General features: G+C 40.5%; 9 protein-coding genes, 3 long non-coding RNA genes and 2 other non-coding genes across 37 annotated transcripts; 6 read left to right on the top strand and 8 right to left on the bottom strand.

The window, feature by feature from the left end:
• Window positions 1-1,937: 1,937 nt before the first annotated feature.
• Window positions 1,938-19,724, bottom strand: LOC116065313 (sphingosine kinase 1). Of its 2 annotated transcripts, XR_004896207.1 has the most exons (6): window positions 19,130-19,724; window positions 11,776-11,925; window positions 8,309-8,403; window positions 7,421-7,536; window positions 5,141-6,814; window positions 1,938-5,093 (listed from the first exon to the last, which is right to left on the bottom strand). XR_004896207.1 is itself a non-coding variant. In XM_031320768.2 (5 exons), exons 1-5 carry the CDS (start codon window positions 19,554-19,556, stop codon window positions 5,905-5,907), a joined length of 1,698 nt encoding a protein of 565 aa, XP_031176628.1. In that variant the 5' UTR covers window positions 19,557-19,724; the 3' UTR covers window positions 1,938-5,904. The 2 variants fall into 2 exon arrangements, 1 of the variants encoding a protein (XP_031176628.1); XM_031320768.2 differs by having other exon boundaries at window positions 1,938-6,814.
• Window positions 19,725-21,046: 1,322 nt separating this feature from the next.
• On the top strand, window positions 21,047-22,129 carry LOC116065314. Its single transcript, XR_004108697.2, has 4 exons — window positions 21,047-21,348; window positions 21,525-21,580; window positions 21,769-21,827; window positions 22,014-22,129. It is a non-coding gene; the product is annotated as an uncharacterized LOC116065314 (long non-coding RNA).
• On the top strand, window positions 21,622-21,695 carry LOC116065548. Its single transcript, XR_004108751.1, has one exon. It is a non-coding gene; the product is annotated as a small nucleolar RNA SNORD49 (small nucleolar RNA).
• Window positions 21,850-21,919, top strand: LOC116065547. Its single transcript, XR_004108750.1, has one exon. It is a non-coding gene; the product is annotated as a small nucleolar RNA R38 (small nucleolar RNA).
• Window positions 22,106-37,939, bottom strand: LOC116065310 (fas-binding factor 1 homolog). Of its 16 annotated transcripts, none has more exons than XM_035996704.1 (33): window positions 37,593-37,939; window positions 37,318-37,447; window positions 37,085-37,115; window positions 36,779-36,826; window positions 36,625-36,670; window positions 36,481-36,550; window positions 36,340-36,390; window positions 36,085-36,226; window positions 35,880-35,960; window positions 35,708-35,761; window positions 34,936-35,079; window positions 34,698-34,830; window positions 34,258-34,412; window positions 34,069-34,162; window positions 32,868-33,320; window positions 32,713-32,778; window positions 32,556-32,626; window positions 31,572-31,922; window positions 31,417-31,457; window positions 31,271-31,318; window positions 31,062-31,187; window positions 30,835-30,935; window positions 30,421-30,627; window positions 28,461-28,568; window positions 28,001-28,140; window positions 27,736-27,854; window positions 25,322-25,444; window positions 25,064-25,240; window positions 24,727-24,903; window positions 24,510-24,647; window positions 24,305-24,404; window positions 24,071-24,201; window positions 22,106-22,259 (listed from the first exon to the last, which is right to left on the bottom strand). In XM_035996704.1, the coding sequence occupies exons 2-33, from the start codon at window positions 37,318-37,320 to the stop codon at window positions 22,176-22,178; spliced, it is 3,813 nt and encodes a 1,270-aa protein (XP_035852597.1). In that variant the 5' UTR covers window positions 37,321-37,447; window positions 37,593-37,939; the 3' UTR covers window positions 22,106-22,175. The 16 variants fall into 16 exon arrangements, with proteins under 16 accessions (XP_035852597.1, XP_035852598.1, XP_035852599.1 ...); XM_035996705.1 differs by having other exon boundaries at window positions 37,597-37,939; XM_035996706.1 differs by having other exon boundaries at window positions 37,318-37,451; window positions 37,632-37,939.
• A 1,708-nt stretch (window positions 37,940-39,647) lies between these two features.
• On the bottom strand, window positions 39,648-43,806 carry LOC116065532. 2 transcript variants are annotated; one of them, XR_004108748.2, is made up of 5 exons: window positions 43,574-43,806; window positions 42,767-42,855; window positions 41,723-41,841; window positions 40,809-40,836; window positions 39,648-40,525 (listed from the first exon to the last, which is right to left on the bottom strand). It is a non-coding gene; the product is annotated as an uncharacterized LOC116065532 (long non-coding RNA). The 2 variants fall into 2 exon arrangements; XR_004108747.2 differs by lacking the exon at window positions 41,723-41,841.
• Window positions 43,807-44,606: 800 nt separating this feature from the next.
• Window positions 44,607-50,663, bottom strand: LOC116065506 (cytoglobin-1-like). 2 transcript variants are annotated; one of them, XM_031321068.2, is made up of 5 exons: window positions 50,593-50,654; window positions 50,523-50,531; window positions 50,288-50,430; window positions 46,523-46,754; window positions 44,607-45,400 (listed from the first exon to the last, which is right to left on the bottom strand). In XM_031321068.2, exons 3-5 carry the CDS (start codon window positions 50,428-50,430, stop codon window positions 45,236-45,238), a joined length of 540 nt encoding a protein of 179 aa, XP_031176928.1. In that variant the 5' UTR covers window positions 50,523-50,531; window positions 50,593-50,654; the 3' UTR covers window positions 44,607-45,235. The 2 variants fall into 2 exon arrangements, with proteins under 2 accessions (XP_031176928.1, XP_031176927.1); XM_031321067.2 differs by having other exon boundaries at window positions 50,523-50,663.
• Window positions 50,664-52,445: 1,782 nt separating this feature from the next.
• Window positions 52,446-62,092, top strand: LOC116065325 (phosphoribosyl pyrophosphate synthase-associated protein 1-like). 3 transcript variants are annotated; one of them, XR_004108702.2, is made up of 13 exons: window positions 52,446-52,882; window positions 53,085-53,137; window positions 53,849-53,915; window positions 54,037-54,209; window positions 54,400-54,515; window positions 54,641-54,696; window positions 54,925-55,070; window positions 55,955-55,996; window positions 58,178-58,248; window positions 58,820-58,966; window positions 60,029-60,203; window positions 60,519-61,231; window positions 61,296-62,092. XR_004108702.2 is itself a non-coding variant. In XM_031320780.2 (11 exons), exons 1-11 carry the CDS (start codon window positions 52,800-52,802, stop codon window positions 60,185-60,187), a joined length of 1,113 nt encoding a protein of 370 aa, XP_031176640.1. In that variant the 5' UTR covers window positions 52,447-52,799; the 3' UTR covers window positions 60,188-62,092. The 3 variants fall into 3 exon arrangements, 1 of the variants encoding a protein (XP_031176640.1); XM_031320780.2 differs by having other exon boundaries at window positions 52,447-52,882; window positions 60,029-62,092; XR_004108703.2 differs by lacking the exon at window positions 55,955-55,996 and having other exon boundaries at window positions 52,449-52,882; window positions 60,029-61,231.
• LOC118494143 lies at window positions 54,530-58,825 on the bottom strand. Its single transcript, XR_004896218.1, has 2 exons — window positions 58,746-58,825; window positions 54,530-55,151 (listed from the first exon to the last, which is right to left on the bottom strand). It is a non-coding gene; the product is annotated as an uncharacterized LOC118494143 (long non-coding RNA).
• A 2,938-nt stretch (window positions 62,093-65,030) lies between the features above and the next one.
• On the bottom strand, window positions 65,031-66,295 carry rasd4 (rasd family member 4). The gene has a single exon (XM_031321092.2). It carries the CDS (start codon window positions 66,278-66,280, stop codon window positions 65,384-65,386), a length of 897 nt encoding a protein of 298 aa, XP_031176952.1. The 5' UTR covers window positions 66,281-66,295; the 3' UTR covers window positions 65,031-65,383.
• Window positions 66,296-92,377: 26,082 nt separating this feature from the next.
• On the bottom strand, window positions 92,378-95,562 carry LOC116065510. Of its 2 annotated transcripts, XM_031321072.2 has the most exons (5): window positions 95,396-95,562; window positions 95,189-95,282; window positions 94,039-94,359; window positions 93,436-93,960; window positions 92,378-93,124 (listed from the first exon to the last, which is right to left on the bottom strand). In XM_031321072.2, the coding sequence occupies exons 2-4, from the start codon at window positions 95,271-95,273 to the stop codon at window positions 93,599-93,601; spliced, it is 768 nt and encodes a 255-aa protein (XP_031176932.1). In that variant the 5' UTR covers window positions 95,274-95,282; window positions 95,396-95,562; the 3' UTR covers window positions 92,378-93,124; window positions 93,436-93,598. The 2 variants fall into 2 exon arrangements, with proteins under 2 accessions (XP_031176932.1, XP_031176933.1); XM_031321073.2 differs by lacking the exon at window positions 95,189-95,282 and having other exon boundaries at window positions 95,396-95,533.
• Window positions 95,563-104,921: 9,359 nt separating this feature from the next.
• LOC116065432 (alpha-1,6-mannosylglycoprotein 6-beta-N-acetylglucosaminyltransferase B-like) lies at window positions 104,922-156,616 on the top strand. 2 transcript variants are annotated; one of them, XM_031320944.2, is made up of 18 exons: window positions 104,922-105,164; window positions 106,584-106,696; window positions 116,928-117,072; window positions 121,469-121,578; window positions 123,141-123,214; window positions 124,364-124,531; window positions 126,141-126,305; window positions 130,652-130,821; window positions 140,482-140,613; window positions 142,236-142,369; window positions 143,251-143,381; window positions 145,152-145,157; window positions 147,597-147,752; window positions 147,957-148,103; window positions 148,228-148,344; window positions 151,238-151,312; window positions 154,372-154,637; window positions 156,109-156,616. In XM_031320944.2, exons 1-18 carry the CDS (start codon window positions 105,097-105,099, stop codon window positions 156,305-156,307), a joined length of 2,376 nt encoding a protein of 791 aa, XP_031176804.1. In that variant the 5' UTR covers window positions 104,922-105,096; the 3' UTR covers window positions 156,308-156,616. The 2 variants fall into 2 exon arrangements, with proteins under 2 accessions (XP_031176804.1, XP_031176805.1); XM_031320945.2 differs by lacking the exon at window positions 145,152-145,157.
• A 19,109-nt stretch (window positions 156,617-175,725) lies between these two features.
• LOC116065404 (SEC14-like protein 1) lies at window positions 175,726-190,372 on the top strand. Of its 2 annotated transcripts, none has more exons than XM_035996884.1 (16): window positions 175,726-175,929; window positions 176,308-176,378; window positions 180,715-180,864; window positions 181,668-181,799; window positions 182,894-183,022; window positions 183,199-183,418; window positions 184,417-184,526; window positions 184,786-184,975; window positions 185,923-186,011; window positions 186,528-186,598; window positions 186,715-186,886; window positions 187,526-187,660; window positions 188,513-188,647; window positions 188,879-189,130; window positions 189,315-189,493; window positions 189,586-190,372. In XM_035996884.1, the coding sequence occupies exons 2-16, from the start codon at window positions 176,316-176,318 to the stop codon at window positions 189,689-189,691; spliced, it is 2,133 nt and encodes a 710-aa protein (XP_035852777.1). In that variant the 5' UTR covers window positions 175,726-175,929; window positions 176,308-176,315; the 3' UTR covers window positions 189,692-190,372. The 2 variants fall into 2 exon arrangements, with proteins under 2 accessions (XP_035852777.1, XP_031176753.1); XM_031320893.2 differs by having other exon boundaries at window positions 175,736-175,929; window positions 176,290-176,378.
• A 44,893-nt stretch (window positions 190,373-235,265) lies between these two features.
• Window positions 235,266-239,226, bottom strand: nptx1l (neuronal pentraxin 1 like). Its single transcript, XM_031321046.2, has 5 exons — window positions 238,675-239,226; window positions 238,129-238,336; window positions 237,254-237,498; window positions 236,972-237,151; window positions 235,266-236,489 (listed from the first exon to the last, which is right to left on the bottom strand). Exons 1-5 carry the CDS (start codon window positions 239,116-239,118, stop codon window positions 236,268-236,270), a joined length of 1,299 nt encoding a protein of 432 aa, XP_031176906.1. The 5' UTR covers window positions 239,119-239,226; the 3' UTR covers window positions 235,266-236,267.
• Between the last annotated feature and the right edge of the window lie 6,025 nt (window positions 239,227-245,251).

The following is a 245,251-nucleotide window of genomic DNA, read 5'->3' as shown; positions in this document are numbered from 1 at the left end:
TAGTTATTAATTTAATCTAATTTAGTTAGAAAGTTCAGTTTTTGTTGAAACTGTTTTAGAGAGGTGTCTACTTGACTTAATAGTCAATTTGATGGCTGTAGTTTCAACAGCACCACGAGACTACAGCCTCCAAAATTGTGAACTATAAAGTGCACTGCAACATTTTACATACAGACACTGAAATATAAAATATGTCAGGAAGTAAATAGACTGCATAATAAATAGACTGCACAGTAAATTAGGAGTTCAGACACAGTCTCTGTCCCCCTCTGGTGGAGGACGGCGTGCACTATGGTGAACCTTTGAATTACTCAATCAATTATTTAACGGATCAGGATTTAAAATATTTGAATATTAAGGTGTTTTGATGCAGTCTTTTCCAGATAGATGATTATTGGTTTGTATGGATACAGAGTCTCAGTATTAGGAGTGTTAAAGCCTTGTGTCTCTCAGTAGGTCTGTGTTTTTTTATGTAGCAGTTCTCAACCGTAGTTATTAAGTACTGTACTTAAGTGTGTTACGATCCTCATGGGCGATTTTAGACCCTTTTTAGGGGGGCTCAAGCCCCCCCTAAATTTCATCTCAGCCCCCCAAAAATTATAATAATAAAAAAGTTGGTAAAAAAAAAAAAAGTTGGTAATTTCATGGTGCAGATTAGAACCCAAATTGCTACTGAAATTGCTGAAAAAGAACATTGTGTCAAATTGGTCATTATTACTGTGATTTATAAAGTGTCAGGTTTAGTTCCATCATAGTGTTAATAGTGTCAACAAACGTTAGCTGATGTTGTTGTTCAGTAGCTAGCTCAGAGATTATTGGCTAATGAAATTACTGATTTAGCGAGGCACTGTATCCCTGTCACATTCTCATTAAGGGCTGAGCCCCCCTAAAGGTCTGATCCTAGAATCGCCCCTGATATGTAGAATCCACAATAAGTTAGTCTATATCCTCGACGTTCCACTTCCGGAATTGCTCCGGTGCCGCAGGAAATTCCGCCGGATGCGTGTCTTTTCGTCCGTTTCCTTCCGCTTTCTTTGTGTTGGAATTTTAAACTCCGGTGGATTTATGAGGACTATGGTTAACTGCTCCTCAGAGCTCGGCAGTGTTAATTGAGACAGCTATCTAGACTACCTGTCCAATAGGACTTTTCTCTCGCACAAATATTTTCCAGCGGGTCCGTGCAGAGCTAAGCGCCGCCCATGACGATTATGATTGGTTGAAAGAAATGTCAGTAAACCAGAGCACGTTTTTCTCCTATCCCAGAATGCTGTGTGGACTAACCAGATCCTCCTCCGCTCCGCAGCGTGTGGAAGGTCTGGCAAAGCGAGACTAACAATAAGTATACGAAGCCACCTAAATAGTCATTGAGCGCTTTCCCCTTAAATACTTTCAATATAATAATACCATCATCATTTTTGTTTTTATAAGCTATACAGATGTTGTTCACACCACTGCTTTATTTTCCAGATGTTAAAGTCTAATGCCAGAGCTCAGATATAACTCCAGATATATTTGGGTCATATCATAATAATCAGCACAAAAAATATATTTTTTTTCTATATCAATATGTTTATTGGTTTAAAAAAAGAAGTCTATAAACAAAGAATTACAAGAAAATAAAAGCAGATGATGAATACCTGGTTGTCAACAGCCAGTTCAATGAATGTAATAACAACCTCATATGGATGTTAAAACTTAGGACCCAGTCAACCCCTCTTCCAGATAGCTTCATCATACAGTGTATTGTCTCAAGTGTTTACACACTGCATTTGTATTGTAACACCGATGCATAACAAGTAGAATCAAGAATTTGGTTCTCAAAGAAGATTGTTTTCCTCTGTTTTCTCATTTTTTCTCTGTACACCACGTATCTGCTGTCTTGGGTAATGGCTAAGGCACTGTCTGGAGAAAGTTTTTTCCCTATTTGCACTTACTTGGAAGTGAAAAAGCTGCAAATACGTGGCACACAATTTACATTTTTTTTTTTTTTAAACTAACATAGACAGAATAACACATTCAACCACACCACATGGATCCCCTGACCTACTGCACTAAAAGCCAGTTTATATCACCACATTAAACAACAAAGCAATGAATAAAATATTCAACTTCTATCTGTAAATAATGACATTTCAGGCTTTCTATAAGTGAGGATACAACTCAAGAGATTTTGAGTTCAACATAGTGTCCACGGTACAGAAAACATGTTCATAAAAACATCATTGGTTCTCATTTCAGTTCTCACTCTATGACATGACAGTATTGACAAAGACGAGTATTAACATTTGTGTTAACTGCTGTTAACATTAAAGCAACGAGTGGAATATACACTTGAACAGTATAGTACCATAAGTTAACAGTAGTGTAATGACGCCCTACACCAAGATGTTGACATTGATTATGATTTGCAGCTGTGTTTCTATGCAAGCATCAAGTACATTTCTTTCACGATACATTACAATAAGATGGATGTTGGCTTCCATTATTGATGATTTGTATGAAGAATGAAACGTCTCCTGCAGCTGGGCTTAATGTTGTGACCCACTCATGACTGTAAATATAAGAAGCAGGAAAGGGGTGGCAGTCTGCAGAGATTGCATTGTACGCCATGAGGATATATTTCAGGATCGCTCATTGAGTGCATGTGAGTGGTCCAGCAGAGGGCCCCCTCACTTCAGATGTCTGCAGCCATGACAAGGCATTTGCATAGCTTATCTCTACCCTTATGAGATGTACTTTATACATTTAGTAATGAACAGTGCATGCAGGCAGCTGCGATTTCACGAGAGCAGCCTGCAGAACACGATAATGCATTCAAAGCACCTGGATAACTTTGCTGAGGTTACAGTAATGGCAGAAGGTACAGTATGTTGGACACCAGTTGTAGCTATGACTATCACACAGCAAATGTAAATGTCTCAGGATGTAAAATCAAGTTTTAGGCAAACTGTCGGCACTGCAGTGAAGCTGGAGGATGGAAGAGGTCAGCTTCAAGTATGGTTCATTTAGGGAGTATACAGAAATTATTAAGGGGTGGGGGTCAAATATTTACATCAAAAAGATGGCTCTGGTGTACACCATGGGTCAGAGGGGAAATTTCTTTTCTTTGTATCTGGGCTTTATTTTGCTCAACACAATCGACTAGCTAAGACTAGCTGTCAGTTTTGAGAAGCAGAATGAAAGAGATCTCTAGTGACTGACTAAAAATTGTCTCAGCAGGGAGACATTTTTTACTGGCCCGCAGTAGCTCCCACCTTCCAAATATCAGCAATGTTTTGCTGGGCAATGTACTGTATATATTGAATGAATTTGATTAATGTGACATTTAGTTTGTGAACGATGTGTAAAATGTAGAAATTCGCAAAAAAATATTTTGAGAGTTTTTTGAAATGTGCACTAAAAGTAAATTTTTAAAGGAGTCTAGTGATCAGTGTGCGGATTCTACTTTATTTAGTCTGTCTTTACCTGCTGGGCAGCTAATGCTAGCAAATATATATATATATACAAATATATTTTCTGCTCTATTTATACAGGAATTGATAATTAAAGTGGATGTCTGCTTAGTCCATAGCTGTATGGAATGTTTTTTTATGTGCATAACGCAGGTGGTGCGGGTTTTTATTATTAATACATTTGAATGAAGTCCAAAAAACTATATTTCAATCATGTTTTAGTCTTGTTGCATTTTGTAAATTAAAATTGTGAATCGGCCCCAAGCTTAAAAAAAAAAAAAATCAAGATTAAAATTTTGGGCCATATCGCCCAGCCTTAATGTGTTGTATCATTTTTGTCTATTAAGGAAGTTCAGCCATTTTTCTCTCAGTCAAAGGGAGTGTCCTAAGGAGCTATTGTGCTGGGCACAGAGTGAAACATAAGCCTCAGCCTCCCTCCACACCCTGATAATTGTCGTACAGTCCCTAAAGTAACCTTCCTTTTTTTGCAATATGTGAAGAAATTTACATTTAACAGGGAACAGGTGTACATTTACACCTGTTCCAGAGGAAGCCAAACACTTTCCTTCGTTCACAAGCTCCAGTCAAAAGCAGCAGGAAAATGATGTTCGCTACCAGCTCATTGCATTGACTCTAATGCACACAGGAGGACAATGATGTATTCACCAAAACCTGGGAAATCTCACAATCAGCATTTCTTTGAACCCCATTAGCCTTTCAACATTCTACTTTTCACTTTTAGCTTGAGAGGTGATTGCGTTGTTATCCATTCAGTAATGTCTCTTTTACCCTGTTGACATTCTGTTTTTATTTATTTCTTTACAATTAAAGAACATGATTTGTCGGTCAGAAGGTCAGAAAAGACAGCTCACTCTCTAAGTGATGATATTCAGCTGCTGCATACCTGTGGGTGTAACAGTTCTGGTGCGGTCATCATGACCTAAAATAAACTGGTGTGAGAGAGTGTGTGTGTGTGTGAGTGTGGAGGGAGGGAGGGCACTTTGCACTCCCCTTTGCTCCGGTGCATTAATGCTCATCCCCGCAGCACCGACAACCAGCGAAAAAGACCACACAGTGGACCACACAGCGGTCCAGCCCACATTGATCGCACGCCCCTCACCTATGCTGCTCTCTGCACTGAAGTGAGCTTCAATCAGTCTAATAAGTGTTTAGCGCTGAAACTCACTCCTCACTTCCATATGATTAAACAACTCTATTTTGCACGCTTTTGCAGATGTAAAGCTTCTTACTAAGGACACATTAGGTGCTGATGGCTCATTAACCAAAGGAGGGAGGAACAGTACAATCTTAAGATGGCAAGTGGAGAGGGGATCATATGCACAGTAGCAGACCATGCCCCTCCCCCTCGCTAAGTGCTGCAGAGATGCAAGGGATTGTGTGTGTGTGTGTGTGTGTGTGTGTGTGTGTCTGTATGTGTGTATATGTGAGGAGCTGTGCATAGGAGGAGGGGGGATGGGGAAAAGAAAGTGTGTGTTTATGTGCGAGTGGAGGCGGTTCCTACAGTTTGATGATGGTTGCAGATGAAGCAGGGTAAGAGAACAGACAGGGCATGAAGTGGATCGGCCGGTGGTGGAGGTGGCAGGTTTCTCTCTGCTCCACTAGCACTTCATGTATGATCAGCTGGAAGAAGTTTTCTTACACATAAAGGAGGGGGGGGTGAAATTCACTGCTTAGTGTGACTGGATCTGGTATTGTTCGAGTTTACATAAGCTATAATCAAAGATTTTTCAACATCCAATTCCTGGGGGATTTATATCTCCTCAGCAAAAAAATGCTCCTCTTTACCAGGCTGAGGGGGAGGCAGTGCTGTCAGAGCGGTTGCCCAAGAGGGAGATTGTTGGCCTGGGGTGGGACAAAGGGGACAAGGGGCGTGGTTTCTCCAAGAGCCTCCCAGGACGGGAAAATGTGCTTCTCTTCACGTGTGTCATGCTTATGAGGTCCGACAGCAGAGTGCACAATGCACTCCTCAGCCACTGGTATGTGCCGAAGCTCCACATACGCACGCACACACACACACACACACACACACACACACACACACACACACACACACACACACACACACACACACAAACATACATAAAGATCTCTCTAGCTTATGCGCACACACACACACACACACACACACACACACACACACACACACACACACACAATCTCTATCCGTTTCTCTAAGCTGGGACCAGCCAGCAGCAAGAACAACCATCCATTGCTTTGACCCTGAACCAAACATTGAGGGAAAGAGGGGACGGGGTGGAAGTCCATAAAAATAAGACACATTGTTTCTGTAGAAAAATACAGGACTTTCCACAGGCTGATAATATGTCTTTGGCACTTCTGAAAACACAGCATACAGAAAGAAATTGACGCTGAATATGAAAGGCCAAACTAGAAAGCTCCACAGCCAGAAAAAGATTAAGATAATCCCAGTTCATCCACAAATGAGTCTGGCCAGTCTTGGGTGGATTTGAGCCTGAACAGGCCCATACTCCACCATCTCCCCATCCACAGTGATCATGCCTTGTGGAGAGATGGGCTCTAGCCGCAGGGCCTTCACCTTCTCGTACACCAGATGGGGGCAGCCGCATTCCAAGTGGCTGCCCTTCTCCATGGCGAGGAAAAGGCGCAGGAGGGCTGGACGGGAGATTCCTGCTGTCACATAGAACAGATGAATCACCCCGTCGTCTGCCATCGCACTAGGGACTGTCCACAGGTCCTCAGCCAGGTGGGACTGGTAAATAGCCAACACCAAGACAAAGCCCTCCTCCTTGACCACTGTCCAGCTCTCTGGGACCGGCTGGTCCAGGCCAGGAAGCCGAGAGTCCTCCGGTGCTCTGGTCTTGCCATCACTCTGGGTCTCAGGTCTATTGGTGGTGATCGCGTTGTTGGAGGAGTTGGTGATGGTGTTGTGGTTGGAATTTGTGCTGTTGTGATTGTGGCGAGAGTTCTGGTTTGGAGAGGTGTTGGGGATGAGCCGACAGGGAAGGGAGGAGCAGAGCGAGGGGTGCTGAGGTGTGGAGGGTGGGTGGTTAGCTTTGATGCTCCCTTTGGGACGTTTTGGCGCCTCCGTAACAGGCAGATACGCTAACCTGCCCTGGTAGACTCGGAGGGAAGCCAGACGCACCAGGGTGCCCATCAGGAAGCGGATTGCTCCGACATGGCGGTACTTCTCGCTCTCGGTGTCGACGTCAGCCACGAAGCCCCAGGCCAGGGAGAGGAAGGAGAAGAGGCGCTGCCGAGAGGCCAGGTGTATCGACACCAGGTCCATGGAGCCAACCAGACCTTTGCACAGCATAAAGCCACAGCTCAATAAAAGCTCCTCGTTCCATGCTGGAGGGGACCTGAGAGATAGGTACACACATCAAGAGTTAGAAACAAACATCGCAGGACACAACATCAAGTGAGAGTGTTATTAATTAGTATTGCTGTGAGAATTACGTTGCAAAGGAAAACAACAACTGAGGATGACAGGGGGACACTTGGAAATATGACCACAGTAATCTAATGTCCTGGCTACGGTCCGTCTACACCTGCAGCTTGTAGGGGAGCACAAGTAAACACCCTAGGGTGACAAATATATTCCTGTTTGTTTTTTTTCTTTGATGCCCACAGCCAACCAGCAGCTGGAGATGACACCCTGGACATGTGCTGGGTTGACTGGTTGCACAGCTGCACTCTGGACTATACAGTATACTCATAAAAGTTTCTGAAGCCATTACATCATTCCTTTGAGAGTTATCAGCAACCTGATGTGACCTCTGCTGCACAGCGAAGCAGTTCCACTCTGCTCCACTGTCTCTCCTCCCTCCCTTGAGGAATGATGTGCCCAGTCAGCCTTTAGCATAATTACACCGAAAGGAGATAAATCGTTTTAGGCTGAGGAAAGTTCTTCTTTTTCTGTACTCTTGGTCCATGCATTTAAATGACTCATTAATGGGCCGACTCACTGTGAGTAGTGGTGGACAGAGGCAGCCAGGGCATTGCCTGAGCCCCCTGGTAGAATACCCAGAGGGGTCTGGATGGCCTCTTGCCAGTCCTCTCGCTCCATCAGACCATTTATCACCTGAATGAACAAGAATAAATAGAGAAACAGAGTCAGATCATGGTCCTAAATGGAAAGTAGTGTATATGTGTGACTAAAAGTTTTGATAAAATGGAACTCTGATGAAGATGTAACTCTACATCGAAACGTTAGTCACTGTTTTGCACCTTAAGTAATATAATCAAGTAAGAAGACATCTGTGTTGCACCGGCTATTTTTTGTCACTTTATTTCGATAAAATGTGTTTTGATAGCTACAGCTGTGTGTGTGTGTGTGTGTGTGTGTGTCAAGTATTGTACTACCAGGGAACCCGAAGCATTTTAAATAACTAAAACAGGGAAGCATCTACAGAACAAAAACCAAGACTATTAATCAATGACTGCAGAGATTGTAAGTGTTAGAATCACATGCACTTTTTTTTTCAATACGAGTACAAATTAAATTTTTTTCAGGCATATTCTGAAAAGTGTTAAAAATAGAAACAGGGGTGAGAGAGTTTATATTTCCATCTGTGAAATGCTTGAACACAAACTAGTCAAACAAAGACAAAAAGTGAAATACGATACGTATTGACATATTTCCTTTTAATGTATGTATTGACTGTATCCAAAAAACATCACATACATTATTCAAATCATAAAAAACACAAGTTAAATGACAATTATTAAGGGAAAACAGATAACAATGTGTATTGTATTTCACTTTATATTTTTGTTTGATTTGTTTTTATCCAGGCACTTTGAATCGTATGTGATGATTATCATATCAATAGGCTGGGCTAAAGTCAAAGCACCTCAAACAGCAGCCCATCTCCCGACATGATAACCAGGGCGTCCCACTGCGACAGGTCCGCCTTCCTCACGAGCTCCCGTGCATGGTTCTGGTGCTCTGAAGGAAAGACAAGAGGAAGAAAGAAAAAGAAAAGAGACAAAACAGGACATGTGTGGGACAAAGTGACAAAATAAAAACAAGGGCAAGGGCATAGAAAGAGACATGCTGCCTTCATCGTCAGCCTCTGGGGTAGGATCAGGGAGATTAGGCAGAAAAGAGATTCAATTTCCCTTTATCAGGCCAAACATATCACATTAGCCCATCCAGCGGCCACTCAACAGCTCCAAGGCAGCTTAACCGCCCTGCGAACATCTGTGACTGGCAAATATCTGCATGTGTGTGTGTGCATTCACTGGATGCATGTGTTCAGTTTGTGTAGTGTGTGCATGTGAGTGTTGGTTAATGTGCTGGCGGAGGACTGAGCTATTTGTTCAGCCTAGTTTTATTGGCAGCATCCTTGAGTGGGTCCCTCTGCAGGGGCTCTCTGTGGGCTCATCCTGCCAGCATTAAAGTCTAACAGTCCTACCAGCCGAGACTCCCCAGAGTAATTTGTGTGTGTGTGTGTGTGTGCGTGCGTGCATGTGTGTATGTGTGTGGATGGGGGAGAGAGACAGCTTTAGAGAGAGAGAGAGAGAGAGAGAGAGAGAGAGAGAGAGAGAGAGGAATGCAGACAACAAAGAAGTTAGCAAGTATTGATGCACTGCCATGATGAAGGAAATATTTTTTCTGCTCGAGCTCAAGTATTGATTGAGGACTGAAACCGAACTGAAATATAAACTACTGCCCTCTCTTTTCCTTTCACTTTGCTCAACCTCTAACTGTCCGTCCCCCCCCCCGTCCCCCCCTACACTCTCCTGGGCCTCTCTCTCCCCCCGCGATGCTCCCCGTGTTGCTGCTGTTTGTTTGCCGTGTGCTGGGGATGCTGGAGGCGGTGATGCAGTACTGTGTTGACAGACAGAGGCAGTTAGGGAGTAACTGCACCGCACAGCTGACTCAGCATTTTAAACCTGCCGGGGCTCGGCTTGATGCTTCACTTCCCAAACACTTGGGACCTTATTCAAGGGGCCACCAGCCAAATGCATACATCGACCTAAATTTGATGACGGAGCTTGTGGTTTTCATGTAACCCAACTGTCATGTCCACTGTTGATTCTTCATTGAGCTGCACAGATTATGGCTGATAATTACACTCTGTTTGTGCAATATATAAATACTAGTGCTGTCAGTTAAACGTGTTATTAACGGCGTTAACGTAAACCCATTTTAACGGCATCAATTTTTTTATCGCGAGATTAACGTTCTTTTTGGCCTAGCAAACTTTGTCGTTTTTTTCACATGCTGTTGCAACAGCTAGTAACGTTAGAAAAACTACAACACCACACAAAACAAAACAACAGGCACGCTGCACACCATGCACACACACTTGTTTGGGCTTGCGAGCTGCAAGCCAGCCAAAGAGTAGTAGGCTAACGTTACGTTTTGAGTGGATGGCGAGCGTGAGACGCTGAAATGGATGCCAATAAGATTCTGAACGGAAAGTTTACTTTTAAAAAGTTGTCGAGGGGGACAGTAGTTTCACACATACACAGCATGACACGGGGAAAGCAGCCCAACCCTAACTGCTGCAAAGTGTAAACGCTGTCTCATTAACCGGTGATCAAGGGACGTCAGTGAGTAATCCAAATTATTTAGAGGTAACTGCACACTATATTGACTATGTATATCAGCATACGGTTTTAGGACAGTGTTGTTTGTATCGTTTTTTTGACTGTCATTTGGGACATTGTCCACCCCCTTTTCTGTCCAGGAGAATTGTTACATTCCTTATTAGAAAAACGTAAAGGTTACAAATGTCCTGCTGTGGCATCTGGTTTTTGGACCATTTTGTTTATACTGTATAAGCAAAGTGTTAGTGTTACATCTCAGTTTGGTTAGGTACTTGTAGGAATTGTGCAATAATGACAGATTCACACTTTTCTTTTGTTTACAGTAAATAAATAATAAACAATTACAAATCTTAAAGTCAAGTTCATAAAATACTTTCTTTGCATTCATTTGATTCCCAATTAAGATACACTGGTAAGAATGGCTTTCCATTGTTAATATGTACTTAAAAACAGTTCTGAAGTTCAAAATAATAGAATTTTATTCATGTGATAAAACATGCGATTAATCGTGATTAACTATAGAAATTTGGCGATTAATCGCGATTAAAAAAATTTATCGTTTGACAGCCCTAATAAATACACACTTGAAATCTCGGGTAAATTCCAGTTGTTTCACTTTAAATGCAGCATTCTCGTGTCACACTCTACCGCCTTCTTCTGAGGTAAACTAGGGTAAAGATGAAGCTTGGTACACTGAACGCTTCATACAGTATGTAAAAGGTACATGCTGACACAAGAGGCACCTCCTTTGGTACGTGTCCTACCTCAGGCAAAGGCTGTGTGATACATTTATCAAGGAGCTGCATGCTGGGTAAATGGGTTGTGCCAGTTAATCCACTCATGGTCATGGCTTCTTACCTGTCAAACCCTGCCAGACAGAGTTGGGGTTGGAGTGGAGGCTTAAAATGATGCACTGTCCAAGATTTTTTTTTCTTTTGGCATTAAAGCCTTTCCCCGTTTCCCAGAAGCTCCATGGTATTCAAAGATAGGTCACTTGAAGTGCAGAGCCTCTGATGACAATAACCAACATATGGCACTCTTTAAGGTCACAGAAAGACACCAGCAACTCATGCAGAATGTGGAGCAGCTGGGGCGACTGAAACGGGAATTGAATGTGTATCAGTTCTTGGGTGCCTGCAGATGTTGCCTGTGAATTTGTGACTGCACAAATAATGCATCATAACTGCAGAGGGTGGAATTGCTGCTAAAAATAAAAGTTTGTTAGGTGTGAGTGAGCTCTTAGCGTTATTGTCACATGCTGGGGTTGAAGGTTTAATCCAGTTCATCCCTATTTAATATCTGGGTGACCTTGGAGAAGCCAGCTAAATGCATGAACAACAAAGGTCTGCATGTGTACAGTATAAACAATACTAGCGCTGCGGGTAAGGTCTGGCTAGTCCACACAGCATTCTGGGATGGGAGAAATGTTTATTGGCTTTTTCTTTATCTAAGCACCGGAAACCACGGTGCCTCTGAAAAATAGCCTCAGGAAGGAACTTGTTTTGGTGGAACATGTGTACGTTCGAAAGTTGTTTAAGTCGTGCAACAGAAAACTCAGATTGGACAGATAGTCTAGCTAGCTGTCTGGATTTACCCTGCAGAGATCTGAGGAGCTGTTAACCATAGTCCTCATAAATCCACCGGAGTTTAGAATGCCAACACAAAGAAAGCAGAAGGAAACGGACATCCGGCCGAAAAGAGTGACATCCGGCAGAATTTTCGGCGGTGGAACGTCGTGGATATAGACTAGAGCGCTACTGACCTGTGATGACGAGTGTGTAGGGAACAGCGGCCTCAGTGAGCATGCCCTGTATGTGGCCAGTAAAGAGCTGGAGAGCCTGGCCACGGCCGCTGTGAGGGTTCACCAGAATCATGACTCGGCAGGGCCGACGCACCTCCGCGTAAACCATACCTGAGACAGACAGAGAGAGGTGGATGTGAGCAAAAGCGAGGATAGAGATGAAGCAAGAAGACAAGAGGTCTTCTTACATATGATCAAATATATAAAAGAATGTATAAGGACAGGCTCGTCCCTGAGGGTAAAAAAAAGAGCATGAAAAGGTAAAGTCAGAGGCTGCGACAGCATCTAAATAGACGCTGCTTAATGTTAATATGATGTGCTACTTTTTTTTTAGGAGAGAGGGCTTACAGGTGCTTCTCAGTTATAATTGCACTGATTATTTATAGCAATTCTGTGACATTTTATTAATCCCTGTAAGGAAATCCTCCTGCTGCTTATGTCAAAAGATGCAAATATATATATATATGTGCCTGTTCAAGGAATAGTCCAACATTTCAGGAAATAGTTGAGAGTTGGTTTAGAACAGCGATACCACTTTCATGTCTGTATGCTAAATATGTAGCCTGCAGCCGATTAGCTTAGCTTAAATAACTAAAAACTACAAGCACCTTTAAAGTTCACTTATTAGCACGTTATATCTCATTTGTTTAATTCATGAGCAGTTGACATTCAAACAGTGGAGAATCCAGAAAGTGACTGGTCCTGGCCAAAAAATAGTCTGACACATAACCTTCTCCTTAAGGTCTCCTTAATGTCATATTACTGTAAAAAGTTGTTGATCTGGGGAACGTAGGACCCTTGAAACATAGATAGGCTCCCCAGATGATGTGATGTAAAGGTGGCTGTAGCTCGAGTGGTTGAGTAGTAGTTGGATACAACCTTCAAAATGGTTGTAATGAAATGTATTGAAGATCAAATTATTTCATTGCATTACATAAATAGCTATTACATGACTTTTGCCTTAATGAGTTATAATGAGGTATTGTTCCACCTCACATCAGGTTTAAATTGTTGTACTGGCTGCTACTAAAAGGTTTCCAACTTTTTAAAGTGAATTCGGAGAGAAGCTTAGTCTGGAGTCAGATTTTTCAGCCACTGCCCTTGGCCTGTAAAGCAGACACAGACACCGGAGACCATATCAGATGAATCAGAGAGGACAAATTCCATTTTGGGGAAAGGAGGACAGAAACTTCAGTATCAACTTCCACCATACTTACATACACTTTGGTATCACCTGTCAGGCAGACAAAATTACCAGAAGCACAAAAAAGAGCTCAACAGTGACCGCCCACTTTTTTACGGCTCTGACTCCGGAAGTGTTTTTCCCCATTCAATTGTTTCATTGACGTTTCGAAAATTGCTTATATATAGAGTTTTAAGTCTGGAACCAAGCCAACCAGCTACGAGATAAATAGTGAGCATAAGACATTTGATTCGGCGCAAAAAAACATTTTGAAAACGTCAAAAAAGGCAAAGGTACAAGACCGTGTATAGAAACTATCATAGACTTCAACGGTAGAAGCTCGCTCTAGCCGTTCGCGGTTTCGAGGGTACAGTAAATGTTTCTATGGCAACAGCGAGTTGGACCAATCAGAGACGTTGCTGTTACGCTTAAGATTGTGGGTAGTGTAGTTTTTCTCCATAAGATCGCGGATAAAACAAGGTTGATTTCATACGGACTTCTAGCTTCTACAAGAGCAGAAACCTTCGTTTCACAACCCACGTAGCTCGGGGTCAGTCTACCTCGGATAGTTTAGACATTATGACTGATATTCTAAATCCTTATGGAGAAAATCAATGGGATTTTTACTTCCGGAGTCGGCTGTGGGCGGGACGGTTGAGGTCTATGGGGTGGGGGGGTTAAACTCTACCATCTATTGTGTATCAGGTAAATGAATCAAGACAGATACAGTAAAGGCTGTTTGATGCTTCTGCGTCAACTCCATGCCGTAGCTACGCCGTTGCTCCTACGGCGTCGTGACCCTTTCGGAGTTCTGAAACTTTATAAACTGTAGACTGCTAGACTATCAACACACAAGAAGAGTTGACCAATCACAGTCCTTGCGGTCTGTATCACCTCGACGTGAAGTTACAAATTTTTGGAGGTGCACCTCGAGCTACGGCGGAGGGCTCGGAGGGGGGTTCGCAGCGACACAGAGGGGTCTGCGGCGGTAAGCCGTCGATTCAAAGCAGAAGCATAAATCAGCCTTAAAGCGTAACTCTCGCCAACATGCAACCTAGGGTCTTTTTGTGAATGTACCCAAGTCAAACTTTCGTTTAAAAGCATATTTAGGACGGAATCGCCACTTTTAAGATTCACCGTATTCTCGTTTTTCGGTCAAATGGCCTTTTGAATGGGAGTCCTAGGGGCACTTTTATGCTAGCTTCAAAATAGCTATTTTTAAAACACTAAGAAGGCTCGACACAACATGAAACTTTGCTCCAAGTATCGCCAGGGGCTCTACACCTTAACGAAAGCATTGACAACATTGTTTGTGTACACAGAGTTTACTAAAAAGAAAGGTTTTAAGCAACTCACGTTAGCAGTTGTTGTTTACACTATCCGCCATTTTCCCAGTCAAAAATAGATGATCTCTGAATGCGAATGAACGGACTCCATAGGAGGAAATGTCATTCATATATGAGGCTCCTTTTTCAACTACAAGGTCAATATTGTGTTTCACTAATGACAAAACAACGAATTATCCGTGCATTTATATGGAACTAAGCTTTTGGAGCTTTCCATCTTTACTCTCCTCCCTCGACTATTTTTGACTGGCTCGATAGACGGCGACCGGAAGTACAATTGCTAACGTGAGTTGCTCAAAACCTTTCTTTTTAGTAAACTCTGGGTACACAAACAATGTTGTCAATGCTTTCGTTAAGGTGTAGAGACCCTGGTCATACTTCGAGCAAAGTTTCATGTTGTGTCGAGCCTTCTTAGTGTTTTAAAAATAGCTATTTTGAGGCTAGCATAAAAGTGCCCCTAGGACTCCCATTCAAAAGGCCATTTGACCGAAAAACGAAAATACAGTAAATCTTAAAAGTGGCGATTCCGTCCTAAATATGCTTTTAAACGAAAGTTTGACTCGGGTACATTCACAAAAAGACCCTAGGTTGCATTTTGGCGAGAGTTACGCTTTAAGATGCCAGATGCCTTGTTGTGACACACTGTGACAACATCTGTCTACCTTGTCAGAGCTGTCTGAGCCTTATTATAAAAGTAGTGTAACCTGTGCTGCACTGATGCAGTAGTTGCACCCTCTACCTCATTTGGCCCGTGATGGTAGGAGTCTGCGGAGGTACAGAAATATCTCAAAGAAAGAGGTGTTATCCCACCAGGAAGAGTGAGGACAGAGTGCGAAAACACACAGGCACATGCCAAACTCTGCCTCCATTCACCCACACAGGGTTACCATTGTTGTTTTTTTTACTTTTATCAGAGTACAATGAGGCTTTCAGACGCAAAAGGTCCTCTCTAAACTTCCAGAATATAGCAGAAACTGATGGTAAAAGAGCTTGCGTATCAGGTTATGCACTCAAGTGTGCTTAATACAGTAAACACACACACACACACCCTTGAAAAGGTCAAACCTAAACAAATACAGATCAGCAACTTTACCTGGAAACGTGGACACTGGAATTCAGGATGCCTAGAGCACAGATGGAGGTGGAGAAGGTTTTTTTATGTCTTGTCCAGCACCTTCAGTAGCCTGCATGGCTCCAGGTCTCTGACTCACTGCATATATTGTGTGTGTGTGTGTGTGTGTGTGTGTGTGTGTGTGTGTGTGTGTCTCAGGGTTTGAGGGTAAATGTGAAATCTGTCTGTGATACGAAGTGACACACATCCTGCCCGTCACACCGGCAAGCAAACTTTCAACTGCAGTGTGTGTATTTCACAGGTACAAGTGGGTAAACACACACACAGGCAGCCAGGTGACAGGCAGACTGAATGTGACAGTGTTGACAAGTGCTGAACTGAGAGAGAAGAGTTATCATCTCGCAGCCACAAGTGCATCACCAGTGCTGATTGTCAAAAAAGTACTAAATAAAGATGCTATGTACCTTCAGTATCTATATACTGCAGCACAGGTGGGATATGTTACTAAACGATGACGCACTTCAAGAAACCTCTCGGAGCAGAAACAAATATGTGGGCTTTGCAGTGAAAGACGTCCTGTTCAGGAGCAGCACTATATCCAGACTGGACTTGTGTGTCTGCAAACAAGGTGCATTAGTTGCAAGGTTGGGTGAGTGTTTGCTGGAGACGAGGGGAGGAGGTTTAAAGGGTATAAATACAGCTGCCCACTGAGGCATCACCAGGATGGGGGGCGGGTTGGGGAGGGTGGTTGTTGACAGACCATCACAGCCGCGTGTCACGGAGCAGGAGACGAAGGCTCCGGAGGGGCCGAGATGTTGGTTGGGGTGAGAGGTCGCCTGGTGACGCATTTTTAGCTCTTGTCTCCTTCACTGAGGAGGCCACGGCGGCTTCAGCAGAGCCCCCAGGGAGGAGAGATCACACACTGACAGACACACACCTGACCCTGCAACTGTTGGAAAACAGTGGCTTTTGTGGGAGCTGAACAGACTGCAGCTCTTTCCAATTCCCTTTGGCACAGAAATAGCTCGTAGGAATTTGCCATGTTAAGGGATGCACTGGGGTCAGACACAGAAGTTTGGGGAAAAATCTAGATAATCCACACTGTCGTCATAACACCGCCGCACAAATGGAATCAAAAGAATGTAAAATTCAACAATGTTGAACTGGTCTCCTGCCAGCTGTTTGAAAAGCAGAAAAGGACACAGCCAGTAGCAATGAAGGCAGCCACTAGTAAACAAAGTCAAAGCTAGTAACCATCATCTCTCTCCTTTGCATGCATTCTCACTGATATGTCAACTGTCAGGGGAAATAATGTAGCAGACCATTAGCATGTGCAGGACTGTATCTGTCACACCGGCAATGGGCTCTCCCTCAGCCACGCCCACTACCCAGTCTCCTCTCAATCAGTATCATCGTTCACTATCCACAGCCTATTAGCACTCCTCATCTGTTGCCTGTTTGAACTACTCATCTACAAGAACCCTCTCCATTCCTCAGTTGTTGTCTGGTCTCATCACTAGGCTACATGACTCTACATGTCATACGGACGCTCCCAGTTTTGCTGCTGTGCCAGATTTTCCTGTGTTTGTCTCCAGTGAAGTTAAGTTTATCTCCTGGGCTTTTGTGCTTCAAAGTTTATTGGAACAGTTTAACTTGAAGTCTCCTGAGTTTTTCTGTATTTTGACTTTTGGTGCCCTGACAAAAACCTCCATTAAAGACATTTGGATGTTATTCTGTGTCCTGCGTCTGAGTCCGTGACAGAATCATAGTGTATGCACTTCCTTATTTACGACTCATTCATTCCAATTAACCTCCAGAGAGATTAAAAACCCTGTGAGAGTATTGGTGCCATCACCCAATCTAAATTAAAGTAAATAAGTAGTCATTGTAAACTATACCTTCACATGTTAAATGTCATGTTTATCCACTTAATACTTCAGTGAGTCACAGTGATACCTCTCTGACTAAATACCAATCTTGCGCTGCAATTGCACTTATAATCCAACCTTTCCATCTGCAATACCAGATGAGATGGCACGCAATTAATTTAGCGGGTAAATACACTATAAGGGGATTAGTGAATCACACTGACTTTCATCCACCCTCTCCGACAAGGCAGTAAAGCAGCAATTCTGCTGCATCTATTACCACCACATTACTCATTTAAATTGCATATCATATTCTGTTAAATACTGTATTATTTGCTGGATCTGGAATGCTAAAACTATCTTATAAATTAATGATATGATCTTCACTGACATGCATGCGTTCAAAAGAGGCAAAAAAAAAAAAGAAAATATGGGATGAGAGACGATGTTGGAAAACTGTTAGATGTCGGAGCTGGCTCATTAGTATGTGTGATTTAAAAACCTCCCATGCTGAAGCTCTTTGATGAGTCCAGTGTGAGGACAGTGACGGGGTGGGGGGTGGGGCGCCCAGTTACCTCTCAGGTTGCCATCTGCCTGCCTGCCTGCCTGGCATACAGGGCTGAAACCCAAACTCCTTCTGTCTGCAGACCAGAGCGAGGTGATGTTCCTCATCACACAGAAGCCCACTGTCTCTCTCTCTCTTGTATTACCTGTTTGCACAGTACACCTGGAGGCTTATTCCTTATCCCACTGCTAACACTTTCCTCCATCTACGGCAACCAACATTCCAAATGAGTCACTGTCAAGTCAAATATCCGCTTCCTCTTTTATCTGCTCTGGCTGCCCAGGAGTGCATGCCTGCTTTATATTTCTATGAGTAAAAGGATATTACCTGACCTGACATAGCTGATTCTGAGTTTGTTCCCAAATGATGAATTATTTTGGGACCCGAACAGCTTTGTCTCATCATAAGCAAGTATCACCACTTCCTCCCAAATGAGTGATGGGGTAATTAGCTGCATAAACACTTCTCAAATATTCATGTTAACGAATATCTAATTGTATACCAGGATATGGAGCGCAGAGAAGCTAATGAGATTGGAAGACAAAGGAACCTGAGGACAGTCTGCATTTTAAAAAGAGTGAGACATGATGAGACCTAATTAGACGTAGCTGCTGCAAAAGCAGGGTGAAAAGCAGGCTTTGTTTTGATGTGATTTTTCCAGCCGTTAACAATAAACTCTCAGTGGGAATTTGAATAATGAAGCCTGAGCGGCTCTCTGCTGACAGAGGATCAGTAGAAAATCAATCTAAAACTATTTAAGTGATCAGTTATGTGAGTGTGTGTGTGTGTGTGTGCATGCACGTGTGTTTACAGCAGGGTCCACATCCAGAATCATCCCTCTCATGGGCTGTTTGAATGAATGCAGCTGTAATTGCTGCTGGCAGGTGGATCACCTTTCACTGCAGGTAGAAAGCAGATGGAATGTGCATCCTCTCTGCCAAACCTGTTTGTTGGCAATAGAAAGGTGTACTGGTTTCATGTGGGGCTTTGTGAGAGTCAGTTCAGTCTACTTACCGGTTAGCCTACTTTTAACTGCTCCCTCAAAGGCTCACTTAAGACTTTTGTTATATAAAAAGAGAAGTCACTTGATCACTGTAACGACCATCAGAATATTTATAGGCTACCTGTGACTGAGCTTATTGTACACTTGATGGTGTTTTATCATCTTCACATAAAACTAGTTTATAGTCTTCTCCTTAGATATGCTAACTGTAAAATAAAGTTGAATAGAAATCCTTCAAGCTTTAAACTGGTGTGGCCCATGTTTCCCACAGTGCTCACCGTCTCTCCGGGGCGCACGCAGCACCGAGGCATCTCTGATGGCACGAGCCCACCTCTCAGCCTCCTGGAGGTTGGCGAGCGGGTCCTGGACCAGCGCGACCCGAAAGCACTGCTCCACTCTCTGCCGGGCCACTCCGGCGCTCATCCAGCGCCTCTTGAATGGGTAGAAATAGGCTGTAAAGTAGGCTCCGACGTCCGCGCTGTCCGGCCCTCTGTAAGCCCGGCAGCCGATACAGTCGGTCAAGTTAAAAACCACCTTAGTCCGGCCGGGTGATGAGGAGATCTTCTGGACGGTCAGAGCGCTCTCCGTCAAGCTCACCGAGTACCGGACCCTGTCGTTGAGCATGTCGGTGAACTCTCCGTACAGCACGCCCACGACCCCGTTCCGCTGGCGGGATGGGTCCGGTTCAGAGGCGTCTTTCTCCATCCCGGGCGGAGAGAGCGACGCGTCCCGCAGGCCGGTGTGCGGATGGCGGTGCGGTGCAGACTCTGCTCCTATCAGCCTGCTGTGGGACTCTTTGAGTGTGATAACAGCAGCTTTCCAGTTCAGAGTCTCTCCCTAGTGACTGAAAGGGGAATGGTAGTGATGGAGCTGGAGGAGCGCGCAGCTGACTGCCCTGTCTCCAAGAGCTCCTGAGGAAACCAGATCATCTAGCTGAACAATTTCAAACATCTGCTTAAGCCTGTAGGCTATTATGTAGCTACAATTCACCAAATAAGCCTATACAATTCAAAATTGAATTAGGTATTGTCTTAAATTCCAAATGTCTTTGACTCACACAAATCCTTTCTTTCTTCTAGGATACGTGACAGAGAACATTTTAATATAACCACGACGAGAATCCAATTTCTGATTAGGCTACATACAGATTATGGGTGTGAAAGATCATCAATGATCAAAAAAAATCTTAACTCAAAGTCCACTTAAGCTACTAGTTTTTCTGGAGCTTTCCGCATTTGCCGATGAATATAGTAGATGTGGTTGAAAGCTCCGGAGAACACTTGTGAGTGGACTTTGAGTTGAAAGTTTAATTGTAAAACATTACCTTTTAGAGTTGATTCCCTATCTATGCAATATTTCAAATAGTGAACCTGAAGAGGTAGAGTCTATGTCCACGATTGATTTTGACTTGGCATCTCATGTGACATAGGGCTAAATGAAATCCCCCTCTATTATTAGCCTACACGTTTTACAAGCATATATTTATTATTTATAGATTAGTATAGAGTCAATTTTGGAATAGTTATTGTTAATAGTTAATATTTTTTGCAAGCAAATTCAATACAAGTTGAAGTTTTACCACGCCCCAACCAGTAATCACGTGGGATGTGACGTTTACAACATATAAAAGCGTTTCCACGCGAGACTTTCGCTCTTGCTCTCTTTCGTTGGCGGCGTGGGTAAATGCGAGCTGGAAAGCTCCAACTCTCCAGCATGGCGTTTTCACATGTGATGCATTTATATCAAATTATGGAGTTAAATGCAGATGAGCCGCCGTGAACAGGTAATATTGTATGAGTAGTTAATGAGACTTAAGTAGGCCTGTGTGGAAGTCTGAGGGCGGTTTCGTATGAATTGTGCTAGCGTGCTAGGCTATTTGTTAGCTATCCTTAGTTTAGGCTAACACGTGCAAGAAGACTGTTGGGCAAAAGTTACAAAGGGGAATGCAAGAAGGTGATTTTTAGATATTCAGCGTAACGTGACATGCATGTAATCGCCTCAGACGCGTGAAGTAACATGACAAATGAAAGGGTTGCATCGTTTAACTTCAGACAGACACGTGGTGGCCTTCCTTTGGCTCATGTCCTGATCTCTTTGATTAGAGATCTAACGGTAATGTTTTGATTTATATTTAACAGGCAGCTTTGGCTGATGTGGAATTCGGCTCATTCTTTTTGCCAAAAGAGGCTAAGTGCTTCATCGTATCCTCATCAGGGAGAGCTACCCAGCCCCAAAAAGGCTCCCGTCTGGAGCAAGGCCCAGAGGGGAATGCTCGTCGGCGAACTCCCGGTGGCCGGGTTTGACAACGGAGCCCGCCGGGCACAGCACAACAAGCGACGTGCCTCCATCCTATGAGCTCACCACTCGTGGGATGAACCACTGGGCTCGGGTGAGCTGCCACACGGGTGGCCGTGAAGGCCAGGGGCCTCGAAGGACCGGACAAGGGGCGGCAGAACCTGGGCCTGGGGACGTGCAACTTCTTTCACCGTAATGAAAGGTAAAACTGACTTAAGTGGTGATAATCATTCCTGATTTTCTGCAGTGTATATGATGAGTTTGTTATCCCTGTCTGAAAAAAGTGTGGAAACCAATGGTATCTGACTAGCTGCAGACTGATGTGTGGAAGTCTCATACTGCTGATGGAACTATCACTAATGAAAGGTCTTGTTACAGGAACGTGGTTGCTCTGTCTCACTTGACGTTGATGGAAAATGAGGCCTGGTGAAAAGGTGGGTAAGTCGCTGCTTCTTGTGATCCACGTTGCCACTGTTTCAGTGATGAAAACTGCTGCATAGGAAGTGCCGTCTTATGCGATAACTGACGATTGCAATAGCTGTTCTGAGAAATATTGTCAAACATTTTGCCTTTGGCGTGCATAATCTGAACACTTGATCAGATGTAAACTTTCTTCCTACAGGTTTTAACAATCTGCAAAGCAAGACCATGAAGACATATGGGTGCTGAGAAGTTTTACAGGTAAGACTGCTGATTGTTAAAGTCAAGCCAGTGATGATAAAAGTTATCCCTGTCTGAACTTAAGTGTGGACTCATGGTAACCTGAGGCTTGACTGCAGATACAGGACCAGTATAGCTGTAGCTGACTATAGTAGTTTGTATTACATTAGTGTAAATGTTCTAATTTCTTTTTGTTTTGACTTGCAGATGAAATCGATGAGTAAGCGGACACACCAGTTTGGGATTGATTCAGAAGTCTGTCGCAGTATATTGTTTGCATTAAAAAAACACATTTGTTATGAAACATGTTTAATAAGAGGTATAAAAAATTATAACCTGATGGCACACAAAGTAACAAATATTACTAGTTCAATCTGTGTTGAAGGGCGATCTGTAAGATTTCTTCTTCAAATTCTCTAAAAAGATCTGCTCATCTCGGAGGTATTCACGGTCCTGTGTAGAGAAAGTAATATTAACAGAAGGTAACCAGAATAATTATCCCTTATTGTAGTAGGCTAAATGCATCATTGTGGGTGATTCACGTGTCGTAGTTGGCCTGTTTTTAAAATGTGGAGGCCTGAGAAGACCCAGGACTAGGTGGAGAGATCTCCACACGGGGCTGGGAACACTGCTCAGGGAAGTTAAGGTGTTGATGAGTTAATTTCATGTTGACAAATAAAAACTACAGTAACAATTGTGTTCATTGGAATTATTTAAGGCATCGCATCTGAAGTCAAGATATACATCTCATGAGCAGTTAACTGTTTGCAGTGGTTTCGAGTCAAATCAGATGTCACGTAGTATTGGATCATTGCAAAACACAGCTCCTGGATGACTAATGCAATGACACTCATACCAAGATAGTTACACTAGTAGCTTTTTTTTTTTAAAGGTTCGTCACAGCAATCTAGATCGACTAAAATTCAGAACTGCTGCAAGACTTCACCAAAACTTTCAGCTGGCTACACATCTTTTAGAATTCAGGTTCTTTTAACTAGGCTTTTAACAGTGTTGCCACAGTTACTTTGAAAAAGTAACTTAGTTACTTTATAGATTACTTGATTTAAAAGTAACTAAGTTAGAGTACAAGTTACTTTATTAGTTACATTCAGCAGCTGCTGATAACACCCCCACAGCCTCAACATAAAAATGACAACCGGTTTACTGTGAGGCAGCTCAGCATTGACAGTAGGGATCTTGTTTATTATGGCGAGTCAACTGTGTTTAAGGGCAGCATTTCCTCTACAACATACTGCCCGGCCAACTTCAACTCTCCCCCACTTACTGGTTTTGCACCGAAGTCCAGCTTTTGTTGTTTGGGTGGTGGGGGAAGCTTCTTCTTTCTGCTTTGCACCACCTGGTGGGACTTGCTCTGTAAGTTTGACTGCAGTGCTGCGACTCCAAATGTTTCTTCCAATTTGACGTGTTTTTGTCGCCACCAGCAGAGTGTACAACGAACCTTAATATTGCCATCTTTAGCTGACACAAACTCAAAATAGTGACTGTATTTCCAGCTAGAAAACGCAAATCTCTCTCCTCCCTCTGTTGTTTACGTTTGTGGCGCTGCGTGGTACACGTGACCTGTCGACGCATACGTGACTTCACTCCCCGAGATGCAAGAAGAAAGCAAAAACAATATTTGACAAAAATAGTAACGCACAGTGACTTGGATAAGTAACTTTAATCTGATTACTGGTTTGGAAATAGTAACGCGTTAGATTACTCGTTACTGAAAAAAGTGGTCAAATTAGAGTAACGCGTTACCCGGCATCACTGGCTCTTAATGATAGAGCACCTTCATACATTAGACCTTTAATCCCTAAGCCAACAAGAGCCCTCAGATCTGATGCTGGTATTTTAATTATTCCCAAAGTAGCCCACAAAGCAAGTGGAGAATCTACGTTCAGCTTCTACGCTCTGAGACGAACACCCTGCCCAGTTATATAAAGAATGCAAGCTCTGACTTTTAAAAAAACTCAGCTGAAGATATACCTATTCAGGCTGGCATTTAGTTAATATGGTTCTTTCTTAGCTTTTTTCCTACTTTTAGCATAATGCCATTGCTTTTCTCTTATGTAGGTTGTCATTTCTATGTAGTTTTTTAATTTGTGCTTTGTTTTAAGACCACACTGTAAAGCACTTTGAGCTGCATTTAATTGTATGAAAAGGTGCTATTAATTAAGTTATTTAAACACAAAATGGAGATGTGACATTGTTAGTACTTATGTGACTTTAGGTTTAGGCAAAGTGTTTCTATTGGTTACCTTTTCTGCAGTGTACTTCCACAGAGCCAGACTAGCCTGTAGAGCCATGGACTGCGAGTTGGCAAATGAAGTAGGAGGGGGAATGTTCAGGGTGGATGACAGCTCAGGATTTGGCAACACTGAACCTGCATCTACAGATAAAAAAAATATACTTTGTAAATTAAATGGGTTTATTTTTAATTTGTATGAGTAACTACGTGTTGAATGAAAGTCAATTACCAGAATTGACCTCACCTGGTAAAGTGGGTGGAATTATTTGTGCTAAAGAGGTAATCGGAGTGTCTAGTTGCAGCCTCTCTGTGTCCTTCTGCAGGTGACTTAACCGCATTCGCTCCTGTAATAAAAAGTGTTCAGGTACTAGCACGCAGTTTATTTTTGTAAAATAGAAGCCCAATCTGAAGAATATCAGAGTGGTCTTACAGTAAACTGACACACGCACCTGAAGGATTCGTTGTTCCTGCTGCCTTAGGCGCTCTGTCTGGGAGTGGATATTTCTGAGCCTTGCCTCGTGCTCAGCCTCCACACGTTTTGCCTCCTGCAACGCTCCTTCTCCTTCCTCAAACTTCTCTGCCGCAAGCTGCAAAGAGCATAGTGAGTCAAAACTAAGATAGGACATAGTTTACTACACGTAGGGGGTCTGTGCGGTGTCAACCTACCTTGCTAAAGGCCTCCACCTCGTGGGCTCGTGTCTTGAGTCTCAAGGCCGTGCTGCTTATTCTCTCTTTCTCTCTGTCCAGTTCTTCTCTCAGTCTTTCCAGAGTCTCTCTCTCCTGTGCCACAGCCAGCTCCTTTTGTTTCAGCTCTGCAGTGTGAAGCTTTAAGTCAGCTTGTTCCTACAACAGAAACGAGGAAAATTACTACTATTATTTATTTTGTCCTTTGGGGTCCCAAGAAGCTAAACAAAATGTACTTTATGAATATATCCCATTATATTTAGTGATGTTAACATAGTCACAACATCATTTTTTTTTTTTTTACTGAAAAGAGGATCACCTGTGCCAGACTGATGATGGAGCCCTCTCTCTTCTCCAAGAGACTATTGATATCCCGTTCAGCCCTCTCATGCCTTTGCTTCTCCATGGTGTGAAAGTGGGCCCACTCAGCTGCCAGCTTCCTCCTCTCCTCTGCACAATGCTGCATCACTGACTTCTGCTCCTCCAGTAGTGCACTCTGATGGGAACAGAGACAGACGGGAGAGGTAAGTGGGAGACGCATAGAATCAAGATAGATGTGGATGTTCAACAGGCTCACCTTAGCTCTCTCCAGCTCCTCTCTTTCCATGTTGATCTGTATACTAAGGGCATGTCGCTCTCCCTCGAGGCCTCTTTGGGTTGACTCTGCCTTGGCCTGCTCTGCTGTTATCTTCCAGCGGTCCTGAAGCATACAAAAAAAAAAGGTATCGTCAGTCTTTAAGGGGAAAAGCATCAGTCTTCATTGCATCTGTTTGTTTGTATGCACCTGTGGCTAGGTCAAAACTAATGCTACTGTAAAGTTGCCTACACATGGTGTAGCGTATCATCCGCTCTGCTGGGAAGGTGATTGGCTGCAATCTGCCGTCTCTCTAGGACCTGCACGCCTCCAGGATGCTGAGGCGGGCAGGAGAGATTGTAGCTGATCACCAGACACAAACTGTTTGAACCCCTCCCAAAACCTCAAGCCATAAAAACTGTTTTTCGCCTCTGCAGTCAGCCTCACCAACAAGGCCCCGGACCCCCACTGACACTGACTCTTAACCCCCCCCCATCCCTAGTCACTACACTTGCACTAACCTTCATCCTACACTTCACATCTGCCCATTGCATATACTTTGTATTCTTTGCAATTTTGCACTCAACCCATTTAGCCTTTTTTCTAAGGCCGGTGGCGTGAGCGTGTCAGCTGCGTGGCGTGTCCGTTTTTATTTTATTATTTATTTCGGCTCCCATGTTAACAGGTTAGAGCTTGCACACTGCCTGCGTGACACGCACGTCTCCGGCGCCGAAAACGCGTGCATTATTATTACATTACATGTCATTTAGCTGACGCTTTTATCCAAAGCGACTTACAATTAAGTGCTTTCAACTGTGAAGGTTCAAACTCCAGACAACAAGTAGTAAGTGCAAATAAATTAGCTTTAAATAAGCAAAGCTACAAAAAGACAGTGCAGGTTCAAGAATTTTATTTTTATTTTTATCCGAGGTGCAGTCGGAAGAGATGTGTTTTTAGCCTTCGGCGGAAGATGTGTAGGCTTTCGGCTGCCTGATGTCGATGGGGAGCTCGTTCCACCATTTGGGAGCCAGGACAGTGAACAGTCGGGATTTCGTTGAGTGATTAGTTCTCCCTTGCTGTGAGGGGGCAGCAAGCAGGTTGGCTGATGCAGAACAAAGTGGGCGGGTTGGGGTATAGGGTTTGACCATGTCCTGGATGTATGCTGGGGCTGATCCGTTCGTGGCCCTGTATGCAAGAACTAGTGTCTTGAAGCGGATGTGGGCCGCAACTGGTAACCAGTGCATGCTAGAAGTAGAACCAACGCCTATTTTTCATGCGACACGCAAGCGTGTTGGAAGCGTTTCCAGGCAAAAGTTTCCAGTCATTTTGACACAAATACATTTTAATAAATGACATGTTGATGTTTGAAAGTCTCTATGTTTTGACATAAATGCAGATATAAATGTAATAAAAAAAAAAAAATTATAGATTTTCAAATATTGCACAGAACAAAATATTCTGTAGCCTATTTTGTCGTCAATACTGCCGATGTTGTTTTTGCTGGAATCAAATCAGTATATATTTATGTTTAACATGAAGTATACTACTGCTTGAGTGCAGTAAATCAATGGCAAACATACATGTGTACAGACAAGGCTAGCAGCAGCAGCGCCGCATCAGACACGTTTCTGGTGTGTAGACAGAAAAATGCACGCAACAGAAACGCCACGCTCACGTGACGCAGCCAGTGTGTGGCCGGCCTTATGCGACAGTTACTTCAGTTCAAATTATTTCAACTTTGACCTAGTTGCCGCTGACCTTTCAAGCCGCAATCATGGGTGCAACCAATTCCAGAACGTTCCTGCACTGCGCTTTGCCTCTTTGCCCTATCTCGCAGTTTTGCCGCGGATCATGTGTAGGCGGCTTTCCCACCTCATCATTTGAGTTTATTGTCTTTTGCATGTGACATTAAGGGGCGTGTGCGTGCATGGCTTGATAAGCCAGATGTGCACGTGTGTGGGAGATTCATGGTGAGATGAAGACGGAGATCCATGGAGAAGTTTGAGGAAGCAGAGGCGGAGGGGCCTCAAGCGGAACCAATACTACAACACAGTCACGCTGAAGAAAAACACGGGGACAAAGACTATACGCCTTTTTAAAACAACCTGAATGAACGCAAAATGAAAATGCTGGGGCTGGCTGTGTCCAGAGAGAGACGACGCTGGAGCAGCTCAAGAGGAAGCTGTTCGCTGTCGACTGCCGGGGATACCGAAGCCCCACAACCCCTTTGGAATTAGGGAAAACCTACACTCACTCAGGCAAGTTAGTCTCATCCTCATGTTAAACGTGACACGTAGGGGCAAGGAGACAGGGGTCTTACCGGCTGAGTTAACCTTTAGCAGTGGTGTTTTGTTGTTTAAGGAGCCAGGTTAGCTTAGCCGACTGTAACACTACAAGTAGTCCGATTTTGCCCTGACCTTCTCGAGCTGTCTCTGCTGCTCATTGAGCTGTGTGTCCATCCTGGAAATGATTTCCTTGAGGTACGATCTCTCCTCTGCCATGGCTTTCTGCTGCTGGGCCAGACGGTCCTGCATCACTGTAACGGGCATTTAGAGAACGACGTTAACCTACTTGCAATGTGATACCAACTACAGTATGCTATTTGACAACATGTCTTGACCTATTTGTACATAGTGTGCACATGTATATATATGTGTGTGTGTGTGTGTGTGTCTGAGGTACTTCGAAGCTGCTCGTCTCTGTGCCGTGTCCCCTGCTCCAGGCCATGAGCCGTGTGTTCATGTGTGCTCTCCACCCGAGAAGAAATGTCCCCCAGCCGAGAGGAGAACTGCTCCATCTGCTCAATCACCACTGTAAGAGACCTGGAAAAACAAAAAAAAACAAAAAGAAATGCAGACATACTAGTACAAATTACAAAAATCTCTGAAATTCAGGCCAAGATTGGTTGGTCAGTGTTGAAAATCAGTTTGGATACAGAAGACTTAGAAAAAAAGAAAAATTCCAAAATAGAATAAAACCATTCTACAGTTGTTTGCTCTTGCTACATATTGCGTGTCATAGAAATATCCACGCTGAAACTGGTATTTGCCACACAAAAACACAAACCGCACATACTTCTAGTATTTACAGGAGTAGTATAATTGAAAATGGGAATGGGTGTCCTCCTTTGATAACATCTTACCTGGTCTGAGATGTTGCGCTTGTAACTGCATCAATCTCCTCGTCCTTTAGTTTCTTCAACCTCTGGACCTGGTCCTCGTGGTCTTTCTTCATCTCCAAGACAGATTTCCTTGACGGCAAAGAAGGACAAATACACAAAATATATGGTAAACATATGGAACTTGCAGAGTTATTTTACTGAGTTATACTGTACGAACAATTTAGTTGAGTACAACCCAGAGCAGGTATTTCGCTCCACGTTCCAGACTACACTGTGTACAGAATTATTAGGCAAGTTGTATTTTTGAGGATTCATTTTATTATTCAACAACTACAGCGCTCACAGTCAATCCAAAATGTTAATAAACCTCAATCCTGAATATTTAAGGAAGTAAAAGTGAGATTTTGGCTTTCTAATGAGAAAATCTATGTGTGCAGAATTATTAGGCAGCTAAATGAAAAATGAAAATGTTACCATCTCACTTGTTTATTTGCCTCTGTTAAAGTGAGAATAATCAAACAACTCAATTTAAACATTTCTGAAAAGAAAAAAAAACAAACAAAAAAAAAAAAAATCAGTGACCAATATAGCCACCCTTCTTTTCAATAACAGTTATAAGCCTTCCATTCATGGAGTCTGTCAGTTTCTTGATCTGTTGATCAACTTTTTGTGCAGCAGCCACCACAGCCTCCCATACACTGTTCAGAGAGCTGTACTGTTTTCCTTCAATGTAAATCTTCCGTTTAAGAAGAGCCCACAAGTTCTCAATAGGGTTTAGATCAGGTGAGGAAGGGGGCCATGTCATTCTGTCATCTTTGAGGCCTTTACTGGCTAGCCACGCAGTGGAGTACTTCGATGCATGTGATGGAGCATGGTCCTTCATAAAAAACATGGTCTTCTTGAAAGATGCAGACTTTTTCCTGTACAACTGCTTGAAGAATGTACCTTCTAAGAACTGGCAGTAGGTTTGGGAGATCAGTTTTGACTCAATTTTCAACCCGAAAAGGTCCAACTAGCTCATCTTTAATAATGCCAGCCCATACCATCACCCCACCTCCACCTTGCTGTTGTCTGAGTCGCAGTGGAGCTCTGTGCCCATTACTGATCCAGCCACGGGCCCATCCATCCAAGAGTCACTCTCATCTCATCAGTCCATAAAACCTTTGAAAAATCTGTCTTCAGATATTTCCTCGCCCAGTCTTGACGTTTCAACTTATGTTTCTTCAGTGGTGGTCGGATTTCAGCCTTCCTTACCTTGGCCATTTCTCTGAGCACTGAACACCTTTTACTTCTGGGCACTCCAGGTAGGTTGCAGTTCTGGAATATGACAGCACTGGAGGATAATGGGTTCCTGGTAGCTTCACGTTTGATTCTCCTCAAATCTTTGGCAGTTGCGGGTTTTTTTCTCAACACGTTTCTTGCGACTCTTTTGAGTATTTGCTACAAAATGTTTGATAGTTCTGTGATCACGCCCGAATATCTTAGCAATTTCAAGAGTGCTGCATCCCTCTGAAAGACTCTTTACAATTTTTGACTTTTCGGAGTCAGTTAAATCTCTTTTTCTGCTCATTTTTCCTGAGGAGAAGAAGCTGCCTAATAATTATGCACACCTTGATATAGGGTGTTGATGACCTTAGGCCACACCCTCCCTCATTACACAAACACACATCACCTGAAATGCTTAAATCCAATAAGCATTCAAGTTTATATAGCTTGGAGTTGGAAAAAATGCATAAAAATTATGATATGGTCCAAATACTCATTTGTCTAATAATTCTGCACACAGTGTAGCTTTAGTCATGGCTATGTTTCTGTCTTTTGGTGCCTATGGAACCTTTTTTTATCATCCTGTCTTGACTCATTTGTCATGTTTTGATGACTTCAGTCAGCACATGTTGACTGAAGTTTGTTTATGTTTATACAGTACTTGCTATTGTTATAGAACCATGCTGTTACTATAGAAAAGGCTTCCCTAGTGTACCTCTGCAGGTCTCTGATTCGCTCCACCTCGCGGTCTCTGTCTTGCTGGGCCAGGGCCAGTTTGCGCTGGTACTGGGTCTGCAGCTCGGAGCGTTCCTGCTCAGCTGATCGTGTTACAGTGGCCAGACGTTCCATTAGGTCTTCACACTCCTGCCGCGCCTGTGTCTCCCTCTGGGCTGCCGATTCCTCGAGCAGCTTCACACGAGCCCTGGATGTGCACAGAAATATACGTACAGCATCTGCTCTAAGCGTACAGACACACATAAGCTGCTTGAAGTGCAGAGAATTATGCATAATGTATGGTAAACATGTAAACAGGCGATGCACATTTGCGCTACGTGCGTGTGTGTGTGTGTGTGTGTGCGCACACACGCTAAAATACAGAGTGGGTGTATGTGGTTGAGGAATAAACTACTTGTGTGTGTTCTCCATGAGTTCCATATCCTGTTTATGCCGCTGCTGGACACTCTCTAGCAACATTTGGCTTTGCTCTCGCTCCAGCTGCAATGTCTTCACCTGGACAATAACACACAGGAGTTTCAGGCTGTGCATGTAAATGGAGGTAACATAGGAAGGGAATTTGGGGCGGCAAGGAAGGTTATTATTCGTTTCCCTCCCATCACTACAAGAGCATTAATGTACCTGTCCCTCCAGCTGGATGATGCGAGCCTGTAAAACTGGATAATCTCCAGGTTGCTGCTCTTTGAGTCTCTGCAGGACCCCTGCATCCACAACACCTCCGAGACACAGCAGCTGAGACTGCATCATCTTTAGGAGAAGAGTAATCAAGTCAAACACGAACCAGTGTGTTCCTACACTTTGAATGAAGTGGTGACTTTGATGTTCCTAACCTGCTGTTGTAGAAGCAGCTGCTGCAGACTGTCTGCTGAAAGTGTCACCTTTTCAGAAGATATGGAAAGGATTTAAAAAAACAAAAAAACAATGATATGATCACCCAAATTATGACAACCTTATTACAAAAAAAAAGCATGCATACCTGTTGTTGGACAGCAGTTGATGTATTTTGCTGTGGAACGGCTGGAAAAGAAAACGACCATGAGTAATGATCATATTGACCTGCTCACATTAGATATAAAGGAAATAGTGAATACTGTATCTAAAACGACTTCATATTTCCCCAAAATTACCTACACCACATTGAGCCAGGCGGTATAGTAGAGATAGGGTTGAGCAACTGCAGCTGACTGGGCCCGCTTTGCACCCCGGATCCATTATTGGATGGTAGGTGATGAGGTTGGGACTGAGGCTGGGGCTTGGCGTGGCTAATGCTAGCAGCATGGACTGGCAAAAGACCAGTATGTTGAGGAGGGCAATCTGAGGGATGAGACAAATTTAGAGTTTGTCCGAGGTCTACTTTAGCATGGAGAGCGGTTGCTGAGGAGGATGTTAAGGTGGGGGGGAGGTGAGGCTGGGTGGTGGCTGTATAGTCTGTGACTAAAGAAGGGGACTGTGTTGGAGTTAAGGGGCAAGGGGGAATGGAATCTGTACGAGAGGAGGAGCAGAATGTGTAAACGATTATGAGCGTGACGTGATACCAGGTAGAATGATGTCTTGTAAGTAATACAAGTAGATTATATTACAGATGTGGGTCTTGGAAGTGCATAAAATGCTGTATGATGTGTTTACCTTGTAAGAATGTGTGAGAACAATTAATTAAGGGGTTCAAAGAGAGCAAGGCTTCTACTGTAAATGTACAGATTTGTGTGTACATGTATGTTTACATATATGTATATATATGTATTGTGGCAAACCAGGGGAAACAGCCCAGCCAAAAGCCTAAATTCAGATTGGGGGAGGTGATAGATATCATCCTGTTCAAGCGCTGCAGCCACTAGGCAGTAGGCACATGGCACTGGTCACACCTGCAGCCCATCAGCTAATCAGGGAAGGCATTAACTGAGCCAGGTCAAGTCAGCACAGAGGGGGGGGGGGGAACTTGGGAACAAAGGACAACTGCGTCGGCCTTAAACTAGCAAAGACACTTGCGTCGGGCTTTGCGCTGCGCCGGGTGCAAGATAGGGCCCTGAGTCTACTTCTATTGTAAATCTTGCCTCAAGTCCCCTGGATTGCCACAGTATATACATGTAAGTGAAGAGTAGTTATTTGGATAAATACCTTGCTTGGTCCTCGTCTCTCTGACAGGAGTGGAGTGAGCAGTGGGGCTGGGCTGACCAAGAAAAGTGCTGCTGCACAAAACAAAAGGAGAAGGATAAAAATAGTACCAAAAAAAACAGTTCATGTGTTTAATGTTTTTACACAACAAATATCTTACCTAGTTTCCTTGACAGATGTAAGGGTGTCCTCTCTGCCCCTGGGAGCTTGTGAAGTGACTTGTTTACTGAAAACAAGAGCAAGTTATCATTAAGTACTGAGAAACAAGCTTCTTCTGTCATTGTACGTGTCACTGTATTTCTTTTTTTGTTGTACCTAACAGTCGACGCCAGATTCATTTCTTCCCCCAGGGCTAAAAAGTTTTCCTGCTTGGTTGTTTTTGCCTCAGAGTTTGACACTGACATAGCCTTCTTCCTGCTCAAGGCTCCTGCTAACCAATCATCATCCTCCTCCTCCTCTTTCTGCTGGCTTTTAGAGATCTCTGGCTTGGTTTGTTTGGTGATATTTTCAGTTAAGGCAGGGGTGTCTGCTGGCATTTTTGCAGCAGACGTGGCATGGCTACCAGTCAGGGAGGGTCTTCTCTCTAATAAAGGAGAGGAAGGAGCCTTTGGAGAATCTGTTGAAGTCTCTTTGGCATCACTCTCTGAAAAGGCGTGGTCGTCTTTCGTCTTGAGGCCTAGCCAGTCAGCTGAGTTACGGTGTCTTGTCGGGGTGGTGGGTTTTGGTTTCTTCTCTGGGGTAGAGGGATTGACCTCATCTGTGGAAAATCTGATGATGAGGAAAAAAAACCAATGTAGTGTTCAGTTTACCATAGTCTCACTTTGCCAGACCATCCTCTACATGCTACACAGCATTCCCGGGATGGGAGAAAAACGTGCAAAATAGCCTCGGGAAGGAACTTGTTTTGATGGAACGTGTACGTTCAAAAGTTGTTTTTAGTTGTGCGAGAGAAAACTCAGATTGGACAGATAGTCTAGCTAGCGGTCTGGATTTACCCTGCAGAGATCTGAGGAGCAGTTAACCATAGTCCTCATAAATCCACCAGAGTTTAAAATTCCAACCCAAAGAAAGCGGAAGGTAGCGGACATAGACGAAATTGCATGCATCCGGCGGAATTTCCTGCGGCACTGGAGCAATCCCGGAAATGGAACATCTTGACTAACTAAGTTTACCAAGACAGGCAAGAAAGCCAACCGTAAAACACACCATGATTAGACTTCACACACACACACACACACACACACACACACACACACACACACACACACACACACACACACACACACACACACACACACACACACACACACACACACACGTTTGTTTACTATCTTTGTGGGGACCTGTCATTGACATAATGCATTCCCTAGCCCCTTACCCTAACCTTAACCATCACAACTAAATGCCTAACCTTAACCCTTACCCTCACCCTAACATAACCTATTTCTAACCCTAATCCTAAAACCAAGTCTTAACCCTCAAACAGCCCTTTAACCTTGTTCACACACACACACACCTGACAGACGGTCTGCGGGACTGGCGCCCCTCAGGCGTGGATCCCAGCGTGGGCTGATAGGAGCCAAATGTGAGATCATCTTCTAGAAGTGGTTCTGATAAATAGGAACAAAATTAGTCTTCAAACATGTTCCTTTAAAACAGTACTTGCTCATACTTATGAGAGCAGACGTTCAGGGTGCTCTATTACCTTTCACACTGAAGGTCTTCTCGTGTTGCTGCTTCTCTTGAGACTGAGGCTGGTCCTTCCTCTCGCCCGTCGGCGGTCGCTCCAGAAGACGAGGTGAAGTCAAACTCTCCAGAATCTCATCGAGTTTAGTACGAGGTCTCTGAGGGGTCTCACTCCTGAGATAACATGCAACAGAGGGAATGGCGAAAGAGACCATGTTAAGATACAATAGAAGACAAGATGTCATTTTTGCAACAACAACGTAGAAGTGAAGGCAAACAAATTAGAAAAGAATTTATACGCCTGAAGCTGAAAGATGATGCTTTGTAAAACATCGTCAAAGCCTGGCTTTGTTTTTAGCGGCATCCCAAAGCACTAAAGCCGAAATTATTTATCGTTAAGCGCTATAAATAAGGACAACAATACGATCGAGGCAGTAAGAGCGAGAACAAAGCGGTTACCTTCCCTTGTTGGACCAAAGCCCAGTCTCTTTTTTCTTGGGATTGTTTTTATCACTGTCAAATCCGAGTGCATCCATGAGGTCATCTTTATCGTCATCGAACGTAACATCACTTCGTTTTTTTGCTGCCTTAGCTGATGAACAAAGAATATACACACACAAACACAAACAGTACTTAATGGACTGTTTGTTTGATTAAAGTTTGAAAACTAAGAATTTTGGATAATTTTAAGGCTCACATGTTTCAGTCTTTAGGATAGGAGATGCTAAAGGAGATGGCACAGATTTTTCAGGTTTGGCCTGCTGTATGCTAGATTTAGGTTCGGGCTTGGTTTCATCTGGAAGCAAGTCATCAAGTAGATCAGCCAAGGGATCGTCTAGATCTGCAGCGGAAATAAGATTCTTTACACATTTTATGGACACCAGACTGTAAAGCAGTAAATGATAAAGAGACATCAAATATGTATAGACTTATACATTTTTTTAAATATCACATATGACAATGTACACATATGTTTCAAATATATTTAAAGTATGAGCATATAGTCTATGATTATACACTGAGTTAACAGTTTATTAAGTATACCTGTATGCACCTGTATGTATACGATACTATATTTGGTGCTGTATTGGATTGCATTCACTGAGGGGCATTTTTTATATACTGTCCCCCTTATGTATGTAAACAGGGGTGGACAAAATATTAGAAACACCTTTTTTAACACAAGGCAGTTAGCTCAACAAATATAGGATTTATTGGAGGGATGTTGTATTCGATTGCATGAGATTGAACAGGTGTACCAAAGAAACTGTAACTCACTAAATGGTAAAAACATTGACTGGATAGCTATCTCACTTTCAGATTTGTAGATTTGTGTAACATTTCCAATGTCATTTGTCACTTACTATTGTGTGTACCTCTCCTGTTTAAACTACCTACAGACACTCACTGAAACTACCCACTGATATTATTCAACTACAAGAGCCAAACACATACGTGCACTATTGTACCTTTATCGTAAGGTGTCTGACCAAGACCTTCATCATCATCATCATCACCACTGTCTAAATGAATGCAGTAGTTTTGAGAAAAAACAAGGCAACACTATCAGTAAGCGACTGCTGGGTTACTGTATATAAGGGCTCAGTGTTAGAGATGGATGGGACAGAGAGGCTCACACACCAGAGAAGCTGTACTTCTTGTACTTATGTGCTGCAGACGAAGGTGCAGAGTTAGGCTTCCTCCCTCCTATGCTGGGTTCATCTGAGTGAAGAGGGGAAGACAAGGCTCTCTCTAATTGCTGCTATTAATGCCAACTTCAAAGCCGGCAACAAAGTGTAGCTAATAATAAGAAAATAATTTATGCAAGAACACTGCACTGGATAACCTGCTCCCTCTGGTTTTACTTTACTTTCTAACGTGGACGAGTCTTTCTTTGGCCCTTCATTGCCAAACAGCTTTGTTTGTGCAGGAGCTGAACTGGGCTTTTTCTTTGATGCAAAAAGGTCAGCATCCATATCATCCATATCCTGGACAAGGATACAGAAAAAACAATAGACACTGTCAGTGGACTTGAGACCATGTACAGACAACTACAAAGATGAATTTTGTCTCTGCATTTCCCCACTTTATAATGACCTACCTTCATGTTTTTCAGTATGTCACTGGGATCAGCTGCTGAGACATCAGAGTCCTTGAACAGAAAAGAAAATAGCAACAAAGTGCTAAATAGTATATAAGACTGTGAACGTACATGTATCTTTTAACATCTCTGTCTACATACCTCAGTGTCCCCACCATCCCTCTTTACCTCCTCTGCTAGCATACTGAAGATGTTATCCGTGGCAGAAGTGCTGGAGAAGAAAAAAAATTGTAACTCACTTTCATTTTTATAATTGATTCTAACTCTTGGATTCCTCCAACCTACCGATTCGCTAGTCCACGGCGAGTTGCTTTCCCCCTTACTGGGAGTTCTGGTGAGTACAATGTTGAGAGAAAACATTATAATGCACATAACTCTCACAATAATACAATAATAATAAATAATGATAATACTGTTGGGTTTAGAACTGCTCACTTACTTTTATCATCAAATAAGCTGTCGAGCAAATCTTCATCTCCGAATGAACCTTGGGAAAACCGTAAGGGTTTTTACACAAGCTTGAGACTCTTCAGCTTATTACACTTTAAGTTGGCATGACATTTATGCTCCATTCTGATTATACTGCCACCAGCTCTGATTATGTTTTGGCTGTATACTGTTTATATGTTATTCTATATGTTAAAGTTCTTGGTTGTGAATTGATTTCTGTATATCTGCTACAATAACAATATATAGTAAGTGAAACTACGGGGTACAGCATTCAAATAACACGTGAGGAACTTACTTTTGGATGGTTTGCTCTTCAACTTTGTTGCCTGTAAATGACAGTGAAATATATAATGGGTTATTTTACAGCTGGGTTAGATTAACCTAGTGTAACTAGCTAGCTAACTCCTGGGTCTACTGCAAAGAGCAAATCAATTGTAAACATACAAAGTGATTTAACTTGTTTAAGAATCCAGTTAAACATAACCCATATATCGTGATCACGTTGATACTGGAACCAGTTTGACTCACCATGTTGAATCTCTCCTGGTAGCGTTCAATTGAGTGTAGCTAGCTAGCTAGCTAGCTAGCTAGCTAACCTAAACAAGCAAAATCTGATTAGGCGTCTCCTGTCTCCATTGGTAACCTCTCCGTTAGCTAGCTACATCGATGAGCGTTCAATAAAAAACACACACACATACGCTTGTAGTTAACGTTAGTTAATATGGTTACACGTCGTATTGTTTCATGCTTTTAATGCAGTCGTGTTTGTTAGTCGTTTAGCATTTTAAAGTTGTCCATTTTACTTACAGTAACGTTAACGTTAAGTTAACAGTGAAACGAACCTGGAGGAACACCGCTGCCTCACAACGTTAACGTTACTTGGACAAGGCTGTTCGTTAGCCATATTGCAAACCTACGCTAATTCAGTCTTCTAACACAAACCGCATGCTTATCATTACAAAGTTATAGATTTGTGCTGTACACACAGCAAAAGGAATTAGGGATTACTACACTGCAGCAGTAACGTAGCTACCACAGAGCCATACCACTAACCATGGAACCGGCGCGAGACACACGCTTCCTGTTTACAGTCCGCAGTGTATTGTGGGTGGAGTAGTTTTAGCGTACCCTTTAAGGCAGGGGTCAGCAACCTTTACTATGAAAATAGGCAGCCATGGCACCCCTCACACACAGTCTAGTCTATTCAAGTCTAAATTATCCTATCAACATTAGGCCTACATAGGTCTAAATGAGCGTTCATTAATATGGTGCTGTTTGGCTTTTGACTGTTTGATAGCTAACGTAACATTTCTTAACATAGGGCCTACATTTGCTCTGCTTTCTCAAATTTCTCTTTCTCTCATCCCCAGCTGGATCATTTTCAGTAAATGCAGTGTGCTTTCTCTGGACATGTCTTTCAATATTACTAGGATTTGTAAAATAGCTAGTCTATGGAAACTTAAGATCACTGAGGTTCGGCAACATTTAGAGGATAGCCTATAAGGCGCCGGACTTACATTTTATAGTTGACTAAAATGTTATAAAGCCTAAATGGAGAATGTAATATTCACTTTAGGCCTTCAATAATGATAGCCTAAATGAAAACAAAATAGTCTGCATTTCCATATAGAATTTTTTTGTCAGAGCCACAGGACACGGGCTAAAGAGCCACATGCACAGACAAGGAGCCACAGGTTGCAGACCCCTGCTTTAAGGAAACATGTTTCAGAAAATGTGTTTGTTTTAGGATGCGTTGAAATTATGAAGTTGCTTGTTTTGGACTTGCTTTGACATCTTTAACTTGCTTACTTGGTGAAATCTACCAAACTGTTTTACCACCAGGTGGCGCCAGAGCTTAAAATAATTAGTCAGAGCAAATCACTTGCAACAAAACTGAAGAGCTGAATAATTTATCTTATGAAGCCTATGTTTAATTCAGTGAGGTCTAGGCCTGATGTTGCACTCTTAATCAGCAGATAACTAGTAAGCACATTGCTCAAAGTTAGGTTTACACAATTACTCATGAGACTTCAGCCTTTTTCAGGCATGTCAGAGTTGGGATTAGACATGCATGCCAGCATCATTGATCATTCTGTCAAAACAGAGATTTGTTCCATTAACACAGTGAACAAGTAGACAACCTCTATTTAAAATGCCTTGCCATGCATGCAATATTTAGATTTTTTTTGTAGATAACTGATGATGGAGGGTTTGTTGTTTCATGCTCTATATCAATATTAAAGCTGTTTTTTCAGAGTGCATTGAATACCTTAAAGCATGAAATTTACCCTTTTACTTGATCAAAGCAGAAATAACAGAAAAATAATATTTGTGTTTAAAGTGCTCATATTGTGCTTTTTGGCTTTTCCCCTTTCCTTTATTGTTATATATCTTTTTTGTGCATGTTATAGGTTTACAAAGTGAAAAAGCCCAAATTCCACCCCAAAGGCACTTACCATCTCCAACAGAAAACACTGTTCACAAACTGCTCCAAACAGTTCTATTGTAGTCAAGCCTTTACTTCCGTGACGTTGTGCGTCACTTTGTAACACACGTTATAATGCTCGCCTAGCTGCTATGGCACACCCTCATACTCTGCTTCTGACTGGCTAGTAGTCCTTACCTAGCTACTGTGCATGTGCGACTCCCAACAAAGATGGAACAGAAGTGAGATGCCTCACTCTGTAGCTAAAACAGAGAGCTCAACACACAGGGTGAAAAGAGGAGCTGCAGCACATAAACCTATTCTGATATAACCTCTAAATACAATTATGAACCTGAAAATTAGCATAATATGAGCACTTTAAGAGATGACAATTGATTGTGAAGCTAAGTGTGCAGGCAACATTAATGTATACTTTTGAAGGAGAACACCATTTACTGTAATGTCAGCCTACATATCATATGTAGTGTCAAATAATTGTTTTTCTCTTTGGAGGCAAAAGACATGCTTGCTTACAGCACAGGATGATAATAAAGCTGTATGCAACCAAATATGAATTGTCAAGAAATGAAACTGTCCATTTCAAACTCAGAAGAATGAAGTGAACAAGAAAAAGAAATGCTTCACCGATGTTATTATTAGAAGATGTATGCCTTTTACATAAATCATCAGCAAATTAAGCACAGTTATTCTTTGTGCATGCGAGAGACAATCTTCATTGGCATCCAGAAGTACACAACGGCACATAAATGTCATTCCATCGCTTTATTTAAGCCTTTGGATTCTCCTGTGAGAACATAAACCTTTATGGGATTAACAGAATGGCAGTACCTGCCATTTACAATACAACACATGACTTTAGCCCCTTTTTCAGAAGGAATTAGGTCACTTATGAGATCTTAAGAGAAGCTGCTCTTTAAGATACATACAGTCAACATACATTTAAAACAATTCATTACATTTTCATTTTTTTAAAAGCAAGCAAACATGAAATCAAACAAAATGATTACTGCTTGTTTTTATGCAGAGGCACATAACATGTTTTGTCACTTTGTACCCTGATCATATAACTAACTTTGAAGTGACAGTGTTGTAAATTCAGTTTTTCATGACGAATAAGCAGCAGGCATCATTTTCCAAACTGGAATTCACTCAGTTGCTGTTTCCTGTTCCAGTGATGAGAGCATATGCAGGACAGATAGGGGAAGCCATGACTTCATTGACTGGCTTCATTGTTGTTATTTTTCAAAATCCTGGTGGGAGTCTTGGCGTGAGCTGTGTGTGCAGATAAATCTGACCAATGAGAGAAAACAACAAAATAGATAAGGCTATAGGAAACCTGTCCTGTAGTATCCAGGGAAATAAGTCCTGAATAGAGGCCACTGATAACAAACAGCACAACAAATCAGGGTTGATAGCTTTCAAAGTTGTAACGTAAATACACATTGGATTTCTAATTCATTCTAGGGGTTAAATCAACCTGGTCTCACAAAATTCCGTGAAATGAACACGGCCCCTTAACTCAAAATCTGTGGCAGTTTCACGGAATCGCTGAAAATTCAAATGACAAGCTCACCAGTCTTGAGATGATGGCCTGATCATGCCTGCAGGGGAGGGGGAGCACAATAAAAGACACAAGTGATGTAAGCATTCATCATAGAATAAATCACCTTGAATACACTTCCTCCATAAAAATTATTCAGATAGCCAGTAAAAGATGACACATTAAAATCCTGTGATCTACATGAAACATCCAGTAAATAGGCTGCAATGTTCAAATAGTTTATTACTTCATATTAAGATCTTTTAGCTGCATTAAGTGTTTTGTTGTAGGGAGGTAATGTATTTATAATAGCCCTCCAAAGAGATAATGGATTGTTGCTCTGCCTCTGAATCATTTAGCATTAGCAGTGTAGCCGTGAATACTTAAACGCTCAATGTGGGGCAGGCATCTTAGCTCTTTATGCATCTGTGCCTTTGTAACATGCACCGCTGCTCCACTTTCTCCCCTTGTCTGGAGCACTTTCTGTAAACCTCCCCTAACGCATGCACACGCACGCACGCACGCACACACACACACACACACACACACACACACACACACACACACACACACACACACACACACACACACACACACACACACACACTGTCTCTCTGTCACACACACACACACACTGAGATTCTCAGTTTATATGCAGGTTTTATTTTGAATTTACAACTTAATCAAATAACATTTTATTACAAAATGGGTTTGATCAAATTTAGCATTAGCCCAATTTCTTTGCTAAAATACTGACAAAAATACCAACACTGCTAGACTCAAATGAGTTGTGTTCAAGGTGAAGTGCAATGTTTATATTACTATTATATTTTATATATATTATATTTACACATTACTTTCAGTTTATACACGTCATCAGGAGAACCACTCAGCCTATGAAAACAGTTGTATAATCTGAGTCTGAGAAAATGATATGGTTGTCTCACCTCAGCCCAATATTCCAAAGAATTACAGTAAATCAACAGGGCGCCCCGGGAGCGTACCATTAAGGCTGAGTCCTTACCGCAGCATCTCTCTCCCTTGCTTTTCCTGTCTGTCTCTATCACTATATAATAAAACAAAAGCAGAAATTCCAACAAAAAAATAATCCCTAAAAAAACAAACAGAATTACATCAGCATTGCCTCACAATCTACGTCCAATCCCAGTGTTCAGTGTTATTAATGCAGAATGTGTGCCCCTAAAACAGATTGTAATTGAACGTCTGAGGTTTTGTCTGGTGATGGGCTTATCTCAGCATTGGGCTCCAGGATTTTTTAGGAATTGGTGGATCTTTAAAATAAAGCCTTACTGCTTGGCTTTATTTTAAAGATCCACCAATTCCTAAAAAATCCTGAGTAATTCTTCTGGAAATAACTATAACAAATAGGATGTAAATAGTCCCAAAGCTCTGATACTGTTGTTTGAGTTGAATACATTGTCTAAAGCAGGTGTTAATTGCCAATGGTATTTCCTTCAAATGCTCCATTCAACGCTTAATGCCCCATTCAAAACCAAGTCTGTATCAATTGATTATTAATTTTAACTTTATTCTTCATATAACTTAAATTGTACATGTTCAGCTGACCATCTTTGCATTGATTAAAATATTCTATAGGTAACTAGCAATTCACTGCAGTTAATTAACTTAAAGTTCCTTTTTTTCCTTTTTAGGAAATTATAGGAACTCTGGGACCTGATAAAAAAAGTGTCACTAAAATGACTGTTTTACAAACTGGAGTTTTGAGGACATGGGTGCTTACCAGACAGATGACACTAATGAAACAGGCTATCAAGTTGCATCAATAGATGAACAGAATTATAAGTGCCAGAATGTTTGGACCAACATAAGGCACTAAATGTCAGCATATGGCCTTTGCTGCTTGGAAGTGCAATACTAAAATCATGGGAGTATCCCTTTAAGGCCCCTGTAGCCGTATAGTACAGTTCCTCAGTCTGTTTTCATTGACTTGATTGTTTGTGTGTCCTTACCTTGTGATGCTCACTGTTGTCATTTGTGCGTTTCTGCTGCTCCATTGCTCTTCATGTATGGCACGTCTTTCTCAATGGGCTCTTTCTGCCTGTGATACAGAACATAATACTCAATATTATATCCTCTATATTAATCATCAAAGTGTCTTCTTGAACACACTTATCTAGAAACAGTTTTGTTAAAGGAACCCAATTATATGTCTTGCTGTTCCTTAGCTCATAATTGTGCAAGCTAGCTGTTGCCGTGCTCCATGGTGCTGCTGTAGCATCCTGGTATTGTTTGCCATTGCTGTGTGAGTGGTTGAGCAGGACCGGGGGGGCTGAGGAGATTGCACTTTGAGTCAATTAGTAGCCATGAACTCGAGAGCTCTGATGCTTTCCCGTGCATTCATCTCTCCATTAAAAAAAAAAACCTGGAATACACTGTTGTCATGTATGGAGCCACTTAATTCGCACACTGTTGCTCAAGGCAAACCCTAAAATAATCACTGGAGGGATTTCAAATCAATAATGTAGATAAGTCTCTCCCCCACTCGCCCACACATAATCACACATGCACTTTCAGTGTTTGTGTGTGTTCATATTTGTTGTATGGATGAAAGTATTTGACGTGTTTTTATTTTATGAAGTATTTAATGCTTTTCTCACAAGCCTCAAACTGTTGAATTTGTCCTTTCTTTGTCAGGCACAGGAAAACAAGAAGGAGTCTCTTATTTCTGTTTCACAATTGAAAACAAACAGATTTTCTAATGACCACTATTCTTTAGTGCCTGCTAAAAACCACAAGAGTTCATGATCAGTACTTACGGTTTGATTTTGCTGGAGAATCTCTGCCTCAGGATGAGAGCGATGGTGGTCAGGACCACCATCGTGGTACACATGGTCCTACCTCCAAGGATCTCCTGCCTTGGAACAGATGGTGATTTAGAGAACTGAGACTTCTCCTCCCATTCAAATGTGTCGATAGTAAAAGGCAGTTTGTGGTGTGACAATCTGACAATTCCTTTCCTCTTGGCTCTCCCTCATGATTGGGGAGATTAGCCCAGAGGATTAGCTAGGATCAAGGCAGGAATAGGAGGTAAACAGAGCATGCTGTGTGTTTCTATTCCGAAAACAACCCACCTCGTCACCATGTCGTCAACACAGCAGGCCACATTAACCACATTGATATTGTCTTTTTTGTTTGTTAAGAAAGGGCAGAATTTTGTAAGAGGGCCTGTTTAAATTGACTGGCACTTTACAACATGGGTTTACTGAAAGGATTAACAGATATCAATCACATTACCGTATCTGGATAAAACTAATTCACCGTTGGCCGAGTGCAGTGTTCCTAAAATAGCTAATGAAAAGAGAGATAGTGGGATGAATGGGGATATAAATAGGGACTTTCAGCAGCTTATACTTAGCACTGCTGACTCAGCAGAGAATAAAGGAGCAGTAGGCCTAGCAGCCTGGTATCACCAAATGGCATATAAAATAATACATTTCTGAAGTCTTTTCGCGTACCATAATGGATTTTTTTGCTTATCGTGCATTTTACGTCATTTAGTTGAGTGTCATTTAGTGTCTCTTCTGACTCTTATTGTGACGAAGTATAGAGCGACGAAAGTGAATGAATTAAATGACAAAGAAAAAAGCTTAAAATGCACTGATATGACACGCAAAATGTCCTTAAAAGTAACATGCTTTTTATATGCCTATCCATGAGAACACGTTAGGCCAAGCAACAGAAAAAAAAGGTCTAATTATGTCAACATGTGTGAGTAGACATGCAGGGGAATCGGATTAGAGCAGATTTAAAAGGATTAAACATTGTGGGAGTCACAGATTGTTGTTTTTTTGTATTTTTATTTCAAAATTGTGGTAAATACAAAGGTGAGTCATGATGAAAAAAATGTACTATCATCACAATTAACTGTTAAAAATGTAAAAATGTCTTCTTAATATCTCTATCTATATGTAGTGAACAGTGCCAAGTGGGCACAGACTGATAAAAGGAAATGCCACATGATATTTAGAAAGAACAGTATTTACATGGCAGTTTTTTTTAGATATACACATTCGGTAGAAGGCACATCCAAGTCAAATGTGACCTCTTGTCCACTGTTGGGTTTAAGTTGGCATTTTCTTCATCTTTGCTCTCTCCTTTTAAAAATGTGGTCTTTTACAAGAGTAAAAAACAAAGAGAGAGGTTTAACTTTTTACTCACACACACACACACACACACACACACACACACACACACACACACACACACACACACACACACACACACACACACACATTATTAGCCATAAAAAGAGCCCAATACCTGTTCTTATTTGAAGTGTATTATGTTTAAACTGTATTCCCCCAGATACATTGTTCCCTTCAAAGGTCAGTACAGTCAAATTCCCCCTCACTTATGAGGCCGTGGCCCACACAGAAGTATCTGGGAGTTCACGGTCCAATAAACCCATACTAAAAGCTTCACCCGGTTGAGGTTGAGAGCTTAGTCCAGCCCACTTCCTCATAGATGGCTGTGATGCCAAAGTAGACCGTAGCCAAGAGTTTGGTCCATGCGGCGGCCACCTCTGGTGTCACAACTTCGGAAAACTCTTCTCCTAGGACCTCCAGTATCACGCCACTCAGGATCTGGGCAAGACACAACCAAACACAGTACCTAAGACACCTTGAGGTTCCATTAAAGGAAATGTTTGACACTTTGGGAAATATGCTGCAGAAAGTTAGATGAGAAGATTGATACCACTCTCTTGTCTGTACAATAAATATGAAGCTACAGCCAGCAGCCAGTTAGCTTAGCTTAGCATAAAGACTGGAAACAGAGGGAAACAGATTGCATGGCTCTGTACAAACAATAAAATCTGCCTACCAGCACCTCAATAGCTCACTAATCAACGTGTTATATCTCACTGGTTGGCGGTTTTGAGAATCATTATTCCGTTAAAGGTGCTGTAGGTAGGATTGGGAAGATCCAGGACTTAGCCAAAAAATTTGAACATCAACAACTTCTCAGTCCCTCCCCCCCTTTCTGCTAAAGCCCAAAACGGTCTCCTAAGCCACTCCCACAAGGGAGAATGAATGAGTGTGCAAGAGCAGTGATTGACACACAGTTAGACACCCCCCCTTGGCCCTGATTGGTGCATCTGAACAGGGAGTGGTGGATTTTTGCAAATCACACTACAGGCTGTAGGTGGTGCCAGAGGAGCCAGATTTTTTTTAAAATTACCTGCTTCATGTAGTTCTACTCGAACATAGGGTCAGTTTCAGTAAATATGATAGAAAGTTAGTTTTATAGTCTTACCTACTGCACCTTTAATGTTATGGATCAAAACGTAACAGGTTATGTGACATGATTTCTTGTCTGACCTGTGTTTCCCTCTTTCTCTTCCACCTCTATTGCACCCAGGCTTCCTCCCTGTTTTACTGGATTGTCTGGGTCCAGTCACTGACAAAGATGGCGGCAAGTTGTAAACCCAAATCCTTGGATCTAGAAGTCATTTCTGATTTCCTCTGGGTCACATCAAAGAACGTACTTCTGCAGTTTATGTTTAAGAGTCTACTTTCTGCCCTCTACTGGTCAAAAATACCTTTATGCAGCATTAACGGTTTTCTTCTTCTTTTTTTGTACTAACCTAATTTAATGTCTAAGTGAGTGAGTGTGTTTGTGTGTGTGTGTGTGTGCGTGTGTGCGTGTGTGTGTGCGTGCGTGCGTGTGTGTGTGTCACTTATTTTTATTATTTACAGATGCTTTACCTTAAAGTACACAGGCTCCACCTTGTGTCGGAGTGCGTGGGCCTTGCCCACCACCTTCAGCACTGAGGCCACCTTGTCTGAGTTGTCCAGGCTCTCCACCAGTGTATTCAGGGCATTCATGACTCTGTGAGCATGCTTCCTAAGCTGGGCACTCCTCTCCAGCTCCTCCGGGTCCTCGATGTTCTTGAACTGGCTGAAGTACTGCTTGGATGAGGGAAAGTTCACAAACAGTCTGCGAAAGGAAGGAGAGACAAAGTAAATGAGAGATATGTGTATGAGCAGCTGCTGGGAAGCTCCGCTAATCTCATCGCCCTTTAGCCTGCATCAGCTCGATCCTGCAAACCCACGTTCATTTTTCTTTTGAGCTGGCAAAATACCGGATTAAATTAAACTGACATGAGAGCGTTGCATATTTTCCCTACATGTTTGTATGTTCAAACTGTACTGCGTGGTATTTATTCCATATATATGAAAATAATTTACTTTGAAGTGTAAACCAGTAGTAAGAGCAAGCACGTTAAGCACTCTGCTGATATGTTCTCTTTTTTTACCTTCATTATTACTTTTTTCTACAGGGGATTATATAATAATAATAATAATAATAATAATAATAATAATAATAATAATAATAGTATGTGCATAGGGCAAAAATAAGGTCACATACTTCCTGTAGTTACTCATTTAAATGATTTAACGTTTCACAATATAAAAATAAATCTTGCAGCTAAAATGAATAAATAATTAATAAAATGTGCGTAACAGATGTTTCTCCTGAAGGTTGATCTAGCTCTGATAGTGTCTGGGAGGAAGGTCCAAACCTTGGATTCCTGACGACTCTGCACTCTAATTTAATACTGGATTATATAATTGGTTCTTCTCTGTAAAACCAGTGTGATAGTTAACTCATTAAAATATGGTTTTAAAGAAGCATATCATTTTTAGTTAATTACATGCCAATATTTATTTGTTGTTATGTTATTCATTACTACCTGAGTTGAGAAACTCATGGTGTAAAGCATACCTTGAATGAGAAATCTGGCCTGTGGATCTACCTTGTTACTGTGTGGTTCCCCTTGTGAACCTGTTGGCTCAGGTGTCCTGCCATGCCTAAAAAAAGAAATCCTGCACGATTTCAATTTCTAACAAAAGGTTAAATGTGCTAATTAGAGAGGGTGAGATGAAGAAAATTACCACTCAGCCCACCTGATGCTGCCTTCCTTTTACTGTATGGTTGAGCATTATTATTACTGCAAAGACAGCTAACATTTCATTTGGCATAAACATTATATTATTTCTGTTCAAGTTCAGAACAAATAGTCAGTTCAAAGACTTTTCTTTTTATTTCATCCTTGTTTGACCCTCAGAGGTCTCATAGAGAATTAGAAACGAGAAACCTAAAAACACCCCCCTCCCACAGTCTGGGAAGAGGGCCAATGCATCTGGTTGCTGGCTATCTAAACCTGATGTCCCATCTCCCACTGCCTCTGCCACAACTGAGGAAGCAAATATGTCTCTGTTAGCTCTGAAGCATATGGCTGGATAGAGTTTCACTTGAGAGTTTAATGTCTGAGAAGGGAGGAGATGGAAGGTGGTGTTCTAATCTCTCACTCTGGGTGGAGTGCCTTGGCAAAGTGCTGGAGCCAAGAATTCTTAGTTTCAATGCAAACTAATGAGGAGCCGTGGTGTTTAATCTTTCTCTCCTGTAATTGCATGACCTGTGGTTGCATATAAATAGCCTCATTAGTATTTTACACGGTCTCTTAATCCTTCCTTATCTATTCTTCAGGACTAACTGAAGAGCTGAATCCAGATAAAGTTTTGAATTTCAGAGACAGCGTCATAATTTGCTATACTTTAGGTGTCTTACCCGAAAGACAGTCGGGTTTAGTTTTAAGGATTCTAGTTGACGCTAAAGTTCAGTGGAGTGACACTGATCTGCGCTTACTGCTAATAGGAAAATGTACCATGGCCATGTTTATTGATCCATCCTCATTCCACAAATTCCTGAAGGTTGCAGGGTCTTTGTGAAGGAATGCAGCGGAAGAAAATAAATTAAGTTAAGTTCATTTAGTTTCAACATGTTTATCTTAGAAAGGAGAGGGATACTGATTTGTATTGTAAAAGTGCTGCAGCTAAATCCTAACAGTCAGTAATCTGTAAAAAACTAAACCCCCCAAAAAACTAAAACAACCATTATCTTAATGATGGTTACAAGCAGGCTATATCACGCCCTGCATTGCTACTAACCTCCCTATCAACTTTCACCTCCTGCAATCATAAAGGATTATAAAGAAATGCTGTGGCATGCAGTGAATCACGACACACATGAAAGACTGTCACAGGAGAGTTTCCTTCAGGGCAATTTCTGTGTAAACATTAAAGAGCGATAACAACAATGACTATTAAAACCGAGCAGTGGTGGAAGAAGTATTTAGATCCTATATAAGTACCAACACCACTCTATAAAAATACTCTTTTACAAGTAAAAGTCCTGCAGTGAAAATGTTACTTAGTAAAATTATATATCATCAGGATAATATACTTAAAGTATTACATGTTACTCAATGCAGACAAATCCTCACATTTTAGAAACTGGAAATGATCAAAACTGTCCTGTCAATCAACTAAGTGTTTCATCGGCTAATCATTTTAGCTGTACTTGTAGGCCTGTATATTGTTGGGTTAGTTTAATTTAAAATAAAACCTTGTATTTCATAAACTACATGTGTTTTGTGTTCAAAAATCTTAACTTGTAGAGTAACAAGTAACTAAAGCTGTCAGATTAATGTAGTGGAGTAAAAAGTACAATATTTCTCTCTGAGATGTAGTGGAATAGAAGTAAAGTGGCATGAAAAGAAAAGACAAGTAAAGTACAAGTACCTCAAATTTGTACTTATGTGCAGTACTTGAGTAAATGTACTAAGTTACATTCCACCACTGCAACCGTGCCTCAAACAGGATTGTATGCCCGCCATAACATGTTGAATTGACTGATGAAAAATATTAAGAAACACATGTAGTGACAGACATTAAGATAAAACTCTCTTGATTGCAGAGAAAAGAGGGATGTTTTAAAGATCTGACTGCCAGTGAAGGAGTCATGCTGCTGCGGGTTAGGGTAAGGGCCCCTCTACACAGGCATTCAAAACATGACCTGCTCTAGGGGAGGGAGCCCTTTGAGTGCCAAAGGTGTCTGACTGATGGATTATAATGTTTATCCTTTGCCTCTACTATTTGATAAATAGGATTAAGAAAAAGAGGGAGAGGTGAGAATACCACATGCAAAAATATGACTGACTGAGTTCCTTTGGACAGACTTGAAACTTGTGCAACTGCATTCTGAGGGAGGACAATCCCACAGTCTGAGTTTAAGATGACTGAGATATTTTTTAGCTTTCTGTGGCAGAAAAGCATCCGTAGCCCTTGTGGTTCCAGCAGGTGCAGTTATATCACTGGGGGGGGGGCACAAAATGCTAATTTGAACTTATCAGTGGTGAACTATAATTCAAGTTGCAGAAATGAGGAGAAAATGTATGAAAAGTCCTTAGGAATTGGATGGTATGCATAAAGTTCCGTGTGACATGCAACTGCTGATCACTCTTCTCCCTTCTTATTACACACTCCGAGCTTTTATAACCGTTGTCACCTCTCCGTCAGTATCTTTGTCTGTCGGAATAATAGAAATATCTTCCTAACTCTGCACTCAACCTGCGTTAAAAGATTCCAAACATAAAACAGGAGAGTACAACTACAAAAAAGAAATACCTGACTAGTATGGCCACCCCAACGTCTTCACAGTTCTGGTAGACTTTTGCCCAGGAGTCCTGGATCATCACCCTCTCCTTGTCAGTCAGTGGGCTTGGTCGCTCCAGGTGGTCCCCCTCTCCCTCTGCCTGCATCCTCTCCATCTGAGAACACAGTTGTGCAGAGCTGAGCACATGCAGAAGGCAGGGCTGATGAGAGTAACCCCCCTCCCTCAAAATAAACACTATATTTCTACCTTTTTTTTCTTGTTTGTGTCCCTTTCTTGGTGAGAGAGGAAGAAAATCTGTTTCCCTTCCCCCCCTTTTTTCCTGGGTGACAATCTTTGCTCTCCACCTTTGAATCTCTGCTAAGCGAGAGTGTGAGTGAAGAACAGGCTGAAAAAACACAAGAAACACACGCAGCGAACGAGGAGGAGCCTCTGTACTCTCTCTTTTACACTCTCCCTTCCCACCCTCCCTCTCTCTCTCTCTCTCTCTCTATCTCTCTCTCTTTCTTTCTCCCTCTACCCCCCCTCACCTTTGTAGGTGGTGTTTGATGAAAACATAATGAGATAGGAAACAAATCCTTAATAAGAGAGTCAGATATGCATGCACCATGGATGCAATGTAAGATTAGGATGTTAAAATAAGATAAAGGCACACCTTTTACCTCCATCATCACCATTCCAGACTATCCAGCCTGTAATTTTGAATTTCTCACAAAACCCTGTCAAAATAAATGTAGGACCACAAAATTAAACAGCATGACGTCCATCAGAAATAGGACAGGTGTGTATTCATTTTAGGTTTGTTCTGTGCTTCTGACAAGATACAGATTATATGAGCGTGTTTTCATGTCCATTTTTCACTACTTCACCGCTTTCATTATATGCACACACACCAAGAGAGCAACATAGCTTTCGCAATTTTCCACCTTTGTTGTGGCAGGGGTTATCAGTGGAAAGTCATATCTTGCTTGTGTTGTCACAGCTGAAAAACTTGAGAATGTTCTTATTCATGTTTCACGGTGGGCAGGGCGAACAGGGCCAATTAGGCAGGCATCTGTGAGTTTGCTGTCAAAGGAGCACAAACATGGGGAACGGTAGCCTAAAGATATCAGATATTGTAACAAAAGCTGTGATTAGGGTGATATTAACTGCCTGACTGGGGAGGTACAATGTACATAGGTGCCAACAACATACGGACCCAGGTTAAACATTGACTAAGTCCTTGAGAGAATAACATTTAGAATCAAGTTGGTGAAAAAAAAACTGCGCTTAATTTCCGGGATTGCTGTGATTCAAATATCTCAGAAGTATCTATTACAAGCAGATGTATCACCTTCCCTAACAGCAGAGTTACATTATACCAGCTAATCACATTGTAAATATTCTAACGTTGGTTAAAGGTGAATATTATTCAAGTCCATCTCATGCACTCCAAAACTAACAAGATCAGAGTTCATGTATTAAGCTTCTTACTGCACAGGGGTATTATCCAACTGGCTGGTCTCGGATCAGATAGTTATGGTTAGATTAGGTTGTTGTGGATCAGACAAACAAGGAGACTTGGTCAATGATTGTAGATCAGCATGCTCTGCTCATACATGGTTTATATTTCTTCAGAGGAACTTAGATAGATTGTATAATGCTTTATAATCATTTCCATTGTCTGCACCCACACTGTAAAATTATGACTAGTTCATATTAATAATGTTATACCTTTGACCCACTCTTCTTACAAAAAACAAAGATCTCATGATCTCATTATGTTACACACAAAGACATAACTCTACTCTTTAGATCCAGGGCTAATGAGTAGTGACATCTAGTGGACAGTTGGAGTAATAGGCTACTGCTTTTCAGGTGCTTTCAGAAATGCAATATTTGAGTTTATGTACATTTTTTATAGAAAAAGTCAATAATGAATTATCTGAGTATCTATCGAAAGCTAAAAGCAAAACTCATGTAAACAACTTTTTTTTGTATAATTACCTAATGATTATCTGCCTGGTTTTATCTCATTAAATCACTGTAATCTAAAATATTATTAATCCATGAATCTATGATGATATAATTAAGATGACGTCAGCCTATATATTAGGCTGTGAACAAATCATTACACGACTTTCTCAAACAAAATATACAGCATATTTCGCAAAGCGTAGCTGGCAAAATTGACCCAAAGGGGATTCCGTAGTTCTAAGTGACGACAGTTGTTAGGCTAACAGCAGTTTTAAGTGACGGGTATTAGCCGTTTATGTCTGGGAACAATTGAACAAACAAGTAGAATAAAGACACTAATTCATTTTTGTTTTGTATCTATGCTGTAGCTAAATTTATGTCGCACGCTGAAGATAATTTCGTGTAATTAGCTCAGCTAGCAGGCTAGTGTGCGGTAGGTAACGGTAGCTAGCTAGTTAGCTAGCTAACGACAACGTCATAAGAAGAACATCTAAAACAAACGCGGTGGCCAGTTGATAAAAGGTGCCGCTGCTGTCTGTGTTTGTGAATTAAACCACCAGCAGTGCCAGAATGAATATTGCTAAAAGTGGTTATCGCGTCTTTTCGGCAAACTCCTCCGTAGCATGCACAGAATTGGCCAAGAAGATAACAGAGTAAGCACAACGGAGCAGTCCTGACATTTTCTTCTACTGTCTGCTAGTTACTGTTGTAAGGTTGTAGAGCAGTTGTTGCAGCTGTTTTTGCCAACGAGAGTCTGCCTGGGCATGAATGAATTGATGATGCTGAATGTCTGGTGTTGGTGTGGTCATTAACTCTCACTCTCTCATTCGTTACATTGGTGCTCTTGTTTTACAGGCGGCTGGGAGTTGAACTGGGGAAGTCGGTGGTCTTTCAGGAATCTAACAGAGGTGAGAAAATGTAATGGCTTTGTGGGGGAAATGATTAAAGTTAACGTTACCAACAAAGAGGACTGGCAATTCTAGCTACGTTACCCTTGAAAACAAAACACCTTACTGTTGTGCCTTGGATCATAATTCCAAGAGCCAAGGATCCAGAAGTGGGAGCCCATTTCCACCAATGTGATGAAAAAAAGATCCTGTAATGTTAAGTCATTGTGATATACTTTCTCAAAATAACGACTTAGTATCTCAAAATAATGACATTACTTTTGAGAAAGTTTCTCATTATTTTGAGATACTAACTCCATTATTTTGAGAAAGTTTATCATTATGACTTACAGGATCTGGTTTTTCATCACATTGTTGGGAATGGGCTTTCACTGCTATGTTGTTGTCCTGGGACTATTGAATATTTGAGTTTGATATGGAAATTTTATAAAAAAAAAAAAATGTATAGTTGTTTTTGGAGATTGCGCTTAAGCATCAGGGAAATTCCCATGGCCATTTTTAAACAAGGTACCGGCCCATATAATTTAGATGTGCATTGTAAAGCCTAGACTGCATCATTCAAAATGTGGTTAGTCTACTTTAATTGTACTTCACTATATTTTTGGGGTTATGAAATGTAATCATCTTATCAGGTTTTATAAAGCATTGAACTGAACTGCCACCAAGCTCAACATAACTGGCAATGTCCTCATTTTTTTCCCACCGCATTAGAAACTAGAGTGGATGTGAAAGAATCAGTTCGTGGGCAAACTATCTTCATCATTCAGACCATACCGCGGTGAGTTTAATATCCGAGTTCTGCACCAATCACTACGTGCAAGTGAGATCTTTTTACAGTTTCTAGGAATATCACTAGCTCAAGTTAACATGTCCTTTTTTATTTTTTTTTATGCAACCAGAGATGTCAACACAGCCATCATGGAGCTGCTGGTTATGGCCTATGCCCTCAAGACGTCTTGTGCAAAGAACATCATTGGAGTCATTCCTTACTTCCCCTACAGCAAACAGTGCAAGATGAGAAAGAGGGGTTCAATAGTGAGCAAGCTGTTAGCTTCAATGTTGGCGAAAGCAGGTAAAGAGAACAAAGTTAATCTCAACCTTCAATGTTTGTGCGTCTGACTCTTTATCCGTCGTCGCCAGTGATGATGTGATGCAGGGATTTCATTTCATGTTCACACAGAAAAATGAACCTAATTGTTGACAGTGAAATACCTGTGTTAATTGGGAGGAAGACCACACTCAATCTGTCTTTTATCCCAAAGGATTAACACACATCATCACCATGGACTTGCATCAGAAGGAGATCCAGGGCTTCTTCAGCTTCCCAGTGGACAACTTGCGTGCCTCCCCTTTCTTGATTCAGTTTATCCAAGAAGAGGTGATAATTCCATTCTATTGTCTACTGTGCGTGTTTAGGTATAGGCGTCGGTAACCAACCTATTAACCAAATCAATCAATCAATTTGTCATAAACATTGACATCCGTTCTTCTTCGTCCTGTCAGATTCCCGATTACAGAAATGCCATCATTGTGGCAAAGTCCCCGTCAGCAGCTAAAAGGTAACTGATGGATAAAAATGAACCCATGTCACCTCTGCTAGTTCTCCCCTTCTGTTAGCTTATGATGAAATTACATTTTAATGGTCTTAATATAAAAACATTACATTAAACCAGAACTATTCATCATACAAATGTTTTTTTTAAAAATATAATTGCAATGTATGTGACTAAATATGATTACATACACATACATGTTTTTTTCTCTCCTTTTTAAAATTTTTTATTTAGGGCTCAGTCCTATGCGGAACGCCTGCGTTTGGGTCTGGCTGTGATTCACGGCGAGGCTCAGTGTTCAGAGTCCGACATGGCTGATGGAAGACACTCCCCACCATGTGTACGCAACACCACAGGACACACAGGACTGGAGCTTCCTTGTAAGAACACCCATTTTTGCTGTTGATTATTTGCTGGCTTTCTTTGCAGATTAGTAGGTCCAACCCTTAGACAGATTTTACCTGTGCAGAAAACATATTCCCGTTTATTGTTTCTCAGTGGTTAGACAGCACTTGATAGATTTTACCTGTACAGAAAACATATCCCTGTTGTTTGTTAGGGTTAAATTCCACCATGGTCAAATTCAGCAAGACATTTCTTATGATTTCTGCTACAACCCAATATAGCTCTTATTTGTGCTAACCTGTTTCGAGCTGATGATTCTGCTGTTTCTCACTCATACCATTAACCATACTCCAAAGAAATGAATTGTCTGTGTCAGTGCATGTTTTAATTCCACAGATACAATAGTTGTACTCATGCTGCATCCTCCGCAAGCTGCAACTCCTAACTTACAAATAGTGACATGCGTAATAATCATAGCATCATAGTCCATGCCTATTTCTTTTATATTTATACATTTTATTATTTTTATATTTGGTGAGAGATACTAACGTGACTAAGGCATATAGTTTTCAACATATTTGCAGTGTTAATTCCTGGTAAAGCCATTTTTCGATGTTCAGTCTGAGAAAATATCAAATGATTTGTGTCATTGGCAAATGACTCCGACGTATTTGCATCCAGTATTCACTTTATTATTTAGTAAAATATTTATATTCTTACTTGTGTTTTTATCTCACCCTTGACTTCAAAAATCCTCCTTTGGAACAATAACTCACAAATTGCTTCTGATTTGTTGCTGTGAAATATTTAAAATTTCTGTCAACCTAACCAGAGGATTTTCCAAGTCTTGGCATCATGTGTTTGTCATGTCAAATATTTGTGCATTTGTGTTAACGTGGTGTTTATTTGTTGGTAATAGCAGGCAAACAACAAGCTCCGTTCCCTGGCATAGAGCTCCCAAGTACGGCTGTAAACATAACTTACATCTGACTATGAAATGATTCCACTCCAAATGGTTTCTCAATTGGTGCATGTGTAGACAAAGGGTTTGTGTTGCATCTTGTGAAAATACAGTCTGGATTCTGGCAGGGGAGTTTGTTTAAAAAAAAAAAAAAAAAAAAAAAATCACAAATCAGTTTGCATTGACAAAACCTTTTCAAACAGTTACAGTGTGCTCTGTACTATATGCTATTTGCATGGCATGCTTGACTTGAAATAAGCAGCTCACATGTTTACCGCACCTTTCTAAGATTCCAGACAGTTGTTCCACAAGATGGCCAAACTCCTCTTTGGTTTGTTGTGTTCTGATTTTATTTTGAAATCCATAAATCTAACCAGAACCATGCCAAACATTTTTTATTTTGTTTTATTTCTTTGTTTACCTAAATATCTGGACTCATCTTGCCAATCAACACATGGTGCACCCATATTAAAGCAACTCCTAAAAACCTGATTAACTTTTGGTCATAACTGCATGTGATGACAACAACAAAGCATGCTTTTGAAACCTAACATCTAATAATGGGGAGAAAAAAAAACGTTACGAATGGAATTGTTGGTACATTTAAGCATTCAGTTAAAGTCAATTCAAAGTTTTAGTTTGCTACTTCAGTGATAATACCAGAACTTATTTTATCGACAATAATATTTTAGTGCAGGCGTGAATGCATCATTTCAAGATATCTGACCAAACATTTCTCAGGTAGCTTGTTGTAGTATCTCAGCAAGCTGTAAAAACAACATACTTTTGAGAAGTGTGTACTGCTAACAACATGGCGTTTGCTGTTTTTGGTTAATAGTGACAACAGTCTGAATGTGACACTGCCAAGTTTCTGATGCTGTGGGACTCTCAGTATTCAGCAAGGTGTTCTGCAAGGCATGCTCCTCCTCTCTCTGCTTCTTTATACTTTTCCCTTCACAATCGGCTTGGCTGGCGGATTGTTTCCCAGTTGACTGTTTGCTTATACCCTACATTTACATGCACCACAATACTTCGTATGCAGCTGTTTTTGTAAAATTAGTCCAAACATGTATTTAATAGGTAGCTATTACAATATATTCCACGGAATCTAATCCCAGTCTAATTTCAGTTCACAACATGCTGCGGGTATAGCAATTGATTTTAGTTGAAGGTTACGCACATACTGTATATCATATTAAGCCTGTTACAAGGTAGACCATGTTCATGTTGTCTTCAACATGTTATGTTATAATGTTTCTATTTAACCTTTGTTGTGACAGTTAATACACCTCTAGCAGATTGAAAAAGATTTAAAAAGGTTGCATGGTATTATCTTAGCAACTGAAATTGACACCAGAACATTTACAGCTTGTCTAAAGCAAATTAATTGTTGTTGCTTGCAGCCCGTGGGTGGAGAGGACTGCATTAAGCCTGGCTCAGAAGTACCCACAGTACCCACAAATAAAACTGCATAGATATGAATAATGAATTCATATATATTGTTTGTCGTGTGATATTGGTTCAAAAGACGCAGCTGTCGCATCTCCTATGATTGGCATGTGAGATACAATCGGAATTATTGTGTGCATGTAAAAGTAGTCGCTGGCAGCAGTGATGTTCAACTGAGGACTGACCCCAGAACATTGGCAAGTGTGTATGAAGAAACCCTCATCAGTGCTTGTCAACCACTGTTGTCCTGTGTGAAATAAGACTGTCTGGTGCATATTGGTTCATATGCAGACTGCTGCCATATGCCTGCCACAGGCTGGGCCTGAGGTTGTGTGTGTGTCCAGGCAGTTGTACGTTGCCTTCTGATTGGGTATCCTGGGCAGAAAACCCTGTCATTTGATCTTGCATGGCATGTGTTGTACTACGTTTGGCACTTCAGTTTAATCTCTTAGGGGTAGGGGGGTACAATGGGGGGAAAATTTTAAACTTTTGATTGCCGTTTTAAGTTTATTACAGCATTGGATTGCTCTAACGTAATTTCTACAAATCATTTACATCATCCAATAACAACTCCATAATTTGGGGTGCAGATTTGCCTAAATCACTAAACATTTTCTCAACCCATTTTACCCAATCTACTGAGATTTATTTTCGATTAGGTGACATACAGTACAGTGCACATAACCCCTCCGACGTGGTCTCACAGGTAACGAGCTCTGCTTTCCTTTTCAGTAATGATGGCCAAGGAGAAACCTCCCATAACTGTAGTCGGAGACGTGGGAGGGAGAATTGCCATCATTGTGGTAAGATGCTGGGAGTGCACTTTCTTTAGCCTATGTGGTGGAGCTTTCATTGCCAGCTGTTCTGCCATCCTTTGATTGTAACTTAGATATAAGAAATACAACTTGGACAAATGTAAACTGAATCATTCATGCGTTTTGAGTTACATGTTCACACCCTTAAGTGAGACTATGTCTCTCTTTTTTTTTAAAGAAGAAATAACAATGTATACCTCTTATATTTAATTCATAAGAACTAAAACATACAGATGCTCAATTCAGTAAACAAGGAGGTTTTGCTGCTACAGCCTAATGTGGTCTGGTATGACCAGTGGCTTATTGTGGCGAACGTTGGCTAACGGACATTATTGAGTCAATTCACTCATTTGATGTTTTGGAATTTCTTGTTTTTCCACAATTCTCTATTGCAGTCGTTCATATGTTCCTGCCGTTATCCTAAGCTACTCAATGATACTGTGAAGGCAGCCAACTGAACAGAGACACCATGACAGAGAGATTACCAAAGAGAAAGAGACGGGGGTGCAATAAGGGTAATCGTGTTAGTTATGGATTGTGTTTTTCTTTCTTCTTCCAGGATGACATTATAGATGATGTGGGAGACTTTGTTGCAGCTGCTGAGATCCTGAAAGAGAGAGGAGCCTATAAGATTTATATCATGGCCACACATGGCTTGCTGTCTGCTGATGCTCCACGCCTCATCGAGGAATCCGCCATTGATGAGGTGAGGACAACGAAAAGTGGTGTTTTCAATAATGTGTAGCATAATTTGTTATTATTGAGTTTGAATGACAACCTTGTGTGTCATACCTGTATAATATCAACAAGGAACCTGAAGAAATAACAAGGGAAGAAGAAAATGCCATACTGAACTTTATTAGCTCTCATCTATTCTTTATAAACACAATATAAAATGTGATACTTCCTCTTAATCATATGATTTTCAGCTGACTTGTTATGGCACGCATTTAGCTGGAACTGGAACAACTGGAAATGTTCACTTCCAACTATCCAGGGTTCAGAAAATAATAGTTACAGACAACTTTTTGAGTTCCAGGTCAAATCTGGTAAATTAGAACTCGCTGGATTAAAAAGATGTAAAATATTACCTCCCATCATCAGTTTTTTAGCAATCTCAGTTTTTGATTTTAAAAGCCATGAGCAGAAGTAGACACTGAGAGTTCAACCTGACAAGAAACTACACTGGTAAACTGCTTTTTAATGATGAATGGAAACCGTGTCCCGAAGTCTAAGCACATTCTGTGATTATTCGACCCTCAGGGAGGGATGGGTCTCGAGACCCGGTTCTATTAAGGACCCGGTTCCAAATTTCTCAAAAACCCGAAAATCAATAAGGTCCGAGCTTATCGATACTGCTATCGAGACTAGTGGATCATATAACGTTATGTCTTAAAATTGATACGTGCGCCAACCGGAAAAATGATTTAAGAGCACAGTGTGTGCGTAAAGACCACAGTAGGTAAAGGCTAGCCTCCCCACCGCAAATCATTCAAAACATAGTCGGACTGGCTACCGCGAGCACCGCTCTGTGGGCCGCTTAATCAGCTCGTTAAAACCAAGACAGAGACAGACAGAAGAAATCAAACAGTCACAGACTCACAGTTTTTGCAATTAAAGCAGTAATAGTTCTGTTAAGATTAAGAGTTTGTCGTCTCGTCTTCCCACCAAATAATAGAAAAGTATCGATAAAGACTGGAATCGTTAAGAAGTCTCATAAATAGTATCAGTATCAATAAAAATTAACAATCCCCCTCCCTACCCTCAGGTGGTGGTGACCAACACAGTCCCCCATGAAGTGCAGAAGCTACAGTGTCCCAAAATCAAGACTGTGGATGTCAGCATGATATTGGCTGAGGCCATCCGCCGCATCCATAATGGAGAGTCCATGGCCTACTTGTTCCGCAACATCACAGTGGACGACTAAATGGTGTCCCGAGAGGGTGAGCTGGGTGTGATAGGGACTGAAGGCAGGTGCACGTTTTCCCTCGGCTTTAAAAACATGCTAATGCCATGTTCCATGTGTTGTGTATATCAGGATTAAATGTATCCTAATTCATTGAAAGAAGTTTAAATGGTAAGAAGTTATTTATCAAAAGGTGTAAAAAAAAAAAAAAAAAAAAAATGTATTTCTTTGGTTAAGTTAAGAAATGCATCTTGTTCTTATTGAGAAAAGATGATAAAATAGCCAACAAGTGACTTTCACCTTTGATGCATTCAGTCATGATTTTGAAGCCTCTCCTTCCGATCGATTCCAGCTTCCTCATACATCTAATGACTGAGCTTCAACTGCAAAAGAGAAGAGAAGTATTTCCCCAGTAACAGGACTTTGTGCTTTATCAACCATTTCCCCGACACTCACACTGGCTGGCCCTCATGGTCACGGCTGCTCAGCACTGTGATGCGTTTGCATGTAATGGGGTGTGTTGGTTCCAACCACATAGACAACACTGGACAAGCTCCTGCTTATTGGTGCCCAAAACTATATTTGTATGCAGCTTTTTTGCACCATTTGTGGGAATGTTTGGAAGTTCAGTAAAATGTCCTATGTGACACAATACATTTCTTAACATACTGTATGTGGAAATGAATGGATCATCAATTCCATAAAAATCCAAAAGGACCATCTTTGTTGTAGCCAATTATCTACAAACCACGATTACTAAACATTACTGCCGGCAGTTTTTCAAGCAGATCAAAGGTTTTCCTTATGTATTTTGTTTGTGTTTTTCTAAGCAGTCAGTGGTTTTCCTTTATTTCAGTTTCAGCCCTTTTATTTCACCTGCTTAGTTTTCCTTTTTGTCACTTTACAGTGTTGTTAGGCTGCTTGTGTGGTGGACTTATGTGCTACTGTAACTTCTCCCTGTTGGAGGTTAGCAACAATAATCCACACAAAGTCCATCACTTTTTTTTTTTCTTCAATCCAAGCAGCAGCCAAGTTCTCAATCTGCTTTTGCTAATTTTTGCCCCTGTAATTTAGAGTTTTGGACAGTATGGCTCATGTTTTTAGTGCTTTACAGCAGACAACGATAAAGTCTTGAAACCTGTGTGTCATACCAGCACTTTAATGTACAAGAAAGTGGGCTTTGAATTGATTTATGCTTTAGGTGCATCACTTTAAAATGACAAAATTCACTATAGTGAGCTACTTGAGTGTTTTTTTTTTGTTCTGTAGTAAAGTGACTGGAAACTGATTGCTGCTTGGAAGATAGGACATGTGCACAAAAAAGGAAAACAGCTAGCAGTAGTGTGAAATGTGTGTTTTTTTAGTAAATTGGCGAAACACCAGTGTGGTCTTGTTTGTGTGGTATTTCCCCATAAAGACTTGAACATACACACATTTTTGTGCTCTGAGTAAATTTCAAAGTGATGCTTGAGAGGAAATGAGTGTATTACTTCTATGCTGATTGAGCCTTTTGCTCAGGGAAATATAATTAATAAGCCAATGCACACTTATCTGTTCTTGTGTTTTTGATGGTTTGTTCCTGTTTCACATGTTTTACAGAAAGTCTTGTCTTCCCTACAGCAGTACGGTACGCTTTTACTTTTTACCATTTGGTTTTGTTATGGATTCTGGATTTCTCCTGATGTGCTAATGAATGATTATTTGAGAGCTAGATTCACACGTTGATGTGTTGGCACAACGTTGTCAGTATCAATTGCAGATGCTGGGCAGGCTCAAATTTGTCGTGTTTTTCATCATGTCTTCTATGTATTCGCTGTTCCCCTGACGTGTCTGTGATGTTGAGGACGTATAATTTAGACACTAACACCCTTCTGTCTAGCTCTACGGCGTTTGTCATTGTGTTTGAAAATAAAACGGTTGCCTCTGGCTGTGCCTTGTCTCTACTGAATAAGGAGCCATATTATTGTGCTTTGGTGAATGACTTTATGGGTACAAGACTTAGACAGTTTATGTTACTTTATTACAGTAAAGTCACATTTTATTAGGCTTTAGTTTGGAATAGAGATATTTTTCTTCAAAGTGTATCTTAAACCATTATTTCTGTAAAGATAGTTTGCATTAACATGACAGAAAACAACATACATTTTAAATCTTTACACACTTAAGTGGATATGATGTACCGTATAATATGATCTAATTTCTTTCAAATATTTATTATGATTAGAATATTTAGGATTTCAGGAAGTTTCATACTTTCAATGTTTCATTTCAGTGCAGAAAAGTTAGCTTCTTGGTAACATTATAGGCGTTGGTGGTCCAGGTCCAGTCCTTTCTTGATCTTTTCCTTTCCATGTTGGCTGCTCTGAATCAAATGCACATTTGCAAACCTTTTTGCAATCTTCATGCTGACTGATATCTACAGATATTTAATGAACATAGCTGAAATGGTAATTGGCAGATTAAAAGGTAATACAAAAATGAAAAAAAACCTGTATTGGTGTATGAGAAGGCCTACCTTTTGAACGTGCAGTACTACAGTAAATCTTGTCGTAAACCAAAACGCCTGATGTAGTGACAGTCAGAGATCCTGTACTTTTTCAAAACTTCTCAGGTATCTATACAACACTAAGGAGCTTTGACCAAGTCTAGGAGCACAGACAAACCCAGAAACACTCATCATTTATGGAAGAAATTAAAAAAAATTTGGCTTCAGTCCCTCTCTGAACCTACTTTGTTGACTACGTTTCTTATTTACAGTACATGTAAGAATTATTTGAATGGATTACATTTCCTAAAGCCTGTCTGTGTTCACTACAACCTGGATGAAAAAAAAGTTTAGTTCGCACCTGAACTTTAAAAAGAACGATCTGCCTCTCCACGTCCGTCCGTGTGCCGTAAAGGCCAGTCTGTGTGCCGCTGTGGACCGGCTGAAGACAGCAGTGAGTTTAAACGGGACGCAAAGAGGAACCAGAGATCTGATAATCGCAGTTCACTTCCCTGTCTGATTCTATGGAAACAATACACCTTGTTTGTGAACATTTTTGGAAAGAGGAAGCATACCTTTTTCTCTCTGTTCCCTCTCTGGGGCTGTGTCGCTTTTTAACAGTCGAGAAACGTTATCAGCACATGATGAAGTGCTCTTAGAGAACATCAAATGTCAATAACAAATGAATATGAAGTATACATCCAAGTGCTTTTTCAGTAGCCAATTTGACTGTCAGTTACTGCAGTTGCAGTAGTAGTAGTGTTTATTTTTTTTTCTTTATAAAGTTATTTTAATGTTTTAATGTAATTGTAGCATTCACTGGAGACGGAAGTTGCTAGGCATTTACAGAGTTTTTCGTTCACTTATCTCATTTGACAGTTTGAAAAGACCTGCTTCCTCATATTGACCTACAGAGAGCATTCATCTAATTGCTGCATTGTTTGTAAGAATGACCACCAGAGGGCAATACAACACAGAACAGACAGATCATGGAATTGTGTGTGTGTGTGTGTGTGTGTGTGTGCGCTAGACCAATGCAATAAATCCACAATTTAGTTTAGTTCACCAGGATAACCCACTCAGTATAATTACCCCTTTCCAGGGATTTTTTATGCATTGGAATCAACACCATTTTAAATACAGACACGATCAACTGATGCAGCACTCTTTTAAATCTTTTTTTTTTTTTTAAACTTACATTTCTGGTCAGACTGGCACTGTTCTCAAGAAAAGAAGTTCTGTCGACACAATGCGACTTGAAGTAGAATTCCAGTCATTTAATATGCCACTTAACTATTTAATACCTCCATATGCTATGACAGAATTACTTACAATTATACAATTGACTGTACAAAACAATTTTAAAGTCCTTAGATCTAAACTGTCCAAGTAATTTTACTTTCAATGTATTTCAGTTTGGGCTGTGAAAACTTACTCCAACACATTCCTTAATAATTTCACAATGTCTATATGCCTTTCACACACACCTCCTTTTTGTCTGCTCTGTCATGTCAAGGGAGTCCTATCAGAAAAAAATGACAAAATAACCTCCAAACTTAACGTGTAGAGTGGATGAGATAAGCGTCAATGTGACTGGAAGCAGGCTGTTTTATTTATCTTGAAATGAGCACTGAATAAGAATATCAAAAACAAGGCAAACTTCCATTAAAAAAAGACTTTATTAGTCAAACAAAAACAGAGAAACAACACCATTAAGTATATACTTCAAAATTTCAGAGTTGCAGGACAGGCTTCACTATAATTCACAACATTTTTGATGCATCGCTATCAAAAATATAAGCTGTTCTTCTGTTATTCACTTCGTAAAGCTATCTTAGGTAAACGCACTTTTGCATAAATACCAGTAACTTTTAGTTATTGCACTTTTTTAACACCAGTAACACAAAAACTTAAAAAATGAAACCTCACATATATATTTGAGTGAAAACGAAGCCAACATTTTCAGTTTCTTTTTTTTTCACCGTTCAAACAATTGTTCAACCACATTCTTTCATGTCTTTAAAGTGCTCATATTATGCTAATTTGCAGGTTCATAATTGTATTTAGAAGTTGTACCAAAATAGGTTTATGTGGTTTAATTTTCAGAAAACACCATATATTTGTTGTACTGCACATTGCTGCAGCTCCTCTTTTCACCCTGTGTGTTGAGCTCTCTGTTTTAGCTACAGAGTGAGACATCTCACTTCGATTCCATCTTTGTTGGGAATCGCACGTACGCAGTAGCTAGGTAAGGACTACTACCCAGTCAGTTGCAGAGTATGAGGGCGTGCCATGCTAGCAGCTAGGCGAGCATTATAACGTGTGTTACAAAGTGACGCACGTTCGTCACAAAGTAAAGGCTGGACTACAATAGAGCTGTTTGGAGCAGTTTGTGAACAGTGTTTTCTGTTGGAGATGGTAAGTTCCTTTTAGGTGGACTTTGGGCTTTTTCACTTTGGAAACCTATAACCTGCACACAAAAATTATATAACCCAATACAGGAAAGGGGAAAAGCAAAAAAGCATAATATGAGCACTTTAAGGTGGTATCTGTTTTCATGGTTACATGGTCCATCCTCATTCTTGCATCTCTGTGCCTCCATTGTTGTCGAGGGGTTAGATGCCATGCTTTCCAGCCTGTCCGTCCCCACCAACAAAGCCCTTTCAGTCTCTTTTGGGCAGTTTTCTCTCGACCTCCCTAGACGTTGTTGCCCTCCGAGCAGCTCCACATCATTATGAGACGAGGCAGCTCTTGGTCTTGTTCAGAGGAGGTCGCTCTTTGCTCTCCTTGGGGAAGGTTTCCCGTCTCCGGCACAGCGCTGGACTCAGCCGACTGGGCAGGTTGGCCTGCTGGAGCAGCTCTCTGAAAGCCTCCAGCACGTTGATGTTGTCTTTGGCAGAGGACTCCACAAAGCTGTGGTTCCAGTCCAGCTCCATTGTGGACAGCACGTCCTTGCTGTACACCTGGCGCTCGTTTTGGCGGTCTATCTTGTTGCCTATCACCACAATAGGCGTGTACTTGTCCTCTTTGACTTCCAGGATCTCCTCTCGCAGACTCTTGACTGCCTCCAGGGATTCTAGGTCATCCACGGCGTAGACCAGGGCAAAGGCATCGCTGCTCTGGATGGAGAGCTTCCGCATGGCGGGAAAGGAGTAGCTGCCACTGGTGTCCATGATGCTGATGGTGACTTTGACACCCGCCACCTCGTACTCTTTCCTGTGGAGCTCCTCCACTGTCCGCCGGTGCTTGGGCTCAAAAGTGTCTTTGAGGAATCGTTGGATGAGGGCTGTCTTCCCCACTCCTGCTGCTCCCAAAAACACCAGACGCACCTCCGTCTTCTCCTTCACTTCAAAAGACATGATGAGTTTCTGTTGCTCTTTTTTTTCTCTAAAACACTGCTTGAAATAATCTCTGCTCCTTTGCCTGTGGATCCTGAAAACTGTTTGGATGTCAGTGATGGAGCTGGATGTAGTTCTGTTGAAGGGGATGATGATAGCAGATGCATGTGAGTGTGCCGGTACAAAGCTGTATTTATGTTCACACAGCACCAGCCCCCTTTCTGCTCCTGGCCAATCTGGAGAGGGCAGTGTCTCCCTCTCCCTGAGCGTGCAGCAGCCAATCACAGACATTCATGCAAATAAAGAAGAGTGAGACAAAAAAAACAGGGTAAAGGAAGTGATTTTACTTAAGTTTCTTTGTGTGCAATGCAGAACATATTTCCAGCAGTCGTGGTTAGTTTCTGACTGCTGCTTCAAGCCTGATCAGAGATGGTGCAGTCTGTGTTCAATACTGTCTGTGTCATAAATCAATCATCATGAACAACTCATCTCACTTTTTTTTAATCGATGATGTATTTGTTGCTTGTAAATCAGACGAGAGTTACAGTCGTTAATTAAATGTGCAGATGCAATGTCATTTGATCCCCGTGAGACTGTTTTGTTATGGCTCTGTGCCAGAGTCAGCCGTGGCCGGAGGCATTATATTTGACGCCCATCCACCCCCCCCACCCGGTGAACGCGCTATTTTCAGGAACGCCTTAAGGAAATTCTTCAAATTTGGCACAGATGTCCACTCAAGGTTGAACTGATTAGAATTTGGTGGCCAAACACCGTGACCTCACATAACACATTTTTGGCCATAACTCAAGAATTCCTACGCTAATTATGACAAATTTTACAAAAACGTCTAATAGGATAAAATGATGAAGTGATGATGATTTTATATTTAAAAGGTCAACTTCACTGTGACATTACAATGTTCCTGCGAAAACAATTTTATGGCCATTATTCAACGCTATAACTGAGGAACACAAGGGGAGACGTGGTCAGATACTGAGTTGGTGACACTAATCTTGAATTTGCGATGATGGTATAGATCTTCTGTGCTGCCGGGTTGAAGATGTGTGTGTGAAGCATCCGTGTTTTTGAATTTGTAGCTTCTTTGCTGCAACATCCATATTTGAAGCACTGTCTATCGTCATGGCTACAACTGAGTGTTCTGTCAGAATCAACTTTATTGACTCTCTCTCTTTCTGTCAATCAACTTCCACACTAGACATACAGTACAGCACAACACAACAAGAACAACAAAGCTCAACGAAGTCAAGTCAAATCAATTATATTTATATATCCCTATATCACAAAATCAAAAAGCAAAATAATGTTGAGTGTTGTCTGGTGTGTTGTTTATTTTTGGTTGTGTTGTATGAATGTTATGTATATAAGTTTGTTTTGTAGTACCTTTTGATGTATGTTTCTTAGTGCTGTCAGTTAAATGCGTTATTAACGGCGTTAACGCAAACCCATTTTAACGGAGTAAATTTTTTTATCACGAGATTAACGTTCTTTTTGGCCTAGCAAACTTTTTTTCACATGCTGTCGCAACAACTAGTAACGTTAGAAAAACTATAACACCGCACCGGATCTAGCTAGACCAGAAACTAAACAACAGGCACGCCGCACACACTTGTTTGGGCTTGTGAGCCGGCCAAAGAGTAGTAGGCTAACGTCACGTTTTGAGTGAATGGTGAGCCTTAGACGCCGAAATGGATGCCAATAAGATTCTAAATGGAAAGTTTACTTTTAAAAAGTTGCCAAATGGTTCCACTGACAAGACCAAAGTGATCTGTGTGTTTTGTCGTTGTGAACTGAGCTATCATCGCAGCACGTCCAGTCTGAAATACCACTCGATGGCCAAGCACACAGCTGATGCCAATTCTCCGCCCCCTCGTCAAAGCCAGGCGACAATGGATGACTTCAGACAGAAGCACATACCACAACTAAGAACAAACTTAGCAAGCCGATCCACTTTTCCATGTTGATAAGAGCATTAAAATGAGAAAAAATAATGGGACAAAGAAATCAAGGGACATTTAGAAGAGAGAAAAATGTGCGATTAATTGCGAGTTAACTATGACAATGTGATTAATCGCAATTAAATATTTTAATCGTTTGACAGTACTAATGTTTTTATATGTTGCTGTACTGTGAGTATGAATGTTGTGGATGTATGTATTCCAGTTTATGTCATATTCTCATGAAATAGTAGAGACCCCAGGAAGAGTAGCTTCTGTTTAAAACAGACAGAAGCTAATGGGGATCTTAACAAACAAACAAACGACTTCTCTCCTTAGACCCTTGACTCAGATGAGGAACACCTCCCAGGCTTTGCTGTTGTCCTTCATTCTTGTATCTGCAGCGAGCTGCCATTCTGCCACCGCTCATTGTAGAGACGGTCACAAGGGTTATCCAAAGATGGCTTTGATTTTGTCCCTTGTCCTTCGTTTCGCCACTGCCTCAACATTGTCCAGTTCTGACCAGATCACCTGGCTTGCCTTTCTCAACAGCTTGTTAAGACTGACCTCCAAGCCTTGCCACCACCACGAAGAACAGAGCACTGGCTACTACAGACTGATAGAAGATCTGAAGGAGCCTGTTGCACTCACTGAAGGATCTCCTCAGGAAGAACAGTCTGCGGTCTCGGTGTCCTCTCCCATGGACAGAGCGCTAGATGTATATAACCACAAGGCGGTAATTCTAGTTGAATATAAACTCACTTTCCCACTAGGGGTGTTAGGCCTGCTGCTCCTAGGTAGCTTCTGTGTCTCTCCTCTCGCCCTCCCCTCTGTCTGTCTCTAATTACAGGAGTGGAGTCTGGTGTGCGGGAGTTAGGGTTCCAGCTGCATCTCATTTACCTCAGTCAACCTCTGCTTCATATACCAGGTCAACCCTCCACTCTGTGTCAGATCATAGTCAAGATGACCACAGTTAGTCTTGCTTATGACAGACATTGCTACTTGTTTTGCTATTTGTGTATTTTCCTGTCCTGATCCTTTCTCTTGTGCTTCAGTTACTATTGGAACCTGACTCCTGCTACCGCTCCACTCCTGCCATCCACCGGACCAGACAACCACCACTGGACCTCACCACTAGCCGACCACTGGATTACTCTGACGGTACCACTCCTGCCCGGAACCCACCGGACCTGTTCACCTCTCTGTAAACCTGGACTTGCTTTTCCCCCTTTCCGGAAACCTGAAGTTGAATACTTAAGTACTTTGTATAAACCTGTTAACTCACACTCTGGCTCTGCGTTTATGTCTACATTTGGGTTCTGCTCTCAATTCAAACATAAGAAGGGGGGGGGGGGACACAATATAGTCACTCTAAAGCACGGATCTTCAAAAGGGGGTCCTCAGAGTTCCTGCAGGGCGGCCACCAAGTTTTTTTTCAAAAATGAAAACGTCTTTACATGAATCCAACATCCATCCATCCATCTTTGTCGTCCGCTTATCCGGTCTCGGGTCGCGGGGGTAGCAGCTCCAGCAGGGGACCCCAAACTTCCCTTTCCCGAGCCACATTAACCAGCTCCGACTGTGGGATCCCAAGGCGTTCCCAGGCCAGGTTAGAGATATAATCCCTCCACCTAGTCCTGGGTCTTCCCCGAGGCCTCCTCCCAGCTGGACGTGCCTGGAACACCTCCCTAGGGAGGCGCCCAGGGGGCATCCTTACCAGATGCCCGAACCACCTCAACTGGCTCCTTTCGACGCGAAGGAGCAGCGGCTCTACTCCGAGCTCCTCACGGATGACTGAGCTTCTCACCCTATCTCTAAGGAAGACACCAGCCACCCTCCTGAGGAAACCCATTTCGGCCGCTTGTACCCTGGATCTCGTTCTTTCGGTCATGACCCAACCTTCATGACCATAGGTGAGGGTAGGAACGAAAACTGACCGGTAGATCGAGAGCTTTGCAGTGGTGCGATAAATTGAATGTAATACCGCACCCGCTGCGCCGATTCTCCGACCAATCTCCCGCTCCATTGTTCCCTCACTCGCGAACAAGACTCCAAGGTACTTGAACTCCTTCACTTGGGGTAAGGACTCATTCCCTACCTGGAGAAGGCACTCCATCGGTTTCCTGCTGAGAACCATGGCCTCCGATTTAGAGGTGCTGATCCTCATCCCAGCCGCTTCACACTTGGCTGCGAACCGATCCAGTGAGTGCTGAAGGTCACAGGCCGATGATGCCATCAGGACCACATCATCTGCAAAAAGCAGCGATGAGATCCCCAGCCCACTGAACTGCAACCCCTCTCCACCCCGACTACGCCTCGATATCCTGTCCATAAATACTATAAACAGGATTGGTGACAAAGCGCAGCCCTGGCGGAGGCCAACTCTCACCTGAAACGAGTCCGACTTACTGTCGAGAACCCGGACACAGCTCTCGCTTTGGTTGTACAGAGATTGGATGGCCCTGAGAAGGGACCCCCTCACCCCATACTCCCGCAGCACCTCCCACAGTATCTCCCGGGGGACCCGGTCATAGGCCATCTCCAGATCCACAAAGCACATGTAGACCGGTTGGGCATACTCCCAGGCTCCCTCCAGGATCCTTGCGAGAGTAAAGATCTGGTCCGTTGTTCCACGACCAGGACGGAATCCGCATTGTTCCTCTTCAACCTGAGGTTCGACTATCGACCGAACCCTCCTTTCCAGCACCTTGGAGAAGACTTTACCAGGGAGGCTGAGAAGTGTGATACCCCTATAATTGGCACACACCCTCTGGTCCCCCTTTTTGAAAAGGGGAACCACCACCCCGGTCTGCCACTCCTTAGGCACCGTCCCAGACTTCCACGCAATGTTGAAGAGGCGTGTCAACCAAGACAACCCCTCCACACCCAGAGCTTTAAGCATTTCTGGACGGATCTCATCAATCCCTGGGGCTTTGCCACTGTGGAGTTGTTTAACTACCTCAGCAACTTCCACCAGGGAAATTGACGACAATCCCCCATCATCCTCCAGCTCTGCCTCTACCATAGAGGGCGTATTAGTCGGATATAGGAGTTCCTCAAAGTGCTCCTTCCACCGCCCTATTACCTCCTCAGTTGAGGTCAACAGCGTCCCATCCTTACTGTACACAGCTTGGATGGTTCCCCGCTTCCCCCTCCTGAGGTGGCGAACGGTTTTCCAGAAGCACCTTGGTGCCGACCGAAAGTCCTTCTCCATGTCTTCTCCGAACTTTTCCCACACCCGCTGCTTTGCCTCTTTCACGGCAGAGGCTGCAGCCCTTCGGGCCCTTCGGTACCTTGCCACTGCCTCCGGAGTCCTCTGGGATAACATATCCCGGAAAGACTCCTTCTTCAGTCGGACGGCTTCCCTGACCACCGGTGTCCACCACGGTGTTCGTGGGTTACCGCCCCTTGAGGCACCTAAGACCCTAAGACCACAGCTCCTCGCCGCAGCTTCAGCAATGGAAACTTTGAACATTGTCCACTCGGGTTCAATGCCCCCAGCCTCCACAGGGATGCACGAAAAGCTCCACCGGAGGTGTGAGTTGAAAGTCTGTCGGACAGGGGCCTCCTCCAGACGTTCCCAATTTACCCGCACTACCCGTTTGGGCTTACCAGGTCTGTCCAGAGTCTTCCCCCACCCTCTGACCCAACTCACCACCAGATGGTGATCGGTTGACAGCTCTGCCCCTCTCTTCACCCGAGTGTCCAAAACATACGGCCTCAGATCAGATGAAACGATTATAAAATCGATCATTGACCTTTGGCCTAGGGTGCTCTGGTACCAAGTACACTTATGAGCATCCCTATGTTCGAACATGGTGTTCGTTATAGACAATCCATGACTAGCACAGAAGTCCAACAACAAACAACCACTCTGGTTTAGATCAGGGAGGCCGTTCCTCCCAATCACGCCTCTCCATGTGTCTCCATCATTGCCCACGTGCGCGTTGAAGTCCCCCAGCAGAACTATGGAGTCCCCCACTGGAGCCCCATATAGGACTCCACTCAAGGTCTCCAAGAAGGCCGAATACTCCGAACTCTTGTTTGGTGCATATGCACAAACAACAGTCAGAGTTTTCCCCCCCACAACCCGCAGGCGTAGGGAGGCGACCCTCTCGTCCACCGGGGTAAACCCCAACGTAGCGGCGCTCAGCCGGGGGCTTGTGAGTATCCCCACACCCGCCCGGCGCCTCACACCCTGGGCAACTCCGGAGAAGAAAAGAGTCCAACCCCTATCCAGGAGTATGGTTCCAGAACCGAGACTGTGCGTAGAGGTAAGCCCCACCAGATCTAACCGGTAGCGCTCCACCTCCCGCACCAGTTCCGGCTGCTTCCCCCACAGAGAGGTGACATTCCACGTCCCCAGAGCCAGCGTCTGCTGCCCGGGTCTGGTCCGTCGAGGCCCCTGACCTTCACTGCCACCCATGTGGCAGCGCACCCGACCCCAGCGGTTCCTCCCACAGGTGGTGGGCCCATGGGATGGAGAGATGGATGCCACGTAGCTTTTTCGGGCTGTGCCCGGCCGGGCTCCGTGGCAAACCCGGCCACCAGATGCTCGCTGACGAGCCCTCCATCTGGGCCTGGCTCCAGATGGGGGCCCCGGGCTTCCTCCGGGCAGGGTCACTCCAATCTCCTCTCTCCAATCTCTTCCTCGGTCACTCATAGGGTTTTTGAACCATTCTTTGTCTGGCCCCTCACCTGAGACCACTTTGCCTTGGGAGACCCTACCAGGAGCACAAAGCTCCAGACAACACAGCCCTCAGGTTCATAGGGACACACAAACTTCTCCACCACGATAAGGTGATGGTTCCAGGAGAGGATGAAGGAGAGGATGAATCCAACATATTATAAGCAAATATAAATCAGCCTATTAGGGGAAAAAACCCCATTATTGGTAGGCTAACTGCCCTACAGGTAAGGTAATCCCTAAGGCCATCCACAGAAATACAGTTTATTCTAAGGATTCACTGTGCCACATGTATGTTTAACATTAAAACATGATTTGTAAAATCATGCAAACAATTATATTAATAGCTTAGTATTCTATTCACTAAAAAGGTACGTCTAAAGGCTTTAGGTGCCCTTCACGTTATTGTAGGCCCAGTTTAATATGCAACTTAATTAACATAGGTAGTAGGGGGTCCCTGCTATGTCTCTTTTAGTTAGGGACAGATCTTGTGTTCCTGCAGTCTTACAGCTTTTTTCAACTGCTTACACACATTCTTTTCATGTCACACGATTTTTGAAACCTCTCACTCAAAGTGCAAAATTACACAGCAAATCTCCAAAACTATGAGCTATTTCTGAGCCTTTCACTCAGTTTTCAATTGCATAAAACACTTTTTTCAAAACATTACACACAATTCTCTACCTAAGACACAAAAATCTAACAGGAAGTGACTTGCTTTCCTTTTCTAAACACAACCAATCAAAATACTAAACTTATTTACCAGGGCACACACACACTCCTCACATGTGCAAACACATTATGTCATAACACTAACCAATCACTGCTTTAGTATAGGCTTATACAGAGGTGAAAGGTCTGATTACCTGTTTTGAACAATCGATGCCAATAATAGACAGAGAGCAAGGGGAGGACAGATGGGATGACAATGAGGAATGGAGGAGGAGGAGGAGGAGGAGGAGGAGGAGGAAGAAGAGGAAGAAGGAAGAGATTCAACCATGGATCCACGCAGCTTTACAATTGCGTCCATAATGCATGCAACTATCTAATCACTATTTCAGCATTACAAATCAATCAGACTTTGTTTGTGCATACAATGCCCCCCCCCACGACACACAAGCACACACACACACACACACACACACGCACACACACGCACACACGCACACACACACACACACACACACACATTCTTTATTCTAAAAATGATACCTTTGGTTTACATATGTTTGTACTTTTGTTTTCTTGTTTCATGCTACTGTATACAACGCTGTGCTACTCTTACAAACGTAATATTTTGCCCAATAAATATTTTCTGTGTTACTGTAACATTACATTGTTTTTTACGGTGCACTTTTCAACCACTTTCAGCAGATTACTTTCTCTCTAGAACATTGTAAATGTAGATATAGGCCTATGAAAGAAAAAAGAGCTTTAGATTTAGAACAACAGTGTGTACATGGTATATGCAAAAATTGACTATTATGAAAAAAGTGTTTGTCATTTGATGCAAATGCTTCATTTTGAGATGTGTTTATGGTATTTTTTTAATGCAGTGTTTCATTTTGAAGGAGATGTGAGGCATTTTGTGTGTGCAGTTTTGGGAATTGTGTGTAGAGTTTTGAAAAAAGGAGACATAGTTTTGAAAACGTGTGTAAACTGTAACAAGCATGTCACCGTTTTGTAACATGTTTGATGCAATTATTTTCATTACAATATCCTAATTACAACCTCTTTTAATGTAACGTATAGTACACATTTGAGCAAATCGTCTACTGCGTCAAAATTATGTAACATTTAAAAAAAAAAGTGTGTTCAATATCGTCTTCATTATTGTGCTGCTGGACTTCAAATGTCAACTGTGGGGGAAGCTTCATGATCTGCATTCAATTCAGACAAAATTGTAAATTAACATAAAATTACAGTTATCATTATCATACTGAGAGCTCTCACATGCTCTCTGTGCTCAGACTTTGTCACTTGTTGCTATGATACCACCGAAGCCATTACCCGAGCTAAAAGGGATTTATGACCAGAAAAGGTGCACCTTGTTAGTGCTATTAGTCATTACCGAGTCTGTTCACTCTGAAGAATGGTAATTGCCAGTAATGGGGGTACATTGACTAATTAGGCCAATAAGTGCATATTTCATGTCACCATAGTTCATTGGCCTAACACCCTGAGTATGTGATTTTGAAATATGGCCACATTTTATTTTAGCTACCCACAAAAGTTGTTCTTGTACGTTGTGAAAATGATTTGAAGATTGAACTGTAGATCGTATTGATTTCTACACGCAAGTCCCTTTTGGCTTGGTTAGGTTAGATTGGACCAGGTCTATATTTAAACTGATTACATACCTGTGTGTGTGTGTACCTTTGTTCATTATTCTATTACAGATGTGTGTAAATCTTATTTTTATGCTGAGAAAACATATTTAGCAGGAATGCAGCAGAGACTCGTTTCTCTTTGAAAATAAATGTCTGCTCGAATCACGATTCAAGCACATCTCCTGATGTTACTGTTACGTGCTGCATTTCATAAACTCCGGCAAGGGACTCTGAGATGTTATTAACTCTGGCCTTCTGCCCTCCCTGGAGACAACACTAAAACTAAAACGCAAGGCCCCTGACCAATTCAACTCCAATCTCTCAGGTTCTTCACGTCATTAAACACAGGAGCAAGACAGGGCCAGCATGGGAGCCTATATGTTTCATTTTTTTCTCAAACTGTCTTTTTGGTATAGTTTCCTCACAAGTCAGGACAATGCAAGACTAATATGAAAACATCTTAAAAGGGCAAAAAAAATAAATAAATTGAGGAATGTAAATATGAGAAGGGGTGGGAAGGACTTGGTGTAAAATCAAGTAAATTTAACATTAACTTTAAATCAATCGATTTATTTGTGACATGAAAATATGAAAATGAAAGGTATAATCTCATTGAAATGTAATCCCGTCAATTCCTTTGGAACACAACATGTGCTGTCTATCATGGCGCTGGGCAGCTCTACAGTAAAGTTGGTTTTCAGAGCTTTTGCTGTTTCTGAAAACTAGGTTGATGAGAGCTGTGAGACTCAACCAAAAACATCAAAGTTGCAGGGTCGTAAAACCAAAACAATACGCTGAAAGACACTAAAATGCAGAGGGAAACTACTACTAATTATCTGTAGAATCTTCACTAAGGATGACCCCTTTAACATGACACAAACACACACACACACACAACACAAACACACAAATAACTAAATGTGAAAAAGTCTATAAAGGGCCTAATGACCTCACCACTTTTGCTGAGTTACATTTATTTTAAGCCACATTAAGCGTGTTACCATTCATTGTCAATGATTTTCATCAGACAACATTAATCTATTGTTAATGTATTCATTTGTTGTTTAAATTTTTAGGCATGCTAGCGGCTCTACCCTTACGGCTTAACCGATTGGATGGTGAAACGTAATGGATGTGAAAATGTGCGTCATGTCTTAGTTCAAAGTTCAAAGTAGTACGTTCTAAGCTGGGCTTCTTGAGTTTTGGTGACAATGGCTTTGCCTAGACATTCTCAACCCTATTGAGCACCATCGTCAGGTAAAAAAAAAATTGTATTTGTCCTCTACCTTGAGTTAAGCGCTAATTAGCAAATGTTAGCATGCTAAACTAAGATGCTGAACATGGTAAACATTATAGCTGCTAAACATCAGTCATTGTGAGCATGTTAGCATGTTAGCTCAAAGCAGCGGTGTGTCAAAGTACGGCGTCAGAGAACCGCAAACATGGCTAGTCTTGTTCTTAAATTCTTGCTGTTTTTTTCCCCTCCACATTTCTCTCTCGCTATATTGAAGTTGCTTGAAATGATAGCAGTTGAGAGTTTTTCCAGCTGCTGGTCAACCTCACTGGCTCAGAGATGTTAGTCTGTTATGATGACTGGCTTATGAGGTACAAGCTGTTCTCAGAGCACAAGGTCTTTCTTTTGGGCACGGAGAGAGAGGGAAACACTCTCTCAGGACCGGGTGCTCTGTTGATCAAGTATCATTTGTGAACACTGCTCACCAGTGTCTAATTAAAGAAGAATTAGGAAAGAAAACAAGGATGATTATTTTGTGTACCTGTGGTTTGTTTAGCATGCAGTGTCCTTAGAAAAACACCAAAGTGGAGGAGAAGATAATACCTGATGACATTTACCTAAGTTACACAACAGTGTGTGATAAGCCAATAATAGAGTTGGCAGACATCTGATAATAAAGTGCAGTAGCTGGATGAGAAAGGCATGTATTATATTGCAGTTAGTGTTGTTTTTGTTTCTGTGTGTGTGCGTTCATGCATGTGTGTGTTTATTCAGCAGGGCGTGTTGGCTCCTGACAATTGCTAATATGGCATGCAAGTCCCACATAAACTTCTCTGCGTCTTGTATGGCATACATAAACACAGATGTATCATAGGCTGACCCAGAAACCCTGCACCATGGTTTAAAGTCATTTGATCTTTACCACTGAGCTAAGTGGGCAATTTAAGGACTCTACACTCCAGTGGAGGGTATGATGAAGTCTGAACAGACACGCAAGCTGCTCACTTTGTTTGCCAATGGATTAAAGGCGAGGTCAATTGCTTCAGTAGGAAAGCAGAAAAGAGTACAGTTTGATCTTATTTACTTTTATATACACAACAGAGTTTTATTGGCTGATTAGTACACCAAATGTCAAACATGTACATTTTAGAAGCTAAAACGGTTCCTTCCAGAAAGGTTTCAGGCTAAATAAGTTTGACTTTGATGGATTCATTCATTCATTTTTGGGGGGTTGAACAGTAACATCGCATAGAGTAACACCGAGGTCTGGTTCTGCAGACTGCTCCATCATCTGTCACATGGCGCACAAGAAACAGCATGACACGTACACAATGGCCGACAATATATTTTTTGATGGATTCTTCCCCATTAAGACTGCAGCAATTGGAATTACTTTTTAAATGAAAAGTCAGAACTTACAACCGCTGCTTTACTGTCCCAGTGATCGACTTTGGCAGCTTTTAGCCAAGTGTGGCTATAAAGTGGGTTTGTGTTGTACTAGGATTTTGCCCTTAAGTTATGGAAGGAAGACAGCTTGATATACAGTATCTGCTGCTGTCTGTCCACAAAGAGGTTTATGCAAATGCTGAGAATTGGTGACAATAAATTCAGTTTACTTACTACTTTTCTTAATCAAGCCCATCTCATATTGTAAATTACAGACAACTCTTCATTTGTGTGTCAACAAGTACAGACCACAAAAGTCCACTAACACAGGACCACTAATTTCACTTAATCTATCCTTTTCATTCAGTGGCTTCGTGAATTTGCGCACATGCAGGTCGCTCCCCTGATTCTTCCGGTCGTTCCCCCGATTATTCAAACAGTTTGGCTACAGGTCCTCTGACATTGTCCTTTGGCTCTGGAACATCGTGTCCTGGATAATGAGAGGTGTGGTGGTAGTAGTGGGGGCAGGAACAAGATGGAGAGAATGTTGTCATTACACCTCGCTGCTGCAGAAGGTGTTCTCTCTGTTTGAGGAAGCAATTAGTGGAGTGGATTGTGGAGAGTTTGTTCTAAATGGAAATATTAACCATTAGGGAATACACACCAGGGATTTAACACATTTATGTAATTTATGCATCATCATATATGTCTTCATGCTCTAGGAATTGAATCAACAGCAATCAATAGAGCCTGGTCTCCTTCATCTTTCCTTTTCTGGGTCAGCAAATATGTGAAAAGACAACTCTGGCAGCTTCTTTTCTGTGTCAAGTTTAATGATGTTTGAAGAAGAGTCTCTGTCTGCATCAGGGGTCTGCAGCGCTGACTGGTCATTAGAGAAGCCCAGAGACACACATACAGACACGTATTCAATCAGAACTTCCTACGATGAAGCTAAAAAACATTTTGGACTGGGTGTTTGAGTACTTTGTTATGCAACCTGCGGCCTTGAAGAGGGGAGGGCGGATGGGGAAGAGGCGTGGGAAACAAGCAGGTATTGATTTTGGGTTTGAGTGAAATGTCAGGAAGGTATGATGTAACTTTCATTGTCATCTTAAAGTTAACTGGGCTGGGGCACCCAGATAGCTCAGTTGGTAGAGCGGGCACCCATATGTAGAGGCTTACTCCTCGATGCAGCAGGCCGGGTTCGATTCTGACCTGCGGCAGCTTTGCTGCATGTCATTCCCCCCTCTCTCTCCCCTTTTATGTCTTCAGCTGTCCTGTCAATTAAAGGCCTAAAATGCCCAAAAAATAATAATAATTAAAAAAAAAAGTTAACTGGGCTGAGCCCTCTGTTGTGTTTTGACTAGAGTTATTTCACAGGAAGGAGATCATGCCTTTGAGAGGGGAATATGCTTCAGTAACTAATGATTAACTGTGCAGTATGTATTTAGTTTTTGGACTTGATTTGCAAATGAATGAATAAAACGTCGAAAAAAAGCAAGAAATGAGAGTGGTATTGATCTTCTCATCTAAATCCAAAAAAGAAAGTGAATAAGCCTAAAAAAGAAAAGGGAAGGTATGATTTACAGTATTATTTTCCCCCTGTATTCTCTGCATTTGTTATTTTACAGTCACTGTACCTGTGATATATAAGTCATTTTTATCTGAAAGAAAGCTTAATTTAGAGCTAATTTAGAGCTAGGTATTTAAAACATTTACAGCTTGGATACTTGAAATAACCAAAAGTGTGTTTGGCACGCCCCCGACACACTGGGCAGGGCACCGCACTTGATTGCAATCTGTGCCACGGGACCAAGTTCAGACAAATAGAGCCCTAAGACAGCTTCCCACATTCTCAAACACCATTGCAGACGTTATGTGCCCCTCTCTGTCCCAAGTCCACTTTAAGTTGTTGTCCAAAGCATCAGGGAGCAGTCTGCAGCAAACATCTTCTTAATTTGATCAGTGGTTTGCTGGTTTCTATTTGCAGGCTCTGTTATTTTGTGCTTTTAGTTGCCTTGGTAAAAGGTGTTATGTATGGAGGAGTTGCTATATTAAACTTATAAAACGAGACGAGGGTGGCTTCTCTGCACCTCAATGACACCTCCAGCATCATTATCTTTTTTAAATCAATGTCATTACTGTTTAGCCGAGCACTGCTATATCTTCCCCAATGATCTTCCCCATTATGATGCTGCTTTTGGGTCTTAGAGACGGTGATCCAAAGGGCAGCAAATATAACTGGAAAATTGTAGTTGTATTTTCAGAATATCATATCAGAGTGACTCCAATGTGAAAATGGGCAATAATATTCATAGACTGCATCAACTTTGTTCTTCAGGAAACATTCCTAGAATGTTAGAAATTAGAATTGTTGCTGCTTATATTTATTGCTGTTTTTTTTCTTTCTTTTACTTGGCCCAATTTTGCATTTCAAACCATTACACTACATTTTCCACAAGTTTACAGAGAAACTTTTTGCCCTTTCATATTGCTTATCAGTATTGCTGTTTTAGTGCTCGCTGCAGAGACTATTGCTGGGTTGTGTCAGGTTTGTGTGGAGCATGTGGAGGAGGTGTTACTGCCTTCCTGGTTCCAAGCGAGTGAGGCTTTTTAGTTTCCAAGTAACAAATGTGTTACTGTAACAAAACCAGGCAAACATCCTCATGTAAGCTACTCCTCTGCACATTTAGTAATGAAGGGATGTTGATTTGGCTGCCTAACCCAGCAACAGTCTTCCTGTATCTTTATAGTACAGTATTATAAGTTAAAACGTTTTTTTTGTTCTAACAAAACATGGTTTTAAAGCAGCCATATTATGCTCATTTTCAGGTTCATAATTGTATTTTAAGGTTGTACCAGAATAGGTTTACATGGTTTAATTTTCAAAAAACACCATATTTGTGTTGTACTGCAATGCTCTCTCTCACTGCTGCAGATCCTCTTTTCAGCTGGTCTCTGTTTTAGCTACAGAGTGAGACCTCTTTTCTTCTTCTTCTTCTGTACTATCTTTGATTGCACTGCACATGCCCAGTAGCTCAGATGTAGATCATGTCAGCTAGCTAGCTCCATAGACAGTAAAAGAAAGGCTGTTTCTACAACTTTGGTCAGTTACAAGGCAGGATTAGCTGGGAGACTTCTAAATGAGGGCGCACATGTAAGTAGTTCTTTTGTAGATTATGGTGAACTTGTGTGTGTTGTAGCAGTGCTTTGCTATTGAGAACGAGGTAGCATGCTAGCGTTAGCATGCTAGCGTTAGCCATAGCGTTAGCATGCTAACGCTACGAGCTAATGGTTGCGGTTAGCCTGCTCGTTTCGGCTTGTGACGTCACAAGCCGTTCCGATTTTGAACAGCTCACCCAGAGACTGAAGGCAGGACACATTCAGAAACCGTATCTCACTCTAAACAGCATGGGTGGATTTTTTTCAAAGTTTGTATGTGTGTGGAAGCACCAGAGACACAACATAACACCCCAAATCCCAGAAAAAGTGATTTTTTCATAATATGGGCACTTTAAAACGTACTATTAGAGGAGTATTGCAGAGGTTAGATTTATTCTTTAAAGCTCGTTTTTTTCAAACAGCATGTTTCACTTTTATAAGAGAAAAGGATTTGAGGATGAAGGATTGATATGAATTAATGCAAGTTGCTGGTATGTACTTCCCCGACTGATAAAGAGCAGTTTGTCCTGCTCTTTATTTATAATATATAATATGGCATATCATATATAATAGATCCATGACAGTGGATGTTTCAGTCCTGAACAGATATGTTTGTAATGTTACCTTTAATCCCACAGAGTAAATGCACTTTGCCAAGTACTGCTTTGTCTCTTTAGGTAGTTAGCAAGTTTGCTTGGAATGCGTTTACAGCTTACAGTAGGCGTTATTTTTTTGTTGTTGCATAGGATGGCGAAGGCATGACCCGCCCTACTCTGCCTCTAAATAACTGATATTCTTACCCTAACCTTATCCAATCTCCCGCCTCATGCCTGAACCTAACCAACCCAACCAACAAAGGCAGCGAGAACCAGCCAATCCGCAGGGTTTAGCAAACTGACCTTTGTGAAAATGACAATATAGATCCTTGAATCAAACCTGGACCACCAGTGGCCTTTACCACGAACTACACAAGCACATCAAAAATGTATGTTGATTTATTCTGACGCATAATTCATCATCGTCATATGGAAGCTCTGCTGCATGGCATACCAAGTAGTTATTTCTCTCTGCCTTCTGATGAGCCCCACCAGTCAAACAATAATGTCAAATTTAATTATTGAGAAAGTTGATTAGAATTAGAAAATTAAATGTCACTTTTAATTAAATTCAATTATGTCCAGCGGTCCAGGAGCTATTCAGTCTTGCTTGTAGTTTAAAATGAAAATACGTCTGGAAAATCCACATCTTTAACCTTTCGTTTCAGTTTTATCTCTGTTAGTGGTCACGCAGGAAACAGCGTGAACAGCGCATGCAAATGAAATCAGCATACAATTTGCATAATATACTGCAAGGAAGAAAAGCTGAAGGTGGGGGGGATCAACATCTGCTGCTGTGACATATAGATGACCTACCCCTGACTGTTTGTGTTGTGAGCTTATCAGGCCCTCACAAATGTTTCACATCCACTGAAATGGAGAGAGAGAGAGAGAGAGAGAGAGAGAGAGAGAGAGAGAGAGAGAGAGAGAGAGAGAGAGAGAGAGAGAGAGAGAATATTAGTATTCAAAATGTTGCCTGGACACTGAAAGCTATACATTTGTATGTGTTATAGGGAGGGCATACGTGCAGGTTTGTGTGTAGTAGCACCAGGGACGTGCACAGGCAGGGGCTAAAAAAGGGCACTTCTTATAATTATTTATTTAAAAAAACATGTTTGTTTGTTTAAACGTTAACAATACTAACACAACTCTGACTTCCTTACCAATTTATTTTAATCGGGACTCAACATAGTCATCCCCTGACTAGATGTTTTGATTTTTTATTCAATAAATACATTTGTTTGACAGGAAATCTGTGCGCAAACAGGAATATATAGTATATATATATATATATATATATATATATATATATATGGAGGATTTATTAGGACTATGGTTAACTGCTCCTCAGATCTCTGCAGGGTAAATCCAGACATCTAGCTAGACTATCTGTCCAATCTGAGATTTCTGTTGCACGACTAAAACAACTTTTGAACACACACACGTTCCACCAAAACAAGTTCCTTCCTGAGGCTATTTTGCAGCCGCACCGGGGCTCCGTGCAGCGCTTAGTGCTGCCCATGATGATTGTGATTGGTTTACTGTAAAGAAATGCCAATAAACCAGAGCACGTTTTTCTCCCATCCTGGAATGCTGTGGGGGGGGGGGACTAGCCAGACCAATGTCATTCAATCACCACAAACACTTGTGGGACAAATCTACTGTGGTCACAAGGAAGATTTAGTGCTGACAGCTTGACAGTCCAATATATATACACTTTTTGAGGAATGGAAAAATGGTGGCCACCAGCTGCAAAAAAAGACTAGAGATGGTACTGTTGTGATCCAAATATTCAGTCACTGTCAACTGATGCAACATGCTACCTTAGGGAATCTTGAGTAATAAACCACTTGGGGACATACTGAGATAACGATGAGATGAGATAATGTCTGTTTTACATTTCCAAGCTCATTCTGCTCTGTGCAAGATAAACATATGTGCTAATCTATTGTTTCGAAGGCCTTCTCCAAGGTTAACTCATTCTTCAAGCGCTGTAGATAACTTCAGGCATGCAACAGCCTTGGTGAAATTTGCATCAGCGTGATTGAAGTGGAGAAGGTCACTGCCAATACATGTTTTTCTATCTTTTTTTATTGTGAGCCATTGTTAAATAAAAAAGAATGACTGAATGAAGTTCCACCACCACCACATTAGTGATTCTTCTTCGAATGCCACTGTGCTGTCAATGTTATTTACAGGAACAACAGCAACAATATCATTTTACACAATAAATTCATATGATTATTTATTTCATAATGTCTTTTTTTTTATTTGTTAAATACACTGAACACTCTGGGAGTTCCACACAGAGATCTCCACTCTTTGTACACAAAGCTGACTGGGTTGAATCAGCAACAACCATAGAAATATTAATATATTATTATTTCTATGGCAATGACGTTCCTCTTCAGTCAGTGAGTTCAATTATGCAGAGCTCTCGCCCGATTTCCCAGTGTAATGTTAATAATTTGTAATGTTAGTGGGCTGCCAGCTGTAGACTGCAAACACAGAGGGAATCACACACACGCCATCTCTAACTCTACACACACACATGCGCGCGCACGCACACACACACACACACACACACACACACACACACACACACACACACACACACACACACACACATGCACACTGCACTCTGTCTCCAAGCGGAAGTGTGAAAACTCTTGACTGTACTGAAGGGCCAGTTGGTTGGTTTCTGTGTGTGTGTTCCAATGAACTGTATAAGGCTTTGTTTGACTGTGTAATGAAGCGAGATATTGGATAGTAATGTGATCAGCCGTGTCTACCAAATAGAACGACTATAGACTCCAGCGGACCCGGTGCACCTGTTTTTTCTCTGATGGTGTTCCTCAGTTACTTGCAGTTTCCCCTTTCATTCATTGAAATATTTCAAATACAGGGTGAGAACAGCATGGCAGTTGCAGAAGTTTTAAATATGCATTGTTTTAAGGAAAACAAAAGTAGGTCTATTATATTCCTCCTCAACAGACAGAGCTTTACTGTAATGAAATACAAAAATAACCTTCCTGTCAATATTTTTTTTTTAAATGCACCAGTCATGACGCACCCATGAAGCCGTTTGATTAAAGTTTGCGCTTGAATGGCATCACAATGGTTTGATCCCTATGTTTAAGAACTTAACAAAAAACTATTTTGTTCTTATTTGTCTTCTGTATCTTTGTCTTCACTGAATGTGAAGTTTCACCTCAGTAGACCTTGAGATGAAATAAAGATTAAAATAATTTTCATAGATGTAGAATTGTCTGTTTTGGTTCTCATTAGTTGTTAACTTGGCAACATACACTTCCTAGGGTCCACACCGATAATATAGATTACAGTTAACATATGTTTGTACTTATACACTATACAGTTAGAAATACTGTACAGTTACAATCATCATTACACCAAACATGAAAAACATGAAACATGAAAGAGAACAATTGTCAGTAAAACATGAATTTCTTTTAATTTGATCACCCACACAGCAAAGAAAGGTAAAGAACACCTAGTCTATATCCACGATGTTCCACCTCCAGGATTGTTCCGTTGCCGCTGGAAATTCCGCCGTATGTCCTTCTTTTTGTCTGGATGTCCGTTACCTTATGATTTCTTTGTTAAATTTTAAACTTCTGTTGATTACAGTTTTTTTCCAACTGCTTACACAATTTTCTCACAAAAAATTTTTTTGTTCAGTGTTACACTTACTACAGACAGTACAATAAATATATATACATAAGTGTGTTGTAAAATATTTGAAAATATTGTTTTTATACTCAGAACACACAAATATATTTTATTTTCCCCACAAAAGCAATGTACACAGTGTACATCCCAACCAACACAAAGTTGCACATACAAAGTGGTCTACATACAAAACAACGGAATAATTTACTGTAAAAAAAATAATAATAAAAAAAATAAAATAAAAAATAAAAAATAAAAAATAAAAAACTATGCTGCATCCTCTCTTCTGTTTCGGCCTGGCCACAGCACCTCATCCACATCACAAGCAATGCTTTCCCTGGCCAAGCAGCGGGGGAAATATCGCCTAGCATGGCGATTACAGCCATGAAAAGCATCAACTGCTATATCTCCACATGCGTCTTCCATAGCTTGGAGAAGGGGGTATACACGTTTGTGGATTTCGGTCATACACTTTCCATCTCCAGGCAGAAAAAAATTCTCCAAAACAGAAGAGCTCACCTGTTGCCCTTTTATGCTAAAGCTCTGATTGCTAATTGTAAAAATGTGTGATGGGTGTTTGCCCATGTGATGAGTCAGTGTTCATATTTGAATGTCAGTGTGTTCCTTGTGAAAACAAGAGATTTTCTGCATGAAAATTGTGCCAAATGCAGAGAAATTGTGTGTAGTGTTTTGAAAAAAGTGTGTTTTAGAACTGCAATTTGAGTGTAAAGCAGGAATTGTGCTTGTAGTTTAGCAGAATTGGTTCAGGGGGTTGGTGCATGAGTTACATGTTGTGGCCATTGTGTCTCAAGTACCAGTAATTGTGTGTAAACAATTGAGAAAAACTGTAAGGGTGGCCCTGATCTCATCAGAGATGGCTCTCCTTCTTCCTCTTCTTCCCTCCTCCTCCTCCTCGTTGTTGTCCCCTGTCTGTCCCTCCTCCTCCCCTTGCTCTCTGTCTATTGTTGGCATCCATTGTTCAAAACAGGTTATCTGACCTTTGACCTCTGTATAAGCCTATACTAAAGCAGTGATTGGTTAGTGTTCAGTTATGACATAATGTGTTTGCAAAGGTGAGGAGTGTGTGTGTGCCCTGGTAAATAAGTTTAGCATTTTGATTGGTTGTGTTTAGAAAAGGAAAATAAGTCACTTCCTGTTTGATTTTTGTGTCTTAGGTAGAGAATTGTGTGTAATGTTTTGAAAAAAGTGTTTTATGCAATTGAAAACTGAGTGAAAGGCTGAGAAATAGCTCATAGTTTTGGAGATTTGCTGTGTAATTTTGCACTTTGAGTGAAAGATTTCAAAAATTGTGTGACATGAAAAGATTTTGTGTGTAATTTTGTGGTTAACTGCTCCTCAGATCTCCAGACAGCCAGCTATCTATCTGTCCAGTCTGAGTTTTCTGTTGCACGACTAAAACAACTTTTGAACGGACACAGAACCAAGGCTATTTTACAGCGGCCCCGGGGGAGGAAGGAGGAAGGTCTGGCAATGCGAGACTAGGGTAAATGTAACATGTGTTTGTAATATTATCATAATTATACATATTTTGAAATTTATGGAAATATATTGCTTTACACATACTTTTTCAATTCTCAAATTGTGCATTATCATGGAAATACAATGGAAATGTTGCAATGTAATAGAGTAATAAACAGAAGCTTCTTGTTCACACATTGTAAATATAGACCTGCAAACTCGAACACAATACTGTCAAATACATTTACAGATTACTCTTTATTGTCCTTTATCATCACTGCATGAGTTGTAGACAGTTAGGGGCCTCACATTTTAAAATAAGTGTTGTAATTTAGTTAAATACAGCTGTTTAACTATTAAATGTTGCCTTATTAATTACTGTTGCTCAGAGCGAAGAGGAGGAGCCTGAACAACTACAGTTACATAAAATAATTGGAAGGTTCAATGGTTCATGTTAGATGTTTTTGGCAGAGCCACACATTTGCTGTCAATACAAAACATTTACTGATTGCAGGTTACATTTCATCTTCCTACGTACACATTCAGTATGTGACTCATAAGAGAATGCCTATAATTATTGTAAAATGTATTTAGGTAGAAAGTGAATGGGGATAAATTCAAGGAGCAGATGCATTAACAAGCCCAGCAGATTGAAATTGAAAGAAAACGATTCGTCATATCAAACATTGGCATTGTTAAAAACATAGGCCATTTTTACAGCAGACTTCAAGCAATTTCGCAAATAAACACAATGGTCCAACCATCAAATGTGTGTGAATGACGTGCGGCAAAAATTATCTGTCTGAACACTGGCATTTTATGTGTTGAGTGCCAAGGCAATCAGAATTATTCATGTTTATTATGTTCAAAATAGCAACAGATGTAGCCATTAGTCTATGTATGCCTATTTTGGAGTGTCTTACTCACAGCTAAATTTCACTGAAAATATCAAGAGGTTTTGAAAATGTCCATTTAAGAAATAGGACTGCATTGCATGCCGTTTATAAAATAAGGCAGTGACAGATCGGCAGAACTAGAGAGAACTTTAACAAAAGCTGTCACTGTTCATCTTAAGTACAGCTCACATTTCTCTGCCTGTAGTTTGGATCGATGACGGTTCATTTACCCGATAGTTCCGGCTCCGTAGGAAGTTCCGCCGGATGTCCCTCACCTTCTGCTTTCTTTGTGTTGCAGTTCTAATCTCCGGTGGCTTCGGTAAACAACAACCAGAACCTCCGAGCTAGCAAGCTACACACTGAAAATGGCAAGTTTTGAAGAACATTTGGATCGTGCAACAAGGCAGGCCTGCTCCTTTCGGGGAATGATTGTAAAGATTTTCAAAAAAGATGTTTACGGCATTTACTCTCCAACTGGGACGTTTTAGGACCTATTGGGATTAGCTATAGACAAAACACACATGGCGATACATTGGTAAGATCAAATTACTTTTACACATGTACCACGTTACAGTATTGTGTAAACAGTTACCTTCATTTAACATTGTATGTGGCATTTTCTTTTGCAGGGTGCAAATGTGCCACCAAAATACAAAGTTCCTTCCCGAGACTATTTTACAGATTCTTGTGACCGGAGATTAATGCCGCCAAGACCATTTTTTTTCTCCTATCCAGTAGTGTATGTGTGGGGAAGGGACTCGAATTGAAGATAAAAATGCCAGACTGATCTCATGAAGTGGCGTATGTATGACACGCCAATTCGTATGCCATTATTGGCGTGTTATCAAGACGCATACTCGCTTTTTAGTGTTTATCAACGCCGTTTGTGTTGTGATGGCGGAAGGTAGAGGACCCAAACGCAGAGAGAGACAGGCAGGTAGGAGCAGTGTAGAAACTCAAAGATTTATTTTCTCAAAAAACAAAAACCAATCAAGGAGTCCTGTGAGCCTCAGGCAAAAACTAATACCGGGGAGAAAAAGGAGAGACTGACGCAGACACACACACACTGACACGGGGGAATACAAAACGATCTGACAAGAGACAAAGGGAACACAGGGGTTAAATACAAGAGGTAATGAACAAATGAGGGACAGGTGACACGACAGGTGAAACACATCAGGGCGGGGCAGGACAATCAACAAAGGCAAAAAGTAAAACTAGACATGACAGGACAGAAAACAGACTATCAAAATAAAACAGGAAACAGGAACACTAACAAAAACCTGAAATCACAACTAAACACAGAAACTTGACAACACAGAACACAGAACACAGGAATCATACACAATAAAACAATAAAGGCAACAGAAATGAACAAACTGGTAACAGAAATATCCCTAAACCGTAACAGTTTGGCCTCCATTGACTTACATTACCTTGCGATTGCGTGTGAATTTACGTCGTAGCGAGTAGTATGGAAGGGCGAAGATCTGCGTAGGGAGTTTGATCGGGGTGGCGGATGGGTAAAACACAGGACTTTCACCCAGGAGACCGGGGATTGTGTCCCGCGTGTTTCCTAAACCCAACTGTCGCTTTCTTCTTTTCCTAAACCCAACCGGTTGTTCTTTTTCTAAACCCAACCCGTCCGCTGTATAAAGTGGCGTGTATGTTTACGTCCCCGCTGTGGAGTAAGGTGCCAGCAGGGCTTAATTGGTTTGTTAAAGGAGAAGAAGAAGAAGAAGATCCAACTTTCCTGGAACGGAGGTAACAGCTCCACTTGAGGATATAGAGAAGCCTGCTATTCTGAGAATCCATTTCCACTCACATGACACTAAAGGTAATGGAGGAGCTGTGAACTCAGGTCTAGGTTCCCCTAGTCCTGTGACTCTTAACATGTCATCAAAACTTGCTACATGCACCTGTGAGCCGCATGTAATGTGCATATGTACATCTAAAGTTGAAAGAATATCTGGCCAAGAGAACATAGGATGTGTGAAGTATCGGTAGGCTAATAGCAGCTGAATAATTTGTACTGATGTAGGAGAGGTTTGTGATCATAGGTTCTCTCACTTTTTGCACTGGGACTCTCTCACAAAAAAATACATGTACATTTTACTGTAGAATTTTTTACATTTCTATTAGTACAGGACATGATCTACCACGTGATTCTTAAGAAGCAGGATTTGTGTCATTGTGTTAGATTAGCTCTGCATGATTGCCTACTGTATAAACAGGAGGTGTTTCACATAGCTCAACAGTCAGTCACGTACAGAAGGAAACCGGCCAGGTGTGTGTGGGAGTGTTCTTGCATCTTTCCACTCTTAAGATCAAGTGTCATGAAATAGAATTGAACAAAACACATAGGGTAATTGGTTGAAGTAATTGCTTTTCTAGTCCACACATGATTAACCCAGTATGAGTTTGGCATCCCTGTTTGATGAGAAATTGGATTGCTCCTTGAACCGGAGTGCCTTTCAAAGCAAAGCATATCTAATTGCTGGTCTTTCAGAGGGACACATTCAATTTTCTCCACCAAAAGAAAAGAAATTAGAGAAAAGCTTTCAACATATTTTACTTAAGCCAACATACAATATGTTGGCTTCAGTTCACCATGGCAACAGTGTTTTAATATAGTTGGGAGAACATCAACTCAATCCTGTTGTCTTTGCAGACCTGAAGGCTGAGGTATACAGCAAAGCTTGGAAACAGCTTGAGGATGTTCCACAGTCAGTGGAAATGGAAAATAATATATGCGTCTGTTGTTATGTTTTAGTTTGTGGATGGTATCGTTTTGCAAACACACGCCTACACATCATATAATTACCAGCTTTCACACCAGGAGATAAACAACATTCTCCACTTGAAGAAGGACAAACATTTGCATAAAAATATTACTGATTAGATTTTTTTTTTTTATTACAGTGGGTGAATATTAACTGTTCCAATTAAGCCAGTATTTTCTATACAACACTTTCTGTTCACAACATCTGAATATTGTTATTATGAAAGGCAAAGTTCAACATTTATGAAAAACACAGTTTCTTGCTGAGAGTTAGATGAGAGAATTGATATCGCTCATGTTTGTACCATAAACATGTGGCTACAGCCAGCCCCTAGTTAGTATAGCTTAGCATAAAGACTGCAGATCGGGGGAAACAGCTAGCCTGGCTCATGTTCAAAGGTGACAAAATCCACTTTACCTATAAAGCTCAACAATTAACTGTACGCTATTTTGTTTGTAAAAACTGTACAAAATCCACAGTGTAAAAACAGCACGTTGTTTCAAGTCTTCAGGCTAAACTAAGCTTCATATTTACTGCACAGACAAAAGAGTGGCATCAATCTGGAAACTCTCAGCAAGAAAGTGAACACGCATATTTCAAAGTATTCCTTTAAGGGTTGATAATGGTACTTCTAGTACTAATAAATAAACTGTATATGTTTTCACATGCAGGCTTATATAGTATGTAGCAGTGAGTGCAACATTGACATACAGTATTAGGCCTGAATGATCATAGGTTATAGGTTTTGTTCTTTAACTCTGAGGGTACTGGCTCAAGCATTATTGATCTATAACCATTCCAATTATCAAGTCTCTCCTCTGTGTTGTATCCTGAGAAACTAATCTGCAGTGTGTATCTGCACTCCGCAGGGTCTCCTGAGGTCATGTTATCTTGCCTCTTCTGCTACCACTGCTTGGTTTACCAACTCCAAGCCCCTGTGGATGGACATCTTTTGTCTTTCTGACTGTGTGAAGTAGCAGCAGGTTAGAGAATAGCATTTGCCTGTTTTACTTTCTTCAGTTTGAGCCTTCAAGTCAATCTGAAGTTTCTCTTAATGGCTTTGCTCCTGCTTGTGTCTACTGTGATGAAAACCACACATGAGAGGAAGCAGCACAATACCTGCTCATGTCCTTGCTTGCTCTCTCGGCTAACTGACGTTTATTATTTACCAAATCTTATGACGGTTATGTCTCTTCCTACCTGAATGCAAACTATTCACTGGGTGGTTGCAGAATTGAGGATGTTTTGCCTTTCATGCAAGAGATTTCATGAGTTCTTCTGGATTTATGGTAATATCAATTTCACAAAAGAAGAAATGCATTGAAAACACAGTATGCTTTTCATCATCCACCTTAGCAAAACCTGAGTCTTATTTAAAACTTGCCCCACCGAGCAAATACATTATCAATAAAAATACTGAAGCTGAAATAAGTACATTCAACAGGCTGTGAAACCTTTGTCCCGCCATACTGACCAACCCAAACTAGTTCAAAAAAGAACACCACACTAAAACAGAGCCAAATTGTGTTGTGTTTTTCAAGTCTGGCGACCAGTGGTACATTTACTCAAGTACTGTACTTAAGTACAAATGTCAGGTACTTGTACTTTACTTGAGGCTTTTCTTTTCATGCCACTTTCTACTTCTACTCCACTACATTAATCTGACAGCTGTAGTTACTAGTTACTTTACAAATTAAGATGTTTGCAAAACACATGTAGTTTATAAAATACGTTTTATTATAAATGAACGTACCCAAAAATATATAGGCTTATCAGTCTAGCTGACATTTTTAGCCGAATAAACACTTAGTTGATTGACAGAACTGTTTTGATTGTTTCCAGTTTCTAAAATGGGAGGATTTTTCTGCATTGGGTACTTCTACTTTTAATACTTTAAGTACATTATCCTCAGGATACTTACAGACTTTTACTCAAGTGTCATTGTCAATGCAGGACTTTTACTTGTAACAGAGTAATTTTTACAGTGTGGTATTAGTACTTTTAATTAAGTAAAGGATCTGAATACTTCTTCCACCACTGCTGGCGACACAGTAAGGCAACACTTGCCTTAGTTGACCTGAAGGACTGCATACCTAAACATCTCTGATGGAGCCACGTTTCCAGGGAAGCGCAGTGAGGAGTGTACAGATGTCTAAACTCGCGTAACAAAACATCCTTTCACACCACACCAGAGCAAACACATTGGGTCGGAACAGCCAGCTAGGAACACTGTGTACAAATCCTAATAAAGAGAGGATGTACGATTTGAAATGGGTGTAAAAGGTTTACATGACATATTCTCACAAAGCTTACCTCAATGAAATGCAGTACATTTCAAACTTGTATGTAGCATAGCTACAAAGCAGATATAAAAAAGATACTTAATACAAAATATCCACAGCATTTTGTCTAGACAAGATTTGCATCATCAGTTGCTGTGTTTCAAATTAGTTTCCACTTAAAAACAGGGATTTTATATTTGACCTTATCCCTAATCTCTTCATTAAGATTGAATTGATTTAAAGATGTAATTTAATTTGTATTGCCCTTCAGGTAACTGCTTAGCCATTCACATGAATCATGTCTGCTTTGAGAATCTGTGCAATTTTTTGGACAACTAGCTGGCATATTTCCTTCCCTTCAGTGTTTATGTATTTGCAATACATTCAGAATATTGAATAGTGCTCTAATATGCAAGAGGTGTGTAAAATTAGTAAATCTGCTGTAATCATTCTTCTAACATCGGAAGACTGCCTCCTTCTGGCCCTCAGGATGAAGTGACGGTTTAACAAAGTAATTTTCTGGTAAGTTAGAATAACACCACCGATAACACAAGACTGGGCATTGAAGACAGAGATGCTGTATCTGCAAAGCAGAAGTTATCTCAAGACTATTTTTTTAGGAAAACTGTACATTGTTGAATAAGTCAAAGTCTTCTGACACAGTCCTCTCACAGTTCACGTTTATTAGTTATGATTGATAACAGCGAAGCAGTGAGCATCTGTAGAAAAGCTCTCCCTAATCAAAAAAGTGGGGAACTGTTAAAGATTTAAAGATTTACTAATCAATGAAATATTAACTGTGTTGTGTTGAAGCATGAAAACCTACACACTTGTCTTTTCAGAAAGGACAGCTGCTTGTAGGCTCTTAACTCTTTAAATTTCTGTGAGTGATTTTTATGTATGTGAAATCTATCTATCTATCTATCTATCTATCTATCTATCTATCTATCTATCTAAATGCAAGAAATCAGATAGCATGTTGAAAACAAAAAAAAGTTTATACTCCTAACCGTTAATATATTTCCTGCCTCAAAAATTAGCTCCTTTTCATTTCTGTTTTCTTTAAAAAGAAAATCTTTTTTCCGTACTTCAACTTTTCTATGAACACCTGATGATCTACCTGTTTCCTCTAAGTCATACATTTGACCATCATTATTTCCACCATTACACAGATCCACTGCAGGTTGACCATGCTTCCTGATGACTCGGTCTGTTTCTTAACCACAGGTAGCTGTTGACTCTGGAGATGCTTCCTGGCAGAAGCTATCCACAGTGAGCATGTATATGGCTGGCTCAAGTTTCCTTTCTGTACATCTATTGTACTCGAGACATTGTACAGTCCAAGATGGTCCACCTCTTCACGTGTGCTAGCAGGGTCGGTTAAGTTAACATCTCCCTGGAACCAGGAGATGGTTCCACTGGGGTAAACTCCACTGAACCAGCACTCAGCATGAGACTCATTGATGGAGGAGTCAAAACTTCCAAGGCAGTCTGTAAAGATCAAGGTTTTTGTTTTTTTTAAGACAATAAGTAAAATATATTTACATATATTAAAACGTTGTAACTTACCTTGTACTGTAACAACAGTTTTCTCAGACGGTGCACCGAGATCAGACTGTAGTTTGCAGAGGTATGTTCCCTCGTCGACCGGCATCACGTTGAGGAGAGTCAGAGTGAGGCTGTGGTGGGGAGGCTGGTCCGTGCTTTCACACAGAACCTCGGGGTAAGTTTGGCCTTCTGGATATTGACACATACTTTTATTTTTAGCCAGCCAGATAAAATTGAAAATCTTCAACTGGCCTGATGGCTTGGCATCACATGTTAGTGTCACATTTTCCCCACACCGTGCCGCCACCTGGGAAATGGTCTGTAGCTCCACACGTTGACTGCCTGAATTATCAGAGAGAGGGATGTCTAGAGGTTAAAATACATAACACAGTCTGTTAAATGATTCCTGCAAATCACACATTTTTTATTATCATTTGTCATGCCAATGTCAACATTCAGGTCTCTTTTAAGTAGCCTAACTACTGTATATGGGGGTCACTAGAACAATATAATATTTAGTATAGATAGATAGTGTAGTTATTTATTAAGTCTCTGGGTTACCGTTGATTTTGGGTAAAATTGTTTCATTTTTATCATTTTGGGAAATGCACTTAAGAGTGACACCAATCCAAGACTGGAAACAGTGGGGGACAGTTAGCCTAGTTATGTCCAATTGTAACAAAATCCACCCTACTAGCACCTCTAAAACTACTTGTTTTTTTCATTTGTACTTAAACCGTATAACGACAATAGAGAGGGTTTTGTGGCAGAACAATGCTAGCTGTTTCCAGTCTTTCTGCTAAGTTAAAGTTATGTAGCAACATATTTTCTGTACAAACGTCTTCTCATCTAACTCTTAGCAAGAAAGCCAATTAGTGTGTTTCCTAAAATGTCAAATATTTCCTTTAAGTCACAAAATGAGGTTAAAGATAGAAAGTTTACTAGAAACACAAGAGAGACTGACTGAAAAATGAATGTTAGACCGTTACATCTGAAGGTCGTCTGTTTGCATCTTTGTCTTAAAGAGCCACAATTCAAAAACGTGTACAATTACACAATGATGAGCACTTATTCTGTAAAATGCCCCGTGTAAACTGTAAAAAATTTAAATCAGTCTACAAAAAAAATATTCTGATAAACGAGTCTCTTCATGCACAAAACAAAGCCTCACCAGCAATGCTGACTGCTGAAGTGAACCAGATGATGGAAACCCAGCCAAAAACATGCTGTGTCCTCGCATCAGAGGAGAAACTCATCACTTTGATCTGTATTAAAATCAATACATATATGTATGTTTACAGTATATATCACATGAGATGAACCAGATAAAAACCAAACAGAGACAGCTACTGTACTAAACAAGTTTGTATTTACTCACCAGGTACACCCACACAGCTAAGAAATATCATCCAGTGTAGATTAATATGATGCTATGAGGACTTAATGTGAGGAAGAACGTTCACTGAGTCCACCTTGGCGTTTTAGAATTTTCAAGTCAGGTGTCAGGTTTTCACTTGAGCAGGACTAAACATGCCCTGGGATGAATGAGTGCAGAGAAAAAAGAGTGAAACTTGTTTTCTCTGCTTCATTAAACCGCTCTTTAAAGAAGGCACCTATACACTTTATTCTGGTTGAACATATGATTTTTCCGTATTATTATCAAACATTTACCAATTTGATATGTTTAATACTTTATTAGTAACTTGGATTTAACCAGTTTTGTTCCCCTTTACTCCATAGAGCAACTTTCACACATATTTAATCACCATGGAAACAATTATGTGTTCCTTTATTTTTAAGGCCCGGAGGCTAGATTCATATATTTCAAAGGTTTTCTAGGTGTTCTAGTGTTGCAGTTTCCACCAGAATGTGTCCCTTGCCTCTGCCAATGAGCAGTGTTTGTGCCATTTGATAGTAGTTCAATTTGACAGAGTGAGTTACTACATAATAAATGCACTGAATTTAACATAACTTTCACCCCTCTACATTTTAAAACTACAAATAGGTCCCACCCACATTCTCTAGTGTGTGGACAAGACAGGACTGGTTGAAAAAATAAAAGCAAGCAATCTGCTTGTATCAGCTAAAAGCTGGTGGAAAAGATATATCTCCAAACATTTCGAAATACCTCAGTAAGTCTGTATGAAAAGGCAAGGCAAGCATGTAATGACAAATTACTCTTCCTTATCAACTTCCATTAGTGAGGAACCTTTTTTAAATCAACTGAAGCCTCATTTACACCTGGTATTAAAATGTAATCTGTATCTGGATACATTATCTCATATATATATATATATATATATATATATATATATATATATATACTCCCATTTACAATATGGTGTTTTTTGAAAATTAAACCAAGTAAACCTATTCTGGTACAACCTCAAAATACAATTATGAACCTGAAAATGAGCATAATATGGGCACTTTAAAATCTGTTCTGATTGTCTCAATATGCAAATCAGTTAGGCAGGGCTGATGGACATGTCAAAAAGGCAGATAAGTATCCAGAAACAGTTCATATTTTAATGCCAGGTGTAAATGGGGTTTATGTGTAATGGCAGTTATGATACAGTTGTAGCCTTAGGCTAATAGACTTAGACTGAAAACCGACTTAATTGTTCAGGTGTTGCCTCTGTTCTGCATATCCCCTGTTAAGTGTCCATTTTTTGACAGTGTTGTATCATTGCATTCACTTTTTTAGCAGCTCATTACCTGAAAATACAGTACGGGATTTACATACACAAAAATTAAGATATTTGCAGTCAGGTGCACGTATTCTGTCACAGCTTTTATCAATACCTAGAGGGGAATTCTCTTTTTGGTGGAAGAAAAACTGGCAATAATAGGCAGATTAACTGGCAACAGTTTGACTGCAGGCAAGCATGTAGGAACTCAGCCTCGAAATGCACTGGTAAACAACAGCCCAAAAGTACCGTCTAGTCTTTACATGCAAGCAGTAATTGGAGATGAGGAGCAACTGAAACCAGGCAGCAGGTGAGCACAAGGCGCTGAGGACGCCTGGTGGACAGGTGAGGAACGGCAGAGATGGAAAGAGGTGTTAAACACTTTGTTTAGGTTTCTTAAGGGGTGGGGGTAAGAGCAGCTCTGAACCTGCAGGAAAGGTTTTCTTGATGTGTCAGGAACCTATCTGTACAGAACTGATGAGCACTTTATCAGTCTTCAGAAGAACAAACACAGCTGCAGTCTTACAAACCTTTTTATTTTTATATAAGTGCTTTTCATTTGTTCTTTTAAAAAGTTCAGAGCTTCTGTAGAGTTTTAACTTCACGAGATACCTTTCAACTTGATTACAGTATTGTATAAATCCTATTAAGACACTGTTTGAGGCACAGATTCATATCTCCTTGTCTTATCTTTGAGAGTACACACCATCATTGCCCCCATCACCCTCCGTGGCTCCACAATTGACACTGTGGAGTCATTCTGCTTCCTGGGAACTACCATCTCCCAAGATCTCAAGTGGGAGCTGAACATCAGCTCCCTCGTGAAGAAAGCACAACAGAGGATGTACTTCCTGTGGCAGCTGAAGAAATTCAACCTGCCAAAGACAATGATGGTGCACTTCTACACAGCCATCATTGAGTCCATCCTCACATCCTCCATCACCATCTGGTACGCTGCTGCCACTGCCAAGGACAAGGGCAGACTGCAGCGTGTCATTCGGTCAGCTGAGAAGGTGATTGGCTGCAATCTGCAGCCGCTCCAGGACCTATACGTCACCAGGACTCTAAAGCGTGCTGGAAAGATTGTGGCCGACTGTGGCCCTCCCATCCCAGACACAAACTCCTTGAGCCACTCCCCTCTGGCAGGAGGCTGAGGTCCATCAGGACCAAAAACCTCACGTCACATGAACAGCTTTTTCCCCTCCGCCACTAGCCTTATTAACAAGGCCCGGAAAGCACCCTGACTCTCCACCTTCATGCCACTGTTTATATCTTTATTTATTCTTTATTTTTAACTTAATACATACTGTGTACATATACTTATACTTATATTGTTTATACCTATACTTATATTGTTTAATATTCCATCTAGAGAATGTGTGACGTGCACCAACAACACCAAAACAAATTCCTTGTATGTGTTAAAAAACGTACTTGGCAATAAAACCCATTCTGATTCTGATTCTGATCTTCCTCATTTAAAGCTTTGGGACAGATGCTGCACACCTTAAGGTCTAACCCTCCATCCTATTGGATCTGATCGAGGCTCCAGCTTCTCTCATCACTTGCCATTTTGCTTCTTGTAACAATAACCTGTACAGTGCTGTACTGCAGGGATGTACTGGGATGGCTGCTAATGCTGGGAAAGCATATCCTCAACTAAGAATGTAGTTACTTCTCCTCTGGATACTTTAAATGTCTTCTTTTTATTTGAAATGTAATAAAAGATTTAGAAACAAGCGATAGTTGCCTCCTGTAATGCCATCATATTTAATACATGACTTTCTGCAACCTCTGTGCCGTCCACATGATCAATACTTTCCTGAAAAACCTGTTGCATGCAATCTGATACATCTTATCTGCCCCCTGGTGGACTGTATATGCACTGCAGGCAGTAGAGGCCCTTTAAATACCAAATCAAAGATGGCTGCCCTCATTCACCAACCTGCAGTTGTGTAGCATGGAACTCTTTGCTAATTTCTAAAAAGGTACGGTAAGAATAGCGTTTATATTGTTACCAATACTTCAATATGAATATTTTCTGGATTGAGGCAACTTATAATTGCTTTACATTTTGTAGCTACTTATTTTAAAGTAAAACCGTGTTTAAAATGTAAGATAAGGGTTAGGCTATGTATCAAATGTGTTAAAGCAGGCACCGCCGGCGATCTCGGCCGTTTTTATTCATTTTCATATTTATTTTTATAAGCTAGCGCCAATGTAGTAGTATGCCGTAAAACTACACTATCTGAAGAATCCATTGGTACCAACCATACCATGCCAGCTTGACGAGAAGGGGGATAAATAATGCTCCATGCTAAAGTTTGTCAAGGAAAAAACTGGCATGCTCATTTTCAAAGGGGTCCCTTGAGCTCTCACCTTAAGATATCCAATGAAAATGGGTTCTATGGGTACCTAGGGGTCTCCCTTTTACAAACATGGTGCATCGTTTTGCATGCAGTACAAATGTGTTAGTTTGTGTATTCTAAAATGGTGTATTTAAATATTTCTGCATACTGGGGTCTCTAAACAGTCTTTGAGTTGCATAACTTGGGTATGACTGGAAAGCTGAGACTCTTGTGGACTCAAATATGAGCCCGATTGTATCATGTCTGATGATGTCAGTCCCTATAGTGGCCATTTCATTGTATTGAGACCATTTATTTAAGCTTGACTTCAGTGTATAAAAATGACCTGTTGGGACCTAGGATAATCACAGCCCCATGAAACTTTACAACCACAAACTAGAGACCTATAGGGCATTCAGAGGATGTATGACTTTCCTAATTTGTTTTTGTGTATTTTCAGATAGCAAAAAAGTACAGTGTACGATGCTCTTAGAATGATTATGAATGGCAATTCATGTGACATAGAGCAGTTAGGAAAAGATGAGTAGCTAGATTCCTAATGCATTGAACAATTTATGTCTTTGTAAAAAAAAATAAAATAAAATGAAAGAAAAAAGAGACAGGTTAACTCAATTAATTACCATTAATGCCTGATGTATGAAATATAAAACAAACAAATTATATGACATATATCACATGTTAATATTTTATAGTCTAGGTAATGCTAACCAATATCTACCTGTACATTATATTTAGTGGGCTTGTTGTGTGTTTCATCCTTAAAAATCCTCCACCTTCAATGCAGATTATTAGTACAGCTGTCAGATAAATATAGTACAAAGTGCAGTACTTGTCTCTGAATGTAATAAGTAAAACTACAAGCTGTGACAGCTGGCCAGCAGTCAGCCAAAACTCCCCTGAAACTTGAAACTGGGATTTTCCAAAAGTCTCCAAAAAGTAAATGTTTCCAGCCTTTCTGGGAAGTTTGCCTTTACACAACTGTCACACAACAATCTGTCACAAAAAAGTGAAGCTCATACCTGTATCTATAAGTCCCACGTTTTGACAGATGCACCTCTTGTCATGCAGTGTGGTGTCAAGATGACAAAGAACATCTCTGAAACAATGTGACGTTGCTGTATAACTGTGTTGACTGAAGAATACATTTTAAATATAAATCAATCTAAGTATGGCAGTGTATGTTTTATTAAATTATTATGTAAGTGTGAAAGCCTCTGCAGAGGGAGAAGATGAAGATTTTTAGACGTTCATGCATCTGAATCCCGATGGAGCTGTACACTGTAAATGAACATTAAGACTACATTTTCAGCACCAGTATTAGAGCATCAGAAGTGCTGTGTCATAACTCCTAGTTACATTAATGATAGTGTTGGACATTTATGGCAGTGTTAAGCAGATGATCTATTGTATCAATGAGCAGTCGGAGATCTGCTGAGAGCTCCTGTGAGAAATAACTCGTCATGTGTAGCTGGTGAGTGCAGCAGGCTGGAAAGAGGGCCATGAAGAATTTAAATAAAATCTTGTCTTTCAAATGTCCATGGTTGAAGTCAGTCAATGTCAGAAAATCCTTTTGGCTCATTGGGGGGACTGGCAGTTTATTGCATTTATAAAAGAATTTCACAAGCTGGTATCTCTACCTGAAACATGTTGAAGGATGTGGGTCGACAGCTGCTTAGAGGAGTGAAGGCTGAAGTCAAAGCAGGGTGTTCCTGTATAAACGGATGATAGTCAGAGTTTGCTCCTTTCTTGTCAGTTTAGCTTTTATTGTGTAGTGGCTATACTCATTTGCTCATCATTCATAACAATGAAGTTTTTAAATGTAACAATTTGAACCACGCATGTTTGCGTTTCTAGAAGTTAAACCAGTAGTAACCCTATGATTTTTTTTTTTTTTTTTTTAATGAATTGACTAAACTAAGATTAATTTCACTCATGTTGCTGAGATTACTAAATGAACAGGTAGCAACGCTGTAACATTTTTTATGAACTATGATCTAATGAGCATTAAACAAAAACCATAAACAGTTTTGTATAATCAACATTCACTCACACTTAACATCCAGTTCAATAAAATACACACCGTCAATGGGAACATAAAGGGCTACTTGGGTTTATCTGTCTCTCTGGCATAATAATGCAATGTTAGTAATGTTATCCCAAAGCAAACCGTTTTACTGTTTGTCTTCTGGTGGCCCCCCTATCCAGTCAAACAATATTGATATTTCCACCTGCTCTTATTTTTTGTGCCGTTTTTAGACATCCAATTTTTCTTAAACTCAAACTAAAATATTTCTTTCATAGACTTTGGCAGTCCAGAGAATGGCACTAGAGACAGGAGGATGTTTATTTCTTATGAAAATACTTCATATTTGTCTTTCAGCTGCTTTTGAGTAAAAGTTCAGCAAAAAAAAGAATAGTAAAACACTAGATGTAGCCTAAATACTGGGTTTAATTTACACTGTGATCAAATTCCATTTCCTTAGTGTGCTTAAGAAAAATTGGATATGTCTAAAAATGGCACAGAAAATGTGGTTAGCTTCTGGCACAATCACAAAGGACTTGTATCCCTTATAGCCCCTCAGTTGTTGGTTTTCATTGTTGTTGTTGTCTTTAAAAGGAATGCTTTTAAGAATGTTTTGTCCTTGCGCATCTGCTTGATGGTCACTCTTTCCTTGATGACTTTAAGATGGTACACAGTGTATACTGAGGTCAAGTAATTTATTTTTGTCTTTTTCATCCATATTTCTTATAAAGATACGGACAAACCAAAAGACAACAACAACAACAATGAAAACCAACAACTGAGGGGCTATAAGAGATACAAGTCCTTTGTGATTGTGCCAGAAGCTAACCACATTTTTTGTGCCGTTTTTAGACATATCCAATTTTTCTTAAGCAAACTAAAATATTTCTTTCATAGACTTTGGCAGTCCAGAGAATGACACTAGAGACAGGAGGATGTTTATTTCTTATGAAAATACTTCATATTTGTCTTTCAGCTGCTTTTGAGTAAAGTTCAGCAAAAAAAAGAATAGTAAAACACTAGATGTAGCCTAAGTACTGGGTTTAATTTACACTGTGATCAAAGCTACGATGTTCAGTGCATTTGATTTTCCTTTTATTTTGTAACACATAAGCCTGCATTTTCCACTTCTTTTCCCAGATGTATATCTCCCTGTTAAATGCAAATACTGTGTTTAGTGTAAAAGGAATGCTTTTAAGAGTGTTTTGTCCTTGGGCATCTGCTTGTGTGAATCCTCAGTAAAGCAGAGGGAGTCAAAACCAAACAGTGGGAGGGAGAGAGAAACTGCAGTGGAAGGAGAGACTCAAAAGACAAGACAGACGGAGAGAAAGAGAGAGAGACTCAGACAGCGAGGCAGTATATGTCAGAAAGATAACAAATAGTGTGTATAATGCAGTGGTGAAGTGGTCAACGTGAAGGACAGGAGTAAGAAGAAGGAAGAAATAAGAACATATCTAAATCACATAGCACTGGAGGAAGGGAAGACAAGTAGAGGAAAGGAAATGAAAGAGAAAAGATAAAGTATGAGAGAGATCCTGTCAGCTGCAGGTGGTAGTGTCCTTGGTGGAACTCGCTCCAGGTGGCGTTATGATTCATCTTCTCATTGAAAGTGTGAGAGCTTATCTTATATTCAATGAACACTTGCTTATCTCTTAAGTATTTTGCTCGTTTGTGCAGCCAAAGCTATATTGCTTTTAAATATAAGGGAAAAAACTAAGAAATGATTTATGTCTGTCAGTTTGGATAACACACACACACACACACACACACACACACACACACACACACACACGCACACGCACACGCACGCACACACGTTTGTTTCACTATCTTTGTGGGGACCCATCATTGACATAATGCATTCCCTAGCCCCTTACCCTAACCTTAACCATCACAACTAAATGCCTAACCTTAACCCTTACCCTCACCCTAACCATAACCTAATTCTAACCCTAATCCTAAAACCAAGTCTTAACCCTCAAACAGCCCTTTAACCTTGTGGGCTCCAGCATTTTAGGCCCCACGAGGCTGTGCAGACCCCACAAGTATACTGTATTCTTATATATGTATTTTTGGACTTCACGAATATAGTAAAACAAACACACACACACACACACACACACACACACACACACACACACACACACACACACACACACACACACACACACACACACACACAATCTGCTTTCTTTCACTGAGACTCTTGTTGAGTTTTTCTGTCACCCAGTCCTGTAATGAAGCTCTGCAGCAGAAGATGAAGACCAGTCATGTTGTCATTTCACAGTAAGTGAATGTGACCTGACCATTGGTGAATTTTAAATCTCAGCCCTGGCTTGTAATGTCAGCAGAGCCAGTGTCTCTGGGCTGCAGGCCAGAGGCAAAAAACGGTGCCAGGCAGAGCCGAGGCCCAACATAGTAAGAGTGAAAACAGTTTCCATGGCAACAGAGCATGCTGCCGCTTGCTATATATTAAGCTGACACTGGATGTGGCTTTCGACGACTTGTTGATGGTCACTCTTTCCTTGATGACTTTAAGATGGTACACAGTGTATACTGAGGTCAAGTAATTTATTTTTGTCTTTTTCATCCGTATTTCTTATAAAGATACGGACAAACCAAAAGACAACAACAACAATGAAAACCAACAAATAAGGGGCTATAAGGGATACAAGTCCTTTGTGATTGTGCCAGAAGCTAACCACATTTTACAGTTAACTGTATTATGTATTACATTTCACAATGTATTAACTTTTCAATAGTGTAATGAAATGTCCCTTTTTAAATCAAGTTAAAAGCCAACTTTTTTTTAATATTATCAGGAAGGTATTATAGTGTAATTCCCCCCCATGGCAGAATTCTCAAATAGAAGCACAATAACACTTTTCCCTTGAAAGACAGCTATCTTTAACGAATAACCTGCCGGTTTTCATCTCTAAGTTCAACAATGTATTTTAATAAAGGCCATACATAAAGATTAAAGTGGCGTTTTTCCTGGAAATAGGAAACCATTACCTTTTTAGAATTCAGCACAGAGCGGTCAGTGTATTATGCGTTCAGTCCGCCGGGAGTCGCTGCTGAGCTGCTGTCCGTCTGCAGCGTCCCCGTCGGAGCTGTCCACGGTGCTGAAATGTCTCCTGAAACCACAAAGGGAATTCTCTCTGTTAGAGTAGTTTAAAAAAGGCGCTAAATGTGTGTTTGAAGACTAATGCATGCCATTGATAAGAATATATAGTGATATGTTTTGCTGATTTAATCTGCCACTGGATCAGATCAGTTCGTGTCATGATGAATAAGTTACCTGGCATCAATGAGAAGGACTTGTTGCCTATTTGGCCTGTTAGCATTATGCATCATCATACCCCCCCTAACAGCTACATTAATTTGACTTGTTTTCAATATTATACCGCTTTAATTATTGTCTGTTTCTTCATCCAGCTGTTTTAACACAGAAAAGGAATATTTCGTTTTCCAGTACCAGGCGTTAGATGGCGCTATCAGTAAAGGAGCCACAGCTAAGGAGCTACTCGCACAATGAAAGAAGAGAGCCAGTCAGTGTTCTCCACTCAGAGGAATTCAAGGAACTCGGCAGACATGTGTTGTTGCACCCGATACCGCTGTAGCTCCAACAGTGTTAGGGATACAGGCATAACTGATTAAAGGATAGTCGCACATTTTTTTTGCTCATATTTGTTTCTCTGCAGAATCGAAAAGGACCCGGACCCGCTGCTGCAGCAGGACGCACCGGCGGGATTCCCGCAGAAGTTTTACACACACACACACACACACACACACACACACACACACACACACACACACACACACACACACACACACAGTACAACAGGACGGCTGTCGGGCTGGGAAGTTGCCTGCGTCGTCACGCACTCTGCCAATCCTCAGGACTGTGGTTGAAAGTTATGGTTTTGACGCTGGTTGTCGCACAACAGACTCGCACAATGTTAAGGAGAGCCAGCGCTTTCTGCGTGTGTGAAAAATGATTGCAGCCAGCAGCGACCTTTCCATTATGGTGAGGAGAGGTCTTCTCACTTTCAAACCATTCAGGTAAGAACATGTTCTCCTCGATCTATTAAATTACAGCTTGAAACATTTTCTCTATTCATTGAAAAATGCTAACAGTAGACTGCGTCCCTTCGGCTGTTTTTTTATACATTGTGATGGTTGTTGGTTTTTATTCTGCATCATCATCAAATATGAAAAATTCTATGATTAAACTGAAAGGAATACAGAAAAGAAACTACAAAATAAGGCATTTTATGCATTTTTTTGTCTACTATTGCTTTCTACAGTGGAGCGAGTCTTACAAGTTCAGACCATTAATTGGATGCCTGCTGTGCTATAATTAACGTTTGCTTGCACTTGCACAGCTAAATCTTCCAGCACTAGCAGCAGCTGGAGATGAGTTAAAAGCAACTCAAGCTGATATAAACTCATTAAAACTTCCACGTTTTACCAGATAGGTTGTACATAAGCTCGGGCTCATTAGCATTAAGAAATTAGGAATCACCATGCAGTGATGGGGTCAATGCCAGTAGGGCAGCACGCTGTCAGACATAAAGTTCCCTGATATTTTACAGCCTTCTGAGTAAATACAGTGGTGTTTCACATTATGGCTCCAGCGTCCTGATTTAACATGCAGCTCACATACTGTACAGTTCAGTGGATGGATCTCACTGTAGAATCACTTGTGTTTTCCCACACAGTGTGCATGCTGCCCTGAACATCAAATCCCATTCCCCCCCCCCCCCCCCTTACCTAACATATTGGATAGTAATATCATGACACTATCTCTCACTCAAGCTTAAGCTGAGTGACAGGCTCTCTGGTGTCAGTTTTCTGCCTTATAAAAATTCAGGAAAGCAAGCTGTGGTACAGAAAGTGTACAGAATGGAAGTGTGACAATCTGTCCTGCAGTTCCCCACTATTAAAAAAGGGTTATTTCCAAACATTTTCTCAGCATGACTCCTGGAGTGTGCCAGATGAGTCAGTTTTGAGCTATTCGGTCCCATAGCATTTGTTTTCCAAACCTTCAGAAACTTGAAACGTGTTTGCTGGTCTCTCCAAAATGCAACCATCCGCCTGTAATTTAATGCTTTTATTTTTGGATGTTAGCTCACTGAGCACAGTGTGATGCAGAAAACCCATCCATGTAATGGTTCATTTGAGATGACACAGTCAAGCGAGTACACAATGCTTTTCTATGGGTTGATTGGTACAATATGAACTTCACAATGATGTCTCCACGCTCCATGAAGCCTCACAAAGGACTTTTAGAGTGATGGTGTCTCAAAGAGCTCATGTTGACGTGAACTCTATGGCACACATGCCTTGTTTCATAACTTTCTACCTCTTCTTTCTCATCCTCGTCTGTCCTCTGTACTCGTTTTCTCCCTGTGTCATGAGCTCTAACTCTGTCATGCTCTCGTGTCACTTCACCCTCTTGTCTCTGTTTATCTGCTGCAGGATCTTTGTGGTGGGGATTGGCTTCTTCAGCTTGTGCTTTCTAATGACGTCCCTCGGGGGCCAGTTCTCGGCCAAGAGACCCGGAGATTCCCCCTTCACGGTGCGAGCCGAAGGTAAGCCTGCAGTTACACGTCAGTGCTACTTGGTCGCCTCTGACTGCAGTGGCTGTGCCCTGCACTGGTAATGGACAGCCTGGGAAACATGCTGGGTGCTTCGTGGGGCTTCCTTGATTGCTGCCAGGGGGCTGACAGAACTGCACAAATCATGAATGTGTCGGGGGGGTATATGTCGCGAAGAGAGGCTCCATCTTCTTTTACACCGGCTTTCATCTCTGCTCAGTGCCCACATGAACTTGTTCTGACCCACATTAACTCATTTTTATTAGTCCAACTAGTAGCTGAAAATGTGTAGAGGCTGAGGTGGGATTTAAAGTACTGTTTTGTGAATTTTGTGGGGGAGGTAGTTCACTCTTGTAAGCAAACTGAAGTTATCATGTATTAATCTAGCAGTTAAGATTTAAAAGTGAAATTAATATTGCTACTACTATTAATAGTATAATTTTTATAAGACAGTAAACGGGTACTAGAGATGTCGAATCCCTGATGTCTTTGTCAGTCACAAAGCACAAGTGATCATGTTTTGGTTATAAAAAAAAAGGTCTCCTTGATATCCAGATGACTGACAACTTCCTTTAGAAAACTCTAATCGTTAAAAGTCCAAATGGCCACTCAAATGTAGCCAGCATCATTGACTTTGCCTTCGCAGACATCAAAACAAACAAATCGAAGCCACGGGCGGGAAAAAAAATCCAAACAGTTTCGGAGACACCATCCCTGAGAGAAACGTGTTATCTTTCACAGCACGTTCTCTGTGTTTACGCTATGTGCCTCTGCATATAAACCGCTACAGCACTAGCCATTTGGGAGAGTCAGTCTTAGCTTTTGGACTTTTGTCTCTCACCTTTTTATCGCCACCTGGCTCAATTGTTGACAGTGCGTGTCATCCTCTGTGATGGCTACGAGTTGGCTCATAGTTGAAGCACCTCTTTGGGGAAAATAAGCGTTATTCTGAAGGTGTAGTAAGTCAGGGGATGTGGGGGTGAAGGAGGGAAAGGGAGAGGGTGGTGGAAGACAGGGGAGCTGTCTGATTAATTAACCACTCACAGGCTGCAGCCAAGGAAAGGCTTTTGGCCTCTAGCTCATTAAACACTGCCTCACCACTAACCAGGGAAAGTCAAGCTATGTAAATTCTCACCCTATGTGTGTGTGTGTGCGTACGTGTGTTTGTATTTATGTGCGTGCTTTAGGAATGAGGATTTGCGGCACGGGGAATTAGCGTAATGGACAAGCCGGGATGAATTGTTCAGTGATGCAGCAACTTGCTAATACACACCCATCCAGCCTCTGTTGAGAGCTACAGGACATGCACACCTGCACCCATGTTGTCAGTCAACATGTGTGTGTGTGTGACATACATTCATGCGTGAAATGTAAAAATCTGTGGCGGCACCTCAACATGCACAATGTTTTGAATCTGAAAGGGCACACAAAATGGCCAGGCTGTGCTGAGAGAACCCACTAACTCCGTTTATTGCTCGTCTTGTGACTGGCAATGATTGCCTGGAGAGCCTGTGAAGAAAAATATGCAATTATTGTCTTTCCACCTTCTGTTTCTCTCTCTACTCTTTGCATTCCTGCCTTCCTGCCTCCCTCTACCTCTTTATTTTTATGGTTTTTTTTTCCAGCTCAGTCCTTGCTACCGTATTTTTGTATCATTTTTGTCAAACATCTTACCTAAGATGCACCAGGACTCGTAAACATGCTTTTTTATGGTTTGCACAGCCAAAAACAGGCTCTATTTCCTTGCATATTTCTATAAGCACTATTTATAAAATAGTGTTGCACCCTTTGACACTTGAAGTAATATATCCAGTTTTAAAATGCGTGCATTCCATGCATTACTTTCTTTTGAAGGTACAGGAAGCTAATGATGCGGAGAAGTAGGAGGGGTGACAGAGGGAATGGATTTTTTTACCAGAGTGGCAAGCATGAAAGTCAGAAGCGTTTGATCCTAGATATCTTAAAAGCTCCAGAGGTCTACTGTAGCTTTCTAATACGCTCTTTGAAGACCACCTTCACAGTGTGTCCTTTTACCACGGGGGTCTTACTGCAGCTTTGCCACAAAGGAAGATATAGGCCTTTGTTGTCTCAGGTTTTATCTTGTAACAGCAAGACTAAATGGTCCAGATGTTAATGTGTGCTTTATTCCAACCTGCAAGCTCCATTATCTGAGCTTTTTTTAGCTCCCGTCCCCATGGAAAAATGTTTCGCTGCAGGCAAACTGTGTTGCATCTCTCAACGAAGGCAGATTTTTTCTTCTGAATTTACCCCCTGTATTTGATATTTATATACATATTGCCCCTTTTTATATTTATTGTGCTTAATACTATTGCCACAACAACCCAAAAATACGTTGAAATTGCTCTGGAAAGAAAAATAAAGCAATAACGTTCAACTACCTTTTTGGATGGCAGAACTTCTGCAGCTGCAGGATTAAATGTAAAGGAAAACCTACCTTTTCCACAAAGTTTTCATCTTATCAGAGTCACGTAGCAGAGCATCAGGTGTGGAAGGAGCGTCGTGTTCAGTATCCTGTTTACTAAGATCCTTTCACAGACTCTGACAGAACTTTTTTTTTATTTCATAGCTCAGCAGTCCTTACTACGCAGTGCATGGAAATGAGTCTTTCCTTACTTCGCTCCTCGCAAGGGTGTGGCATTTGCAGGTCTATCAAAGCTGTGAACTTCAGTACTTTGTTAGAATAAAAAAATGGGATAAGTAAGTAATCTGCTTGAAAGAGAAGCGCTCTACTGCAGCGTGTGTAGATGCTATGAATAAAACAAACTGACCTTTGCTACTGATACATCTTCACCGGTAATTAGGAAGAACTGGCAGTGAATATGCAGCTCACTGCCTGGCTCTGTGTTTGACACAAAAGAGGTGTGAGTCAAAAATGACTGCTCATTGTTCACTCTTTCACAAGCTCCTGTCACCCGGAAAGACCAGTGATTTTCTCTTAGAAAGACACAACAGGGGTTGTACTGATTGTTTCTTTGTTTTTGCCTAGATGGGCAGTTACCAGATTCAACTGCAAACATGGTTTCTGTGTCTCAGATTGCTTCTATTGTTTACGGCTTTGTGGCATCCAGCATCTTTAATTTAAAGGACCTTTTGATCTTGGTATTGTTTGCCATTTACAATAGACACATTTTAGAGAAATTATTCATATGTATTTTGTTTGTTGTCTCCACCGCTGCTTGCTTGTGTATTAGTCTTTTGTAGAATTGTCTGTTGATTTCAATTTTGTGTGTAGAAGTGTTGGTATAGACCTCAGCTGATCAAATTGTCTCTTGGGGGACGCAGTGGGAAATGAAGTGCTAGTGTTTTGATTGTTTCCGAAAATTAGCTGCTGGCAACATTATTACCTTTTTATCTGAGTGTGGCCATGAAGTGCGTGCACATGGACATGCAGTACACACAATCATTTTCAAAGTAATTAATGCACAAGCAACATAGAGACTATAGTATAATAATATTTTGTATAACATTAGCTTGAAGTGAATTTGGTGTGCAGGGGTGTATGTAGGGTGAGCTGCAAACTGGGTCAGGAATTTTACTTCCTAACTTGGTTTAGGTAGCATTTTCTATTTTTCTTTTGCATTGATGCAAGAATTGTCTGTGTGAAAACAGAAAATATGTTAATGCGAATGCTCGTCATACTTGTATGGTTTTGCACAGTCTGAGCAGTGACAGCACATAAGAGAATTTAACTCCCGTCCTGGAAAATGATTGTATGCTGAGACACTTGTGTGAGCGTGTTTTTTTTAAATTTTTAATAAGGGTATAGCAGACCATGAGCTCTGTGTCTGAGTCATCCTTTCCTCACCTTTTTAAGTTGCTTGCTGTGGTAAATCAATCAACGTAAGGTTGCAGTGTTTCAATGTGCAGTTTCATAAAACATCCCCCTTCTAACCAAACTGGTTGGTCCATGTCTGCATACTGTGGGGAGGGTCAGGGGAGATAACTAATGGAAAAGACAGATTCGGGTTTTAATTGAAGCGACAAGTTTAAAAAAGAATACTGCAGGCGTTTCCCCCCAGGCTGTCAGGTGCAATAAGAGGCTGGAGCTGCTTAGAGGATAAGTGACAGAGGTTTTCTGCTCTAATAGCGCCTGGATCTGTCAGTGGCCACCATGCCAAAAAGAAGAGAGAAACTCGATCTCAATCAGCCTTTTCTGTAATAAATGGATGAATTGGGAGTGAAAGGACATCTGTGCGTGTGTGTGTGTGTGTGCGTGTCTGTAAAGCAGGAGGGAATACATGACTTTATCCTGGTGACAGGTGAGATGGAGAGGTGTGACCTGGAGGCACCTTACTGAGAAAACTAGCAAGCCAGTATGCAAATCAGTGATGACAGGATTTATTTGCCTCTGAATTATGCCAATGGGGAGGATATTTTTTATTTATTTTTAAATATAAATCAAACATGACACACAGCTATAATCAGCTGTTTTGTTGATGAATAAATGACTAAATGTACAGTAGAAGCACTGTATTTTCATTTCCCACTGTATTTCTTTCAATAATTCATTAATCTGGAAACAACTGAACAGTTTGCTAAAACCTCAGCACACTGATAAAAAGATGCACATGAACTTAAAATAGGTTATGTAATTATTTCAGAAAGTGGACAACGTGCACAAGCATTTAACGCCTGGTTGGCCTACTCCCACAGGTGAAGAGAAGGTCGGGGCATTTGAACTGCAAAAAGTTAATAAAAAATATTTTATTGAGCTTATCAGCAATTTTGAAAACACATACTCTAAAGAGCTTTCCAACATGGACATTTCTTTCTTGAAAAGGAATTGTAATATATTGCCTGAACCATTAACTCACCAGATTAACACCTCTATGACTTGTGGAAAATTCCCACAAATATGGAAACAAGCTAGAGTCATTCCAATTTTTAAATCTGGGGCAACGGATCAGGCAATTATCGGCCAATAAATATCCTTCTTGTTTTCTCAAAGGTTTTGGAAAAGATTGTTGCAATACAACTAACGAATCACCTATAAATAAATGTAATAACTACTGTATCTGCACCCTTTACAATTTTGGATTGGATCTAAATTCTTCACAGAATTTATTTACTGGCAGTTATTTACTGGAAATAATCAAAACTTACATAGACAAGGGAAACTTGGTGGAGGCCGTCTTTCTAGACCTCAAAAAGGCGTTCGACACAGTAAACCATAACATTCTTATCTCAAAGTATATTTTTTCTGAAAAAGCATTATCTGAATCGTGAACAATGCGTTAGCATCAACAATAAAAATTCTTTTTTTAAGTTTAAAACAGGAATCCGTCAGGGCTCAATTTTAGGAACGATGCTCTTCAGCCTATGTATAAATGACCTTCCTGAATCATGCAAAAGGGCAGGTTTACAAATGTACGCAGACGACGCATGTCTGTATGCCTATGGTATAACAGCCAAGGCTGTTGCAGAACAACTATCAATACACCTGGATGCAATAGCCCGATGGCTAGACAATACATGCCTGACACTTAAAGTGCTCATATTATGGTTTTTGGCTTTTCCCCTTTTCTTTATTGTTATATATATTTTTGTGCACGTTATAGGTTTACAAAGTGAAAAAGCCCCAAATCCACCCAAAAGGCACTTACCATCTTCCAGAGGAAACACTGTTCACAAACTGTTCCAAACTATTGTAGTCCAGCCTTTACTTCCGTGACAAACGTGCGTCACTTTGTAACACGCGTTATAATGCTCGCCTAGCTGCTAGCGTGGCACGCCCTCATACTCTGCAACTGACTAGCTAGCTGTGCTGACCTAGCTACTGTGCATGTGTGACTCCCAACAAAGATGGTACAGAAGTGAGATGCCTCACTCAGTAGCTAAAACAGAGAGCTCAAAACACAAGGGGGAAAAGAGGAGCTGCAGCAATGTGCAGTACAACAAAAATATGGTGTTTTTTGAAAATTAAACCACATAAACCTATTCTGGTACAACCTCTAAATACAATTATGAAACTGAAAATGAGCAAGTTCCAGAGGTCAAATACCTCGGTTTAATGCTGGAACTTCTCCTGAAATTTGACAATCAGGTGAAAAAATAAGACCGAACCATCTTATAAGGCCAACTTATATTTATTTAGACTAATTAGGGACTGTCTAACCTTTGATGCTGCCAAAACATTTATGTAAACAATGATTTTTCTACACCTCAGTTATTGTGCTACCTCATGGTCGCAGGCAAGTCCATATGTGACTAAACCATTAGAGAGACTCTACAATTGTGCATTGAAAATATTGGGCAAAAGGCCAACCAAATCACATTATTGGCACATCCTGAAAGATCTGAACACGTTCAGATTTGACAACTACATTGCATTTGCAAATTCTATTCTCATCTGGAAGTGCTTACATTAACAGGCTCCTCAGGCTCTCTGTTACATGGTGCAACCAATACAGGCCAGTGGATTGTCCACTAGAAACACAATTGCAGGGGACTGTAAAATATCCTTTAGAAAAACCTCCTTTGGCCAGACATAATTCAAAATAATAAGCTTTTTAAAATTAAACTGAATTTTTTAATTGATAATCAGACCTGTAGTCACATATAGGGGTGGGACAGCATGGGATGGTGTATGGGCGTGTGTATGTTTATTTGCTTTATGTATTTTAATTATGGCGATGTTTATTTTATTTTTTTTATGACTTTGTTTAAAAGCCCTTCTAGGGACGGGCATTGGAAATTAGCAATAGCTATAAATGCTGTGATGCTGTACATTGGAGATTTATTGCACAAATGTCTATGTCTAAGCATCTGTCCCTATTCAAATAAACATGAAATGAAATTTATTGAGCTCATTGTAAAATAAAAAGTTTATATGCAATGTTATGAAGCTATATCTTTCACTGGGTTCTGTTGATGTTGGAAAAATGTCTCTATTACTTAACATTAGAAAACAAAAATGCCTACCAACATTGTCTACAACTTTAGTTAATTTTAGTGTGGAAGCTTTTAGTTCTGGTTAAGTTGGTCATTTTATTTTACTGCTGATTTAAGGTGAGACTGGTTTTATTGCAGCAACTTTATTGCATCTTCCTTGCATCCATTCCACTGTTGTACGTTCTGTTCTGTTATGAAGTATTGCATACGTGTATGTGTTTCTAGGTGTGTTTGTGCAGCGCAAGTGCTGTGTTCATTAAAGCAACATGCTAAATTACTCCTACTCATTAGACGTTCAGGTATTTTATCTTAGAGAATAAATGAAATAATCGTATACACCTTCTATTTAAATGACTGCACACATCATGTGAATATTGGCGTTGCCGGTGGTAGAATCAGCTCAGTGTTGTGAGCCGCTGTGTTCAGAACCGCTCTCTGAGAAAATGTCAAGCAGCGTCTAAATCCTCATGCTGCATGTGAGATGCACTGCCACTCTTTCTTGTAAATATGATTTTGTTTGTGACTCTCTATAAATCAATTGTGCGTCACTAATGAAACATCTGAATCATAGCCTCCAACTGAAGGACTTGCTGGCTGTGTTTGGGGAATTTTAATGAAATTGACTGAAGCACTTAGAAAAATATTCAGTCTGTCCTGTTGTTTTATAGTGATCTGTGAATTCAGTTGTGAGAGGCCATATCGAAATGAACCATAGACGGACTGATCAGTAAATGCACTGGCACCTCTTGGACCTGTAACACCTATATGCAAGCACGTGTTCTCTGGGGAACTTTTGAAGCTGAACAAAATTCTAATCTACCAACAAACCGATGACCTTCCGGTTACAGGCTCGCTTCTCTTATCAAGCACTGCATTGTCTGGGAATGAGTGTTCATAGTTAAAATAGTGTGTGAGGGACCTTTAGATGCTGCTTAGAGACTTATTCAAGATTTATTTGCATTCTCCATTCTTGTCAGCGATCTTCAGTTGTGATTTCAGCAGCCTGTTGAAGTAAAACCTTTTATCAATGCATGTAGCCAGTGTGTCTCTCTAAGGGCAGTTGTTTATAGCTGGTTGGCCAGTGTTTTGCAATGCCCACAGCAGGCTACAGTACAAGCAGCGATCTAATTGGAATTTGTTCATGATATCGATTGCGCTGTGGCACTTCCGAAATTGAGTCGTTAAAGGAGATTAGCTGCTGCTAAATCGGCCCTTTATTAACCAGCAGATGAGGAATGACAGAAGAAACCATCAGCTCCTGCAACACCACTTTCAGCGCGCCGGACTGTGCATTGGAAAAGAAAACACATTAGCCAATGTTTCCCAAGAGGCAGCCGGAAGCAAGAGTAAAAAGCAGTCGGATGAACAGTTGATTGCAAACAAAGCTCAGTTCTAAAAATGTACTGCGTAGGAAGGGTGTTCGGTCTCGGTAATGGTGATTTACGAGCACAATGTGTGCGCGGAACATTACTGTGGAGAAATGTGTGTTCTTCCTACATTTTAACCCGGAGGCTTTGCTTAGATTTAGTGCAGCAAGTACACTGGAGCTGAAAGAGGATCATCTGAACTTGGCAAATAGTGTGAAGTCCACGAAAAAATGAATGTACAGAAGAATGGTACAGTAATTGTTTTGGTGATTTTGGTGTTCAAGGTTTGGTCCTACAGTTGCAAGCAACAGGTTTCAGACAGTTGGTGGGCAGTAATGAGCAGAGTGTGTTTACTGGAGTGGACAATGTAGTAATAAATTACCCTGCAGTGCTTAAATCCTTTCTATATCTCATCTCATTTCCTATCCTGTGTCATTCCTCTTTTAAAATGTATTGTTACACTGTAGCTATAAAGCTGCAAATCTGAATGGGAATTCATTCATTTCTTTCTGTCTGTGGAAGGAAAGCAATGTTGCCTAACTGCTGAATTATTCAAAGGTCTTTAGACCAGTTTGACTGAATATATTGTAGAAATGACTGAAACGGTGGAAAAGCCAAAGAAGAAAGTATGTACAGGTAATAAAGGGAAAGGATTTAGAGGAATAATCTGGGCTTTGACAGCAGCTTTATTTTGTAGTTCTTGTTTCTGATGCCGAGTGCTTCTCTTCCTTTTTTAAAACCTCAACAACACACATACGTTATATACTGTAAGTGTGTGTGTGTGTGTGTGTGAGACACACGCACACACACACACACACATACGTACGTACGTACATACATACTGCACGTATACACACATGCACACAGACCAATAGCAGTGGGTGGTTTTTCTCTTGGTCCTTATTGTATTTACTGGTCATAATATAATTTCTTCTCATAGAAAGGTGACTTTCGCTTGTGCAGTGATAGATGAACTCCGACAGGAGTAGTGAGTCTGCACACATTGCAGTTTTCAAAAGCCTAATGCGATTGATGAGGGAACACTGAGAGGTGAGGCTTTGTTTTCACTCACATTCTCCGAGAACAATATGAGGTTGTTGTTGGTTGCTAGTGTTTTTTTTTTTTTTTTTTTTCCAAAACAAAAAATAATTCACTCCAAAGTCCCAAGAGTAGCAGTATTCATCTTGCTTCTTTGGATTTTCTTCATCAAAAAGAACTTATTGCTGCTTATAATTATGTTTTCTTCCACTCCCTCGGACCCTTTGGTGATTGTGGACTGTGTTAATAATTGCACTCGGCATTGAGGGTAGAGCCTAATGTGATCAAAGAAAATCGTACCGGGTCAGGACCTTGACTCACAAGCGATGGAGTCTGGTGACCTGCTCTGACATTATTGTCTGCAGCTGCAGGCTCATTCATTGACTCGGTGTTCGCTAACAGCATCGTTCTGGTTTACCACCTGTCAGGTCGTTAATAATTTGAGCCGAGCAGCAAGACAAAACCGATACTGTCGGACTAATTTGCCTGTTTCTGTGTTTTACTGGAAAGCTGGCTTCTGGCGAGCTGCTGCTTTAGTAACCAAGGACAAAAGAAAATAGAAACAACTGGATTGATGTTTTAAAGTGAACCCGTAAAATGGAACATAAAATAAATGGATATCAAATGTGATCTTGAGTGAGGCTTTGCTACATTAGTGGATTTAAACTGCTGGTACACTAAAATGTATGTTGTACGTTATACAAAGCCAAATAAAATGTGACTTTACATAGAAACACACTGTACCATCCCATCAAATTGAATCTTGTTTTTTTTCTTCTAATTTATCACTTACTCTTTTTCTCTAGAATTACTTTCTCCTTCCTTTTATTCTTTATCCTCAATCCTCCTATCTCTATGATTCACTTTGGCAATATTTGTCTCACACCATCTGTCTGTGTGTTTTTCAGTGTTCGGTGGCCAAGAATCTCGTGGGGTGCTGAGGAAAATCAGTGACATGCTGGAGGTCATTATGAAGAGGATGGATGCTCTGTCTAAACTGGGAAACACCACAGACAACCACAGGCTGGATGAGCTCAGCTCGGCCCTGGACAGGTACGGCAAGTTGGCCTGTCTTGTGATTTACATTAGATACAGCTAATGTAAAATGCTGCCATGTACAGTACAGGTTGACTATGATTCCCTAAAAGGTTTCTGAGGAAGACAGCACATTACTTGCACAAACAAAAGGAAATGCAGTACACTGAAAGTACTATGTTCTTCTACTTCTTTACGAGTAATGGCACTCACTGTTCCAGCACATCTCTGCGTAAGGAGCATTTTTTTTACTGTTAATTAACTGTATATCAGGCATAGACACTAGACTCTAGTGTCTATGCCTGTATTTTTGTATTGTAAATAATTCACTCCTAAGTCCCAAGAGTGGCAGTATTCATCTTGCTTCTTTGGATTTTCTTCATCAAAAAGAACTTATTGCTGCTTATAATTGTGTTTTGGAGTCTGGTGACCTGCTCTGACCTTGTTGTCTGTAGCTGCAAGCTCATTGATTGACTCAGTATTCGCTAACGGCATCATTCTGGTTTACCACCTGTCTTAATAGTTAATGAATTAATTACTAAAGTACAGTGTGCAGTGCATGTTTAATAGTATGTATGTATTCAATGCATGTCCAGGTGCTATGCCCTGTACAGATGTGATGCAATTATTGTGACTGCCTGCCAAGAAAGGACTCCATTAACTGACCTAGGACATTTCAATTTTGCTGATTTGAAAAAATCCAAACAAAAATTTCACTGCAGGTTATACCAAGATGCTGTAAAAGATCGGGAAAGAACACCAGATCAAAGCTGTCAAGGGTAAACTTGAAGTGGTCCTCAGAACATTTGTCTAGTTTTCCAGCTCAACCTGTGTGCCAGAGGTGAGTTTCATTGGCATAGAGTAATGATAATATAAAAACATGGAGGCTGAAGAGGACCTGAGAAATGAGAGTGTGAAGAAAGGGAGAAGGTCAAGTATGGAGCCCTGGGGCATCCCAGTAGAGCAGGTCCATCCTGTGGAAAGAGTCTTGTGCTGCGAAAACCTGGTTTTGAAGAAGAGGAATGAAATGTGTTTCTCCTGGAGCTGGAGAAATAAAGTACACTGCTATGTGTGTGTGTGTGTGTGTATATATGTGTATATATGTGTGTATATATATATATATATATATATATAAAGAAAAGGGAAGAGCAGGGGTCTTGCTGGACAAGTTGAAGCTTCCAACCCTGAGTTGTGTGCGCTCTGTGGTTGCCATGGTAACACATTTCCTCATGCCTGTACCTGCTCAGGGGTTAAGGAGAGAAAGCTCCCTCCTGTTTTCTGTCTTTGCTGTCGTTTTGCTCCTGGACATCACCTCCCTCTTCCTCACAGCTGGTGAAATATCTTTTCTGAAATCCACTTCAATCGAGCCTGCATGCACTGCCTCACACAATAATGTAACCACCTCTGATAATAAATTAAAAGGTATTGTAATACTGTTTGAAATGAATGTCTGGCCACTGTGAAACTGCTGTGGACTGCAAAGGATGAACAATGACAGAAGAGGTACGAAGACGAGGACCTGACTTGCTTTTCAAATGCCTCAGGGAAAATATTTATTGTACTCTGGCCAAAAACCGCTGCATACATTTATTTTCATCTGTAGTTTTATAATACGTTCCCAGAATTGAATTTTCTCTACAAAATGCCCCGTGGATTAACTCTCAGTCACCTAGTTTTAACAATCATTTAATTGGCCTCTCAGGGACTAAACTGGAAAATGTTAGTGACAAAGGCCAAATAGTTTTGGCTGACTTGGAAAGACTGACTTGGTGGTAAAAATGTCCTGGCTTCATTTTGACCTCACTCAGGTTATTAAAAAACACGGCATGGCTCAAGGTCAGGGGATGACACTGGAGATTAGTGTGAGATCTTCAGGCAAGAACAACTTTGCCCACCTGCACCTGGTATATCATTAAAAAAAAGTAATATGGTTGTCTTCTGGCTCTTCAACAGCTGATAGCCCCTTCTGGGTCAGGGTCACTGCAGTGTAAATACGGGATGGTTCTGAGGTGTGTGTGTGTGTGTGTGTGTGTGTGTGTGTGTGTGTGTGTGTGTCAATGAATTTGTTCTGACCTGCTGATCTAAATTATAGAAGAGAAGGTTTGGTTACCACTTTCCTCCTGGGCAGCATGTGGGAAATTGGAGTTTAGGATTATGTTAAGTTATGCATATAAGCACAGTTAGATTGCTTTCCTCTGGCACACACGCACACAAACCAAAAAATACATGCTGCCTCAATGAAATCAGTTTTACTGCTTGATCTGCATCCATCTAAGAACCACTGTTCCATTAGTTTCTGTGAGTTTCATGTTCAGAGCTGTTTAATGAGCGATGTAAATTCCAGAAATACTACTTCATAACAAGAGAGCTTATTAAACAAATTCATTTATGCGTTTGTTTTCGTGTTAAACAGGGCAATGATACATGAGTTCCATCGATGAGTGTTGGTTGTTTATAACCTAGGCAGAACACATCAGTAAATTCATATGTTGGTGTGCAGGGTTAAGATGTTGAAGTTGCACATTAAGATTTACTTCTCTCTTCAGTTGCTGCATGTCAGATGTTAACCAGTGAGTCTGAATGTATGTTGAGTGGTTATGTAGAGACAAGGATCACACTGCAAAGGACTCCACCAGTTTAATGGGATCCACAAGTAACTGCAAACAAAGTATTTACAAGCTTTTCCTCATGCAAAATACTCTTTGAGTTCAGCTAGCAAGTGCAGCACATACAGTTTGAAAATAAGATGTTCATCTCTCTAAACACTCAACAATGACTTCAACGGAAAGTACCCAAAACACTATATATATATATATATATAAAATTTCTCAAATTAAAGGTTTGGATACAAAAATTACCACCAAAATAAAAGTCTCTACCAAGTCACTATATGATTGATTTTACAGAAACACAAGGTTGTAGTGCTAAAACAATTAGTCGATTCATTGATTAGTCAGTTGACAGGCATTGTACAGAGATCTGATTTTACTACATTGTGCTGTGTACAGTTACATGTGACAATACATTAGAAAACCTTTGGTCAGACGCAAAAAGCCATCTGAAACAATTTGGGCTCTGGGAAATTGTCAGACATTTTTCATCATTGTCTGATATAAAATAGTTGACAGATCAATTGATACTCAAAATTATTGTTAGTTGTGGTGAGAGCTACAACGATTAGTCAAGTAATTGATAATAGTTGATCAACAGGAAATTAATCAGCAGTAAGTTTGATAATTGATTAATAATATAATTAATATTTATAGCAAAAATGCCAGAAAACGTACTGTTTCCAGCTTTTCAAATGTGAACACTGTTTTTCACTAAATATCTGAATGTTTTATTTTTTGCTGACATTGTATAGACCAAACAATTAATCGACTAATTAAAAATAATAATCTGTAATTAGTTTTGGCACTACTAGCTTCATAAAGAACTGCACCAGCTTCACACTATACTGCACCTATAGATATCTGACATTCCAAGTCAACCTGACTTTAAAACAGATTTTTTTTTTTTTCGGACACCAATAGAAAGAGGATTTTATTTCTCAGATGTGTCTCTCAAGAATATTTAATAATTCATTGCATAAATCCATTAACCATTAATGGAGGTAGTTGGAGTGCATTCCCAAGGTGTTGCGGGCAAATGCTAAAAAACATTTGCACTCTTTGCTTTGACGGTTCATTGTTTCATAGAAAAAACAACATTTGGTGAGATGTCTCTTCTTCTGTGGTGTTTGCACTGTGTAGAGCAGATACAGTAGCACAGACCTAGGCTCTGGGGGAAGATGAAACTTTAGGACTGAGGTCCTGGGCCAAACAAAGTTTCAGATCATTTGCTGTTCTGTTTCTCATAGACATGTTACAGATTTTCAAAATCTCTTGGAACTGTAACACTGCATATACTGTATATTGCAAAACCCCTTGTCTTATCTTTATTCTCTCTGTTTCATCCCCCATATATCCTTCTCTGTTGTAACTATTGCTGCCTGATTGTTTTGCCAACAGCGTATCGGCCACAGAGGTCAAGTGCAGTGAAAGACATTTGCTAACAACCTAATTTTCTTCTGTTTTCATTTCCCCCGGGGACCTGCTTTAATATGCAGAGTACCTTTTTTTTTTTTTTATCTTGACAGATAAATTATCTGTCAGTGTTTTAAAAGCTTTTTCGATTTCATGCCTCAAGTTCTCAAGAATTAGCGTTTCTTCCACTACTTTACGCTCACTGAAGGGTGGAAAAACAACAAATACAACTGGGTGGATGGAAGTAAGGAAGGAAGCTATAAAAGAAATATAGCGTCCTCTTTCTTTTGAAGGGGCCCGATTGCCGTTTGAAGAGAATGTAGGTCGTTAGAAGCTGGTTGTCGCTGGAATAATTTAAGATATTCTCTTTTTTTCTTTGCATGTTTCAGGATTCAGCCTATAGGACTATTGGAGCGGATTCAGGCCATAGCCCAGAACATGTCTGACATGGCAGTAAGGGTGGAGCAGATCCTGCAGCGCAGCATTGCCAGCGACAGAGGTACCATTTTAAAACAAACACACACACACACACACACACACACACAGACACACACAGACACACACATACATACATTCTGCTCCCTCAACACCAGGAGAATACCAAATATAACTCAGATGAATCCCCCCTGTCCAATCCCTGAATCCATCCAATCTGAAGACACTTTTCCCCTCTGCCCACATAAGCCCGACTGTCAAGCCTGGATCCAGCCTAACACTTGAATGAATTTATGCGTGTACTTGCTGGTCCATCATATAGAACATGACAGACATTATTCATGGCACATTACCTGTTCAAATAACAAGCCACTGTTTGTGTCAGGGTGTGAGAGCTCCTGTGCAGCACAGTACAGTTCTCCATTGTTACTGCCATATCATAACCACAAGACTACAGGATTTTTAAATCATGGTGATTAATTACTGCCTAGTTTATATGATCCAGGCCTGTCAGCTTTCTTTATTGGCCTTCACTCTCAATTTCTTTTTTATTGGGGCAGAGAATAGGGATCGGCCAGCGCGATTTAATTCACAATTCAATTCCACTCCTGTTTCCGCAACATTGCACTTTATGACTGAAAACCATTCACCTCACTGTCTCGTTAAAATGTATCAGACAATTTGCTTATGGTCATAATGTCTGATATAATTTAAATAAGGCTGATTTGAACCTGACTGGGTTTTGACAGCGGCAGGCAGTAGCACTTTTCATCGTGAGAGGTCCGCCATTATCATGATAATCAGACAGAATGGCTGGCAATTATTTGTCTGTGTGATTGTGCTCTTCGACGCTTGGCAGGATGCTGGCGGAGAAGCTGCAACTGCTCCTTTTAATAAGGCTCACTAGGCTTTCGAGGAGAAGAAAAGAGGGGAAAAAGAGAGTCAGAAAGAAAAGAGTGAGAGCAGCGGAAAGAGATGGATGAGGAGGAAAAGGGAGCAAGGAAGAAGGGGAGAAGATTATGATTTTTATGAATCTGCTAATGCAATCTATCTATAGTAAATCCAGTGAGTGGGATGGAACAGAGACTTGGCCATTCAGCAGGGGAGGCCAAGCTTTGACAGGAGCTTGTTGGCTTTAGCTCTCTCATGTATCTCTGTTCAACCCAAAGACAGGAGGATGTATGCTTTAATGCTTTAATGCAAGACAAACAGACGTAATGCTCAGGGGAAGTGCTGTAAAGACCAGTTTGATCAATATAAGCCCTGTTAAGTCTATTTATACATATAAATTGTACGGAGCTGGTTGTTGTATTGCTAAATTAAACCTTATATAAAATCTGATATATTGATAGAATTTCTAGATAATGGAAAACAAAACAGATGCTTTGATATAACCGGCCAAAGATGTAAAAACACTGTAGTCATTTTTCGCCTTGCCTCCATGTTTTTATCACCTTCCTCTTTGTGTTTTGACTTTTGTGTCTGTGCCATGTCTGGAAACAAAACCGCTAAGCGGTGCAGCCTTGTTGCAGATTTGTGCCGGTGTCTTGCGCGTGTGGTCTTTTGTTGGAGTGTGTTTGTGTGTATAGGCTTTGATAAATACCCTGCATTTTTCTTTTTCTCCAGTCAGGGATGGAACATTAGGACAATGTGAGATTCCTAAAGATCCCCGCTATCCGGACTGTCCCAGCAAGATGAATGTAAGTCTTCATATCTTAAGTCCAAACATATCACACAGAAAGCTAATGTGCCATTGTCCTTTCTTGGTGACTCACCTTGGTGCAACATCAATTTTGTATAAGATAAGAAGATGTATAAAGGCTCCTTTTGTGGCGTACTTGTCTGAGCGACAAAGAAAAACGGAATGTAGAAAAGAATAAAACAAAATGTGGGTTTATGAACATACTGCATATATACTGTATACACTGTATGAATTATAGCCGCAGTAGCAACAGCAGGAAACTGCAGTGTATACAATACAAGCATAAACGATACAGCATGTCCAAACTGTGTGTGGAAATCGGTAAAGAAATGTAAAAAAAGTTCAAGATTTAAAGACGAAATGTGTGAAAAAACATGCACCTGATAGATAGATAGATAGATAGATAGATATATATATATATATATATATATATATATATATATATATATATAGCTACATCTAGCTTACAGCTACAGCTAGCTAGTTAGCTAGCTAGATGTAGCTAAGCCGTAGAATATGTGCAAAATATACATGTGCAAGGTGCACCATTGTGTATTCTTGGTGCACTATAATAGGATGTTCCTTTAGCTCCCTACACCTTCATGAAAGCCCTCCAGCCTAATAACAAAATTGGGCATTTTCACTATTTAAGTATCCTGTCTGCTTCCCTTGGATGTCCACTCTTTGCAGCCTACAGTGAATGTCGGAAAAAGAGTTGACCTGAACGTCTCAAACTAAATCTGCCCCCTCTCTCTTTCTAACATTTTCATCACGTTGCCCTGCTGCATGACCTCGCCACACTGTTTTTCTGACTCCACCTGTGAGGAGGAACCCATTACAACTCTATTATCTGTGGTATACTTAGCATCAAAGGTTCATGTCGTCAGCTCAACCCGGATAACATCTTATTAATAAAGCCGCTAGCTGTTTTTTTTTCTGTGCATGTACTTCACAAGGACCAGAGGCATCACATTGAAGTTGAAGTTAAAATGTGAGAGTGAATAAGAATGACAGGCAAGTGATGAGAGGACGTAAGGGATGGATTTTTAACAGGCCTCTGATGACACCTTTTTACATCTTTAGTCAAATATAAGACTTTGCTAATACCTAGTTCCCTAAGAGCATACTTTGGGTCTTTGTCTTCCAGTGGATGCGCGCTCGTTGGACCTCAGATCCTTGCTATACCTTTTATGGTGTGGATGGCTCAGATTGTTCCTTCCTCATCTACCTGAGCGAGGTGGAGTGGTTCTGCCCCCCACTGGCCTGGAGGAACCAGACAGCTACACCCACCTTGAAGCCTCCGCCCAAGAGACAGGTTAAACAACATCTCCATGTCATTTGTTTTAATTCCACAACAACACAGCTGAAGGGGAAAAAATAGGAACCGAGCACTTGGCAACAGTTTGACATACAGTAGAGGTGAAATAATTACAGCAGAAACTTTAGTCCAAGTTCCTCGAAAGCACAGGCAGCCAGGAACACAGTAGCCGGTTTCTCAAGTGGGACGCCAAGAATGCGAGCATGTCCTTGTCTCTGCAGGTTAGTTTCACACATGTTCAGTGTGAAGAGATGGTAAATAGACTGCATTTATATAGCACTTTTCTAGTCTTCGCGACCACTCAAAGTACTTTGCAATACAAGCCAGCATTCACCCATTCATACATATCTTCATGTGGTTCCCGAGGCTACCATACGAGGTACCACCTGCTCATCAAAAAACATTTACACTTCGACATGTAGACAGCAAGAGCCAGGAATCGAACAGCTGATTGGTAGACCACCACATCTATCTTCTGAGCCACAGCCGCCCTAAAAAAGAGATCCTGGGGAAAAAAAGCTATATATGACCATTATTTAGCAGTGACAAGACAGCTGGTATAAAATTGAAATTGCATCATTAGACATAGTCGATTTGAGAAACGACAAAAGACAAACATAAATGGCAGAATGCTACAAATCATCGTGCTGTTGAAAGTACTGCCACTGTAGATTTGGTAGCTTGACACTGATGCTACAGAGTGCTTTTAACTTATTTCCCAAGTTGAAACGGAGCATTTATTACTTTGTGTTTTGATCAATAGCTCCCAGGAGAATTTGAATACCCACTTTCACAGGATGATGGCTGTCATCCCCAGTTTTCATTGCTGTTTGCCTTTCTGCGTCATTTGATTTGTTTACAGCATCAACACATGATGCATTGTTTACAATCACTCCTCAAAGTCTATCCCACCCTTCGCCTCTCCCTGCCTCCCTCTTTCTCCCCAGAGTAGACCAATGTACAGCCCGCACGATGGGCCCTGATGTGAATTCATTCCGCAGTTCTACCTTCTGCTCTAATTGCCAGCTTGTATTCACTGAGACTAATCCCAAGGCTCCCCTTGGGTACTCTGCATTTTGCTGTGCCGCTCACAAGTTGCTCTTGAGAGCAATAATTAATCTGCATAGTAAGAGTACAGTACAACTCTACATATTGATTTTTGTCTTTGAGAGAATCTGAGTTTCGTGTTCGGGAGAGGCAGTCTGTGTTTGTGTGCACCAGTTTCTCTTCTGTATATTTCTAAGTCCTCTGTGCTCCCCCATGCAGTTATTCCATTGATTAAAGCTCGCATGCTAGTATTGCGCTGTGATGCAGTGATTATAGTGGGGCAGAGGAGGAGATATAAAATGAGAGCAGACTATTTATGAGGATGATCCAGAAATCCCTCAGGCAACCTGTCTGAGAGGCCTAGCCCAAGGGCACTAGCGGATAACATGATATGACAGCCTCTATGTGCTCGATACTCTCCTCTGATAAAAAGAGATCCACTTTTATGTTTTTTTAGTATCCCACCCCTTCTGTTCTTAGTCTTCATAAGAAAAACGAAGCACTGGCTTATGAGAATGCCACATCAGAAGTTCTCTACACTTCTGATCCTGTCTTCCAGGCTGTCTTCCAGTCTGACATCGGGGCTCTGCTGGAGCAGGTGGGCGCAGGGAAGGAATCACTGAGCTTCATGAAGAGACGCATACGCAGAATGGCAGCACAGTGGGCCTCCGCTGCTCGACGGCTGGATGACAAGCTCCGCAACCACTGGAGAGAGCAGAAAAGGGTGAATATGAGGCACACACATTATGCTTCTGTGCACACTGGGGGATGAAAGTGTGGGATAAGAGAACAAGTCTGTGTTGTTGTTTTATCATTTCTAAGCAATATGGTTGCAAGATGCCGAGCCAGTAAAAAGTGCTTTTCTCAGATTTTCTTTCTTGTTATTTCCTCCAACTCTTAAAAAAAAACAACTATTCCTCAGCTCCTAATTTGATCTAAATCCATCTGTTTAGGCTTTAAAGAGTAAACCTCTCAGCACGGGATGTTTTGGATCAAACTTCAGAAAGCCAGACAGTCCTTTAATGCTCGGCTGCTAAGTTACCAGAACAGCTGTGAGTTTGTTGGACTAACATCTTCTTTTATCTTCAGTTCTCGGTGTGTGTAAATCGAGATGCAGACAGAGTAGATAATGGTGCAAAGGGAACCCTAGCTGGCGTTTATTGGCTTTAGTGCACTTTCACCACTGACATTTAAAGGGACATTTCCACAAAGTGTCAAAGAGTGCTGCCTGCTGCTACAGACGTCTGATGAAATGGCATTAGATCCCTCCTGGCGTGTATGTTAAAACCTTTACAAAATTACTTGTAAGGAATTAACCCAGAAAAATCTTAAAGTAGAAATATATGTCTATCACTTAGATTTATGTTACATGCAATAATTGTATGTTACATGCAATAATACACTATTGCGCAGAACTTCCCACATTCACTGCTACACTTTCATCCCTTGATTTAGTTGTTTTTGCCTTTTTGTGGCTGTTTGATATGTTGATGACACAAGATGATTTGTTTGGTGTTTAAATGTTCATGTCTTGCTGCCAGTGGGGTGCCAGCCGTATTCTTATGCTTTTTTTTTTTGGTCCAGAATATAGTGGTTAAAATAACCTGGTGTTAAACGCTCAACCAATCAATCCGTCCACATTGTTTCAGACCCACAGAGATTATAAGAGTATGAAATAACTCCACCGCAATGTGTGCAGCTCTGAGTGTGGTTCTCTACTTAATCCACCCTACACTTCCATTTATATACAACATAAGGTTTCTTATCACTGCCTGACACCCTGGGATCATTTACACTGACGAATATATGACTAACACCGTAAAATCTTGGCACAACACCACCCTCGTAGCAACACTATTTTTATACCCACACTAATAGGTGAGCAGTAAATAAGCGTACCGTAATTTGAGAGACCTTCACATCTGTTGAATGAATGTGAAAAGTACTGTATGTGCAATAGTATTAACCGGAGAATATACAGTAATCATATTCATGATGTATACAGTATCTCCATTAATCGTCCATTAAAGGGACACTGCACCCGTTTTTACACATTTTGTTCAGTTCGAGGAGTCCAAATCAACTTATGAAAAATTTAGTTTAATGTCTTATGTGGCTCTGGAGGAAAGAAAGCCAATGAAAGAATAACCCCAATGATGTCACAGTGATGTCATCAGGGTTATCTCGGCACGGGCTGGAGACTTAACACTAGGCTCATTCGAGATGAGCGAGGTCTGCGTAGAATCGATCACCGGCGATCGCCGCCCAAATTTGTGTTCAACTTGATCCCGACTTGCTCTGATGTCATGCACACGTGGGCAACGTGGGATTATCTACAGTCTGTTGTTTATTAACATCAGCAACAGATCGCATGTAGAGCATTTTGACAGCTACTCTGTCTTAATAGGAACAACTGGAGACCGTGTACAAGCTGATATGTGTCTGATAAAATTTTATTAAATCGGAATCTGACCTAACAGGATGTGAGTGTTTCTTTGACTTCCTGTTCAGCATGAAGGCTGCTGGAATTGGCTGGAAACCGTCAGACTTTACCACCGCTTTTTGTCACCGCCACCGGCTGCTGCCGCCTGTTCTCGTCCACTTTACAGGCGAGGCGCAGTTCATCTCCAACTAGCCTGCTTTACCAACTGGAGATGTGGGGTTTGAAAGAAGTGGCCAATTACTAGGCAAGAAAGGAGGAAATGTCTATTGGAAGGCTATCCAGTTGCATTATGGGAAGTGTAGGATCCAGTGTTTTGGGAGCTTTACCCACACAAGGGAGTAAAGGTTAAAAATATCGCAGCCGCTTCTTTTGGTTCGATTTTGACCTTTCGTTTTTTTAAACTGTCACTTGTGAGTGCCCAAAACATTATAGAGGTATGATACTAAATCATTAGTATAATTATGGCCAAGACATTTGACCTCATAATGTTCATTTTTTTCCCTTTATCACATCTTACGTAATTTTGGGGTTACGTCCCTCTTTTTAGCGTTAAATCTGTCAAAGTCAGCACCCTACTAAGAACATACTGTATATTCAACACCTGTTAACGAGCAGCACTGCAGGGAGAAAATGTACTGTAACCAAATCATTTCCATATGAATAAAATGGTTTATTTAGAAAAACAAAAAATCTGAAGCATTTCATGTTTCTTTTGCTTGAAGCCCCATTCAATTTCCGACATCTGCGACATGTTTACATGCATGTCTGTATGGAGTGTCATGTTAATAGAACACTCTTATTATATGTAGGTTTGCTTCTCATAGTAAAACATGCTGAAGATTGCATTGTAGATCCAAATTTCACCAAATTGTTTCACTCCGAACGTGTGGACAGCTCTCCATAAGAAAAAGAAAAGTTGCGTGATACTCCAAAAGCTTAAAAGAAACACGAGGAATGAAAGATATTAATTTGTAGTGTTTTGCTTTTGGTAAACGAGCTGACAGTATCCTGTCGTTCTGCTCTGTGTGCTTTTCATCAGTTTCTTTCTGTTTTCAGATGGATAAATCAAAGCCTGTTCTGATGATAACAATTTGCTCTTCCAAAGTTCTTCCCCACTGTGGAGAGAGCTCTGTGTTTGACAGTAATAGTTACTATCCATCTTAACCAGACCCTGCAGGCTTGGCTTCCATCGCTGAAACACTGAGTGCTGTTAAGAAAACAGAAATGGACAGATTTGTAGAGAAGAGAGATGTTTTTCATGCTTGCTGTTTAGCGTACACTGAGAGTTTAGCATTAATAAAGCATATTTACATAACCCTCTAATACTCTTGATGTGGTATACATGTGATGTTGGAGTTAGGAATTATCACTTATGTTTTGGTTTTATCAGGTTGTACTTTAACTGGAATGACTTCAACATAATGACGAGTGACCAAAGATACTTATGTATGTCTGTACGTATGGTCGTCCTCTTTTTTTATACAAGCTACCCAGGGATGCAAAAAGAATTTCAGCCCTGGCTGACAATAAAGTTGTATCATATCGTATCGTACATACATTCACTAGGGAACGTCAGTTTGCAGACTAGATAGCTAATTAGCTTCTCAGCTCATTAAACAGCATGTACTGGTTAGTACAGTATAACTGAAAAAAGGTATTGAGCTATATCTAGTTATACTGTAAGATTTAAAAAAAAAAAAAAGCACCCAAAACCAATTCATCCTAGTCGGATACATACTGGACTAGCCAGTGAAACATGGGGAAAGTCTAGATAATATAACTTGATGCCTCTCAAACCCCCATTAACACATTTTTAAACCAGGCCGTATTGATATGAAATGAAACAGAAATATGCAACTCTATTCAGAAATAGATTTTTGCGGATAGTTCAGGGGAAATTTAAAAACTAGTCTTCTCTCTTTGCCAATTGGAAGGCAGGGACAGCGTGACGATGTCTGTCCAAACAGGTGTCAGGGTGTTCATGTTGATATCTACAGTAAGATGTGGAGAGAACTCACTGTCACACTTCTAAACAACATGGTGAATAAATGTGTGGTCTAGTAGATGAATAAAATTGTCTTTAGAACGTTTTTTTTTTTTTCAAGACAAAATTAAATGCTGCCATCTGTTAAAGAAATCTGATTTAATTACATATTTAACAGTCTGAAAATTCTATTCTTCCCCATCAGCAATTAAACCGCTCGGTATCGTTCTGCATATCAATTAGCCCTCGGCAGGTCAATTTTCATTTCAACTCCATGCACAGTTGATTGTATTCTTAGAAGTTATGTTGGTGTGACTATGCTTGTCACTCTGCTTTCTCACTTTCATTAGATACTCAATTCTATTTAGAATTTGACATCACCGATCCATGCCATATATCTGAATTTATTCATGTGTGAATCCGTTGAAGCGTTTGTGGAAATTGCTCTTGCAAAAATCTCGGTTAATCACCGCAAGGGACATGGAGATAGTCTGAATATAAAAATCGTAAAAGAGATGGCTTGATCCGTACAATAAAAGTGAAAAACAAAAATTCACACAAAGCACAATGCCGCGCAAAGCACACTGCAATGCTGCACAAAAGCACATTGCCTTGATTTTTCTCCTTTTTATTCTTCATTCAGATTCTAGTTCATGTGGGCTTTCTGACGGAGGAGTCTGGGGATGTCTTCAGTCCCAAAGTGCTGAAGGGGGGTCCTCTGGGTGAGATGGTGCAATGGGCCGACATCCTCACAGCCCTCCATGTGCTGGGACACAACCTCAAGATCTCGGTTTCCCTCAAGGAGCTGCACGGGTACGTTTTACGTTGGACTCTTTGATCCTGTTATTTTCAGGCTGTGGGTAGAACTGCTGCAGTCAATGTACAATACTCTGCTGTTGTGTGGTGATGTTTCTCCCATCCAATTTTAATGTGAGATTCTTTGGGGGGGCAGGAATCATCTCGTTGTTTTATGCTTTGTTGTCCGTTCTTCAAGCTTTGCCGGTAACCGGCAGCCCAATCGTGGTGCCGTTGCCCACACACTGTTTTCAGCCACCTTTGGCCACACACAGATAAGCTATCTCTCCTTACTGCAGAGTGCTATTTCAGCCTGAGGGCTTGACAGCATCTCTACAGTTTGTGCACCTTCTTCCTGCCGCAGCTCACCGACTATAGTGCTACAACGGGCTTGTGGCTCGACACACACAAATGATTATGCAAGTGGACAGACACACACACACAAATGGTTATGCAAGTGGACACACTCACACACGCACACACACACAGATTTACATATACACACACAGACATACCTACAGTATACACACACACACACACACACACACACACACACACACACACACACATATATACATACATACTTACTTACTTACATACATACATACATACATACATACATACATACATACATACATACATACATACATACATAACATGCTTCCCAGTCAATCAAACCAGATGGGTTCATCCAAAAATATGGCGAGGTGCAATGAAAGGAGTTCAGAAGGCAGATGGGTCCAGTCCTGTCTCGGAAATTTTCTCGGCGGCTTGATCTTTCAGAGCTGCTCCGGCTTCACGCTGGCTGGTCAGGAAAATGACAGTGTACAAGACGAGATTTGCTGTCGATTCTTTTCTGCCAGTGGGTGGTGTGAAGCTGGCGCAGACAGGCTGATAATAATGTACACTTGTTATTGAGCACTGTATCCCTTGCTGTAGGGAAGGATAAGGGCATTGATGAGTTAGGGCTGCCCTTTGATCTTAAATTTCAAGCTGTGCAGAAAACTTCCTCCATAAGAATAGACTAGGGAGATCAGTGATGTGGGGAAGATGCCACAGTGGGAATGCTTCTGCTGGCCGTGCTATTATTTACCTCACTAATTGGTGTCATGGTGTATTGAATCACTGCAGTCTGTCTCCACTGGGAATACCATCAGAAATGTTTAAGAAATTGCAGAAGACTTGCAAAGGCTAGGCTAGGGCTCATACTTTTCAACAGATGAATACTGTGTGTGTGTGTGTGTGTGTGTGTGTGTGTGTGTGTGTGTGTGTGCGCGCATTCAAGTCTTCAGAGAGAGGGAGATTATACATATATTTATATAAGTCTGCAGTGGCGTTCCATTAGGGCTGATGTTGGTCTTTATTCAGCAGGAAATGAAATGTTCAGCCTCAGAGAAAATATAATGGAAGGCTGAAATTGAAGCTAAGTAGGTTTTTCAGGCTCAGACCATATTCCCTCTTCCCACGACGCCCAACCAAATGTACATATCCCACTCTTTATTTATTGCCATCTGAAATTGGCCAGTTAATGGCAGATGCTGAACATCCATAAATGAATAAATCCTCCTTACTGTGACTGTTGATGAATAGAAAAAGGGAACATTTCTCTCCATCCCTTGCTCTCCCACACACTATCAAATTGACAGATTGTTATGTAGGTTGTGCTCCTATAGAACTAATTTACTTTATTATTGCACCATAATTGCATCATCATCCTACCCTGCAAATTCAGAGTTCTCGCGAGAGCACAATTTGAATTTGCTCGAGTCACTCTGGCATTCAGTAATGATGCTCCTTAACCATGCCCTTGTAGCCGAGCTGCACCAATCACATCGGTGTATCTGATATAGGCGGGCCAGAGGCGAGCTAAACAGATGACGACAGTGCTGCGACGTCAAAGTCATTAGTAAACATTGCAACATGGCTACGGATGAACACCAGTTGTTTGAAACGGCTTTGGCCGCTACAATGAACGAGTTAGACTAGGCTTTTTATCTAAAAGAGGAACAGAAGACGGCGTTTGAATCGTTCCTTTGCAAGAAGGACGTTTTTGCTGTTTTGTCGACCAGAAACGGCAAGAGTTTAATCTACCAGTTAGTTCCGCTGGTAGCTAAGCGTATGGGGCTCTGGATACGTCACCCTGTGTATTGTTGTGATTGGTCGTAGTGTTATATAATTGCGTGCAGTGAGATTTTCAAATGCATGCTTGGTGCCGCCCCTCGAGTTTGGCCATTTTCATCACTCATTGCCAGACCCTTAATCTTTCAGATTTGGGTCTGGATTTCCAGGCTATCATCATTCCCAGTGTAAGTCTTAAACTGGAAGGATTCTCCATAAAAAGAGAAATGGTGGCAGTGTAGAGTAGACATTGAGATATGAGTTTGAGACACGAACCTTGTTGACATGAAGTTCAGTCCTGAAGCAAGGAAGACAGATCCATGTAAAGGGAGAGCCATTGTAGTAGTAGAACAAAAGAAGAAGCACAGTCCTGGGTTTATTGTAATTGAGCTGGCTGTGACATCACTTCAGTCAGTAACACCAGCACTTGTCACACACTGAGGGGGCCCTACGGCGGTTTTCAGAGCAGCAAAGACAGCTGTCACTTCCACTCAGGGATCTCACCCTCTCCCAGAGTGACATGGGTAATTAGCCGGCGACAGAGCATGCCGTCTCAACACCTGAGGAGCGGAGAATGGGGGGAGGACGGAGTGAGAAAACAGAGGAGGGGAGAGAATAACGAGAGATGAGGTAGCTGCAGACTGTCAGGTTTCACCTATTCTGTCAGCAGAGTGGAGAACACACACACACACACACACACACACACACACACACACACACACAGCCACCTAGTTGTTGTGATCCAGAGATGGTTCTCAGATTCTCTCTGCCTTCTCTTTCTTACTCATGCTGATGTATTTTTTACTGTTTTCACACACTAGTGTCTCAGGCTGTGGTTTAACATGCAGGATGTGATGAGCAGTGTCTCAGGCTCTGGTTTAACATGCAGGATGTGATGAGCGCCGCTGTGCGTAGACATTTTACTGATGGCGGTTCTATATCAATTATGTCTAGTGGGCTTCACTTGACGGAGCACATTAACACAGGCACCAGGGATTTTGACCTTGTTTCTCCCTGCAAACACACAGACATGCCTGAATTTGTGATCATTAACCTGAAAGAATGATTCAACAAATGTCAAATCGGGGGTCAATGGTAATCCACCAGTCTGAACAGTTGGAGTAATGACAGGCATGTGCAGGGCACCCTCAAGGGTAAAAAACTTGAAATCAAAGCTGTCTTTTCTCTCAAAGCTCCAACAAAGAGCCTAATTATGCTGTGTGTGTCAGGTTGTGCCTTTCCATAAGTGCTGACGCCCTCTTACCCTGCAGCCTTCTGATTGATGTGCCGTTGTTGCTATGCTTTGAGATGAAATGTAAAAACAGCAGCATTGATAAAAGCAGCCAGTGAAATAACCTCATACGGATATGTCTTCAGCACAATGATGTATGGTAACTAAATACGGTTAACAGTGAAGTGCTTGTGTGTTATTCCTTAATTTTTATTACTGTAGAGCATTTAGCTGCCCAAAATACTGTGGTCAGTTTTTCTAAATATGTTACCCTAAAGGCTCGGTGTTTTTTTGCTTTTTTTTTTTTTGTTTTTTTTTGTTTTTACAGATTTTCACAGGACAATTCTTGATTATTTTTTTTTTTTATATCACCAAAAAGGTTTAAACCAATTTACCCACAGATTCCTTTTGCACCCGAAATTGTTAAATTTTCTGCAGCATAAGGATTTTGTTTACCGCAGTTAAAAAAAAGAGGTCGTCTTGTGATGATGACAGCTCAGAAAGTACTTCCAAAACAGAAACTGAGGAGAAAAATGGGGAGAACTGAGCTGCTGATTTTGCACTTCAGTCCATCTCATTATTAAGTAAAAAACAACACAAAAACTGTTTGAATTTACTGCAGATGTTTGTATTATTGATGTTCTTGTCCTCATAAATGCAGATATATTTCCAGTTTTCCTTTTCTTTTTTTTTTTTAAATAAAAGCTGAAAATAATGAGCCCTAGTTACTCTTTATACATAACACAGCTGTTCAACACAAAGTTAGTAAGAGTGTTGCTCGTGTATCACGGCGACCATTTTCGGGAGCTGAATTATAGCCAGATACTACACATCAAACTACAGCTGTATCTGATCACAACAGCATCAACATCTGAGTTTTTGTCTCCTCCTGTTATCCTGCGGTCTCAAGTGGTTGATTAGCATGCCAGACTCTGTTCCCTCTGGCAGGCCGGCTTCACACACAGCGGCACATCAACTCTCCTCTCTGCCCATGTCATTCCCCTCACACTGCGAACCTGCCCTGCAGCCCTCAGTTAACCCCTAGCCCCCAGCCTCAACCCCTCATATGTGCCTGGAAATCTGCCACAGCCAATTCCTCTCACTGTTGGACACACACTGTCTACACCCTTCCTTTAAGAGGCAATGCAGTGCGACTATGGAGTCTCTAATACTCTTGTCTCTGGCTCTCCCCAAACTGGTGGGTTGCCATGGTGCCAGTGGCCAGCTGTGAAACAGAGAATTTGTGCCCGATGGTGGTTGTCAAGTGGTGTCAGGAGATACAGTATATGCAAGGCTTGCACCTTTGGTCTTCTTTTTGCAGTCTTTTTCTTTTACCATCCTTCTCTCACAACTTATTCTCCTCTCTGAAGTCTGAGCAGGTTGTAGAGCTCACTTTCATACTTTGTTTGAATAAAAATAAAAGACAAATGTATCCTTCTCACAATTATTGTCTGTGTAGCCAGAGCCGGATATAACCTGTACACGGCCAGTAGTTATTTATTCTGAAACAACTCCGTATTAGCGTTTTCAATGTATGAAGAGCAGCTCTGTCTTGTAGACATCACTGAGCATGCTCATGGATGCGTTTATGCTGCTGAGAGGAATAAACATTTGCTATGTTCATCACAGTAAAGCATAATATCACCATTATGCAATGGGATGGCTCTTTTTTCATAGTTTTGGGATGGGAATAGAGCTGAAAATCATGGAGGCATGGGCTGTATCACGTTTTGGTTACACAGACAGGACTTGTTAGTGGGATACATATATTGTTGGTTGTGGTCTTTTCATGTGATTTGTTGATAATGATAAATAGATACAAAAAAAAAAAGCTTATCCTTTCATCTTGTGTGCGTATGCATCTGTGAAGGAGAGAAAGGGAGTCTGTGCCTGCTTGTGTATGCATACTGTATGTATGTGTGCTTGTGTGTTACAGTATGTGTGCACTCCCATTTCCGCACTCCTGGCTCCTTAATGCACTTTAATCCTGTTACTCTTCCCTTAAAGTTTGCCTGGATTTGCATATATCCAATTAAACCTCCGAACAGCAGCAACTTCAGTGGATCGTGAGGAGCGGAGACACGTACAAATCTGCTCTCAGTCACTTTAATGCACCTGCTCTCGCATTAATGCACATCAGCTTGAATCTATGAGAGGCCATAACTCAAACTTAAACTCAGGGTGCGAACTACAGGGGAGCTAGGGGGAGGTCACCTCCCCTTAATAAGACATGGGCTCCCCTGAAAACTTGATTTGTGAAATTTTGGGGGGGGGTCTCTAAAAATATTGACAGTGTCCTTTTGACGTGTAATTTAAGTTTTGTGTAATGTGATCATCGTTTTTATTATGTGTAAAATAGCAAACATTCATTCATGCATGCATGACGGCGATTTAAACCTAATTCACTTAAATAAAGATAACTATACATGCTATTCTTATCATGAGCATCAAGGCGTGGTGGCTCTGCAGTGGAAATTCAACTCATGTTTAGTACTAGTTAACTGAAAGATTCATAGAAAAATTATAAACGTTGGAGGCCAATAATCAGCGCGCAAAGTTCTTGAAATCCATTCTGCAGTTAGCATCATATGCCATGGCAAAAGAAAATAGGGCAGTTTAATTATTATTATTTTGTTTTTTTTGCTAAGAAATTGTGTAGTGATGATGTTAATAGCACAGCCGATTCATCTGCTGCAAGCCCTGTTAGCACACCTCCCACCAGGGTGACAACGCAAGAAGAAGCTGAAGAAATAATGTCCTCTCTGGCTGAAGATGGTGGTGGTAATAGCTAGTATAATAGGGTAAATCCTGTATAGTGCATACACTTGTAACTGTTATGTATCTTTGTAAGTCATTGTAAGTCAACAACAGTCTTGGCCACCGTACGTAAGTAAGGTAACGTAAGTAAGGTAAGGTACAGTAAGGTAAGTTAGTAAGGTAAAGTAAGTAAGTAACACGTACACACAGAGAAGGTAAGTTGTAAGAAAGCTTGTCTAACATATTTAATATTTACTCCAGAGAGGCCAGAACATTTGGTAATATAGCCAATTTGTGGCTAAATTATTATCTGCTTTGCAACCACAAGCTTTGGCTCAGTTTGGCTGGCTTACGTTGTCTGAAACTTTAGGAAATGTTGGACTGCATGGTAAGGGCTGAAGATGTATTTCTTCATTTTATTTCAAATTATACTGTATTAATAGTCTTTCTAGTTACATTAAGACTACTTATATTAAAGCAGCATGCTCTGGATATCATTTCAATAATGTTTAATATCCTGTCAAAACATAGGCCTACATTAATCATTGCATTTATCTGTTTCAAAGATGTCCAGTAAGAAGCAAAAGAATATTTTTTCATTCTGGGCACCAAAGGGTAAGCCCCCTAAAAGGGTTGCCAGATCAGAGGAGGAGACAGTGGAAGAGGTGGTGGCAGAGACGGTGGAGAAGACACCAAGGGAGACCGTAGGAGGGACAGTGGAAGAGAGCACACAGGAGATATTAGAAGAGAGCATGCAGGAGACAGTAGAAGAGTCAGTGGATAGGACAGGGAAGAGGAAAGCTCTAAGTGGAGCAGCCACTTATAGGTGTACTTTCAAAAATGAGTGGTCAACCAAATAGCCATTTAACACCAAAGGCACTACTAGCTCCTATTACTGGTGCTGTTTGCAGACACGAGAATTAATGTGCCCATCAAGGTGTGACTGATGTCAACAGGCATGTTAAAAGCAAAGGGCATCAAGCCAAAGAACCACTGCGACAAATATTGCATTGTACTTTGTAGTTAATGCTAGCAATTTTTAGCATGCTAACACACTAAAGTAAGATGGTGAACATGGTAATCGTTATATCTGCTCAACAATAGCATTGTCATTGTGAGAAGGTCTCTGACTTTTAAATTGTCTCGATCCTTTCTCCCTTCTGTAAATAACTTTATAAACTATATTAAAAAAAGTTGCTGCAGTTGTCTGTTTTATGGCCTCACTGTGGTGAGACCCTGGCAGCTGGACTGTATTGTATCCACCTAGCTGCATACTGAACACACTATAGAGAACAGAAATACAGCTCAAGTAAAGAGCACTTTGTGTAAGCACTGAGTTGCCTGACTGTGTACCGTTGACTGATGAAACCGCAGCTTAAAGCTCCATTGGCTGACATGCCCTTGCTCATTATCCCATCTGCTGTAGGGGAACCGGCCGCCATGCCTGTTTCCACAAGGCTGCGGTGCTGACTAAATATGTTCACTGTCCAAAGAAAGATCGATAGTTCTTGTTTTGCAGGTATTTGTGTTTGCAGACACTGGGTTGTGCAGGATGTGTTTCTGAGCCAGGTACCCAGAGAAAGAGGGAGTATAAGGGCATAGGTCTGTGACTACTGCAAAAACTTTCATGAAGTGGATGCAGTTTGACAACACTAAAAGCTTTCATGTTTCCCGACTTCTTCACTGCTTCCAGTGCAAGTTTGATCATCTCCTTTACAGAGATGCTTTCATTGCTGTTGGTTTGCTTTTCTTTGAATGCACTGACAATGCTCTCCTTTTGATATGAACTCCTTTTTGATCAAAGAAAGTTTACATTTTGTAATTTTTAGACATCTAAGATCCAGCCCTTTTTTCCATTGCGAGTAATTTGGTTTGGTAGTGCTGCTAATCTATTAGTTATGCATTGCATGAGAAAGCTACAGTAGATGGAGCTAGAATTTTAGCTTGAAACTCAGGCAAAATGTCTCACATCTTTATTACATTCCATTACATTACATCACATCACATGTCATTTAGCTGACGCTTTTATCCAAAGCGACTTACAATTAAGTGCTTTCAACTGTTAAGGTTCAAACTCCAGACAACAAGTAGTAAGTGCAAATACATTAGCCTTAAATAGGCAAAGCTACAAAAAGACATGAAAGTGCAGGTTCAAGAATTTTTTTTTTTTTTTTTTTTTTTATCCGAGGTGTAGTCGGAAGAGATGTGTTCCCTGTGTTATGAACGTGCAGAGAATGTCATCAACAACTCAACAGCGCTGCATATAATGTCCTCACAAGCATAGTAGTACAAGTGTGTTTTTGTGTGTGTGGTGGTCCCACCTAACCATTGTATTTGTAAAAAGGTTTTACTGTAAAAACTGCTTCATGTCACACTATCTTGACATCCAGTTAACTGCTTTTAGTATTTGACAGAAATGCACTTACTCTTCTTGTGCTGTATTTGTTGTACTGTGGCTCTTAAGAACTGCTGAAGTTTGACAAAGCAATACTTTCTCTTGTAATGAAAACAGACAGACTAGATTGCGTTTTTCTCAAACAAAGTGCTACCTTGATGCCAACTGAAAGCAGAGCACTCTGAAGCTGCGCTGTACTTTGTCATAGCAGACAATGCATTTATATCTCCTGTCTTTCCTGGTGGTGGTAACATACTGTAAGGCTCTTTTGTACATGCTCTCATCTGGTTTTTATTTATTCCTTATTTCTTTAGGCAGCACATGTTTTATCGTGACAGATCAAGCCCGTCTGGTTCGCTGTACGGAACGGAAAGTAACAAGGGCAGATTATAATCAATACAACACATTTTAATTATATCATAAACATGCAAGAATATTGCTGTCAATCACCTGTGTGCCTTTTGTAGAAAACAAGATAAAAGATTCTAAAACTAGATTAAAACGTACAGCAGCCTTGTTTTCAATGTCCGAATCACTCCCTATTTACTATATAGTGCACTAAATTTACTGCCTGTCTTTTTGAGTGTGAAAATGTATCCACAGTGCCCTCAAGAATTCCAGAATGGAAACGAAAAAGTAGTGTTCATGGCATGTACACTACTTTCTGCTTACAATTCCACAATGCATTGCTTCACATTTTAAAGATTTCTTCTGAGCGACTTAACAGCTGTCATTATGATGACAAATGATGACAATTACTGTCCTGCAGAGTGTTTATTACATGGTGAGTAGTGAATGAGTGAGTTTTTCTGGTAGCGTTGAATTCTGTATTGTTCGGTTGAATGGCTCAGCCGACTCACTGAGAACACTGACATGCTTCACAACGCAACTCGGCTCTTTAGTTCTGCCTGTGTTCAATTCTCTCTCTCTCTCTCTCTCTGTTTCTCTAAACTCAAGTCATAGACACACACACACAGTAGTTGTAGTCCTTTTATAGGGAATAATCTGTCATTATTATTCAAATTCTCTCAGAGAGTGACAGTTTTCAGCGTTTTTCTTTCTTTTTTCCCTTTAGTTTTGTGTGCTTCACCACTTATGTGGCATTACAGTGATTGTTTGGATGCAACTGTGCAAACTGCTCGGTTTGATGCTAACATTGCATCTGCCCTGTCTGCAGGTCTCTGGGGGTCCCACCAGGAAGAGGAAGCTGTCCTCTAACAGAACCTCTGCCCTTTGACCTCATCTACACCGACTACCACGGCTTGAAGCAAATGAAGCAGCACATGGGTCTGTCACTGAGGAAGCACAAGTCAGTCGTTTGCTCTCGCTCTCTCTCTCTCTCTCTCTCTCTCTCTCTCACACACTCTCTCACTCACACACTCACACACAAACTGTTATTTCTATTTGTTTGCCAAGCTCTAGGTGCAGTGATTGTTTGTTGCATCCATTTTTGTAACCAGTAATTGCCTTTCTGGTGAAATACTTCACTATTGGCGTATTGACTGGCTGGTAGACACTAGGCCTGTAAGTTCACTGTGCATCAGCAAAATTCACCCTTTGGGATAAACACAGTGATCAATCAAGGTGCAGGTGCTCTTTATATGCATCACATAGGAAAGTTGGAGTAGGTTGTCTGCTTAACTGAGTGACTTAGCCTGTATGCAAGTTATGCACTACAAAAAAATATACTGTATCATTTATTTGTAAATGCTAAAAGAAACGAACCGCAATTCTGAGCGGTCACAAGCTCTTTTCTTTCTGTAATTGTTTTTTGTTTGTTTTTTTCCCAGCTGGGCAGAACTGGAGCAGTCAGTGTTTTTTTTTCTCTCTATCCTAACAAAGAAAAACAATGCAAACAGCTTTTAATGCAAACTGCAACTCTGGGAAGTATATATACAAGTTATAGCAGTGTGAAAATCATGATAATGGTGTGGGCTGTAATACAGTTGTTGTTAGATTATATTGAGTAGCTGTATTGCAGTTGAATGCATAGGAGGAGACGGGTGCTGGATTCATTAAATAACTCCTTTTACAATAATTCATCCTGATTCTCCTGCATTTTGAATTGTGTAAAAAGAGGTCCTGGCAGGGCTGCCGCAGATAACCTCCACTGATTCCAATCAGCGTCAGTCCAAGGTCAGCTGATCGACCAACACTCCTCAGCTGTCACTGAGTGAAATTCCAATACTTTAATTTCCTCTCCTGCCCTGACACGGACGAGAAAGGCAAGGCATTGATGCATTTGAGATTGAATTATATCAATTGATTTTTGACTTGCCCGTGTAAATATTCACTGCTGATATTCCCCTCCCTGGCTCTTCTGTTTTGAATTTGATCGGGGAGGACATTTACACAACATGTTTCAATATGTTTTAGTGTTGATGCAGTCAAATGAGTGTAATCTATTCCCTGTCGAAGAGTTCACAGAGCCTTCACAGGATCAGAGAGAAGTTTAAGAATCTAAAGAGACGCACTCCCGGGAAGAGAGCTTAGCATCTCCTTAAAATGTATTTCAGAGATTGGTCCACGTATTTGACTCGATTTCGATCTCAGACTTGGTCCAGGTTGTGCCATGATCTGTTTCAGCAGAGGGCCCTGTGGTGGCTGTGATACAAGACTGTGATTTAAGCCTCAGATGTCTCACCTTGAGTCTCCTGTAAACTCTGCTCAGTGAGGGGAGGGGGGGAGGGGGATACATCCATCACCACTGACAGCTTTACAAACCCAGACTCTGACAACAAGACAGTTCTAGCCGCTGAGACGGATTCTGAGTATGTGCTACATTAGGTGACATTAAACCAAGCTAGGTGCAATTTATTTTCCACTTTTTCTGATGTTTGTCTCACTCAATCAGAGGGAGACTGTATTATTTGAAAGCAAGCGGCAACTTTGATCTAATTTTAGCTCAGCCTATTTCTTATTTCGTCCCAGGTGCCACATCCGAGTGATTGACACCTTCGGCACTGAGCCTGCTTACAACCACGAGGAGTACGCCACTCGGCACGGCTACAGAACCAACTGGGGCTACTGGAACCTTCACGGCCAGCAGTACATGACCATGTTCCGTATGTGGGCTTTAATTTCGCTAACACAAATGTTGCTCTTAACTGAGGTTGTGCATCTGCTTATGGGAAACACTCTGCATAAACCCTCACAGATGACATCAGAAAACATGAAGTGTTTTTGATTTGTATAGGTGTTCGTCCGTGTTTATGTTACTGAAAGCCACAAACGGGTCAGAGAAAAGAAAAGGGTGGTCACGGCACATTTGGTGAAATTGGTGACAGAAAAAACTTCAGCTGTTGGAGTAGTCTTTGATTCAAATCTGTGACAATCGGCCACCCTGCTGTTTCCAAAATGAGTCTGACACTATGAAAGATGTCAGCTTTCGTCTTGGGTTTAAAAATTGACTGAAAATACAGTTTCTTTTTGCTACCCACTTGGCATCTCCATGCTGTAGCAGATTTGCTTTGTGTGTGTGCTACCATTCATAGTGTTGTTTTGCGTCCTGAGAGTTGTAAGCTGTGGCACGTTAAAGCAGCGAGCCAAAACTCCTTGAAGATTAAATCTATAGCAAAGATTACGGAGATGAAAGCATCACTTTTGTAAAGTTGCTTCGACTCATTTTATTGGTATGCAGTGAAAGTCTACCAACTAGGTGATGAGAATGCAAATACACTATGTTGTTTGTTTAACTGATGAAGTTAGCAGTGGCGTCGTTTCACCACACTCTGCCGCACAAATGAACGGAATACTGATTGATAATAAAATATAATGAATTTCAGCTTTACATAATCCCCACAGTGCTGCTTTTGTTCTGTATTCTCTACATGAGCCGCAGTCTGGATCCCCACAGCTGCTCCTTTTAGTTTAATCACATTTTTTTTGAGACATGAAATTGGACTTGAGGTGTCGTGTTGCCAATTGCTTTGTTTGTCCTTGGCAGCCCACACTCCAGATAACTCTTTTATGGGTTTTGTGGCGGAGGAGCTGAATGAGACGGAGAGGCTGAACATTCAGCGTAACAAGGTTAACAATATGGCTGTTGTGTACGGCAAAGAAGCCAGCATGTGGAAGGTCAGTATCGCACAATAGCCCCTGCAAAAACTGGCAGATTTTCATTTTCATTAAAATTTGGTTCCTTTAAAATATTGTTTACTCTTTGGCTTTGCATTGAAGAATTACATGTGTATTTAAAGGGGACACAGAGTCAAAGAGACAAAAAGAAAAACCTACATGATCCTGTTACCGTAAGTGTGATGCCATCTTGTGTAACTCTTGGTTCAAATGGCAAGTAAGTATCCATCTGTTAGAGAAGAGCAACAGGACATTTCACAACTCTTATGAGAGGCTTCCTACTACCTCTCGGATGTTACCCCAATGACTCTCGTAAAGATGTCCTCTTAAACTAAACACTATACATTTGTTCAGCTTATGTTAAACAGTGTAGTGTTTGGTTGTTTTTGTTACGTTATAAAGAACTGTGTCGAAAATCCTGCTTAGAAATTAGGTATCCTTAAGTGTTAAATACAGTACTTCTACAAAATTAGTACAAATGGTACTGTACAAAACGATTTTTAGGATAAACTAAAAATGTAAATGTATTCTAGGACACTTTCTTAGGCACTGATTGGGTTATGATGCCACCAATTATGATTTTTGACTTGCCAGTGTAAATATTCACTACTGATACAGTGCTGATGTAATATCCTTCTAAAAGCATAATGTCTCCTCTGTTCCTCCCTGGCTCTTCTGTTTTGAATTTGATCGGGGAGGACATTTACACGTTTCAATATGTTTTAGAGTTGATGCAGTTGAATGAGTGTAATCTATTCCCTGTCGAAGAGTTCACAGAGCCTTCACAGGATCAGAGAGAAGTTTAAGAATCTAAAGAGACTCACTCCCGGGAAGAGAGCTTAGCATCTCCTTAAAATGTATTTCAGAGATTGGTCCACGTATTTGACTCGATTTCATCTCAGACTTGGTCCAGGTTGTGCCATGATCTGTTTCAGCAGAGGGCCCTGCGGTTCAAATTGTAGCACACATTAACATTATAATTCCTGTTTACACCCTCCAAAGCTCCCCAGTTGTCTCCATTTTGTCTGACGGGGAGCCCACAGTGTCAGACTTTGAAAACCCGGCGTTAGGGGAGTCATTATACCCCTACACATGACATGAATCAGACAGACAGATTGAATGCATACGTTATAATTGTTGCATCCCAGATGAATCTGATCAAATCAGGATAAATGTAAAGTTTGGAGAACTCACTTTCCTGAGCAAACCTTGACAACGTGCACTGTGAAACACAGTGGTACATTTCCTGCAAAGTTTCTCCTACAGGAATCTGGCCTGAAGTGTGATGGTAGAGGAACAATTGTTTTTGTTTAGAGTAAATTTTCCCTTCGAGCTATTGGCAAGGTTTCTCATTCTTCCTGTAACTTTGAAGTGTGCTGCAGCCTCCCACAAGGTTTGGTTCACTGCAGCTTCGTTCCTGCAATGACATAACATTCCCTGTTTCTCAGAACAAGTTTAGCTGCAGTGTAACATTTGTGCATCTGAAAGATTGTATTGGGTAAAAGACAGAAGTGTAGGGGTCTCTCCAGACAATGAATCCCCCCTGGTTGAGAGCAGTCTCTTCCTCCACATTTTGAGGTTCACATGAGAGATTTGGGGCCTGTTAAGGTGCTATTAGAGGAAAAATGACAAATACTTCATGTCATATTCTCTCTTTTTCTCAACACCTGTCTCCCTCTGCTCCACTCCCCTCCTCTTCATACTTCTGTTCTCACCATGTACTATTCTCTATTCATCATCCCATGATGCATCATTGATGGATCCACACAGCTTCAAGTAAGTACACCTGCTTTTCACTGGCGTTATCGATTCCCTCAATACCAAAAAACACTACACCTTTTGTTGCATTGAAAATATAGTCCACTTCAGTTTTGTTGGCAACTTTTGAATGTCAGAAATAGTTTACAGTGACTTCAGATATTTAAAAAATAACCTGACATTTAGAACTATCACTAAATTATGAACTTTTTTCTGTAATGTAGCACAGAGGAGCACAATAAAATAAAATGTTTAAGCCAATAAATTAATGAAGTTGAGAAGGTTTGTCATACCTTTTTTATTACTATAAAAACTGGGCAATTGTAATTCTTGTAACTTGCAACATACACCCAAGAATGTTTGATTCTTAAAGAGATTTTGGGAGGAATATTACTTTAAGGAGGAATAACCAGGGTTGGGTCAGATTACTTTGAAATGTAATCCATTACTGACTACAAATTGCATGGCAATTATTGTAATCAGCAACGTAATCAGTTGGATTACCCAAAACATAATGTAATCTGATTACTTTAGGATTACTCTTAGATCACTTCAATAAATATGCACCTTAAGTAAAAGACACCACCACAGAATTGATCAATGAATTCTCATTTTATTTTTTCTCTTTATTATTTCATTACATCTAAGAAATCTTTTTGCTCTCATTAAAGCATTCCTAAACTAACTACTAACTAGAAACGTTATTAACTAAAAACGTTACATTTATTACTAAGTACTTTCTTTACTCTGAACATATCCGTAAATGGTGAAATAACTGAAACCATTAGTTTATCATCTTTGGACCACCTGATAGCTATCAATGTGTGAACGATGCCGAGCATGTTCCTGTAATGTTAATGTTAACGTTCAACTCACCTCCAAGTGTTTCTTCAGATTTAAAGTAGATGTTAGCGCCGTTGACAATACTTGCACTTTTGGTTTGCGCAACTTGCACACAACATACACATTATTATCTTTAAATCGAAGTTGTGGTGATATTGCCAACTAGTTACTACTATTTCCCAACTGAAACAGGTCTGTCTTACAACGTCGACGGCTCCTCCATCTTGAGTTTTGATTCAAACCTTTTTCTTGACAAGAAACTACACCGGCAATTGGATGACAGTGACATCAAATTAAAACATAGGCTATCATAAAAGAAGTTGCATTGTTTGCATGATAAAATGTAATCAGGTAATCCTCAACAATGTAACTAATCTGATTACACTTTTTTTTTTATTGTAATCAGGGCTGATTATAATTACTTGATTTTTGTAATCTGATTACGTAATCCAGATTACATGTAATCCGTTACTACCCAACCCTGGGAATAACCCTTGGATGACATTTATAAATGATTTATGCCTTGAAAGCATAGCATTAGTGAATAAATCATAACATCCCCCCCAAAAAACACCTTTTGAGATAAACTAATTCAGTTTTAATGTCAGTGAAATGAGTCAAGCAAATGGTCTCCACCGGGCAACGCGGAAGATAAACATTGATTTAAGTCTTTCATAACTGCACAGGTACTTGATCGTTATCAGTTTGATGATAATAGTGGTAGTGCTAACAAGAACAGACTCAGCTCATTAGATCAGCTTGCCTCATTTCCATGAACCAATACTTTTGTTCAGGCAGGGGTGATACTTTCCCAACACCTTTGGGCTTTTCTCCTCTGCCCTTTTCAAGAGTGGTTGTGTGTGTAATACCGTTGAATCTATTCAATTCCTTTAACTGGTCGTAGCTGGTGTCAGTGCTGCAGGAGAAACTTCACAGGGTTTAAAGTAAAATAGTACAATTTAAAACAAGAAAAAGCAAATAAAAGCATAGCTGGCATCAGATATTCTGTCTTTGCAGTCCAACAAGACAGTGGGCTTAATGCAATCACTTTATAAAAAACTAGCTTTAACTTTGAGCTAAATCCCCATGGCAAATGCTGCTTCAAAGACAGCTCACACTTGGTTGAATTAGCATTGGCAGCGTTTATCAAGCGTTTTTTTATTTAGATTATTTTTTGGGCTTTTTATGGCCTATAATCGACAGGATAGCTTGAAGACAGGAAAGGGGGGAGAGAGAGGGGGGGTACGACACGCAGCAAAGGGCCGCAGATCGGATTCGAACCCAGGCCATTCAAGGACTCAGCCTACATGGGGTGCACACTCTACTGGGTGAGCTAGAGGTCGCCCCACTTTTGTGAGTTTTCAAAACAACATAAGACAACTAAAAGCTCTACAAAGATGCAGAATAATCTGTCCAAACAGCAGGTCAAATTATTTAATATGCAAAGGGCAACGGCCTTAAAACCATGAACACAAAGTGGGCAGTCAAAGGCTTAAACTAACCAATTGGGATCTGGTGCACTGAAAACAAAAATGATTTGATTGCAAATGTAGATGACTTTACATTGCCCCCTTTTTAAGTGCTTAACTTATTTTGCACCTGTATGTCTCAAAGGGAAAGGAAAAGTTCCTTGCCATTCTGAATCGCTACATGGAGATCCATGGGACGGTGTACTATGAGACGCAGCGTCCTCCGGAGGTGCCCGCCTTTGTCAAGAACCACGGTCTGCTGCCTCAGCAGGAGCTACAGCAGCTCCTCAGAAAGGCCAAGGTGGGAACATCACTGAGGCTTTCATGAGCTTGGAAAATGATAACTCAGATGTTTGCATACACACATTCTGGATCATAATGAAATGTTATTGTTGACGTTTTTATGTGTTTGTAGAGTCCAGCTAAGTGTTGACCTGGATATGAGCAGCTCAGTGTATAGACTCATGATCTCCTTCTCCATTTTTTTTTAACTTCTCCTGTCAAGCTGTTCATTGGATTTGGCTTCCCCTACGAAGGTCCCGCCCCTTTAGAGGCCATAGCCAATGGCTGCATCTTTCTACAACCCAAGTTTAATCCCCCTCACAGCTCTCTTAATCATGACTTCTTCAGAGGGAAGCCCACCTCCAGGAAGGTAGATGCTCTTGATGTATTGAGAAAAAACAGCACTTATAATAGCAAATAAATATGCACACAGATCTTGACTGCAATTGTTGAATTGTGATTGTGAATATATATCACATTTCTTCCTCCCTCAGGTGTCCTCTCAGCATCCGTATGCAGAGCAGTATATTGGCAGGCCGCATGTCATCACTATCGACTTCAATAACTCTGAGGAGTTTGATGCGGCCATCCGTGAGATCATGAGGATCAATGTATGTTAATTTATTGGCGTTTGCCAGCCAACCTCAGCACAACTCAGTCAACAAAATAACGGTCTTCTAGTACTCCCAGTACACTTTACACTGCTGCATAATGATTGATATTAATAATAGTTTGGCTTTACAGTCTTGGTTTGACCCACTTTTTAAGCCCTCAGCCTTTAATAGAGCACTTAATCATGGCATCCTGCGTTACAGCAAAATGCTTAGCTGGCTCCGTCTCCGCTCTCCACGCTGCTAATTGCTTGAGATATTGAGCGGCTCAGTTGGTAAACTGTGCCCACACCTGGGTTTACATGGCGGCCTTCCAGAGGCCAACTCCACAGGCAGAAAGCATTGTCCGCAGCAGATCATGTTAATCAATCACGCTGTGCTCAATCTGTCACCAGAACAGCACCGAGTCACAGCCAGGCCTCTCGCAGTGCCTCTACCTGCCAGGTGTGTTAAATAGACCTTGTGTTTCCTGCTGATAGAAGCAAAATGAAGTACCAGTTGTGGCGCTGGCATGTAGTTTAAAAAGTAGATCCTGGGGGAGGCAAAAAACAATACTAATCACACAGGCTGACTGGGCAAGTTTAACCTCACGTTTACTGTAAGAGATGAAATACGACTCAGAGCAGCTTTGTTTTCCATGATCTTGTTGAGCATACCTGATACATACGTGTATATGTACTGTATTTGATTCATACACAATTGAAAAACAAAAACTGAATATCATTTATCATTTGTAATCGTGGTTGAATGATAAATTATAACTAGCGGTAGCTTCATATTTACTGTACAAACCTGAAAGTGGTGTCGATTTTCTTAACTAACTCTTGATAAGACAGTTAAACTGTCAACACCAAAGCACTTTTCCTTTTCGGTCCCCCTACAGGTTGAAAGCGGAATTGTCCATTACCGTAAGACTTATCAGTCCTTCCAGAAAAATGCGGAGTTTTTTTGTGATTGTTGTGGGCAAAAATCCTTGATTATGTGGCACGTTTTCTTAAAAAAATGCGATGGAATATGCGAGATATTTATGCGATGAAATTGCGGGAACTTGCAAAAACTGCGGTTTCATCATCGCTTCATCGCGGGGTTTGCAGCTTTTCGATGATGTTCACGTCGCGTAATTCCGTCGCTTCATAACGTTCCCATGGCAACAGGGGAAAATGGCTGCTCGTGTGTGAAGTAAACGCAACATTTTTCAACTTTCTGCTAAGATATGTGACTTTTTTGCAACAAAAATGCAGGGATTATGAAATCATGCAAGCCCTGCGTATTTAGCGCGGAAATCGGCAATTTATGCGGCGAAAGTGCGGCGTATTTGAAAAAATGCGGCCCCCACATAAATATGCGGACTTTGGCTGATTATGCATTGAATTATGCGATTGCATAATCGCGTTTTAGTTCAATGTAAATGTAGATGGACTGCATTTATATAGCACTTTTCTAGTCTTAACGACTACTCAAAGTGCTTTTTTACATAGTAGCCTATAGTCACCATTTACCGTTCACACACACATACATCCGCTGGTGGCGAGACTGCAATACAAAGTGCCACCTGCTCACCAGATAAACATTCACACACCGATGGCACAGCATCGGGAGCAACTCGGCGTTCAGTGTTCTTGCCCAAGACGACTTAGATGACCACAGTTTAGTATATGTCATGCAGTGTTTAGGTTTAATGAGATACATCCTAGTTTACTTACACCTGCCCGAGCTTACCCACCAGCTGGGTTTTTGTGTGCCTTTTTCTGGACGCGGCTGGTCCCAGCCTAACTCGCCTCCGGAACGTGGAGGAACTTTCATTTTATCGCCATTGATGATGGTATGAAATAATGATAGTTGCTCACATATTTTTGTGGCCGAGCAACGCAATCAGTTTAGGTATATGAATTGCACAGTCATTCTAAAAATGTTTTCCACTGCTGAATTCAAATCGCCCTCTATGAAGCATTTGTTTTCTCTCTCTCTCTCTCAGATTATATTGTATAAAGATGCCCAAAAGGCAAATTGTGTTGTGGAATATCTGATGAAGTGCTGGATACATTTCATTAAACTCAGATGAAATAAAGTAATAAGAGAATGCTAAAAGGAACACAACACTAAAAGGAACCATTTATCAATTTAAAAGCCTGAGTGCTTTAGTGTCTTGATAGTAAACAATGAGATCTCACTTTAGCTACCATGGGAGACATTCATTGCACATTCACATTCTGCACTGGGAATCCTGTCAGAATGTATCCTGATATATGTCCTAATTATTGATATCATCAAAATCGAATAGGTTTCAAAATGCAGTAATTACAGCAATATAAACCTCATCTCCAAACTGCAGTCATTTTTCTACACCACCATCTCTTCCTGTCACCGCTGTATTCCCCACAACACTGTATAGAAAAAAAACACTTGAAAGAAGAGGACAAGCTATTGTTTTCTCACACTGAATTTAAATCCATTTCTTGTCATTAACGAGACAGACAATGAGTGACAGGCTGTAACAGCGACACTGATAAACGGTGCCCAAAGGATGCAGAACTCACAAAAAACATCAGCCTCCACAGCACTGGATGACCTGTGGTCCGCTGTCAGTTTAATCCGTTGTTTGACATATTGATGTAGTCATCACTAAAAAAATAATTAAATCAATTTTCAAAGCTGTCACCTGTGATGCATTAAGTCATGGATTTTAATGTGTGGCTTGTGGGATGATATAAGCCTCTCACAATTACGCTAATGAATGTGTCAGCTTTGATTAACTATTAGATGTGCTCTTCCTGTAATTACAATGGCTTGGTTCTGTGGACACACACACACACACACACACACACACACACACACTCTCTCTCTCTCTCTCTCACACACACAGTTTCATCTGTGTGCACATCTGTGTTTGCAGGTGGAGCCATTCCTGCCCTATGAGTACACCTGTGAGGGGATGCTTGAAAGAGTTCACGCCTACATTCAGAACCAGGTGGGTCTCAAAAGTCAATTTAACCAGCAGGCATGCTGGGTAAGGTCATAATGATGTAATAAAAGTTATTTTTAGGTGCATATGTTGACTCCTAGCATAGTTAAACGTAGCAATTGAAACCAGATTAAACCAGGGTCCCGAAGCAGTGTATTTAGACACGTCTGGCATATTTTAGCAAAAATACAAGTGTTCAGATTGTACTGTACAGATCATACACTCACCAATTGTGGAGACGTAGAATATATATCCTATAGGAGTGGCATAAAGAGATTCTTTGTCTTGAGTACTTTTCTTCTGCTGACATTGGGTCACTGTAGGAGGAAGCTTCAAGCTTAACTTTGAGTATTCATTTAAATAATTTGTGACTTTGGTCAAATTTGTGGTGATGTCTTGTCTGTATTAATTTCAGCCTGTGTTTGGAGGAAAGTTCCAAGGAATGTTGAATGGATGAATGACTGATGATAGTTTAAGAATTAAAACAGCAGTTGGATTATTACAACCGCACAAGTTCCCCTCTCTTTGAAGCATTATGTCCATTCAATTAAATTAATAAGCTATACTTCTATGTACTGTAAGTTCCTGTTTCTGGGATTTCTTAGTTGCTGAGCCACAATGTTTATTCCTCGGCTCCACTGACTGGGTCAGCTATTAAATTATTTGCAGACGACAGCTGCACGTTTAATAGACTAGCACGGTGACTAATTTTTCTCAATGATGGTCCTCGAGGACAGTGATGAAAGAGAAAAGTAAAGCTCATACATAAAAATGGGCTTCCAGCCTTTTACTCACATCAGAATAGGAATTCATCAATAATCAAAATATGCTGTTGTAATTTTACTGAAATCCAGGGAGAGTACTCAGACACAAGTGCAACCAAAAATAAAAAACACACACACACACACACACACACACACACATTCATACCCACACACTCATTTCTATACTGTATTTACAGATGTTGTTGTCCTCTGGTACATCCATCATGTCCTGATGGTTGGTATACTGTCACTGGCAGTGGCAGGTTAAAGAAATGTGTTAGCCTCTACTCTGGCACCAACTCTCCCCAGGCTGTCAGACAGACAGACAGACACACACACACACACACACACACTCACACTCAATGTGCCGTGTCTGACTGAGACTGTGACTGCCCGCCTGACATGTACATTGTCAGACTCCCAATTACACTCTGCTCACTCTCTTCCACTTTTCTCAACCTTCTCTTCCACCATTTCTGACATTTCCGATTTATTTCTAACTTCTATTGCCAACCTCGTCTGACCGAACCTCTTGTCCTCGTTATCTCCCACAATGACTTACTCTCACCTGCAGACGCTGGCAGAGCTCCATTCCCACTCTGATCCGCATACAATGTACTCTTATGGCAGCTCAGTCTCTTCCCCTGTAAACATTGTCTGCATGATGGCACACACTTCACAGTTTTACCTGTCCTATTATTTGTTTTGTTGTATCCCTATAACTTCACTTGGTTGACACTTCTCATTTAACTCAAGAGTGGAGGTCAAACACACACATTTAGAGAGGAAAGAGACAGCATATGGCTGCAACCATATGTAATAGTGCAGTTAATAAAAAAATAAATAAAAAAATTAGAACAATCAGTGAGGACAATTTCTTGTGTGGTCAGATTGACAATGACCAGCTGTTCCTAACAGCAGGGGATTGATCCAACATAGAGCTGAGATACCTGATTGGATGAACATAAAACCTACTGATGATGTCACCATTCCCCAGTATATGACAGATTAACAATAAATGGTGGCTCCAGTGAAATGGGATAAATGCTAATAGCCGATGTAAATGCTTGATGAATGAACTGATTGTTTGTATAGGCCTATTTTACCAAAGTCATTTTGACATGTCACAGCAGGAGGAGCACAGGTGTGAATAATAAAACGATTAATAATAAAATGATTAATGAAGGCTGAATTCCATTTACATTTAGTTGCTTCAGTTTCAGGGTCCTGGTATTGTGCATACTGGCTCACTGTCACACTGGCATACTATGCCAGTTCAAAATCTCTACTGTGAAAGAAGCCTGTTGTGTTTGTTCACTAAACATTTTTCCAAAATGTCCATTTTAGTCATTCCCTGCATTTAAAAATCGTGCAGAACTACAGCAAGTAGTGAGGAAGCAACAAGGTCTCATGAATGATTAAAACAGACGGTTCAAGTTAATGACTCGCCTGCACGTTCTCTTTCAATTAGCGCATAAAATGGACAGTACATGACACGGTTAAACAAAGTTCTATCCAATCTGTGTGGACATCCAACTGCACATATTGCTTCTCCAGACCTCAGCAGTTCTGTTGAGTAAAATATCACTATCAAATCTGCCAAAATAAGACGCAGGTTTGTTTCAGATGTTCTTCTTTCTCCCTTATGTGAAGTATTGGGCATGTTGGTGGCTCATAGTGGTAGAATCAAAAAGACATCATTCTAACGTTGCTATAATTACATATACATGTATCTTGTTAATGACTACCAGAAAGTTCTGGGGATTTTCTAACAAGTCCCATAGACATTAAAATACACTGGTTTTATAAAAAAAATAAAAAAGAAGTGTGAGTGGAAGTGCAGCAGAGAAGGAGAGATTGGAAGCGTAGTTATTGCCTGCGGGCACTGGGAGCCTGTTTAATAAACGGGTCTGCAGGCCAGTGGGACATGTCAGAGAAATGTTATTACCTGGGTCTTATGAATAGCCCCAGCTGGAAGAGGAATCTAATCAGGGCTCTCACCACAGCCTAATTCTGCTTCCAAACCTCATTTGTTATTTGGTGGCATAACTGCATTCATATCATTTCCTGGAAGATTGACAAGGACTTGTCAGCTCTGATATGCACCTTTTGTATCTTAATTGTTCTTTTTGTTATTTCCTCCATCAGCTGTCCAGACGAATGTGTTGCAGAGCTAATTGTATAACTTGTCACTGCTCTGACCTGCCAGCTAAAATAAACTCTACACTCCAAATACAAAGTGTTTGCAATATAACACTGAACACATTACTGATCTGGGTCACTTTATCTTTGAACCTGCAGGACTTTTGTTCCCCTGAAGCTCCATTTCCTCCAGTAAACTCATCCTGGCTGAGCACCCCTCCCGGTCCTTTCGTCCTCCTGCCAAACTCCAGCATCCTGACCTGGGCCTCCAACGCCAGCTCCTGCCCATCCTGGCCACCCCTCAGCGCCCTGCGCCTTTTGGCTTCCCTGGAGGGCCAGTCGTGTGTGACGGCATGCCAGAGTGCAGCACTCATCTGCGAACCTGCCTTGTATCGTTTCATCAACATCAAGGAGGCCTTCAGCGCGTAAGATGTTTCTTCATTCGGATAATTTGTTAATTGACTATGCACAATCTGGCTTTTCATTTGCTCCTATTTATGCACGGCTATGGAAAAATAACACGGCATTATAACAAAATAGTCATGTTTTGCATTTCTTAATGCATCAGAATAAGTGCATTTTTAGACAAAATAGTTGAGATTGTTTTGCACCATCCACTATTGATTACTTTTTGATTGCTTCTCAACTTCATAAAATGCTAGCTGTGTGTTCGCCGTTTTGTAGTGGTGTTCGAATTCTCTGCGGTTAATGCTGCGTTCCAGGCAACCTGTAACCCATGTTTTCACAACCTTCTACCCGTGAAAGTGCCCTGGAGCGGCAGTCAAACACGTAACTTACTACCCATGAACTCGTACCAGATCGTTGTACTAGTTTTTGACATCGCACACACATTAACAACAATGGCGACCCCTGTTGATACTGTACAGATGCCGGTGATTAACGGTGAGAAATAGAAATAAATTGGCAACGTAAAGTAATTCTGCACATTGTAATCAAAACAATACACATACGATTGTGTTCTACTACAGGTTATGTTTATTAAATGAAGCCCCAAATATGTCGCCGACTAGAAATCGCTAGTATCAGCTAGCGCTAGCTCACGTCAACGTTAGGTAGCCGCTAGCTAACGCTAGCTAGAAGGGTTTGTCGTGACTTTGCCTGGAACGCTACGAAGTTGTGAGTAGTGGGGCGACCTCTAGCTCACCCAGTAAGAGCATTCGCCCCATGTTGGCTGAGTCCTGCAGCGGCGCAGGGTTCGAGTCCGACCTGCTGCCCTTTGCTGCGTGTCATCCCCCATCTCTTGCCCCCTTTCATGTCTATCCACTTTCAAAATAAAGAAAAGTTGTGAGTCGTAACTTGAAGTCATAACTTGCATGTCTGGAATGCAGCATAATTTCATTCTCTATTCCAGTCCACTATAAAATACCCACAATGCACTGCTAATTTGAGTGTTCATACGATGTACCCTGCATTTTACTCCCGTATACCACAATGCAACACAGTCCTGTTTTCCCGGTGGAGAAGAAGATGCAGAAGCACCTGCGGAAACTGAAAAGGAAAAGTTTTTCGTTTCGAAACATTGGAAATGTAACATGCAACATTACGTACAACCCTTTACTATTCTCCTGAGTGCTCGCTTTGTTTCAGGGACGTATTAGAAGTATTTTTGTTTCGGTTTGTTTACATGATACATAACCGGCGCATCTGACGCAACAATGTTTTCAGTGAGTGTCCAAGCATGAACACTATATAGGGAATAGTGAGTGATTGAATGAGGGAACGGTTTGGAACACAGCTACTGTCTCCCTTCATTCGTTAAGGTTCTCAAGACAGCACTGTAACATATATATATTTTTTTTAAATACATTAGTGTATGGTATTTGTGAAATAAAAGCCTTCAACGTTGCATCCTAAACTGTCTGTCTTTGTTTCCAGGCTGGACCTGCAGTGTGACGGAGTGGAGTCCGAGATGAACCACCTCTTCCCGGCCTTCTCAGCAGAGCATGCTGAATGTAGCCTGCAGCAGGATCCCCTGCTGTTCAGCTGTGCCGGCTCCAGTGCCAAATACCAGCGCCTTTGCCCCTGCAGGGACTATCGTAACGGCCAGGTGGCACTGTGCAGAGACTGCCTATGACCAGAGGAGGATCTGTGGTTGGAGACTTATTTCTAACACTTGGTGACATCTTGAATCTGTGGTGAAATGCTGTAACACATAAACTTGACCTCTGACCAAGGACTGGCTGGAGGACGAAAATTGTAAGACCATATTACCTCTCAGGGAACTGCATGATTGTACTTTGATCTGGTGGGATTCAAGCCTCAGTTTAAAGGTTTACATGGCTGCATAGGACCACCGTCTACAAAAGTCACAATGAAATGTGTCATTTGATGGATCAGTTAGATTAGTAAAGAAACCATGAGCAATCAAAAGGAAAGCTTTGATAAAAAAAATATATTGCAAATGCTTGAAATTCACAAGTGTGTTTACTCAGTGTTGTGCGAATACCTACAGTATCATAGTGGAGTTTGGATATTTGTACTAGATGCACCCAAAGCTGTTTACACCATGTTGAGATGTACTACTTTACATGTCCTGTATTAATACATTTGTACATAAGTGTTTAATAAAAATACAGGGGAGGAAAAAGTTGTTGCAGTTGTTTAAATTATGATATGGGTGGAAATTATTCTTATTCATTTTCTTTCAGATTCTTTATAAATTACAAGATATCAATCTTTAATGGTCAATTTCACAAAGTACAGTGTGGGGAAATATCCTAATTACATCTTTCGGCTTGTGATTTATGTGTTGTGCTGACTCACACTCAGTTGTTTATAAAGCAGTCTTCCGATACAAGGTAACAATAGTGTTTGGGTTTCCAGAAGTACAGTATTGAGTTTGCTGCATCCATATTTTTTATTACTAACTAAAGCAGGTATTTGCATATAATACATTCACAGAAAGCCATATTGTGTTTACCTTTGTACATTAATATGTACTTCCTTAGGAGAACTAAGTGTGAGAATAGGTGACGGTGACTGATGTCTGGTAGCAGCAGATACAATTACTGTATTACTATTATGCACTGATGTGATTGGTGCAACTCGGCTACAAGGGCATAGCTAATGAGCATCATTACTGAATGCCAGAGTGACTCACTGAGCAAATTCTAATTGTGCTCTCGCGAGAACTCTGGATTTCCAGGGTATCATTTTGTAAGTAATGCTGGCCAAAATCCTAATCAAATTTTTGTCTTTTCAGTACAACCTTTCCCTCCTAAATCTTTCCCCATACTGTCGGCGGCTGCAGAGGCATAATAACACAAGAAATTATGTACTAAAAAGATTGTTTACAAGATACTTGCTTGATGTGTCTCATATCAGCCTGAGCAGACCTTAAAGTGCTCATATTATGATTTTTGCCTTTTTCCCTTTCCTTTATTGTATTATATATCTTTTTGTGCACGTTATAGGTTTACAAAGTGAAAAAGCCCAAAGTCCACCCCAAAGGCACTTACCATCTCCAACAGAAAACACTGTTCACAAACTGCTCCAAACAGTTCTATTGTAGTCCAGCCTTTACTTCAGAGACAAACGTGCAACACTTTGTAACACACGTTATAATGCTCGCCTAGCTGCTAGCATGGCACGCCCTCATACTCTGCAACTGACTAGCTAGCAGTACTTACTGTGCATGTGCGACTCCCAACAAAAATGGTACAGAAGTGAGATGCCTCACTCTGTAGCTAAAACAGAGAGCTCAACACACAGGGTGAAAAGAGGAGCTGCAGCAATGTGCAGTACAACAAATATATGGTGTTTTCTGAAAATTAAACCACATAAACCTATTCTGGTACAACCTCTAAATACAATTATGAACCTGAAAATGAGCATAATATGAGCACTTTAAGAATGTTTCTGCCCAGAGTAGGTGGATTTTTTCCCCCCATCTCTTACAGTAGAATTGTGTTAGAAAGAAATCTCTTCACCACCAGTATGAAGAGGAGGGATGATTACAGCAACCAAAAATTGCACAAATGGGAATGTGAGTATTGTATTAAAATAGACTTTAAATGTGAACCTATCCTTTAAGGACTTCAGGCTGGTAAAAAGAAATATCACCTGAGACCTAGGGAAAACTGCAGCAGGGTTTAATGATTTGTTGGATATGGTGTTATAGATTTACTACCATAGCGTACGAAAGGACTCATTTGAAACCTCTGAATGGTGTCCAACAGTTATCATGCATCACAAAGTGGAAGGCACATTGAAACCATATTGATATAAATAATAGTTTGCCTGCTTGAGGCAAAAAAAGGATACATAATGAGACAGTGTTGGAAACATTTTTTACAAAAAATATGGCAGTTGAAGGCTGTTACTTGCTTGGGGGTAACTACTGTTGCCCCCAAGCAGGTAAAGTTTAATGTTGCTCCAATCGCCCACTCAGAATGTAAAGTCATTATTTTTTGAATTTCTTGAGTTTCTTGACACAGTACGAAATATGGTCAACATTAGCAAACAGGACAGTAACATATTATCCCATAATGTTTCAGATGTGTCACATGGCCATATATATATATATATATATATATATATATATATATATATATATATATATAGTGCTGCTCATAAGTATTCATACCCATGCTAAAGTTGATTAAAAAAAGGAATAAAAAAATCATCTTTTGGAAATTGATCTTAATGCCTTAATTAAAAAAATGAGGAAAAATCCGACCTTTTAAGGACACCAATTTGTTTTGTGAATGAATAATGTATTGTAAATAAATAAATGTTCTTCCTTAAAATACAGGGGCCATAATTATACATACCCCTATTTTAAATTCCCATAGAGGAAGGCAGATTTTTATTTTTAAAGGCCAGTTATTTCATGGATCCAGGATACTATGCATCCTGATAAAGTTCCCTTGGCCTTTGGAATTAAAATAGCCCCACATCATCACATACCCTTCACCATACCTAGAGATTGGTATGGTTTTATTTCAGTTAGCCATATATATATATATATATATATATACAGAAGAAGAAGAAGCTATATACAGAAGCTTTCAATTTCCATTGTAATCCATTTCTCTTCCCTTTGGTTTTGTTTGTGTAGGCCTTATGAATGAAACCATTAGGTGAAGCGAATATTTAATCCCCTTTATAAATGGACATTATAATATGCACAGAAACTATGCAATGTCACTAAAGTCGTTATCGTGTGAGCTGCTGCTCCACTGAAGCTGAAACCCTCCACTAAGATAGGAGGATTTTAATGAGACATTCTCAAAAGACAGAGTTGGAATTTGCCAGTTTTCATTTAATGATTGTGCTCGTGTCTCTTTGACTGATAGTTAGGACCATTTCACAATATGCCCATTTCTCCTCTCCAATTCATAGTCTTTGAACTAATATTTATCTTTCTTTCAGAAACCAAAGGAACAAGAATGTGTGTGTGTGTGTGTGTGTGTGTGTGTGTGTGTGTGTGTGTGTGTGTGCGAGACTTCAGGTGTTGAACAAAAACCTCTGTGACTTAAAGTTATAAAGAAAGAAAAGAACATCAATATTCAATGTTAGTGTCTCTGAAATGGTATTTTTTTCTGAGTTTGACCACCCACAGTTAAGTATTTTTCTATTCAGCTACACACACACAAAAAGCTCACTTCTATCTCTGCTTTTCACCACTTAAAAAGTTTCATTAATTTCCCAGCAAGAAAGAACTGTCTCAGTAAGTAATCATTGGATACTGCAGAAACCACACAAAGATGTTTTTGCATCCGTCCTGCAGATTAAATGTGCACCTTTGGCAGGTGTTTTGTCCGGACTAACTGTTGACTTTGTGCTCAGACAGATCCCTGCTGTGGATTGTCTGGGACTCAGTGTGCAAAAAAAGCTCGGAAGCTCTGCAGTGACTATTTCAGGCAACACAGTGAAGTGAGGCGGAAGAGAAGTTTATTATGGAAGCCTTTTATCTCTCTAGCTGTGGAAAATCTTTGCTGGCCAAAAGATAAGAGTAATACACAAATACAGTAGATTATCTCGACAAGATAGAAAAACCTTGAGGGACGTGGTGACACGGTTGGCGGGTGTAGTTTGGTAGAAAGAAAATAGTTCCTACATGAAACTGCTCACAACCAGGCCTGTGGTTTATTTTGAATAACCGGGGCATGATTTCTGGAAAGTGACATTGCTGTTTTTTCTTTTTTTTTTTTTTATGTATTTTTTGGCGCTTTGAGCATTTTGGGGTGAACTGTCCCTATTAGTCAAGTCATTGTACTTTATACAGTACCATCCACCTTAACCTAACCATAGCAGACCAAAAATGTTGCCATATACTTTCTTTGTGCCTGTCATTACCAGTAATACTTGTCATTATTATTAAGTGAATTTTGACACTGGGAACTAAGTTTGCAAGAAGCCATTGTGGCGAAAGGATAATTCGGAATTCTGAGATGTAAAAAGAAGCCAGCCAAAGTTAGCCAAACTTTACGTATTTGAAAGATAAAATGTAAGCAATCTGTAAAATGAAAACCCAAATGGTTTATTGTAAACATCTCTCACAGATGTGTATGTTGTATGGAAACACTCACTTTCCATATATATATACTGTATATATGTGTAATATTAAGATGCATGTATTGATTTGTTCAGTGCTGCAACAGAACAACTCTCACAGCACCATGAAGGTATGTTTTCTTCACTATTTAGATGGTGGCCATGACACAGTATGATTCATGGTATGGCAGGCCACCTTTTCTAAAGAGAGAGGTCCCGCAGGCCAGATTAGTCACTTTTCTTCACACACAGCAGCTTCTTCCTTCCTGCCTCATACTCACCTCCCTATTGCCCTCTCTGACCCCCGACTTTCTTTTACTCTCTTTTTGTCTTTTTTCTCAATCTATCAAGGTTCTTCTTTCCCCCCTTTCTCTCTTAAACTCTCAATCCTCACCTAACGTCCTCAAGATGAATTTATTTTTTAGACGCTGAAACCTTTTCCATGACCAAATGCTGTGTATTTGATACTGCTTTCTAATCAATTCTCTATTATGCTCACTCGTGTCTCTTTGGCTCTTTAGTATGTGTGACAGAGCGGAGACTAGCTGCCCCACCGCTGCCTCCCACAAAGATAAATGCATCACACATAATGACTCTCTGCCCTGCTCTTTGCGTGTGTGTGTGTGTGTGTGTGTGTGTGTGTGTGTGTGTGTGTGTGCACTGTATGCAGATGCCTTTCTCCATGAGACAAAGTGTCTGAAAAACTGGCACTTAATGGATGGCACCTGTTATGACAGTTTGAGAGACCATTTCATATAAACTGTGGTACACCAAGTTAGTGATATGTAGATTTTACAAATACATGTTTTAGTTTTATTAGTTATGATGCTAGAGTTGTTTCAGTTTAACTGTAAAGCTATGAAGTCATATAGTATGTTAGCTCAAATGTATTGGGAGTAAACTGATCATCGGTCTCTGTCTGCCACCGTAATTTCTCTTTTTTCACTTCTGCTCGTTCTTCTCTGTTCTCAGCTTCTTCATCACATATGGATAAAAACAAGGAAACGGAAAGTTCAACAGCTGTCAAAGACAACTGATTACTATTGTTTTCATATGACTTTATTGTAAGTGCATTCTTGCTCATAATGCAGATGAATTGGCTGTTCTGAAAATGTAGGCTTATTTGTTTCACTCTTCTTTTGTGCTTTTCTGCATCCCCCACGTTTGGCCTGTGATCAAGCTAATATTTCGATTGCACTTAACAACAGCCTATTTTTTTTGCAGGATTGGATGTGTGTGTAAGTAGCTCCTGAGGTAACAGTACTGCTCACCACCTAAAGAGAGATCTGCTGCTGTGTGATAAGGCTCTGCTGTCTACCACAGTGAAATCTGCTTAATTTCAACGGAACCACAGGCATCACAGGTAGGTGTGAGGGGGCAGCCAACAGAGCAAATATATTGACACAAAGGTCCATGTTGATTTTTCAGCTTCACACCCTCTGAGAAGAAGCAATGTACACACACACTATACTTGATACACTACTCATTTGAATTTGTTCTGCAGCAACCCCCCCGTAGATGCTGTTAAAAGCTGTTTTAATGATAAAGTTGGCTAGCAATCACATCATTAATGCAAACTCTGCATAATTATTTAAACACTATGGAGATGTTATTCACCAAAGTTACACTTAAAGCTATAATCTTTAGTTTTTATAATGAAAATGGATCAAATGACAAAACAATGTGATCGCGTGAAAGACTTTTTTTATGGTGTGATAGTTACAGCTGAGGTATCAAGTTTTCCATTAAGCTTTTTTGAACCAGAGAGTTATCACGTGGATCTGCAGCTCTCCTCGGCTTTAAAAAGCTTTATAGGGAGTTTCAGCTCATAGTTTAGCTGTTTGGCAGTTTTGAGCAAAATAAATCTCTAAAAAGTCTCTACACTACCGGCTACGCAAACAGCAGACAGACAGTTAGCGACTAAATGAATGATCATGTTGCTCTGTAATTGCTGGATTTGTAAATAAGCAACTTAAAAGGTGATGATATATCAATGTTGTGTTTGCAACTTGCTTCCAAATGGCCAAAAATATTTGTAATCACGGGTTTAAAGGATTAGTTTGACAATATGGAAACACTTATTTGCATTCTTATGGAGAGTTAGATGAGAAAATTGACACCATCTATTTGTGTAATATAAAGCCAGCAGCCAGATGGTTGGTTGTGTGCAGGATTATTTTTTGGCTCCTAGCAGTGATTACATTTTTTGCTCAGATCAAACAAAGAAAATAAAATGTGATAATTATTGAGCTTTCAAGGTGCTAGGAGGCAGATTTTGTTCCCCACAGACAGAGGCATAATAGTTTCCAGTCTTCATGCTACAGCTGAAGCTACCCGGCTACAAGAGAAAATCTCAAATTATTCCTTTAAAGCTTTAGTGCGTAACTTTTTGATATTAATGCACATCGGTTACATTCAAGCCATTGCCAAATGAGTTGCTACAAAGCTAATTAAGACTATCAGCTCCACACAACTCTCTCTGTGTTTCTCAGTATGGCTATGTTCAGAAGATTGTGTCGTCCGGTGACTTTCCTGCGCAGAAGTTCGAGTGAAGATAATTACCTCTTCTGAAGAGTCCATCATGTTTTTTAAATCCTCTGTGTTCTCTTTGGCTACTAGCAACTGTGTGGAGGAGGGGTGGGGGGCGCGTACGCGATCACGGAAGGCTTGGGTCATGTGGACGCTCCAATAGTGTAGTTGTCATTACTTAGAATTCCTCATGGGGGTGACAGAAACTACGCACTATAGCTTTAAATGAATGAAGCAGGAGCAAAGTTTGGCTGGAAAGCAGGCAAGGGTGCCTTTTGTGTGAATATATTTTGTGGTGGTTCCACTTAAATTCAATTTTGTTCTCAGCAGGCAGTCAAAGTTATAAGTCCTGGGAAATCCTTTTTCATATGTCTTCAGGTTCACATATGTTTCATTTCCAAGTTATGGCCTTTGGACATTTTGCATGATATTCCACCCTCTTACAGTAAATGGGCACATTTCACATTAGACCTGTCTGAATGTATTGCTTCGGTAATGCATGTCCTGAGTGGCAGTGTAGAGCACAATGAGAAGTCAAGAGGCTACTCCACACACTCTATTACTGAGTCAACCTCGTCCATGGCTCCCACTGCCAGCTGGCGGCTCCAGCAACAGACACCCGGACTGCATCTGTCACAGCTGTCTTACTGTCAGCCTCGGTAAAATTGCAAAGGCCATTCTATTACTGAATCTATAGAGCACAGTGTCTAGCACACTAGATATATGAGAATATATATATGAGAAGCAATCCTCCACAGTCTTGTGTGGCAGCTTTTGACAGAAGAGAAGGGTCTGGCTGTCTGTGGCACAGCTTTCAGGTAGATCTGAGAGGCTCAGTGACTGCATACCTTCTTACCTGACAATTAAGGAGTGCTGAGAGGGTGAAGCTAGAGGAATCAGAGAGAGAGATCGCTTATAGAGAGAGATCGCTTATATACAGTCCAACCGCCCTGTGACCCTGTTGTTTGATTGGACTGTCAAGCTGTAATAGAAGTAATTGAGACGGTGTGGGTGTATGGGAGACAAGTGGAACAAATATTCCTGCAGAGAAAAAGAGGCAAAGAAGACAAAGATGAGAAGACAAACGATTGAAAAGTAGGAATTAGAATCAAGGCAGATGGATTAGAGGCCGGGGGCTGGTGAAGTGGGCGAGAGATGACAGAAGGGAACAAGCAGCATGTGTATATGACAGCTTCTATTAGGGCTTCTCTGGACGACTTCAAAGTGATCTTCTACAAATGCCACACTACGAATATACTGTACAGTAAAAGGCAAGAGGTCTCAAATGGGAATCATAGAAAAACATGTTGATCTTAGATCAATGTTGTTAGGACCTTGATGTAAAAGTTTTTGGAGAGATCAAAGGTATCGTGCAGTTTTACAGCCAGCATGCTGCATGCTCCTTTGAGTTATTCAGTGAACTGTGGATTGATGCAGGAGGTGAGAGGGCTGTGGAATCAGATCAGAGGGAGATAGAGTTATAAAACTGCTGCACCAGCATCAAAGCCTGTCCCTGAAGCTAGAAGAGTGAGGAAATAGTGCAATGTATGAATGTATGTTTTTGAAGGGTCACAAGTGCAAACAAATAATGTCCTGTCACGCAAGCCAGCTGCTGAAAATGTTGAGACGGATCAGAGTGGCATGTTTGGATGTGCAGGAAAGTCATTTCCCATATTCAGCTGGTTTGATTGGCTTCTAAGGAGGAAGCTGTCGTGTTTACACACTATAATAAAAGGTAGAGACTTCAGCAGGTACCTTCAGGTAACTTTATTCAACTCTGGCTGTGGGTCAACAACTGACTGTAAGGACGTCTACGCGCTACTGTGTGTAGGGCAATAGGTGTCTATACAGATGCCTGATGTAATTATTAATATCAAACACAATGGGTAATCACCTGTAAATATTACAGTAGCGAGAGGGTTAATTATCTTACAATATCATTAAAAGCTGGAGCAACATATACATATTATTGCGTACCTGCGTAACATAGTAGAGGATGTTGGATTGCTCCAAAATCCACCATGGGACTGTTCGCCCAACCCCTGCCACAAACAGAAACTGTCCAATCACTGCTTAGCAACCTAACGATTTCTTAACATGTTGAAGCTTAACAAAGGCTCAAATAGCCGGCCTAATTGTAATAATCTGTATCTAAAAAGTTTGGAGGGTTTTATCATTTTTATTTAGTCTTTACAAAATGAGCAACAAGTATTGCTTGAGTGATTCATGTGTCCTCATTACAGTGAAATGTTTTTAGCTCTCATTCACCAATAATAATGAATGTTTATCTATGAGCATGATTTCTACCCCAAGCTTTTCCTGCATGGCCCTGTATACCTCTGCGTTCATCTGGAGTTTTTGTGAAGTTGGCAACGTCTCACTGTGAACTTTGTCCGGCTTCTTTTGCACAGGGCCTGTCAGATGACGTCCCTTAAGCGTCAAATGGCCTTGTGCCAAAACGCACTTCCTGTGTGGTAAATGATTAAGATGTTTATGCATGATTAAAGAAGTTTTTTCACCCTGAAAAGCTTCAGATCAGTACCTCAGCTCACTGTTACTCGGCAGAAGAGGAAGTTTGATAAATGATTCAACGCTTGGCTAATCAATTCCCCTGACTTCCTGTTTGTTGCTGTGGATTAAACCATCAATTAAGAGTTCAAAGTGTTGTGTTTGTTGGAGCGTGTCTTTGTGGGACACTTGAGCTGACCTCTGTGTGTTTGATTGTCTTCGATCTCTCCAAATGAGTCGGCAGTAGCAACAGAGAATGCCCACAGGGAATTTTTGGTCTTCCCCATAGTTTCTCTAGACAGTTACTTAATTTTCTGTCAGTACCAATTAGGGATGCTAGTTTAGATTTATTTATTTTTTTGACAGTCAGCCAGCCCTCGTTAACCGATCATTAACTGTTAACCAACAAGCAGGAAACTAAGACACAATTCACCCGTCTGGAAGGCTCTGACATGCTTTCTGCCTTCTGCGTCCACGGACAGCTACAGACTTGTACCATGCTTGTATCACTCGCTTAGCCACGATGTTGCGTGTCATAATAGACACATGCAGCATAATTTTAAAGTTTATACAGGATCATAGTTTAAATAGGAGTTTTGGTGCAACATAATTCAATTTAATCTAGATTTAAAGTCAAAATTAAACTATACATTTCATTTTTTCATTTTAAGATAGTTTTAAAGATTGGTACAACATGATTTAAATTTTATGAAATAAAAAATTAATCCTTGCTGGTGCCACCCAGCCTTCAGGATTGCCACTGTAACCAGTAGTTAAGTACTAGATTGTATAACCTATTTTTCTTTTACCATGCAACATTTTTTTTTAAAAATTACTTTTTTAAAACAAATGTCATAATATTATATTTAACTGGTAGTATTAATCAGTCAAAATTCTTCTTGTCTGTTAACGGTTAGTGTCTCTAGTACCAATCATTTGAGAGAAAAATCATTATCTTGCATAATGTTGTCTCTGCATGCAACAATCTGCATCAGCTATTTCGAGAAATCCAATAAATGAGCTGCAGGCCATACTTAATCCAAACACTTAAGTCACATGAACACACAAGTCATTTCATACAGTTTGACAATGTAATTACAGATAATTGTTTCCTGAGCTGCTAGATCTTGGTAATGACACTAAAATGAAGCAGGGGTGTGTGTATAAGTGTGTGATAACAGGCGGTGCTACCAGAGCTTGGTGCTTGGATGGCATCAGGGTGAACAAATAAATCCGAGTGGCATGTTGCTGTCACGTCACCCTGCTATAATCTCCCACTTTGATCGACCTTAATTGATCTCATTTGAGCTGGTTAAGGCCTCCCCCTGCACTGATGGACACAGCGGCTGGCTGGCTGGCTTGTCAGAGCTTACTAATTACATGTCACCGCTATCATGTGACACAGTTATTATCACCTGTGAAGCTTGACAGCAGCTGAAAGCCGAACGCTATATTGAATCTTCTCCCACACACTCTGCTGACTGTTCATACACAAGAATAAATGTTGATGCAGAATATTTCTAGATGCAATAGTCTGCATGGGGAAATATTTACTGAAGACGACAGACTATAAAAAGAGAATGAGGTTGTTGTCGTGGGGGACAATGACTTCCAGTTGCTACACAGCGAATAAAACTCACTTCTAGTGTCTGTCTGGAAGCTGAAAAATCAGACCTTGAAAGAAACCCATTTAAAATTAATTATAGCTTTGTTAATCTCAACTAATCAACTCTTTCTCCCTACAGATGAACTAAGAGTCATATAAGTCAAAAGGAATAGTTTTACCTTTGGGAAATTTGCTTATTCGCTTTTTTTGCAGAGTCGGATGAGAAGATCTATACCGCTCACACATCTGTAAGGTAGATATGAAGCTGCAGCCAGCAAAAAAAAACAACCTCAAAGTCACGACAAGACTCTAGTAGGATGTTACAATGGGCAGCCAAGAAATCATCCGCCACATAATAACATGGGAATTAGTGGGCTTAGAGGTGCAGGTAGGTCGATGTTGTTACCTTCAGACAGAGCCAGGCTAGCTGTTTTCCCCTGTTTCCAGTCTTTATGCTAAGCTAAGCTAACTTTCTCCTGGCCGTTGCTATATACTTAACGTTACAGACATGAAAGTGGTATAGATTTTCTTATCTAACTCTCTGCCAGATAGTGAATAAGCAATAATAATATCTGAACCAGCACTGGACTCCGTACTCTCTAACGTCTTCCTCATTTGAAAATGAAAGGGCACTGGAAGCATAGCTACATCATGATGATTGATTCTGAGCAGATTGAGGGAAGAGTCATTTGTCATGGTGTGCGTCAGAGTCCAAAGCATTGCAATCTGTCTTTACATCAGAAGACCAACACATTAAAGATTTACTAATTAGCGATTCTGAGATCATCATTACACCTGGATCATAACTGGCTGCAGCTGCCCAATATACAGTAGATAGTGAATTTCTTTTGGCAACCGTAGCTGTCTGCCACCCACCTATTATCAATGTTCTACTAGCCATGTGCCTAACATGGCATACGGACAAACCTTGACAGTTTCGGCATGCTTGAAGTCTGCAGCCTTTCTCCAAAAATGTCACAGGTGTTGTGGTGAAGTATGCTTCCTGAGCTAATATGGCTGTTCAGCTGGAAGAAGCTGTGGCACCTGTTGTAGTTTTTTCAGGACAGTGTTGGGTGTGTGGGATAGCTGGTTGCCTCCCTCATCTTGTTTCACTGTCTGCTGGGTCTGTTTCCTGTTCTACATATCCTCTTTAATCCAATGTTGAAATATATTGCTCTTAGACGTAATTATTTTAGCCTGTTCCCAGGCAATAATGTGACTTTCTGTCTTGCAGTGATTTTAGAAGGCTAATTTTAAGTTGTCCTGTTCTGCTTGATGTTTCTTTGATCGGGTATGCACTTCAAAAGTCTCTTTCTCTTTTTAGATAAGAGGCATGGGATTTCATGAATCACACCTCATTTAATTTTTCTTGTTTCAAATTTGGTCCTGGGGGGGTGTAGCCTACTATAGGCCGGCACCGTTTAATGTGAGGTTTTGCAGGGGATGGATGGGATATATTTCATTAGCCTTTGCATGTGCACTGTAGTACCACTTTCTGCATGACGCATACTGTATACCGTACTATAACTCCTGACAGAATACATCATGAATGAATTAATTAATATATGAATAAATGCTTTATTTTGTACATGTAAAATAATAAAAACTAGAAGAACAAAACACAGAAACAAAACAAAATATTAATTTAATCATCACAATACCTTTGCTCTTTAAAGAATGTCAAGGTAAACTTCTTTATACACAGACAAAGTTGTTGTCGTAACCCTCCTGTTGTCCTCGGGTCAACTCTGACCCATTTTGAAAAAGTTTCTATATCAGAAATGTGGGTTTCTTTCAAACAAATTTTAAAACAAAATAATGTGGATGGTTCCATACAACGCTCTTCACAAGTCAAATAAATGATCAGTTCACTACTTTCATTGAATTTGGGTGTTTTATTCAATTTTATAGCATGTAAAGAAAAATTGATAATAATATGTTGAGAAATGTAGGAAACAAATGTCAAAAAAGTGACAAAAACTTCGAAAAAAAAAAGTGACAAAAACATCAGTAAAAGTGACGTGTCGAAAAAGACGACCAAAATGTTTGTCTTTACCGACTATTTCAGTCAGCCTGTAGACTGCTTTCTAAAGGACATGGCACAGGTTTTCTTTTAACAATGTTTTTTTTTTTTTTTCAGTAATACAATATTAACAAGGGTTATGCCCAGGATGCTCGCTCACGCCTACGGAGTGCAAGCATGCGCGTGAGCTACAGGATGCTGACTGCTGTTGACTTACCGGCCAACAGTGTCATTAAAGGGGAACTATGCCTCTTTTTTTAGCTTAATTTACCTTAATTGAACAGCTTCAGAGTCATTGGAATGGTTATATGACTTTTTTCGAGTTGAATGGTGGTCGTCTCGCCTTCCCCTACTGCCTGTGAGGGGAAAAACCACCCTTGCAACTTTTCGGCGAGCCACCGGCCTCAACGTCAGGAAGTATTGCGTGATATCAGGTCTCGCGATGTAACCAATTGCTTCACGGCACTGCACACATACGCCCATTCAGGAACCAGCTAACAAGGTAGCGAGTTTTTCACACTATCGTCATGGCTGAGCCGGCAAAAAAGAAGCAGAAAGCTAGGAAAGCATTGTCGGAGGAACAGAGAAAGAGGAAACGGCAGACTGACCAAGCGAGGAGTCAGACACAAGTAAACATAGGAGCTGCCAATATCTATTCTGAAGATGTAGGGGGAGCTCTATAGAGAAACCTGCGAGCAAAAAAACGAAGAAATGGCCAAAACTGCATAGTGCCCCTTTAATAACAAGGATTTTCTGAAAATTCCACATAGTTCCTTTAATTAGGACCAAAAAAAGAATCTGTTTTTATCAGCCGAGGCCAGAAATTGACCTTGTGTTGATTTGTTTTTCCTCAAGATTAGATTAATGAGTTTACTGAGCAAACAGCACGGTGCTTAAACATAGGGTTAGTGCGTGTGGGTGGAAAAGACTAGAAGAGGAAATAGTTTGGCTTTAAAAAAAAAAAAAAAAAAAAGTTAGCATTTTTATTGCACCAGTTATATTTAAATAGTTATATGATTTCTTTCCATTTCAATAAGAACAAAAAAATCCCTGAGGTTCAAACAGCATAAAAAAGTCCTTCTTCTGACTGCATAAACTAATAGAGCAGAGTCATTCAAACATGCGGTAGCTTTACACACAATTCTTTTTTAAAGTGGTTTGTTTTGACCTTCAGTCTGCGACAGGCATTTGCTTCTGCTGGGATCAAGAATACAAATAGGAGCTATTAAAAAATAGTATTTTACACTAAATGGCACTTCAGCGACATACTGCAGGTGCTCTGAATTTTAATATTAATCTGACATTGGGTAGTGTCGCAGGCTGTGCTCACGGAGGAAGCCCAAGAGTGGATGTTTAATGTCTGGTGTGTCAGCTGATCCCAGCCCTCCACCTGCAGGGAGGGGAAGTTGTCCCTGACACTGAAATACATGAGGTATAAAGAGTATCCTGGTATGATGTTCATGTGTTTTTTTTGTTTACCAATATGCATTCTGTCAGTCATTTTTCTTCATTTACGTTCACATATAACACATTACATTCAATGTCCTGTTAATTATTATTTTTTTCATTTTCAGATTATTGGCAATGGACTGATGACCTCAAGTGGACGGTTAATGAACAACACTGCCCTTTGTGAGAGAAATGTGAAAGAAAAACCTCTGTCATTATGCACCATGTTAATGGTGCTGTTGCTGTCATCCTATCGAACCAACCCTCCCACTCAAATAAAAGAAATCCTCTCAGGATTTGGCAGGGTTGAATCACTAATTAGCTCTCCACACTTGCTGCTTGTAGTTTGACCTTTTCGATGTGTTAGTATCTCATCTACTCAGCTGTCAAATCTTCAGATCTACTTTAATTATAGCAGATGATTGAGTTTTCATTTAGAAAATGTATATTCTTTGTAGATATGTGCATGGAGGAATTGTAATGACTACATATTACGATCTCACAATAAATAATCCAATGCAAACAGAGAAAGAAAAGTACTCTGATAGTGTTTGCCCCATTGAATCTGCATTAACCTTTCTACCTTTAACCTTTTTACTTTAACAAGAAATGAAGGCAAGTGAAAATAGCACTTTGAATCTCTTAACAATGTGATGCTGTTGAACTTGATTGGTTTTGTGTCTCTCCCTCACTCAGTATACTTTGGTATAATATGCAGATAATACAGATCAACACAGTAACTTGACCCAAATTAGCCACAGGGCTGCTACTCCTAGTACAGCCTTTCCCATCTTAACCCGCTCTCAAAAGTCATCAACACCACCCACTATGTTCCAAACATTTTATTATGAATGGATTGGGCAGTGCATTATTATAGTTAACACTTCCTGAAAGTAGATATTGTTACAATCATTTTTTCATACATTGCAATTGACAATGTTTAGGTTGCTTTCAAGTTTGCATTCATATAGGTGAGTACTTGCTTGCACTGTAAATTGCAACTGCCTGTTAGGCTATTGTAAATGTACTCAAAATCAGCATCACAACAATTTGAAATCAGATTTGGCTGTTTGGTTTCTTTTTAACACAAATATGTGGATATATCTCTTTTAATGAAGTCACGATTCCTATTCTCTAGTTGAGTTAGTTGAGTTTAGTTAATAATGAATTGAGCTTTCCCTCCTGGTAACTGCAGGAGTACAAGCACCCCTGCTCACACACATATACACACACACACACACACACACACACACACACACACACACACACACACACACACACACACACACACACACCCACACACACTTCACTGAAGATGTTTTCAGGATGTTGAAAGTTGTGAGGAATGGGTCAGAGGGTACTTTAATTGAATTTCAAATGATCTAATTCACAGTGCTAAACTCCGCAGCTTCTGGATAAATTATATGCTCTTCTGAAAATCGTTTTAAATTCCCCAAAGCTTGGTCTTGGTTTTTCTGAGATCGTCTTCATTTTGTTTCAAATTGACTTCTTCCCTGAGGTGCATTCCCTGGAGAAACAGAGGAGGAAAACAGAAAAGTTTCTGGAGCCAAATTAAACTGTAATCACTCGAGCTGATAGCCACAAGCAACCTCATCAGCATTACTACCTCACATTTAAGTTACACTCAAAGAAGAAACAAACAACTGCAATATTTCCTAATCTAGGTTAATATTTGTGTATATCTGCTTTATAATGATCACTAACTGGAGGTCATGTACTCCTTTTATTCATGAGTCATTGCTTATAATGTGCCTGTTAAGACCTGGCTAGGGACAACAGATGGAAACTAGCACTTGTGGCTAACTCTGGCTTGTTTACAGCAAGTAATTTATCTGTTGATCAATGAGCATTGTCCCTATCAAATAAATAAATAAATAATTTACAGGTCCTATGTATTCTTTTATTACTGTAGCTGAACAGTGGATGAAACAAGGATTATTTATGCTTTGCATTAGCAATGCATGATTAAAAAGCTGCCTGGTTGCATCATCTCCAGGAGAGCTATTCCCAGAGGTTTCAGCTCAACAGTGCCTGAGATGTATGAAGTCATTGTGAAGTCTGCAGAGAAATACATCCAATATGCTTTAGTCATTATTAGAATTAATTAGACAGGGGTACTAAGAGGATTCTAAAAAAAGGATGATGAGCTCAGAGAGGTGATGAGCCATGCTAAGAGGAGATGGCCAGTAAACTTCAGTGTTCACATTTTACTTTGCTCGACTACAATTACCAGAAACAACTGATGAATGAAGGTGAATATTTAAATCAGAAGGAACGGATGAGTCATGTTGTTTTTGATACGCCTCGACTTGGCGCTGGGATATGGCAGGATATGAATTTCAAAGTAATTTGTGTTGTCATAATGGAGTCGATGCTTTTTATGGCCCTTGATCATAATTAGAGTATCAAATGGAAATGACACCCCAACTTTTATAACCTTTGTTGAAGACAACTAAAATCACCCACTCAGGAAAAGACATTTTGAGGCCCACAAGAAAGGATCTGTCCTGATGTACAATCTACCCATGGCTTCATTTTATATACACAGCTATTTTCTGTTGTTTTCGTACCTATACTCAAGGATTTGATTTTGTTTGACCATCACCATTAAAGTTACAGCTCAACTATGGAAGTCAAAACTTTAAAAAGGTCAAAAAGCCAAAATAACACACAACAGCAAGGTTTGTTTCCATAAGTGACAGCGCAAATCTCACATCTTTTGCCATATTTTCTGAGAAAGACCAGAATGGCTGTGCAGTTGCTCTTAGGTGGCACAATTCTTTATCCCAAATTGTGTGGAGGCAGTTGCTGAGAGCAACCTACTTCATGGTAACGTTATTCTTTGTGCCTGAGGCTGATTAGGAAAAAGAGCTTATCTGAATTCCATTTCCCCCTCTCAGGATGTTCCCTGCTGGACTCCAGTACCTTTTGGCTGCCAGATCCACACACACACACACACACACACACACACACACACACACACACACACACACACACACACACACACACACACACACACACACACACACACACAGCCTCAGGAGACGGCCCATACCTCTACAAGGTAATGCTCCTGGATGCAATGTTAGCTGTTGCATTTCTGTCAATATTCACTGTATCTGTAAAGGTAATGAATGCAAGATCAATGTGATACAGTAGCCTACATATGCAGGATGAATCCTTAAAAAACTAAAACAACGTCAATGTGATAATTCCACACACCTCTATGAAAGAGAATTAGGAAGGCATAACAAGGCCAGGAATGTAATATAAATGTTTTTTAAAAAAATGTGTGTTTTGTGAAAAATAAACAGTAAAAAGCAAGCCATTATATTGACACCAACCAACACCTGCAAGCAAAAGAACAGATGTCAGATGCAGTAAGTACCAACTGGGCAAGCAGCTGGGTTAAAGCAATACATAAATGTAAAATTAAATTGGCTTTATAAGTCAAACATAAATTCATTGAGTCTAAAGTCAGCCATCTATGTCATTATCAAGTAAAGTCTTTATTTCCATCATAAGAACACTCCATGGACGGATTATCAGCAACATTTTGCACGTTACCTCTAAAGTGCTGCTGCTGGTTTAAAATTTCTTATTTAAACTTCAGTAAGTCTGGAAATGAAGAGAGGGCACATTAACCCTTGTGTTGTCTTCCCGTCGACCGTGCAAATTTTTGTTTTTCTGGGTCAAAATTTAAACTTTCTTTTCAAGGTTTTGGTTGTCTTTTTCAAACTTTTGTTGCTTTCCCCCCCCGATGTTTTTATTCTGCGCCTTTTGACGTTTTTGTGAGTTTTTTCCCCTGAGATGTATGGAGTCATTGTGAAGTCTGGAGAGAAATACATCCAATATGCTTTTGTCATTATTAGAGTTAATTAGACAGGGCTACTAAGAGGATTCTAAAAAAAGGATGATGAGCTCAGAGAGGTGATGAGCCATGCTAAGAGGAGATGGCCAGTAAACTTCAGTATTCACATTTTACTTTGCTCGACTACAATTACCAGAAACAACTGATGAATCAGCTCCTACTCATGCTCTCCGTCTCTGCATGATTGGGAATGATTCAGATTACTCTTGGCACAGCTACCAGAAGACTTATAGACTAATTTCAGACAGGTTGCTCACATCACATCTACGTAGTCAAGCTCAGTTTGAGGCTGCGCAGTACGCTCAGCCATCACTGGAAAAGTGCTTCTAATTGACTTCACTGGTCTCCGTCGAAGTCTATATGGCGTCACTGTGTCTATTTTAGGCTACTGTCTATGGTTATTTCCAAATCCATGTGTTTTGAGGTTACTTCTGGTCACAAACAATATCCTACCATGTGGATGTCAGTTATTTTCAAGTTAAGTCTTTTGGTCTTAATCTGATCAACAGACGACGGCCCCCAGACAGAGACAACAGAAGTTCTTCTGACCTGCAGTGTGAACAAAGTGCTTCCTCCTGTATGCTTTAGCATTAGAAGTGACAGACATGACTTAGAAGTGACAGACATGATCTAATTAGCACAATAAGCTGCAGGGGGCAGGATGTTGATTGGGATGCAGTTTTCGTGCCTAACTCAGCTGCAGCGTACATTGTGAATACATCAAAACATAAAAGTAGGCTACATTGATGTCAAAGATCAGCATTGTTTTAACTTTTTTAAACTCAACATGCCCTAACATGCTGACAGGAATCTCAGGAAGATGTCAATCAATCACAATCTATACACCCACACAGTCTAGGATGAGGTCTAATTAGCAAGATTAACTGAAAACATCTGTGTTTAGAGCCTTTAACGTATTAGAAATGTGAAAGTGTTTTGGCCTTTAACAAGAACGTCCCCAAAAAAAAAAAAAAAAAAAAATGTTACACGGACTTCCTGTTTGTCTGAAAAAGGCGGAGTTAACTGTCTGTGTGTTACGGTAGCGTAACGGACGGCATCATTTACATTTTTCGGGTTTACAATGCGGGAAACTACACTTTCCCTAGTCAGCTGGCGTTTTGGATATTAATACACAGTTAGTTGGGGGAGCTAACGTTACAGTGACGCTAGTTGCCAGGATTCAAGGCTGCTGTAAGTTCTTCTCTTTTTGTTCGCTGCTCAGGCCGTTTGTCACTAAATAGAACAGTATGTCCGTGTATAGTTTCTACACTCGGCCTAATTCCAATAATCGACATTATGTAAGGACGCCAACTCTGGTGGCTCTTATCTTTTTTCTTCTCCTACGGTTTAACCTTAACCCAAATCTGCAGTTAGTTTAACTCAACATCAAATGAGGGTCACGTGAGAGTCTGTTTGCCTCTGCGTCGACTCTTCACTCAGCTGATAGAATCTTTTTAAAACATGCACACAGTACAATAACCCATGTAAAATTCTGAATGCTTTTTTACATTTTCGCTGTGTCATGATAGTGTCTTTGTGGTTATCTTACAGAGGCTCCCCGTGATACAGTTTCAACCATGGTGCAGGAATACCAGTCCCCTGTTCGGGTCTACAAGCATCCATTTGAGTTGATAATGGCGGTGAGTAGTGTTTATATCTAGTGCAACTATCAAGACAAGTTATAAGCATATTACTTTGCAGGAACTTACATAGGCTACCTAAACTGGAGACTGCATCATCCATTACAATTAAGCATATGACATCTATTATGTATTATATGTCGATGTTTAATATTTAGTTTTCAATAAGAGCAAAAGTAAGAATATGAAATTGGGTCAAAAGCCACACTCACTGGCTACAATTAGTGTGGCGTTGACCCAATTTCATATTCTTGCTTTTGCTCTAACTGAAAACTAAATATTAAACATTGAAATATAATACATAATAGACTGCATTCTCACTGGATTCCAGGTCTCATTAGTTGCAGTTTACAGGAGACCAGACACTTTCAGAACCCCATGTCTGTAGGCTTGTCTGCCCCTCAGGGCCATCTGTCTCTGTCTCTTGATATTCTGTACACTTACTTGCAATGAATGCTTTGTGTTGAGTGAATGGACAGAATATAGAGGGTTTTCACAACGCGTCATCAGACCCGAAGTCGCCAAGTTGGAGGTACTCCGCATCACAACAAAGCACAGGCACTGAAGTAGATCCCGAACGGCGTCAAGGAAAATGGTTAATTATTGCCGTGTTTTAGGTTGTACCAATAGGTCAGACCGAGAAAAACATTTGGAATATTATCGACTTCCCAAAATTATTAAAAACCAGGGAGAGGAATGCCAGAAGTTATCAGAGGAAAGGAGGCGCTGGTGGTTGGCAAAGCTCAACCAGGATCTACGAGGGAAAACTCTGTCTTGTTCGGTCTTTGAAATGAAAAAAATAAAAACTATTGAGAGTCACTTGGCTACACCTTGAGTATCGCAATGATATCATACAGTTAAGGTTAGGTTGATTAAAGACGTTATTGCATTACTTACTTTGGCCTTCACAACACAACGGTCGTTAATGACTTGGTACTGCGTCTCCCTCACCCATCCACACACCATCTGGTTATAAGCCTCCAAACGTTTGTAGGATTTAAGGTCTTCCGCTGTGTATGGGCTCGGCGAAAAAAAAACGGTAGTTGACTATATCGGGATATGCAACTGAAGGAAGAATCACCGGGTCGCCATGAATCCAAGAAGAGGGAGCCAACTTGTAGGGATCTGCACTGCCAGTAAACTGTAATTTCTCAAAATATCGCGCCTTTTTTGTGGTCCAAGTCCTTTCATGCCTTTGCATCTTGGACGCGTTTTGATGAGCTTTTCTGTTGTTTAGACATAAAGTATTAAAGTATCCAAAGTGCACAATACTCCATTACTCCATTCAGTTGTTTACACCGAGTGCCTCCAATATGGCCACGCATCCAGGTTACCGCCCAGAACGTGACGTCGGTGAAAACCCTCTGTAGGCCTACTGTATACACTCTTTTCTCCTAATGCTTTGGTAAACAGTAAAAGGATATAGGCTACAGGGTACATGTACTGTGAGAAAGCTGCTTATTAAACTTTGCATTTCTTTCTCAAAGTTTCTTTGGTCAATGCCAGGCTGACCATTTTATACGTTAGTAATATTTATATACCTTCAATTTCGTGGCTGATTTCTTTAGCAGATGTTTTTCTTGCTGTATTAACTGTCAACATATTTGGATTTTAGTGCAGCATTATTCAACAGTCATACCAAGGAAATCCACTAAAATGCTAATAGAGATCCCACTTTCCAAACATGTATTCACCATAATGAACTAGTAGAACATTTCTCCTTATGATACTGATAAATTGCTGTCTTCACCAATGCTTAAATGCTGTTACATTCATTTAAAAACACAAACTATTTGTAGAATAAGTAGAAGGTAAAATAAATGTGCATATTTGTGAGTCCATTGTCATCCACAGTCTGCTCTTGCTTTTATTTCTCTCTGTGGTTATATATTAAGCCAGACTTATGCAATATCCTCAGACCGGGTTAAAGGGCCCTGATGCTGCAGTGACACTTTGCTCTGCAGGCTATTACTCCTTCACCAAGTAGGCCCAACTTGACACAGCTTCATTTCCCATAACACATCTTTCACAGAAAATCACAGGTCTAACATTCATCTTGCATCACTGCACATTAATATTAAGGGTCTCAAAATAGGCCTTTTGTGAAAAGTAAGTAATGGCTCCTGTGAAAAGGTCCAGGCCTTGACAGCCTAAAGGAGAGGATCCAGTGAATAGTCTGCCACCTCTTCTGCTCCCATTTATCTCTGGGCTTTCTCATTAGTTCCCTGGCTGATATTACTCAGCTAACAATCAGTGTCCTGGATACTACTGAATGTTGAACCAGTGACATCATTGTCATCCCTTTCACTTTCCTGGGTTTGTATTAGGGCTGCACGATATAAGGAAAATATCTAATTGCGATTATTTTTGACTGATATTGCGATTGCCATATGATTCACGATATTGGAGGGAATGATCATTTTCGTATTTTTATACTATTATTATTTTGATTTGTAGGCACAGTTAATTAAAAGCCACAATACTTAATTCAGAATGGTTTGACACATATTTTGCCTTTTAAGAAATATTGCGCCCCCCCCCCTGCGATTTGGATATTGCATTATAGTCCATATTGCAATTTCGATAAAATTGAGGTTAATTGTGCAGCCCTAGTTTGTATGCAATACATATACTAAGTTACCTCTGTGTGGTTTACACCTGTAGAATTGCATTTAATCAGTATCCCTTAAAGAAATAAGCCTTTTTCTTGCTCAACACACATGTGCAATATGATTGTGGAAAATGTTGTTTTCCATTGATAGTTGTGCTCCCATTATTTTTATTTTATGCTTATAGCTCTTAGAAGAATAAGTCGGATAAAGATTTAAATTTGTCTGCAATCAGTGAAACATGTTGTTACATAACACCAAGGCAAACTTTCCCATTAATTTGCTTAGTGGATAATGTCATCTTGATTAAATATCTCAAATGCTGTGCAGCACAATACAAGCAGGATGCATGTGTGTGCGTGGGTGTGTGTTGCTGAAAGACCAGCGCTTTAGTGTGAATTTGGAGAGGAAGTAAAATTGTCTTTTATTTGTTAATCTAGTTAGGGCCCGAGCAGTGAAACTGCAAGGACCATATTGTTTTTGTAAGGATTATTAAGGCCCGAGCAGTGAGGACCTATTGTTTTTGTAAGGATTATTATTATTCCACGACGTCACTCGCATTTTTGAGGGGCTTAGCATGCTGGAAAACTCAGAAAAATTTGCACACATGTCAGACATGGCAAAAACTACAAAGTTCTGCAGTGATTGGGCTTGAGCGTTGCCAGGGGGCTCCATAGCGCCCCCTAACGAGCTTCGGAATTCTGAAAAAAATGAGCAAATTTTGAGGTAACATAGGTCTCATCTTGAAGTCCATGGAGGATTTTTTTGAAATCTTTCCACCTGACAGGAAAACGGCCATCTTTTAAGGTAGACTCTTGTGAGAAGTGTCATTGAACTCAGCAAAGAGTTCCTTTTTAATTGGTGACGGTTTGTCCTCCCCCAAATGATTAAGCCACGCCCCCTTTAATAACTAATGACCCATTTCTTGTACACTATTGTGTGAGGTATCATTGAACTCAGCAGAGACTTCCCTTTTCATTGGTGACGATTTGCAGTGTCTGAGTGCCGCGCTAAATGCACAGCCGCAAGGAGCGGCGTCCGCCAGTAACCCCGGGGCAAGGGGCGAGAGCCCGTTCATCGCTGCTTGCAGCTTTAATTTAATATTGTTACTCTAAACATAAAACGGGCAGCTGTCTATACTGTGATGGTCGAGTTTCTTCCCTGCTTTTGGATACTTGTCAGTATATTATCAGCAGAAAAAAATGACACTGCTACTAGTTGAAACTACTACCTGAAACAGCTGCTCAGTCAATATTGACAGGTGAGCCTAGGTGACATTGGCTTGGACAGATGGTCATGCAGGGTGCCGTGGGTATTAAAACGCAAATTATCACTTGTAAAAGCTGCCACAGCAGCAGTTTGTATTTATATAAACTGTTAAAGCCACTAGCTTTTTTTAAATTTGTTTATTAAACACTTCCTAACCAGACAGAAATCATGTGGTGTAAATCGCATACTTTAGTCCTGAGTCAGCAACCGCATGGTTTATTCTTCTGGCAAAGTGGCCTTTTTGTTATGGGTTAATTTAAAGCAGCTTTCCTGCCCAATCGCAGAGCTATCTCACAGTGAGCAGGACAAAAGCAAAAACCCTCACTGGGAACATAATGTACAGAGCCAGGCACACCAGACCAGTGCAAATAAAAGTACAACAATATAACATCAATAGTAGATAATCTGATACTAGATAATACTTTTCTTTCATATGTGATTTCCTCCCTCCCTCTCAGGCCTATGTGAGGAGGTTCCCAAAGTCCCACCTGATCCCAGTGTTTGTGGACAGTGAGATCATCAGCGAGACCGAGAGCAAAGATGGATCCACACTGGTAACTGAGAGGCGCTGTGTGATTGACATTGAGGCCCCACGTCTTCTTAAACGGGTACCTACGCGTGTTTTATGGCAATGTTGCATTAGCTTGTATTGTTCCTATAAGTGCCACGGCACATCATGCCAACTGCTATAATTACTATGAACCATATTCTTGTAAATCTGTATCAGTGTATCTGTGTCGCAGCGGCAGACGGCCGCTCACCTAGAGCCATGGTCTGTCCGAGGTTTCTGCCTGTAAAAAGGAAGTTTTTCCTCGCCACTGTCGCACCAAATACTTTCTCATGGGAAATTGTTGGGTCTTTGTGAATTATAGAATGTGGTCTAGACTAGGCATGGGCCGGTTACCGGTTTCAAGGTATACCGCGGTTTGAAAAAGTCAAGGTTTCAAAACCTTTTCAAAACATTTTCCCTCATACCGTTCCTAAGGTATGAGCTGTTTTTTTGAGTGGTCAAGGAGAGAAACTGCAGTTTAGTAATCTGTCTCTCTGCCAGTGTGCAGTATGTTTAAAAATAAAATAGATTGTGTTCAATAGAGAAAAAATGTTTTTTTTTTTTTTTTTTTACCCAGATAAAAAAATTATACATTTTAAAGCTGTAATTGCAATTCCGTGAAACTGATATTTTTCCTGAAGGTTATCATACCGTCAGAATCGTATACCGGCCCATGCCTAGTCTAGACCTACTCTATCTGTAAAGTGTCCTGAGATAACTCCTGTTGAGATTTGACACTATAAATAACATTGAATTGAGATTGCATGAATTTGAAAGATTGTTTTGATCGACTTGTTAAAATGTATTTTTGTGTAAACATCAGATCTTTTATTTTAATTTTTAAATTTTTTCTGCATGCAGATTGCTGGTGTAGACTACTTGTACTTTAGCCAAAAGAACACTCTGAATCGCAGAGACAGGACACTCCGCATTGAGGTCCGCAATGAGACCTTTTCCAACAGGGTCATTGTCCATGAGTGCTGCAACTACACTGTGAGTTTTATTTTTTTGTTGTTTTGGACTTGTTTTAATAAAAAAAAAAAAAAAAAAGTACTTGATTGGTGCAAAAATAAGTCACTGTCATAGACAAGATCCCAACTGCTACGTGTGCATGGCTATTCTATTCAGCGCATGAAATAATAATCTAAATGATCCGCTGATAGTGTGCCAAATATGCTAGAGACTTTTGTCAACGGGTGTTGAGTCTTTACGCCGGCTACACACTGGATGGGTGGCGTTTCTGTTGCGTGGCGTCTGCGTGGATTTTTCTGTCTTTGCACACCAGAAACGTGTCTGACGCACCACTGCTGCTGCTAGCCTTGTCTTTTCACATGTATATTTCCCATTGATAAACTGCACTCAAGCAGTAGCATACTTCATGTTAAACATAAATATATACTGATTTGATTACAGCAAAGACGACGTTGGCAGTATTGACGACAAAATAGGCTACAGAATATTTTGTTCTGTATTGACAGGTGCAATATTTGAAAATCAAATTTTTCTTTTTTGATTACATTTAAATCTGCATTAATGTCAAAACCTAGAGACTTTCAAACATCAAAATGTCATTTATTAAATGTATTCGTGTCAAAATGACATATAAACATCTTTTCGTATTCTATTTTGCCTGGAAACGCTTCCAACACGCTTGCGTGTCGCGTGACAAATAAGCGCCGGTCCTATTTCTAGCATGCACGCGTTTTCGGCGCAGCTTGAGCCGCTCCAGAGACGTGCATGTCACGCAGGCAGTGTGCAAGCTCTAACCTATTAACATGGGAGCCGAAATAAAAACGGACACGCTCACGCCACGCATCCAGTGTGTAGCCGGCCTTAGAGTCAATGTAGTGGGACTCGCTCCAATAACACCTACCCTTCTGAAACTTCACACAACATAACCTCCACCAGCAATATCGTTTCTGCTGCATGTGATTACTTATGTACAGTCACTTCATCTGTGACATATCTTTTGATTCATGATTTTGTGTTGTATCACTGCTTTGTTGTGACATACAAGTGAAGTAAGTACTGCAACAGACCGAGTTGAAGTTTCAGTATGCATCACCCATTTTGATCCTCTGCCACAGGTTCATCCGGAGAATGAGGACTGGACGTGCTTTGAACAGACCGCTAGTCTGGATATTAAGTCCTTTTTTGGCTTTGAGAGCACAGCAGAGAAGATAGCCATGAAACAGTATGCTAGCAGCATTAAAAAGGTTTGCATCTTTAAAATGTACTTGCATTTGGGAAAATCTCCCTAAAATTATGGAAAGTTAAATTGCATTCGCCTCCCCAGTACTTGTGTTCTGCGATCTGTTGAGTCGGTCTGTTCTCGTTTTGCATGTATTTACCGTAGTGTCACATTAGTCTTGTCTCCTTTTCTGTGTTGTAGGGTAAAGAGATGATTGAGTACTACCTCAGAGAGCTGGAGGAAGAAGGAGTAACTTACATACCTCGTTGGAGCCCCCCTGTTGTCTCTGGCACTGCTGCTGCCAGGCTCCAGCTGCTGCCCCGCTGCACTGGCAGAGCCATCCCAGTGAACAGTGCTAAGACTGGACTAGACATTAAAGAACCGGCCGGTCCCACAGATCTAGTGGCTGGCTCTCCCGACGGTCAGTGTTTACTCACTAGTCACAATTAAGTATGGAGTAGCAGCCAGCACACAACACCGAAAGTGCAGTGAGAAAGTTAAAAGATAGTATAATTCATACTATTCCTTTTTATATTGACTTATTTAAAGGACATACCTTCACCGAAAGGACTGAGGTATTTACAGAGGGCGAAATAACTTCATGTCTGTAAATAATTATTGATTTAATGGTACTATATACAGTATCTCACAAAAGTGAGTACACCCCTCACATTTTAGTAAATATTTCATATCTTTTAATGGGACAACACTGAAGAAATTAAACTTTGCTACAATGTAAAGTATTAAGTGTACAGCTTGTATAACAGTGTAAATGTGCTGTCCCCTCAAAATAACTCAACACACAGCCATTAATGTCTAAACCGCTGGCAACAAAAGTGAGTACACCCCTATGTTAAATTCCCATAGAGGCAGGCAGATTTTTATTTTTAAAGGCCAGTTATTTCATGGATCCAGGATACTATGCATCCTGATAAAGTTCCCTTGGCCTTTGGAATTAAAATAGCCCCACATCATCACATACCCTTCACCATACTTACAGATTGGCATGGTTTTATGTCAGTTAGCCTAATAGCTGGTTTGATTTGCATTGAGAGATGATTTTATGGAAAGTACCCCCTGCCAATCTCTAGTTTAGGTGTAATAGGTCTCTATTTCTTCAGTGTTGTCCCATTAAAAGACATAATGAAATATTTACTAAAATGTGAGGGGTGTACTCACTTTTGTAAGATACTGTATATAGTATTTTAAAAGCTGAATATATATTCATGTCCCCAAGCTTTCAATCTGACCACAACCCCTCTTTGGAATCATTTTATATACAAATAGTGCCACATTTTGAAACCCAACCCTTTTTCATTATTTTTCCTCATGATGAAAATACACTGTAGTGTACACCTACCTAGATTCTTGCATGCAATATGTGCTAACTTTACACTGTACATGTGTTTTGGCCTGTAGACAAGTTGGATGCTGACTACATCAGACGTTACCTAGGTGATTTAACGCCTCTGCAGGAGAGCTGTCTTATCCGACTGCGCCAGTGGCTCCAGGAAACCCACAAGGGCAAGGTCACTTAAACACAAACGCAGATTGTTTGTTTGACTGCAGAGCTGTTTGTAAAATTCTGTAAAACAAATGCTTATTTTTGGACCTCCCACTCTAGACTTCTGCTCAGCTCTTCCTTCCACACTTGCATGTACTGTAGATTAGAAAATAGAAAATATAAATCATCCATTGGCTAAAAGGTTAAGAAATGTCTTTGCATTTTTTTTATTATTAACTTGGAGCTTTGCATGATAGTTTTGACCCCTGCGTGTTGTTGTACAGATTCCAAAGGATCAGCATGTGCTACGCTTCCTGAGGGCCAGAGATTTCAACATGGACAAGGCCAGGGAGTTTTTGTGCCAGTCACTTACCTGGAGGAAGCAACATAAGGTCGATTTCCTGTTAGACACGTGGGAGCGGCCGCAGCTGATTCTGGACTATTACACCGGTGGCTGGCACCACCACGACAGAGGTACTGTGATAATGATGAAACTGTCTACCTGGCAATTTTACCTTAACTTCATGTCATTTTCACTTTATTTTGCCTACTGTTGTTCAGTGGTTTGTCAAGGGTGACAGACAAATTCCAAATTTTGCTGTACAATTAATTGTCTCAGAAATAATTGCGATTAACAGTACTGTATAATTGTCTCTTTCAGTCAAATTTAAAAATATTTATTTACAAACAAATGATCTTTTGGTTACATCACAGTTCTGTGACCCAGATGATGTAGTAACACAAACGCACACACCACAAAGTAAACAATGGCTCTTTATCATAAAACATTGTTTTCTAACTGTATCCCCCTTGTCATTTTTGTTGCTATGAACGTGTGTAGGGTCAAGTGCCAACAACTAACAATTGAAATCATAAAAATGTATAGTGCGACAAATGATCACTTATATAATTACAATTTGGCATATATAAACAAAATCAATAATTACCAGTCGTATGCCTTAAGACCTTAGCTGATTTTAGCCATTAATTGCGGTTAAACAAAGAAACGGTGATTATGTAAAAAACAAATTGACAATTAGACAATTATGCAATGAGGAAAAAGAGAGGGATTTAGTCTTCTGTATTTAAAAAGTCCCCATTGGTTGAAATGGCCTGTTAATTATTGATTGGAAAGTCTGAGCACCATCTGGCGTGGCTCCCATGTTTTAAAATGAGTCATTTCTTTTAACAGCTCAGCTGATCCACCAGGTTAGAGCGGTAGGACATGAACACAGGAAGTGCCCTTGTGTTGTTCACACGCTAAATGAATACCTGTTGAAATGGTTAATACCAGCTTTACATACGAGAACAGGGGGGTCATTAGTGTTGTAAAACACATTACCACAAAAGGATGTGACTCATTCTGCCTATTGATTTTACTTGTTGTACAATTTGTCTGTGTGCGTGTGTTTGTGGTTTAGACGGCCGTCCTCTGTATATCTTGCGCCTGGGGCAAATGGACACTAAGGGCTTGGTGCGAGCGTTGGGAATGGAAGCGCTTCTGAGACAGGTGAGAGGTGTCTTTTCTCATTACAAAGCAGGTCTAGGTGCTATGTAAATACTGTGAAAGTATCACAATACTCAGTCCGCAGAGAAATGTACACAGCCCGTATTCAGAAACGGTGCCTTTTAAATGAGCTGTCAAGACTTCATACGGTTGTGATGTCACAACTATATTATATATAGGTAGAAATTGCCACTATAGTGCCTTTACTGTCATTTCCCGGCTGCAATGATGGTGCAGAGACCCAGAGAGCGCAGATGCGGAAGACCCCGAAACGCTAACCAATCGGAGCAGCCTGGGCTTTTTTAGGAGGAGAGCTTAAAGAGACGGGCACTAAAACGGAGCGTTTCAGACAGAGGGTGAATACATGTATTTTCGGACAGACAGTAAGAGAAAAACAAAGCATGTAAACATGTTCTAGTAGAAACCCAAAATACAAATATGAACATGCAAATGAGCAAGATACGGGGCCTTTAAAAGATTGTCAAGTCACATTAATGCTACAACTTTAATATTACCCAGGTCCTGTCCATCAACGAGGAGGGACTGAGGCGTTGTGAAGAAAACACCAGAGTCTTCGGTCGACCCATTAGGTGCCTCCATTTTATCCATCCATTTTCTGTCAGTGTCTCATTGGCTAACAGCTAGTCAGGTGTACACATGCTTACATATATAGTCGTGTAATGTCTTTTGTTAATGTGTCGGTCAGCTGCTGGACTTGCCTGGTGGATCTGGAGGGTCTTAACATGCGTCACCTGTGGAGGCCAGGTGTTAAGGCTCTGCTGAGAATCATCGAGGTGGTGGAGGCCAACTACCCTGAGACTCTGGGTCGCCTGCTCATACTGAGGGCGCCCAGAGTTTTCCCAGTGCTCTGGACCCTGGTGAGAATACATGTCTGAACTTAATGTGGTTTTTAATTCATCGTCTGATTGTGGAAGAAGGTATGAAGTTGGACAGTACACAGGCAGAGATTGCATCTTGCTGCGTGCAACATTGCGAATATGAGCCTATGATGAACAAATAAGAAATGGAGTGGAAGATAATTGCAAGCATGCAATATGCAGATCCTCATTGGGGAAATTTGATCATTGCTACAGTACAGCAATATTATGCAGTGGTATATTTTGTAATAACAGCATTCAGCAAAGAAATAAAGATAAGTAGTTACACACAAATATAAGAAAATAAATCCAAACAATAATAAAAACATAACGTTATGACATTACATAAGCAGAAGTATGGGCTGTAACCATTGCTACCTGGGGATGTGAAAGATACAAATATATGTATTGAAAATTAGATTCAAAATGGTTAGATAGTATAAGATTATGATGAAATATATAAATAATTATAAAATCAATATAAAGTACAAATACAGATGCTCAGCAACAACAGGTTGGCTGGTTGATAACCTGTTTATTTCTTAAACACAGATCATTCGAATATTAATGGACTGAATTTTACAGTTCATAACCTGCTGTTGCTCCATTGTTCTCTGACTCGTGGTATCTTGTTTCCAGGTCAGCCCCCTGATTGATGAGAATACCCGGAAGAAGTTCCTTGTTTACGCTGGAAACGACTACCAGGATCCAGGAGGATTGGTGGACTATATTGACAAAGAAATCATTCCTGACTTCTTGGGAGGGGACTCCATGGTGAGGTTTAGTCCAAAGCATGCAGTCCTAACCATTTACATAATGTGTACCAGGCCTTTTTCGTCCTGATTTGACATTCTGTCAGTCCTTTAGTTTGCTGTAGTCCTTTAGCTTTCCTTTCAACTCTTAAGCCCCGTTCAGACCAAAGATTCCAGCGAGACAACCGTTTTAGAACGTTGCAGGGAAAAATGTTACCAGTCTAAACCGGCCCGTCTCAGCTCGACTCAAGCCAGCTGATGGTGTCGCTGCGACCCAGCTTGTCAAGCCTCCAGAGGCTGGTTTTAGAACGTAAGAGATGTCACCGGTTTCAACAGCCAATAGTGAAGTCAGCTGGTCAAGTCAGCTACAAGCTATAGAAATAAAATTATCCATAATCCATTTTATTGTCAGCTGGTCAAAATGGCAGAGTTTTAGATGGAGGCTCAACGTGCACCCGCGAGCACAGTATGCGAGCGGTGATAGAACAAAGCACGTCTAGTGATGAATTGCATAAATAAAATGTTTTCGCCGATTCATCACTAGAAATGCAACTGTAGCAAGCGTTAACGTTCTCACATTCATAGTTATACGCAACAAATGATATATCGGCTACAAAAAGCCTGAAAGTCGGAAGTTGGCACCAAAGTACAAAGAGCCGTTCCATTGGAGATGATACACTCGTCTGGTCTCGTCACATTGGTGTAAACTGGAAGGTTTTAGAACGCTGCAGACCGGTGCGTTGCAAGTAATCGGGAATCTTTGGTCTGGACTGGGCTTTACTCACAAACAAGCAGACATGTTTGCATTAAAACATATATTAATGTGAGTTATCGCTTGTTGGCATTGGTTGAGCTTTCCTTCTGCCCTCTCCAGGGGGACATTCCTGAGGGAGGTACGGTGCCCAAATCTCTGTACAGGACAGCAGAAGAGCTGGAGAGTGAGGAAAACCGCCTGTTGACTGACTCCATCTATAAGAGTGCCAGTATTTTCAAGGGAGCCCCATATGAGGTACGGTCTCCGCTTTTAAATCGCCTCTAAAATCCACATGTATCAAAGAGCGACGCTCCCTTAATTGTGGCAATAGTGCATGAAGGTGAGGGCAAGGGGGTATGGATTATATTATGTGGATTAGGGTGCCACCTGCTGGACGAACTCTACATTGTAGCACAAGAGAATTATGTGATTAATGACCTGCTGTCTGCCGTTGTGCGTTTCTAATCTCCTTACATCCTCCTACAGATGCTGATCGAGATCACCGAGGCCTCCTCCGTCATCACCTGGGACTTCGACGTGTCTAAAGGAGATGTCATCTTCAACATCTACCATTCCAAGAGGGCCCCGCAGCCCCCTAAGAAAGACACTCTCGGTGCCCATGGCCTCACCTCCCCAGGGGCTGTTAACGCCCAGCTGATAGAAAGGAGCTGGGTGCTGGGCCAGGACTACAGCATAGTGGAGAAAGCCCTCACCTGCAGGGAGGGAGAGAGTGTACAGGTCAGAGAGATTACTCTCCATCCATGTGCACTCTGGCTTATTTTTTGGTTTTTATATATATATATAGCAGTTTCAACTAAACTTTGTTTGTCCCTGTTGTGCTTTTTCGGTTGCATCAAATCAAATTCACTTCTCCATCACTGCAGTCTCATATTGATCTTGCAGCTTTTCTCTGTTCAAACAGGGCTCCCACATAACCCGCTGGCCCGGCTTCTACATCCTCCAGTGGCGCTTCCACAGCTCCCCAGCCTGCTCTGCCACCAGCCTGCCGCGTGTGGATGATGTGCTGGCATCGCTGCAGGTCTCTTCCCACAAGTGTAAGATCATGTACTACACCGAGGTGCTGGGCTCCCATGACTTCAGGTGAGTTTCTTTGTCTGTTTTCTTTGTATTATAAAATAAAAAAGTGTGTGTGTGTGTGTTGCTGGAATCATGTCTTTTCCTGTTGTTTCTAGGGGATCCATGACCAGTCTGGAGTCCAGTCATAGTGGTTTCTCCCAGCTCAGTGCTGCCACTACATCCTCTAGCCAATCACACGCCAGCTCCACTGTCTCAAGGTAACATCTGCCCAGCAGGTGTCAAAAGACGGCAGTGACCTAATGACATCTTACTCCGACTGTGCCTTATGCCTCCAAACAGAGGGAGCATTATACTCTCACTCTTTAATGACAATTTGATCTGATAATTGAAATGGAGGAGAGTATTATGGAAATGTTTATAAATAAATAAATGTTTTTATTATTTTGGTAGGAACAGTAAGGCTTCATTTATCTCTTTTTCTAGGGAATTATGTATTTATAGTATCAGTTTCCTGTCCATATAACTGATTTTCTTTTTTTTTTTTTTTTTTTTTTTGAATAATAGGAAGTGTACAGTAAGAAATGTAATGCCTAGTGCAAATGTCTAATATGGGATTTGTAGTTAAGTTATATGTGTGTCCGTGCATCTGCTGGATTAATAAATGCCTAATGAGATGCCTCACAAACAGCAGCAGTTTCTACATAAGATGAAATGAGATTGAAAGTAAAAGTATCTGTAAAATGCACACAGCTTTAGTCCCCGAAGTTGCCTTCATCGTCCACAAGATGTCAGTGTACTCTGTGACTTTACCTGCTGTCAGATCTGCAGTGTACTCAGCACATATTGTACATTTCCACTCACACTTTTGTCTGGTCTTCGAAGAAATCGAAGGAAGAATTGTTTTAAATAAAGAATTTATCACAAGCATTAATATTGATGTAATCTCCAGAGTGTGTGTCTTTATGCTGCATTTTGAGAAAACAATGACAGCAGTAGCAGAGTTGCAGTGGGGTAGTAATTTTGAATAATTGTAAAGAGGGTTATTAATCATTTTTACTGCAATAGGTGAGATGTTAAGAGTGAGCAGATAATATGAAATATCTTCTAAAATATGCAGTGCACTCTCAAGACTTCATGTAATGTTGTTTTTGGGTTTATTAGGCATAGCTGATGAGTTTTCTGAGGCTGCTAATTTGAATGCAATACAGTGCAGCCCCTTGTGATCTGGCACAGCGCGGGCAGACAACTGATTTACATAAAACTTGCATTTCCATAAACTTATCAGATGCTTCCAGCTAAGGCTTAATTGAATTGTGTGTTGTATTTGTTTCTTGGTTTGCAAACTTGTGTCATGCTGCTGCTTATGCCAACACAATTCACAAAGTCAGGTGGATTGGGTTTTCTGAGGGATTGATTGAACGGGAGCCTGACTTCTCGCTGGCATGTCATGGTAGGTAGAAAAATTAAGTGTAGTGATTTTTGCCTGAAGCTTATTTACTGAATTATTCAACTTGCTCTAATGGCCTCCCAAGACACACATTGTCCACATAAATTATGGCACCTCTTTCTACCGATATACCTAATTTGCTATTAAAACCTCCTCGTCCCCAGCAGTTATATTATACCAGCAAGGTATATTATGCAAGTAACAACAAAGTTTGATAAGTCAATTGAATACTCCTAAATAATGCATCGCCTTATACACTCACCTAAAGGATTATTAGGAACACCCTACTAATACCGTGTTTGACCCCCTTTCGCCTTCAGAACTCCTTAATTCTTCGTGGCATTGATTCAACAATGTGCTGGAAGCATTCTCTAGAAATGTTGGCCCATATTGATAGGATAGCATCTTGCAGTTGATGGAGATTTGTGGGATGCACATCCAGGGTACGAAGCTTACGTTCCACCACATCCCAAAGATGTTCTATTGGGTTGAGATCTAGTGACTGTGGGGGCCATTTTAGTACAGTGAACTCATTGTCATGTTCAAGAAACCAATTTGAAATGATTCAAGCTTTGTGACATGGTGCATTATTCTGCTGGAAGTAGCCATCAGAGGATGGGTACATGGTGGTCATAAAGGGATGGACATGGTCAGAAACAATGCTCAGATAGGCTGTGGCATTTAAACGATGCCCAATTGGTACTAAGGTGCCTAAAGTGTGCCAAGAAAACATCCCCCACACCATTACATCACCACCACCAGCCTGCCCAGTGGTAACAAGGCATGACGCATCCATGTTCTCATTCTGTTTACGCCAAATTCTGACTACCATCTGAATGTCTCAATAGAAATCGAGACTCATCAGACCAGGCAACATTTTTCAGTCTTCAACTGTCCAACTTTGATGAGCTCGTGCAAATTGTAGCCTCATTTTCCTATTTTTAGTGGAGATGAGTGGTACCCGGTGGGGTCTTCTGCTGGTGTAGCCCATCCGCCTCAAGATTGTTTGTGTTGTGGCTTCACAAATGCTTTGCTGCATACCTCGGTTGTAACGAGTGGTTATTTGAGTCAAAGTTGATCTTCTATCAGCTGGAATCAGTCGGCTCATTCTCCTCTGACCTCTAGTATCAACAAGGCGTTTTCGCCCCCCAGGACTGCCGCATACTGGATGTTTTTGTTTTTTCAGACCATTGTTTGTAAACCCTAGAAATGGTTGTGCGTGAAAATCCCAGTAACTGACCAGATTGTGAAATACTCAGACCCGCCCATCTGGCACAACCATGCCATGCTCAAAGTTGCTTAGATCACCCATTCTGACATTCAGTTTGGAGTTCAGGAGATTGTCTAGACCTGGACGACACCCCTAAATGCATTGAAGCAGCTGCCATGTGATTGGTTGATTAGATAATTGCATTAACGAGAAATCTTACAGGTGTTCCTAATAATCCTTTAGGTGAGTGTACTGTATCCACCTGTGTGGTTGACCTAACACAACCTTGTGAAGGAAGGATGGCAGCTGACCTACAGCCACCAAATGTTGAGATGATTTATGGCTACATTATGTATTATTGATCACGGAATCGCTCTAAAAACACATTTGCAACAAAAACTGTTAATCTTCACAAAACTTGTCTTTGTGGTGTAGTTTTCAATGTCTACAGGACTGTAGGGCTGCACACGTGTCGTATTGGAGTTACAATATTGCAATTTCTAACTTGTAGATAGCGTGCCATGTCAACATCCAAGTCATAATCACAACTGCAAAACTCAGATTGTTCCGAAATATTCAGTCACGAGCTAAAGTACTGGGCACAATGGTGTGCATCATGATTTGATAAAGTTATTACAATTGTGCATTGGGAACATGAATGTGTGTACCAAATCTTAAGGAAATCCATCCCATTTGTCAAGAAATATTTTACTCAGAACCACAAATGTGAACTTCATGGTAGCACAAGAGGAAAAGTCATGGAATCACCAAAGCAGGGGTGTCAGACTGGGGGTGGAAAGGGGACTGAGTACAGGGCCCTCCTCACATGAGGGAAGATGCTAGAATGAATAGTTGTGGATGTGGGGAGGGGCCCATAGAGAATGCCTTTCTACAGGGCCCAGAGTTTTGTGCTACGCCCATGCACCAAAGTCATCAGGCTACTTGAGGACCATGAATACCTGTATAAAATGGCATTGCAATCATCATCAACTATCCATTAACATAGACAAGCAGTTAGTATGTTTTTCTGTCTTTTCCCTTTTCCACAAACCAGATGGTTAAATATTTGGACAAAACTGTGGATATGTCCTGGTATAACTACTCTCATAAGAGTTACCAATAACCTTACATGGCTGTGCATTAATCATGGAATCAGTCATCTTTGTAGTTTTGTGACAAATGCTGCTGCATATGCTGTTGAGATACTGGACCTCTTTTTATGGAATGTATTTTGCCTCATGTTTCCATGACAAATAAAATAGAAAAGTGGTGCTTTAAACCTGGAGTATGATGCACATGTCAGAGAGATTTAAAAGATTCCATTTGGTTGCTCATTGGATAATAGTTCTAACCATCTAAGGTCAAGGTCAAATTTATTTTTTTAAAGAGCACTTTAAAAAACAAACCAGGTGTGTGCCAAAGTGCTTTTCAACAAACGTAATTGAGCAAAAAGACTATCACAAGACGTAAGTACTTAAATACATGCATAAATACATAGTGCTGCACACATATACAGATATTCATGCGTATCGATGTGGAATGCAAATCATGTCAAGAATCATTGCAGGCAAGGGAGTGAAAGTAGGTCTTTAGACACTTTTTAAAGGAGATGAAAGAGATTCTACTGTTCTTATATTTTCAGGGACACTATTCAAGGGTCTTGGTGCAGCTACTGAGAAGGCCCTGTCTCCCAAAAACTTTTCGACAAGATGGTGGGATGGTTAACAGCCCTTGATCTGTAGATCTGAGGGGCTTAGCTGTATGGGGATAGATGTTCTGTAATGTAACTCAGGACGAGACCATGCAGGGCTTCAAACACAACCCAAAAATATAGGGAGTCGCAATAATCGAGTCTTGAGGATGAGAGCATGGATGACTTTATTTTCTAAATCTTTACGTGATAAGTCCTGATCTTGGATGTAATTCTGATAGCTGGTACAGCTGTGTTAACCTGTATATCAAATTTCAGAGTATGTTGGGAATATTATTCAAAGTTTTTTTTTCTTTGTGCATAGGCTGTGATGTGCTTGGATAACTGTTTGAGGGACTGGGTAGTGGTGCTGGAGGAGTTTGGGGGGCAAATCTGTCATATTTCAAGACAAAAGCACATTTTTACATCTTATCACTGTTATCCTTTAGTTGCTCTGAATATCACAGATATTACGCAACAACAAGATTATGTGGAATTTGTCGCTGAAGAAACAGGCCTGAAGTTTCACTCCCAGCTATATATCCCTGTAAGAAACTGCTCTCTTTCGGCAATCTGCCTCATAAACTACTGGCTGACTGGTGATATGTGAGTCTGGAGAAGTAGGCAATTTTAAATGTTTAATAATACTGCAAGCAGGAACAGTAGATCTCTTAATTCTTTGGTGAGCACAACAGGCAAAGGAGGACTGCATGTAAATGTGCTGCTGAAATAGTCTCAGACTTCTTGTTACAGATATAAACATCCCAGCCTTCACTGGGAATATGTACATGGTAATGAATGTTCCTCTTTCAGACAACACCAGAGGCAGGCGTAAGATATAGTCAACATGGGGCTCATTTTTGGGTGTTGTTTTTTTGTATTAACACATCTCATAAATGGCAAAAAGGTAGACAGGCTGTACTTGGCAAAATGACTCATGTACCACTTTCCCATGTCAACATACCCTAACTCTTTCTCAGATGCCAAGGTTGAATGATAATAGCACTAAAACAAAATAATAATACAAATACAACCTAAAACATCAATCTATTCTCTCAGCCTATCACATTCTGCATCGAAATGGCCTTTCTCTAACTTGATTTGATCATAATCAGGAAATCTTGTCAGACACAAGGCTGTGGAGTCTCACTTACTATATAGTGGGGATCTTCATTAAAACCTAAGCCTGGTTCATTTGCTTCCTTCTGACAATCCTGACCTTCCCACTAATTGAACAAGAGCGCTCTAAATTATTTTTTAGGAGGCTTGACGCACTGGAAGAGAAACTTATTGTCCGGGATTGTTTGCATGTAGAAATGTGCAGCTTGAGTCCAAGGCTTTCTTTTACCGTGATGTGTGCTACCTGAAAAAAATGTTTAATGCCTCATCTGAATTGTGGACCTGTCTGTTTAACTAATCTTGTATCGGCTGAGTTGAAATTCATTTTCTGACTTGAGGTACTACTGGGCCTGATTAATGTGTCCACAAACAAATAGATACAGTCACATCTATTTATCTCTGATGCTTCATACTAGCTCTCATATCTTCTAACATTGATTTTCTCCACAACAAGAGAGATCATCAATCTTGCCTCAATTTAGGCCAATTTCTGAGCACTGCCGTCATTTGCAAAGAACTGTCAAGGCTCCGCTTAAGTCATATGCTGTTTTTATTGGTTTCCTAACATCAGACGTTTTTATTTCTCTGGTGTTTTCTTGGCTCACTGATTTCTATAGTTGACATTTATATTCCTCTCACCCTAAATGGGCACTGTGCAGGTCATTATGGGCCTGCCCTTCTTTGGCTAAATGTTACAGTGGGAACACACATTTATTCATGGCTTGTTTGGACAGAATACCAAGTGCATCAATAGTGATCTCACAATAATGATCCCTTGAAGAGAGGTTCTAAAATATCTAATGCATGTCAACACAGTTTTGAGAGCCAGCAGACACAAAGAAATAACATTTTTGAAAGGTTAAACTGATAAATTGTATTATTCGGTGTTCAGTGTCTGAAAATAGGCATAACCAGTCAAAAGGAAATGTGTTTAAATGAATGGATACGATTAATAAAGATAAATTACCTTGTAAAAAAAAGTAGGCCTAGGCTCAATTTTGGCGATACTTTATCATGGATGGATATACAAGAAGATATGTCACTTTCGGTTTTCACAATGTCGTTCAAGTGGATGAAATAGTCTCAATTTACATGTTTCCTAGAAAACAGGTAATTAATTGCCAACCGCCATAAAATAGTAACAAGAAGACGAAGAAGGAAAGGGATTATTTTTATGTTTCAGCTGGATAAAAGTCTTTTAGGAAGAATGTGGATACATCTTCAAAACAGTAGTAAGTGTTGTCAAAACTATACGTGCGGGGAATTAACTTTATGTAAAACAACAGACTGTAACATGAACTCCTGAATTAAAAACGATGATTAAGCTACGTTATAACGTAAGGCATAAACTTGGGCTAACAGCTTGTTAGGTTTTTATCGTGCTACTCAAATGTTAAACCATTTCGATGAGGAGGCAAGGTTTCCACCTGTCAGTCATTTTAATGTGTAAAACTGGCCATTGACCAAGCAGTTAGCAAGATAATTAGCCTTCATTGGGTGACAACTAAAAGGGGACGTAGCTAACGTTAGACTAACGTTACAGTGTGTGTAACGCTTACACTACCATGGCTAAATTACATTTTATTTTCACGGTTATGAAAATGAAAATAATTGTGATATGCTAGAGAGCTGTAGAAATTATTGTTTGGTCTTCCATTTTAATCCAATCTTGCTCAAGTTCTTTTGTTGGCTTTTGTATAATATCACAGTGTTTGTTAGCTCACTGGCTGACTGATTAATGGAGCAGAGCCATCATTAATGGTATCATATACACCTGTGCTTTTCCTGCTGTGATGACTCAAAATGTCTGCTGTGTAAAGGCCCATTACTGTATATTTTAAATATATATGGCGGTACAAAGCACTGAAATGATTGACCCTGTCATAAGAAGACTGGCATATAGCGTGATGCCATGTGTATTATCACTGACCCCTTCCTCCTGCCTGTTGATCCATGCCTCTCAAAATTAGCTCAGGTTAGTAATCATGGGTACTACATAGTAGGGAGCCTGTAGAGTACTGTTTCTACCAGCAGACAGTAAAGGGCGACATTTAAGGCATCTATCTTCACTCCTCTTACCTGCCAAGCCTCACCACCCCTCAACGAACACAGGTTTGCCTTATTGGCAGGCAGACAGGCTTGCAGGAATCCCCTACACTTGAATGATGTGGGTGTCTACCGAAAAAAGAATAGAGCGAGCATGAGAGAGCAAAGATAGAGATAGATGGAGAGATTGAGATAAAGGCGTGGAGGATTAGGGATGAGGAGAGGAGAACGATCAAGGCAAATGTAGACTATCTATCTATCTATCTAGATCTAGCCTGCTAGTCCCTTTCCATCCATACAAACTCTGTATAAGAGTGAGTGTACTCAAGAGGGTGGCTATCTCCATACCACCACCCCTTCATGTATGCACACACTTAACTAGAGCTGCAACGATTAGTCAATTAAAAGATCCAGTCATTTTCCAAGCTAAAATGCTAAACAACCCCGGGTCCCAGCTTCTCAAATGTGAGGATTTCTTGTTTTCTTTGTCTTTCACCGACTTATTTTATTAACATCTTGTGACAGGCTGTACAATTGTACTATCATTATTATCATCATATCATACTTTATTGTACTCTTATGTCATGTGCAGTGTTTTGGACATCTTATTAGAGCTGAAAGAATTAGTCAATCAATCAGTTGGGCCTAGTCAATTAACAGAAATTTTTTTTAAGCATACACATTTTTTAAGCAAGTGCTTAACATCCTCTAGTTCCAGTTTCTCAAATGTCGAGATTAGCTGTTTTCTTTGTTTTACATAATACTAAATTGAAAATCCTTAAGTAGCCTGCTTGATTGTTTGTCGAACAAAACAAGTAATATGGAGCTGCCACTACCGATTATTTTCAGATACGATTAATCTGCAGATTATTTTCTCGTTGTATCATTTAGTCTATAAAAATTTTCAATGTGAAATATTGAAAAATCCCCCTCTCACTTCAAGACTCAAGGTGACATCACACACTTGCTTGTTTTCCCCTAAGCAGCACTTCAGAACCCTAAAATGTTTGGTTTTCTATGAAACAAGATAATGAAAAACAGCAAATTTGTGAAATTGAGAAGCTGGAACTAGAGAACGTCAATCGATTATCAGAATAGTTGACAACTATTTCTACTAATCGAATAATCCACCAATGGTTTTACCTCTACACATCACCCTGGGTTTTGGGAAATTGTACCAGCATTTTGCACTATACTAAGATTTTCTAGACTAAACTTTATTTTTAGAACAGAGCATTAGGGTGTTTTGTATCTCAAAACTTTTAATTTCTAAAAATAAATTATGCAAAGGTAACATTATACTGCATTTACATGTTAAAGTTCAGGAGTATTCTGCACTAAAAAATGACTGAGACAAAATGATGCCCACTACCCAGAACAAATCTGGACTAGGGCTGCACGATATTTTGTTTCATCGTCTACATCGCGATGTGCGCATGTGCGATAGTCACATCGCAGGACGTTGCGATGTTGGCGCTACAACTTCTTTGCTGCTTGATAAAAAAGTAAACTTTCACCGTTCTCCTTTAAAGGCCCAGACACACAGACCAGACGGCCGACCCTCGGCAGAAAAGGCAGTTGGGCTGATCAGTCTCCCCGAGTTGGTCAAAAAAGTTCCTCGGAACACACCAAAGCGACGAGACGTAATACGTCTCCATAACAGCAGGTGGCGCTAATCTGTAATGTCGCCCAAAAATGAAAACCGGCAGCTGATTGGATGAACGCGTCACGTGGGTCTGGTTTCTCCGGAAATTCAAAGACAGACTGTCATGGCGGCTCGTTCAGAATACGATCTCATATTGTACTAAAATAGTTCACCGAAACGTTTTTCTGAAAACATTTTAAGTGAGAAAAGTGAGTAGCTGAATCTGTCATCATTTCAGATCGACAAAGGTTAGTTTAAAAGATTTTCATCAGATTTTGAGAAACTTTTTTAGACTCTAGTCACGCTCATTCTGCTCCCCGTTTCCGGGTTAGCACTCTACCAATCAGATGGGTCATTTGAGTCCGACTGCTGGCAGTGCCCCCCCCGCCAATTATACATGTCAAATCGGCCAAAATGAAGGCTGACGGCCCCTTGGACGGACGACGGTACGGAACACACTGAACAGACTCGAGTCACTGACCTCGCCAGACTGTCCGGCGGCCGATTATCGGCTCAGTGTGTAATAGGCTTTACATGATTGTTACTGGCCAACCCTTCCCCTTTAAGACAGGTAGCTATGTGGGCAACATGTGTATGTGACGTAACGTTAGTCCAATGGGGTTTGTTATGGGAAGTGAGGCTCTCCGTGTGTAGAAAAGTAGCATAAGTGGCAGCTGCCGCTGACACAGTGATGCACATGCTTTTCCATGGGTAGTAAAGCTACAGTAGTCAGTTTTTTTATGTTCACTGCAAAGACAAACTAAATCACCTGATTAATGCAACGTAATCACGACATCTTCCGGCCATTTTTCACCGCAGAAAGCTGCTACCAGCCAGGCTAAAGCTAATATAGTTGGCCTAAAGAAACAAGGTGTCTGTCCCAACTAACATTACTGTGTTGAGCTGCGACGCTGGAAATGTAACACTAATCTACAACAGCAGTCTGTGTCTGATATAATGTAATTTACACTGATTTAAGTGTTCTTGGATACACAGTTTGTTGCTAGTGCGTGACATGCAGGTCTGCATGCACAGCCAACAACCAATCACAATCAATGTTGATCAATTTATCAAACAACCAAAGCAGGCCCGGCTAGTCGACCACAACCTGAAATTTAGGGGAAGCAACATGCATGCATTATTAATATCATTCACTTTAGCCTGGATTGATAGTATTATATGAATATAATGGTGTCATGTCAGTCAATCAGTATATTTCTACCTAAATTCCGTCTCCAAAATCTCTTCAGAAGAGTAGTCACAGCGATTACTTGCTTTGGTGTTTGTAAAGCATAAAAGTTCAACAAAGAATGGTTCACATAAGAAAAGTTCCTTTTTCATTTTTATTTTCTATGTAGATGCACTCTCCTACAAAATCACCCCAGTAGTCGAGGATGAGTTATTATTTCCAAATAGAGCTATTTATGTCATCTTGTAAAAATTTGTCTTTTTTTCATATCACAATATATCACAGGTTAGTTTTTTCCAATATCGTGCAGCCCTAATCTGGACTGTGTCTCCTATTGTTTCAGACAGTCCTTTACAGATGTAGTGAAGCAGAGAACAAGGGAAGATGAAACACAGCCAAACTGTGGAAAATGTTTTCTGGCACCGGTATCCGCTGCTCTCCCTTTCCATCTCTCTCTAACATTATGAGGTAGTTACTGAAAGCCAGGCCCATAAGCGATCCCTAGATGAATGCTGGCACTGCACCACTCAAGTCTGCTTGCAGCTTCTGTCTTCCTACCATGTTTGAACTACCTACTTCATTGCATTGTGTGAATTAAAATAAACTACTCTCACCATAAAGGGCCACCTATTCTCTGGTGACAGTAAGTCCATTATCATTTTCAATCTGATTGCAGAACATTAAAGCTGGTGGAGGAGACATAACGACTGATTGGTCGAAACTGGCACATACCGTGGCTGTAACTCCCTGTGGCTCAAGCTATGAAGAAATCAGAGAGCTTCTGTAGCAAGGCTGCTGCGTGTTTTTTTTAATGTTAATAAACACCATATAATGGCTCAAAATGTGCTATTTTATTTATATTTATTTATTTTATTTTAGTGCTGATTAAGGTGTGGTCTGTTATTTAAGCAATACAGTATTACACAAGAGGGTGTGCTTGTAAAGTTCAGCCGCTAGTGTAATATTGTGATTATACTTAACAACAGTTACCAACAAAATAAAAGGTATAATCAAACTATATTCATATTTTGGAGCTATTCGCTCTTAAATTATTTCTATTTTTATTTTTAGTCCCGGCTGAGTCAGCCAATCAACTTCAGCTAACGTTAGCTTTGTAGAGATCATGGAAGTTCCCAAACTGAATAAATTCTATGTATATAAACCCAAAACTGCCTTGCTAGCTCAATCTTGTAACTAAGATATCTGCTGGAAAAAAAAAAGGTTTTCCATGGACAGATTGAGCTACTATGTCTGTTTAATTTTTACATGTAGGCTATTTTTAACATAACGCCGTCATATCTGTTCATTAAATGTAAGGATACAGACAACAGCTGCTTCGCTTAGCTTAGCACAAAGCTAGCAGCGAGCCTGGCTCTGCCCAAAAGTATCAAAATCCACCCACTGGCACCCTTTATTATAGACTACTAATTAACATGTTATATCTTGTTTGTTTTATCCGTACAAAAAAGTGTAAAAAAGATGTTCGCCATTTTACGGGTGTGCCGGACTATTTCTTGGCTGAAAGCATTGTCTTCCTGGACTTGCGCCTGGTTGCCTGGCACCGGCTCAGAGCCAAGATATGGGGTTGTGTCCAGATGGTAACCCAAGATTTGCAAAGTCTCGCAAAATAGTTGAGGTTAGGCAATGGGCATTGACTTTGAATGGTTAAGGTTAGGATAGATCGTTGGGCAGGAAGTCTTGAGAGAATTATTTTTGCAAATCTAGGGTTACCATCTAGACACGACCAACAGATGGCTAAGCTAAGCTAACCGACTGCTGGCTCCAGCTACATAATTACTGTACTGAAATTAGCGTGGTATCGATCTTCTAATCTATCTTTCAGCAGAAGCGTATTTCCCATAATACCTTTAAGTGACGTATCAAACCCCTAATGTCCGAACTTTTACTTACTGTCTTCCAGTATTCTATGCTGCTGCAAGCTTGTCAGTTTTACATTTATAAACAATAGGGACAGGTTTGCAGATGTAGAATTGTTTTTTGGACTGTTCTTCCCGTAGTTGGGGAAAATTGCTTTGACAGGCAACAGAGATGAGATATGGACCTTGACAGGTCTGCCTATTGTATGTGCCTGAGGAAAATTCATCAGCTGTCAGGGCGTAAATGACTATAGCCATGTTTGTTGCCTTTCTTTTCCTTGTTTGGATATTGAAATGAACAATCTTCCCTCAACGCATTCACATGATGCTGACAGCCTCAGAGAGGGACTGTGCGACAGCGATGACGGGTTTTACAATCACTCCCTCCTGGCTCATCTTCTCTCCGTGCGTCCTCCTCCCGTGTGGTGCAAAGGTATTGTGGTTGTAATTGCCTTCAAGACTGGCTTAGGCTCAGGACCAAGGATCTTTCAGCTGTGATCTGTTAAGCCTATTACATACTTGTTGCGTGAAGACACAAAATCCCACGGGATGAAAGCCTGACTGTGTGAGAACCAATTTATACCACTTGCTTTGGCATCACCACATCCAGTATGTGCTGAAATATAGTGTAAGTCTTTTGTTCTGTGGATCATTAGCACTTCAATACAGAGTAGACAATGCAATTATTCAGAGGTCTTTGATTGTCAAAACCAGCTGGCCGTGGCAATGGTATTACTGGGCCGGATAAAGCAAACAGCCAAAACCAGTTGGATGGAAATTTGACTGTGTCAGAGGATGCATCTCGACTTTTATTGGCAGCATTCATTTTGATCTCATTGGAAATGGGAAATGATTCAACTGCAGACTTGTTTATGTGTCTGTTGCATTAAATGTGTAAAAAGTCTTTTCAGCATTAACTCTCAAGCCACCAGAAAAGTAGATATGATAGATAGGCATATGATTCAGGAAGCAGAATCTAATGGGAAAGAAAAAGCACAGGTCTGATGACCAGACCATTGATCCATTGTGATAAAATCTGGATATGTTTTTGCAGTTTTAAACAGTAGCCTGCTGGCAGAAATCCCACCCTAGCCAGCTTCTCTGATGACTGACGTTCTTGTGGTCTTAGATGATATTCAGTGACTCAACAATGTCTTTTCTCAAGATTGAAAAAAGACCCTGGCACTATTCAGAATATCCTGAACTACCTGTTATTAAAATATTGAAATATCCTAACCCTGATGTTCGTTAAGGAAACCATTATTTACCTCCTACATCCACTTCAAGTAAAGCAATTCATTTTAATGTGAAGGCGACATCCAGAGTCTAGTAAAAAAGCTCACTTTAACTTCTTTTCCCAGTAATGTTATGGAGAGCTAGCAGGGTTACAAGTGCATTAAACCTGGCTTGTAAAGATCCCATGTTTCAAAGAGCTGTGAGGGGTGGCCTTGTAAATAACATATAATGGTACCATGGTTCTGACATTTAAGTGCAGTTAGATGCAGATGCAGTTAAAGGTTTTAGCATGGACACATCACGGCCCCATCCGCTTTGGATGCTTGTATGTTGTTAACAAAAACCATGCTTAGGCTGCTTGTTGTGCTGTTGCCACAACAACACAGACATGAACAAGCAGCAAGAAAAGGAATGGATGGATTGCTAAATATGGTGAAAACATACTGTATATTATTTAGGGCCTACACTAAATACAGCCTGCTGCAGAGTTGCTGGTGGTATGTATACTGTAATTTACCTCAATATAGCTCCTAACTGCTATTAGACACCGTTTTGTGTGTGTAGGTGTATGTGGCAGTCGCCATATGGAGGAGGTGCTTTTGTTTGTATAGTTGGACTCATTTCATATGATTAAACAAGGTATCCTGCAGAGTTTTGCATCTGTTGTTGTTTATGTCTTATTCCGTATGTACAGTCTGAACAGTAGAGCCATAATGTGAAATGGAAATGGCTGTTGTCTCTTCAGATGCATCTCTTTTATTATGTAGAAAGACGAGTGTTTTATGACTTTTGGCTTGCGAATGTTTTAATGTTGTAAATATTACAGAAGGTTGTGAAAAGGGGTAATACTGTAAATTCTGCCTTTTTAAGATTTTAAATACTTTCCCCACATTTCTTATTTACGTGCAAGCCCCATTTTGAAAAGTTCATATAAAAAATATAGTACAATCTGTTTTACTTGCCATTTTTGCCATTACTATTTTTGGACCTACTGTACATTTCCTAATGTGGTGTAAATCTGGATTAGAACTTTTCATATGTTGCCACCCTTGAATTACTGCAAAGATAAGAGATAAAGAGATGTGCTTGTTTAGGTGTCTCACCTTGTTGTCGGTATCCAGATAGTATAGATAGAAACTGAAATGCTTATATATTATTTACTTGACTGGCACTGTTATCCAAGACCAGTGTTATTTGACAACCTGATCAACATTTCCTAATGGCAGTATACAGAGAAGATCTTCCACCATGCAGCTGTGCCAGTTTTAAAAGTCATAACTGCATTTACACTTGTAGTTAAAACTGGTTTTAGTTATTTAACATGCCATAAGATATTTTGCATTTGCTTAAACATTTAAAAAAATATATAGAGCAGTGTAAGTGGAAAGCCTTAATTTGAACTGATAAATTATGCTATGTTGTATTATTTATAGTACATACAAGAGAGAGAAAGAGGATGAGACAGAGAGTGAGAGGATGACCTTAAGCCTGTCGGTTCCCTTTGTAGAGCTGATTGAGTAGTTCACGATCCTTGTAAACTCTGATGACATGCCATTAAAATGATAATTGTATTTTAGATCAAGCGCTCAGGTCTTTGTAACACTCCTGAGTAGCGCATAACTTGTATGAAATCTTGCAAAGCTATAATCAGTGTCATGACTATCAGTGTCATATGTTGCTAGTCCTCTGTTCCGCCTCTTGCTTCTATGTGATCGGATAGATCGTTGTGTCAGCTACAATCAAGAAGTCACCAAGTCCGGATCAGACACTTTCTTACATCTGAATTTAGATTCCCTTTCTGCCTGTGTGGATCAAAGGTTCCAGGCTGAGATGGGATTATATAGAAGGGAAAGGTGCAACTAAAGAATCTGAGGCGTTGAACATAAGCCAAGATAAAAACAGATTAGAGTTGCAGAGAAAGACTTTAGTGTTAAAATGCAGTTTCTCGTTACATGAATGTTTGTAATGCCACATACTAGACATCTACTGCAAAGTCACATCACTTGACAGTGTAACCTGATTGCACCTGCTATTTGATGGCTGCCTGTGATCCTTTCATGATCCTTCCATCATGGGATCATTTAAGATGGATTCCCCCCTCTTTCACCTTTCCCACTTTATATGGCACATTTGGAAATTATCCATTAGGTTTTTTAACTGCTCGCATCTTCTCTCAATTTAGTGTTCATTGCCTGTGCATCAATAAAAAATAATTACAGTCTTTCGCCTTAGGTGAGTTGAGTGCTTGATATGTGCAGAATTTCATTCTCACGGTCCCGGGGACTGCATCACTAAAATGTAATTTCAGTTTGAATAGTTTTCCAGAGGACTGTGAGGTCCTGCCTGCCTGAAAGATGCAACTCTACCGTAACATGTAACGGTATTATCTCTTGGTTGTGTTGGGTTGTACCGCAGCGATTTGTTTACCTGCCGTGGTTAAAAACCACAAGCCACATATTGCTGTGACACTGAACCTCTTCAGATCACTGCAGTCAGATATAAAAATGATCACTTTCATAACTCTTGTTTGCTGTTAACCAGAACAGAGGATTTCTGTCTACTCCTTACTGAATCAATTACAGCACATGCTGTTGCTGTCTACTCATGTTTTGTTATGAAGAAGACATGGGCAAGAGATTCTCAGTCTGTATGATTCAAACTCATCTGGGCACATTGCAGGAAAACTGCAATGCAAAGATTTCTTATTTAAGACATTGCTTCTTTTAAGCTATTACACCAGAAGATTGTGATTTACAACAACAAAGTTGACAAAATGTTGCTTTTGATTTGACTTTAATGAGTAATTTGGCCTGCAGCTTTGCCCTTTTCTAATTCAAACTGAAAGCTAATTTTGTGTTCTATAATGTAAATTGTTTGTCCAAAGACTATTTGTCTCTGCGTTGGCTTTTCCCATCCCAAGTATCTCATAAAACTAAATAAATGTGTTGTAATTGCCTGTGCAGGTGTACTGTAATGAGGTAATGTTAATGTTAATGAAACAGTCAGGATCAAGATGTTTTTGGCTCTAATCTGTGAAGACTGTGGAGAAGAAACATCGTACAAGCTTTTATGCATGTTTTAACAACATTCACTGCTCTTTTTAGTACCACCTTATAATGTTATAATGTGTAATTTTGTTTCATAAATCAGGTATCAATAAGTGGTCACTGGTTCCTACTCGGTACAGTGTGAGAAACCAAGACTTTGGGGAACAAGGGAGGAAAGAAAAGGTGGATTAACATACTCTAATGGCGTTTTTCCATTACATGGTACCTGCTCAACTCGCCTCGACTCTACTCGCCTTTTTTGGTTTTCCAATACGAAAAAAAGTCCCTGGTACCTGCTAACAGGTACTTTTTTTAGTATCACCTCCGTCGAGGTTCCAAGCAAGCTTTCAGGTGAAAAAAGAAGAGGGAAATCCGGCCTGAGGCAAATTGCCCAGTTGTTCCCCTTAGTCTTGTTTTCCTCCACTGTATCTAGTACCTGTAGGAACTGCTAAGTCTTTTATTGGTACTGATTAATACAGCAAAATGACACTTTTAAGCTGTATTATAAAGATCTCTCCTATTTGTTTTCATCCCTCTCAAACCTCCTTTTCCGTTTTAAGTCTGAGTTGTGCCTCTGAGCCAGTGCGATGGACAGATATAAAGAGCAGAGCCAAGGTGATCATGGGTTTTCACTCCTGCAGCACAAATTAGCAAGACCAGGGTTCAGTTATGCACAGTGGTGGTCGTGGACACTGTCATAATGAGGGTCAGTAGGGCAGGCTGGGACAGGAGGCAGAGGGAAGCACAGCTATTTAAATGGCTAGCACTGCAGTGTAGCTATACATGAGAGCTGCCGTAGAGGGAAAGAAAAGGTTGACACCGGTGCTGTAACATTTATTGACCATCCAGACTTCAACCTTCACCTGTCAAGCGCACTATGAATTGGATTTGCCATAATACAACTGTCAGTCAGACTTGTCCTATATACTTGTTCTTGATGTTGCTTTTAATTTCCATGCCATTATCTGGTTCCCATGTACCTAAGCTCTGTCTGGTTTGGCTTATTATTTGTTTGGTTAGTTAATTGCTCAGCCTAGTTCCCCCCCCCCCCCCCACCCCATTTTCATCACTCTACCAATTTCCTATTAACTTGTTTATCACAACAGAGCTGTAGCTTTATTAATGTCAAACAGTCCAGTCAGGACCCCATGTCAGGAAAAAAAAAAAACCATATTGCACAATAAACACAGTGTGACTTGATGTGTTTTTATTGAATTGCTGGTCCTCTCATGTTCTCTCACACTGTGCTATGCCTCCTTACCAGTGTGCTATTCCACTAAACAATAGTGTTGCTAACTATGTCGGGAGAATAGCTTTAGCCAGCCTCTTACATGGAAAGCCCATTCTTATCCACTCAGATAATTGGTCTGGATACAATACTCTGGTATATTTCTATACGTCACAGGTATCATTAGAGGTGAGGCGTGTGTGCATGGAGGCTCTAAGGAGAAACATGAGACCGAGAAAAAGAGGACGGTTATTAAAAGAAGCTCTGGTGCAGGAATGCAGTAGAGAATGACAGGTTGTGAGGAATGGATAAAGATGTAAAGCCAAGCGAAGGAGAGAAGAGAGTTTCTGTTGAATCCCAGATTCCGACTGAGCCACTGATCCTGCTCTCTTGTGGCATCTGCTTTGTCTGCTAGATCTCAGATGTGCTAATGGCACTAAGGCTGGATGTTCGGATTGCCAATGTAGTGAATATAATGTTTGTGTAGATAGATGGACAACAGGGACAGATCGTGACTTAGGGAGCAAGTAAGAAAAAATGTCTCATTTATAGAAAATATTCTTCTAGTTTTCCGATTTCTTTATGGTCTATTGACTGAAATTTCATGTAGGTAACCAAGTACAAATGATTGGACAGGATCATGTGTCTTTTTTCCTGAAACCTGCATTAAGGTCATGTTGTTATTTTGCAATGCTAGTACTAAGTTTAATATCTAAAAAGCCAGTGACATAGCAAAGAGGCACAATTCTTGACCACCTCTACATGTATGCATGCTGCCTTTACAGCAGGTATGCCTTCAAGGCCAGGTTAAGGTAATGAAAGACCAGTAAAAGTTGGGCTATATATTACAAAAGTACAAGTACTGATCTCTTGCCTCATATGGGATATGTTTTAAAATTCAGTATTATTTTTTTTGCACTGTGTTCACATTTTGGTTGTTGTGATAATAAAAGGTTTTTGAATTCACTTGATACCAAAGAGACTCATAAATGGTATCCAATATTCTTTGACCAGGCAAGACTAATAATTTAAAAATCCAGTATACCAGAGGGAAATAAGGATGTGCTTTCACACATTTGACATACATATTCTCCAGTGGACTAAAGGATTATGTTCGTCATTTGATTAAGATTCAGTGAAAACTAGAAGTGGTGGATTTTTCCTGTGCATACAGTACTTAATTTCCTGATTGATTGTACATGGCTGTGCCTGTGTGTGTGATTTTTCACATATTGTGCTCTATGATTTGCAAGAGACTAAAGCAAGCTCTGCTGTTTGCTCCTGATCAAAGCATAAATGAGACAGGGATGTTGTCAGTTATGTTTTTTTCTTTTTCCCATTTGTGCATATTTGATGTTTCCCACCACAAAACCAGAGAGTAAAGCACTGATGTCTTCAGCTTTTGTACGCAAGAAGAACTGAACCTCGAAATTATTTACAGATGAAAGCTGTCAGCGCCACCCTCTCCATTCAGGGAGCCTTGAGAATAATGTTGCATCAGAGCCTTTTGTGACAAAAGAACAATGTCTGAATTAAGTCGGAATTGACTTTAGATGAAGTGACAACTGGAAACAAGGAAAGGAGGTGAATTTCAACTTTACCTTGACAATAATTATGCAAAAAAAAAATAAAAAAATCGACTTTATATAAGCTCATGATGACTCATCTTGGAGTTCATTTACCATGACAGTGGATGATCCGCGTAGGTGTGTAGGTGAAGCATAGTTATACATTCAGGTGATGAATTTGAACCAAGCATCTATGTAATATGTAATCTAATGGTCAGACGATTAAATGGCATAGAGGCAACTGTCATTTAGAGCTGAAGCGATTAGTCAATCCACAGATATTTAATGAACAGCTATTTTAATTATTGAATTCCAGTGATTTTTTTTTTTTTCATATAAAAATACCAAAAATGTATTGGATCCAGGTTTCTCAAATGTAAGGAGCTGATGCTTTTCTTTTTCATATGATCCTAAACTGAATTTGTTTGGGAGTTTGCACTTTTGTTTGTATGATAAAAGGCATTCTCAAAATGTTATGTTGGCCTAATGAGAAAATTCCTTAGTTTCAGCCATTGTGTCATTGCAGGTTTGTGTTTATTGTGTATAAAGCAATATGTCAAGCAATATGTGTTTATAGGAGAACCTTCTGGTGAAAACTGGGCATTGCTCAGCTCTGTGACACGTGATGATATTGTGAAGTTGTGCACTCAGAAAATGTTAAAACCTGAGTGCACATACGGACGCACGTTTTCAGCATCCTCTTTGAAACAATATGGGCTTGGATGTTCTCAGACAACATGTTGGACAACAGGAATTTTCTCGCCGGGCTCAGCGTCAGGAACTATCACGTGATATCAGGTCTCGCGATGTAACTAATTGCTTCACGGCACTGCACACACACGCCTATTCAGGAACCGGCTAACAAGGTAGCGATGGAGTTTTTCACACTATCGTCATGGCTGAGCCGGCAAAAAAGAAGCGGAAAGCTAGGAAAGCATTGTCGGAGGAACAGAGAAAGAGGAAACAGCAGACTGACCGAGCGAGGACTGTGTCTGAGTCCTCGCTCGGTCAGTCTCCCGTTTCCTCTTTCTCTGTTCCTCCGATAACAAGTAAACATAGGAGCTGCCAAATATCTATTCCGAAGCTGTAGGGGAAGCTCTATAGAGAAACCTGCGAGTAAAAAGCGAGCAAAAAGCGAGAAAACAGCAAAGAAATGGCCAAAACTGCACAGCCCCTCTTTAAATACAATTTTATGTAATTGTATTCTCAACAAAACTCAGATTAGTGCTAGCTATCTCATCTACAATAGAGACATTTGTACAACAATGAGGAACCCTAAAACAACACAATAGTTGTTGGGACACAAAAGAATATATGTAGCCATGTTTTCATAAGTCGTCTATTGAATGAGAGCCACAACAGCCGTGTTGGCCCTCTCCCCAAGGACACCCCATTCTCTATTTATGTGTGTTTTTCTAAAATCCATGTGCACAGTTGTGTGAGTCTGCTTTGTGGGTGGCAGTGTGATTTATTATGTACCAACTCCCTCTCATCTGCAGACTAGATTAATTTGTGAGTGCTCTGCACCCATTTGTTATTTAGAGAGAGAGTGCAGCTTCCAGGAACACAACTTTAGACTGTTTGAACTGATGAAGGGCCCAATGTAGTGTCTATTGTTAACACTGTTGTGTAATATGTGTGCTACCTAGAACTGTGCTGTGTGAAGTGTTTGACCCTCTTGTGTGTTATAGAATTGCACTTTGCCCATACAGTTCACACATGTAAAGGCCTATTATGTGGTTTTGGTTTAGGATTCAGATGTACTGAAACCATTTTGTGAAGAAATAGGATTTTTTATTTAACAAAAACCTCTTTTGTACTGTCTTGTGTGAGCTGTCTTTCATGGCTGGATGTTAGACCTTTTATTAAAAGGAAAAAAAGTGCTGAGAGGGTTACATTTAGACATAAATAAAGTGACTTACCCAGTACAGTTAACCTTGCCCTTATCGCCTCCATATCGTAGCTTGCATACACTATTCACTCATATAAGCTTTCCATAAGCTAATATACTGTATATATCCATAGATTGTAAGAGTAGCTCTGAGGATTAAATTACTACGAGATAAACTACGTTTCTCTGTAAATTAAATGATGTCCATTACGTTTTTAAAGTAAACCTTCACATATTTGTTTGCATATATATACAGTTGTGTTAAAAATAACAGCAGTCCAACATCACTAACTTCATAAATCAAATTTTTTGGTAGAAGAGATATTTCTACATGGCAAATAATTTACTAGTAAGTGTTGTAGAGTCATAGAAAACCAACAGACCCAACAGTCATGACATAATGCTGCTCATTCTGTGTAATTGAATCTGTAATTGAAAGGGGCATGTTCAAAATAATAGCAGTGTTCTATTCAATTAGTGAGGTGATTGATTCTCTGAAGAAACAAGTGTCAGTTATGGCCCGTATTTAAGGAAGGAAGGAAGCAAATGTTGTGCATGCTGGTTATAGTGCATTTCACACTGAAATACTCAGCAAAATGGGTCGTTCCAGACATTGCTCTGAGGAACAGCGGACTTTGATTAAATGCCTTGAAATGGCATCCAAAGCCTGAACGACGTGGGAAAAAACGGTCAACTACCATTCAAATGGATCGAAGAATAGCCAAAAAATGGCAAAGGCTCAACCAATGATCAGCTCCAGGAAAATCAAAGAAGACTTAAAGTTACCTGTGAGTACTGTTACGATCAGAAGAAGGCTATGTGAAGCAAAGCCATCAGTTAGAAGCCCCTGCAAAGTCCCATTGCTGAAAAAAAGACATGAACTGAATAGGTTGAAATTCGCCAAAGGACACATTGACTGGCCAAAGGAGAAATGGGGCAACCTTCTGTGGACTGATGAGAGCAAAATTGTTCTTTTTGGGTCTAGGGGCCGCAGACAGTTTGTCCGACGACCCCCATGCACTGAATTCAAGCCACAGTACACTGTGAAGACAGTAAAGCATGGTGGTGCAAAAATCATGTTATGGGGATGTTTCTCATACTGTGGTGTTGGGCCTATTTATCGCATACCAGGGACATCAAAATACTTGAAGAGGTCATGTTGCCTTATGCTGAAGAGGAAATGCCTTTGAAACAAGACAATGACCCAAAACACACCAGTAAGCGAGCAAAGTCTTGGTTCCAGATGAACAAGATTGATGTTATGGAGTGGCCAGCCCAATCCCCAGACCTCAATCCCATAGAAAACTTGTGGGGTGACATCAAAAATGCTGTTTCTGAGGCAAAACCCAGTAATGCAGAGGAATTGTTGAATGTAGTTCAATGGTCCTGGGCTGGAATACCTGTTCACAGGTGCCAGAAGTTGGTCGACTCCATGCAACACAGATGAAGCAGTGAAGCAGATCTCAGAAATAATGGTAATGCAACTAAATATTAGTGCAATGATTCAAAGTAAAGCAAAACCTTGAGACATTTTTCAGTTCATACAGTAAATGTTTGAGTTTGTAAAGAAAGTTTGAACAGCCTAATATTCCTTTTTCTTCACTTTCTGTAAAGGTATAACACAAACTTGATCAATTTTGGTCATGTTTTGATTTGGAATTTAATGTGCAGTGTTCCCAGTTCATTGATATTATGGAATTAAAAGCTATTCTAAGGATTTTGAGCATTATTCACTTTTTTAAACACACTGCTATTATTCTGAACACAACTGTATATTTTGTAGTTCTAGTAAGAGGTAAGCATGCAGGTGAAGGAGTTTTAGGGTTTGTGGCACCAGCTCAGCCGCTACACAACTGTAAACTTCTCTGTACAAAACTATAAAATTGTGTCTATTGAGTGCAAATTTGCAATAGGAACTACAGTATATAAATATACAAGGAGAATAAATTTGCAACCCATAACTGATGCAGGAAAAATCCTTTATGTGCTGTGCTGTGCTGCTTTGCCTCTTGTTTTAGTGAATGCTAATCACACTGCTAGGCGCTGTCCATTTACATTGTATTGTTGACATGTTTGTTCATAAATATGTGATTGATGAAACGGAGTCAGCCACGAAGCAATTTAGTGTTGAATAAGCTGAAAGGAAGCAGGGGTTAGCGGGGTGCAATCTTGTTAGCATTTTGTATTATACACACCAAAGATGAGCTAAAAGCAATTGTGTGTTCTCATTAACAGCAGGCTGTTGTTTGAAATGTGTTGCTGTTCGAGGAAAGAAAGGATGATGATACAGAGAGGAAGGTTTACTCAACATCATGCCTCTTGGAAATCTAGACTAAACCAATTTTAATACTGTTATTAAACAAATACATACAGAACACTAATAGCTGAGGTAAAGTGCTCAATTAAAAGTGATGTACGTTATAAAATATAATAGAAATTATATTTCGGTTTACTTTATGAACAAGTTGCAGAGTGAGGTTACAATGAAAGTGATGTGAAAATATCAAAACCATTGTTATTGTAATAAAGGGAAAGGATAATTTTGTCATTGACTCTCATATACTTACTTTGTGCTACAGTTTAAAATATAATCCTTTTATATAGCCTTCCCTCAATCACTGATTTTGTATCTACATACAATATACTTTAACACACTTTCTATGCTTGTATAACCTGTTTCCTATTTTTTTTTTTTGCAACACAGTTGTTTGATCTTTGTTCAGGCTCCCCGTTGTTGTTTGACTCAGACAGAAAATCTCTAGGAAGACTTATTTATATTCTTTATTCATCAGCTTTGCAATAAATAGATTTAGCTTCCCTGCACACCATTTCTGTTGGTGGTATAGTGTCTAAGAACACTTCTAAACATAATGAACCAGTGAAATGACACTCTTGACAGCACTATTCCCGCAGTTTTAAACACTTTATTATCCCAAAAGTGAATATTATGTAACAAAATGAGGAGCTTGACCAGACATGGTTGATAAAGTGATTTTGGATTATAACCTGGCCCCTCCACACTGGCCGGAGCCAATGTCCTGAGATTATAGTAAACCACTGCTCTGCCAATATAACACACAGGATTACTTGCAAACGTATTTATATGGTCTCAGGCAAACCACTAAACTCTGACTAAATGTATCGTCATTTCATCCCACAAAGAGTCTTTAAGTTTATTCCATATAGCTGCTCAGGCTTTGTTAGAATTTACCTTGACATACCACTACTCTGTGTTTTGACTACGGCAGGCTTTCAGCACCAATATCACTCCATCATTTTTCATCAGGGTAACATTACAAGCACATCTAAGCAGCGTATTGTTTAGTATTTATTACATCCAATATCTGCGCAGCTGTCATATCAGATGTTCCAAAACACATTTAAATTCCCAACACTGACTGATCTTAGCATGGAGCAGACACACTGTCATCTGTGGGTGAGTGCATGAGTCACAGTGAAATATCTAATATCCATATGTCATTTTTTTTTTTTGAAAAACTATTTGACTGTTTTCATAGAGATACATCAACCATCTCTCTGCAAAAGAAATGTGACTGCAAACAACTAATGTATATATATATATATATATATATATATATATATATATATATATATAATACAATATATAATGATGGTGTGTGTATATATATATATATATATATATATATATATATATATATATATATATATAATACCAATATATAATAATGTATGTGTGTGTGTATATATATAGTTTGTACAGCCAGCAGACAGACATAAGGACAAGACACACAACAATACAGCAAAACATGAAATACCCACAGTATCTAAAATATATATACAGTATCTCACAAAAGTGAGTACACCCCTCACATTTTTGTAAATATTTCATTATATGACTTAACACTGAAGAAATGACACTTTGCTACAAGATGTCCTGGGGACCTCAAAACTAGCTCTCAGGTCTTCAAAACTCAACGTACCTTTCTCATTGAATAGCTGGTCTAAAGTATAAATACCTCTGTCACTCCACTGCTTACAAGCAATGGGTTTGTTACCAGACAGTAAGTGTGCATTGTGCCATATTAGGGTATTCAAATACCACTTATTGGTGTAGCGTAGTTGCTCCTCCACCTGTTTAAAGTTGGTCAGTGTGTTGGTGATAACAGGGCCATGGGCCAGCATACACTTTTTTGGACACACACCTGCAAAGGCAAGGTCTTGCAGTCTTAGACTTCCAGTGAGGTTTTTCTCTATTTCTCTCCATGGAACTGTAGATGAGGGGTCCATTCACACTCTGAGGGTCCGTAGCTGAAAGGCTCTGTGATACACTTTAAGGTTAGGGAGGGCCAAGCCTCCCGTGTTTGTGGTACATTGCAAGGTAGAGTATTTTAGCCTAGGTTGTTTATTATTCCAAATATACTGCCGAATTAAGGTATCAAGTTTCTTCCAGAAATGTATTGGTGGGGGTAGGGGGATCATTGTACTTAAGAAATTCACACGAGGAACTATGTTCATTTTAACAACAGCAATCCTGGACCGTAACGATGCCGGCAGCGCAGACCAATTGGCCAGATCCCTTTGAACACTACTTAGTATAGTTTCATAGTTGTCCTGGACGACTCGCTGTAGCGACACGTGTGATGATGCCCAAATATGTAATTTTGCTTTGGGTTGGTATTGTAACACTAATGGCTGATGTCAGGCACCCATGTTTTGAGTAAGAGGAGCGATCACTTGTGTGGAACTTTTCTGACTGAGGCGAAATATGTTTTGAGACATTCAGGATCTGATGTCCTGAGGCCAGTTATAGAAGTCTGGGGAATAAGTTGCCCCCAGCACAGTTCTCAGTGACTTGTTATTTTTGACTTAATCACAGATGTCTTTGACCCACTGTGTCGCTGTTTTCATCACATTATAGCAGATGAAATGCAGGCAGTGCAGACCAAAGCAGTTAAGCTGCTGGCTTTTTGATGAGACTTTTTGGATTATACCTGTTCTTAAATCCTAAACTGTGTGCCAGAGGAGAGATTTGCATAATTCTACTTAACACTCCCACTGCACTCTGACATGAAGGACACACAGAGGACCACAGAGTGCTCCAGTTAAAAGCAAAAAAGCTATCTTAAATACTGCATTCTTTTCTTTTTTTTAAGCAAAGGTTAGTGTCTCCTGTATTTGTAAGTTTCACAACAATCTTGACAGTTGGATGAAACAATTATTTTGACATGAACTTCATTTAACCTGCATCTGTATAGACGGACATTAGTTACAGCTGTTGGCAATTTCATAAAGTACAATTAACATACATTGTGTAACAGGCTGAAACTAATGATTATTTTAATTATAGATTAATCTGCCATTTATTTTCTCAATTAATATTTAGGTTTATCAAATGTCTGAAAGTAGTGACAAATTTCCTTCACAAGTTCCCAAGACATCTTCAGGTTGCTTAGTTGCTAGTTTTGTCCAACCAACAGTCCAAATCTTAAGATATTCAGGTTATTATCATGGAAGACGAGGACACATTGGCTGGAAGAAACTGAAACCAACACATTTGTTGTCATTTTTTCTTAAATACTTATTCACTGAAATGGTTAATCAGTTATCAAAATAGTTCCCAGTTCCTTATCTGTTGATCAAGTAATTGATTAATCGTGAATAGTTTCAGCTCTACTTGTATATTTTAATAAATAAGAATATCTGTGATCATTATTAGATTTTTATCTCTCTGCACTGTGAGCTTGCCATTAGCCTATTGTTTATCTCTTGCCAGTGAATAAAATGGGTGCTTGCTAGAGAGTAACAGGGTAACATTTCTATTATGGTAAAGACCATCAGTGAACTGCAGCGACTGATGATTGACGTGTAGTTTCAGGCTCCTGCAAGCTGTGGGTCCTCCTGAGAGATGTGATAAAGCTTGACTATTTGCAGGGTGCTGCTGTCAATGCATTGAGCTGGCTTTAAAAGTCACCTTGTGTACTCCTGTCGCAGAGGGAACCTAATTGCTCTGAAACCTGTAGTGTCCAAACGCCACATCCTTTATTCCACACAAGACAGGAACACATAGGGATACTCGAGCCCAGACTCTAACGAAACCCAACTTTCCTAACATTTTCTTGACAAAGCCACTTGCCCTGAAAGGAAGCGCCAGACCGAGGTTATGGCAGGAAAGGGCAAAACTGAGTATGTGAGTTTTATTAAAGGATACTGCAGATTTTTAATGTGCTCAAAGGTTAAACAAAGTAAATGGCGGTGGACTATGTTATCCTGAAGTCCCAAAGCACCGTTTCATGCCAGTCTTTTTACAGAGAGCTTTTATAACCTCTCCTCTCCTCCTGTCACATGTCTCTGGGGGCTAATTTAGTGGTGGCATATATATTTGGCTTATTCTCTATTTCCTATTACACTTAAAATCTAACCAGAAAATTAATTGGTTTTCTTTTATGCTGTACTGAACATATTATGTGGTGTGTTGTAGTAGTCGGTTAATGAGCTATTTGATTTGCATCCTTTATCGATTTATGCTGAATTAATACGCAAGCTCGGTACGTGTGTCGGAAAATGGCAAAATACCTCCAGGTTTACATCACAGCAACATCTAATTCATTAGCACAGCAAAGCTTCCAGTGAGAGCTGACACAGGGTCACTTATGAGGTTTCTTGAAGACAAATTATATCTCGGACACTATAATGGCTGTTATCCATTAGTGTAATGAAAATCCTCCATGTAGTCTCCAGTGTCGTTTAGCGTGACATGATGTACTTGGTTTATTTGCACATAAATGGATCTTTTTATCTTAATATGCAGCAGTGTAATGCAGTAGAAATGGTAATTGTGTGTGTGTAGCTGACACTGGGAATATACTGCTTAAAATGTTTTAATCTCATTTTTTAATTCATTATTCAAGTAAAAGAGTACATGCTACTTTTCTTTTTAATACCACATTTATTTTTAAGAGCTTTTTGGTTGCATGCCTGAATCAAAGGAATAGTTTGGTATTATGGAAAATATACTTATTTGCTTTCTTGCTAAATTTTGATGAGAAAACCACTTTCATGTATGATGTATTGTGATGCAAGCCTAATTAAATAAGTAAAATGAGAGGTTTTTGTCCTCCTTAACTTAAAAACTTAAGATGTTCACTTTTTGGAAATGCCTGATGGATTTTGGGTTTAGCACTTTACTGAGAAACACCATTGTTGAAGCGCAACCTTCATTTTTCAACCTCACCTTCGTTTATGTTAGCTAAATATGAAGCAACAGCCAGCTGGTGGTTAGCTTAGCTTAGTATAAAGACTGGAAACAGCCAGCTAGCCTGGCTCAGTCCAAAAGTAACAACATTTGCTTGCCAACACCTCTAAAGCTCACTAATTACCACGTTATACAGTATCTTGTTTGTTTAATCTGCACCAACACTGAAGAATAACAACTTTAACGGGGGTTTATGTGTCAAGACCAGCAGCAGTTGCTAGGCAACCATTAGAGACTCCAGGAAATGGACTACTACATACCAAGGGGGTAAGCCAGCCTCCACAAAGTGTAGCTCCTATGGAGCCATTTTGTTGCTATCAAGCCATCACCCGCCGTTAGCATTCCATTGACTGCCATTCATTTTGGCGTCACTTTGACAGCGAATAACTTTACATCTGAAGCGTTTAAAGACTTTACTTGTGTCCATTGTTTATTTTCTAAAGAAACACGACAATGTATAAAAGGCTCCATTACCTTGTACCTCACGTTATGGCTCCGTAGCAGACGTTTTTGTAAAAATAGGCTAACGATTGTGTCATAACCACGCGACTTACTGTCGCATAGTAGAGGAATTACCGTATAGTACAGGAGAAGCTCTCAGGCAGTTTGGACTTACATTAGCTGTTTAAGTTTAATTACTAATGTTAACTAGCATTTTAGTTAGCAATAATTACCCTGTGCTTATCTAATCTCCTTACATATACCTACGCTCTCCGTCTCAAAATTCGGAATGATTGAGATTTCTCTTGGCACAGCTACCAGAAGACTTACAACTTACAGACAGGTTGCTCACATTTACATTGTCTCTCTCAGTTGGAGGCTGCACACAGTAACGCTCACCCATCACCGGAAAAGTGCTTCTAATAGCCTTCACTGGTCTCCGTCCAGAGTCTATGGCACATGTGTCAAACTCAAGTCCAAATTCGCCCCCTTGCAGATTTAAATCCGACCCGTATATCAATTTGGGTTCACAATACATTTTGGCCCGCCTAGTTGTACGCCAAACCAAAAACACAGGAAAGTGTTTTTTAAACATGACATTCAAAGCAGAATATGGCAGATTTGCCGACTCTGAGACTCCGAAATTCCCCCAGAAGGAACTCTTTTGATGACTTTTGTAGGGATTCATGTCAACAAAAATGCAACAAAAAGCATACAAAAGCAACAAATTTACAAAAAGGTGACAAATGTCTGAGAAAGCCCCAAAAATGAGGAAAAAAAACGACCAAAATGTTAGAAAAAAGTGACATGCAGTAACAAAAGCATGTCAATAAACCTGACATGTCTGGCCCTTGGAGTGATTCTCTTTTTCCAGTGTGGCCCTCTGGGAAAATGAGTTTGACACCCCTGGTCTATGGGGTCGCTGTGTCCATTATTTTACTGTCTATGCTACAAACAACCCCTCTTCAAACAGCAAATTGATGTTTTTACACTTTGTTTTTTTCAAGATTTTTACACATAAGACAAGTTATTATGTGTTAATTAGCGAGCTTACTGGTCGTTTCAATTTGTTGAAAGAGCAAGGCTAGCTGTTTCCAGTCTTTATGCTAAGCTAAGCTAACCTGGTTCTGGCTTCAGCTTTATATTAACCTTACATACATGAGAGTGGTATTGCTCTTCTAATCCTACTATGAAAGCGAATAGCCTAAGCATATTTCCTAAAATGTTGAACTACTCCTTTAAGTAACTCTTAGAATGACAATATTTTTCAATAACTAAATTATGTTTTTTATCAATACACACACTACACATTTATCAACTCTAAATCAGGTTGCCCTTCGTCATAGTTACACCCAAACACATTAAGTGTTTCAACACACGGGAAGCCAGGAAATATGCTGTAGGACTGTAGGAGGCGAGTAGTATACATATATATATATATATATATATATATATATATATACACATACACACACACTGTCTGCAGGTTGCTCATTAAGTGTGCTATAGAGAGTTTCGAGTTTGTGTGTGAACCTCCCCAGCACTGCATTTCTGTGCTGCAGAATGTGAAGGAAAGATGGGACAGTCATTGCCAGAGGAATGTTCTACACCATGTGAAGCAGATGACTGTGCTATTCTAGTCTCCCTGTCAGAGAAGACTATATTCGGGAAGGCACATAACGTTTTATCCTCTGGAGTCTGTGGCAACTATATTGTAGAAAAAGTTACTCCACAGCATAAATAGTAACCTGTAAGTGGCACATTTTGTAGACAAAACAATTATTCAAGAAAATAATTAGCTATTGTGAGTTGCAGCCTAATATCTCAGGCTCTATTTCTTGGGTGTATTTCCTGCCTTGAAATGAAAAGTGTCATGGCATGAATGAAGTATGTTCATACACTGAACCTTGGGGTGCCAGGTTTCATTGTGTCTAAGAATGATGATTCACTTTTAATGACCCTTGTAACAGTAATGCCCCTTACTCTGTCATAAAGTATACAGAACAAAATACCCGACTGTTGACGTTGAAGTCCATTCTTTGAAACACAATGCTGGAATGTGTGTTTCATGTTTAAAATAATTATGGTAATAATATGGTTGTTCTGTTATTCCAAATAAGTTTTAATTTCATTGCAGGAAATGTATTTCATAGCCCAAATGACCCAATGTGAATGTTCCCTAAGGTGTATTTAGTGCTCCCAAACATAATTGTGTGCCATGAAATGCAGCATGAAACACTTGCATCAGCTTATAATTCTGTTCCTTCCTAAATGTCCTTTAACAACACATTGACTCATTTGTCTAAGTTAAGAAGACAAATACAGTAGCAAAAAAAAAAATCTAATTTGACTTCTCCCCCCCAAAAAAGGTCTTTTACTTTACTTTACTTGAGTAAAACAAAAAAGGGTGTTGCTCTTGTGTAACTTTTCCCACCTTCTGTCCAGTGCACGTAAACACTTGTGTCCTGTTTTGACAGTTTGTTTTAGTGAAAACCTCTCACAGAGTACCCAGAGTGGCTCCCGGTGCCTGAGGTCATGGATTATTCATGGGATATGGAGGGAGATGACGCAGTCCCATTTTGTGTGCCTCATATTGCAGCGAGCGTGACAGCACCGGTTGCATCAGGTCAACAAAAAAACCTGTCCAGCATTCTAAGTTTATAATCAGGAATGATCGCCGGTTTCCCTCGGTTTGTGGAAGATTTGGGTGCCCATATTTGGCAGGGGACTTTAGGGGTCCTTTCTCAAGAAGATGTGATGTTTTTCAATAAAAAAAGTGCAATTTCAATCATTTTGAAGCATTATTATTATTACAATATCTGTGTCTAAAACGTTGGATAAGCTAGAGCAGATAAATAACTAAATGACACTCAAAATGCTGAATGACAAAACTTGCTAAAGAAGTCCACTGGGGGCTGACTACAATCATTAGATCTGAGAAAAGTAGTAGTAGTTAGTTTTGATGCTCACATTGATTTTACATTCAAAAAACAGCTTGGGTGCTGCAAATAAGCCTTACAATAGTAGGGAAAACCTTGCTAATAATACGGTGGTCTAAATCTCTTGTGTTGCCGGTATTTTTTTTTTTATTGATTGTACTTTACAGGCATTTTAGTTGACTTACCACATTAAGGCAGAGATAGATTTGACAAGTATTGCAACTGTAAAAACATGGACATGTAGCTAATCATTGGTCAATCGAGCCAACACCCCTTCTTTATTTCCAGTCTTTATTCCCCCTCCCATTTATAAGCCATCTATGTTTGCCTCTGTGCTCTGCACCTGGCAGACTGTCTACATGGCAGTCTGTGGGTTGAAATGATGAAATAATCCTGTAATGTCTGTACCAGTTGTTGGTAGTTTCTCCAAAAGGTGGATCGATCTGTTTCATTTTTTAATCAAACAATTACCACAAACAGCCATTGTTCACAGAAAGAGCCGTAACAGCTGACAACCCTGAGAAAAACCCTGAGACAACCCAGCTGAAAAAGTTATATAGAAGAATCTAGAAGCACAAGCGTTGCACAGAGAAGTGTCTATTTTTCTTACATTACAGCTAGTTACAGATACTGTTCTGATATTTTATGCTTAATTAAGAACACACAGAAAAACCATATGTGTTGGAGATTCCTTGCTGCCTGGACCCTCTTTAGACCAACAGTGGGAGTCAGCGGTGACTCAGATCGCCATGCATACAATATTTCATTTTGGGTCATAAGAAGGCAATCATGAAAGTGAAAACAGCTACTTAATGTGTGCTCTTAGATTGTTGTTGTTTTTAATAAGAAAACACGTAGGAGTGCTGCCTTTTGGGCAAAGATTACATCACTGGAGATAAAAGTAAATAACCCAGCACAATTACAGTTCAGATCGTTCTGCCAGTATATGGTCTTCATCATGATCAGAGAGAACAATCCAATCTTTCAGTATCAGTAGGCTATATTGTAATTTATTGCCAGTATTTCAATTTGTGGAACATTCAGTGTATTGCGTACTTTGCTTGCACTTAGCCTTAATCAAAAGATGCTTTTCTGTTTTGGGTATGTACCAATGATTATGAGTTTTCAAAACTGGACCAATCTGATATGTTCTGCCCTTAAAAGCAGCATTAGGAACAATTAACAGGTCCAAGACTAAAACCACCAGGTTAATCACTTTTTAACAAGACATTGATTTGATTATTATCATTTTGTAAATTGTCTGGTTATTTGACTTAAAGGGATACTTCACCAATTTAGCATTAAGCTTTGTATCAGTAGAAATGCGGTAGTATTTTCGAATGACCGTGCTTCCCTCCCTCATGTCCCCCTGAGATGACAGATCTCTGTATTGTGGGTCTGGAAAAAATCTTCCGATGACAGAAAACGACGATTTTTGCGTCATCGGAAGATTTTTTTTCCCAGAGGCAATGGACTACAGCCAGTAGTAGGAGCTACTTCCACATGTTTTCAACCTGCCTATAGGGAGTTGGACTGTCGTCTTTCCCCGAAGGTTGCCGAAGTAAAACGAGTGTCAGCCATCTTAAAGCTTCGCTAACAGGCTCCGTCTTTTCAGCAGAAAACTTTTACAAGAATTATGTGCATTCAAACTACCGCACATGTGTACCACTGGGATACATTGGTACAGATCGGAGAATATGCAGGACACTTTATTACAGACGGAATACTCAACACACTATGCAAGCTTCGCCTGCTGCAGGAGTGGAAAGCAGCTAGGTGGAAAGCTAACGCTAGCCGGCCACCTCTTCCATCAATCCTGCTCCAATAGTGTCCGCTCATTAGACAACAAACTGGACTACATCCAACTTCAACGAAACTTCCAATGCGAGTTCAGAGACTGCTGTGTTTTTGTTGTTGTGGAAACATGGCTGAACAACAGTGTACCGGACTATCCAGCTACCAGGCCGGCTGCTCTGTCACCGGGTGGAGGTGGGCTGTGTTAACACGGACTGGTGCAGAAATGGGGGTGCTTGTATCCAACTAACTGCTAACTGCTGGTGGAGTTTGTGACATTTAAATGCCGACCATTCTAAATTCCACGCAAATTTACGGCTGTGTTTATACTCGGTGTTTACAGCCCACCAAGCGCTAATGCTAGTGTGCATTAGCTGAACTTTACGGAGCCTATAATGTGTGTGCACTAAATGTAGCCTGTTTCGCATGTCGTTTTTATATAATGTCGTTTTTATATATTTTAAATGTGTAACACCACTTGAGCCACGGAGAAACGTTGTTTTGTGTATATGGTTGAAATGACAATAAAACACACTTGAGTTGAGTTGACTGTCTCACTGTCTGTCTGACTGTAAACGGTAGGCGTGGCTTGGGAATGGACTCTAAAGCAGCAAAGCAGATTTGGTGTCTTTCATCCACATGAGCCAAAAACACATTTTCTGGCTTTTCTCAGCCTAGAAGCCACCAATTTCTAAAAAAATTCACATTTCTACTACATAAGTGACCCAATTTAAAGATATATTCATGTTTCCAATGGTGAAATATCCCTTTAAATAATAAATAAGTAAAAGGAAGTATTTTAGATGGCAACCCGAGGAAGACCTAAATGTAAATTCCTTTCTCCGTGTCCTTATACTCACCGCCCTCTCTATATCTGAACTGAAAAAAATGTAAATTACTGTATTTTAAAAGTTTAGGTGTATAAACCATGTGATTTTGTCACATAATATGACTATTTCTGTATTAATTAAAACCAAAATGCTTCCCAAAGTCCAATTGAAATGAGAAATCAAATGGACTTGGTAAATAGACTCTCATTTATAATAGCGCCTTTCTAGTCCTCCGATCGCTCAAAGCGCTTTAACAAAGCACTTTAACAAAGCACTTTACACTCCATTCACACACTGATGGCAGAGGCTGCCATGCAAGGTGCCGATCTGCTCATCAGGCTCTAATCTAATCGTTCGCGCACCAATGACACAGTCTTCGAAAGCAATTTGGGGCTCAATATCTTGCCCAATGACACTTCGACATGCGGAGGAGCCAGGGATCCAACCGCCGAACTTCCAATTAGTGGACGGCCCTCTCTACCTGTTGAGCCACAAATGATTTGAGATGTGTTAACGTTTTGTCAAAAGTGTTATTACCCACAAGAAGAAATTGAAGTTCCATTTCTTTTTCTACAATGAACACACCCAGTGCGTCTGTATTCCCCAGTGATCTTGAAGCTGTGTGTGCGTGCACTCAGGAAGAGGGTCTCTGTGTGGTGGACGGATGTCATGGTGATCCTCTGGGAAACTGGAACTGCAACCTCTTTGCCAGGTCAGAGGAGACTTTATGGACTCCATCAGTGCGTCCTGACAAATACAGACAAGGTCCTTTATCCTTGGCTTTTGTTAATGTCCTGCTTACAGACTTTCAGTATCTTACCCAGGTGTTTTTAAAACCTGGTCATGTCACGCTCTGTAATACCCTTGAGACAGTGCAGTCTTACATTTGACAGGAGGAATTGGAGGCTTGCAGTAGCGATACATCTGAGGGGGGAGACTCTTCTCATTGGCCTTTCCTCCTCCAGCTTTTCTGCTGTTTAATCTTCCAGCTCTCCAGGTCATTTCTTCACTCAAGCTCTCTTCCACAGCGTCACCTTTAGTTTTTTTTTATGATTTCTGTGAGTTTCAGCTCTTCCTCCTCTATAGTGAAGAGGACCGAGGTCTGATTAGCCCTAGCAATGTCCTTTCTCCCTGCTTTCATTTTCTCTGGCGCAGCTTTTTTGCCACCTCTCCTCTTTACTATCAGCTTGGTGCCCCACTCTGACTGAACCTCTTTCAGGAGAATTTTTTTTTAAGGCCACCTCTCAACCTGCGATTTGCTTCATTCCTGACAACCCATATCTTGTCTTTTTTCTGTGTGCAGACTGTTAAAAAAGGGGTGGAGATCTGCTTTTCTGTCTTTGTCGGTTTTTTTTGTTTTTTCTTGTTTTCTTGTTTTCTGTTTGAAGTTCCAGTAGGATTGCCCTAAACAACAGGCAACATATTGTAAGTTAGGCGTTGGAGGTTAGTGTACTTATGGCCCAGGGAAAGAAATTCTGTGCTTTGATGGTCCTGTAGTGCCTGCCGGAGAGCAACAGGTCAAACAGGGGGTGTCCAGATGGGGAGATTCCTTTTAGAATGTTTTTGGCGCTGCAGAGGCGGTGGGAGCTGGAGATGTCATCCAGGGAGGGCAGAGGGCAGCTGGTGATTTTCTGTGTGGTGTTGATGACCCTCTGAAGAGCTCTCCTGTCTGCTGCTAAGCAGCCAACGTTCCACACTGACATGCAGTACGCCATTACACTGTCAATGGAGGAGCGGTAGAAAGCGGTCTTTGGTGTTTTTTGCCCTCAACGTCTCCTCCCAGGCAACGTGGCAATGGTTTTGTTTAGGGTTAAGGTTAGGGTTAGCTGCCTGGAAGGCAAAAAACTCCATCAAGGAGTAGAAAGCCATCAGCAGCTCAGGAAGTGTAGTCACATGCTATGTCATCTTAACAATCGCAGTGGTGTTTGCAGACCAGGAGAGGTCCCCCGAGATGTGGGCCCAGGAAATTTGAAGGTGGGAACTCTTTCCACACATTCCCCATTAAGGTAGAGTGGGGTAGGATCCGCTCTGTGCTTTCAGAAGTCATGAGTTCCTTTTATTTTCCAGTGGCAGCATCACCATATTGTACTCTTTCACATACCTGAAAACACTAATGCATGTAGTGTTTAGCTAACAGTCTGTCCCATCTTCGGGTATTCCAAGGGTAAATTATATTTTTAGTTATCCATTTTTATGTCTTTACTTTGTCTTTTGCTTTCCACTAATATATCCTGCTGTGACACTGGCTTCACAGTACTTGTGTTTACTTCATACAGTATCTTGTCAACTCTTGTCATTGAACTTCGTTTTCTGCATCTCTGCTTTATTTGTGCAGTTTGTAATTGCTTTTAGTCACCTTCAACATTTGTTTGATTTTGAAATTTGTCAATGACTAGAGCCCTGAGCACTAAATACCTGACAATCTCCGTTATTTTGAGTTCTATACTGGGTAGTGGTAAGTGACAATGGCAAACAACTGTCTGAAATAGTGGTTAATGTTTCCCTGGTAAATCAATCCTTTTCACTCTTCACCTGTCCTTGCTTTTTTTTCGCTAATCAAAAATCCTTTGAAAATTTGTGTTGCATAGTGCGCTCTCCTGAATCATTCTTTTGTAAATTGACATTGCAATCAACCTGCTTTTAAACAAAGGGAAATACTGTACATACCTGAAAAAGATGACCTACACCTCTGGTTTCTTTGCAGGATAAACTCCAAAACAACACCTTTTTTTCTTTAAACCTGAAGCTGTTAAGTTTAGATTGAAGTCAGTTTACCTTGACATAAATTCCATCTGTTCAATATTGCTTCGGACTACATTCATTTTGTTACACCTACGTGTGGTATGGTATGATGGACTGTTTTGATTTCTGTCAAACAGTTCAGTCGATTACAAGCTTAGGACACCGTCCTTCACTCGCATGGTACTGAACTATTACAAAAGTATTATTGGTCCTGTGTCCTGTGCCCCCGGCCCGTTGATAACTGATCAACCGATAGAGTTAATTGTTAAAAAGTGCGCTACTTTGGCTCCGCTATAGCCCTGTGTCTGTCCCTCTGCTTCGGTTTCACTCACCACTGAGTCTGTCTTAATGTCCCGCCCACAACACTATCTGACTATCTTTTACCACGTATTATGTTGAAAGTTTCTAATGTATTAAATACTTGCACAAAGCATTTCAAAAAAGTTTGTGTTGGGGTTTGTAACATTCCAAAATCTTAATTTGGATTTAGAGATTTTCATTTTCACTGTAAATGCATATCAGTTCCAAATATTGTTTGTCAGTTTCATGAACTACTAATAATCTGCATCAGCCTTGAAAAAACAGTATCGGTCGATTCCTACTTTTGCGATCATTTTTTTTTTTTTTCCTGCCTCATAGTGCACCTGCCAGGTTAGGTAAGGACACCTGCGGTTACTCCGTCACTGCTTGCCTCAGCGCTGCTACCACGCTCTTAGTGATTACTCTTGCACACGGAGCAGACCTCCACGTGCCACGCCACCTGGTGTGTGTGTGTGTGTGTGTGATGGAGGGCTCTGTGGTGGCTGTTTGTGATTGACCTGATTATGGAAAACAGCCTCTGGCATTGCTCCCATGGGGTGCAGGGATTGTGGCATCTTCATGAAAAATATTCCTGTTGTGCCGGCTTCTGTCATAAGACGCCTGTGGATAAAGCCCAGCCATGGCAAACTGCCAAGAGCGAGAGATGAAGGAGAGCGAGTAGAGAAAGGGACCATTTTAAAGATGGAGGGAGATTTATGATGAGGAAGAGATAAAATTATGCGTCATTCATGTCATGTCAAATTTATGGTAAATATTATTTATGTTAGCATCCTGGTGGTAATTACAGTCAGGTATGTGGGATGTTTGTAAGCAGGCTCTGATATTTCCCACTTTGCATCTCAAAATGTGGAAGTGAATCAACAAAAGTTAGAACAAAGGAAAGAATTCATCAAAATCTGGCAATTTATGAAAGGCATACTCCAATACAATCCATTCAAATTATTGTAATTTAGTAAGAATAGCGATTTCCAAAATGCACTCAGTTAAACTTTGTTTATGATGGATTTTGAATTGTGTTTTTGTGTTTGACACTGAACACGTTCTTTGTTTCTCCAGATAGATGGTATTGTAGAAGAAGTAGCTTCATGCAAATCTGTAGATCTAAATATGACTGGTGTGGTATAATATAATCCAGTCTAAAAATATGTAGATTACAGGTAACCAATACATTGAAATGCAATCCTCTTCCATATATTGTTATCAGTGCTGGGTCCACAATAGCTGCAGCAAGCCAACACTACCCTTAAACACTGAAGACTAATCTCTTCTACCAATAATCCTAAATTCAATCTGACCATTGGAGAGTACACTGAAAAAAAAAAAAACTTGGATCAATTTAAAAAAATTGAAGTAATCAATCACACGAAATAGTTGACATTGACTCAAAGTAAATAATTTAATTTAGTTTAACCTGAAAAGTTTAACTCCAAGCAACCACGTTTAAAGGTTAGGTCAAACTAATTATACATCCGAGTAAAATGTAAAATTAATAATTTTAGGTTGTCTCAAATAAAAAACTAACAGTTGTCATTATTTCAAACGTATAGTAAATCAAATTTGAAAAAACTGATTTTAACACATTTTGATCAGTGACTACTCAGAACACTTTCCTTTAGAACACATTTATAGTTTAATAAATTGATAAAATTGAACATCTGTTTCAAATGTATGAAGAGAAACAGTCTGCTTCAGCTGAACACCCGAAACAAGACTATTGATGTCATCAGAAGATAAATCATGGAGCTGTGAATAGTAGCACAACTCCTAAAAAGACATCATGCAGTACCCATGGTGAATTTACCGGGACATACATTTTAGAATTCAGATGTGAGCCTTACGGTAGAGATCCATATGCCCGACACGACTGAAGCGCGGTGTCGCGATGTCATACATCCATGGTTGATGCGCCACGCCCCTGACCGGCAGCTGATTGGACGAACGCGTGTCGTGGGTTTGGCTTCTCGAGAATTTCAACAGATCTGATAAAAATGCTCTGATCAAATGAATGAATTCAGTTTAATGACCCGCTGCCAATTTATATTGTATCCATATAATGAAAATGGATTCAACCATAAACATAAACTAGAATGTTTACTTTAAATGAAAAAACTAATAATTTTCAGCTATTTCAACGAGAAAATACACATTAAATGAACAACAGCAATGTTAGCCTTTTTTCAGTGTACAAATGCAAGTCTTGCCCTTCAGTGTGCAGAGACAACCAGAAACGAGCTGTAGAGAGGGGCATTGAGCCAAAGGAAGGAAAACCACCAGGAAGTGTTGAAATGCACCACTAAATCGGCTCTACCATCTATTAGACAAGAAAAATAGTGTTCTTATAGATGCACTGACAACACAAGTTTATACTCCCGGAGTGTTATACTTTGTGTTATTGTTATTGAAAAATAGCAATCGGTTGTTGCACTGTTGGGGTGTTTTTGTTGTAAATGGAGGTTGTGGACAGGCAGACAGAGGTCTGTGTAAGTGTCATAATGTCATGTCATCTGCACTATAGCGTATTGAAGACGCTGTAGAATAACCTGGGATTGATGAACAATTACATTATGAGTCTGACATTGATTAATAATGATAAACATGAAACCCTCAAACTGTAAAACTTTGGTGGTTGTGTTGAATTGGCATGCGACTGTAACACCCTAACTCCTGTGGATCATTGAATCTCCAGCAGACACAGCGCTGCATGTCACACTGCCAATGTGGCTCAGTATGTATCCCAAGTGTACACTGTGGAGTTCATAATATGTGTGTAAAGGACAAACAAAATTGAGCGACTATAGTGTTTACACTTACAACAATCCAATATAATCTCTCCCCTTGAAAAATAATTCGATACCTACTCATCTGGCAAACACTTCAAGGAAGCGTTAAGAAAACAGCGGTGTGATTTTGTGTTTGCATTTCCCTTGAGGAAGGACATGTTTTGCATATATTTGGTCTGAGGCTCATTGGGTGATACTCTGAAGAGGGAATTTCCCATGTTGGGAAGAAATCAATTATTCATTCAGTGGCATGGAGGGTTGAGCACGACCCTGACAGCTGCAGAAGTAGCTCTGAGATTAAGGACAAGTATGGATAGATGTGTGTCTCATGTATATTCTATTTCACCATGCAAGCCAAAGTCCCTTTTGTGTGGTCCTCCATTGGCATCCCATGATATTTGTTTCAAGAGTTGATCAGCAGTACTGGAGGCCCAAGCTTTACTGTAATGATATTTAAGTGGTGCATTAAGATATTACTCATGGCACCAATCAAATGCTAAAAATGCTAAAAAAGAAAAACACGTCTCAGCGTTTTTGCAGTAAGCGCCGTATGATCCAATAAAAGGATACTAATGGTTTACGCAAATGATGCAATCAACCTCTCAAATATTACCGTTTTCCTATTTGTGCAGCAAATCTCTTTGCCATTAAAAACACATTTCCCTGAAAAACATTGATCAACAGATTGCCTGTGTCACCAGTATTATAATTTTTCAGCTAAACCGACTCTTATTCAGCTTCAGTGGGACAGTTAAATGTCTTTCACGCCCACCTAGAGTTTTTGTTTGTTTTCCTATTCTATTGTCATGAATTTTTCATCAGCTACTTGATGAGCGATTCATGTGTGCCTTATAAAGCACAGTAAGGAGTCACGGGGAGACTGTTTCCAGAAGAGACGACCACCTCAACATAGGTTTGATTGGTCCCTCAAGTTTTCTTCTTTGTATGGGTTCATGTGGTACAGAGGTCTGATAAACGTACTTCTTTCTAACTCCACACCCCCAGGTTATTTTCATTTTCAAACTTGTAGGCTTCAACCCCAACAGACACTGAGGCAATTTAGCCTTACTTATGCAGTGGTGCTTCTCAAACCCTGTAAACAGACTTTGATGTGTACAATCAGTGGAGTTCTTCTTCAATTCTCACGTTATCTGAATTTTTCAGTTCATTTTTGTTACATTCAAATGCCACTTTCTTAATAAGATAAATAAAAGAAATGTTTAGCCATGCTAGTAGCAATTAGGTTGACATTTTTGCTTTTCAGTGAAATGGCTCAATAACTATGGGATTATAGGATTATGGGATATTACAATCAAATATGGTACACACATTTGTGGTCCCCAGAGCATGAATTGGAATAACTTTAATCCCTGACATCCAATACCTTGGATAAATACTTTATGGATAAATACCTGCAAAACGAATGACATTCCCATCACTTTTGACTCTACTTTGTGTTTAGTGCTAATTACGAAATGTACGCTAAACAGAGACAGTAAACATGGTAAACATTATACCTGCCAAACATCAGCATATTAAAGGTGCAGTAGGTAAGCCTTATAAAACTAACTTTCTGTCATATTTGCTGAAACTGACCCTATGTTCGAGTAGAACTACATGAAGCAGGTAATTAAAAAAGAAAAATCCTCAGGCACCACCTACAGCCTGTGGTGCGATTTGCAAAAATCCACCGCTCCCTGTTCAGATGCACCAATCAGGGCCAGGGGGGGGTGTCTAACTGTGTGTCAATCACTGCTCATGCACACGCATTAATTCTCCCTTGTGGGGGGAGGAGCTTAGGAGACCATTTTGGGCTTTAGCAGAAAGGGGGGAGGGACTGAGAAGTTGTCGATGTTCAAATTTTTTGGCTAAATCCTGTATCTTCGCAATCCTACCTACAGCACCTTTAACATTGTCATTGTGAGCATGTTAGCATGCTGATGTTAGCATTTAGCTTAAAGACCCACTGTGCAGTACAGCTTCACAGAGCTGCTGGCATGGCAGTAGTCTAGGTTTGTATTTCTGTGTTACTTCGTACAGGACGACGATCTCATATTGAGCTTGTTACGTTTATTTTTTTCTGTTCAGTGTGAAGAGGCATAGTTGCTGATGAGTGTGAGTAGAAACTAAATATATGAAAAAAGTTGGATGTTTACAAGCACCGAGAACTGGCGAATCCAGCTGCAAATCTTGAAATTGGATGCTGTTACTGAATGATGATTTGACATGCAGCAAATAAATGGTCTCCTTAATGACGTAAAAGGCTTGTTTTTCACAAAACCTCTCCACTAAAACAACTCAGTAATTTCAAGGACAGTAGCACAATTCTCTATGGAAAAGCTTCTTTTTTTTAAACAGTTGTAATGAATTTACGTCATGTGCTATTCAAACAAAGAGTGAAATAAGAGAAGCCAGATGTGGTGGATAAAAATTCATCTCATATTTGACCTGTCCTCTAACCTAATTTGAATTTGAGTGCATGCAGGAACATACCAATTAGGGCTGAGAGAAGCTGGGGATAGGTCAACAGGCTGGCTATTATCTCGCTGTGCCAAAAATGTACCTGACAAGATATGGGGCAAGAGTTTTTTTGACAATTGTGGTCTGTACTGGAGGTCAACAAGGCCTGGTGGATGTGGAAGTCGATTTCTTCCTCAGCCTCCAGTGGCCACTCGAGAAGAGATCATACTGTGTATGTGTGTGTCTGTCTTTACCTGTCTGTCTGTCCGGATATGTAGTTGTGTTTGTGTGTGACTTTTGCTTCTCAACTAAAATAATTTGCACTGAAATCCAACACCAGATGTGTCAGACTAGCCGTCTGTAATGGCTGTGCGATAGGTATGGGCTGAAGTTCGTCTGGTGCCTGGGGAAAACCTATTGATGTAAAGACGTCCCAAAACCTCAGAGGTAGAGAATGGAAACCAATTTGTGGGACATGTGACCCGACTGTGGTGGGACTGAATGACCTCACGAACAATAAAGAAAAGACCTTCAGACCCTGCTATCCCCTCTAATGAGAGCGGAGTCAGCTTTGATTAATTTGGATAGAGATGTATGACCTCAACACCAACCTTTTGTTGACAGAAATGGCGTGTGTTTACAATTTATGTAGTGTGTAAAAATGTGTGTACATGTAAGGGTGTATCTGTGCTCTGTTGCAGAAGTGATTTATGTCTAGTTAAGAAGCTTGTGTATCTACAGTGTACCCCTCAAGAAGTTCTCGTGAACTTCACCATCTCGAGATTGAATCTCATTAAAGAAAACTGACGTTTTGAAAGGCAGAGGCAAGATCACTTTCTTAATCCTTTATCCATTCTTCATGGACGAAAAGTTAAAATCCCACATGTAGATATGTTTCTGAGTATTTGTACTGGTTTACACTATGCTATGGGATATTTCTATTTGCCATAGTTTAAATGGGACTAAGTAGGATTTTGCCACAATAAAGTAGCCTCTTGTGTAAGAAATATATGATTGGTAAAACATGGTAAAAAAATAAACCACTTAACTCTTTTCTCCAAATCTCAAATCTAGACTCATGTATAGGCCTGAACCGTGTCATACTGAATTTTGTGAGAAGCTGTGATGAAACTATGTGAAGAAAGATCAACAGTTAAAGCCATTTAAAGGTGGAGTCTGCAATTCTGGAGAAAAACTGTTGATATTTGAACTCAACTCCCAAACAAATATCCCATCAGTGCTCCTTCAAAATGTTAGCATGAGCCAGATTTACCATCCCTGTTGCTCCCAATACGTTTTTTCTTTATACATCCATGGCATTAGCTTTCTCCGGTCCTTTGCACAAGCATGAACGGAACAGAGTTGTATGACTTGGTCAGAGCCACTTTGTTGTTTTCCATTTACAGAGCTAAGGCTGTGTATGAACACCGGATATCTTTTCAGCGCACACACAGAATTGACGATTAGCGGACCGTGAGGAGATATTCATTGAATTTGACAACAAGTGTATTGGATTAGAATCGTAGACCACCTTTTAAGTAATCCAGTTTTAATTGGCTTAAAGCTTAGAGGTACTCTTCAGTATAGCAGTTTTATATTAACCAAGTATTGATACTGATGCTACTAAGAGGGGTGCAAATTGCTCAATATTTACTGTCTGGAAGATTTTTAATGAGATAATGAGATGAAACTTTCTGTTGCCTCTTGACAGTTAATTTGAGGATGCTACTGTATTGTTGGCACACAGTACTGTAGTCTCCCCAGAAAAATGTACTACTGTAGGAATTGTGTTGATTTGACAGTAGACCTTAGTTCATGGTCATTGAACTGAATATGCGTAGACAATAGTTACAAAGTTATTTTAACCTGTAATAACAGATTTTTTTGGCCTCTTGGGGGCAGCGCAAACAAGCCATAAAAAAAACAACACTGACATATTATCACGTTTTAGGTTGTTATGGCCAACTTTGTAGCAAACACTTATTTACACCATAGACTGTGTATAAAGATGGACGATGTGTGCCCACTTCCTCCCACTGTACGAATATAAAGCCAAAATATCCCGGATACAGGTGCTGCCATCTTGTAATTTGGAGCCAGAATCTGCGCATTTAATGATCGGATGGTGGAGCCGCCCTATCGAAGTCCCGGCCATACACTTGCCTGACCAATCGTGAGTCAATCACAGCTGTCAATCATGACGTTTTACCTCATTTCTATAACATCAAATGATTAATAAAAACCAAAACTATCAGAAAAATAAACACTGAACAAACATCGGTGTGATAAGACCTACCTATTTATGGTGTTGGCTGCTTAGATTTTTTTGTTTGGCTCATGTCCCATACGCTAACATGGAGGGGGTTTTTTATGACCTACACTGCTGCCAGCCATCAGGGGGCAATCAAGATGTTTTGGCTTCACTTATCGAGTCTTAGCATCAAACCCTGATTTACACACCCAGCAGAAACTGAGCAACATTATCATCTATTGGGAGTCGTTTTTCTGGACACCTAATGAAAATAAGACCAATATTCACTCCAGTTTTAGTTTATATCCACGACATTCCATTTCTGGGATTGCTCCGTTGCTGCTGGAAATTCCGCCGGATTTCACTCTTTTCGTCCGGTTGTCTGGTACCTTCCACTTTCTTTGTGTTGGAATTTTAAACTCGGGTCGATTTATGAGGACTATGGATAACTGCTCCTCAGATCTCTGCAGGGTAAATCCAGACAGCTAGCTAGACTGCCCAAGACGATTGTGATTGGTTTAAAGAAATGCCAATAAACCAGAGCATGTTTTTCTTCCATCCCGGAATGCTGTGTGGACTAGCCAGACCCTCCTCCGCAACGCTATGGAGGACGGTCTGGCAATGCAAGTCTACTCTGGTTTTAGCTCTGTTTTTGGTCTCCGCCAACTCCTGACAAAAATATCTGGCTCTTTAGCTGCTAAATGCTCCACTTTGTTCACCAGCTATTCTGCTGTTTGGCAAACTTCCAATGCACACTAGACCTTTCATTGTAGCAAATTGAGACCATATTTCATCAGATCTGTTCGTCATAAAGAGTGTGCACATTTCTCGAATAATTGTAACACCTGTGTATGATTCAAGTATCACAATTTATTACAAAAACTAGAACTTTTTTTCATCTGTCCGTGTTGCCATGCTTTAAGCATATAACAATACAGTATAAAATCTCAAACCAGAAGTCAGATAATAAAAGCAAAGATCATAGATGCTGACGCAGCATTTACAGAAGTTAAGACATGCTGTTACTGTACAGAGAACATTCCCATTAAAGTACAAACATCTGCAAAATGCGTCATTATCATCAATGAATTGCATTTTACAATAAACAATCTGATCCATTTACAATGAACAATCTGATCCAACCTCCATTCAGAGGCTTACAAGAAACACCTCTTTTCAAAATGAATTAACAGTAAAATAAACGAACACTGCAAATCATAATAATTGTGCTGAGATTTTTTTTTAACAGCCCAAGGCACTCAGGCTCGAATGTTGGCAATAAATACGTCATTCTTTACACAAAATCACGTCAAGCAGGTGGTGGTAGAGAACAAATAGTGAGAGAGAAACAATGTTGTCTATTTCATGACCTCTTGAAGAGCACGTTCCTTTTAAAGAAGTCCACCTTGTCCTTTTTCACAGTGAAAATCCCTGGCAGTCGAGACAGAAAAGACGTTTGAAGAAGTCAGTCGTTTTTTTGTTGAATTGCGTGACATCTGTTGGCTAAAAACTACATGACCTTCTACTGTACTTTTGAAGCTGGCCGGACATTTTGGTCTCAGAGAGCATCCTCTGCTCTCTGGAGCGGCTCCGGCTGCTTTTTTTCAAACCACAATTAGGCTTGACGGTGCATTCGAGCACCACAGTATGCCAAAGTCTCCATTTGCAGTGACCTGTTCCTCATGAGTATCTGGTAAAAAATCTATCACGTGTCCACAAATTATGTTTTCAAATATCTATAACAAATCCAGATGCTATTCATTGAAATAATCCTGATCTTTCACATTAGTTTACCGATGCTGTGACAACAGAGTGGCTTTAACAAATGTGTTGATCTTCTCTTCCCTGAAGTTCAGTTGAGCTGGCGACAAGCTTCAAATGTCCACTTCGAGGCACCTCCGTAAATATCAAGGTTCGTCTCCAGCCACGCAAAAACGTTGCCCACTTGTGCCTTGCTGCTGCACGTCGCTAGATTGTATATCTCTCCGACAGATAGTTTCCGATCCCAGATGTGAAAATTTGCCAGGTCTCCAACAAAAGCTTGTGTGGCATCAAATCCTCCTCCCAGCATGTCCTGTGGAAAAGACAAATTAATTTAATCAAAGATGATATGATTTTTCTCCTCCGGCTGCTTCATGGAAAGAAAAAAATTGCCTCTTGGATTATCTGGATTTTTTTTTTTGTTGATTAAATTGAATGAGGCATCTTCAATCCACTGGGATTCTTGATGAGTTCCAGTTAAAGATCCAATCACTTTATTTAACCTATTATGTGATTTACAGTGAGGATGGACTTGAAAATTGAAAATGTTGTCACATTAAAATGTAAAAATTACATTTCTACATTGTTGGCTAGTTTGCCACGTCATGACACACACCTGTTGTGTTTAACAAAGTCTTTTAATAACCCCTGTGCATTATGTCCTGCCCCGACATCCTGTTATAGCGAATAAAGCAGGACGTATGCTCTCCAAATGTAGTTTGTGTGTCTTGAAACGTAATGTGTTTACCATCATGAAAGTGGAAAGCATTTGAAACTGGTGTGTGTTGTGTTTACCTGCTCTTGACCGAGGATCAGCAGGCCCTGTGGTTTGATAGGATGATATGGAGCCAGATTCTCTCCACTCCCTCTCTTGACGCCATCTTGGAAAGCTTCCCAAACACCATCACGAGTAGTCCAGGTTACGCAGATGTGGTGCCACTTTCCATCATTGATAAGGAAAGGCAGCTTAGCAACCTAGAAGAAGAGCGATATGAAGTGAATGTTTGCTGCAGTGAAGGAATACACTCGTTTAAAATCAATGCATGGCAACATTTCCACTGTGTGCGTTAGACATGCCTTGTCATTTATCAGTATCTCCATTGGGTTGTTTCCCCACTCTATGAGGACCAGCTCGTTGGCTTGACCCGGAACCGCGTAGGAGAAAGGTGTGCCCACTCCCGGAGATGCGTTGGACTTCAGCCACATGCACACAGTGAGGGCGTACATCTCTGGCAAACTCTTCTTCACTTTTGCGTACATGTAGTTGGTTCTCAGTGGGAACGTGAGCTGGAATTTATCCAGAGGCCTGTTTTCTCTTTGACCTGTGGAGAAGAAAAAGATAACAGTTGGGTTCAGACACTTTGGAGAAGGACATATCAGTGTGCTTTTTTATCTTGTCAAACACACAGGTACATCATTCAGCCCAATGCACAAGGGGATTTACATTCTGTAGGAATTACATGTTACACAACGAATTCACAATCTCCAGATTTGCTGTAGTCTCATGGTAAGTCTACCACAGGAGTACTGACGCTGTTAACCTTCATCTCTTGTTTTCTTCCTCTCTATTTTACTGCCACACAAGTTTGGTTTTTTTTATATCAGAGGTGTCCCAAACAAACACAGAGCAAATGGAGGGATGGGTCGCTCACTGCGTGTTTAAAATGCTTTAATCCGCATGAATTAGAACAGAATTACCGGGCTGCTCCAGCTTTGTGCGGATGAGTAAAACATTAAATCGACTGTTGATGTCATAAAAGCTTATAATGCCAAACTGGATGTGCAGAGATCTGCCCTCCACACTGAGGCGATCTGATATCTCCTCTCGGATACTGATCGTTATCATTTCTCGATCATCGATCATTCCATCCATCTCTACACTCACCCACCGAACCCTCACAGATCTCCTTTTACTTTTTGTGCGCAAGCCTATATACTCTTATCCCAACTACCTTTCTCCAGGTCGGTGATCCTCTGGTGTAGAGATGTGAGGGTGGACTCCACTCTCCCACGCTGCTCCGTCTCATTGCGAAGTCCGGGCTTCCCCTCCTCGATGCTGTTCACTCGGGACAACACCTGCTTCTCCAGGTCGTCGATTTTACTTTGGAGCAGGTCTTTGAGGCTGTTCGCCTGCACCGAGTTGTTACTTCTGCTGAATTGCTGTTAGAGGAAAAATAAGCATTCAATGTACAGAATGATTGTGAGTGGGGATAATACTTGTTTATCTAGGCTTATTGCAGTGCATCTGGACATGCAATTTAATGTATATTTGGGGAGGTTTATTTCTCTCGTATGCTCACAAAATGGCACATTTAATCGTAATATTGGCAATAAGAAACCCGAATCACTTATTATTATTATTATTATTATTATTATTATTATTATTATTATTATTATTGGATTATATGAGTCAAGAAAAGTGCATTGTTTTGTAATTTGGAGCTTTGCACAGAGTCAACCAAAGTGTTGTAAAATGTCCTCAGAAGCGGCAGCCCTACCTCCAGGTTTTCTAATCTCTGCTTCAGCGACTGTAAAGTCTGTGATAGTTGCGCCAAAGTGTCAGCGGGGCCCCTCGATACATCCCCCATTGTGTTTTTGGTCCCAGCTTCTTTCCTCCTGCCCCCGGGCCGCGCGTCCCCGGGCTCGGCGCCGCTCTGGCTCTCACACCGAGCCAACTTTGAGGTCAGTTCTCTGATAGTCTCTTTTTGGTTCATGATCGTCTCTTTCTGCTGCAAAACCGTCTCCCGCAGCTGCATAACAGTGGTCTTCAAGTCCTCTCCTGGCACACTGTTCTGCAAAGTGGCTGCGCAAATGTCCATATCCTTGGGTACGGACGTGCAAATGAACTGCGTCTGTCCGCCAAAGGCTTGAGATGAACTCTCCAAAAACAGGCATGAAAATAGAAAAAGTCTCCAACAGATTCCGTTCTTTGTGGCCTGCATGTCTTCTTCGGTGCTGGGTTGTGATTTGTTTTTGGTTGATGAGCCGCAGTGACTTGATGCGCTCGGGTCTCCTTGTTGGTGTACTCCGTCTGTGGGAGCGAAGCCGTTTTTATACAGCGAGCCTGGTTCTGCGCAGAGCAGGTTCACTGCATCACGACCGGAGGGGAGGGAATCGCGCTGTCCCTGTTCAATCGGCTCCAGGAGCAACGTCACATTCAGGAGATGAAACCCATTTTGCTTTCAGGCTCCCACATGTTAAATCTTTGATCACTTCGACTATTTGTCATTTCTCTCTTTGTATTATTAATCTGGAAAACGCGCATTTGTAGGCAGTGAAGACGGATTGCATGGATGGCGGGGTGCCAGGAGAGCCAGCTGTGTTTGTTTTGCACCAACAGAAAACTCTCCCTCACACTCTCTCTCTTACACACACACACACACACACACACACACACACGCACACACACACACACACACACACACACACACACACACACACACACACTCTCTGTAGGATGCAGATCGGAGTCCCCACATATTCAGCACCAAGGAGAGCTCCGACCACATCACATGATCTCAGAGAGCAGAGGAGCGTCTGATGCTGCTTTAGTTTGATCAGTTCTTGGTGCCTTTTTTCTCTCTGTTCAGCTCAACTGAGACGAGTTTACAGAATCACTTTGTGTTAACATGAAGACTGCATTTTATATTCTTTATTTTTCTGGGGTGGGAGGTTTCGGTTTTTGTGATCAGACAAGTTTGATGTTTTGTTGATGATTTTTATTTTTTTAGGTTAAACTCAGGCTAGCGGATGTATACCCCACACACACACACACACACACACACACACACACACACACACACACACACACAGACACACACACACACACACACACACACACACACACACACACACACACACACACACACACACACACCTTATTCCCAAAGACCCTCTCTTCCAGCAATGATCTGCTCTCCAGTCACTGCTATAAATCACCTCTTAGTTTCTCAAATGATAATCTGTCCCCAAGCAAATTACCTTATCTATTATTCAGGAAGGGCAATTCTATTATTTTTCCCTTGCTCGGTCAATGTTGAAAATAAAATGAAAACATTTTGAATAAGTGATAAAAACTCTCAGATTAAAATTGATTTTAATGATGATACTTTAGGAAAGATGAACACTAGAGCTCGACCAATAAAGGATTTTTAACGCCGATATCGATACAAATATTTGGTGATTTAAAAATCCGATATATCGGCCGACATATTTAAAAAAAAAAAATCCATAAACGCGTAACAAAACATAAACAGATTTCCCTAACATTAGTTATTTCAACAATATTTATGAGTCCTCACTAAAATAATATGATAATGCAGTTAAAAAATAAACGTATGTTTTATTGTCACAACCGAACAGAGGAACATCAAAATATATCAAAGTTCTGATAAATAAAATGTATAAAAATACAAACTTAAGATATGAAACTTATAGGGTTAAACACGATTGTTGCCAACAGGAACGTTGTAGACTGCCCTCTGGTGGACAAACTATGCAACGCCAACACTCATAACATGGTTGAAGGGTGTTTCATCCGTTTTTATTTTATTTTTTAAATATTCATTTATTGGCCATTATAAATGCCGATACCGATAGTTTGGAAAATGCCTAATATCGGCCGATAATATCGGCCGATAATATCGGCCCGGCGATATATCGGTCGGGCTCTAATGAACACAGAGAGAGGCACACAGCATGAGAGACAAAAGTCTGCATGTAAGAAAAGGATATTAGATAGAGGAGGTTAGATAGGTCACAACATAATTACTATCATCTATACCAGGTCTGTAAAGCTAAATGCTTTATAGCTGCAGGGGCCTTTTTGCAGGCTGGATGTTAACACTGAATCAGATGAAATTGTTGTCAGGAGGAAGGACTTCATTTCAGAGCATAATTCTAAGATCGGGAGCCATATACTGTATAACTAAACCAGTTAGTGGGTGGGAATGATTGTCATTCCCACCCACTAATCAAATTGGTAGTCTTAATGTAACTAATAAAGTCAGACTTAATGAGGCATTTGACAGATTTGAATGTAGTCATGCTCTTAAACATTTCCTGTTGCATACATATTTCCATCACTGATCATAAAGTTGTCTCTATTTTGTTTTGTCATTACATAACAGCTTTTTGATTTTAAGAAGTCATTGCGTGATTTAGTGACGTTACTATCTGTCCATAATCCGGAGTTGATAAATGAAGCTTACAGCTGCAAGATAAAGTAATTTTTTTGAGCCATTTATTATGGCATGAAATTTATAAGAAAAAGTGAATTTAAGGTGATGTTACTGTCCGGATTTAAGTAACATTGATGGAACATTAAGTAACACCGGGGGGGCTGCTTAACCTGAGGTTTTTAGGTAAGGGATGAATGGAGTAATACAGGAAAATACAGCTCAAAGAAGTCATATACTTTGTCCAAGCAGAACCAACCAAACCATTTTTTGTGTGGAAATCCAACAGAAACATTCACAGGAAACCAAACAGAGAATGTGGAAAGCAGTAATGGCATTGCCATTGGCTAAAATATAAACGGACAAAAAAACTGAAACTTTATTACATGTTATGCAACATGAAGCTTTGCACTCTGGCCCTGTCAGAGCGCCCTAACTTGCAGAGCAAGAAATGTGAGTAAACAACATTTTTTCAGCACCATATCAACCTTCTGGTAAATTTGTGCTGGTTATATAATTACACAAGATAGACCACAGTGCTTTCCAATTCTTTGCAAGGAAAAACCCTTGTGAAGCATGTTGTGACCTTGCTTTGTGAAAGGTGCTTTACTTGATAAACTTCATCTACTTACTTACTTACTTACTAACTTTCATTATATGTATATACCTTCACTGGCAACTTTATTTGGTACACCTGTTCAACTGCTAGTTAACGCAAATATCTAATCAGCCAATCACATGGCAGTAACTCAATGCATTTAGACATGTAGACATGGTCAAGACGATCTGCTGAAGTTCAAACCAAGCATCAGTATGAGGAAGAAAAGTTATTTAAGTGACTTTGAATGTGGTATGGTAGTTGGTTCCAGATGGGCTGGTCTGAGTATTTCAGAAACTGCTGATCTACTGGGATTTTCATTATTTGGCACAAACAACATGAAAGTACAGATCCATCCTGCCCTGTATCAGCGGTTCAGGCTGCTGGTGGTGTAATGGTGTGGGAGATATTTTCTTGGCACACTTGGGGCTCCTTAGTACCAATAGAGCATTGTTTAAACGCTACAGCCTACCTGAGTATTGACTTTTTTTTTAAGATTATATTTGACAGGACAGCTGAAGACAGGAAAGGGGAGAGAGAGGGAGAATGACATGCAGCAAAGGGCTGCAGGTCGAAAATTGAACCCGCGGCCGCTGCGGCAAGGACTGAGCCTTTCTACATGTGGCGCACGGTCTACCAGGTGAGCTACCTTGGCGCCCCCCTAACTAGTATTGTCGCTGAGCATGTCGAACCCTGTCTGACCACACTTCTTATGGCTACTTCCTGCAGGATAACACACCATATCACAAAGATCAAATCATCTTGGTTTCTTGAACATGACAATGTGTTCACTGTACTCAAATTGCCTCCACAATCACCAGATCTCAATCCAATAGAGCACCCTTGGGATGTGGTGGAACAAGAGATTTGCATGGATGTGTAGCCGAAAAATCTGCAGCGCCCATGTGATACCATCATGTCAATATAGACCAAAATCTCCGAGGAATTTCAGCACCTTGTTGAATCTATGCCAGGAATAATTAAGACAGTTCTGACGGCAAAAGGGGGTCCAACCCGGTACCTACAAAAGTGGCCAGTGAATGTATTGGCTTCCAAAATAAATATAAATGAGCAGAATAGACAACTGACTGTCAGAATAGTAATTTAAATATTAACATTTTAGTTTGGATAGAGTTTATCCGACTGTATGTAAGCAGGCAGAAAAGCCTAGACATCTTCTACCCTGTGGGACCAAAGTAGCGTTGCAAGATGTCCAAAGTCTAGCTCTCGTTATGAATTCATTATTTAGTGCTTCCCACACAAACAAGTCTCAGAGCCATATGCTTAAAGAAGAAAAACCTTCACTCCTCTGCTTTCCTCGGAAACAAACTGTACCTCTTTCCTTCACCTCTACTACTCCCTGCGTTCCTCCTCTGCCCCTCCTCTCCTCTCACAGGCATAAAAGAACCTGCTCAAATAGAGACTCAAATCCCACTGTTGTTTTGTAGCTTTTTCAACCTCTCAAATTAACATTTTCCTTTGGATGCCACAAGTTCACCCTGTAAGCATATTGAGTTAGGCTGAGATTAAAAAAAACAACAACAACAAAAAAAAAAAAACATAACAGCTGTTGAATTCATAATGTTGTTAGCCATGGTGTGCATGAAATAATAACAGGGTTTGGATGAAATTATTATTTGGTGTTCTAAGTCATTGTGCTAGACATGACAGCACAACAATCTGTGACACTGGAGATACTAATCTCATACAAACAGCTGCCAGTAGCTCTTATCACAATCCTCCACACTAAACTGCCTCAGTTCAGCTGGAGCTGTGCTGATGGGCTGCTGCCCACCTGTTGCGTTGAACAGTATCTCCTCAATAATGCATTCAAACGCAGTGGAAATGCTTTCTCCAGCACTCGAGATCAATAGTTGTAATTTCACATGTTGGCATTCTGCCTTGACTGGCTTTTTCTCCCTGACTTCTTCCTCCTCCCCACCTTCTGCTGTAGTGTGGTGATGGCCATTAAGGGAGAAAAAAACATCCAGTGCTTTTTTTCTTTTTTGTTTTAACCCTTGTGTTGTCTTCCATTCGACCATGTACTGTATCATCCTCCCAGGTCAAAACTGAAAATCAACACATTTTTGGCGCTTTATTATTACTTTTTTTTTTTTTTTTTTTTACATATAATGCTTATTTTCACTACCATGTATGAAAACCATTACCAACTTATATAGTTTTACACTTAGTTTTGAAACTCATGGTCAATAAACCTCCTTTTTAGGAATTTGTACCTAATTCTTTAGTTAAAAAAACAGGAATTATGAATTATTTAGACTAATATTAAAGGAAGGATAATCAAAGAAGGGTATATGTCAACGTTCAGTCGGGTTCAGTTTTGAAACATTTAATTTTCTTTTTTTTTTTATGTTAAAAATTTGAACAAAACACCCAAAATTGTGAATGAAAGTAGAGATCCGATCTTTTGTTGTACTTGCGAAGCGCGTTGTATAGAATCATCCATGTTATTTTTAATCAAAATTAGGTAGTTAAAAAGAAACCCATACTTCTGATGTAGAAATTTAGAAAACGGGTCAAATTTGACCCAAAGACAACACAAGGGTTAAATCATTTAGCATTTTCGACACCAATGGGAACGTTGTCGTTGACATTAGGGCTGGGAATAGAACAACACAGCTCTTAGTATCAGAAAATGTCAAGTTCTGAAAGCTGATTCTTACCTTGTGTCCAAAAAACACCCATTCACTTCTCCTTGTATAATAATAAATAGGGCTGGGTTAAAATAATCGATTCTCCAAATAAAATCGATTTTTGTTTGATCTGAAAAAAATCCTGAAATCCTGAGATTGATCTTTTAATATTTGCATTTCCACTTTTAAGGTATTACCCACCACAAATGGGTGGGTCAATTCTTAATGTAAACATTAACCTGGTGCATTATACATAAATATTTAAGGGTTGATTCATGCTTCTACAATTTACAGCATAAGTTCTCTGAGAATCAATTTTATATCCAAGCAAAATTTGTATTGTATTATATTGAATCAAATTAGAAATGTAATCCAATCGGGACCTTTTGAATCCAAATCGATTCGGGAAATCATTGGGGATACCCAGCCCTAATAATAAACACCCAGTAGTTGACATTAGTAAGCAGTAAATGAAATGACAGGCAGTAAATATAGTGCACTATATTGTGATTATTCTATATGTTCTGCTTTAAAGCGCAACTCTCGCCAAATGCAACCTAGGGTCTTTTTGTGAATGTACCCGAGTCAAACTTTCGTTTAAAAGCATATTTAGGACGGAAGCGTCACTTTTAAGATTTACTGTTTT

The sequence above is a fragment of the Sander lucioperca genome, chromosome 21 (assembly GCF_008315115.2).
Source record: "Sander lucioperca isolate FBNREF2018 chromosome 21, SLUC_FBN_1.2, whole genome shotgun sequence".
Taxonomy (NCBI): domain Eukaryota; kingdom Metazoa; phylum Chordata; class Actinopteri; order Perciformes; family Percidae; genus Sander; species Sander lucioperca.
This window is presented reverse-complemented; position numbering and strand designations above follow the sequence as displayed.

Excerpts from the sequence above, each read along its gene's own strand:
- nptx1l (XM_031321046.2), bottom strand. The coding sequence starts at position 239,118 with ATGCAGGCCACAAAGAACGGAATCTGTTGGAGACTTTTTCTATTTTCA. Across the intron at positions 238,337-238,674 it reads AGAGATTAGAAAACCTGGAG|CAATTCAGCAGAAGTAACAA; the intron begins GTAGGGCTGCCG and ends TTCCTCTAACAG. Across the intron at positions 236,490-236,971 it reads TGATCCTCGGTCAAGAGCAG|GACATGCTGGGAGGAGGATT; the intron begins GTAAACACAACA and ends TCTTTTCCACAG.
- LOC116065404 (XM_035996884.1), top strand. The coding sequence starts at position 176,316 with ATGGTGCAGGAATACCAGTCCCCTGTTCGGGTCTACAAGCATCCATTT. Across the intron at positions 184,976-185,922 it reads CTGGCACCACCACGACAGAG|ACGGCCGTCCTCTGTATATC; the intron begins GTACTGTGATAA and ends TTTGTGGTTTAG. Across the intron at positions 186,599-186,714 it reads GTCTTCGGTCGACCCATTAG|CTGCTGGACTTGCCTGGTGG; the intron begins GTGCCTCCATTT and ends TGTGTCGGTCAG.
- LOC116065313 (XM_031320768.2), bottom strand. The coding sequence starts at position 19,556 with ATGGAGAAAGACGCCTCTGAACCGGACCCATCCCGCCAGCGGAACGGG. Across the intron at positions 11,926-19,129 it reads GCGTGCGCCCCGGAGAGACG|GTATGGTTTACGCGGAGGTG; the intron begins GTGAGCACTGTG and ends TGTCTGTCTCAG. Across the intron at positions 6,815-7,420 it reads TCTGTCCACCACTACTCACA|GTCCCCTCCAGCATGGAACG; the intron begins GTGAGTCGGCCC and ends CCTATCTCTCAG.
- LOC116065432 (XM_031320944.2), top strand. The coding sequence starts at position 105,097 with ATGATTGCAGCCAGCAGCGACCTTTCCATTATGGTGAGGAGAGGTCTT. Across the intron at positions 105,165-106,583 it reads CTCACTTTCAAACCATTCAG|GATCTTTGTGGTGGGGATTG; the intron begins GTAAGAACATGT and ends TATCTGCTGCAG. Across the intron at positions 142,370-143,250 it reads GCAGTACATGACCATGTTCC|CCCACACTCCAGATAACTCT; the intron begins GTATGTGGGCTT and ends TGTCCTTGGCAG.
- LOC116065506 (XM_031321067.2), bottom strand. The coding sequence starts at position 50,430 with ATGGAGAGGATGCAGGCAGAGGGAGAGGGGGACCACCTGGAGCGACCA. Across the intron at positions 46,755-50,287 it reads GGGGTGGCCATACTAGTCAG|ACTGTTTGTGAACTTTCCCT; the intron begins GTATTTCTTTTT and ends TTCCTTTCGCAG. Across the intron at positions 45,401-46,522 it reads TGGAGCCTGTGTACTTTAAG|ATCCTGAGTGGCGTGATACT; the intron begins GTAAAGCATCTG and ends TGTCTTGCCCAG.
- LOC116065310 (XM_035996704.1), bottom strand. Across the intron at positions 34,831-34,935 it reads TATCCTAAAGACTGAAACAT|CTAAGGCAGCAAAAAAACGA; the intron begins GTGAGCCTTAAA and ends TTTGTTCATCAG. Across the intron at positions 34,413-34,697 it reads CTTTGGTCCAACAAGGGAAG|GAGTGAGACCCCTCAGAGAC; the intron begins GTAACCGCTTTG and ends ATGTTATCTCAG.
- rasd4 (XM_031321092.2), bottom strand. The coding sequence starts at position 66,280 with ATGTCTGTGATTGGCTGCTGCACGCTCAGGGAGAGGGAGACACTGCCC.
- LOC116065325 (XM_031320780.2), top strand. The coding sequence starts at position 52,800 with ATGAATATTGCTAAAAGTGGTTATCGCGTCTTTTCGGCAAACTCCTCC. Across the intron at positions 52,883-53,084 it reads TTGGCCAAGAAGATAACAGA|GCGGCTGGGAGTTGAACTGG; the intron begins GTAAGCACAACG and ends CTTGTTTTACAG. Across the intron at positions 53,916-54,036 it reads ATCATTCAGACCATACCGCG|AGATGTCAACACAGCCATCA; the intron begins GTGAGTTTAATA and ends TTATGCAACCAG.
- LOC116065510 (XM_031321072.2), bottom strand. The coding sequence starts at position 95,273 with ATGAGTTTCTCCTCTGATGCGAGGACACAGCATGTTTTTGGCTGGGTT. Across the intron at positions 94,360-95,188 it reads TTCAGCAGTCAGCATTGCTG|GCAGTCAACGTGTGGAGCTA; the intron begins GTGAGGCTTTGT and ends CTGATAATTCAG. Across the intron at positions 93,961-94,038 it reads AACTGTTGTTACAGTACAAG|ACTGCCTTGGAAGTTTTGAC; the intron begins GTAAGTTACAAC and ends TGATCTTTACAG.